Raw genomic sequence first — 238028 nt, 5'->3', positions numbered from 1 at the left:
AATTTTTCCAGTAGAGTATCTGCGCAATGTCGAACTTTTACCTGCTTTGGATTTGGTTTCTTTTCTTGCCAGTGGAAAATCAGAATATTTGCTGTGCCATTTTGCCACACGCACAGATCATGTTAGAAGGATGTATGAAGCCTGAGATAATTCATCATCTTTGCCTACTTATTGGACTCATAGTGGAAGGAAACTGTATCTACCACTTCATAATTAAGAAGCATTTAGGAGAACCACTGTCATGGAATAATCAGTATACTTGTTCCCCGCCAATGCTGGAGTTTCTCTACAATAAACCTGACCCAGTTGGCGGTAGCACCTTATTAGTGTTTTATAAAGTATGGTAGAGTGACGGTTTACAACCATTGTGAATAAAGTCACTGTTCCAGTATTGCTTTGGGGAGCTTGAAAACGAGATGAGTTTCCTCTTTCTCAGGCGCAAAGCACTTTTGTAGGTATGCATCATTTATTTAGTTATTAACGCCTGTCTCCCCCGTATTAGTTTATTATATTAACACCTGTCTCCCCCTGTAGACTATAAGGTCGTTTTGGGCAGGGAATGTGTCTACACCTCTGTTATACACGCTCAAGCGCTTAGTACAGTGCTCTGCGCATAGTAAGGACTCAGTCAATACGACTGATGGATTGATTGATGAGTTTGATACATTTCACTCTAAAGTCTGGATAAGTCATAAGAGTGAGGTCAGAATATCGAACCTATTTAAGAAGCTTAATTAATCCATCACTCAATCATATGTATTGAGCTTTTACTGTGTGCAGAGCACTGGACTCAGTGCTTTGGGGAGTGCAGTGTAACACTGGTCCTAGACTCATTCCCTGTCAACACCGAATTTGCACTCAAAAAAGAAGTCTGATTCCCAAATTACAGCCAATGGAATTCTAAGGGAATGACAGCAAGGGAAAATTCAGGGCCACTGAGAAGCGTGGATCAAGTGATAGAGCACACCACTTCCTAGGTCCCCTTGATATAAAGCTTATTAACCAGAGGAATTTATTGACTGCTTACTCTCCATCAGTCGATGGTATTTATTGAGCACCTACTATGTGCAGAGTACTGTACTAAGCGCTTGGGAGAGTAGAGTACAACAGAATTAGGAGACACGTTCCCTGCCCATAGTGACCTTACAGTCTAGATGGGGCAACGGACAGTAATATAAATAAATGAATTAAGGATATGTACATAAAGGCTGTGGGGCTGAGGGAGGGGTAAATCTTTAACACACGATTTTCTCATTTCCCTGCTTTTCCACCTGTCCTTGGAAATATTTTGCATTAGAAGGTGTTTCTCAAATATCTTGATCAATCACTGAATGGTATTTATTGAACTCTTACTGTGCACAGAGCACTGTACTGAGCACGTAGGAAAGTTCAATACAACAGAGTTGGCAGGCACGATCCCTGGCACAAGGAGGTTACAGTCTCCAGATGTCTGGGAAACCTATTGATGGAATGAGCGTTGGATTGGGGGAAATATAGTTTTGAGGCTCCGCCCAAGATGTGCACCTGTAGAGGGGTGTCCATCTCTGGGGACAGGATATCTGCTTGCCCATGAGAAGGCCTCAGAGCAAGGAAGGACCCCGGTTTGGAGCCATCTTCGTGCTCTGGTAAATGAAGCAGGTGTCTGTTCGGGAAGCATCGCCTAGCAGGACAATCTATTCGATAGTCATCATAAGGCTACCTGGACAGCAGTTGGTTAGGGGATAAAGGTTTATGTGAAGAGGTGCCTCAGAAGGTATATGGTGTGGTCTCCCTATGTAGGGGCATACATCCCAGAAAGTATCCAAAATTGGATTAGATTAAGTGAAATGAAAGGAACCATCTCCATCAGTCAGTCTATCAAGGGTGTTTTCTGAGTGCTTACGGTGTTCCGAGTACTGTGCTAAGCGCTTGGGAGAGTGCAGTACAACAGAATTGGTGGACTGGGTCCCTGCCCTCAACAGGGAGCTTCCTGTCCCAAGTTAGAGATAGACACTCAGATAAATTATGACCATGTCCATAAGTGCTGTGATGCTGAGGGTGGGGTGAATATCAAATGCTAATGGGTACAGACCCAAGTGCATAGGTGGTCCAGAAGGGAGGGGGAGAAGGGTAAATGAATGTTTAGTCGGGGAAGGCCTCTTGGAGGAGATGTGATTTGAGTAAGGCTTTGAAGGTGGGAAGAGAAAATTGGCAGCCTGCTGACTCCAGTATCAGTGAATCGATTCTGGGAAATTCTCTGTTCAATAGCCTGAACTGGATCTTGTTGTTAATTTGTACTAACGGGAAAGACACGTTTTTCTAATGCACAAGAAGAAAACTTCTTTAGATGCACACGGAAAAATATCACTTTAACACAGAAATTCTGTTCTAGAAATGTTGAAGTAGTTGGATCCGTTTTGTAGATGGATGCAATAATCCCTTTGCTTTATAAAAAGTATTTACTGTTCTGTAACTTTATTCTTAAAGCACCAATTCAGAAATTCTTCATATTTATTGGTGGATTGGATGTTTTGACTGACATTTTTACCAAGTTGGCCAGAGATTCACATCAGAACATTTCTAAAGCTAAGACTGTAGTAGAGGTGACATGTGCCATGGGTAACTGCATCACCCATAACTGTGAGTGATTCCAATACATGCATGTGTAATATTCCAATAATTTTATTTCTAGTCCCCCACTCCCGTCGCTCATAACACTAGAATCATCTTAGCTCCCTCTTTCTGGTTCTTTGCCCACATTGAAATCATCACCATGATCCACTAATTCTACCTCGGTGTCATATCACGGATCATCTCCTTCCTCTTCCATCCTCCAGTTACTGCCCCAGCCACACCGTGTTCCCGTTTTACCTTGACAACCTCCCTCTTTGTCAGTTAGTAGCATCTGTTGAATAGAGATGGTCTATCTACCATGGGAAGCAACTAGCCACAACAAAAAGGGGCAAAAATATGAGTTCACAGGTAGTTGAGAAGAGATAACGTTATGGTTGTAAATAGCAGGGATATTAAAAGATGGATAGATAAGGGTAAATTACTACTAGTCGAGAATGTGCCTAAGTACTGAGGTGAATAAGCATAAGGGCTAAATGCAGCTGTTGGATTTACACAACCGGGGAAGCTTGCTTAATCATGAAAGGCCTCGTGGAGGAGGGGGGATTTCAGGAAAGGCTTTGAAGATGGGGAGAGCTCTATTTGGGCAGGTTGGGAGGGGGAATGGGTTCAAAGCACGGGCAACGGTCTGAGCAACGGGTCATAGCCAAAAATGAGGCACAGTGGGAGAGTGAACTTGGGCGGAATGAAGAATGCAAACTGAGGTCTAGTGTGAAGGAAGAGTGGCTGAGGAAGAGGGAGGGAGCTTACGGCGTGCCTTGAAATCTCTCCCTTCCGGGGCAGGGGTCCCCAGTGGTGTCATCGAGCGTGACAGGACAGGTAGGTGGAGGAGTCCTGTGTAATAGCACTGTTGTATGCCATGTGGAAGTATCACATCATCCACAGCTCAGTAGGAATCAGTGTGTCGTAACGATGGCATGGCTAAACTGTGGGTGGGTGGAGTAGCCCCCGAGACAAGCAGTCGTGTGACAACACCCATGTGCCTAAGGAATCCGTTCCTTGCCGACGATTGCTGTCATCGAATGGTTCCAGTTTTTGAAGAGTTTAGGTGATAACATGGGGAACAGTGGTCCAAATGCTTATGGAGAGGTAGAAGAGGACCTGAAAGATCTCTATTTTGTTTTGTTTTTTGTTTGATTTTGTTTTTCACCCTGATGATTAAAAATGTTTGTTTCAATTATATTCATGTTTAAAAATAATTTCTATTATTAGCTCCTGGTAGTAGAATTCTGGCACAGTATCAGGTTGTGCCTCAACTTTTGACTTTGCTGGTTCTGGAGAGTCTAAATTCTAAGGAGAAAACTGCTCTTCTGGTTACCCTTGGGCATTGCATGCAGACATGTGGTAAGTAGGTGTATCATTTAGTGGGCTTGACGCTACAGCGAGTCAAAAACGTTTTCCACTTTTTATTTATAAACATTGTGTGTGTCTTTGTGTATGAGTGTGTATACAGACAACTCTTTCTTGCCTGAAATTGACACCTCTGCCAATGAAGTTCACCTGTGGGGAGGATGTTAATCTTGTTTCGCTAGCGTAATCACGATACAGATGTCACAATTCCTGTTGAGGAAGGAAATGGTGATACTTCCTAGGATCAGGGCCAGTGATCTTTTCACAGTGTTAAGATTTAGAACTTCCTAGAGAAATAAAGACCATAAAAATAATCCTAAATTCAATGGTCAGAAAATGTATTTCATCATTTTCAGGGGAATCTGTTGTATGATTGCTAGACCAGCTAGCCGTACATCAGTACTTGGAGGAGTTGTGGTTTCGATAAGGCTTTGAAGTGGGGAGAGAGTAGATGATGGCATATGAGGGGGAGGGGGGAGTTCCTTTTGAAGTTATGTTTACAAATGATTTGGTCAAAAGGAAACAGTCACAATATCAAGTTGTTATTTGGCAACTTCTGGAATGCCAATTGAATTTTCCTAAAGTCTTGATTAGATGCTGTATGAGTCACCGATTGCCTGTTGGTTGATAATTCTGTCATGTTGGATTTGCTGTCACACTGAACAACTCTAAAGAGTTACGTTTACTTGTAGACAAGCAGTCCAACAATCCAGAAAGATCGAGGAGGCAAGATTCTAGTAATAAAACCAGATCGACAGTATTTTTTCCTCACTTGCTAGGTGATGATAATGATGATAATAATTCAGGTGTTTATGAAGCATTTACTGTGTGCCAAGCACTGTAGTCCACAGTGGGGTAGATATAGGAGAATCGGGTCACAGTCTCTGTCCAACATCAGGCTCGCAATCTAGGTAGAGAAACAGGGTGGCTTAGTGGAAAGAGCACGGACTTGGGAGTCAGAGGTCGTGGGTTCTAATCCCACTTCACTACTTGCTAACTGTCTGACTTGCCCAAAGTCACTTAACTTTTCTGTGCCTCAGTTACCTCATCTGTAAAATGAGGGTTAAGACTGTGAGCCCAACGTTGGACAACCTGATTACCTTGTATCTACCCCAGTGCTTAGAACAGTGCTTGGCACATAGTAAGCACTTAACAAATACCGTTATTCTTCCAGACTGTGAGCCATTGCTGAATAGGGATTGTCTCTATCTGTTGCTGAATTGTACTTTCCAAGTGCTTCATACAGTGCTCTGCACACGGTAAGCGCTCAATAAATACGTGTGATTGAATAAATGAATGAAGGAGAACTGGTATCGAATCCCCCGTTTACCGGTGGGGGTTCTGAGGCCCAGAGAAGTGAAGTAACTTGCCCCAGATGCCCCAGCAGGCAAGCAGCGGAGGCGGGATTAGATCCCAGGTCCTTGAACAATCAGGCATCTGCTTTTTCCTGTAGGCCACGGGCCTTCTCTAGATCTAACTCTTTTTATCAATCAGTATGTCAATCGATAACACCATTAAAATGACCTGAGTCATTACTCTTTCCCCCATTATGCACCTGTGGAAACTGAGGGAGGCAGGTGTGTTTTGGCTTCTATAACTGAGCCCAAGGCAGGACTTTGAATGTTACTGCTCCTCAGGTTTGGGTCTGCAACAGCAGCTGGAAATATTTTTCTGCCAATGAATTCTTTTTCATCAGCAAATCATTCTACCATATGGAAACTTTTTTTCTGTATTGTCATATGCATGTTCTGCTGCCTAGATGAATACTGCATATTTGATCTAGATCATAATAATAATAATTATGGTACTTGTTAAGCGATTACTATGTGCCAATCTCTGTTTTAAGCTCTGGGGTAGATTCAAGTTAGGTTTAGTCCCTGTCCCACATAGAGCTCACACTCATAATCCCCATTTGACAGCTGAGGTAACTGAGGCCCAGAGAAGTGAAGTGACTTGCCCAAGGTCACACAGAAGACATGTGGCAGAGCCGGGATTAGAACCCATGACTCCCAGACTCCCAGAATCATTAGTGAAAGAACTTTTATACATTTTCAGTATCCAAATGAAAATCACCCTCTCTCCCTATTGAGCATAGACATTTGATGGCTATCACCTCTCTAGCATTACCAAATAGCATCCCAATCCTATCTATCGGTCAGTCACCAAGGTTTTACTGAGCACCTATTGAATGTGCAGAGTGTTGGACTAAATGCGTGGGAGAGTGCTGTAGAATAATTAGCCACAGTGCCAGCCCAGAAGGAGTTGGTAATCTAGGCAGACATTAAAATCAGTTCCAGGGAGGAGAAGCAATAGATAAAGTTACATATGCCAGTGCTGCAGAGGTGGGGGAGAGGAAGGGGCAGATCTTGGAATCGCAAGTGGAAACTGGCTGGGTCAGTCAGTAGCCTGAATACGAGAGTTGAAAGGAAGCAGAAAGTTGAGAATGCCACGGGGCTCACAGGCCCTCCATCAACTTCTCCCCCTTGTACCTTACCTTACTGATCTACTATAACCCAGCCCTCATGCTTTGCTCTTTTAACACCAACCTACTCAGTGTACCTCCATCTAGTCTCTCTCACCAACCCCTTGCCCACATTCTCCCCATGGCCTGGAACTCCCTCCCCCTTCATATATGACAGACCACAACTCTCTCCACCTTCAAAACTCTCCTAAAATCCCATCTCCTTCAAGAGATCTTCCCTGACTAAGCCCTCATTTACCCTCCTCCTCCTCCCTTCTTTGTCACCTGTGCATTTGGAACCAATTGCACCACCATCTAGTCAGCCTAAATAAACAATGGCCAATCTTAGCATCCCATATATCTAAAAATGTATCTCTAGGTATGAGCAGGACAAGATTGATACATCAGCACAGAAGGAGACATTTCTCTGGTTGTTATAGATGGGGGAGTACTAAAAACGCATCTCCAGGAGACCTTCCCTGACTGTTTTCTCATCTCTCCTGGTTCAATCCCAACCACCACCTCAGCATTTTTGCAGCAACCAGGCATTTATCTACTCACTCTCACTCACTCACTCACTCAGTGGTATTTATTGAGTGCTTACTAAGTGCAGAGCACTGTACTAAGCGCTTGGAATGGACAATTCAGCAACACACAGAGACAATCCCTGCCCCATAACGGGCTCACAGTCTAAACAGGGGAGACAGACAGCAAAGCAAAACAGAACAAAACAAAACAAGACAACCACATCAAGACTAAGCGCTAGGAGGGAATACAGAGGTGGGAATTAGACACGGTCCCTGCCTCTCATGGGGCTCACAGTCTAATATTAAGAATGGTATCTCTTAAGCACTTACTAAGTTCATTCAATAGTATTTATTGAGCACTTACTATGTGCAGAGCACTGTACTAAGCGCTTGGAATGAACAAGTCGGCAACAGATAGAGACAGTCCCTGCCATTTGACGGGCTTACAGTCTAATCGCCATGCAGTCTACAGTCTAAGTGCCATGCACTGTTTTAAGGAGTTGGGTAGGTACAGGGTAATCAGGTTGTCCCTAAGGGGGCTCGCAATATTGAGCCCCATTTTGCAGATGAGGTAACTGAGGCACAGGGAAGTTAAATGACTTGCCTAAGCAGACTCACGGCACAGCAGGGATAAGAACCCGCAACCCCTGACTCCCAGGCCCCTGCTCCTTCCACTAGACCACGATGCTTCTCCGGAAGAAAAATTCCCCGGCAGCGTGTGATTTGGACACTAAGTTCAAATCACTGGAAAATGTTGAGTGGGCGGCTGGAGGAAGTGCGGGGAAAAAGAGTTATTTCTAATGTTCAAAAATGGCCATGGAGAATTCTGCTTCTGCTGGTAAATTTAGGTGGGGCAGGGAGAGAGAAAAATTTGGATCCCACCAAATGCTAAGTGCTGGCATATAGTGAATGCTTAAGAAGTAACAACAACAACAACAAAAAAAGGCTAAACAGGTTGGACATAGTCCATGTCCCATTTAGGGCTCAGTCTTAATCCCCATTTTACGATGAAGTAATGAGGCACAGGGTCACCCAGCAGGCAAGTGGCAGAGCTGGGATTAGAACCCATGTCCTCTGATACCCAGACCCGTGCCTTATCCACTAGGCCATACTCCTCAAGTTTAAGGTTTTAAGCTTTTAATCAACTGAAGCAATAAATGACTCCTGGTGGCCAAACCCGAGGACAGATGAATGGAAGCTGAAAGCCCAACTCTTTGAACACAAAATCACCTGATGCACTATTGTTCATTCCCTCCTACTTAAGCACGTGCTCACTTGTATCTCCACTTTCCTTCTTCCTCTTGTCTTTGTTCCCCACTAGTTGGGTCTACTACCTCTATTGTATTCTCCCAAGCCCTTCCTAGTGTGCTCTGCACATGGTAGGCTCCCATTAAATGTTGCTGCGGATGATGGAAGATGCTAACATAAAGGGAAATGCACAACAAGAGATAGGAAGAGAAGCAAAATTCCCAAATTAATCACAGACAAGAAGATCAACTCGAGAAGAATCTGGAAGAATTCACTACAAATTCATTTTCAAATCAGGAAAGAAAACATTCTGATAGCTAGTAGCTGGAGTTGCAGATAATCATTTGAAAAGCCTTCGAGGCTTGGAAGGAAAGAGTTTTTCCTGAATGGAAAATGTATTTAAGCCAAGTGCTTCCATTTCCCTTCCGCCAACACCCCCTGCATCGCCCGCCCCCCCCTCCCCCAGCCCCTGCAGATCTCTCTAGCATCTCTTTCTGAATGAAATCAGTGATTAGAATTATTTTGGGAGGTTTCTCTGAAAGAGAAACAGCAAAGTGCAAAGGCTGAGGGAAAAAGCACAGGACTGGGAGTCAGGGGATTTGGGTTTTAATTCTAACTCTGCCACTTGCCTGCTGCATGATCATGGTCCCATCACTTCACCTCACTGTGACTCATTTTTCTCATCTGTAAAATGGGGATTCAGTACCAGTTCTTTTTCCCCCTTAGACTGTGAGCCCCATGTAGGGCAGGGACTCCATCGCACCTGATTATGTCACATCAATCCAAGTGCTTCATATAGCATTTGGCCCATAGTAAACGCTTAACAAATTCTATTATTATTATTATTATTATTAATAATGCTGGTATTTGTAAAGCGCTTACCATGTGCAGAGCACTGTTCTAAGCGCTGGGATAAATACAGGGTAATCAGGTTGTCCCACTTGGGGCTCACAGTCTTCATCCCCATTTTACAGATGAGGTAACTGAGGCCCAGAGAAGTTAAGTGACTTGCCTACAGTCACACAGCTGACAAGTGGCAGAGCTGGGATTCGAACTAATGACCTCTGACTCCCAAGCCCAGGCTCTTTACACTGAGCCATGCTGCTAATAATAATATTATTATTATCATAGTTATTCTTGCTATTATTATCATTGTTATCATAAATATTTTGAGCTGGATGCAGATGTCCTGCAAAGAAAAGTGTTAGCTGTTGATGGAAATAGAGAAGACTCTAATTAACACTATCATATTGTGCAGATGAAAATCTGGGACTCCTGCTCCAAAACAATGGCCTCAAACTTACAGAAGACTCCTTTTCTGAGACTCATAATGAGATTGTAAACTCCATTGTTTCTTTTGTCCAGGTCAAATGTAGGATTTGGGGTAAGTTCATTGTTATTGTTGGAAAAATGATCCCACATCATTTCAGTTTCAAAAGGCTGTGGTTCTTTTTACGTTAATGACTCTTGTGATGTGCTGTAAGCTGTGTATTCCTAAGGGGAAGCAAATATTCTCCAAAGATGGATAAGGGAAATGCCAGCTGATTCCTCTTGTAACCAGCCCTAGGTACCCTCTGGACTTGTCGACATAGAGTTAGAAGGAGTTTTCTCCCAGGGTAGCAGACAGTCGGACACTGCAGCATTTCTCAGCTCTCCAACTCTGAATTGCCAATCTCAGGCCAATGATAAACTCGTGACTCGCCTCCTTGTTCACATCCCCTCACCTCCCCTAGCTGTCTTTGGTACCCGCAGGGTCCCCCAAACCAGTTCAAGTCTCTCCTCTTCTGAGAGAAGCCTTCTTTGGGTCCCACTGCACCCTCCAGCAGTCACCCCTTCTCCCTGCTCCCACCTGCGTCCAAAGTCAGCTTGAGAGAGTACAGCAGAGCAAGCCAGACGTTCCCCATCGTCAAGGAGCTGACATTCTCTTGGGGGAGACAGACGTACAAAATATGTAGCAATAGTGGAAGCATTTGGCAGGACGAGGATCGGAGAAGGGAGTAGAGTGAAAGTCGGAATGAACAATCAGATGGATCCTCAGCAGTCCATCTCTATACATGCTAAGGATGGGTATAAACGCCTAATGTGTTTGGTGTGGCCGTTGGGTCACTGTAATGTGAAGTACAGGGAATTGATCAGGGAAGGCATGATGGAGAAGGTGGAGTTTTAAGTGGGCTTTGAAGATGGGCAGGGCCGGAGGCCGGTGGATTTGGCCGGGGAGGGAACAGGAGGTCAGGGGAAGAGCGTGAGCCAAGGGGATGGTATTGGGAGAGCCGAGGGCAAGGGACTGTAGACTTGTGGGCAGGGCAGTGGTGGAAGGAGGGGACTGATTTGTAAGATGGAGAAAGTTGGAAATGCCAAGGCACCATTGTTGGCTTGATGGGAAGGGAGGTGGTTGGCCATTGGAGGGTTTTGAGGAGTGGAGATAGGTGTGCTGAGCTATGGTTCAGGAAGATGATACAGGTAGCAGCGGGTAGAATCGACTAAAGGGGGAAGATGCCAAAGACAAGGAGACCAGAGCAGAGATGATCGGGACAGATCTTGAAGGAGAGTGGTACCTGGAGAAGAAGGAACACATCTAGGCAGTGTTTTGGAGGAAACGTAGCGGGATTTAGCCGTTTGGAGTGACTTCTGACGACTTTTGGAAAAACAAAGGTTAGTGGCCATAATGATTGGCTTATTTCAAAGAAGGGGCATTAGGCATCTAGAATTGGGACTCCCAATGAGGTCAGAAAATGAGGGAAAAAATTTTCTCATCTGTGTTCTGTTAGCATTTTCAGTTGAAGATAACATGAGAACTAAATGATTTGATACTAAATTTATGACAGATTAGTGACTTGGATCCCAAGCCTTCTTCTGCAAATGATGAAGTGACTGAGGATTACCCTTATCTTCCCTGTTTTCTTTAAGGAGATGGTGTCTTTTACACCCAACATTATTTTGAGAGGGAAACTGGGGTTCCGCAACAAGGAATATAGGGCTTAGTATGTGATGTACTGTTTTGTAAATTGAAGTTTGGTGACATTTAAGGTGGTGGGTGGTCAGGTTTTGTGAACTAGTTTTCATGACCATAGAGCATTAGCACTGAAACGTTTGTAGTAATCTCCCAACTCTTTTTTTCCCCCCAGTGTTACATAGTTGAGCAGTTACTTGCTAAAACTCATGAGTATGTTTAAAGAAAAAGAAATGAGAAAAAGCTCTTGGCCACTTGAAGAAAATCAAACCCTGACTAAGGAACAGTTGAAACGTGAAGAAGAGGAGATTTGCTTATTTCTTTCAAAGATTATAAATCCTCTTTGAAAGATTTTAGGAAAGGTCTGATAATTCTCTGTGTGTGAATCATAATTTGGACAGGGACAGAAAGCTGAACTGCCAATGCGCCAGACTTTCATTCTCTTCTCCTCATAGAGATATGAGGTGAAGGGAAACTTTCAGGGAAGGGCCAGTGGGGGGGCAGTTGCTCTATGTCCCTCCTTCCTCCTGGGAACCCCACCCCTCCTGGAGAATCGAGTTCTGGACAGCCGCTGTTGTGCGGGAGAGGCAGACGAAGTCACACACCCGAGTCCCCAGTGCCCTTTCTCTCCCCCACCGCTCCTCATGTGGGTAGCTCTTTGGGGTTCCCTGGCCGGGGAGGGTGGAACCACCTAGGGTGATGGGCCCGAGACCCATCAGAAGGGAGGGAGTGGCAGGGAGGCGCAGCAAACATGGGAGGCCATGGGCCCTGCCCCTCCTGGGGTGCCCCTGAGAGGAATGAGGGCCAAGATGGAAGAATGACACTGCTATTGATTGGCTCCTTGAGCGACCCTCTCTCACAATATCACATGCTGAAGTATAAGGCCAAATACTCCATTGTGAAGGATTTAGTCCTAGGGTGGGTGGTGATAATTAGGGCCCCTTTAACTTAATAATAATAATAATGTTGGTATTTGTTAAGCGCTTACTATGTGCCGAGCACTGTTCTAAGCGCTGGGGTAGACATAGGGGAATTAGGTTGTCCCACGTGGGGCTCACAGTCTTAATCCCCATTTTACAGATGAGGGAACTGAGGCACAGAGAAGTTAAGTGACTTGCCCACAGTCACACAGCCGACAAGTGGCAGAGCTGGGATTTGAACTCATGAGCCCTGACTCCAAAGCCCATGCTCTTTCCACTGAGCCACGCTGCTTCTCTAACTTGGAATCAGCAGTACCTGGGAGAAACATCAAGAGTGAATCTGCACCCAGTAAGCGCTCAGTAAAACCCTTGGTTGACTAACTGCTTAATTTACAGTAATAATAATGTTGGTATTTGTTAAGCGCTTACTATGTGCAGAGCACTGTTCTAAGTGCTGAGGTAGATACAGGGTAATCAGGTGGTTCCACGTGAGGCTCACAGTTAATCCTCATTTTACAGATGAGGTAACTGAGGCACAGAGAAGTGAAGTGACTTGCCCACAGTCACACAGCTGACAAGTGGTGGAGCCGGGATTTGAACCCATGACCTCTGACTCCCAAGCCCAGGCTCTTTCCACTGAGCCACGCTGCTTCTCTAGTTTGAAGGGCATCTATATAGCTGTTCTTACTGTTGGAAAATGACCCTGCCCAGGATGAGAGCCTGTCCAGGAGTTTGCAAGCATAGACTGTAAGCTCCTTGTGGGCAGGGATCGTGTCTACCGACACCCAAGTGACATCCGTGCATCTGAAGGAAGTCCTTCTCTGGGCCTCTGCCATTTGCACGGCCTGGCCCTGCTTTTGATTTGGCCTGTTACTATTGTAATCTTTCTAATAGTACTTATTGCGAGCTGCCTGGTCATTTGGTCACTTGTATTTATTGACCACTGACTGTGTGCAGAGCATTCTAGTAAGCACTTGGGAGAGAACTGTAGAATTAGCAGACCAATCCCTTTCTTTAAAACTTGTATTTCCTCTAGTTAACTACACTCATTTTCCATACTCTGTGAGGGCGATGCTGCGTGAAGCCACAGGCACACGTGTCTCTGGAATTGTTTCTGTGGTGTCTCGTATTGCAGGAACAAGGCCCTAAAACAGATGGTGCTGTTGGAGATTCTGTGCTGAAAGACAGTGACCCAGAAAAGGCCCTTCTAAAGCTATGTTCTGAGTTAGATGCTCATTTTTACCACCCACCTGCAAACAGTGAGCTCAAGAGTCAATGAGAGAGTCCAGGAGGAGATGCTACAAGTGCTCTTTACAGTGAGCATCAACCAATTGGAAGGTATACCATAACCAAGAGTAATGCAGTGGTTATGTGTGATTTGTCTCTATCGGTTGCCAAATTGTACTTTCCAAGTGCTTAGAACAGTGCTCTGCACACAGTAAGCGCTCAGTAAATAGGATTGAATGAATGAATGAAATTTGGACTAGCCATACCTTGTGAATAAGAAATCAAGATTAAATGACAATTCAGCGAGTTTTAGCAGTGTGTGATAGAGGGGATAGGGAATCTACCTGGCCCCTTCTTCCTGCCCACCAAAAACCCTACAATTCTGACATGACTGAGCTCATGAGTTGAGTCTGGTCCCTGTAGAATCACAAAAATGGAGGATGGAACCTTGAGCCATCACCTGGGCCCACTCTTTCCCCAAATCCTCCAATGGCTTCTTATGTCTCTCCTCATGAGATGAGAATTCACCGTTGGCTTCATGGCTCTACACCTTCTGGCAGGCAGCGTGTGTCTTGTTAACGTTGTTCGTTCCCGAGTGCTTAGGACAGTGCTTAGCTCAGTGAATGCCATTGATTGATTGATTGTGGTTGGTTATGACATACACCCCCTCCCCTTCACCCCCACCCGGTCTTTTTGAAATATTTTGTGCCTGGACAGGCTTTCCCCATTGGATTGCCCTTTTTCTCCTGAAGTATGGTATCTCACACCGTCCTTTCTTACTTCCATAGTCTTTTTACAGGATCATTTGTCCAGGGTCACCTGGCCTTCCAAAATGTCAGCCACCCTACTCAGTTTTGTATTTACTGTAAATCTGATGAGCATACTCACAATTTATTCATCTTGAGCATTAGTCAAGATATTAACTAGAACCATCCATTGTGTTCTTTTCACCTACTGTCCCTTTTCTTTTAGTGAACATGCGTTTGACCATCCAGCTCCAGAAGATGAAAATAGAGCACAGCAGTCATCAAAAGAAGGGTACACTAGCAAATGCATTCTCCCCTCTCTGTTAAACGTAGCTGGAAATTTGAAGGGAGAAAATGGGTCCACTCTTTACTGCCTCAAATGACCATTTGAGCTCTTATCTCCCACTGCGGGTGGTTCTGTCGCCCAGACCTTTCATCTTCTGAACTATAGCCTTTCAGCAACAGGGAAACTGGATTGGTAGTTGCGAGTTCAGAGTCAGGAACATTTTCTCAGGGTGACAAGGCTTACTACAATGGCAAGAAAGTTCTATTCATGGAACATTGATGAACTTTGAAGGGGAAATCATTTTTGTCCTGACCTGATGTCAGTATGTTCAGAGTTACTCACTCAGTCAATCAGTGGTATTTATTGAGTGCTACCATGTGCAGAGAGCACTAAAGTAAGTACTCGGAAATGTATAATGGAATTGGTAGACACCTTCACTGCCCACAAGGAGTTTACATTCTAGAGGCAGAGACAGTCTTTAAAATGAATTAGGGCTATGTACCTGAATGCTAGACTTGGCCAAAGGGATGGCATGACTCAGGGTGCTGGGATTTGAATCAGGGAAAACTTGTCGGAGGAGGAAGGATTTAAGGAGGGATTTGAAAGTCGGGAGAGCTGTGGTCTGTCTGGTGTGGGGAAGGAGAGAGTTCCAAGCCAGGGAAACGGGGTGAATGAGGGATCGGAGGTTGGAGACTCGAGCCAGGTCCAGTGAGAAGTTTGCCTTTGGGGGAATGAAGAGTGCCACTTGGGGGATAGCAGGCAGAGAGAGAAGTTAGGTCAGGTGGGTCCAGATTGGGGGGAGCCTGGAAGCCATTTGTATAGATGGTTTAATTTGATATGAAGTGACTCAGGGAGACAGTGGAGAGTTTGAAGGACAGGAGAGATGTGGACCAGTTGGAGATGCTTCAGGAAGGTGATCTGTGCAGCAGTTTGGTGGGGGTAGGGGTAGGGGGAAGAGTGGTATTTATTAAGTGCTTACCATGTTCGGAACACCAAACTAAGTGCCGGGAAGAATACACAGGTGGGAGTTAGACACAGTCCCTCACACAATTTTCTCACGCATATCGCTAAATTGTTGAAGGGAAAGGAGTGGGGGCAGCCATGCCGGTTGCCGAATTGCTGGCGGTCCCAATTTATCATCCCCTTTGGCGGATGATGCTCCCTAGTGTTGCCTGCACTGTGCTCCATGGGGAAGGCATTGTCTCTCCTTGTACTTGCTCTGCAGAGGCAAGTCTCTCAGCCCTGACCACCAGCCGGGTGAAGGGTGGAGGCAGGTGGATGGATGGATAGACAGATGGCCGAGGAGGTATTGCAAATATGCAGACTGAGAAAGCCTTCCAGTTTACATTTTTACATAATGATTACAGAACAACCCAAGGATCCCTAAAGAAGGTGCAGAAGAAAAAGTAGTCTCCATTTTGACTCCAGTAAAGAAACCAGGAAACCACTGGAATTGAACTTCATGGTCTTACCCAGGAAGGAAGACTTCAGTACATCTGGCCTATAAATACTGCAAATTAGAGAAATTAAGTGATATATAATTCCCGAAAGAGGGGTTGGGTTTTTTTTTTGTATGTGTGTGTTTGTAGAGATTTTTTAAAAAGATAACCATTCTTTGTTTTAAGTAAGTTGTGTCCTGCCAATCCCGGTTCATTTCACTGCGTGATTTTCAAATGGAGGGCAGTTATATGGTTTCCTAAAGGAGTTTGTGGTAGCATGAGTTCTGGAGACCTCTGTTTCGCTTGTTCAAGAAGCAGGCCGAAAAGGAGGAAACACACAAGTAATAATTGCTTTTAACTGTTGTTTTTAGAATTTGCCTTTTGTTTTTCCTAAGATTAAGATGGGTGGAGGTCACTAAATGCTTTAGTAGGATTTTTGATGTTTTATTTACATTTCATTGCCAAAAGATGTTCTTAGTGAATGAAATAATTTGTGGAATGTTAAAAATATACTTTTTCCTAAGTCCTAAGAGCCTAACTTAGTACCAAGGAGTGAGATATGTACTAGGGGACACCGTAGCCATGCAGAGAAGCAGCGTGGCTCAGTGGAAAGAGCACGGGCTTTGGAGTCAGAGTTCATGGGTTCGAATCCCGGCTCGGCCACTTGTCTGCTGTGTGACTTTGGGCAAGTCACTTAACTTCTCTGTGCCTCAGTTCCCTCATCTGTAAAATGGGGATTAAGACTGTGAGCCCCACGTGGGACAACCTGATTCCCCTGTGTCTACCCCAGCGCTTAGAACAGTGCTCGGCACCTAGTAAGCGCTTAACAAATACCAACATTATTATTATTATTATTATTAGATGTGTCATCTCTGGCCTGATATATGGAAAAGAATGTAAGACCCTTGATCGATAAATGAAATTTTTCAGTAACTTAAACGAGATGCCATTATTAAATAAAAAGTTGTTTTTTTATTCCTGTAAATCTGTTGGCATGAGTTGGCAAGAGCAAATCTGGTTTGCTCTTGAGTCATAGCTGACTTGCAGGAACTGTACCCGCTTGACTTGGCCCCACAACATTATACGTCACTGGTTTGCTTAAATTTTTATGCTCTCATTCCTTTTATTCTACAGCTTCCCATCCTTTCTGATGTCCTGGCTTCATCACTGAAATACATACACATGGTATTACTTCTTTTCCCTGATTTGACAAGGAAAACATTTAATACACATAGGCTCAGAATTCTCCAAGCTAGAATTGAAAGCTTTACCTGATCCAAAAATACCACGGACTCCATATATACTGTTTGACCTAAGTATGGCCCTGTCAGAATGATGGTGTGGGAAACCCAGCTTGTTCTCCAAAGAACGGCACACATACTCCTGTGTGTCACATTTCGCTCACGCTCCGCTCCTCTGCCGCCCACCTCCTCACCGTCCCTCGGTCTCGCCTATCCCGCCGTCGACCCCTGGGTCACGTCCTCCCGCCGTCCTGGAACGCCCTCCCTCCTCACCTCTGCCAAACTGATTCTCTTTCCCTCTTCAAAACCTTACTTAAAAATCACCTCCTCCAAGAGGCGTTCCCAGACTGAGCTCCTCTTCCCCCTCTACTCCCTCTGCCATCCCCCCTTTACCTCTCCGCAGCTAAAGCCTCATTTTTCCCTTTTCCCTCTGCTCCTCCACCTCTCCCTTCCCATCCCCACAGCACTGTACTCGTCCGCTCAACTGTATATATTTTCGTTACCCTATTTATTTTGTTAATGAATTGTACATCGCCTTGATTCTATTTAGTTGCCATCGGTTTTTACGAGATGTTCTTCCCCTTGACGCTGTTTAGTGCCATTGTTCTTGTCTGTCCGTCTCCCCCGATTAGACTGTAAGCCCGTCAAACGGCAGGGACTGTCTCTATCTGTTGCCGACTTGTTCATCCCAAGCGCTTAGTACAGTGCTCTGCACATAGTAAGCGCTCAATAAATACTATTGAATGAATGAATTTCGCTGAGGAACGTAAGAGGACACATCTTCAGCCCTTCAGTTACAAATGAGATTTTACCCAATTCTTAACTTCTGGCTAAAACAAGCAAAATGGCAGCCTCCACCTCCCTCTAATGGAGCATGTGTGACGCCTGAAGCCATTTCGATGAAACAAGAACTCCATAGTCAGTTGAACATCAAGCGTCTGACGGTTAGGTTCCTTAGAAAGATGGATACCATATGAGTAAGGCAGATCGTACCACGAGACAAGTTCTTTTAACTTGGGCCAGAAGTCTCCATTGTTCTGGCATTTAACAATAATAATAATAATAATAATAATAATAATGTTGGTATTAAGCACTTACTATGTGCCGAGCACTGTTCTAAGCGCTGGGGGAGATACAGGGTCATCAGGTTGTCCCACGTGAGGCTCACAGTTAATCCCCATTTTACAGATGAGGGAACTGAGGCACAGAGAAGTGAAGTGATTTGCCCACAGTCACACAGCTGACAAGTGGCAGAGCCGGGATTTGAACCCATGATCTCTGACTCCCAAGCCTGGGCTCTTTCCACTGAGCCACGCTGCTTCTCTGTATTTATTGCCCATTGCGCAGTCAGGTTCTGTAAAAAAATCAAGTTGCAGCAACACAGCACAAGAGTTTTATTGCCGTGGTAATACAGATCTGTATGAGTGAAGACAGAGCCTTTTGCTCTAAAAGTGAGCTCGACCTCACCGCCAAACAGGTAGAAAGTGCTGTCTATTATAGTTTGGAGTGAGACACTTGGTAGGAGTGACAGGAGAGCAAATCAGCGTGGCTCAGTGGAAAGAGCACGGGCTTTGGAGTCAGAGGTCATGAGTTCGAATCCCAGCTCTGCCACTTGTCAGCTGTGTGACTGTGGGCAAGTCACTTAACTTCTCTGGGCCTCAGTTACCTCATCTGTAAAATGGGGATTAAGACTGTGAGCCCCATGTGGGACAACCTGATTCCCCTATGTCTACCCCAGCGCTTAGAACAGTGCTCTGCACATAGTAAGCGCTTAACAAATACCAACATTATTAAATCAACTGCAAGTCCTCATCACTGTTGTTCTAATACTTCTGTCTCCCCGCCCCACTTCTGATAAGGACCCATGGTTGATTCTCCACTCTTGGTTTTCTGCTTCTCTAGTTGGATAATGCACGATTCTTTCTTTCCCCATTTCTCGTGGATGGGAAAGTTGGGCAAGGTGGGGGTGGGGGTGGGAGTGCCTATGCAAGGTTAAGGTTGAGTTACAGCACACCAATTGGATTCCAGAAAGCTAAAATGGAGTTGTCTGGTCTTGAGTCAGTTTCCACAGCAGGGAATAGTTATGCTATCATTTCCACTCTCTCAAGAAATATTCATTTAGAATGTTTTTGATGACAACCCAATTCCAGATCATCGGCCTTGTTTAAACACAGCTGAAGACAAATAGTATAATTATAGTAAACGGCTCCTAGGTCCTTTGAATATTCCCCAATTTAATTTTCTGTCCCTTAGAACACACTAAGCCCTCTCCTGCACTGAAGGTCAAGAGTAATTAGTAACCTACACGTTGAGCTAAGGGCACTGCAGAAGGACGGTCCCCGGGGCTCTTACCACTCGTTACATTAATTGCCATCATAGTGGTATCTGAAGCGGGGGTCAGATATGGAGGGAAGAAGCAGGTGGGACTCACTCCTCTGCCAAGTTGGCCCAGGATAGAGGTCCTCTTTATGATGGGTGAGGACTTGAACCTTTTTCCCCCCAGCTAAGGACATGAAGAGTGGGGCATTCTGTTTAGTTGTTGGTGTCGTATGTGGGGATCCCAAGTTATCTTTCCTTACTTTCCTTTTCTCACACCTACCCAAGGCTGACCTAATCAATTGGTGGTATATATTGAGCACTTACTATAAATGGAGCACTCTACTAAGCACTTGGGAGAGAACAGTATAATATTGGGGAGAAATGATCCCTGCCCTCAAGGAGCCTATGGTTCGGTTGGGGAGGCAGACATTAAAATCAATTACAGAGGGGGGAAATGGGAGTGTGTAAGGATAACTACAGACGTGCTCTGGGACTGGGAGTAGGGTGAGTATCAAATTCCTGAAGGCATACAGACCCAAGTGCCCAGGTGACACAGGTGGAAAAATAGGGTGGGGAAATGAGGAGTTAGGGAAGGCCTCTTGGAGGGGATAGGATTTTAGAAGGGCATTGGAGAAGGGGAGAGTGGTAGTCTGTTGGATGTGAAGAGGGGGTTCCAGGCCAGAGGGAAGATGTGAGCAAGTGGTAGACGGTGTGAAGGACAACAGCGTGGCACCCTAAGTCGGTTGGTTGTTAGAGGAGCAAAATGTGCAGGTTGGATTGTAGTAGGGGAGTAGTGAGGTTAGGTAGTGTGGAAGAAAACTTCAAGGACTGTGCATTGTTTTCAAAAGGTTATGGAAGAGACAAGTTGATTATGACTGGCACTTCCTATGCTAGTAGGGCGTGGTGGTTGATGGGCAGAGTTTCCTCTGCCAGTCAAGCCCAGCTCAACTTCATGAAAACTTCATGGGAAGCAACAGCCTAGTAGAGCCCGAGCCTGGAAGTCAGAAGGACCTGGGTTCTAATCCCCACTCTGTCACTTGTCTGCTTGTGTGACCATGGGCAAGTCACTTCACTTATCTCTGCCTCAATCACCTCATCTGGAAAATGAGGATTCCCCTCTCAGGGTCGCACTGGAGACTTTCCAGTCCTCTACCAGCCTCGGTCGGCTATGGGAGGGAGAGTCAAGCAGAGGCCTACCCATTCCATTCCTAGCTTGGGCAGTGGCTAGCAAGCGGAAGGCAGGTTAACTGCATGGAAGGCGGCAATGGTAAACCACTTGGGTATTTTTACCAAGAAAACTCTGTGAATATGCTATCAGAATGATTGCAGATGGAGAGTGGGGTGTTTTGGGAGAGATGTGTCCATGGTGTTGCTATGGGTTGGAAATGACTCGATGGCATAAGACAAGAAAATGAGGATTAAGACTATGAGCCCCATGTGGGACAGGGACTGGTGTTCAACCTGATTACCTCGTATCCTCTCCGGTGCTTAGAACAGTGCTTGGCACATAGTAAGCACTTAACAAATGCCATAATTATCATTATTATAATTATTATTACCCTAGCTTCACATGTGATTGGAGGGTGCAAATCATTGCATATACCTTAATACAAAGAGCAGTGAATTCTACTTGGGGTCATTATTAGGGCCTGCCTGGTCCTCTCCATTTTAAGGATCTGGTGGACAAATAGTATTGGTAAGCAGGCTAAGAATCCTGACTTGGCTTCTTTCTGTCTCAAGACCTTGACAAAGCAAATTTCCTGTTAAGCAGATAGACAGATGCTTAGACAGGATAGAACAAAGGATAGAGGAGGATACGTGATGTTCCCACTTTGAGTAAATGGAGGTTTGGCCAGGCAAAATAGAGTCCAGGCCAAAAGGCCCATCATGTTCCATCTCTTGGTATTTTACCCCTCCTAGGGACTCTAGTCCCCGGAGCTACTCTTGTTCACTTTAAACAAGATGGCTAGGAGACAATCAAAACACAGGTCTCGGAAAAAAGCAGCTCAGAAGAAATGGTTGATGCGAAGGGACTAATGGAAGACCTGTGCGCTTCCACAGTAGGAGGGGAAGAGCTCATTTGGGTACCATGTATTTTTTGGGGGGTTTTTTGTTGTTTTTTTATGGGATTTGTTAAGTGCTTACTATGTGCCAGGCACTGTACTAAGCACTGGGATAGATTCAAGATAATTGGGTTGTACTAAGACCAAGTCTCACAGAAGGCTCACGGTCTTAGTCCCTATTTTACAGAGGAGGTAACAGGCCCAGGGAAGTGAAGTGACTTACCCAAGCTCACACAGCAGACTAGTGGCAGAGTCAGAATTAGAACCCAGGTCCTCTGACTTAGAGCTAATAGTAAGAAATTTCTGTTTGATATGGAAATGGATAGGTCACCACTGGAGGTTTTTGAGAAGTGGGGAAAAATGGACAGAATGGTGGTTTTAGAAGAAGAATGATGGCAACAGTGTGAAGTATGGACGGGCAGCCAAGAGGTCAGTGAGGAGGCTGGTGCAGTAGTCGAGGCGGGATAGGCTAGGTGCTGGGACCAGTGCGATAGGTAGCAGTTTGGATGGAGAGGAAGGGATGAATTCTAGAGATATAGTGAAGGTAGGTCCAACAGGATTTGGTGACAGACCAAATGTGGGAAGAGCATCAAGGGGGCAAGATCAATCCATCAGTGGAATTCAATGGAGAGAAAACAGGGCCAGGCTCTAAGAAACATTAAGTACTTAATAGATGCCCAATGAATGCAACTGAGGAATTGGTCACAGGATGATGGGGTAAGAGTGTGGATAGTTCAGTCCAACCCTTCAATCTTGCTGGAGAAATGAGTGGGAGTCCCCGCTCCCCTACCCCTTGCGACACTTCCCTCCCTGGCCTGAACAAAATCTCCCTCCAGGAGGTGGCCCAGTAGATGGGTCACCTGGTAACTGACGTCGTACAGGCTGCCTTCCTGTGCCACCGGAGAAGCCATTTGCTCTGAGACACAAGATGAGGCTCCCACAGCCTAAGCCAACAAGGCAAATGTACTGCTTGCCGAGCATTCAACCCTTTAATGGTATTTACTGAATGCCTCCTGTGGGCAGAGCACTGTACTAAGGGCTTGGGAGAGAACATGGCAGAGAGTAGACACAATCCCTGCCCTCAAGGAGCTTACGGTCTACTGGTGGAGGCAGATAGTAATATAAATGTCACATGAGGAAGGCACTGAGTGTAAGGCCATGTGCTGTGGGGAGTAGAAGGAGCACCTAGAGCCCCTGAAATACTCCCCTTCTCCAGAGGGGACCTGGCTGCCGGGTGGTTGCCCTGGGGAATGGGGTGCCCGGCTGCCCCACGGCCCACGATGGCTATGGCTGCTCCACGATGCCCCATCAGGATCCGGGGCTGGGTGGGGTCCCCTTTGAGGCCAGGAAGTGGCAAGGATGGGCCTGGTGGTGCCGGGAAGGAGAGAAATGCCTCTCATGTCCGAGCAGGAGGAGGCCGGGATGGGGTCTGAGGCAGGAGCAGGGGACTGGAGCTCGGGGACTGGGGGACTCACAGCCACCCCCTCCTGTCTGGACCTGCCTCCCCATTCAAATCTGACAGACCCCTGCTCTCCCCATCGTCAGACCCCTAATAAAATCACCTCTCATCTCCGGGAGCCTTTCCTGACAAGTCTTTCATCTCCCCACCCTATTTCCCCATCATATACCATATCACCCGTGAACCTGAGTCCATACTCCCTAAGTATTTGGGCACTTAGGAGAAGCAGCATGGCCTAGGGGATAGACCACAGGCCTGGGAGTCAGAAGGACCTGGGTTCTAATCCCTGCTCCTCCACTTGTCTTCTGTGTGAACTTGGGCAAGTCACTTTACTTCTCTGAGCCTGAGTTACCTCATCTGGAAAATGCAGACTAGGAACGTGAGCCCCATATGGGACATGGACTGAGTTCAACCTTGTATCTACTCCAGTGCTGAGTACAGTGCCTGGCCCATAGTAAGTGCTTAACAAATACCATTACAGAAAAACAAAACAAAACTAAAAAACTGATCCCACAGTACTAGAGAAGCATGGTGTCGTGACCCAGTGGGAAGAGGCTGGGATTTGGGAGTCAGGAGAACTGGGTTCTAATCCTGACTCTGCCACCCATTGGCAACCACCCGGCAAGCTTCTTAAGGTCTCTGTACCTCAATTTCCTCTTCTTCTCTAAAATGGGGATTAAATCCCACCACTTCCCTCCCCTTCTACTGTGAGTCTCTTGTGAGAGTGGATTATCTTGTATCTACCACAGTGCTTCAATCAATTGTATTTATTGAGAGCTTATTGTATTCAGAGTTGTTCTGATGTGTCTATATCTATAATTCTACTATATATAGTACATATCATCTACATTGATGCTATTGATGCCTGTTTACTTGTTTTGATGTCTGTCTCCCTGCTTCTGGACTGTAAACCCGTTGTGGGAAGGATTTGTCTCTCTTTATTACTGAATTGTACTTTCCAAGCGCTTAGGAGAGTGCTCTGCACACAGTAAGCGCTCCATTCATTCATTCAATAGTATTTATTGAGCGCTTACTATGTGCAGAGCACTGTACTAAGTGCTTGGAATGTAAAATTCGGCAACAGATAGAGACCATCCCTGCCCAATGACGGGCTCACAGTCTAAAGGCTCACAGTCTAAAGGGGGGAGACAGACAGCAAAGTAAAACAGAAGAAAACAAAAACAAGACAACATCATCAAGATAAACTGGATCAAGGGGATGTACACCTCATTAAGAAAATAAATAGGGTAATAAATATATATAAATGAGCACAGTGCTGAGGGGAAGGGGGAAGAGCACAGGCTGGGGGGAGGGGGAGCACAGGGAAAGGGGGGGCTCAGTCTGGGAAGGCCTCATAGAGGAGTTGAACTCTCAGTAGGGCTTTGAAGAGACTGTGAGCCTCACATGGGACAACCTGATGACCCTGTATCTACCCCAGCGCTTAGAACAGTGCACATAGTGAGCGCTTAACAAATACCACCATTATGAAGAGGGGAAGAGAGTTAGTTTGGCAGACACGAGGAGGGAGGGCATTCCAGGACAGCGGTAGGATGTGGGCCAGGGGCCAACAGCGGGATAGGCGTGAACCGGGGGCGGTGAGGAGGTGAGCGGCAGAGGAGCGGAGTGTATGGGGTGGGCAGTAGAAAGAGAGAAGGGAGGTGAGGTAAAAAGCTGGTATTTGTTAAGCGCTTACTATGTGCCGAGCACTGTTCTAAGCGCTGGGGTAGACACAGGGGAATCAGGTTGTCCCACGTGGGGCTCACAGTCTTAATCCCCATTTTACAGATGAGGTAACTGAGGCACCGAGAAGTTAAGTGACTTGCCCAAAGTCACACAGCTGACAAATGGCCGAGCCAGGATTTGAACCCATGACCTCTGACTCCAAAGCCCATGCTCTTTCCACTGAGCCACGCTGCTTCTCAAGAAGGTAGGAGGGGGCAAGGTGATGGAGAGCCTTGAAGCCAAGAGTGAGGAGTTTTTGTTTCATGTGAAGGTTGATAGGCAACCACTGGAGGTTTTGGAGGAGGGGAGTGACATGCCCAGAGTGTTTCTGTAGGAAGATGATCCGGGCAGTGGAATGAAGAATAGACTGGAGTGGGGAGAGACAGGAGGAAGGGAGATCCAAAAGGAGGCTGATACAATAATCCGGTCGGGATATTATGAGAGCTTGCACCAGCACGATAGCCATTTGGATGGAGAGGAAAGGGCAGATCTTGGCGATATTGTAAAGGTGAGACCAGCAGGCATTGGTGACGAATTGGATGTGTGGGGTGAATGAGAGAGCTGAGTCAAGGATAACATCAAGGTTGCGGGCCTGTGAGACGGGAAGGATGGTCGTGCCGTCCACAGTGCCAGGGAAGTCAGGGAGAGGACAGGGTTTGGGAGAGAAGATAAGGTGCTCAGTTTTAGACATAATCAATAAATACGATTGAATGAATGAATGAACTACTAAGCGCCTGGGAGAGTACAACACAACAATATAACAGACACATTTCCTGCCCATAACAAGCACAGAACACCTATCATTATTATTATAAATGTTGTAGTCAATATTATGGCTCCTCTGCCCCCACCCTACTCCACTCGAGACAGTCAGCTTCTTGAGGTCAGGGATTGTGTTCACCAACGCCATCGCCTTCTCCCCATAGCGGGAGCAGGGGCATCCGAGGGCGCGCGCCACCGTGTGGCCGGCGGGGGAAAAGCAGGGAGCGAGCCATGGCGCCCGGCGGCCATTAAGGCAAGTTGGCGGGGGGGGGCCGGGGGGGGGCCGTCGCGCGCAGGCGCCGTCGTCGGGCGGGGCCGGGGAGAAGCCCGGGGCGCGGGAAAAGCGAGGCGACGGGCCGGCCGAGGCGGGTGTGGCCGAGGCGCCGAGGCCGAGGAGGAAGAGCCGCCTCTCTGAGGAGGAGCCGCCGGCGGGGAGGGACCCCGATGAGGACGTGAGGCCGCGGGGCCGGTGAAGGGCGAGAAGCCGGCGGTGGCGTTGGCGGCGCCCGCCAGGGTGGAGAGGAGTTGGGCGGCCCCCGCGGGGGCGTTGGGGATCGGGATCGGTGGGGTCCCGGGCCGTCCATCTTGGGCGGGAGTCCTTTGAGTGGAGTTTGCCCCGGCCACGGGGGTTGAGGGGCGCTCGGGGCAGAGTTGATCTCCTCCACGGGTATTGGGGGTTCCATGGACAGAGTTTACCACTTCCACAGGGCTCGAGGGTCGCTTTGGGCAGAGGTGACCTCCTCCCCACGGGAAGTGGGGGGGGGGGGCACTCTCCACAGAGTTGAGCCGCCATTACAGAAGCGAGGTGGGCGACCGGCTTTCCAACGGACCCTTATTCTCAGGGAGGGTTCAGTGCGATGCCCCGGGACTCATTGTACTTAGATAAATTTGCACACAGTATGCAGTCAGTAAATACAATTGAATGAATAAATTAACCAGTTATAGCAGGTGACGATTGGGGGGGGCGGGGGAGGGGGCTGATTGTCCTAAACATTTATGTAGGGTTGCCAGGGTTCGGGGATTTAAGTTTTAATCCCAACATATCTTCACAACAGCCCTATTAGATAGTTGGAAAGTTACCCGACTTCCTTTTTTCGGTGGTAGAAATTCAGGCGCGGTTTACCAGTTAACCGGGGATCGAAAGGTTGTCTAGGAAATCAGTGGCCGAGCTGTGAAAAGAAGCTAGATCTTTTGCTTTGGAAAGTATGCCCCATAAAAGAGAGTAAAAATCAAATAGCCCGATAGGGCGTATTGTCTCTGAAATTTGCCTTTTCTGTTCACTTATTTTACTGTACTGGCAATGTTATGAAATTAAGTGTTATAAATATTTTGAAAATACACTTTTCTTGTAGATAAAGCGTAAGACTACAAAAGGAACTATGGAAGATAAGAAGAGCGAGGAACTCACTTGTGGTAAAATCCCTTTGGTTATGTTTCTTGAACCAGTTTTCCTATTTCTTGTCCATGTAGTTTTTTTGTGTAGTGCCCTTAGGTCTGTCTCCCTCCAATTTCTCACCCCTACAAGTCTATGTACTAGAATAAGAATAATGATTAATGACAAAGGTGGTATTTTTTAGACCACCCAGCCATTTTCACCTCTCCCTCACCCCAGCATCCCCCTTATTCTCAGTTCCAGTCCCTCAGTGTCGCCCCTTGGCCTCCTTCTGCCCTCCACACACACCGTCATTCCCCTCACCTCTGGGTTTCACTCAAAATCTCACTCGGGAACCTCCATGCTTATGTCTGTAAATGTAAGAGAAGAGGTAAAGCCATTTGAATGAAGTAGCTCGACAGAAAATTACTGTTTTCGGTGCTTTACAGTTTAATTTGAGAACAGACTGTATCATGTCATTTCATAATACCATCTGGTTATCAGTTATTTATATAAAAGGTAGAGTCCCCTACCTAAGGAGAACTCTTATCTCAGTACTTTTTCTCAGAGATATTATTCATGAAGAAAAATAACTTCAAATGTTAAAAGTTCGTTTTCAGTGGTGAAAGCAGGCGCCGTCTTCATTCAGCCTTGTTTCTGTTTTGTTTTTTCTGAAACAGCCGAGAAGGATATAGACTTACTGCTGGAGTGCATTAAGCAGCCGCTAAACTCACTCAACACTGATGCCTTAAAGAGTGCTTTGCTCTCAGTTGTTTCAATTTGTGAAAAATACAGTAAGATTCACTGATATTTGATCTGGGGTTCTCTTTTTACACTGAGATCACATGATGAAAAAATGTATAGTTCTTTATTTTCCAAGACGATGGAGCATGTCATTTCTTGCCTCTGCAAAAAAAAAAAAGAGTGTTTTAAAATTGAATAGGTAGGAAGGAGAGGTTTGTGGGTTTTTTTCCCCTTGTGAAGCTTGGGAGAAGGTAGATTGTGAGCCCCTTGAGGGACCTGGACTGTGTCCAGTTTGATTATATACCCCAGCACTTTCAGTGTTTGGCACAAAGTAAATGCTTGATAAAGACCATTATTATTCCAAAGGAATGGAGCATCTCTTCCTCCGTTAGCTGGGGAGGGGTGACAGTAGAGGCAGTGGTCGCAGAAGAGCGAGCACCTAGTTGCATAGGGAAGTCAAAAAAGTGTTTCTGGGGTAAGCACTAGCTCACAAAGGTTTTCACCCAACCCACAAGCCTAACTGGGGTAGTAACAATCATGATAATAAGGGTATTTGTTTAGTGCTTACCATAAGAAGCAACATGGCCTAGTGGAAAGAGCCCGCCTGGGAGTCAGAAGACCTGGGTTTGAATCCCTTTTGTTTGCTGTGTGGCAGTGGCCAAGACCATTCACTTCTCACTGCCTCAGTTTCCTCATCTGTAAAATGGTGATTCACTATCTCTTCTTCCAACTTAGACTTTGAGCCCCAAGTGGGTCAGAGACTGTCTCTGACCTAGGGACCTCAGCACTTGGCACATAGTAAGTGCTTAAAAAGTACCACAGTTATCTTTTTCATTATTATTATTATAATTATTATGATCATTACTGCTAGTAATCAATAATCATAATAATATTGTTACTTACCAAACACTATTCTCAAAGTTGGGATAGATACCAGACAATCAGATCAGATCTGGTCCCTGTCCCACTCGGGGCTCTCAGTGTCAGGTGGAGGGAAACGTGGGAGACTGATGGTTGCACTGCTCCGCTCCCACCTCCCTTCCTTCTCCAGGCCTGGTGTGCAATTCCCAGTGTCCCTCCTCTGCTCAACCAGTTGCCTTGTTGCTTCTGGGTACTCCTCTGGGCTGCCGGTGAGGAGGAACTACACTTTCCCTGTGGTAGAGGGAAGGTGGGTGGCAGCCAAATAAGGTCAGAAACTTAGGTGTCACCTGTAGGGGAATGAACCAGGAGCCAGAGCGAGAGGTATGTGCTGGAAGGCACGCTGGAATTCCTGGGTTCTGCAGAGGAGGTGAAGGAGAAAACGGGAAATCGAGAAAGAATATGATTGAGAGTAACTGGGACTGGGAGTGCTAGAGAATGTGAGCGATGTGGTAGCTGGAGTAGACTGAGACTTGCCTGCATGACAGGAAGAGGGAATAATTGTGATATTTATTAAGTATTTACTGTGTCACAAGCATTGCCCTAAGCTGTGTGGGTAGGTACCTGATAAACAGGTTGGGCACATGGGGACCAGAATCTGGGCGGGAGGGAGAACAGGTACTGAATCCCCATTTCAGAAATGAAGAACTTGAGGCATCGAGAAGTTGAATGACTTTCCCAAAGTCCCACAACATGCGAGTGCAGATCCGGGAGTAGAGCCCAGGTCCTCTGACCTCCAGGCCACTGCTCTTTCCACTGGACCCTGATGCTTCCCTGTTAGGGCTGGTAGAAGAGGAGAAATGGGAGAATTCATGAGACATAAAGGAGCGAGACCGAAGATGTGGTATTTTCTAAGCTGGGAAAGTTATGCTCAGAGTGGGGCAGAGATTGGTAGGAGGCTGCTGCCGGAGGGACAGACACTTTCACTATCGGGTTTGGTCTCCCCAATCTTGTTTCCGGGTATCCTCCCCTCCCGGGTGCTACGGGGCCATCCTACCCCACTCTCAGAAGAGTGATGGAAGGATCCCGAAACCGCTGAAAGAAAGGGTTTGACTGCCTGATTCTTCAGAATAATTCAGAAACCTTGTTTGATCTTTCATTTTCTTTGCAAATCCTGTAGGCAGTGCAGGTGTTTATTTTCACCATGTCGGTGGCTTGGAGTTGGTATATAATCTTGCCAGGTCAGATGTGCCCAGCATATTAAAAGAGATCGCCTTGTATGCATTAGGAACTCTAGCCAATTCTAATGGTAAGAGAGAGAATTTTATCATGTACTGCACACTAGTTCACCTGTTGAGCCATTTTAGCCTTCTCCACATTTTTGCATCCAGATTTTACCTATGTGCTGCATTGGACCCCAAACAAATAAACGAAAGTAATTTAAACTAAAGAACCTGGCCATAGTTCTGTTAGATTTACTGGCAGTCAATGACTATGTGTTGAGAGTACAGTTTTCATATTTAATTTACTTGAACTAAAATTGAAATTTTCATTGGTCAAATCAAACTCATCATGGAGTTTCAAAGGAATTGTAGTTATTTGTCTAAATGCAAGTTCCACATAGTTCAAAATCCAGATGACTACAAATGATTTTGATTCTAAAACTGTTAGTCACGATTATATTGATCAGTAGAATGCATTGCTAACTCTTGTTACTGTCCCCCGAATGTGTAAAGATATTAAAGGAATGTGGAAAAACAGTCCCAATGTCAAAATCATCAACATCAATGCAATTTATTGAATGCTTCCAATGGGCAGAGCATTGTAGCAAGCTCTTGGGAGAGTACAGTGCAACGGCGTTGGGAGACACATTCCTTGCCCACCATGAGCTTACAGTCTAGAGGGGGGTGCAGATGTTCACATAAATAATTTATAATATCTAATTTATAGGTATGTATCTAAGTACTGTGGGGTTGAGGTCAGGGTGAATATCAAATACTCAAAGTTCACAGATCCAAATAAATAGACAACACAGAAGGGAAAGGGAGCCAGGGAAAAGAGGGTTTAATCGGGGAAGTCCTGTTGGCAGAGATGTGACCTAAATAAGGATTTGAAGGTGGGGTGAGTGATGTTGTGACATGTGGAGGGGGGGGAAGGAGTGCCAGGCAAGGGGGAAGACATGGGAAAGGGGTCAGTGACAGGATAGACAGGATCCAGTCCCAGTGACTAAGCTGATGCAAGAGGAGGGAAGCACACAGGCTGGGCTGTTGTGGAAGATCAGTGAGGTGAAATAGGAGAGGGCAAGTTGATTGAGTACTTTAAAGCTGATAGTAAGGATTTTCTGTTTGATGCAGAGACAGATGGGCAACCATTGGAGGTTCTTGAGGAGTGGGGAGACATGGACTGAACGTTTTTTGTTTTTTTAGGAAACTGATAATAACAATAATAATAATAATGATGATGTTGGTATTTGTTAAGTGCTTACTATGTGCCGAGCACTGTTCTAAGCGCTGGGGTAGATACAGGGTAATCAGGTTGTCCCACGTGAGGCTTGCAGTCGTAATCCCCATTTTACAGATGAGGTATCTGAGGCACAGAGACGTTAAGTGACTTGCCCATAGACACACAGCTAACAGGGGGCAGAGTTGGGATTCGAACCCATGACCTCTGACTCCCAAGCCCGGGCTCTTTCCACTGAGCTATGCTGCTTCTCAGATTGTATAGAGAGGAGTGAGGAGAGACAGGAGTCTGGGAAGTCAGTGAGGAGGTAGATGGAGTAGTCAGGTCATATGCCTCATTGTTTTCTAGAGTAGTGCTTGGAGTCTCAGATCTGAAAATTATTTTTTTTCCCTTTTCTCTTTTATGTGGTTTGCTTAACACAGAAAATTGTTTCAGTGCTTACCCATATGTAGAATCTTTTTTTTTTGAGGGTTCATTCAATCGTATTTAAGGTGTGTTTACTGTGTGCAAAGCACTGTATTAAGCAGTTGGTATTAAAGAGGCAATTTTCCCCAAGCAACTTCATTTTGAGGGCAGAAAGACCTCATTTTGAAGTGAGAATTATGTGCACCTGTTAGGGAAGGAAATGCCCAGTTCTTTTGAAATGGGTTGGATGTGACTCGTTTGCTCTGGATTATGGTCCCTTTGGCTTTATATATGTGCGCAGTTTGATTGGAGCCCCAGAAAATTGGCCCATTTTCTGAGGTGCAAGTTTTTTGTTAAATTGGATTTTAAAAGTATTTGTGCTTTTTGACAGCCATTCTTATGACTTGTGTTCTTGTTTCAGTCCTCTGTCAGCAAAGTCTCTGTACTCCTGAATTGTTTGATGACATAGCGACAATCATCGGTGATGAGAAGTCCAGCATGGATTTGCAAACAATCTCTGTTTCCCTTCTATTCGGTCTGATTTCAAAGAACAGTAAGTGCGGATTTTAATAATGATAACAGTTGTGGTATTTGTTAGGTGCTTACTAAGTGGTAGGCACTCTACTAAGCGCTGGGGTGGATACCAGCAAATAGAGTTGGACACAGTCCCTGTCCCACATGGGGCTCACTGTCTCAATCTTCATTTTACAGATGAGGTAATTGAGGCCCAGAGAATTGAAGTGACTTGCCTGAGGTCACTCAGCAGACAAGTGGTGGAGCTGGGATTCATTCATTCATTCATTCATTCAATAGTATTTATTGAGAGCTTACTATGTGCAGAGCACTGTACTAAGCGCTTGGAATGAACAAGTCGGCAACAGATAGAGACAGCCCCTGCCATTTGACGGGTTTACAGTCTATTCGGGGGAGACGGACAGACAAGAACAATGGCAATAAATAGAGTCAAGGGACCCATGGCTTTATGGCTCCCAGGCCTGTGCTCTCTATCCACTATGCCATGCTGCTTTTCCAATGAGAATTGTCTCCATGGAACATAAATATTTTGTTTTCTGTTTTATGTGGTCCATGTACTAGAGCAGCTCTTCTCAGCCCTTTTAATCCACTTTCCACTGAAGCCTTTGAAGGCTGTGTGTGTGCATGTCTACTTCTCCAGTTAATAAGTTCTGGATTTAGTGGGGTCGGAAAATGAAGTCCAGTTGCTTTTGGTGGTTCAATATTTTAAAGCTGGTCCATGTTGAGAAGCAGTCAAGTGCTGATCTTCCTGCCTCTAGTCTCTCCCCACTACAGGCCTTACTTCACTTGGTTGCCTTGATCAGTTTTTTTTTTAAAAAAACAAACATTCGGTCCCAGCCTCCCCACTCCTCAAAAACCTCTAATGGTTGCCCATCCCTCTCTGCATCCAACTGAAACTCCTTACCATGGGCTTTAAGCCACTCAGTCTGCTTTCACCCTCCTACCTTCGGACCTTGCTGATCTACTAAAAGCCAACCCACACACTTTGCTCCCCTATCTGTAATTTTTTAAATGTCTGACTCCCTTAGTGGATTGTAAACTCTTCGAGGAAGAGGGCATGTCCGTCTCTCGATTGTAGTCTCCCAAGCGCTTAGTACAGTGCTCTGGACACCGTAAGTCCTTAGTAAATACCACTGATAGATTGACGTCCTTTCGAGTGTAACATTCAGATTTTATATTGCCCAGGTTATTTTCTTTGACCCATGCAATTTGACAGTAACTCGAAATGCTAAGTAATGACTCAGTCAGTGGTATGTATAGAGCACTTACTATGTGCAGAACACTGTGTTAAGTGCTTGGGAGAGCTTAGTACAGCAGAATTAGTGGACACATTCCCTGACCAAGAATGAGGTTACAGTATGGAGAGGGAGACAGACATTAATATAAATAAATTTTTTATAATGTATAATGATGATATGGTCATAAGTATCATTGGGTTGGGGGCAGGATAAATATCAAAGGTCCAAAGGTCCTAAATCCAAGTGCATAGATGAAGCAGAACAGAGAGTGAGCTGGGGAAAAAGAGGACTTAATTGGGGAAGGCCTTTAGAGGAGATGTGTTCCTAACAACGCTTTGAAAATGGAGAGCATGGAGGTCTGGCGTATGTGGAGGGAGAGGGAGTTCCAGGCCAGAGGCAGAATGTGGGAAATAGGTTGGTGGCAAAACAGAAGCGATCAGGGCACAGTGAGTAAGCTGGCTCTAGAAGAGTGGAGTATGCAGGCTGGTCTGTAGTAGAAAATCGGTGAGGTAGGAAGGGGCAAGCTGAGTGAATACTTTAAGCCGATGGTAAGGAGTTTCTGTCTGATGCGCAGGTGGATGGGCGGCCTTCAAAGGTTCTTGAAGAGTGGAGAGACGTGGACTGAATGGTTTCGTTGAAAAATGATCTGTGTGGCAGAGTGAAATCTGATTTGGAGTGAGGAGAGGCAGGGAGGTCAGCGAGAAGGCAGATGCAATAGTCAAAGCAGGATAGGATAAGGGCTTGGATCAGTGTGGTAGCAGTTTGGGTGGAGAGGAAAGGGTGGATTTTAGCAATGTTGTTGAAGGTAGAACTGAAAGGATTTGGTGACATTGAATCTGTGGGCGTGGGCAGTGAGCGTGGGAGTTTCTTGTTATATTCTGCTTTCCCAAGTGCTTAATATAGTCCTCTGCACACAGTAAGCACTCAATAAATATGATTGACTGAGTGAATTAGGAAGGAGAAGTATTGTGTCGGGCAGTGGCGAGGGCCTAATTAAAGCAGATAAGAATGAATTTTAGGTGGACAAGGTCAGAGAGATGTCTGGATTTCTGCCAACAGCACTCCACAGCTCAGGCATAGGAGCAGAGGAAACATACTGGGGAGGTGATCGAGGGTTGCGGGGTTAGAGGTATGAGATTGGCGGAGGGATAGGGCAAGCGAGAGAGTTGAGTTTGGTGGAGAGGGTGGTGTTGAGTGTGTCGATTTGCGTGTCGGGAGAAGGTATTTTGGGAATGGAGACCAAATGGGGGTAGGATGGCTGTAGAATTTCAGAGGTGGTCAAAAGAATGTAGGGCTCTGTGGGGGGAAAAAGGAGAGATTTTCTGAGCTGGGGTGGAATGGTAAAGAGGAAGTTGTATGGGTTGTGTTTTTTGTGGGTGAGGAGGTTATGGTCTAATAGGGGAATTTCAGAATTGGTGAGGGGAGAGATTCTACTGTTACTAGAGATTAGAAGATCAAGTGTGGGCCCAAGTTGGAGAGTGTTTGAGGTGGGATGGAGCAAGAGGTCTTTGGAATAGAGGAGTGAGAGGAGGTGGACAGTGGAAAGCTTGTCGGGGACATGCACATGGCTATTGAAGTCCCCAAGGATCATTTAAGGATGGAGAATGAGCGAAGAAATGTGAAAAAGGGATCAGACAGATTCAGAAATTTGGAGGAAGCGACTCGGGGGAGGTAGATGACTGTGCCTGGTAGTCAGAGTGGGTGGTAGAGGTGCCCGACATATGCTTCAGTGGACGGGAAAGAGACAGTTGGGGGAGATGGGATGGTGTGAAAATGGCATTGGGGAGCGAGAAGGAAACTGGGGGGGCATGGTGACCCTTCCCCATTGTGCGTAGACCTGGAAGGGTTGCCCCACCTCAGACCTCTGGCGCCATTGCTGCTGCCTCTCGGCCCTCACAGCCCTGCTGCCATTGCCACTGCCTTGTCAGTGAAGACGTGAAAGTTAAGTAGATGAGGAGTTACAATTCATTTCCTTAAGAAAATCAGAAATTAGTTCTATTGCATCAAATCAGGTACTTTTTCAATAAAAACAGTATACACAATAAGCCTTTTTCTGTATTGAAAATATAGATCTGCTGTTGTTCTCTCAATGTTTTGTCATTCTGTGCCATATATCTCCACCCCGGTTTTTTCCGTTAAGTGCTAAGTAAACTGCACTGTATTTTATAAGATCCAACATCTTTGAAGAGTAGGTTGAATCACTGATGAATTACTTAAATTCACATGAGAAACAGCAAGGCCTAGTGGAAAGAGCACGTGTTTGGGACTCAGAGGACCTGGATTCTAATACCGGCTCTGCCACGTGGGACAAGTGATTTAACATCTCTGTGCTTCAGTTACCACAACCACAAAATGGAGATTCAGTACCTGTTTTCCTTGTACTTAAAACTATGAGTTGAGAAGCAGCGTGGCTCAGTGGAAAGAGCCTGGGCTTCGGAGTCAGAGGTCATGGGTTCGACTCCTGGCTCTGCCACTTGTCAGCTGTGTGACTGTGGGCAAGTCACTTCACTTCTCTGTGCCTCAGTCACCTCATCTGTAAAATGGGGATGAAGACTGTGAGCTCCACATGGGACAACCTGATCACCCTGTATCTACCCCAGCGCTTAGAACCGTGCTCTGCACATAGTAAGCGCTTAACAAATACCAACATTATTATTATACTTAAAGCTATGAGTTGAGAAGCAGCGTGGCTTAGTGACAAGAGCCCAAGCTTGGGAGTCAGAGGTCATGGGTCCAAATCCCAGCTCTGCCCCCTGACAGCTGTGACTTTGGGCAAGTCACTTAACTCCTGTGTGCCTCAGTTACCTCATCTGGAAAATGGGGATGAAAACTGGGAGCCCTACATGAGACAACCTGATTACCTTGTATCTACCCCAGCACTTAGAACAGTGCTTGGCACATAGTAAACACTTAACAAATACCAACATTGTTATTATAATGAGTCCCACATGGGACCCGATTTTTCTTGGATCTACCCAAGTGCTTAATACAGTGCTTGATGCATAGTAAGCGCTTAACAAAATATCATTATTATTACTGTGTGGTTTATAACCTATTTTTGGTTATTTTTAGGGGCTGGACAAACACTTCTGAGAGAAAGAGGCTGTATTCCCGTTCTGCTGAAGTTATTTAGGTAAACAAATAGGGAACTAGTCTTTGGTCAAGATCATAAGGAAGCAGCGTGGCTCAGTGGAAAGAGCCTGGGCTTCGGAGTCAGAGGTCATGAGTTCGACTCCCGGCTCGGCCACTTGTCAGCTGTGTGACTCTGGGCAAGTCCCTTAACTTCTCTGTGCCTCAGTTACCTCATCTGTAAAATGGGGATTAACTGTGAGCCTCACGTGAGACAACCTGATTACCCTGTATCTCTCCCAGCGCTTAGAACAGTGCTCTGCACATAGTAAGCACTTAACAAATACCAACGTTATTATAAGGAGCAAAGGTTTACAAATTTAAAACATTTTGAGTACTTTAACTGCTTGTTTCCTAATAGAGAAACTCTCTCAAAATCTGAAATTGATTCCTTGAATGAAAGCTTTAAGGAGAAATGTTTCCTGTGGTACGTAGTGTGCAGTACTCTGGCTGCGGCTGTCGACAATCCTAAAAATGGTAATTATAAATTTTCTACGGTATTTGTGTCCACTGAAATTAACATTACAAAAGTGAGAAAAATCTATGAATTGTTGACACCTGAGTTTTTCCAATAGGATGTCTGTGCAAAGTCAGAGTTTTACCTCATTCAATTTTGGTTTCCTTTCTTATCAGAGGAAAATCAGAAAGCTTGCTTTTCCATTTTGCCACATGTACAATCCTTGTTAGCAGCAAGTATGAAACCTGAGATAATTCGTCCTCTTTGCCTAATTATTGGACTCACAGTGGAAGGAAACTGTAAGTATCGACTATTTCATAAATGAGATGTATTTAGAAGAATCGTTGTCATGGAATAATCGATATACTTGATCCCCGCCAATGCTAGAGTTTGTCTACAATAATCCTGATCCAAATGGTGCTATCAGTTTATCAGTGCTTTACAAAGTATGGTGCAGTGATGGTTTACACCCAGTGTAAATAAAGTCACTGCCAATATTACTTGGGGAGCTTGCAGACAAGATGAGTTTCCTCTTCTTCTTACTCTCTTTCTTCTGCATAGCCCTTGAACTTGGAATTGCACCCTTTATTCCCTCCTTTCTCAGGCGCACACCACTTACGTATGTATACATCATTTGTTCCTTTATTTATTTTAATGAATGTCTATCTTCCCCTCTAGACTGTAAGGTTGTTTTGGGCAGGGAATGTGTCTACCATCTCTTTATATTGTACTCTCTGAAGTGCTTAGTACAAGTGTTCTGTGCACAATAAGCGCTCAATCAGTATTGAGCTGGATTGACGAGCTGGATGTATTTCACTGAGAAGTCTGGATAAATCAGAAAATAGAGTGCGGTGAGAGTACTGAACCTACTTCAGAGGCTTAATCAATCTGTCAGTTAATGGTATTTATTGAGCTCTTACTGTATGCAGAGCACTGAACTGACTGAGCACAGGAGAGAGTGCATTGTAATACAGGTAGTAAACATGTTCCCTGCCTACACCGAGCTTACAGTCCAAAGGGAAATCTGATGCCCAAATTGTAGTCAATGGAATTCCAAGGAAAAGACAAAGGGAAAATTCAAGCCCACCCAGAAGTATGGGTCAAGAGATAGAACACACCATTTCCAAGGTCCCCTTGATATAGGACATATCAATCAGTGGTATTTTTTGAGTGCTTACTATCTATCAATTGATGGTATTTATTGACCACTTACATTGCACAGAGCACTGTAGTAAGCGCTTGGGAGAGTACAGTACAACAGAATTAGCAGTCACGTTTCCTGCCCATAAAAACTGTACAGTCTAGATGGAGAGCAAGTAATATAAATAAACGGATTATGGATATGTACATTAGTGCTTTGGGGTGAGGGCGGAATAGATCTTGAGCATATCATTTTCTCATTTGTGTTTAAACACAACATTCCCTGCTTTTCCACCTGTTGTTAGAAATATTTTGCATTAGAAGGGGTTTCTAAAATAACCTGATCATTCACTGAATGGTATTTATTGAACTCTTAGTGTGCAAAGAGCACTGTATTAAGCACTTAGGAAAGTTCAGTACAACAAAGTTGGCAGGCGTGATCCCTACTTATAAGGAGGATACAGTCTCCAGATGTTTGGGATATCTTTTGATGGAGCTAGTTTTGGATTGAGGGAAATATAGTTTCAAGGATCTGCCCAAGATGTGAACCAGTGGAGAGGTGTCCATCTCTGGGGACAGAATATCTGCTTCTCCTGAGAAGGTGCCAGGGCAAGGAGGTGGAGGACCCCGGTTTGGAGCCATCCTCATACCCTGTGAAACAAAATAGGTGTCTTTGTCTGGGAAGCATTGTCAAGCAGCACAATCCATTTGTTAGTCATTGCAAAGCTATTTGGACAGCAAATGGTAAAGGGATAAAGGTATATGTGAGGTGATTCCTAAGATGGTATATTGTTAGGGCCCCCTATCCAGAAAGTTACCAAAGCTTGGATTAGAATAAGTGAAATGAAAGGAACCATTTCTGTCAATGTATCAAGGGTGTTTTGGGAGCACTTACTATGTTCCAAACACCATGCTAAGTGCTTGGGAGAAAGCAATACGACAGAATTGATAGACTTGTTCCCTGACCGCAGGGAGATTCCAGTTCAGCGTGGGGAGACACTCAGATAAATTACAGCTATGTCCATAAGTGCTGTGGGGCTGAGGGTGGGGTGAATATCAAATGCTTAATGGGTACAGACCCAAGTGCACAGGTGGTACAGAAGGGAAGGGAAGAAAGGGAAATGAATGCCTAGTGGGGGAAAGAAGGCCTCTTGGAGCAGATGTGATTTGAATAAACCTTTGAACATGGAAAGAGAAAATTGGCAGCCTGCTGGCTCCAATGTCAGTGAATTGATTCCGTGGGATTCTCTGTTCATTACCCTGATCTTGATCATGCCATTAATTTCTATTAAAGACACGTTTTGCTAATGCACAAGAAGAAAACTTCTTTAGGTGCACACAAAGTATCACATCAACACAGAAGTGCTATCCTAGAAATGTTGAAGTAGTTGTATCCTCTTTGTAGATGGATGCAATAATTCCTTTGCTTGATATAGTATTGACTGCTCTGTAACTTCATTCCTGAAGCACTGGTTCAGGAATTCTTCATATCTATCGATGGACTGGATGTTTTGAGTGACGTTCTTACCAAGTTGGTCGCAGATTCATGTGAGAATATTTCTAGTGCTAAGATGGCAGTAGACGTGACAACTGTCATGGGTACCTGCATTGACCATAACCGTGAGTGATTCTAATACTTGCATGTATAGTAGTCCAATGATGTCATTTTCTATAATTGTCAGTTAAGTACTTGATTTAATAGAGACCTGATTTACACACACATGCAGTGAATCGGTTTGTGATGTTTTATCATTCATACTGCTGCTGTCCCTCTGATATTTCAAACTCAATGCTCTCCACTTCCTATTGCCACACCCACTTCCACCCTAGGTTCCATTGGGGTTGCAAAATGCCCCTGGCAGACCTAGAAGCTTGTTGGGAAACAGTCAAGCCCCCTGCCCAGTCATGTCATCAACCAACGACTGAAACCGCACCGCCACCCCCACCCGGCAACACATACTCGGTCTGGTCCTGGAAGCCAGCTACCTATGAGTGGAGCAGCCGTTTTCTGGCTCCGTTTCATGTTGTTCCCTCTCCATTTGCTCAGAAGTCTTGGAAACTTTTTCCATCCAATCCCAACTCTGGGTCATGGGGACAGTTGTCCCTTTAACTGCCGTGGATTGGTGCTTCTGTGTCCTGTTCCTCTGAGTTAATCCTATTCCCTCCTTATCTCTTCCCACCTTTCCCATCCCTGTAAAGCACTAACTGTCCTTTGCTAGTCCTCTCCGCTCCGCTCCCATTGCTCATATGCTCATAACACTGGAATCATCTTAGCTCCCTCTTTCTGGGTCTTTGCCCTCATTGAAGTCATCACCATGACCTACTGATTATGTGTTGGTGTTGTATCACTGTGGTTCATTTACTTTCCTCTCAATTTCTCCAGTTACGGCTCCAACCACACTGTGTTCCTGGTTTACGGTCAATCAGTAGCATTTATTGAGTGGGGTTGGTCTATATCTTATGGAAAGCAAAGAGAAAACATTGTGGGAACTAGCCACAACAGAAAGAGGCCAAAAATGAGTTCACAAATAGTGAGAAGAGACAATACTATGGCTGTAAATTGTTGGGGTATTAAAGAATGGATAGGTAGGTGTAAATTATTACTAGTGGAGAATGTGCCTATGTACTGAGGCAAATAAGCATCAGGGCTAAGTGCAGCTTTTGGATTTACTCAACCTGGAAAGCTTGCTTAATGAGGAAAGGCCTCGTGAAGGAGGGGGCATTTCAGGAAAGGCTTTGAAGATGGGGAGAACTAGTTTGTGTTGGAAGGGGGAAGGAGTTCCAAGCAGGGGTAATGGTATGAGCAAGGGGTCGTAGCAGCAGAGCCAAAAACAAGGCAAAGTGAGAGAGTGAACTTGGAAGGAATGAATGCAAGCTGTGGAGTCTAATGTGGAAAAGAGTGGATGAGTAAGAGGGAGAGAGCTTATGGCGTGCCTTGAAAGCGCTTTCTTCTGGGACAAGGGGGTCCAGTGATATCGTAGAGCATGATAGGACAGGCAGATGGAGGAGTCCTGTGAAATAGCACCATTGTATACTGTGTGGAAGTATCTCATCATCCACAGGTTGATAGGAATCAGTGTGTTTTAGTGATGGCACGGCTAAACCCTGGGTGGGTGGAATAGCCCGTAAGTCAAGCAGTCATGCAACACTACCCGTGTGCCTAAAGAAACAATTCCTTGCCAGTGATTACTGTCATCAAATGGTTCCAGTTTTGGAAGAGCTTAGGTATTAACTCAGGGGACAGTGGTCCAAATGCTCCAGGGAAGGCAGAAGAGGACCTGAAATATCTCCATAGGGATTTTGTTTTTCCCCTTGATGATTAAAAATCTTTGTTTCAATTATACTTATGTTTAAAATCATTTTATATTTCTAGGTCCTGGTGGTAGAATTCTAGCAAAGCATCAAGTTGTGCCCAAACTTTTGACTTTGCTGTTTGTGGAGGGTCTAACTACTGAAGAGAAAACCAGTGTTTTGGTTACCCTTGGGCGTTGCATACAGACATGTGGTAAGTAGACATATGGTGTAGTGGGCTTTACTTTACAGTGAGTTGAATACAGTTTCCATGATTGATTTGTGTGTATATGTGTGTATGTGTGTGAATATATATATATAGAGAGAGAGAGACAGAGAGAGAGAGAATGTGTGTGTACATATACAACTCCTTCTTGCCTGAAGATGACACCTCTGCCAATGAAGTTCACTTGTGGGGATAATGGAAATCTTGTTTGGCTATAGTTCTCCTGATATAGATATCACAATTCCTGTTTAGGAAGGAAATGATGGTACTTCCTAGGATCAGGGCCACTGATCTTTTCATAATGTCAAGATTTAGAACTTTTGAGATAAATAAAGACCATAAAAATAATTCTAAATTAAAGGGTTAGAAAATGTATTTAATCATTTTCAGGGGAATCTGTTGTATGGTTGCTAGACCAGCTAGCCGTATGTCAGTACTTGAAGGAGATATAATTTTGGTAGGGCTTTGAAGAGGGGGAAAGAGTGGTCCATTGCATAGGAGCAGAAGGAAGTTCCTTTTGAAGTTATGTTTACAAATGATTTGACGAAATGGAGACAGTCACAATATCATGTTGTCATTTGGAAACTTCTGGAATGCCAATTGAATTTTCCAAAAGTCTTGATTAGATGCTATATGAGTCACCTTTTGCCTATTGGCTGATAACTCTGTGGTGTTTGATTTGCTGTCACACTGAAGACCATTTAAAGAGTAACATTTATTTGTAGACAAGTGGCCCGACAATTTGGAAAGATAGGAGAGGCAAGACTTTAGTAATAAAACCAGTTCAGCATTTTTCCTCACCTGCTAAATGATGATGATGATGATGATAAAAATGCCGGTGTTTATGAAGTGTATACTAAGTGTCAAGCACTGTAGTACACTGGAGTCGATATAGGAGAATCAGGTCACAGTCTCTCTCCCACATAGGGCTCGCAGTCTAGGAGGGAGAATGGGTATTGAATCCCCCTTTAACTGATGTGGGATCTGAGCCCAGAGAAGTGAAGTGACTTTTCCCCAGATGTTGGCAGGGAAGCAGCAGAGCCAGGGTTAGAATCTGGGTCCTCAAACTCTCAGGCCCCTGCTCTTTCCACTAGGTCTCATGGATTCTCTGGATCCAGCCATTGTATCAATCAGTATGTCAGTCAATAACACCATTAAAATAACCCGAGTCATTACTCCTTCCCCCAATATGCACTCATAGAAACTGAAGGGAGAAAGGTGGGTTTTGGTTTCTATAGTTGAGCATAAGGAAGGGCAATGAATGTTACTGCTTCACAGGACTGGATCTGCAACAACAGCCTGAAATATTTTTCAGACCATGAATTGTTTTTATCAGCAAATCCGTCTGCCATATACAAACCTTTTTTCTGTATTGTCACGTGTATGTTCTCCTGCCTAGAAGAATAAAGTATATTTGATCTAGATGTTAGTGAAAGGACTTTTATACATTTTCAGTTTCCATATGAAAATCACCCCTTCCCTCTACTGAGGATTGACATATGATGGCTATCATCTCTGTAGCAACTACATTTGGCACTGACCAAAGAGCATTCCAATCCTATTCAATCAATCACCAAGCACCTATTGAGTGTGCAGAGTGCTGGACTAGGTGCCTGGGAGACTGCCGTTGAATCAGTACCCTCGATCCCAACCGAAAAGGAGTTTGCAATCTGGACAAGCATTAAAATGAATTCCAGGGAGGGGAATCAATAGACTTTAAAGCTATGTATGTCAGTGCTGCAGGGTCTGGAAGACGGAGGGGCAGATCCTGGAATCTTGCAGTGGAAACTGGCAGGGTCAGTCAGCCAGAATATGAGAGATGACAGGTAGCCAAAAGTCAAGAATGCCACCGCAGTTGTAGGCTTCTGGGATGGAGAGGATGATGGTGTTGTCAATTGAGCAGGGAAAGTGAAGGGGAGGAGTGGGTTTAAAGGAAATGTTGAAGACTCCTGAGAGTTTCTGCACAGGTGCAAGGGAGGGATGGGGTTTCTAGCAGCAGGGAGGACCTGCAGCGGGAGAGGCAAGAACGAGTTGCAGGGATTTGGTTAGCTCGGGAGGAACGAAGTGCGTGAGCTGGATTGGAATGGGAGAAGAGAGCGGTTAAGTAGGGTGGAGGGAGCTGATCGAGTGCCTTTAAGGTGGTGGCAAGGAGTTTTTTTCGTAGATGAACCAATCCCATCACCACCCTGTAGTCAACATAAATAAACACTGGCCGATCTTAGCGTCCCATATATCTTAAGAGTGTATCTCTAGGTATGAACAGGGTAGGATTGATACCTCAGCCCACAAGTAGCCATTTCTCCAAGTGTTATAGATGGGGTAGTACTGAAAATGCATTGCCAGGAGACCTTCCCCGACTGATTGGTCCTCTCTTTCCATTTGAACCCAACCACCTCCTCAGCACTTATGCAGAAACCAGGCATTTATCTACTCAAAATCACCTGATGCACTTTTGTACATCCCCTCCTACTTAAGCATTCACTCACTCGCATAGCCACTTACTTTCTTCCTCCTGTTTGTTTTCCCCACTAGTTGTGTTTATCTCTATTGTAGTCTCCCAAGCAATTCCTAGAGTGTTCTTTACATGGTAAGCTCCCATTAAAAGTTGCTGCCGGTGATAATGGAAGATGCTAATGACAAGGGAAATGCACAAATAGCATAGCAAGAGACAGGACGAGATGCAGGATTCCCAAATTAGCCCCAAACAAGAAAATCAGCCCTAGAAGAATCTGGAAGAAGTCACTACAAATTCATTTTCAAATTAGCAAAGAGAACGTTCTTATAGTTAGTAGTTGGAATTGCAGATAGTCTTTTAAAAAGCCATCAAGGCTTGGGAGGAAAGAATATTTCCTGAATGGAAAGTGTATTTAAACTATTTACGTGTCTTTGTCCCTTCCCCCCGCCCTCCTGCCTCCCAACCCTGCAGATCCTTTCTAGCAGCTCTTTCTGAATGAATCAGTGATTAGAATTATTTTGGGAGGTATCTTATGAAAGAGGTACAGCAAAGACTGGTGGAAAAAGCACAGGACTGGGAGTCAGGTGACTTGATGGAAATGATGATGATGGTATATGTTAAGCTCTTACTATGTGTCGGGCACTGTACTAAGTGCTGGGGTGGAGACAAGCAAATTGGAGTTGGACGTAGTGTCTACCCCACGAGGGGGGTCACAGTCTCAATACCCATTTTACAGATGAGGAAACTGAGATTTAGAGAAGTGAAGTGACTTGTCCAAGGTCACGCAGCAGACAAGTGGTGGAGCCGGGATTAGAACCCATGCCCTTCTGATTTTCAGGCCCGTGCGCTATTCACTATGCAATGCTGCTTCTCATGGGGTTTAATGAGGACTTGGGGTTTAATCCTGGCTCTGCCTCTTGCCTGCTGTGCGATCTAGGGCCTATCACTTCACCTTGCTGTGACTCAAATTTGTCATCTGTAAAATGGGAATTCAATATCAGTTCTCCCTCTTCCTTAGACTGTGAGCCTTATGTGGCACAGGGACTCCATCTGACCTGATTATGTCCTATCCATCCAAGTGCTTCATATAGCATTTGGCCCATATTAACCACTTAACAAATACCATTATCATCATTATTATTATTATCATTGCTATTATAATTTTCATAAATCATTTGAGCTGGGTGCAGATATCCTGCAAGAAAAGTGTTAGCGGTTGATGGAAATAGAGAAGACTAATAAACTTGATCATATTCTGCAGATGAAAATCTGAGTCTCCTGTTCCAAAACAATGGCCTCAAACTTATTGAAGACTCCTTTTCTTCATCTAATGATGAAATTGTAAGCTCCATTGTTGCTTTTATCCAGTTCAAACTTATGATTTGGGGTAAGTTCATTGCTATTGTTGGAAAAATGATCCCACGTAATTTATTTCAAAAGACTGGGGTTCTTTTTATGCTAATGGCTCATGTGGTGTGCTTTAAGCTATGTATTCATGAGAGAAAGCAAATATTTTCCAAAGATGGATAAGGGTCATATCAGCTGATTCCTCTTTGTAACCAGGCCTAGGTACTCTTTGGACATCTTGATGTCGAGTCAGGAGGAGTTTTCTCCCTGGGTAGCAGACATTCGGACACTGCAGCATTTCTCAACTCTAGGCATCTAGATTTGGGACTCCCAATTAAGAGATCTGAAAACGAAGATAAAAAGTTCTCATCTGTGTTCTGCTAGCATTTTCAGTTGATGATAACACGAGACCTAAACAATTTGGTACTTAATTTCTGACAGGTTACTTAGTTGGATTCCCAAACCTTGTTCTGCAAATGATGAAGTGAATAAGGATTACCCCTGTTACCTCGCATATTTCCTTTGAGACTGCGTGTTTTACTTCCAACATTATTTCCAATGTAAAATTGGGGTTCCATGACAACGAATGTGATGTAGACTTAGTGTGTTATGTGCTGTTTTGTGTATTGAAGTTTGGTGACATTTAAAGTGGTGGGTAGTCAGGTTTTGTGAATTTGTTTTCATGAGAATTAAAACATTAGCACTGAAACATTTGTACTAATCACCCAACTCTTTTTTTCCCCCCAATGGTACATAGTTGAGAAGTTAAAAGTTAAAATTCTTGCATCTGTTTCGAAATGGATTTCTAAAACAAAAAAACGAAGAAAAGCTCCTGGCCACTTGAAGAAAACCAAAGAAACCCTGACTGAAGCATCATTTAAAGGAGAAGATGAGGTTTGCCTATTTCTTTCAAAGATTATAAATCCCCTTTTAAAGATATTAGTGGGGGTCTGATAATTCTGTGTTAGAATTATAATTTGGGCAAGGACAGAAAACTGAATTGCTAATTCTCCAGACTTTCATTCTCTTATTCTCTGCATAGAGATATGAGGTAAAAGGAGACTTTCAGGAAAGGGAGTCTTGGTCATTCATAGGGAAGGGCCAGTTGAGGCAGTTGTTCCACATCCCTCCTTCCTCCTGGGGACCCCACCCATCTTGGGGAATGGTGTTCTGGGCAGCTGCTCTTGTGCGAGAGAGGCAGGTGAAGCCATGCACCCAAATCCTTGGTGCCCCTTCTCTCCCCTACTGTTTCACACATTGGGAGCTCTCTGGGGTCCCATGTCCAGGGAGAGAGAATCCATTTAGGGTGATGGGCCCGAGACCCATCCCAGGAGGCAGAGGGTGGTGAAGCGAGAGGGGGACAGCACACGTGGGAGGCCATGGGGCTCTGCCCCTCCTGGGGTACCTCTGAGAGGAATGAAGCCTGAGATGGAAGAATGATGCTGCTATTGTATGGCTCTTTACAAGACCCTCTCCCAGGATAGCACATGCTGAAGTATAGGGCCAAATACTCCAGTGTGAAGGATACAGTCCTAGGATGGGACATAATAATTAGGGCCCCATGAACTCAGAGTCAGTGGCAACCAGGAGAAACCGTAAGCATGAATTTGCACACACTAAGCCTTCAGCAAATACCACTGATTGATTTGCAGTAGTTTGAAAGGCATCTATCCAGTCGTTCTTCATGTTGGGAAATTGACCCAACTCTGGTTGTTTTTATCCAGGTGTGTACATGTGTAGAGTGTAAGCTCCCTGTGGGCAGGGATTGCCTCTACCCAAACCCAAGTGAGGACCCCCTCAAATTCCGTGAGTCCTCCTCTGGCCCTCTGCCAATTGCACATCCTGGCCCTGCTTTTGATTTGGCCTCTTCCTCTTGTGAGCTTTCCAATAGTATTTATTTAGTATTTAGAGAAGCAGCGTGGCTCAGTGGAAGGAGCACGGGCTTGGGAGTCCCAGCTCTGCCCCTTGTCAGGTGTGTGACTTTGGGCAAGTCACTGTGCCTCAGTTACCTCATCTGTAAAATGGGGAATAAGACTGTGAGTCCCATGTGGGACAACCCGATTACCCCAGCACTTAAAACAGTACTTGGCACATAGTAAGTGCTTAACAAATGCCATTATTATTAGTAATATTTATTGCAAGCCTACCCGTCATTCGGTCAGTCATATTTATTGATCGCTGACTGTGTGCAAAGCTCCATATTAAGTGCTTGGGAGAATACCATAAAATTAGCAGACCAGATCTCTGCCTTTAAAACTTGTATTATCTCTGGTTACCTCTACTCATTTCCCATGTGTGGGAGAGCAGTGGTAAGTGGAGCCACAGTCAAACCTGCCTCTTTGGAATTGTTTCTGTGGTGTTTTGCAGGAACAAGGCCCTAAAACAGATGGTGTTGCTGGAGATTCCTTGCTGAAAGGCAATGACCAAGAAAAAGCCCTTCCAAAGCAATGTTTTGAGTTAGGTGCTCAGATTTACCACCCACCTGCAAATGATGAGTTAAAGAGTCAGTTAGAGAGTCCTGGAGGGGATCCTGCAAGTACTCGTTTCAGCGAGCGCGAACCAGTTGGAAGGTAAACAAACCATAACCAAGAGTAGCACACCAGTTTCGTTTCCTTCAGTGTAGCCATATAGTGTGATGATAAAAGCCAGATCAATTCAACTAGATTTAACATCATGTTGATAGAAGGGATAAGGAACCAACCTATCCCATTCCTCCTGCCCACCTAGAATTCTGACATGATTGAGCTCATGTAGAATCACAGAAATGGAAGAAGGAACCTTGAATGGTCACCTGGACCTGCTCTTTGCCCTACTCCCCCACCAGTTTCCTGCATCTTTCCGCATCAGACGAAAGCTCACCATTGGCTTCAAGGCTGTCCACCTTCTGGCAAGGCAGTGTGTGTCTTGCTTCTGATGTATGTTCTTGGGTGCTTAGAACAGTGTTTAGCTCAGTGAATGCCCTTGATTGGTTGATTGATTGTGGTTGGTTATGATGCCCCAAGAGTTTCTGTTGTCTTTTTATAGGCTCATTTCTTCAGTCACTTGGCCTTCCAGACTGTCAGCCACACTAGCCAGTGTTGTATTGACTCAAAATTGGATGAGCATACTCGCAATTCCTTCATCTCGCTCCTTGATCAAAATGCAAACTAGAACCATCTATGATGTTATTTTAACCTAATGTCCTTTTTCTTTTAGTGAACCTGTGTTTGAACATCCAGCTCCAGCAGTTGAAAATGGAGCACAGCAAGCCACCAAAGGAAGGTACAATAGCAAATGTTTTCTCTCCTTTTGTTGAGCTTAGCTGGGAATTTTAGGCGAGAAAATGGGTCCAGTTTTCACCATCTAAAGTGGCTGTTTCAGCTCTTACCTCCCACTGTATGTGGCTCCGTCGCCCGGAACCTTTCTACCTCTGAATTAAAGCCTTTCAGCAACAGAGTGACTGCATTAGGAGTTGCAAGTTAAAATCTAGGAGCAGTTTTTCATAGTGAAAAGTCTTACCAGAATACCAAGAAAGTTTGATTCACAAGAACCTAAGTGAATTGTGTTGGGGAAATAATTTTTGTCCCGACCCAATTAGTAAAAGTAGTAGTAGTGGGAGTGGTGGGAGCAGTTATTGAGCACCCACTTCCTTGGTGGGGTGCACTGTACTTGGTAGATGCTCTTGGGAAGTCCAGAATAACCAAATGACTTATTCTCTGGGCACAGGTTGCTCTTGCTCAAATGGGGGACATAAGGGTGTAGTCTTACTGAAGGCTGTACACCATTCAGTAAATGCTAGAGTTGGCCAAAGGGGCAGTATGACTCAAGGTGCTGGGAAAAGAATCAGGGCGAGCTAGTCGGAGGAGGTAGGATTTCAGGAGGGATTCGAATGAGGGGAGAGCTGTGTGGAGAACTGGGTGAGTGAGGGGTTAGAGGCGGGAGAGTCGAGAGCGAGGTGTAGTAAGAAGGTGAGCTGTGGGGGAAAGAGGAGAGTGACTTGGAGGATAGTGGGTAGAGAGACCAGTTAGGTCAGGTGGGGCCAGAAGGCGGAGTGCCAGGAAGCTGATTGGAGTTTTCGTTTGATTCAGAGAGACGCAGGGGGCCGGGGGAGGTTTTGGTGGGCAGGAGAGATGTGGGCTGAGCAATGATGCTTTGGAAGATGGTCTGTACAGCGGTTCATAGTAGGAAGGGTAGCATTTATGATGGGCTTCCCGTGTGCAGAACACTGTACTAAGTCCTGGGTGAGAATTAGACATGGACACTGCTGTACACTCCCTCACACAGTTCTCTCACGGGTGTTGCTAAATGTTGAAGCGAAAGGAGCAGAGGCATCCATGCTGGTTGCAGAATCGCTGGAGGTCCCTTTGGCGGATGATGGTCCCCAGTGTTGTCCAGACTGTGTTCCGTGGGGAAGGTATTGTCCCTCCTTAATCTTGCTCTGCGGGGGCAAGTCTCTCAGCCATTATGACTGTCCAGGCAAGGAGTCGGGGCAGGTGGATGGATGGTTAGACAGACAGCTCAGGAGGAATTGCAAATATGCAGACTGACAGCTTTTCATCTTACATGTGTAATGGTTACAGAACAACCCAAAAATCCCTAAAGAAGTTGCAGAAGAAAAAGTAGCTGATATTTTGACTAGAATAAAGAAAACAGGAAACCCCTGGAATTCAACTTTATGGTCTTACCTGGGAAGGAAGTGTGCAGTGGATTTGACCCTTAAATACTACAAGTTAGAGAAATTAAATGATGTAAAATTCCAAAAAGAGTTTTTGTGTAGAGATTTTAAAATAAATGTAACTACTCCTTGTTTCAAGTAAGTTCTGTCCTACTGATCCCAGTTAGTTTCACTACAGGATGTTCAACTGGGGGGCAGTGACATTGTTCCTTAAAGAGGTTGGTGGTTGCATGAGTTTTGGAGACCTCTGTTTAGCTTGTTTAGGGAGCTCGATGGAAAAAAACCACACAAGTATTTTTTCCTTTTGAATTGTTTGAGAATTTGCCTCGAGTTTTTCGCACTACAGAAAATTAAGGGCAGAGGACAGTAAAGGTTTTAATAACATTTGATTGTTAAATGTTCTTACTGGAAAAAAAGATTTGAGTGCCAAAAATACCCTTTTGCTTAAGACATTAAGAACCTAGCTTACTATCCAGAGTGAGTTATGTACTAGGAGAGAACGTAGCTCCTATGGTTCCAATGCATTTGCTTCATTTTCGACATGATGGTATATGGAAGAGAATGTAAGACAACTTTGATAAGTGAAAATTTTTAGGTAAAGTTAAATGAGATACCATGATTAAATAAAAATGATTTTTTTTCTGAAAATGTATCATTTCTTTGTTCTTGAGACATTTCTGGCTTGCAGAAACTACGTGCTCTCTATGGTCCCAGAAAATTATACGTCATTGATTATCATAAGTTTTTATGTTCTCATTTCTTTTATTTGACTGTCTCCCATCCTTTCTGGTGTCCTGGCTTAATATTTGCAATATGTACACATGACATTACTTACTTTACCTGATTTTACTTACAAAGAAGGCCTTTGAAAGACAAAGCTCTTAAAGCTAGAATTAAAACCTTCGCCCGATCCAAAAAAAAAAACACCACCAAAAAACACCTCGACTCCATATGCACAGTTGACCTAAGTAGGGCCCCATTGGAAAGATGGTGTGGGAAACCTGGTTGTTTCTCTGAAGAACAGCACATGTATTTCTATGTGTTACATTTCCCTGAGGAATGTGGCGGGAACACATATCCGGCCCTTTGGCTACCTATGAGATGTGACCCGATTCTGAGCTTCTGGCTCAAAAGAGCAAAATGGCAGCCACCACCTCCCTCTAATGGATTATGGGTGAAGTCTGAAGCCGTTGCACTGAAAGGAAAACTCCATAGTCAGTAGAACATCAAGCATCTGATGGTGAGGTTCCCTAGAAAAATGTAAATGGAGGTGAGTCAGGCAGACCGTGCTAGGAGTCAGGTTAGGTTCTCTTTTTGACTTGAGCCAGCACTTTCCACTGTCCCCATGTTTGTTTTCCATTTCCACAGACAATTGCTGTGCTATCATTCCCTCTCTCTTAAACTACAGTCATTTAGAGTGTTTGGGATGGCAACCTGATTCTAGATCATCGGCCTCATTTAGACACAGCAGAAGACAAATGGTACAATTCTATTATAAGGTCCCCAGGTCATTCGAATATTCCCCAATTTTCTTTTCTGCCCCTTAGAATGTGCTAGGCCTTCTCCTGCACTGAGTCTATATGTTGAACTAAGGGCACTGCAGAAGGACAGTCCCTGGGCTTCCTACCACTCATCACATTAATTGCCATCGTATCGGTATCTGAGGCACGCAGAAATGTAGGGAGTCAGCAGGTGAGACCCGTTCCTCTGCCGTGCTGGCCCAGGACGTGGGCCCTCTTTACAATGGGTGAGGTCCCTGAATAGTCTTTCCCCCAGCTAAGGACATGAAGAGTGGGGCATTCTGTTTCATTGTTGGTGGCATCCCAGGTTCTCTTTTGTTGTTTGTCTTTTATCCCATCATCTCCAACTGCCATTCTCCTATTGCATACCTTCTCATTCCTAATTTTTGAGCTTTCGGCGAATCAATTGTTAGTTCAGTGGTATTTACTGAGTGCTTACTATGTGCAGAGCACTGTAGTAAGTGCTTGGGAGAGTATAGTACAACAGAATTAGGAGACACATTCACTGCCCGTGACAAACTGACAGTCCCGAGTGAAAGCCTATCTGTACAGCTAATGGAAGTGCTTCAGTCAGTGACAGAGTACAGAGTGGATGTCACAGTAATCAGTTGATCAGCATACATTGAGGGCCCACTGAGGAGCATTAATTAATGGTATTTATTGAGCGTTTGCTATTTGCAGAGCACTGTTCAAAGACCTTGGGAAATGACAGCACAACAGAATAAGCCGACATGTTCCCTGTCCATAACAAGCTTTCAGTCTAGAGGGGACTCTCGCAAGGGCTTAGTACACTTGGGAAAGCAGAGTATAATAGCTGTAAGCAATGATCCCTGCCCTCAAAGAGCTTAAAATTCAGTGGGGGAAGCAGCCAATAAAATCTGTTATAGATGGGAGAAATGGGAGCCTGTAAGGATAGGTACAAGAATGCAGGGGGACGAGTACTAAACTGTTTAAGGCAGACTGTAAACTCGTGGGCAGGGAACATGTCTACCAACTCTGTTATACTGTACTCTCCCAAGTGGTTGGTACAGTGCTCTGCACACAGTGCTTAATAAATATGATTGATTGATTGGGTACAGGCCCAAATTCATAGGTGACACGGAAAGGAGGGAAAATAGGGTGGGGAAATGAAAGGTAATTCCGGAAAGGTTGCTCCTTGGAGGTAGAGAAGCAGCGTTGTTCAGTGGAAAGAGCACGGGCGTGGGAATCATAAGTCATGGGTTCGAATTCCGGCTCCGCCACTTGTCAGCTGTGTGACTGGGCAAGTCACTTAACTTCTCTGTGCCTCAGTTACCTCATCTGTAAAATGGGGATTAAGACTGTAAACCTCATGAGGGACAATATGATTACCTTGTATCTACCCCAGTGCTTAGAAATACCAACATTATTATTATTCGTATGATTTTAGTAGGCTATCAGGTACATGTCTGTAATTTACATTAATGTCTGTCTTCTCCCTGCCCGCCCCCATCCCCATCTCTAGACTGTAAATTCATTGTGGGCAGAGAATGTGTCTGTTTATAGTTGTATTGTACTGTCCCGACCACTTAGTACGTTGCTCTGCATACCTTAAGTGCTCAATAAATACGATTGAATGAATGAATGGATGGATAGAGGTGTGTTGGATGTGAAGATGGAGTTTCAAAGCCAGAAGGAAAAGGGGAGCAAGGGGTAGGCGGTGAGAAGGAAGAGGTTGAGGTACATTGAATAGGTTGATGTTAGAGGAGTGAAATGTGTGCCCTGGCTAGTAATAGGGCATTAGTGAGATTAGATAAGAGAGGAAGAGCTCATTGAGTACCTTTTTTTTAAAAAAAAAAAGTATTTGCTAAGTGCTCACTAGAGAAGCAATGTGACCTAGGGGATAAAGTACAGGCCTGGGAGTCAGAAGGATTTAGATTCTAATCCCAGGTCTGCCACTTGCCTGCTGTGTGCCCGTGGGCAAGTCCTTTCACTTCTCTGTTCCTCAGTTACCATGTCCATAATATGGGGATTGAGTCTGGGAGCCCTATGTGGGAGAGGGACTGTGTCCAACCCGATTATCTTGTATCTACACCAGCACCTAGAACAGTGACTGGCACATAGAATGTGCTCAATAAATACCACAATTATTACTATTATCATTATTATCGTCATCATCATTATTATGTTCTAGGCACTGTATTAAGAGCTGGAGTAGATACAAGCTAATCAGGTTAGAAACCATCCATGTCCAACTTGGGGCTCACAGTCTTAGTCCTCATTCTACAGATGAGATAACTGAAGCACAGAGAAGTTAAGTGGCTTGCCCAAGATCTCACTGTTAACAAGTGGTGGAACTGGGATTAGAACCCAAGTCCTCTCACTTATGTCAATGGTAAGGAATTTCTGTTTGACATGGAGATGGATAAGCTACCATTTGAGGTTTTGAGAGAAGTGGGGAAACATAGAATGGTGGTTTTAGAAGAATGATGATGACAGCAGAGTGAAGTATGGACAGGCGGCAGAGAGGTCAGCGGGGAAGCTGGTGCAGTAGTCGAGGCGGGATAGGCTAGGTGCTGGAACTAGTGTGGAAGGTAGCAGTTTGGATGGAGAAGAGATGAAGTCTAGAGATATTGCGAAGATAGGTCCGAAAGGATTTGGTGACAGACCAATGTGGAAAGAGCATCAAGGGGGCAAGATCAGTGGTATTGGATTGAGAGAAAACAGGGCCAGACTCTAACAAATGCTAAATACACAGTAAGTATTCAATGAATGCAATCGGTGATCCGGTAAGAGTGCGATTAGCTCAGTACAACCCTTCACTCCTGCTGTAGAAACAAGTGGGGCTCCCCTCCCCGCACCCCTTTCGATGCTTCCCTCCCTGGCCTGAACAAAGTCTCCCTCCAGTAGGCAGCCGAGTAGATCTTGTCACCTGGTGGCTGAGGTTGTAGGGGTGCCCCCCCCCCACACCCATCCTACTCCCACCAGTGGCCCACAGATGTCAGAACAGCCCTGTCTAGGCACATTCTGCTCACTTGGGGGGCCGGAGAGTGGGGACGGAGGACCCACAAAATGGTGCCCTGGACACTGCCCGCTCCACCTACACAGACTGGGATCGGCAGGACATCGCAACTGGTGAGCTCAACTCTTGCCTGGTGAAAATCTGTCAGCGGCCCAACATCAGGATGCTTAGTGGCTGGGAGAACGGTCATGGCCCAGAAAGAAGAACGGCACCTGTTGGCCTGGTACTGGCCAGATATGGAGTCATTGCACTGAGATGGACAGCTCACAAAATACAGATGCCAACCACCAGGTTGTTGGTGCCTTAATGATTAGTGAATAATAATAATTTTGGTACTTGTTAAGCATTTATGATGTGCCAAACACTATTTTCTAAACGCTGGAGTAGATACACATTAATCAGGTTGGACTCAGTCCCTGTCCCAAATGGAGTTTACACTCTTAATCCACATTTTACAAAGAAGGTAAATGAGGCAGAGAGAAGTGAATTGACTTGTCCAAGGTCCCACAGAAGACATGTGGTAAAGCTGGGATTAGAACTCAGGTCACTAAGCCACACTGCTTCTCACCTCACCCGCACCTGGAGGTCAAGGATTGTGTCCGCCCACTCTACTGTATCGTACTTTCCCCAGTAATGACAACAGTACTCTGCCCAGAGTAAGCACTTAAATCCTACTACTACTGCGGCAGAGATAGAGCAGGTGAGGATATTTGAGTGGAGTTCAATGAATACATTTCATTCCTTCATTCATTCCTTCATTCATTCAATCGTTATTTATAGTGTACTTACTGTGTGAAGAGCACTGTACGAAGTGCTTGAGAAAGTACAATACAATAAAGTGACAGTCCCTGCCCACAACAAGCTCACAGTCTAGAATGGGGGAGGCAGACATCAATACAAACAAAATTCCAGATAAGTACACAAGTGCTTTGGGGCTGGGAGCGGGGGAAGAGCAAAGGGAGTGAGTCAGGGCAACGTGGAAGGGAGTGGGAGATGAGGAAAAGTGGGGCTTAGTCTGGGACGGCCTCTGGGAGGAGATGTGCCTTCAATAAGGCTTTGAAGCGGGGAAGAGTGGTTATCTGTCAGATTAGAGGAAGGAGGGTGTTCCAGGCCAGAGGCAGGATGTGGGCTAGGGGTTGGTGGTGAGACAGGTGAAATGGAGGCACAGTAAGAAGGTTGACACTTGAGGAGCAAAGTGTGTGGGCTGTGTTGTAGAAGAAGAAATGTGAGGTGAGGTAGGAAGGGGCAAGGTGATGGAGTGCTTTAAAACCAATTGAGAAGTAGTTTAGTTTGATATGGAAGTGGATGGGCAACGACTGGAGTTTTTTGAGGAGTGGAGTGATGTGTTCAGGATGTTTATGTAAAAAAATGATCTGGGCAGCAGAGTTAAGTATGGACTGGAGTGGGGAGAGACAGGAGGCAGAGAGGTCAGCAAGGAGGCTGATGCAGTAATCCAGGGGGGATAGGATGAGTGACAGCAGTATGTCTGGAGAAGAAAGCATGGAATTTAGCGATGTTGTGAAGGTGGGTCCCACAGGATTTGGGGATGGTTTGAATATGTGGGTTGAATGAGAGGGAGAAGTTAAGGATGACACCAAGGTTATGGGCTTGTGAGACAGGAAGAATGGTGATGTCATCTACAGTGATGGGAGTGTCGGGGGAAGAGCAGGGTTTGGGAGGGAAGATAAGGAGTTCTGTTGTGGACATGTTGAGTTTGAGATGACAAGAGGACATACAATGGATGTATCTTGAAGGCAGGAGGAGTTGCGAGCATGGAGAGAGGGAGAGAGATCAGGGGAGGAGATGGTGATTTGGGTATCATCTGCATAGAAATGGTAGTTGAAGTCATGGGAGCGAATGAGTTCTCCAAGTGAGTGGATGTAGCCGGAGAATAGAAAGGGACCCAGAACTTAACCTCGAGGGACCCCACAGTTAGGGAGTGGGAGGCAGAGGAGGAGCCTGTGAAAGAGACTGAGAATGAACGGCCAGAGAGATCAGAGAACAAGGAGAGGATAGAGTCATTGAAGCCAAGGTTGGATAACGTTTCCAGGAGATGGGGATGGTCGACAGTGTCCAAGGTAGCTGAGAGGTCGAAGAGGATTAGGACGGAGAAGAGGCTGTTGGTTCCTCTCAGGGTTGGACCTGGAGAGTTTCCAGTACCCTACCAATCGTGACTATGGGAGGGAGAGTCAAGCAGAGGCATATCCATTCCATTCCTAGCTTGGGCAGTGGCTAGTGAGTGGAAGGCAATCGGCTATAAGTCAAAACTCACCTGTGCTGGGTAGAAGCGGCATGGGAGACAGTCAAGGATGGAGACTCAGGTTTACTGCGTGGAAGGAGGCAATGGTAAACAGCTTCCGTATTTTTACCAAGAAAACTCTATAGAGTTACCAGAACGATTGCAGATGGAGGTGCGGCATTCTGAGAGCTGTGTCCATGGCGTCACTATGGGTTGGACACGGCTTGACAGCATAAGACAACCACAAGAGGCTGTTGGATTTGGCAAGAAGGAGATCGTTGTTAACCTTTGAGAGGGTGGTTTCTGTGGAGTGAAGGGGATGGAAGCCAGATTGGAGGGAGTCCAGGAGAGAATTGGTGAAGAGGAATTTGAGATGGCGGGTGTAGACAACTCACTCAAGGAGTTTGGAGAGTAATGGTAAGAGGGAGATGAGGCAGTAACAGGAGGGAGCCGTGGGGTCAAGGGAGGTTTTTTAAAAGATAAGGGAGATATGGGCATATTTGAAAGCAGTGGGGAAGCGGCCATTGGAGAGCAAATGGTTGAAGGTGGCTGTTAGGGAGGGAAGGAGGAAGGGGGTGAGAGTTTCGATAAGGTGCAAAGGAATGGGGTCTGATGTGCATTTAGAGGGGGTGGCTTTTGAGAGGAGGCTGGAGATCTGTCAAGAAACTGCTGGAAAGGATGGGAGAGTTGAAGAGGGGCCGGACTGAGAAGGGACAGGGGCGATTTTAGGGAGCTCACACCCGATGGTGTCGATTTCTTTTAATGAAGTAGGTGGCCAGGTCATTGGGGGCAAGGGATAGGGAAGGTGGGGGGTCAGGGTACCTGAGGAGGAAGTTAAATATCTGGAACAACTAGTGAGAGCAATGGGCATTGTACGATAAGGGTAGAGAATAGTTGCTGGGCAGAGGCAAGGGCAGAGTTAAAGCATGCAAGGATAAACTTAAAGCGAACAAAGTTGGCCTGATATTTCGATTTCCACCATCTGTGCCCTGTGGCTTGAATGCAGGAGCAAAGTAGGAGGACTGTGCAGGAGATCCAGGCCTAGGTGTTAGTGGTATGAGGTCGCCAAAGAGATAGGGGAGCAAGTGAGTTGAGTTCAGTAGAGAGGGTGGTGTTGTGAACATCTATTTGGTCGTCAAGGTGGGTATTTGGGGAATGGAGGCTATGTGAGGATTGGTGCACTGAGAAAATTGGATGGGGTCCAGGGATTGGAGGTCTCTGTGGGGAAATAGTACAGATTTATGGGGAGAAGGTGCATGGGGGAGATGTCAAGCGAGGAAGGTGTGGTCAGAGGGATTTGAGAGTCGGTGGGGGAATAGATTTTGCAGAGTTTAGAGATGATGAGATTGAGTGTGTGTCCAAGTTGATGAGTGGGCGAGGTGGGGTGACCAGGTTGGATTGGTATGTAGATGGATATTAGTAATTAGTTAGATTTACAAAATTGAAAGTCACGTCTCTCTGCCTCAGTTTCTTGATCTGTAAAATGGTGATTCAGTACCCATTCTCCCTCCTGCTTAGACTTTGAGTCCCATGCATGACAGGGACCATGTCCGATGTGACTGTCTTGAGCTAGCATAGTGCTTAGTACAATGTTTGGCAGTTAGTAAGTGCTTAACAAACATCGCGGTTATCATTACTGTCATATGATGACAATGATAGTAATGATAATGGTGACGACCATCCATCAAATATGTCTTTGTACCTAACACTCTACTCAGAGCTGGGATAGATACAAGATGATCAGATCAGACCCGATCCCTGTCCCACCTGGGGCTCTCAGGGTAAGGTGGAGGGAGGCGTGGGTGACTCAGGGTTGCGCTGCCCCTCTCCGACCCCTCTTCCTTCTCTAGGCCTGGTGCGCAGTTCCCAATGTCCCTCCTCCACTCAGCCAGGTGGCTTGTTGCTTCTGGGTGCTCCTCTGGGCTGTCGGCGAGGTGGGACTGTACTTTTCCTGTGGTAGAGGGGAGCTGGGCGGTAGTCAGATAAGGTCCAGAGGTTTGGTGCCATCTGTATGGGGATGAACCAGGACCAGGACCCAGGTGAGAGGCACGCACTAGGAGGGATGCTGGAATTCCTGGGTTCTACAGACGAGGTGAGGGAGAAAACCGAGAGGAAATGGAGAAAGAGAGAATATGAATGAGAATAACCAAGTCACTAAAGAGAGCTAGGGAATGTGAGGGCTGTGGTAGCTGGAGTAGTCTGAGACTTGCCAGGATCGCAGGTGGAGGGAATAGTTGTGGTATTTCTTAAGCATTTGCTATGTCTCAAGCATTGCACTAAACTCTGAGGGTGGATACCAGGTAACAGGTGGGGGACGTGGGGACCAGAATCTAGATAGGAGGGAGAACAAGTACTAAATCCTCATTTCATAGATGAAGAACCTGAGGCACGGAGAAGTGACTTTCCCAAGGTCCCATGACATGCGAGTGCAGAGCCGGAGTAGAACCCAGTTCCTCTGACTTTCAGGCCTCTGCTCATTTCCACTGGGCCCTGCTGCTTCCCTATTAGGACTGGCAGGAGCAGGGAAAATGGGAGAATTCATGAGAGATAAAGGAGGGAGAGTGTAGATGTAGTATTTTCTAAGCTGGGAAGGTTATGCTCAGAGTGACGCAGAGATCGGTAAGGGGCTGCTGATGGAGTGACAGACTTTTTCATGATTGGCTTTGATCTCCCCAACCTTGTTTGTGGGTATCTTCAACTCCCCGGTGCTCCTGGGCCACCCTACCCCCCTTCTCAGGAGAGTGATGGAAGGATTCCGAAACTGCTGCAAGGAAGGCTTTGGTTGCCTAGTTCTTCAGAATAATTTGATCTTTCATTTTGTTTGCAAATCTTGTAGACAGTGCCAGTGTTTATTTTCACAATATTGGTGGTTTGAAGGTGGTATATGATCTCGTGAGTTTTCAGATGCGCCCAGCAAATTAAAAGACGTCGCCCTGTATACATTAGGAACTCTGGCCAATTCTAAGGGTAAGATCGATCATTTTATCTCATAGTGTACACCGATTCACCTGTCGAGCCATTTTAGTCTTCTCTATTTGCCATATTTGTGCATCCAGGTTTTACCTATGTGTTGTATTGATCCCCAAACAAATAACCAAAGTCATTCGAACTAACAAACCCGTCATAGTTCTGTGTGATTTACTGGCATTTAATGACTGTGCATTCCATTTTCCTATTCAGTTTACTTGAACTGAAATTGAAATTTGAATTGGTCAAATCGAACAGATCATTGAGCTTCAAAGGCATTGTAGTTATTCTTCTGAGTACACATTCCGAGTAGTTCAAAATCCAGATGATTATAAATGATTTTGACTCCAAAACCGTTAACATCATGGTTATGGAGATCACTAGAATTCATTGCTAATCCTTGCTACTCTCCCTTGCACGTGTAAAGTTATTGAAGGAATATAGAAAAACAGTCCCAGTGTCATAATCATTCATTCATTCATTCAATAGTATTTATTGAGCGCTTACTATGTGCAGAGCACTGTACTAAGCGCTTGGAATGAACAAGTCGGCAACAGATAGAGACAGTCCCTGCCGTTTGACGGGCTTACGGTCTAATTGGGGGAGACGGACAGACGAGAACAATGGCAATAAATAGAGTCAAGGGGAAGAACATCTCGTAAAAACAGTGGCAACTAAATAGAATCAAGGCGATGTACAATTCATTAACAAAATAAATAGGGTAATGGAAATATATACAGTTGAGCGGACGAGTACAGTGCTGTGGGGATGGGAAGGGAGAGGTGGAGGAGCAGAGGGAAAGGGGGAAAAAGAGGGTTTAGCTGCAGAGAGGTAAAGGGGGGATGGTAGAGGGAGTAGAGGGAGGAGAGGAGCTCAGTCTGGGAAGGCCTCTTGGAGGAGGTGAGTTTTAAGTAGGGTTTTGAAGAGGGGAAGAGAATCAGTTTGGCGGAGGTGAGGAGGGAGAGCATTCCAGGACCGCGGGAGGACGTGGCCCAGGGGTCGATGGCGGGATAGGCGAGACCGAGGGACGGTGAGGAGGTGGGCGGTGGAGGAGCGGAGCGTGCGGGGTGGGTGGTAGAAAGAGAGAAGGGAGGAGAGGTAGGAAGGGGCAAGGTGATGGAGAGCCTTGAAGCCTAGAGTGAGGAGATTTTGTTTGGAGCGGAGGTTGATAGGCAACCACTGGAGTTGTTTAAGAAGGGGAGTGACATGCCCAGATCGTTTCTGCAGGAAGATGAGCCTGGCAGCGGAGTGAAGAATAGACTGGAGCGGGGCGAGAGAGGAGGAAGGGAGGTCAGAGAGAAGGCTGACACAGTAGTCTAGCCGGGATATAACGAGAGCCTGTAGCAGTAAGGTAGCCGTTTGGGTGGAGAGGAAAGGGCGGATCTTGGCAATATTGTAAAGGTGAAACCGGCAGGTCTCAGTAACGGATAGGATGTGTGGGGTGAACGAGAGAGACGAGTCAAGGATGACACTGAGATTGCGGGCCTGAGAGACGGGAAGGATGGTCGTGCCATCCACGGTGATAGAGAAGTCTGGGAGAGGACCGGGTTTGGGAGGGAAGATGAGGAGCTCAGTCTCGCTCATGTTGAGTTTTAGGTGGCGGGCCGACATCCAGGTGGAGACTTCCCGGAGGCAGGAGGAGATGCGAGCCTGAAGGGAGGGGGAGAGGACAGGGGCAGAGATGTAGATCTGCGTGTCATCTGCGTAGAGATGGTAGTCAAAGCCCTGAGAGCGAATGAGTTCACCGAGGGAGTGAGTGTAAATGGAGAACAGAAGAGGGCCAAGAACTGACCCTTGAGGAACTCCAACAGTTAAAGGATGGGAGGGGGAGGAGGCTCCAGCGAAGGAGACCGAGAATGACCGGCCAGAGAAGTAAGAGGAGAACCAGGAGAGGACGGAGTCCGTGAAGCCAAGGTGAGATAAGGTATGGAGGAGGAGGGGATGGTCGACAGTGTCAAAGGCAGCAGAGAGGTCAAGGAGGATCAGAATGGAGTAGGAGCCATTGGATTTGGCAAGAAGGAGGTCATGGGTGACCTTAGAGAGAGCAGTCTCGGTAGAGTGGAGGGGACGCAAGCCAGATTGGAGGGGGTCTAGGAGAGAATGGGAGTTAAGGAATTCTAAGCATCGATTGTAGATGACTCGTTCTAGGATTTTGGAAAGGAAGGGTAGTAGGGAGATAGGGCGATAACTGGAGAGGGAAGTGGGGTCAAGAGCGGGTTTTTTTAGGATGGGGGAGACGTGGGCATGTTTGAAGGCAGCGGGGAAGGAGCCATTGGAGATTGAGTGGTTAAAAATAGAAGTTAAGGAAGGGAGGAGGGCAGGGGCGATGGTTTTAATAAGATGAGAGGGAATGGGGTCCGAGGCGCAGGTGGAGGGGGTGGCACCTGCGAGGAGGGAGGAAATCTCCTCTGAGGATACTGCAGGGAAGGAAGGGAAAGTAGGGGAGAGGGTTGGTGGGGGGGAGGGGAGAGGCAGAGGGGTGACTTTGGGGAGCTCAGACCTGATGTTGATAATCATCAACATCAATGGGACTTATCGAGTGCTCCCTTCGGACAGAGTACTGTAGTAAGCTCTTGGGAGAGTAGAGCACAACAGAGTTGATAGACACATTCCGTGCCCACCATGAGCTTACAGTCTAGAGGGTCATGCAGACATTCATGTAAATAAGTCATTTATAATATATCATTTATGGATATGTACACCGCTTAGACTGTGAGCCCGTCATTGGGCAGGGATTGTCTCTATCTGTTGCCCCATTGTACATTCCAAGTGCTGAGTACAGTGCTCTGCACATAGTAAGCGCTCAATAAATACTATTGAATGAAAGTACTGTGGGGTTGAGGGTGGGGCGGATATCAAATCCCCAAAGGTCACAGATCCAAGTACATAGACAATGCAGAAGGGAGAGGGAGCCGGGGAAAAGAGGGTTTAATCGGGGAAGTCCTGTTGGAAGAGAGGTGACCCTAATAAGGCGTTGTAAGTGGGAAGAGCAATCTTCTGGCATACATGGAATTGGAAGGAGTTTCAGGCAAGGGTTAAGACTTGGGAAGGGAAGGAGTCGGCGCCACGATAGATGAGGTCCTGTCAAAGAGAGTAAGCTGGTGTAAGGGAAGGGAAGCCTGCGGTCTGGGCAATTGTAGGAGATCAGCGAGGTGAGGTAAGAGGGGGCGAGATGCTCAGGTGTTTTAAAGCCGATGGTAAGGATTTTCTGTTTAATGTGGAGGCAGACGGGCAACCATCGGAGGTTCTTGAGGAATGGGGAGACAAGGATTGAACTTGTTTTAGAAAACTGATCGGTGCAACAGACTGGTGCATTGACAGGAGTGGGGAGAGACAGGAGGCCAGGAGGTCAGCAGGAAGGCAGATGCAATAGAGAGGTCAGATGCCCCATTGTTTTCCAGAGTACCATTTGGAGTCGTGGATCTGAAAATGATTTTTCTTTTCTCTTTTATATGGTTTGCTTAACACGGAAAACTGTTTCAGTGCTTCCCAGTATGTGGGATTTTTTTTTTTTGAGAGAGTTCATTCATTCACCCATTCAGTGATATTTAAGGAGTGCTTGCTGTGTGCAGAGTACTCTACTAAGCGCTTGGTATTAAAGAGGAAATTTTCCTCAAGTTGCTTCATTTTGAGGGCAGAAAGACCCCAGTTTGAAATGAGAATTGTGTGCACCTGATGGGGAAGGAAATGCCCAGTTCTTTTAGAATGAGTTAGATGTGACTCATTTGCTCTGGATTATGGTCACACCGGCTTCATACTGTGCACAGTTCGATTGGAGCCACAGAAAATTGGCCCAGTTTCTTCAGTGCAAGCTTTTAATTTGTTCAACTTGTTTTTAAAAGTATTTGTGCTGTGTAATAGCCATTCTTATGACTTGTGTTCTTGTTTCAGTCCTCTGTCAGCAAAGTCTCTGTACTCATGAATTTTTTGATGAAATAAAGATACTCATAGTTGACGAGAAGTTCAGCGTGGATTTGCAAACAGTCTCTGTCGCCCTTTTGGGCCTGGTTTCAAAGAGCAGTAAGTGTGGATTTTCCAAGGAGAATTATCTCCATGGAACATAAATATTTCGTTTTCTGTTTGATATGGTCCATGTACTAGAGCAGCTCTTCTCAGCCCTTTTAATCCAGGTTCCACCGAAGCCATCTGAAGGCTGTGTATGCACCTTTCCAGTTAATAAAACGGTCTGGATTTGGTGGGGTCATAAAATGATATCCAGGTGCTTTCAGGTGTTCAGTACTTGAGAGGTGTCCAAGTTGAGAAGCAGTAAAGCTCTGACCTTCCTGCCTCCAGTCTCTCCCCACTACAGGCCTTATTTTACGTGGCTTTCTGTATCTGTTTAAAGAAAAAAAACCCAATAAGAAACATTTGGCCCGAGCCTCCCCATTCCTGAAAAACCTTCAGTGGTTGCCCATCCCTCTCTGCATCCAACAGAAACTCCTTACCATGGGCTGACCTTACCACCAGGCGACTGAGTGGCGTCTTTCCCCCTCCTACCTTCTTACCTCACTGATCTCCCACTACAAGCCAGCCCACATCCTTCGCTCCCCTCTCTGTAATTTCCGTGGAGGGGGGAAATGAAGGGCGGTGGTGGAATAGGGGGACGGGGATGGGGCTGAGGAGGGGTTGGATGGGAGTGAATTGGGAGGGACCGGTGTGTGGGGAAAGTGACGAGGAGGGGTGGTAGGTGCAGGGGGCAAGGTTGGGGGGAGTCATTCATTCATTCATTTGGTTGTATTTATTGAGTGCTTACTATGTGCAGAGCACTGTACTAAGCTCTTGGGAGAGTACAATATAACAATAAACAGACACATTCCCTGCCCACAGCGAGCTTACAGTCTAGAGTGGGGGAAACACATTAATATAAATAAGAAAATTACAGACATGTACATAAGTGCTGTGGGGCTGGAAGGGGGAAGAACAAAGGGAGCAAGGCAGGGCGACACAGAAGGGAGTGGGAGAAGCAGAAAAGGGGACTTAGGGACTGGAAGCCCATTGTGGGCAGGGATTGTCTCTCTTTATTGCTGTATTGTACTTTCCAAGCGCTTAGTCCAGTGTTGCACACACAGTAAGCACTTAATCATTATGATTGAATGAATGAAGGAATGGAAGGCTACTTGGAGGAGATGTACCTTCAATAAGACTTTGAAGGGGGAGAGTAATTGTCAAATTTCAGGACAGAAGACGTTCCAGGTCAGAGGCGGGATATGGGTGAGGGGCCGGTGGCAAGATGGACGAACTGGAGGCACAGTAAGAAGGTTAGCATTAGAGGAGCATAGTGTGCGGGCTCTAGTAGGAGAGTAGCGAGGTGAGGTAGGAGGGGGCAAGGTGGTGGAGTGCTTTAAGGCCAATGGTGAGGAGTTTTTGTTTGATGCGGAGGTGGATGGGCAACCACTAGAGGTTTTTGAGGAGTGGGTGACATGTCCTCAATGTTTTTGAAGAAAAATGATCCGGGCAGCTGAGTGAAGAATGGATGGGAGTGGGGATAGGCAGGAGGCTGGTAGGTCAGCAAGGAGGCTGATGCAGTAATCCAAGCGGGATAGGATGAATGATTGTATTAACGTGGTAGCAGTTTGGATGGAGAGGAAAGGGCAGATTTTAGCAATGCCGTGAATGTGCGACCGAAAGGATTTAGTGATGGATTGGATATATGGTTTGAATGAGAGAGAGAAGTCAAGGACAACGCCAAGGCTACGGGCTTATGAGTCAGGATGGATGGTGGTGCTGTCTACAGTGATGGGAAAGTCGGGTGGGGGGCAGGGTTTGGGTGGGAAGATAAGGAGTTCTGTTTTGGATGTGTTCGGTTTGAGGTGATGGAAGGACATCCAAGTGGATGCAGTAATCCATGCGGGATAGGATGAGTGATTGTATTAACTTGGTAGTAGTTTGGATGGGGTGGAAAGGGAGGATTTTAGCGATGTTGTGAAGGTGGGACCGACAGGATTTAGTGATGGTTTGAACATGTGGGTTGAATGAGAGAGAGGAAGAGATCAGAGGGAGGGGACTGATGGCACATAGCGGGGGTTTAGGTGTAAGGGAAAGATTGTCCGGAGCTGCCGCAGTTGAGCTGTAGCCCCAGTGTCCAGTGCAGGTTCCTCTAGTGGGTGGGGACTCAGCAGGTCCCAGCCTGGGGAAATCCACAAGATCTGAGCTGTGATTAGCGAGTCATTAACTCATCATTAAAGCGGCTGCCCAGAGTGCATGGGAAAGCGCCATCAAGTCTTTGCCACGGAAAGCCACGGGAAGCAGCGTGGCTCGGTGGAAAAGAGCCTGGGCTTCGGAGTCAGAGGTTATGAGTTCGACTGCCGGCTCTGCCACTTGTCAGCTGTGTGACTGTGGGCAAGTCACTTCACTTCTCTGTACCTCAGTTCCCTCATCTGTAAAATGGGGATTAACTGTGAGCTTCACGTGGGACAATCTGATTACCCTGTATCTACCCCAGCGCTTAGAACAATGCTCGGCACATAGTAAGCGCTTAACAAATACCAACCTTAAAGTCGTGAGTTGTGGAGTGATAGTTGACACCATTGTTATCTCCTCAGTGAGTGACTATCCTGTTTCTTTGGCGGCACGTCCAGGCCTGAGGGGTCGGGGTTTCGGCGGGGATCTGGCGATTCGTTCCTCGTGCAGTCCCAAATCCCCGGTGCATGGACGAGGGTGCGCCGTCAATATGTTCTAGAACCCCTGCGAATGTGGGTGGGCACGGGGTGCAGAGGGCAGGGGTCTTTTCCCTCTGGGCAGTCCCAGGCCTCCGGTAGGGGGGGCTGGGGTACAACTATGCCTCCATCCCCCATCCCCCGTTTGCTCAGACCTTAGGCACCCACGTATACAGAGGGTGACCCTTCCCCTCGGGCGTGATCCTAGACCATCAGGGAGAGGGCAGGGGTCGGGGAGCTTGGCATCCCTTCTTTCCGATTCAGTCCCAGACCCCCCCGCAGGCAGGGAGGGTGCTCCGAGGGCGGGGGGCGGGGGGAACGTCAGCGACCTTCCCCATTGTGTGTGGATCTGGAGGGGTTGCTCCACCTCGGACCTCTGGTGCCATCGCCGCTGCCTCTCACAGCCTTCTCATGCAGCCCTGCTGCCATCTTCGCCATCTTATCGATGAAGCCTTAAGCGTTAAGTAGATGAAGAGTTAAGATTCATTTTCTTAAGAAAATCAGAAATTAGTTCCACTATTTCATCAAATTTTGTACTTTTGATAAAGTACAAAATAAGCTTTTACATGTACTGAAAAATTAGACCTGCTGTGACTCTATCAGTGTCATTCAGTGCCACATCTCTCCACCCGCATTATTTCCACAAGTGCTAAGAAAGCTGCACTATATTTTATATGATCAAACACCTGTTAAGAGTACGTTGAATCACTGAGGACTTCCAAAAATTCCCATGAGAAGCAGCTAGGCCTAGGGGGAGGAACATGGGTTTGGAAGTCAGAAGACCTGGATTCTAATCCCGGCTCTGCCACTTTGGGCAAGTGACTGAACATCTCTATGCGTCGGTTAATCACATCCACAAATTGGGGATTCCTTACCTGTTCTCCTTGTACTTAAAACTGTGAGCCCCTTATGGGACCCGAATATCTTGAATGTATCCAAGTGCTTAATATAGTGCTTGACACATAGTAAGTGCTAAACAAAATACCATCATCATTATTATTATTATTATTATTATTATTATATGATGTATAAACCCTTTTGGGTTATTTTTAGGTGCTGGACAGATGCATTTGAGAGAAACAGGCTGTATTGCCGTTCTGCAAAAGTTATTCATGTGAACAACTAGGAAACTCATCTTTGGTCAAAATAGTAAGGAACAAAGTTTTGCAAATTTAAAACCTTTTTAAACCACTTGAACTGCTTGTTTCCTAATAGGGAAACTCTCACAGATTCTGAAATTGATTTCTCGAACCAAAGCTATAAGGAGAAGTATCCCCTGTGGTATGCAGTGTGCAATACTCTGGGTGCAGCTGTCAACAAGTCTAGAAATGGTAATTATTGTCAATTTCTACGTTTTTTGTGGCCATTGAAAAGTGAGAAACTCCGTGAATTGTTCACAGCTGAGTTCTTCCAGTAGAGTGTCTGAGCAAAGTCAAACTTTCACCTGCTTTGGGTTTGGTTTCTTTTCTTGTCAGAGGAAAATCAGAAAATTTGCTGTTCCATTTGGCCCCATGAAAAGACCTTGTTAGAAGCATTTATGAAGCCTGACATAATTCGTCCTCTTTGCCTACTTATCGGACTCATAGTGAAAGGAAACCATAAGTGTAGACCATTTCATAATTGAGATGCATTTAGGAGAAGTATTGTCATGGAATGATCGTATGCTTGATCCCCAGCAATGCTGGAGTTTCTCTACGATAAACCCGACCCAGATGGCGGTAGCAGCTTATCAATGCTTTATAAAGTATACTAGAGTAACGGTTTATTCATTCGTTCAATAGTATTTATTGAGCGCTTACTATATATATATATATATATGTTGGTATTTGTTAAGCGCTTACTATGTGCCGCGCACTGTTCTAAGCGCTGGGGTAGACATAGGGGAATCAGGTTGTCCCACGTGGGGCTCACAGTCTTCATCCCCATTTTACAGATGAGGGAACTGAGGCACAGAGAAGTTAAGTGACTTGCCCACACTCACACAGCCGACAAGTGGCAGAGCTGGGATTCGAACTCATGAGCCCTGACTCCAAAGCCCATGCTCTTTCCACTGAGCCACTATGTGCAGAGCACTGTACTAAGCGCTTGGGATGAACAAGTCGGCAACAGATAGAGACAGTCCCTGCCGTTTGACGGGCTTACAGTCTAATAGGGGGAGACGGACAGATGAGAACAATGGCAATAAACAGAGTCAAGGGGAAGAACATCTCGTAAAAACAATGGCGACTAAATAGAATCGAGGCGATGTACAATTCATTAACAAAATAAATAGGGTAACGAAAATATATACAGTTGAGCGGACGAGTACAGTGCTGTGGGGATGGGAAGGGAGAGGTGGAGGAGCAGAGGGAAAAGGGGAAAATGAGGGTTTAGCTGCGGAGAGGTAAAGGGGGGATGGCAGAGGGAGTAGAGGGAGAAGAGGAGCTCAGTCTGGGAACGCCTCTTGGAGGAGGTGAGTTTTAAGTAGGGTTTTGAAGAGGGAAAGAGAATCAGTTTGGCGGAGGTGAGGAGGGAGGGCGTTCCGGGACCGCGGGAGGACGTGACCCAGGGGTCGACGGCGGGATAGGCGAGACCGAGGGACGGTGAGGAGGTGGGCGGCAGAGGAGCGGAGCGTGCGGGGTGGGCGGTAGAAAGAGAGAAGGGAGGAGAGGTAGGAAGGGGCAAGGTGATGGAGAGCCTTGAAGCCTAGAGTGAGGAGTTTTTGTTTGGAGCGGAGGTTGATAGGCAACCACTGGAGTTGTTTAAGAAGGGGAGTGACATGCCCAGATCGTTTCTGCAGGAAGATGAGCCGGGCAGCGGAGTGAAGAATAGACTGGAGCGGGGCGAGAGAGGAGGAAGGGAGGTCAGAGAGAAGGCTGACACAGTAGTCTAGCCGGGATATGACGAGAGCCCGTAACAGTAAGGTAGCCGTTTGGGTGGAGAGGAAAGGGCGAATCTTGGCGATATTGTAGAGGTGAAACTGGCAGGTCTCGGTAACGGATAGGGTGTGTGGGGTGAACGAGAGAGACGAGTCAAGGATGACACCGAGATTGCGGGCCTGAGAGACGGGAAGGATGGTCGTGCCATCAACGGTGATAGAGAAGTCTGGGAGAGGACCGGGTTTGGGAGGGAAGATGAGGAGCTCAGTCTTGCTCATGTTGAGTTTTAGGTGGCGGGCCGACATCCAGGTGGAGACGTCCCGGAGGCAGGAGGAGATGCGAGCCTGAAGGGAGGGGGAGAGGACAGGGGCGGAGATGTACATCTGCGTGTCATCTGCGTAGAGATGGTAGTCAAAGCTGTGAGAGCGAATGAGTTCACCGAGGGAGTGAGTGTAAATGGAGAACAGAAGAGGGCCAAGAACTGACCCTTGAGGAACTCCAACAATTAAAGGATGGGAGGGGGAGGAGGCTCCAGCGAAGGAAACCGAGAATGACCGGCCAGAGAGGTAAGAGGAGAAGCAGGAGAGGACAGAGTCCGTGAAGCCAAGGTGAGATAAGGTATGGAGGAGGAGGGGATGGTCGACAGTGTCAAACGCAGCAGAGAGGTCAAGGAGTGGTTTATACCCACTGTAAGTAAAGTCACTATGCCAGTATTGCCTGGGGAGCTTGAAAACGAGATGAGTTCATTCATTCATTCAGTAGTATTTATTGAGCACTTACTATGTGCAGAGCACTGTACTAAGCGCTTGGGATGTACAATTCGGCAACAGATAGAGACAGTCCCTGCCCAATAAAAAAAAAAAAATGTTGGTATTTGTTAAGCGCTTACTATGTGCCGAGCACTGTTCTAAGCGCTGGGGTAGACATAGGGGAATCAGGTTGTCCCACGTGGGGCTCACAGTCTTAATCCCCATTTTACAGATGAGGGAACTGAGGCACAGAGAGGTTAAGTGACTTGCCCACAGTCACACAGCTGACAAGTGGCAGAGCTGGGATTCGAACTCATGAGCCCTGACTCCAAAGCCCATGCTCTTTCCCCTGAGCCACGCTGCTTCTCCAATAACAGGCTCACAGTCTAAAGGGGGAGACAGCAAAGCAAACCAGAACTCTCCCACTCCCTTCGACATAGCCCTTGCCTTTGGATTTGCACCCTTGATTCATCCTTTCTCAGGTGCACAGCACTTTTGTAGGTATGCATTATTTATTTATTTATGTATGTATTTATGTATGTATTTATGTATGTGTTCATTTATTTTAATGAAATCTTTCCCCCATTAGACTGTAAGGTCGTTTTGGACGGGGAACGTGTCCACCACCTCTATTATAATGTACTCTCTCAAGTGCTTAGTACAGTGCTCTGTGCACAGTAAGGGCTCAATCAATACAATTGATGGATTGATTGACGAGTTCGATGCATTTCACTGAAAATTCTGGATAAGTCATAAAATAGGTTTGATTTTATCAGGTCAGGATATCGAACCTATTTAAGAAGCTTAATCAATCCATCACTCGGTTGTATTTATTGAGCTCTTTCTGTGTGCACTGGACTGAGTACTTGGGAGAGTACAGCGTAACACTGTTCGTTGACTCGTTCCCTGCCAACACCGAGTTTGCACTCAACAAGGAAGTCTGATTCCCGAATTGCAGCCAATGGAATTCTAAGGAAAAGACAGCAAGGGGAAATTCAGGGCCACTGAGAAGCATGGATCAAGTGATAGAACACACCATTTCCTAGGTCCCCTTGATATAAAGCATATTAATCAGTGGAGTTTATTGAGTGCTTACTGTCCATCAATTGATGGTATTTAATGAGCACTTACTATGTGCAGAGCACTGTACTAAGTGCCTGGGAGAGGACAGTACAACAGAATAAGCAGACACATTCCCTGCCCATAATGGCCTTACAGCCTAGATGGGGAGACAGACAGTAAGATAAATAAATGAATCATGGATAGGTACATGAGGGCTGTGGGGCTGAGGGAGGGGTAAATCTTGAACACACCATTTTCTCGTTTGCTTTTCACTATGACATTCCCTGCTTTTCCAACCATCCTTGGAAACATTCTGCATTAGAAGGGGTTTCTGAAATAAGCTGATCAATCGCTGAATGGTATTTATTGAATTCTTACTGTGCACTGAGCACGTAGGAAAGTTCAGTACAACAGAGTTGGCAGGTGCGATCCCTGCGCACAAGGAAGTTATAGTCTTTAGATGTCTGGGAAGCTTCTTGATGAAAAGAGTGTTGGATTGGGGGAAGTCTAGTTTCAGGGCTCTTCCCAAGATGTGAACCCATGGAGAGGTGTCCATCTCTGGGGACAGGATATCTCCTTGCCCCTGAGAAGGCCCCAGGACAAGGAGGAAGAGGACCCTGGTTTGGAGCCATCTTCATGCTCTTTTAAACGAAACAGGTGTTTTTTTCTATTTGAGAAGCATCACATAGCAGCACAGTCCATTCGTTAGTTGTCGTAAGGTTACTTGGACAGCAGTTGATAAGGGGATAAAGGTATATGTAAAGTGGTACCTTGGAAGGTATATTGTTAGGGCCCCCTACCTAGGGGCATACCTCCCAGAAAGTAACCAAAGCATGGATTAAGTGATTAAGTGAAATGAAAGCAACCGTCTCCGTCAATCAGTCTATCAAGGGTGTTTTTTGAGCACTGACCGTGTTCCCGAGCACCATGCTCGGGAACCACTTGGGAGAATGCAGTACAACAGAATTGGGGGACTGGATCCCTGCCCATGGGGAGCTTCCCGTCCTGAGGGGGAGACCAACACTCAGATAAATTATGGCCGTGTCTGTAAGTGCTGCGGGGCTGAGGGTGGGGTGAATATCAAATGCTTAACGGATACAGACCCAAGTGCATAGGTGGTGCAAAAGGGAGGGGGACAAGGGGAAATGAATGTTTAATCGGGGAAGGTCTCTTGGAGGAGATGTGATTTGAGTAAGGCTTTGAAAGTGGGAAGAGAAAATTGGCAGCCTGCTGACTCCAATATCAGTAAATCGTGCTTTCCAAGCACTCAGTACAGCGCTCTGCACAGAGTAAGCGCTCATTAAATACAATGGAATGAATGAATGAATGAATGAATGAATCGATTCCGTGGGATTCTCTGTTCAATAGCCTGAACTGGATCGTGCCATTAATTTGTCCTAACAGGAAAGACAGGTTTTTCTAACACACAAGGAGGAAAGTATCATGTTAACACAGAAATTCTGTCCTAGAAATGTTGATGTAGATGGATCCATTTTGTAGATGGATGCGATAATCCCTTTGCTTGAAAAAAAAAAATCAACTGTTCTTTAACTTTATTCTTGAAGCACTGGTTCAGAAGTTCTTCGTATCTATTGGTGGACTGGATGTTTTGACCGGCGTTTTTACCAAGTTGGTCCGAGATTCACATCAGATTATTTCTAGTGCTAAGACGGCAGTAAAAGTGACAAGTGCCATGGGTAACTGCATCTCCTGTAATTGTGAGTGATTAAAATACATGCATGTGTAATATTGCAATGATTTCATTTTGTACGATTATTCTTCATTTCAGTGCTTGATTGTATAGAGAGCTGATTTACACACAAGTGCTACGAATGACTTGACTTTATGATGTTTTATCATTCACATTGCTGCTGTCCCTCTGATATTACAGACTCAGTACTCTCCACTGCCTCCTGCCACACCCACTTCCAACATAGATTCCAGTGGGGATGCAAAATGCCGCTGGCAGACCTAGGAGCCCATTGGGAAAGGGTCAAGCCCCCTGCCCAGTCGCGTCACCGCCCGATGACCGCCCGCCCCCACACACAAACACACAGTCTGCCTATCCCTAGATGCCACCTACCTATGAGTGAAGCTGCCATCTGGTGGCTCCTTTTCCTGTCATTCTCTCTCCATTTGCTCAGAAGCCTTGGAAACTTTTCCCATCCGATCCCAACTCTGGGTCATGGGGGCAGTTGCCCCCTTCACTGCCCTAAATTGGCACCTCTGTGTCCTGTTCTGAGCTAACCCTATTCCCTCCTTAACTCCTCCCACCTTTCCCATCCCTGTCAAAAGCACTGACCTAACCCCCACCCTCGCTCATAACGCTGGAATCATCTTAGCTCCCTCTTTCCGGTTCTTTGCCCGCATTGAAATCATCACCGTGATCCACTGATTCTACCTTGGCGTTGTATCACGGATCATCTCCTTCATCTCCCTTCCTCCAGTTACTGCCCCAACTACACCGTGTTCCCGGTTTACCTTGACAACCTCCCTGTTTGTCAGTCAATAGTAGCATTTGTTGAATAGAGATGGTCTCTCTACCCCAGGAAGCAACTAGCCACAACAAAAAGGGGCAAAAATATGAGTTCACAGATAGTTGAGAAGAGACAACTTTATGGTTATAAATAGCAGGGATATTGAAGGATGTCTAGATAAAGGTAAATTACTACTAGTCGAGAATGTGCCTAAGTACTGAGGTGAATAAGCATAAGGGTTAAATGCAGCTGTTGGATTTACACAACCGGGGAAGCTTGCTTAATCAGGAAAGGCCTCGTGGAGGAGGGGGATTTCAGGAAAGGCTTTGAAGATGGGGAGAGCTCTGTTTGGGCAGGTTAGGAGGGGGAAGGAGTTCCAAACAGGGGCAACGGTCTGAGCAAGGGGTTGTAGCCAAAAACGAGGCAAAGTGGGAAAGTGAACTTGGGAGGAATGAAGAATGCAAGCTGAGGTCTAGTGTGAAGAAAGAGTGGCTGAGGAAGAGGGAGGGAGCTTACGACGTGCCTTGAAATCGCTCCCTTCTCAGGCGAGGGGGCCCGGTGGTGTCGTCAAGTGTGACAGGACAGGTAGGTGGAGGAGCCCTATATAATAGCACCATTGTATGCCATGTGGAAGTATCACATCGTCCACAGCTCCATACAAATCAGTGCGTCATAACGATGGCACGGCTAAACCGTGGGTGGGTGGGTGGAGTAGCCCCCGAGACAAGCAGTCGTGCAGCAGCACCCATGTTCCTAAGGAATCCATTCCTTGCCGACAATTGCTGTCATCGAATGGTTCCAGTTTTGGAAGAATTTAGGTGATAACATAGGGGACAGTGGCCCAAATGCTCACAGGGAGGCAGAAGAGGACCTGAAAGAGCTCTATTTTTTTTTGTTTGATTTTGTTTTTCACCCTGACGATTAAAAATGTTTGTTTCAATTATATTCACGTTTAAAAATATTTTCTATTACTAGCTCCTGGTAGTAGAATTCTGGCACAGTATCAAGTTGTGCCCCAACTTTTGACTTTGCTGGTTCTGGAGAGACTAAATTCTTTAGAGAAAACTACTCTTCTGGTTACCCTTGAGCCTTGCATACAGACATGTGATAAGTAGGTGTATCATTTAGTGGGCTTGACGCTACAGCGAGTCCAATACGTTTTCCACTTTTTATATACATTGTGTGTGTGTGTGTATGTGTGTGTGTGTGTATAGACAACTCCTTCTTGCCTGAAATTGGCACCTCTGCCAATGAAGTTCACCTGTGGGGAGGATGGTAATCTTGTTTCATTAGTGTAATCCTGATACAGATGTCACAATTCCTGTTTAATAGGAAATGATAATACTTTAATAGGAAATAATGAAGGAAATGATGCAACTGCCTAGGATGAGGGCCAGTGATCTTTTCACAAAGTCAAGATTTAGAACTTTCTAGAGAAATAAAGACCATAAAAATAATTCTAAATTCAATGGTCAGAAAATGTATTTCATCATTTTCAGGGGAATTTGTTGTATAATTGCTAGACCAGCTAGCCGTACATCAATATTTAGAGGAGATGTGATTTTGATAAGGCTTTGAAGCGGGGAGAGAGTAGTCGGTTGCATGCAAGGGAGAGGGAGTTCCTTTTGAAGTTATGTTTACAAATGATTTGGTCAAAAGGGAACAATCACAATATCAAGTTGTCATTTGGCAACTTCCTGAATGCCAATTGATTTTTCCTAAAGTCTTGATTAGATGCTGTATGAGTCATTGATAGCCTATTGGTTGAGAATTCTGAGGTGTTTGATTTGCTGTCACATTGAAGATCATTTATAGAGTAACATTTACTTGTAGACAAGCGGTCCGACAATTCGGAAAGATTCTAGTAATAAAACCAGTTGGGCAGTTTTTTTCCTCACTTGTTAGGTGATGATAATAATGATGATAATAATTCAGGTGATTATGAAGCATTTACTGTGTGCCAAGCACTGTAGAACACACTGGGGTAGATATAGGAGAATCGGGTCACAGTCTCCGTCCAAGATCGGGTTCGCAGACTAAGTAGGGGCAGCATGGCTTAGTGGAAAGAGCATGGAATTGGGAGTCAGAGATCGTGGGTTCTAATCCCGGCTCTGCTGCTTGTCAGCTTTGTGACTTTGGGCAAGTCATTTAACTTCTCTGTGCCTCAGTTACCTCATTTGTAAAATGAGGATTAAGACTGTGAGCCCCACGTTGGACAACCTAATTACCTTGTATCTACCCCAACGCTTACAACAGTGCTCGGCACATAATGAGTGCTTAACAAATACCAGTATTCTTCTAGACTGTGAGCCTGTTGTTGAGTAGGGATTGTCTCTCTTTGTTGCTGAATTATACTTTCCAAGTGCTTAGTACAGCGCTCTGCACGCATTAAGAGCTCATTAAATATGATTGAATGAATGAATGAGGGAGAACAGGTATCGAGTCCCCCGTTTACTGATGGGGGATCTGAGGCCCAGAGAAGTGAAGTGACTTGCCCCAGATGCCCCAGCAGGCAAGTGGTGGAGGCGGGATTAGAACCCAGCTCCTCGAACTCTCAGGCCTCCGCTCCTTCCGGTAGGCCACGGGCCTTCTCTAGATCCAACTCTTTTATCAATCACTCTCTCAATCGATAACACCATTAACATGACTCGAATCATTGTTCCTTCCCCCATCATGCACCCGTGGAAACTGAAAGGAGGCAGGTGGGTTTTGGCTTCTATAGTTGAGCCCAAGACAGGACTTTGAATGTCACTGCTCCTCAGGTCTGGGTCTGCAACAGCAGCTGGAAATGTTTTTTGCCAATCAATGCTTTTTTATCGCCAAATCATTCTACCATATGATTCCTGTTTTTTCCCATATTGTCATATGCATGTTCTGCTGCCTAGGTGAATACTGCATATTTGATCTAGACCACAATAATAATAATAATTATGGTACTTGTTAAGTGATCACTATGTGCCATTCTCTGTTCTAAGCTCTGGGGTAGATTCAAGTTAGTCAGGTTCAGTCCCTGTCCCACATAGAGCTCACACTTTCATTCATTCATTCAATAGTATTTATTGAGCGCTTACTATTGCAGAGCACTGTACTAAGCGCTTGGGATGAACAAGTCGGCAACAGATAGAGACAGTCCCTGCCGTTTGACGGGCTTACAGTCTAATCGGGGGAGACGGACAGACAAGAACAATGGCACTAAACAGCGTCAAGGGGAAGAACATCTCGTAAAAACAATGGCAACTAAATAGAATCGAGGCGATGTACAATTCATTAACAAAATAAATAGGGTAACGAAAATATATACAGTTGAGCAGACGAGTACAGTGCTGTGGGGATGGGAAGGGAGAGGTGGAGGAGCAGAGGGAAAAGGGGAAAATGAGGCTTTAGCTGCGGAGAGGTAAAGGGGGGATGGCAGAGGGAGTAGAGGGGGAAGAGGAGCTCAGTCTGGGAAGGCCTCTTGGAGGAGGTGATTTTTAAGTAAGGTTTTGAAGAGGGAAAGAGAATCAGATCACACTTGTAATCCCCATTTGACAGCTGAGGTAACTGAGGCCCAGAGAAACGAAGTGATTTGCCCAAGGTCACGCAGCAGACATGTGGCAGAGCCGGAATTAGAATCCATGACCTTCTGACTTCCAGACCCCTTAGTGAAAGGACTTTTATACATTTTCAGTTTCCAAATGAAAATCACCCTCTCTCCCTACTGAGCATTGACATTTGATGGCTGTTGCTTCTCTAGCATCTATATTTGGCGTTACCAGATAGCATTCCAATCCTATCGACCGGTCAATCACCAAGGTTTTATTGAGCACCTATTGAATGCGCAGAGTGCTGGACTAGGGGCGTGGGAGAGTGCCGTAGAATCATTAGCCATGATCCCATCCCAGAAGGAGTTTGTAATGTAGGCAGACATTAAAATCAATTCCAGGGAAGGGAAGCAATAGAAGATAAAGTTATGTATGTCAGTGCTTCAGGGGTGGGGGAGAGGAAGGGGCAGATCTTGGAATCGCAAGTGGAAACTGGCTGGGTCAGTCAGTAGCCTGAATGTGAGAGCTGAAAGGTAGCAGCAAGTCGAGAATGCCACGGGGCTCGCTGGCCCTCCATCAACTTCTCCCCCTCGTACCTTACCTTGCTGATCTCCTACTATAACCCAGCCCTCATGCTTTACTCTTCTAACACCAGCCTACTCAGTGTACCTCCATCTGGTCTATCGTGCCAACGCCTTGCCCACATTCTCCCCATGGTCCTGAACTTCCCCCTTCATATATGACAGACCACAACTCTCTCCACCATGTTGTCTATCTCCCCCTTTTAGACTGTGAGCCCGTTGTTGGGCAGGGATTGTCTCTATCTGTTGCTGAATTGTACATTCCAAGTGCTTAGCACAGTGCTCTGCACACAGTAGGCACTCAATAAATGCAATTGAATGAATGAATGAAAACCCTCCTACAATCCCATATCCTTCAAGAGACCTTCCCTGACTAAGCCCTCATTCCCCCTCCTCCTCCTCCCTTCTTTGTCACCTGTGCACTTGGAACGGATCCCACCACCATCTAGTCAGCCTAAATAAACACTGGCCGATCTTAGCATCCCCTACATCTAAAAATGTATCTCTAGGTATGAGCAGGACAGGATTGATAGATCAGCAGAGAAGTAGACATTTCTCCAGTTGTTATAGTTAGGGGAGTACTGAAAATGCATCTCCAGGAGGCCTTCCCTGACTGTTTTCTCATCTCTACTGGTTCGACCCCAAACACCACCTCCGCACTTCTGCAGCAACCAGGCATTTATCTACTCCAAACCACCAGATGCACTTTTGTACAACCTCTCCTACTTAAGCACTCGCTCACTCGCATGTCCACTTTCCTTCTTCCTCTTGTTTTTGTTCCCCTCTAGTTGTGTCTACTACCTCAGTTGTATTCTCCCAAGCACTTCCTAGTGTGCTCTGCACGTTAGGCTCCCATTAAATGTCGCTGCTGGTGAAGATGGAAGATGCTGGCAAAAAGGGAAATGCACAAATTGCAAAACAAGAGACAGGAAGAGAAGTAAAATTTCCCAATTAGCCACAGACAAGAAGAATCTGGAAGAATTCACTACAAATTCATTTTCAAATCAGGGAAGAGAACATTCTGATAGGTAGTAGCTGGAATTACAGATAATCATTTAAAAAGCCTTCAAGGCTTGGGAGGAAAGAATATTTCCTGAATGGAAAATGTATTTAAGCCAACTGTTTCCATTTCCCTACTGCCAACACCGCCCCTCCTACCCCTGCCCCAGCCCCTGCATCTCTCTAGCATCTCTTTCTGAATGGAATCAATGATTAGAATTATTTTGGGAGGTTTCCTTGGAAAGAGAAACAGTAAAGCCTGGTGGACAAAGCACAGGACTTGGAGTCAGGGGACTTGGGCTTTTCAATCCATCACCAATGCCTGCCGGTTTCACCTTTACAATATCACCAAGATCCGCCCTTTCCCTCTCCATCCGAATGGCTATCTTACTGGTACAAACTCTCATAATATCCCGTCTGGATTATTGTGTCAGCCTTCTCTCTGATCTCCCTTCCTCCTGTCTCTCCCCATCCGCTGCCCGGATCATCTTCCTGCAGAAACGCTCTGGGCATGTCACTCCCCTCCTTAAAATCCTCCAGTGGTTGCCTATCAACCTCCGCACAAAACAAAAACTTCTCACTCTGGGCTTCAAGGCTCTCCATCACCTTGCCCCCTCCTACCTCTCCTCCCTTCTCTCTTTCTACTGCCCACCCCGTACACTCCATTCCTCTGCCGCTAACCTCCTCACCATCCCCAGTTCACGCCTATCCCACTGTCGACCTCTGGCCCATATCCTACCGCTGTCTTGGAATGCCCTCCCTCCTTACCTCCGCCAAACTAACTCTTTTCCCCTCTTCAAAGCCCTACTAAGAGCTCATCTCCTCCAAGGGGTCTTCCCAGACTGAGCTTCCCCTTTTCCCTCTGCTCCCTCTGCTCCCTCTCTGCTCCCCCTTCACCTCCCCTTAGCTAAGCCCCCTTTCCCCCCTTTCCCTCTGCTCCTGCCCCTCTCCTTTCCCCTCCCCTCAGCACTGTGACCATTTGTATATATTTTTATTACCCTATTTATTTTGTTAATTAGGTGTACATCCCCTTGATTCTATTTATCATGATTAAATTGTCTTGTTTTTGTCCGTCTGTCTCCCCCGATTAGACTGTAAGCCCATCAATGGGCAGGGATTGTCTCTATCTGCTGCCCAATTGTACATTCCAAGCACTTAGTACAGTGCTCTGCACATAGTAAACGCTCAATAAACACTTCTGAATGAATGAATCCTGACTTTGCCACGTGCCTGCTGTGTGATCTTGGGCCCATCACTTCACTTCACTGTGACTCATTTTTTTCACCTGTAAAATGGGGATTCAGTACCAGTTCTCCTTCCCCCTTAGACTGTGAGCCCCATGTGGGGCAGGGACTCCATCTGACCTGATTATGTCATATCAATCCAAGTGCTTCATATAGCGTTTGCCCTATAGTAAGCGCTTAACAAATACTATCATTATTACTATTAAAGTTACTCTTGCTATTATTATCATTATTATCATAATTTTTTTTTTGAGCTGGATGCAGGTGTCCTGCAAAGAAAAGTGTTAGCGGTTGATGGAAATAGAGAAGCCCCTAATTAACTTCATCGTATTGTGCAGATGAAAATCTGGGACTCCTGCCCCAAAACAATGGCCTCAAACTTATAGAAGACTCCTTTTCTGCGACTCATAATGAGATTGTAAACTCCACTGTTTCTTTTGTCCAGGTCAAACGTAAGATTTGGGGTAAGTTTATTGTTGGAAAAATGATCCCACATCATTTCAGTTTCAAAAGGCTGTGGTTCTTTTTACCTTGATGACTCTTGTGTTGTGCTTTAAGCTAGCTATTCATAAGGGGAAGCAAATATTCTCCAAAGATGGATAAGGGAAATAGCAGTTGATTCCTCTTGTAACCAGCCCCAGGTACCCTCTGGACTTGTCGACATAGAGTTAGAAGGAGTTTTCTCCCAGGGTAGCAGACAGTCGGACCCTGCAGCCTTTCTCAGCTCACCAACTCTGAATCGCCACTCTCAGGCCAATGATAAACCCGTGACTCGCCTCCTCGTTCACATCCCCTCACCTCCCTTAGCTGTCCTTGGTACCCATAGGATCCCTCAAAACAGCCTGAGTCTCCCCTCTTCTGAGAGAAGCCTTCTCTGGTTCCCACTGCAGTCTCCAATGGCCACCCCATCTCCCTACTCCCCCCTGCATCTAAAGTCAGCTTGGGAGAGTACAGCAGAGCAAGCCATATGTTCCCTACCCCCAAGGAGCTGACATTCTCCTGGGGAGACAGACCTACAAAATCCGTAGTAATAGTGGAAGCAGTTGGCAGGATGAGGATCGGAGAGGGGAGTAGAGTGAAAGTTGGAATGAACAATCAGATGGATCCTTGGCAGTCCACCTCTATACACATGCTAAGGATGGGCCTAAACGCACAGCGTCTTAAGTGTGGCTGTTGGGTCGCTCTAACCTGATGTGTAGGGAATTAACCGGGGAAGGCATGATGGAGGAGGCAGAGTTTTAGGTGGGCTTTGAAGGTGGGCAGGGCCAGAGACCGGCAGATCTGGCCGAGGAGGGAACTGGACATTCAACTGGACATTCCAAGTGCTTAGCACAGTGCTCTGCACATAGTAAGCACTCAATAAATACTATTGAATGAATAAATGAATCATCTGGAGGTCGGGGGAAAGAGCATGAGCCAAGTGTGTGGTAGTGGGTGAATTGAAGGAGAGGGACAGTAGGTTTGTGGGCCAGGGCAGTGGTGGATGGAGGGGACTGATTTGTAAGATGGAGAAAGTTGGCAATGGCAAGGCGCCATTGATGGCTTAAGGGAAGGGAGGTGGATGGCCATTGGAGGGTTTTGAGGAGTGGAGATAGGTGTGCTGAGCTGTGGTTCAGGAAGTTGAAACAGGTAGCAGTGGGTAGAACAAACTGAAGGGGGAAGATGCCAAAGGCAGGGAGCCCAGGGCGGAGACGATCTGGACAGATCTTGAAGGACAGTGGTGTCTGGTTGGAAAAGAAGGAACACATCTAGGTGGTGTTTTGGAGGAAGCATGGCGGGATTTAGCCGTATGGAGTGACTTTTAGTGACTTGTGGAAAAACAAAGGTTAGTGGCCATAATGATTGACTTATTTGAAAGAAGGGGCATTAGGCATCTAGAATTGGGACTCCCAATGAGGTTAGAAAGTGAGGAAAAAATTGTTCTCATCTGTGTTCTGTTAGCATTTTCAGTTGAAGAGAACATGAGAACTAAACGATTTGATACTAAATTTCTGACAGGTTAGTGACTTGGATCCCAAGCCTTTCATTCATTCATTCATTCAGTAGTATTTATTGAACGCTTACTATGTGCAGAGCACTGTACTAAACGCTTGGAGTGTACAATTCGGGCAACAGATAGAGACAATCTCTGCCCAGTGATGCGCTTCTTCTGCAAATGATTAAGTGACTGAGGATTACCCCTGTTACCTTCCCTATTTCCTTTAAGGAGATGTGTCTTTTCCACCCAAGGTTGTTTCAGGAGGAAAACTGGGGATCCGCAAGAAGGAATATGATGTAAGGCTTAGTGCGTTATGTGCTGTTTTGTGAACTGAAGTTTGGTGACGTTAAAAGTGGTGGGTGGTCAGGTTTTGTGAACTAGTTTTCAAGACCATAAAGCATCAGCATTGAAACGTTTGTAGTAATTTCCCAACTCCTTTTTTTCCCCCAATGTTTCATAGTTAAACAGTTACTCGCTAAATTTTGCGGGTATTCTTCTAAGGAAAAAAAATGAGGGAAAGCTCCTGGCCACTTGCAGAAAACCACAAAAACCCTGATTAAGGAACATTTGGGAAGAGAAGAAGAGGAGGTTTGCCTGTTTCTTTCAAAGATTATAAATCCCCTTCCAAAAGGTTTTAAGGAAGGTCTAATAATTCTCTCTATGAGAATCATAATTTGAACAGGGACAGAAAACTGAATTGCCAACCTACCAGACTTTTCATTCTCTCATTCTCCGCATAGAGATATGAGGTGAAGGGAAACTTTCAGGGAAGGGAATCCTGCCCCTTCATAGGGAAGGGCCAGTGGGGGCAAGTGCTCTACATCCCTCCTTCCTCCTGGAGAACCCACCCCTCCTGGAGAATGGAGTTCTGGACAGCCACTGTTGTACTGGAGAGGCAGACAAAGTCACACACCCGAGTCCCCGGTGCCCTTTCTCTCCCCCACCGCTCCTCACATGGGTAGCTCTTTGGGGTCCCTTAGCCGGGGAGGGCGGGACCACCTAGGGTGAAGGGCCTGAGACCCATCAGAAAGGCTGGGGGTGAAATCCTGGGATGCTCCTGAGAGGAATGAGGGCCAAGATGGAAGAATGACGCTGCTATTGATTGGCTCCATGAGCGACCCTCTCCCACAGTGTCACATGCTGAAGAATAGGGCCAAATACTCCAGCATGAAGGATTTAGTCCTAGGATGGGGAGTGACAATTAGGGCCCCTTTAACTTGGAGTCAGCTGTAGCTGGGAGAAACTTCAAGAGTGGATGTGCACCCAGTAAGCACTCAGTATAATACCCTCTATTGATTAACTGATTGCTTGATTTACAGTAGTTTGAAGGGCATCTATGTAACTGTTCTTACTGTTAGAAAATGATCCTGCCCAGGATGCGATCCTGTCCAAGTGTGCGCAAGCGTAGATTGTAAGCTCTTTGAGGGCAGGGATCACGTCTATCGACAGCCAAGTGGTGACCGTGCATCCGAAGGAAGTCCCTCTCTCGGCCTCTGCCATCTGCACGTCCTGGCCCTGCTTTGGATTTGACCTGTTACTACTGTGATCTCTCCAGTCGTATTTACTGCGAGCCTACCGGTTCTTTGGTCGGTCGTATTTATTGAGCACCAACTGTGTGCAGAACACTGTAGTGAGCAATTGGGAGACTACCGTAGAATTAGCAGCCCGATCCCTTTCTTTAAAACTTTATTTCCTCTAGTTAAGTCCACTCATTTTCCACTTTGTGGGAGAGCGATGCTACATGGAGCCACAGGGAAACCTGCCTCTTTGGAGTTGTTTCTGTGGTGTCTTGTATTGCAGGAACAAGTCCCTAGAATAGACGGCGATGTTGGAGATTTTGTGCTGAAAGACAGCGAGCAAGAAAAAGCCCTTTCAAAGCAGTGTTCTGAGTCAGGTGCTCAGATTTACCACCCACCTGCAAGCAATGAGCTGGAGACTCAATTAGAGAGTCCTGGAGGAGATGCCCTAAGTGCTTGTTCTGGCAAGCGGGAACCAATTGGAAAGTATACCATAACGAAGGGTAACACAGAAGTTACATTTAATCCGGACTAGCCGTACCTTGGGAATATGAAATCCAGATTAAATGAAAAATCAATGAGTTTTGGCAGTGTGTGATAGAGGGATAGGGAACCTACCTGGCCCCTTCCTCCTGCCCCAAACCCCCATAGTTCTGACGTGATTGAGCTCATGCAATGAGTCTGGCCCATGAAGAATCCCAGAAATGGAGGAAGGAAACTTGAGCTGTTACCTGGGCCCGCCCTTTCCCAAAATCCCATGTCTTTCTGCGAGAGATGACAACTCACAGTCGGCTTCATGGCTCTACACCTTCTGGCAGGCATTGTGTGTCCTGCTTCCATTGTACGTTCCCTAGTGCTTAGGACAGTGCTTAGCTCAGTGAATGCCATTGATCGATGGTTTGATTGTGGTTGGTTATGACCAACCCGTCCCCCACCCTCCCGCCACCAGGTCTTTTTCAGACGTTCTGTGCCTGGACAGGCTTTCCCCATTGGATTGCCCTTTTTCTCCAGAAGTATACTAACTGACACAGTCCTTTCTGTCTTCCGTTGTCTTTTTACAGGATCATTTGTTCAGGGTAAGTTGGTCTTCCAAAATGTCAGCCACCCTACTCAGTTTTGTACTGACTGTACATTTGATGAGCATACTCACAATTTGTTCATCCTGAGCATTAATCAAGATATTCACTAGAACCATCCATTATGTTTTTTTAATCTACTGTCCCTTTGCTTTTAGCGAATGTGTGTTTGACCATGCGGCTGCAGAAGATGGAAATAGAGCACAGCAGCCACCAAAGGAAGGTACAGTAGCAAATGTTTTCTCTCCTTTGTGTTAAACTTAGCTGGCAATTTGAAGGGAGAAAACGGGTCCACTCCTCACCGCCTCCAATAGCTCTTTCAGCTCTTACCTCCCACTAAGGATGGCTCGGTCTCCTGGAACCTTTCAGTTTCTGAACTACAGCCTTTCAGCAACAGGGAGACTGGTTTGGTAGTTGTGAGTTAAAAGTTAGGAACATTGTTTTCAGGGTGAAAAGCCCTACCACCGTGGCAAGAAAGTTTTATTCATGGGAACGTTGAAAAATTTTGAAGGGAAAATCATTTTTGTCTCGATCTGATGTCATTATGGTCAGAGTTACTCAATCGATCAATCGATGGTATTTATTGAGTGCTATCCTCTGCAGAGCACTAAACTAAGCGATTGGAAATGTAAACTGTAATGGAATTGGTTGGCTCCACAAGCTCCCACAAGGTAGACCCCACAAGGAACTTGCAGTCTAGAGGCGGAGACAGTCTTTAAAATGAATTAGGGCTGTGTACCTGAATGCTAGCGTTGGCCAAAGGGATGGCACGCTTAAGGTGCTGGGAATTGAATCGGGGAGAACCGATTGGAGGAGGAAAGATTTAAGGAGGGTTTCAAAAGTGGGGAGAGCTGTGGTCTGTCTGATGTGGGGAAGGAGGGAGTTCCAAGCTGGGAAAACTGGGTGAGTGAGAGACTCGAGAGTGAGGTCCAGTGAGAAGGTTGGCTGTGGGGGAATGAAGAGCGCGACTTGGGAGATAGCGGTTAGAGAGAGCGGTTAGGTCAGGCGAGTCCAGACGGGGGAGAGCCTGGAAGCCAATTGTATGGATGGTTTTGTTCGATGTGAAGTGACTCGGGGATCCAGCGGAGGGTTTGAAGGACAGGAGAGATGTGGGTCAGGTGGTGATGCTTCGGGAAGATGATCTGTGCAGCAGTTTGTCGTGGGGGGGAGTGGTATTTACTAAGTGCTTGAGGTGTACAGAACACCAAATTAAGTGCTGGGAAGAATATACAGATGGGAATTAGAGACGGTCCCTCACAGAGTTCTCTCACGTGCATTACTAAGATGTTGAAGGGAAAGGAGCGGGGGCTGCTATGCTGGTTGAAGAATTGCTGGCGGTCCCTATCAATCATCCCCCTTGGAGGATGATGCTCCATAGCTTTGTCCACCCTGTGTGGGGAAGGTATTGCCCCTCCTCACAGTTGCTCTGCAGAGCCTAGTCTCTCAGGTACTATGACCGTCCGGTCGAGAGGTGGGGGCAGGTGGATGGACGGACGGACAGAGTGTCTGGGGAGGTACTGCAAATATGCAGACTGAGGAAACCTTTCATCTTAGATGTTTATGTAATGATTACAGAACAACCCGAGAATCCTTAAAGAAGAAGCAGAAGAAAGAGTAACCTGCATTTTGACTCCAGTAAAGAAACCGGGAAACAATTGGAATTCAAGTTCATAGTCTTACCCAGGAAAGAAGACTACAGTGCATCTGGTCTATAAATACTACAAGTTAGAGAAATTAAATGATATGTAATTCCTGAAAGAGGGTTTTTTTTTAAAAAAAATGTGTGTGTGTGTAGAGATTTTTAAACAAGATAACGATTCTTCATTTGAAGCAAGTTGTGTCCTGCCTATCCCGGTTCGTTTCACTGCGTGATATTCAAATGGGGGGGGGGGCGGGGCGGGGGCAGGAATATTGTCGTCTGAAGGAATTTGTGGTAGCGTGAGTTCTGGAGACCTTTATTTCGTTTGTTCAAGAAACAGGCCGAAAAGGAAGAAGCACACAAGAATTCACTGCTGTTAACTGGTTTGTGTTTTTAGAATTTGACTTTTGTTTTTCCTCCTGAGATAAATGATTAAGAAGGGTGGCCGTCACTAACTGCTTCAGTAGGATTTTTGATGTTTTAATTGAATTTGATTGTTAAGAAACATTCTTAGTGAGTGAAATCATTTGTGGAATGTTAAAAATATCCTTTTCTCTAAGTCAGTAAGAGCCTAACTTACTACCAAGGAGTGAGTTATGTACCGGGGAAGACATGGCCCATCGTCCTCACGCGGTCATGTCTTCTATGTCCTAATAGAAGAGAATGTAAGACACTTTTGATTGATAAGTGAAATTTTTTAGGAAAGTTAAATGAGATGCCATTATTAAATAAAAAGTTGGATTTTTTCCTGATAATCTATTGGCGTGGTCCTATTGAGTATTGCTTTGCTCTTGAGTCATTTCTGACAATCAAACACAGTCCTAGAAACAAAACAGCTCAGAGGGAATGGTTGAATGAAAAAGGACCAATGCCAGGCCTAGACCACTGCGCTTCCACAGTAGGAGAGGAAGAGCTCATTTGGGTACCCTGTTGTTGCTTTTTATGGGATTTATTAAGCGCTTAACTCTGCACCAGGCAATGTACTAAGCTTTGGGATAGATTCAAGATATTCGGGTTGGACTAAGCCCCTGTCCCACAGACGGCTCACCATCTTAGTCCTCGTTTTACAGAGGAGGGAATGGCAGAGCCAGGAATAGAACCCAGGTCCTCTGACTTAGAGCCAATGGTAAGGAATTTCTGTTTGATAGGGAGATGGACAGGCCACCACTAGAGGTTTTTGAGAAGTGGGAAAACCTGGACAGAACGTTGGTTTTAGAAGAATGATGATGGCAGCAGAGTGAAGTATGGACGTGTAGCAGAGAGATCAGCGAGGAGGCTAGTGTGGCAGTCAAGGTGGGATAGGCTAGGTGCTGGGACCAGCACAGTAGGTAGCAGTTTGGATGGAGAGGAAGAGATGAATTCTAGAGGTATTGCGAAAGTAAGTCCGACAGGATTTGGTGTCAGATCGAATGCGGAAAGAGCGACAAGGGGGCAAGGTCAATCCATCAGTGGTATTCGATTGAGAGAAAACAGGGCCAAAACACTAAATACACAGTAGGTGCTCAAGGAATGCAGTTGATGAATTGGTCACAGGGTGATGGGTAAGCATGTGGTTAGCTCAGCCCAACCCTTCACTCCCGCTGGAGAAACGAGTGGGGCTCCCCGCTGCCCCACCCCTTGCGGCGCTTCCCTCCCTGGCCTGAACAAAGTCTCCCTCCAGTAGGTGGCCCTGCAGATGGGTCACCTGGTGACTGACGTCTTACAGGCCACCTTCCTATGGCACCGGAGAAGCCATTCGCTCTGAGACACGAGACGAGGCTCTCGCAGCCCGAGTCGATGAGGCACATGTACTGCTTGGTGAGCATTCGACCCTTCAGTGGTATTTACGGAATGCCTCCTGTGGGCAGACCACTGTACTAAGGGCTTGGGAGAGCACAGTGGCAGAAAGTGACAATACCTGCCTTCAAGGAGCTTACGGTCTACTGGTGGAGGCAGACAGTAATACAAATGTCATGTAGGGGCAGGGACTCGAGTGTAAAGGTGTGTGCTGTGAACGGTAGAAGGAGCACCTAGAGTCCCTGAAATGCTCTCCTTTGAACCAGAGGGGAACCCGGCTCCCGGGTGGTCGCCCTGGGGGATTGGGTGCCCGGTTGCTGCACGATCCGGGACTGGCTTGGGGGGTGACCCCTCCGAGGCCAGGGAGTGACAAGGACGGGTCTGGCGGGGCTGGGGAGGAGAGAAATGCCTCTCATGCCTGAGCGGGAGGAGGCCGGGGTTGGGTCTGAGGCGGGAGCAGGGGACTGGAGCTTGGGGACTGGGGGACTCACAGCCACCCCCTCCTGTCTGGACCTGCTTCCCCATTCACGTCTGACAGACCTCCGCTCTCCCCACCATCAAACCCCTAATAAAATCACCTCTCATCTCCGGGAGGCCTTTCCTGACAATTCTTTCATCTCCACACCCTATTTGCTTGAAACCGCCTCACCCACAAACTTGAGTCCATATTCCCTAAGTATCTGGGCTCTTAGGAGAAGCAGCGTGGCCTAGTGGAGAGATCCCGGGCCTGGGAGTCAGAAGGACATGAGCGCTAATCCCTGTTCCACTTGTCCGCAGGGTGACCTTGGGCAAGTCAGTCCCAAAACTGAGCTCCTCATCTTCCCTCCCAAGCCCAGTCCTCTCTCAGACTTCCCTATCACCGTGGATGGTTCGACCATCCTTCCCGCCTCTCAGGCCCACAACCTCGATGTCATCTTTGACTCGGCTCTCTCGTTCACCCCACACATCCGACCCGTTACCGAGACCTGCCGGTCTCACCTTTATAACACTGCCAAGATCCGCCCTTTCCTCTCCACCCAAACGGCTACCTTACTGCTACAGGCTCTCGTAATATCCCAGCTAGACTACTGTGTCAGCCTTCTCTCTGATCTCCCTTCCTTCTCTCTCGCCCCGCTGCAGTCTATTCTTCACTCCGCTGCCCGACTCATCTTCCTGCAGAAACGCTCTGGGCATGTGACTCCCCTTCTTAAAAACTTCCAGTGGTTGCCTATCAACGTCCGCACAAAACAAAAACTTCTCACCCTAGGCTTCAAGGCTCTCCATCACCTTGCCCCTTCCTACCTCTCCTCCCTTCTCTCTTTCTACTGCCCACCCTGCACGCTCTGCTCCTTTGCCGCCCGCCTCCTCACCGTCCCTCGGTCTCGCCTATCCTGCCGTCGACCCCTGGGCCACGTCCTCCCGCGGTCCTGGAATGCCCTCCCTCCTCACCTCCGACAATCTAATTCTCTTCCCCTCTTCAAATCCCTACTTAAAGCTCACCTCCTCCAAGAGGCCTTCCCAGACTGAGCTCCCCCCTTTTTTCCCTCTGCTCCCTCCACTCCCCCCTTCACCTCTCCGCAGCTAAACCCTCTTCTCCCCCCTTTCCCTCTCCTCCTCCCCCTCTCCCATCCCAACCCCTCAGCACTGTACTCACCGCTCAACTGTATATATCTTCATCACCCTATTTATTTTGTTTAATGAGATGTACATCACCCTGATTCTATTTATTTGCCATTGTTTTTATGAGATGTTCTTCCCCTTGACTCTATTTATTGCCATTGTTCTTGTCTGCCTGTCTCCCCCGATTAGACTGTAAGCCCGCCAAAGGGCAGGGACTGTCTCTATCTGTTGCTGATTTGTACATTCCAAGCGCTTAGTACAGTGCTCTGCACATAGTAAGCGCTCAATAAATACTATTGAATGAATGCCCAGAGCGTTTCTGTAGAAAGATAATCTGGGCAGCGGAATGAAGAATAGACTGAAGCAGGGATACAGGAAGTTGGGAGATCAGAAAGGAGGCTGACGCAGTAATCCAGTAGGGATATGATGAGAGATTGTACCAACACGGTAGCGGTTTGGATGGAGAGGAAATTTATTACAGTACTCTACACACAGTAACTGTTCAATAAATAAGATCGATTTATTGAAAGAACAGGGGTGAGGAAGAGGCAGGAAGTCCAGGGTGTGAGCCAGTGATTGAAGGCAAGAGAGATGGAGGAACTAGAAGTAGGTTGGTGTCAGAGGAGTGAAATGTGCAGACTGGGTTGGAGTGGGAGAATAGTGAGGCTAGGTAGGTGAGAAGAGAGCCGATTGTGTGACAAAGTCGCTGACGAAGAGTTTCTTTTTGATGCGGGCGTGGATTGTCAACCACTTGAGGTTTAGGAGGGATGGGAGGTAAGGGCTGAACAGATTTTTAGACAAATGATTCAGACATCAGAGTAAAGTAGGGACTTAATAATTTTGGTTAAAAATAAGGTATCAGACCTTAGAACCAGTCCTCTATTTACAAAACTATTTCCATGAGAAAATTCGTTAGAGCTGAAAATGTTTCTACTTAACACGCGGTTTTCAGGAACCAACTGTGTCAGAAGTCTGAAGACTGCCTGTAGTATGAGTAGTCGTCTTTGGCTGCAGTCATCATAGTAGCAATAATAGTATTTATGGAGCACCCACTGAGTACTTGAGAAAGTACAATTAAAAAAAAAAAAATTCCCTGCCCATAAGAAGTGTGCATTGTAATGGGGTAGGCAGATGTCAAAATGCCTCTCGGTAGTAGAGGTCATGGGTTCGAATGTCGGCTCTGCCACTTGTCAGCTGTGTGACTGTGGGCAAGTCACTTCACTTCTCTGTGCCTCAGTTACCTCATCTGTCAAATGGGGATTCAGACTGTGAGCCTCGTGTGGGACAACCTGATTAACCCGTGCCTACCCCAGCGCTTAGAACAGTGCTCTGCACATAGTAAGCGCTTAACCAATACCAACATTCCGATTAGACTGTAAGCCCGTCACTTGGGCAGGCATTGTCTCTTATCTGTTGCCGAATCGTACATTCCCAGCGCTTAGTACAGTGCTCTGCACATAGTAAGCGCTCAAGTACTATTGAATGAATGTGAGATAATGTACTTTATATCCTTTAAAAGTGTGTGTGTGTGTGTGTGTGTATACACAGAAATATATATATGGATGTATATTCACACAAACATGCACAAGTCACTTAGGATCTCTGTTCATTTTTCTTCATCTGTAAAAATAGGATTAAATCAATTAATGGTGTTTACTGAGAACATACTGTGCGCAGAGCCCTGAACTAAGCACTTGGGAGAGTACATAATAGATTTGGTAAACCAGTTTCCTGCTCGCAATGGTCTTACAATCTAGTGGAGAACAGATATTTATAGAACTACATAATTGGTAGATACCAGGTTTCCGTTGCACTTGAAACGTGAATCCCATATGGGAGCGGACTGTGTCCGCTCTGATTATCTGGTGTCTACCACAGCGCTTGGCACAGAGGAAGCACAGAACTATTATTATCACTATTATTATTATTATCATTCAGTCATATTCACTGAGCACTTACTGTATGCAGAGCACTGTACTCAGCGCTTGGGAAGTACAATGAAGCAACAAATAGAGACAGTCCCTGCTCACAACAGGCTCACAGTCTGGAAAGACATAATTATTATCATCATTATTATTATTATGCCTCCCACAACCAGACTGTAAGCTTCTTGAGGGCAGGGATCAGGTCTTCTAATTCTACTGCACTCTCCCCAACACTTAGTACAGTGCTCTGCAGAGAGTAAGCGCTCAGTATGCACTGTCAGCATGATTGACTGACAGTGGAGGAGCTGGGCTGCGCGGAGCGCTGGGACCGGGCTTGCTCTGGGGAGGCGCTGCTCGGGGCGGTAGGGGGCGGTAGGGAGCGCTGGGGCTTCCGAGGGCGGCGCGCCACCGTGCGGACGAAGGGGGAAAGGCAGGGAGAGGGCCATGGCGGCCGTTAAGGTGGGGGGAGGGGAAGGAGAGGGGAGAGCGGCCGTTGGCAGTTGGTTGGGGGGCGGGGGCCGTCGCGCGCAGGCGCCGTCGTCGGGCGGGGCCGGGGAGAAGCCCGGGGCGCGGGAAAAGCGAGGCGACGGGCCGGCCGAGGCGGGTGTGGCCGAGGCGCCGAGGCCGAGGAGGAAGAGCCGCCTCTCTGAGGAGGAGCCGCCGGCGGGGAGGGACCCCGATGAGGACGTGAGGCCGCGGGGCCGGTGAAGGGCGAGAAGCCGGCGGTGGCGTTGGCGGCGCCCGCCAGGGTGGAGAGGAGTTGGGCGGCCCCCGCGGGGGCGTTGGGGATCGGGATCGGTGGGGTCCCGGGCCGTCCATCTTGGGCGGGAGTCCTTTGAGTGGAGTTTGCCCCGGCCACGGGGGTTGAGGGGCGCTCGGGGCAGAGTTGATCTCCTCCACGGGTATTGGGGGTTCCATGGACAGAGTTTACCACTTCCACAGGGCTCGAGGGTCGCTTTGGGCAGAGGTGACCTCCTCCCCACGGGAAGTGGGGGGGGGGGCACTCTCCACAGAGTTGAGCCGCCATTACAGAAGCGAGGTGGGCGACCGGCTTTCCAACGGACCCTTATTCTCAGGGAGGGTTCAGTGCGATGCCCCGGGACTCATTGTACTTAGATAAATTTGCACACAGTATGCAGTCAGTAAATACAATTGAATGAATAAATTAACCAGTTATAGCAGGTGACGATTGGGGGGGGCGGGGGAGGGGGCTGATTGTCCTAAACATTTATGTAGGGTTGCCAGGGTTCGGGGATTTAAGTTTTAATCCCAACATATCTTCACAACAGCCCTATTAGATAGTTGGAAAGTTACCCGACTTCCTTTTTTCGGTGGTAGAAATTCAGGCGCGGTTTACCAGTTAACCGGGGATCGAAAGGTTGTCTAGGAAATCAGTGGCCGAGCTGTGAAAAGAAGCTAGATCTTTTGCTTTGGAAAGTATGCCCCATAAAAGAGAGTAAAAATCAAATAGCCCGATAGGGCGTATTGTCTCTGAAATTTGCCTTTTCTGTTCACTTATTTTACTGTACTGGCAATGTTATGAAATTAAGTGTTATAAATATTTTGAAAATACACTTTTCTTGTAGATAAAGCGTAAGACTACAAAAGGAACTATGGAAGATAAGAAGAGCGAGGAACTCACTTGTGGTAAAATCCCTTTGGTTATGTTTCTTGAACCAGTTTTCCTATTTCTTGTCCATGTAGTTTTTTTGTGTAGTGCCCTTAGGTCTGTCTCCCTCCAATTTCTCACCCCTACAAGTCTATGTACTAGAATAAGAATAATGATTAATGACAAAGGTGGTATTTTTTAGACCACCCAGCCATTTTCACCTCTCCCTCACCCCAGCATCCCCCTTATTCTCAGTTCCAGTCCCTCAGTGTCGCCCCTTGGCCTCCTTCTGCCCTCCACACACACCGTCATTCCCCTCACCTCTGGGTTTCACTCAAAATCTCACTCGGGAACCTCCATGCTTATGTCTGTAAATGTAAGAGAAGAGGTAAAGCCATTTGAATGAAGTAGCTCGACAGAAAATTACTGTTTTCGGTGCTTTACAGTTTAATTTGAGAACAGACTGTATCATGTCATTTCATAATACCATCTGGTTATCAGTTATTTATATAAAAGGTAGAGTCCCCTACCTAAGGAGAACTCTTATCTCAGTACTTTTTCTCAGAGATATTATTCATGAAGAAAAATAACTTCAAATGTTAAAAGTTCGTTTTCAGTGGTGAAAGCAGGCGCCGTCTTCATTCAGCCTTGTTTCTGTTTTGTTTTTTCTGAAACAGCCGAGAAGGATATAGACTTACTGCTGGAGTGCATTAAGCAGCCGCTAAACTCACTCAACACTGATGCCTTAAAGAGTGCTTTGCTCTCAGTTGTTTCAATTTGTGAAAAATACAGTAAGATTCACTGATATTTGATCTGGGGTTCTCTTTTTACACTGAGATCACATGATGAAAAAATGTATAGTTCTTTATTTTCCAAGACGATGGAGCATGTCATTTCTTGCCTCTGCAAAAAAAAAAAAAGAGTGTTTTAAAATTGAATAGGTAGGAAGGAGAGGTTTGTGGGTTTTTTTCCCCTTGTGAAGCTTGGGAGAAGGTAGATTGTGAGCCCCTTGAGGGACCTGGACTGTGTCCAGTTTGATTATATACCCCAGCACTTTCAGTGTTTGGCACAAAGTAAATGCTTGATAAAGACCATTATTATTCCAAAGGAATGGAGCATCTCTTCCTCCGTTAGCTGGGGAGGGGTGACAGTAGAGGCAGTGGTCGCAGAAGAGCGAGCACCTAGTTGCATAGGGAAGTCAAAAAAGTGTTTCTGGGGTAAGCACTAGCTCACAAAGGTTTTCACCCAACCCACAAGCCTAACTGGGGTAGTAACAATCATGATAATAAGGGTATTTGTTTAGTGCTTACCATAAGAAGCAACATGGCCTAGTGGAAAGAGCCCGCCTGGGAGTCAGAAGACCTGGGTTTGAATCCCTTTTGTTTGCTGTGTGGCAGTGGCCAAGACCATTCACTTCTCACTGCCTCAGTTTCCTCATCTGTAAAATGGTGATTCACTATCTCTTCTTCCAACTTAGACTTTGAGCCCCAAGTGGGTCAGAGACTGTCTCTGACCTAGGGACCTCAGCACTTGGCACATAGTAAGTGCTTAAAAAGTACCACAGTTATCTTTTTCATTATTATTATTATAATTATTATGATCATTACTGCTAGTAATCAATAATCATAATAATATTGTTACTTACCAAACACTATTCTCAAAGTTGGGATAGATACCAGACAATCAGATCAGATCTGGTCCCTGTCCCACTCGGGGCTCTCAGTGTCAGGTGGAGGGAAACGTGGGAGACTGATGGTTGCACTGCTCCGCTCCCACCTCCCTTCCTTCTCCAGGCCTGGTGTGCAATTCCCAGTGTCCCTCCTCTGCTCAACCAGTTGCCTTGTTGCTTCTGGGTACTCCTCTGGGCTGCCGGTGAGGAGGAACTACACTTTCCCTGTGGTAGAGGGAAGGTGGGTGGCAGCCAAATAAGGTCAGAAACTTAGGTGTCACCTGTAGGGGAATGAACCAGGAGCCAGAGCGAGAGGTATGTGCTGGAAGGCACGCTGGAATTCCTGGGTTCTGCAGAGGAGGTGAAGGAGAAAACGGGAAATCGAGAAAGAATATGATTGAGAGTAACTGGGACTGGGAGTGCTAGAGAATGTGAGCGATGTGGTAGCTGGAGTAGACTGAGACTTGCCTGCATGACAGGAAGAGGGAATAATTGTGATATTTATTAAGTATTTACTGTGTCACAAGCATTGCCCTAAGCTGTGTGGGTAGGTACCTGATAAACAGGTTGGGCACATGGGGACCAGAATCTGGGCGGGAGGGAGAACAGGTACTGAATCCCCATTTCAGAAATGAAGAACTTGAGGCATCGAGAAGTTGAATGACTTTCCCAAAGTCCCACAACATGCGAGTGCAGATCCGGGAGTAGAGCCCAGGTCCTCTGACCTCCAGGCCACTGCTCTTTCCACTGGACCCTGATGCTTCCCTGTTAGGGCTGGTAGAAGAGGAGAAATGGGAGAATTCATGAGACATAAAGGAGCGAGACCGAAGATGTGGTATTTTCTAAGCTGGGAAAGTTATGCTCAGAGTGGGGCAGAGATTGGTAGGAGGCTGCTGCCGGAGGGACAGACACTTTCACTATCGGGTTTGGTCTCCCCAATCTTGTTTCCGGGTATCCTCCCCTCCCGGGTGCTACGGGGCCATCCTACCCCACTCTCAGAAGAGTGATGGAAGGATCCCGAAACCGCTGAAAGAAAGGGTTTGACTGCCTGATTCTTCAGAATAATTCAGAAACCTTGTTTGATCTTTCATTTTCTTTGCAAATCCTGTAGGCAGTGCAGGTGTTTATTTTCACCATGTCGGTGGCTTGGAGTTGGTATATAATCTTGCCAGGTCAGATGTGCCCAGCATATTAAAAGAGATCGCCTTGTATGCATTAGGAACTCTAGCCAATTCTAATGGTAAGAGAGAGAATTTTATCATGTACTGCACACTAGTTCACCTGTTGAGCCATTTTAGCCTTCTCCACATTTTTGCATCCAGATTTTACCTATGTGCTGCATTGGACCCCAAACAAATAAACGAAAGTAATTTAAACTAAAGAACCTGGCCATAGTTCTGTTAGATTTACTGGCAGTCAATGACTATGTGTTGAGAGTACAGTTTTCATATTTAATTTACTTGAACTAAAATTGAAATTTTCATTGGTCAAATCAAACTCATCATGGAGTTTCAAAGGAATTGTAGTTATTTGTCTAAATGCAAGTTCCACATAGTTCAAAATCCAGATGACTACAAATGATTTTGATTCTAAAACTGTTAGTCACGATTATATTGATCAGTAGAATGCATTGCTAACTCTTGTTACTGTCCCCCGAATGTGTAAAGATATTAAAGGAATGTGGAAAAACAGTCCCAATGTCAAAATCATCAACATCAATGCAATTTATTGAATGCTTCCAATGGGCAGAGCATTGTAGCAAGCTCTTGGGAGAGTACAGTGCAACGGCGTTGGGAGACACATTCCTTGCCCACCATGAGCTTACAGTCTAGAGGGGGGTGCAGATGTTCACATAAATAATTTATAATATCTAATTTATAGGTATGTATCTAAGTACTGTGGGGTTGAGGTCAGGGTGAATATCAAATACTCAAAGATCCACAGATCCAAATAAACAGACAACACAGAAGGGAAAGGGAGCCAGGGAAAAGAGGGTTTAATCGGGAAAGTCCTGTTGGCAGAGATGTGACCTAAATAAGGATTTGAAGGTGGGGTGAGTGATGTTGTGACATGTGGAGGGGGGGGAAGGAGTGCCAGGCAAGGGGGAAGACATGGGAAAGGGGTCAGTGACAGGATAGACAGGATCCAGTCCCAGTGACTAAGCTGATGCAAGAGGAGGGAAGCACACAGGCTGGGCTGTTGTGGAAGATCAGTGAGGTGAAATAGGAGAGGGCAAGTTGATTGAGTACTTTAAAGCTGATAGTAAGGATTTTCTGTTTGATGCAGAGACAGATGGGCAACCATTGGAGGTTCTTGAGGAGTGGGGAGACATGGACTGAACGTTTTTTGTTTTTTTAGGAAACTGATAATAACAATAATAATAATAATGATGATGTTGGTATTTGTTAAGTGCTTACTATGTGCCGAGCACTGTTCTAAGCGCTGGGGTAGATACAGGGTAATCAGGTTGTCCCACGTGAGGCTTGCAGTCTTAATCCCCATTTTACAGATGAGGTATCTGAGGCACAGAGACGTTAAGTGACTTGCCCATAGACACACAGCTAACAGGGGGCAGAGTTGGGATTCGAACCCATGACCTCTGACTCCCAAGCCCGGGCTCTTTCCACTGAGCTATGCTGCTTCTCAGATTGTATAGAGAGGAGTGAGGAGAGACAGGAGTCTGGGAAGTCAGTGAGGAGGCAGATGGAGTAGTCAGGTCATATGCCTCATTGTTTTCTAGAGTAGCGCTTGGAGTCTCAGATCTGAAAATTATTTTTTTTCCCTTTTCTCTTTTATGTGGTTTGCTTAACACAGAAAATTGTTTCAGTGCTTACCCATATGTAGAATCTTTTTTTTTTTGAGGGTTCATTCAATCGTATTTAAGGTGTGTTTACTGTGTGCAAAGCACTGTATTAAGCAGTTGGTATTAAAGAGGCAATTTTCCCCAAGCAACTTCATTTTGAGGGCAGAAAGACCTCATTTTGAAGTGAGAATTATGTGCACCTGTTAGGGAAGGAAATGCCCAGTTCTTTTGAAATGGGTTAGATGTGACTCGTTTGCTCTGGATTATGGTCCCTTTGGCTTTATATATGTGCGCAGTTTGATTGGAGCCCCAGAAAATTGGCCCATTTTCTGAGGTGCAAGTTTTTTGTTAAATTGGATTTTAAAAGTATTTGTGCTTTTTGACAGCCATTCTTATGACTTGTGTTCTTGTTTCAGTCCTCTGTCAGCAAAGTCTCTGTACTCCTGAATTGTTTGATGACATAGCGACAATCATCGGTGATGAGAAGTCCAGCATGGATTTGCAAACAATCTCTGTTTCCCTTCTATTCGGTCTGATTTCAAAGAACAGTAAGTGCGGATTTTAATAATGATAACAGTTGTGGTATTTGTTAGGTGCTTACTAAGTGGTAGGCACTCTACTAAGCGCTGGGGTGGATACCAGCAAATAGAGTTGGACACAGTCCCTGTCCCACATGGGGCTCACTGTCTCAATCTTCATTTTACAGATGAGGTAATTGAGGCCCAGAGAATTGAAGTGACTTGCCTGAGGTCACTCAGCAGACAAGTGGTGGAGCTGGGATTCATTCATTCATTCATTCAATAGTATTTATTGAGCGCTTACTATGTGCAGAGCACTGTACTAAGCGCTTGGAATGAACAAGTCGGCAACAGATAGAGACAGTCCCTGCCATTTGACGGGCTTACAGTCTATTCGGGGGAGACGGACAGACAAGAACAATGGCAATAAATAGAGTCAAGGGACCCATGGCTTTATGGCTCCCAGGCCTGTGCTCTCTATCCACTATGCCATGCTGCTTTTCCAATGAGAATTGTCTCCATGGAACATAAATATTTTGTTTTCTGTTTTATGTGGTCCATGTACTAGAGCAGCTCTTCTCAGCCCTTTTAATCCACTTTCCACTGAAGCCTTTGAAGGCTGTGTGTGTGCGTGTCTACTTCTCCAGTTAATAAGTTCTGGATTTAGTGGGGTCGGAAAATGAAGTCCAGTTGCTTTTGGTGGTTCAATATTTTAAAGCTGGTCCATGTTGAGAAGCAGTCAAGTGCTGATCTTCCTGCCTCTAGTCTCTCCCCACTACAGGCCTTACTTCACTTGGTTGCCTTGATCAGTTTTTTTTTTAAAAAAACAAACATTCGGTCCCAGCCTCCCCACTCCTCAAAAACCTCTAATGGTTGCCCATCCCTCTCTGCATCCAACTGAAACTCCTTACCATGGGCTTTAAGCCACTCAGTCTGCTTTCACCCTCCTACCTTCGGACCTTGCTGATCTACTAAAAGCCAACCCACACACTTTGCTCCCCTATCTGTAATTTTTTAAATGTCTGACTCCCTTAGTGGATTGTAAACTCTTCGAGGAAGAGGGCATGTCCGTCTCTCGATTGTAGTCTCCCAAGCGCTTAGTACAGTGCTCTGGACACCGTAAGTCCTTAGTAAATACCACTGATAGATTGACGTCCTTTCGAGTGTAACATTCAGATTTTATATTGCCCAGGTTATTTTCTTTGACCCATGCAATTTGACAGTAACTCGAAATGCTAAGTAATGACTCAGTCAGTGGTATGTATAGAGCACTTACTATGTGCAGAACACTGTGTTAAGTGCTTGGGAGAGCTTAGTACAGCAGAATTAGTGGACACATTCCCTGACCAAGAATGAGGTTACAGTATGGAGAGGGAGACAGACATTAATATAAATAAATTTTTTATAATGTATAATGATGATATGGTCATAAGTATCATTGGGTTGGGGGCAGGATAAATATCAAAGGTCCAAAGGTCCTAAATCCAAGTGCATAGATGAAGCAGAACAGAGAGTGAGCTGGGGAAAAAGAGGACTTAATTGGGGAAGGCCTTTAGAGGAGATGTGTTCCTAACAACGCTTTGAAAATGGAGAGCATGGAGGTCTGGCGTATGTGGAGGGAGAGGGAGTTCCAGGCCAGAGGCAGAATGTGGGAAATAGGTTGGTGGCAAAACAGAAGCGATCAGGGCACAGTGAGTAAGCTGGCTCTAGAAGAGTGGAGTATGCAGGCTGGTCTGTAGTAGAAAATCGGTGAGGTAGGAAGGGGCAAGCTGAGTGAATACTTTAAGCCGATGGTAAGGAGTTTCTGTCTGATGCGCAGGTGGATGGGCGGCCTTCAAAAGGTTCTTGAAGAGTGGAGAGACGTGGACTGAATGGTTTCGTTGAAAAATGATCTGTGTGGCAGAGTGAAATCTGATTTGGAGTGAGGAGAGGCAGGGAGGTCAGCGAGAAGGCAGATGCAATAGTCAAAGCAGGATAGGATAAGGGCTTGGATCAGTGTGGTAGCAGTTTGGGTGGAGAGGAAAGGGTGGATTTTAGCAATGTTGTTGAAGGTAGAACTGAAAGGATTTGGTGACATTGAATCTGTGGGCGTGGGCAGTGAGCGTGGGAGTTTCTTGTTATATTCTGCTTTCCCAAGTGCTTAATATAGTCCTCTGCACACAGTAAGCACTCAATAAATATGATTGACTGAGTGAATTAGGAAGGAGAAGTATTGTGTCGGGCAGTGGCGAGGGCCTAATTAAAGCAGATAAGAATGAATTTTAGGTGGACAAGGTCAGAGAGATGTCTGGATTTCTGCCAACAGCACTCCACAGCTCAGGCATAGGAGCAGAGGAAACATACTGGGGAGGTGATCGAGGGTTGCGGGGTTAGAGGTATGAGATTGGCGGAGGGATAGGGCAAGCGAGAGAGTTGAGTTTGGTGGAGAGGGTGGTGTTGAGTGTGTCGATTTGCGTGTCGGGAGAAGGTATTTTGGGAATGGAGACCAAATGGGGGTAGGATGGCTGTAGAATTTCAGAGGTGGTCAAAAGAATGTAGGGCTCTGTGGGGGAAAAAGGAGAGATTTTCTGAGCTGGGGTGGAATGGTAAAGAGGAAGTTGTATGGGTTGTGTTTTTTGTGGGTGAGGAGGTTATGGTCTAATAGGGGAATTTCAGAATTGGTGAGGGGAGAGATTCTACTGTTACTAGAGATTAGAAGATCAAGTGTGGGCCCAAGTTGGAGAGTGTTTGAGGTGGGATGGAGCAAGAGGTCTTTGGAATAGAGGAGTGAGAGGAGATGGACAGTGGAAAGCTTGTCGGGGACATGCACATGGCTATTGAAGTCCCCAAGGATCATTTAAGGATGGAGAATGAGCGAAGAAATGTGAAAAAGGGATCAGACAGATTCAGAAATTTGGAGGAAGCGACTCGGGGGAGGTAGATGACTGTGCCTGGTAGTCAGAGTGGGTGGTAGAGGTGCCCGACATATGCTTCAGTGGACGGGAAAGAGACAGTTGGGGGGAGATGGGATGGTGTGAAAATGGCATTGGGGAGCGAGAAGGAAACTGGGGGGGCATGGTGACCCTTCCCCATTGTGCGTAGACCTGGAAGGGTTGCCCCACCTCAGACCTCTGGCGCCATTGCTGCTGCCTCTCGGCCCTCACAGCCCTGCTGCCATTGCCACTGCCTTGTCAGTGAAGACGTGAAAGTTAAGTAGATGAGGAGTTACAATTCATTTCCTTAAGAAAATCAGAAATTAGTTCTATTGCATCAAATCAGGTACTTTTTCAATAAAAACAGTATACACAATAAGCCTTTTTCTGTATTGAAAATATAGATCTGCTGTTGTTCTCTCAATGTTTTGTCATTCTGTGCCATATATCTCCACCCCGGTTTTTTCCGTTAAGTGCTAAGTAAACTGCACTGTATTTTATAAGATCCAACATCTTTGAAGAGTAGGTTGAATCACTGATGAATTACGTAAATTCACATGAGAAACAGCAAGGCCTAGTAGAAAGAAAGAGCACGTGTTTGGGACTCAGAGGACCTGGATTCTAATACCGGCTCTGCCACGTGGGACAAGTGATTTAACATCTCTGTGCTTCAGTTACCACAACCACAAAATGGAGATTCAAGTACCTGTTTTCCTTGTACTTAAAACTATGAGTGAGAAGCAGCGTGGCTCAGTGGAAAGAGCCTGGGCTTTCGGAGTCAGAGGTCATGGGTTCGACTCCTGGCTCTGCCACTTGTCAGCTGGTGTGACTGTGGGCAAGTCACTTTCACTTCTCTGTGCCTCAGTCACCTCATCTGTAAAATGGGGATGAAGACTGTGAGCTCCACATGGGACAACCTGATCACCCTGTATCTACCCCAGCGCTTAGAACCGTGCTCTGCACATAGTAAGCGCTTAACAAATACCAACATTATTATTATACTTAAAGCTATGAGTTGAGAAGCAGCGTGGCTTAGTGACAAGAGCCCAAGCTTGGGAGTCAGAGGTCATGGGTCCAAATCCCAGCTCTGCCCCCTGACAGCTGTGACTTTGGGCAAGTCACTTAACTCCTGTGTGCCTCAGTTACCTCATCTGGAAAATGGGGATGAAAACTGGGAGCCCTACATGAGACAACCTGATTACCTTGTATCTACCCCAGCACTTAGAACAGTGCTTGGCACATAGTAAACGCTTAACAAATACCAACATTGTTATTATTATGAGTCCCACATGGGACCCGATTTTTCTTGGATCTACCCAAGTGCTTAATACAGTGCTTGATGCATAGTAAGCGCTTAACAAAATATCATTATTATTACTGTGTGGTTTATAACCAATTTTTGGTTATTTTTAGGGGCTGGACAAACACTTCTGAGAGAAAGAGGCTGTATTCCCGTTCTGCTGAAGTTATTCAGGTAAAAAAAATAGGAAACTAGTCTTTGGTCAAGATCATAAGGAGCAAAGGTTTACAAATTTAAAACATTTTGAGCACTTTAACTACTTGTTTCCTAATAGAGAAACTCTCTCAAAATCTGAAATTGATTCCTTGAATGAAAGCTTTAAGGAGAAATGTTTCCTGTGGTATGCAGTGTGCAGTACTCTGGCTGCGGCTGTCGACAATCCTAAAAATGGTAATTATTGTAAATTTTCTACGGTATTTGTGTCCGTTGAAATTAACAATGCAAAAGTGAGAACTCTATGAATTGTTGACACCTGAGTTTTTCCAATAGGATGTCTGTGCAAAGTCAAAGTTTTACCTGATTCAATTTTGTTTTCTTTTCTTATCAGAGGAAAATCAGAAAACTTGCTTTTCCATTTTGCCACATGGTACAATCCTTGTTAGCAGCAAGTATGAACCTGAGATAATTCGTCCTCTTTGCCTAATTATTGGACTCACAGTGGGAAGGGAAACTGTAAGTATCGACTATTTCATAAATGAGATGTATTTAGAAGAATCATTGTCATGGAATAATCAGTATACTTGATCCCCGCCAATGCTAGAGTTGTCTACGATAAACCTGATCCAAATGGTGCTATCAGCTTATCAGTGCTTTATAAAGTATGGTGCAGTGATGGTTTACACCCAGTGTAAATAAAGTCACTGCCAATATTGCTTGGGGAGCTTGCAGACAAGATGAGTTTCCTCTTCTCCTTACTCTCTTCCTTCTGCATAGCCCTTGAACTTGGAATTGCACCTTTATTCCCTCCTTTCTCAGATGCACACCACTTACGTATGTATACATCATTGCAAAGCTATTTGGACAGCAAAATGGTAAAGGGATAAAGGTATATGTGAGGTGATTCCTAAGACGGCATATTGTTAGGGCCCCCTATCCAGAAAGTAACCAAAGCGTGGATGAGAATAAGTGAAATGAAAGGAACCATTTCTGTCAATCAATGTATCAAGGGTGTTTTGGGAGCACTTACCATGTTCCATGCACCGTGCTAAGTGCTTGGGAGAAAGCAATATGACAGAATTGATAAACTTGTTCCCTCATCGCCGGGAGATTGCAGTTCAGAGTGGGGAGACAATCAGATAAATTACAGCTATGTCCATAAGTGCTGTGGGGCTGAGGGTGAGGGGAATATCAAATGCTTAATGGGTACAGACGCAAGTGTACAGGTGGTACAGAAGGGAAGGGAAGAAAGGGAAATGAATGCCTAGTGGGGGAAGGCCTCTTGGAGCAGATGTGATTTGAATAGAGCTTTGAACATGGAAAGAGAAAATTGGCAGCCTGCTGGCTCCAATGTCAGTGAATCGATTCCGTGGGATTCTCTGTTCATTAGCCTGATCTTGTTCATGCCATTAATTTGTACTAACAGGAAAGACACGTTTTGCTAATGCACAAGAAGAAAACTTCTTTAGATGCACACAAAGTATCACGTTCAACACAGAAGTGCTATCCTAGAAATGTTGATGTAGTTGTATCCGCTTTGTAGATGGATGCAATAATTCCTTTGCCATAAGTATTGACTGCTCTGTAACTTCATTCCTGAAGCACTGGTTCAGGAATTCTTCATATCTATCGAAGGACTGGATGTTTGAGTGACGTTCTTACCAAGTTGGTCGCAGATTTCACATGAGAATATTTCTAGTGCTAAAGATGGCAGTAGACGTGACAATGTCATGGTACCTGCATTGACCATAACGTGAGTGATCCAATGCTTGCATGTATAGTAGTCCAATGATGTCATTTCTATAATTGTCAGTAAGTGCTTGATTTAGTAGAGACCTGATTTACACACACATGTAATGAATCGGTTTGATGTTTTATCATTCATACTGCTGCTGTCCCTCTGATATTTCAATCTCAATGCTCTCCACTTCTTATTCCACACCCGCTTCCACCCTAGGTTCCACTGGCTTTGCAAAATGCCCCTGGCAGACCTAGAAGTTGTTGGGGAAACAGTCAAGCCCCTAGCCCAGTCGATGTCATCAACCAACGACTGAAACTGCACCGCCTACCCCCACGCGGCAACACACACTCGGTCTGGCCCTGGAAGCCAGCTACCTATGAGTGAGCAGCCATTTTCTGGCTCCGTTTCATGTTGTTCCCTCTCCATTTGCTCAGAAGTCTTGGAGAAACTTTTCCATCCAATCCCAACTCTGGGCATAGGACCAGTTGTCCCTTTAACTGCCCGTGGATTGGTGCTTCTGTGTCCTGTTCCTCTGAGTTAATCCTATTCCCTCCCTTATCTCTTCCCACCTTTCCCATCCCTGTCTAAAGCACTAACTGTCCTTTCCATTGTCTCTTCGCCCCGCTCCCAGCTGCTCATACGCTCGTAACACTGGAATCATCTTAGCTCCCTCTTTCTGGGTCTTTGCCCTCATTGAAGTCATCGCCGTGACCTACTGATTATGTGTTGGTGTTGTATCACCGTGGTTCATTTACTTTCCTCTCAGTTTCCCCAGTTACGGCTCCAACCACACTGTGTTCCTGGCTTACGGTCAATCAGTAGCATTTATTGAGTGGGGTTGGTCTATATATTATGGAAAGCAAAGAGAAAACATTGTGGGAACTAGCCACAACACAAAGAGGCAAAAATGAGTTCACAAATAGTGAGAAGAGACAATACTATGGCTGTAAATTGTTGGGGTATTAAAGAATGGATAGGTAGGTGTAAATTATTACTAGTGGAGAATGTGCCTATGTACTGAGGCAAATAAGCATCAGGGCTAAGTGCAGCTTTTGGATTTACTCAACCTGGAAAGCTTGCGTAATGAGGAAAGGCCTTGTGAAGGAGGGGGCATTTCAGGAAAGGCTTTGAAGATGGGGAGAGCTAGTTTGTGTTGGGGGAAGGAGTTCCAAGCAGGGGTAATGGTATGAGCAAGGGGTCGTAGCAGCAGAGCCAAAAACAAGGCAAAGTGAGAAAGTGAACTTGGAAGGAATGAATGCAAGCCCGTGGGGTCTAATGTGGAAAAGAGTGGATGAGCAAGAGGGAGAGAGCTTATGGCGTGCCTTGACAGCGCTTTCTTCTGGGACAAGGGGGTCCAGTGATGTCATAGAGCAAGATAGGACAAGCAGATGGAGGAGTCCTGTGAAATAGCACCATTGTATACCGTGTGGAAGTATCTCATCATCCACAGGTTGATAGGAATCAGTGTGTTTTAGTGATGGCACGGCTAACCCCTGGTGGGTGGAAAGCCCCGTAAGTCAAGCAGTCAATACACTACCCATGTACCTAAAGAATCAGTTCCTTGCAGTGATTGCTGTCATCAAATGGTTCCCAGTTTTGGAAGAGCTTAGGTATTAACTCAGGGGACAGTGGTCCAAATGCTCCAGGGGAAGGCAGAAGAGGACTGAATCATCTCCATAGGGATTTTGTTTTTCCCCTTGATGATTAAAAATCTTTGTTTCAATTATACTTATGTTTAAAATCATTTTATATTTCTAGGTTCTGGTGGTAGAATTCTAGCAAAGCATCAAGTTGTGCCCAAACTTTTGACTTTGCTGTTTGTGGAGGGTTTAACTACTCAAGAGAAAGCCAGTGTTCTGGTTACCCTTGGGTGTTGCATACAGACATGTGGTAAGTAGACATATGGTGTAGTGGGCTTTACAGTGAGTTGAATACAGTTTCCATGATTGATTTGTGTGTATATGTGTGTATTTGTGTGAATATATTTATATATATATAGAGAGAGAGTATGTGTGTGTACATATACAACTCCTTCTTGCCTGAAAATGACACCTCTGCCAATGAAGTTCACTTGTGGGGATAATGGAAATCTTGTTTGGCTATAGTTCTCCTGTTAGAGATATCACAATTCCTGTTTAGGAAGGAAATGATGGTACTTCCTAGGATCAGGGCCACTGATCTTTTCATAATGTCAAGATTTAGAACTTTTGAGATAAATAAAGACCATTAAAATAATTCTAAATTAAAGGGTCAGAAAATGTATTTAATCATTTTCAGGGGAATCTGTTGTATGGTTGCTAGACCAGCTAGCCGTATGTCAGTACTTGAAGGAGATGTAATTTTGGTAGGGCTTTGAAGAGGGGGAAAGAGTGGTCCATTGCATAGGAGCAGAAGGAAGTTCCTTTTGAAGTTATGTTTACAAATGATTTGACGAAATGGAGACAGTCACAATATCATGTTGTCATTTGGAAACTTCTGGAATGCCAATTGAATTTTCCAAAAGTCTTGATTAGATGCTATATGAGTCACCTTTTGCCTATTGGCTGATAACTCTGTGGTGTTTGACTTGCTGTCACACTGAAGACCATTTAAAGAGTAACATTTATTTATAGACAAGTGGCCCCACAATTTGGAAAGATGGGAGAGGCAAGACTTTAGTAATAAAACCAGTTCAGCATTTTTCCTCACCTGCTAGAGGATGATAATGATGATAAAAATGCCCATGTTTATGAAATGTATACTAAGTGGCAAGCACTGTAGTACACTGGAGAGGACGATGGTGTTGTCAATTGAGCAGGGAAAGTGAAGGGGAGGAGTGGGTTTAAAGGAAATGTTGAAGACTCCTGAGAGTTTCTGCAGAGGTGCAAGGGAGGGAGGGGGTTTCTAGCAGCAGGGAGGATCTGCAGCAGGAGAGGCGAGAACGAGTTGCAGGGATTTGGTTAGCTCGGGAGGAACGAAGTGCGTGAGCTGGATTGGAATGGGAGAAGAGAGTGGTTAAGTAGGGTGGAGGGAGCTGATCGAGTGCCTTCAAGGTGGTGGCAAGGAGTCTTTTTCGTAGATGAACCAATCCCATCACCACCCTGTAGTCAACATAAATAAACACTGGCCGATCTTAGCGTCCCATATATCTTAAGAGGGTATCTCTAGGTATGAACAGGGTAGGATTGATACCTCAGCCCACAAGTAGCCATTTCTCCAAGTGTTATAGATGGGGAAGTACTGAAAATTCATTGCCAGGAGACCTTCCCCGACTGATTGGTCCTCTCTTCCAATTTGATCCCAACCACCTCCTCAGCACTTATGCAGAAACCAGGCATTTATCTACTCAAAATCACCTGATGCACTTTTGTACATCCCCTCCTACTTAAGCATTCACTCACTCGCATAGCCACTTACTTTCTTCCTCCTGTTTGTTTTCCCCACTAGTTGTGTTTATCTCTATTGTAGTCTCCCAAGCAATTTCCTAGAGTGTTCTTTACATGGTAAGCTCCCATTAAAAGTTGCTGCCGGTGATAATGGAAGATGCTAATGACAAGGGAAATGCACAAATAGCATAGCAAGAGACAGGACGAGACGCAGGATTCCCAAATTAGCCCCAAACAAGAAAATCAGCCCTAGAAGAATCTGGAAGAAGTCACTACAAATTCATTTTCAAATTAGCAAAGAGAACGTTCTTTATAGTTTAGTAGGTTGGAATTTGCAGATAGTCTTTAAAAATTCCATCAAGCTTGAGAGGAAAGAATATTTCCTGAATGGAAAGTGTATTTAACTGTTTCCGTGTCGTTGTCGGCCCCTCACCCCCGCCCCCCAAACACCTTGCAGCATCCTTTCTAGCAGCCTTTTTCTTGACATGAATCAGTCGATTAGAATTTATTTTGGGAGGTATCTTATGAAAGAGGTACAGCAAAGATGGTGGAAAAGCACAGGACTGGGAGTCAGGTGACTGATGGAAATGATGATGATGGTATATGTAAGCTCTTACTATGTGTCAGGCACTGTACTAAGTGCTGGGGTGGGAGACAAGCAAATTGAGTTGGACGTAGTGTCTACCCCACGAGGGGGGTCACAGTCTCAATACCCATTTTACAGATGAGGAAACTGAGATTTAGAGAAGTGAAGTGACTTGTCCAAGGTCACGCAGCAGACAAGTGGTGGAGCCGGGATTAGAACCTATGCCCTTCTGATTTTCAGGCCCGTGCGCTATTCACTAGGCAATGCTGCTTCTCATGGGGTTTAATGAGGACTTGGGGTTTAATCCTGGCTCTGCCTCTTGCCTGCTGTGCGATCTAGGGCCTATCACTTCACCTTGCTGTGACTCATTTTTGTCATCTGCAAAATGGGGATTCAATACCAGTTCTCCGTCTTCCTTAGACTGTGAGCCTTATTGTGGCACAGGGACTCCATCTGACCTGATTATGTCATATCCATCCAAGTGCTTCATATAGCATTTGGCCCATATTAACCACTTAACAAATACCATTATCATTATTATTTATTATCATTGCTATTATAATTTTCATAAATTATTTGAGCTGGGTGCAGATATCCTGCAAGAAAAGTGTTAGCGGTTGATGGAAATAAGAGAAGACTGATAACTTGATTCATATTCTGCAGATGAAAATCTGAGTCTCCTGTTCCAAAACAATGGGCCTCAAACTTATTGGAAGACTCCTTTTCTTCATCTAATAATGAAATGTAAGCTCCATTGTTGGCTTTTTGATCCAGCTCAAACTAAGGTTTGGGGTAAGTTCATCTGCTATTTGTTGGAAGAAAATGATCCCACATAATCTCTTTCAAAAGACTGGGGTTTCTTTTATGTTAATGGCTCATGTGGTGTGCTTTAAGCTATTTATTCATGAGAGAAAGCAAATTTTTCCAAAGATGGATAAGGGGTCATATCAGCTGATTCCTCTATGTAACCAGGCCTAGGTACTCTTTTGACTCCTTATGTCGAGTCAGGAGGAGTTTTCTCCTGGCGGTAGCAGACATTCGGACACTGCAGCATTTCTCAACTCTAGGCATCTAGATTTGGGACTCCCAATTAAGAGATCTGAAAACGAAGATAAAAAGTTCTCATCTGTGTTCTGTTAGCATTTTCAGTTGAAGATAACACAAGACCTGAACAATTTGGTACTTCATTTCTGACAAGTTACTGAATTGGATCCCCAAGCTTCTTCTGCAAATGATGAAGTGAATAAGGATTATCCTTGTTACCTTCCATATTTCCTTTGAGATTGTGTGTTTTACTTCCAACGTTATTTCCAATGTAAAATTGGGGTTCCATGACAAGGAATGTGATGTAGACTTAGTGTGTTATGTGCTGTTTTGTGTATTGAAGTTTGGTGACATTTAAAGTGATGGGTAGTCAGGTTTTGTGAACTTGTTTTCATGAGAATTAAACTTTTGCACTGAAACATTTGTACTAATCACCCAACTCTTTTTTTTCCCCCAATGGTACATAGTTGAGGAGTTAAAAGTTAAAATTCTTGCATCTGTTTCGAAATGGATTTCTAAAACAAAAAAACGAAGAAAAGCTCCTGGCCACTTGAAGAAAATCAAAGAAACCCTGACTAAAGAACCATTTAAAGGAGAAGATGAGGTTTGCCTATTTCTTTCAAAGATTATAAATCCCCTTCTAAAGGTATTAGTGAGGGTCTGATAATTCTGTGTTAGAATTATAATTTGGTCAGGGACATAAAACTGAATTGCTAATTCTCCAGACTTTCATTCTCTTATTCTCTGCATAGAGATATGAGGTAAAAGGAGACTTTCAGGGAAGGGAATCCTGGTCATTCATAGGGCAGTTGAGGCAGTTGTTCCACATCCCGCCTTCCTCCTGGGGACCCCACCCATCTTGGGGAATGGTGTTCTGGGCAGCTGCTCTTGTGCGAGAGAGGCAGGTGAAGCCATGCACCCAAGACCTTGGCGCCCCTTCTCTCCCCTACTGTTCCACACACTGGGAGCTCTCTGGGGTCCCATGTCCAGGGAGGGAGAATCCATTTAAGGTGATGGGCCTGAGACCCATCCCAGGAGGCAGAGGGTGGGGAAGCGAGAGGGGGGCAGCACACGTGGGAGGCCATGGGGCTCTGCCCCTCCTGGGGTACCTCTGAGAGGAATGAAGCCTGAGATGGAACAGTGATGCTGCTATTGTATGGCTCTTTACAAGACCCTCTCCCAGGATAGCACATGTTGAAGTATAGGGCCAAATACTCCAGTGTGAAGGATACAGTCCTAGGATGGGACATAATAATTAGGGCCCCATGAACTCAGAGTCAGTGGCAACCAGGGGAAACCGTAAGCATGAATTTGCACACACTAAGCCTTCAGCAAATACCATTGATTGATTTGCAGTAGTTTGAAAGGCATCTATCCAGTCGTTCTTCATGTTGGGAAATTGACCCAACTCTGGTTGTTTTTATCCAGGTGTGTGTATGTGTAGAGTGTAAGCTCCCTGTGGGCAGGGATTGCCTCTACCCAAACCCAAGTGAGGACCCCCTCAAATTCCGTGAGTCCTCCTCTGGCCCTCTGCCAATTGCACATCCTGGCCCTGCTTTTGATTTGGCCTCTTCCTCTTGTGAGCTTTCCAATAGTATTTATTTAGTATTTAGAGAAGCAGCGTGGCTCAGTGGAAGGAGCACGGGCTTGGGAGTCAGAAGTCGTGGGTTCTAATCCCAGCTCTGCCCCTTGTCAGGTGTGTGACTTTGGGCAAGTCACTTAACTTCTCTGTGCCTCAGTTACCTCATCTGTAAAATGGGGATTAAGACTGTGAGCCCCATGTGGGACAACCTGATTACCCCAGCACTTAGAACAGTACTTGGCCTGTAGTAAGTGCTTAACAAATGCCATTATCATTATTAATATTTATTGCAAGCCTACTCGTCATTCGGTCAGTCATATTTATTGATCGCTGACTGTGTGCAAAGCTCTGTATTAAGTGCTTGGGAGAATACCGTAGAATGAGCAGACCAGATCTCTGCCTTTAAAACTTGTATTATCTCTGGTTAACTCTACTCATTTCCCATGTGTGGGAGAGCAGTGGTAAGTGGAGCCACAGTCAAACCTGCCTCTTTGGAATTGTTTCTGTGGTGTTTTGCAGGAACAAGGCCCTAAAACAGATGGTGTTGCTGGAGATTCCTTGCTGAAAGGCAATGACCAAGAAAAAGCCCTTCCAAAGCAATGTTCTGAGTTAGGTGCTCAGATTTACCACCCACCTGCAAATGATGAGTTAAAGAGTCAGTTAGAGAGTCCTGGAGGGGATCCTGCAAGTACTCTTTTCAGCGAGCGCGAACCAGTTGGAAGGTAAACAAACCATAACCAAGAGTAGCACACCAGTTTCGTTTCCTTCAGTGTAGCCGTATAGTGTGATAATAAAAGCCAGATCAATTCAACTAGATTTAACATTGTGTTGCTAGAAGGGATAAGGAACCAACTTGTCCCATTCCTCCTGCCCACCTAGAATTCTGACATGATTGAGCTCATGTAGAATCACAGAAATGGAAGAAGGAACCTTGAATGGTCACCTGGACCTGCTCTTTGCCCTACTCCCCCACCAGTTTCCTGCATCTTTCCGCATCAGACGAAAGCTCACCGTTGGCTTCAAGGCTGTCCACCTTCTGGCAAGGCAGTGTGTGTCTTGCTTCTGATGTATGTTCTTGGGTGCTTAGAACAGTGTTTAGCTCAGTGAATGCCCTTGATTGGTTGATTGATTGTGGTTGGTTATGATGCCCCAAGAGTTTCTGTTGTCTTTTTATAGGATCATTTCTTCAGTCACTTGGCCTTCCAGATTGTCAGCCACACTAGCCAGTGTTGTATTGACTCAAAATTGGATGAGCATACTCACAATTCCTTCATCTCGCTCCTTGATCAAAATGCAAACTAGAACCATCTATGATGTTATTTTAACCTACTGTCCTTTTTCTTTTAGTGAACCTGTGTTTGAACATCCAGCTCCAGCAGTTGAAAATGGGGCACAGCAAGCCACCAAAGGAAGGTACAATAGCAAATGTTTTCTCTCCTTTTGTTGAGCTTAGCTGGGAATTTTAGGCGAGAAAATGGGTCCAGTTTTCACCATCTAAAGTGGCTGTTTCAGCTCTTACCTCCCACTGTATGTGGCTCCGTCGCCCGGAACCTTTCTACATCTGAATTAAAGCCTTTCAGCAACAGAGTGACTGCATTAGGAGTTGCAAGTTAAAATCTAGGAGCAGTTTTTCATAGTGAAAAGTCTTACCAGAATACCAAGAAAGTTTGATTCACAAGAACCTAAGTGAATTGTGGTGGGGAAATAATTTTTGTCCCGACCCAATTAGTAAAAGTAGTAGTAGTGGGAGTGGTGGGAGCAGTTATTGAGCACCCACTTCCTTGGTGGGGTGCACTGTACTTGGTAGATGCTCTTGGGAAGTCCAGAATAACCAAATGACTTATTCTCTGGGCACAAGTTGCTCTTGCTCAAATAAGGGACATAAGGGTTAGAGGCTGTACACCAATCAGTAAATGCTAGAGTTGGCCAAAGGGGCAGTATGACTCATGGTGCTGGGAAAAGAATCAGGGCGAGCTAGTCAGAGGAGGTAGGATTTCAGCAGGGACTCGAATGAGGGGAGAGCTGTGTGGAGAACTGGGTGAGTGAGGGGTTAGAGGCAGGAGAGTCGAGAGCGAGGTAAGCTGTCAGGGAAAGAGGAGAGTTACTTGGAGGATAGTGGGTAGAGAGACGTGAGAAGCAGCATGGCCCATTGGAAAGGGCACAGGCTTTGGAGTCAGAGGTCATGAGTTCCAATTCCAGCTCTGCCACGTGTCAGCTGTGTGACTGTGGGCAAGTCACTTAACATCTCTGTGCCTCTTACCTCATCTGTAAAATGGGGATTAAGACTGTGAGCCCCACGTGAGACAACCTGATTCCCCTGTGTCTACCCCAGCTCTTAGAACAGTGCTCTGCACATAGTAAGCGCTTAACAAATACCAACATCATTATTATTATTGGAGACCAGTTAGGTCAGGTGGGGCCAGAAGGTGGAGTGCCAGGAAGCTGATTGGAGTTTTCGTTTGATTCAGAGAGACGCAGGGGGCCAGGGGAGGTTTTGGCGGGCAGGAGACATGTGGGCTGAGCAATGATGCTTTGGAAGATGGTCTGTACAGCAGTTCATAGTAGGAAGAGTAGCATTTATGATGGGCTTCCTGTGTGCAGAACACTGTACTAAGTCCTGGGTGAGAATTAGACGTGGACACTCCTGTACACTCCCTCACACAGTTCTCTCACGGGTGTTGCTAAATGTTGAAGTGAAAGGAGCAGAGGCATCTATGCTGGTTGCAGAATCGCTGGAGGTCCCTTTGGCGGATGATGGTCCCCAGTGTTGTCCGGACTGTGCTCCGTGGGCAAGGTATTGCCCCTCCTTAATCTTGCTCTGCGGGGGCAAGTCTCTCAGCCATTATGACTGTCCAGGCAAGGAGTCGGGGCAGGTGGATGGATGGTTAGACAGCTCAGGAGGAATTGCAAATATGCAGACTGACAGCTTTTCATCTTATATGTGTAATGGTTACAGAACAAACCCGAAAATCCTTAAAGGAAATTGCAGAAGAAAAAGTAGCTGATATTTTGACTACAATAAAGAAAACAGGAAACCCCTGGAATTCAACTTTATGGTCTTACCTGGGAAGGAAGTGTGCAGTGGGATTTGACCCTTAAATACTACAAGTTATAGAAATTAAATTATGTAAAATTCCCAAAAGAGTTTTTGTGTAGAGATTTTTCAAAAATGTAACTACTCCTTGTTCAAGTAAGTTCTGTCCTATTAATCCCAGTTAGTTTCACTACAGGATGTTCAACTGGGGGGCAGTGACATTGTTCCTTAAAGGGTTGGTGGTTGCATGAGTTTGGAGACCTCTGTTTAGTTTGTTTAGGGAAGCTCGATTGAAAAAAAACACACAAGTATTTTTTCCTTTTTAATTGTTTGAGAATTTGCCTCGAGTTTTTCGCCACTACAGGAAGTTAAGGGCAGAGGACAGTAAAAGTTTTAATAACATTTGATTGTTAAATGTTCTTACTGGAAAAAAAAGATTTGAGTGCCAAAAATACCCTTTTGCTTAAGACATTAAGAGCCTAGCTTACTATCCAGAGTGAGTTATGTACTAGGAGAGAACGTAGCTCCTATGGTTCCAATGCATTTGCTTCATTTTCGACATGATGGTATATGGAAGAGAATGTAAGACAACTTTGATAAGTGAAAATTTTTAGGTAAAGTTAAATGAGATACCATGATTAAATAAAAATGATTTTTTTTCTGAAAACGTATTGTTTCTTTGTTCTTGAGACATTTCTGGCTTGCAGAAACTACGTGCTCTCTATGGTCCCAGAAAATTATACATCATTGATTATCTTAAGTTTTTATTTTCTCGTTTCTTTTATTCGACTGTCTCCCATCCTTTCTGGTGTCCTGGCTTAGTATTTGCAATATGTACTCATGACATTACTTACTTTACCTGATTTTACAAAGAAGGCCTTTGAAAGACAAAGCTCTTAAAGCTAGAATTAAAACCTTCGCCCTATCCAAAAAAAAAAAAAAACACCAAAAAACACCTCGATTCCATGTGCACAATTGACCTAAGTAGGGCCACATTGGAAAGATGGTGTGGGAAACCTGGTTGTTTCTCTGAAGATCAGCACATGTATTTCTATGTGTTACATTTCCCTGAGAAATGTGGCAGGAGCACATATCCGGCCCTTCGGCTACCTATGAGATGTGACCCGATTCTGAGCTTCTGGCTCAAAAGAGCAAAATGGCAGCCACCACTTCCTTCTAATGGATTATGGGTGAAGTCTGAAGCCGCTGCACTGAAAGGAGAACTCCATAGTCAGTAGAACATCAAGCATCTGATGGTGAGGTTCCCTAGAAAAATGTAAATGGAGGTGAGTCAGGCAGACTGTGCTAGGAGTCAGGTTAGGTTCTCTTTTTGACTTGAGGCAGCACTTTCCACTGTCCCCACGTTTGTTGTCCATCTCCACAGACAATTGCTGTGCTATCATTCCCTCTCTCTTCAACTACAGTCATTTAGACTGTTTGGGATGGCAACCTGATTCTAGATCATCGGCCTCATTTAGACACAGCAGAAGACAAATAGTACAATTCTAGTATAAGGTCCCCAGGTCATTTGAATATTCCCCAATTTTCTTTTCTGCCCCTTAGAATGTGCTAGGCCTTCTCCTGTACTGAGTCTATATGTTGAACTAAGGGCACTGCAGAGGGACAGTCCCTGGGCTTCTTACCACTCATCACATTAATTGCCATCGTATCAGTATTTGAGGCACACAGAAATGGAGGAAGTCAGCAGGTGAGACCCATTCCTCTGCAGTGTTGGCCCAGGACGTGGGCCCTCTTTGCGATGGGTGAGGTCCCTGAATAGTCTTTCCCCCAGCTAACGACATGAAGAGTGGGGCATTCTGTTTCGTTGTTGGTGGCATCCCAGGTTCTCTTTTGTTGTTTGTCTTTTATCCCATCATCTCCAACTGCCACTCTCCTATTGCATACCTTCTCATTCCTAATTTCCGAGCTTTCAACGAATCAATTGTTATTCCAATGGTATTTACTGAGTGCTTACTATGTGCAGAGCACTGTACTAAGTGCTTGGGAGAGTATAGTACAACAATTAGGAGACATATTCACTGCCCGTGACAAACTGACAGTCCCGAGTGAAAGCCTATCTGTACAGCTAATGGAGGTGCTTCAGTCAGTGACAGAGTACAGAGTGGATGTCACAGTAATCAGTTGATCAGCATACATTGAGGGCCCACTGAGGAGCATTAATTAATGGTATTTATTGAGCATTTGCTATTTGCAGAGCACTGTTCAAAGACCTTGGGAAATGACAGCACAACAGAATAAGCCGACATGTTCCCTGTCCATAACAAGCTTTCAGTCTAGAGGGGACTCTCGCAAGCGCTTAGTACACTTGGGAAAGTAGAGTATAATAGCTGTAAGCAATGATCCCTGCCCTCAAAGAGCTTAAAATTCAGTGGGGGAAGCAACCAATAAAATCTGTTATAGATGGGAGAAATGGGAGCCTGTAAGGATAGGTACAAGAATGCAGGGGGACGAGTACAAAACTGATTAAGGCAGACTGTAAACTCGTGGGCAGGGAACATGTCTACCAACTCTGTTACACTGTACTCTCCCAAGTGGTTGGTACAGTGCTCTGCACACAGTCCTCAATAAATATGATTGATTGATTGGGTACAGGCCCAAATTCATAGATGACATGGAAAGGAGGGAAAATAGGGTGGGGAAATGAAGGGTAAGTCAGGAAAGGTTGCTCCTTGCAGGTAGAGAAGCAGCGTGGCTCAGTGGAAAGAGCACGGGCATGGGAGTCAGCGGTCATAGGTTCGAATTCTGGCTCCGCCACTGGCCAGCTGTGTGACTGGGCAAGTCACTTAACTTCCCTGTGCCTCAGTTACCTCATCTGTAAAATGGGAATTCAGACTATAAGCCTCATGAGGGACAATCTGATTACCTTGTATCTACCCCAGTGCTTAGAACAGCGCTCTGCACATAGCAAGCGCTTAACAAATACCAACATTATTAGTAGTAGTAGTAGTCTATCAGGTACACGTCTGTAATTTATATTAATGTCTGTCTTCTCCCTGCCCGCCCCCACCCCCCACCTCTAGACTGTAAATTCGTTGTGGGCAGAGAATGTGTCTGTTTATTGTTGTGTTGTACTGTCCCGACCACTTAGTATGTTGCTCTGCACACCTTAAGTGTTCAATAAATACGATTGAATGAGTGAATGGATGGATAGAGGTGTGTTGGATGTGAAGATGGAGTTTCAAAGCCAGAAGGAAAATGGGAGCAAGGGGTAGGCGGTGAGAAGGAAGAGGTTGAGGTACATTGAATAGGTTGATGTTAGAGGAGTGAAATGTGTGCCCTGGCTAGTAGTAGGGCATTAGTGAGGTTAGGTAAGAGAGGAAGAGCTCATTGAGTACCTTTTTTTTTATAAATAGTATTTGCTAAGTGCTTACTAGAGAAGCAATGTGACCTAGGGGATAAAGTACAGGCCTGGGAGTCAGAAGGATTTAGATTCTAATCCCAGGTCTGCCACTTGCCTTCTGTGTGCCCGTGGGCAAGTCCTTTCACTTTTCTGTGCCTCAGTTACCTTGTCCATAATATGGGGATTGAGACTGGGAGCCCTATGCGGGAGAGGGACTGTGTCCAACCCAATTATCTTGTATCTACTCCAGCACCTAGAACAGTGACTGGCACATAGAATGTGCTCAATAAATACCACAATTATTACTATTATCATTATTATTATCATCATTATTATGTTCTAGGCACTGTATTAAGAGCTGGAGTAGATACAAGCTAATGAGGTTAGAAACCATCCATGTCCAACTTGGGGCTCACAGTCTTAGTCCTCATTCTACAGATGAGATAACTGAAGCACAAAGAAGTTAAGTGGCTTGCCCAAGATCTCACTGTAAACAAGTGGTGGAACTGGGATTAGAACCCAAGTCCTCTCACTTATATCAAGGGTAAGGAATTTCTGTTTGACATGGAGATGGATAGGCTACCATTTGAGGTTTTGAAAGAAGTGGGGAAACATGGACAGAATGGTGGTTTTAGAAGAATGATGATGACAGCAGAGTGAAGTATGGACAGGCGGCAGAGATGTCAGCGGGGAAGCTGGTGCAATAGTCAAGGCGGGATAGGCTAGGTGCTGGAACTAGTGTGGAAGGTAGCAGTTTGGATGGAGAGGAGATGAAGTCTAAAGATATTGCGAAGATAGGTCCGAAAGGATTTGGTGACAGACCAATGTGGAAAGAGCATCAAGGGGGCAAGATCAGTGGTATTGGATTGAGAGAAAACAGGGCCAGACTCTAACAAATGCTAAATACACAATAGGTGTTCAGTGAATGCAATCGGAGATTCACTAAGAGGGCGATTAGCTCAGTACAACCCTTCACTCCTGCTGTAGAAACAAGTGGGGCTCCCCTCCCCCCACCCCTTTCGATGCTTCCCTCCCTGGCCTGAACAAAGTCTCCTCCAGTAGGCAGCCCAGTAGATCTGTCACCTGGTGGCTGAGGTTGTAGGGGTGCCCCCCCGACACCCATCCTACTCCCATTGGCGGCCCACAGATGTCTGAACAGCCCTGTCAAGGCACATTCTGCTCACTTGGGGAGCTGGAGAGTGGGGACGGAGGACCAACAAAATGGTGCCTTGAACACTGCCCGCTCCACCTACACAGACTGGGATCGGCAGGAGATTGCGACTGGTGAGCTGAACTCTTGCCTGGTGAAAATCTGTCAGCGGCCCAACATCAGGATGCTTAGTGGCTGGGAGAACGGTCATGGCCCAGAAAGAAGAACGGCATCTGTTGGCCTGGTGCTGGCCAGATATGGAGTCATTGCACTGAGATGGTCAGCTCACAAAATTCAGATGCCAACCACCAGGTTGTTGGTGCCTTAGTGATTAATGAATAATTAATTAATATTTTGGTACTTGTTAAGCACTTACAATGTGCCAAACACTATTTTCTAGACGCTGGAGTAGATACACATTAATCAGGTTGGACTCAGTCCCTGTCCCAAATGGAGTTTACACTCTTAATCCACATTTTACAGAGAAGGTAAATGAGGCAGAGAGAAGTGAATTGACTTGTCCAAGGTCCCACAGAAGACATGTGATAAAGCTGGGATTAGAACGCAGGTCACTAAGCCACACTGCTTCTCACCTTACCCGCACCTGGAGGTCAAGGATTGTGTCCGCCCGCTCTACTGTATCGTACTTTCCCCAGTAATGCGAACAGTGTTCTGCCCAGAGAAAGCACTTAAATCCTACTACAACTGCAACAGAGATAGAGCAGGTGAGGATATCTGAGGTGGAGTTTAATGAATACATTTCATTCATTCATTCAAGCGTTATTTATAGTGTACTTACTGTGTGAAGAGCACTGTACGAAGTGCTTGAGAAAGTACAATACAATAAAGTGACAGTCCCTGCCCACAACAAGCTCACAGTCTAGAGTAGGGGAGGCAGAGATCAATACAAACAAAATTTCATATAGGTACACAAGTGCTTTGGGGCTGGGAGCAGGGGAAGTGCAAAGGGAGTGGGTCAGAGCAACGTGGAAGGGAGTGGGAGATGAGGAAAAGTGGGGCTTAGTCTGGGAAGGCCTCTCGGAGGAGATGCGCCTTCAATAAGGTTTGGAAGCAGGGAAGAGCGGTTATCTGTCAGATTAGAGGAAGGAGGGTGTTCCAGGCCAGAGGCAGGATGTGGGCTAGGGGTTGGTGGTGAGACAGGTGAAATGGAGGCACAGTAAGAAGGTTGTCACTTGAGGAGCAAAGTGTGTGGGCTGAGTTGTAGAAGAAGAAATGTGAGGTGAGGTAGGAAGGGGCAAGGAGATGGAGTGCTTTAAAACCAATTGAGAAGAAGTTTAGTTTGATATGGAAGTGGATGGGCAACGATTGGAGTTTTTTGAGGAGTGGAGTGATGTGATCAGGATGTTTATGTAAAAAAATGATCTGGGCAGCAGAGTTAAGTATGGACTGGAGTGGGGAGAGACAGGAGGCAGAGAGGTCAGCAAGGAGGCTGATGCAGTAATCCAGGTGGGATAGGATGAGTGACAGCAGTATGTCTGGAGAAGAAAGCATGGAATTTAGCGATGTTGTGAAGGTGGGTCCCACAGGATTTGGAGATGGTTTGAATATGTGGGTTGAATGAGAGGGAGAAGTCAAGGATGACACCAAGGTTATGGGCTTGTGAGACAGGAAGAATGGTGATGCCATCTACAGTGATGGGAGTGTCAGGGGAAGAGCAGGGTTTGGGAGGGAAGATAAGGAGTTCTGTTGTGGACATGTTGAGTTTGAGATGACAAGAGGACATACAATGGATGTATCTTGAAGGCAGGAGGAGTTGCGAGCCTGGAGAGAGGGAGAGAGATCAGGGGAGGAGATGGAGATATGGGTATCATCTGCATAGAAATGGTAGTTGAAGTCATGGGAGCGAATGAGTTCTCCAAGTGAGTGGATGTAGCCGGAGAATAGAAAGGGACCCAGCTCTGTGGCTTGAATGCAGGAGCAAAGTAGGAGGACTGTGCAGGAGATCCAGGCCTAGGTGTTAGTGGTATGAGATCGCCAAAGAGATAGGGGAGCAAGTGAGTTGAGTTCAGTAGAGAGGGTGGTGTTGTGAACATCTATTTGGTCGTCAAGGTGGGTATTTTGGAAATGGAGGCTATGTGAGGATTGATGCATTGAGAAAATTGGATGGGGTCCAGGGATTGGAGGTCTCTGTGGGGAAATAGTACAGATTTATGGGGAGAAGGTGTTTGAGGGAGATCTCAAGTGAGGAAGGTGTGGTCAGAGGGATTTGAGAGTCGGTAAGGGAAGAGATTGTGCAGTGCTTAGAGATGATGAGATTGAGTGTGTGTCCAAGTTGATGAGTGGGTGAGGTGGGGTGACCAGCTTGGATTGGTATGTAGATGGATATTAGTAATTAGTTAGATTTACAAAATTGAAAGTCACGTCTCTCTGCCTCGGTTTCGTGATCTATAAAATGGTGATTCAGTACCCATTCTCCCTCCTGCTTAGACTTTGAGTCCCATGCGTGACAGGGACCATGTCCGATGTGACTGTCTTGAGCTAGCATAGTGCTTAGTACAATGTTTGGCAGTTAGTAAGTGCTTAACAAACATCGCGATTATCATTACGGTCATATGATGACAACGAGAGTAATGATAATGGTGACGACCATCCATCAAATATGTCTTTGTACCTAACACTCTACTCAGAGCTGGGATAGATACAAGATGATCAGATCAGACCCGATCCCTGTCCCACCTGGGGCTCTCAGGGTAAGGTGGAGGAAGGCGTGGGTGACTCAGGGTTGCGCTGCTCCGCTCCTTCCCCTCTTCCTTTTCCAGGCCTGGTGCGCAGTTCCCAATATCCCTCCTCCGCTCAGCCAGATGGCTTGTTGCTTCTGGGTGCTCCTCTGGGCTGTCGGCGAGGCAAGACTGTACTTTTCCTGTGGTAGAGGGGAGCTGGGCGGTAGTCAGATAAGGTCCAGAAGTTTGGTGCCATCTGTACGGGGATGAACCAGGACCAGGACCCAGGTGAGAGGCACGCACTGGGAGGGATGCTGGAATTCCTGGGTTCTACAGACGAGGTGAGGGAGCAAACCAAGAGGAAATGGAGAAAGAGAGAATATGAATGAGAGTAACCAAGTGACTAAAGAGAGCTAGGGAATGTGAGGGCTGTGGTAGCTGGAGTAGTCTGAGACTTGCCAGGATCGCAGGTGGAGGGAATAGTTGTGGTATTTCTTAAGCATTTGCTATGTCTCAAGCATTGCACTAAACTCTGAGGGTGGATACCAGGTAACAGGTGGGGGACGTGGGACCAGAATCTAGACAGGAGGGAGGACAAGTACTGCAACCCCATTTCACAGATGAAGAACCTGAGGCACGGAGAAGTGACTTTCCCAAGGTCCCACAACATGCGAGTGCAGAGCCGGAGTAGAACCCAGTTCTTCTGACTCCCAGGCCTCTGCTCATTTCCACTGGGCCCTGCTGCTTCCCTATTAGGACTGGCAGGAGCAGGGAAAATGGGAGAATTCATGAGAGATAAAGGAGGGAGAGTGTAGATGTAGTATTTTTTAAGCTGAGAAGGTTAGGTTCAGAGTGGGGCAGAGATCGGTAGGGGGCTGCTGATGGAGTGACAGACTATTTCATTAATGGCTTTGATCTCCCCAACCTTGTTTGTGGGTATCTTCAACTCCCCGGTGCTCCTGGGCCACCCTACCCCCCTTCTCAGGAGAGTGATGGAAGGATCCCAAAACTGTTGCAAGGAAGGCTTTGATTGCCTGGTTCTTCAGATTAATTCAGAAACCTTGTTTGATCTTTCATTTTGTTTGCAAATCTTGTAGACAGTGCCAGTGTTTATTTTCACAATATCGGTGGTTTGAAGGTGGTACATGATCTCGTGAGTTTTCAGATGCGCCTAGCAAATTAAAAAGAAGTCGCCCTATATACATTAGGAACTCTGGCCAATTCTAAGGGTAAGATCGATCGTTTTATCTCATAGTGTACACCGATTCACCTGTCGAGTCATTTTAGTCTTCTCTATTTGCCATATTTGTGCACCCAGGTTTTACCTATGTGCTTTATTGATCACCAAACAAATAACCAGAGTCATTCGAACTAACAAATCCGTCACAGTTCTGTGTGATTTACTGGCATTTAATGACTGTGCATTCCATTTTCCTATTCAATTTACTTGAAATTGAAATTTGAATTGGTCAAATCGAACAGATCATTGGGCTTCAAAGGCATTGTGTTATTCATCTGAGTACACGTTCTGAGTAGTTCAAAATCCAGATGATTATAAATGATTTTGACTTCAAAACCGTTAACGTCATGGTTACGGCTATCACTAGAATTCATTGCTAATCCTTGCTACTCTCCCCTGTACGTGTAAAGTTATTGAAGGAATATAGAAAAACAGTCCCAGTGTCATGATCATCAACATCAGTGGGACTTATCGAGTGCTCCCTTCGGACAGAGCACTGTAGTAAGCTCTTGGGAGAATAGAGCACAACAGAGTTGATAGACATATTCCCTGCCCACCATGAGCTTACAGTCTAGAGGGGCATGCAGACATTCATGTAAATAAGTCATTTATAATATATCGTTTACAGATGTGTACACCGCTTAGACTGTGAGCCCGTCCTTGGGCAGGGATTGTCTCTATCTGTTACCGAATTGCACATTCCAAGCGCTTAGTACAGTGCTCTGCACATAGTAAGCGCTCAGTAAATACTATTGAATGAAAGTACTGTGGGATTGAGGGAGGGGCGGATATCAAATCCCCAAAGGTCACAGATCCAAGTACATAGACAATGCAGAAGGGAGAGGGAGCCAGGGAAAAGAGGGTTTAATGGGGAAAATCCTGTTGGAAGTGAGGTGACCCTAATAAGGCGTTGCAAGTGGGAAGAGCTATCTTCTGGTGTACATGGAGTTGATAGGAGCTTCAGGCAAGGGGGAAGACTTGGGAAGAAAAGGAGTCGGCGCCAAGATAGACGACGTCCGGTCAAAGTGACTAAGCTGGTGCAAGGGGAGGGAAGCCCGCGGTCTGGGCAGTTATAGGAGATCAGCGAGGTGAAGTAAGAGGGGGCAAGCTGCTCGGGTGTTTTAAAGCCGATGGTAAGGATTTTCTGTTTAATGCGGAGGCAGACGGGCCTTAACCATCGGAGGTTCTTGAGGAATGGGGAGACACGGATTGAACTTGTTTTGGAAAACTGATCGGTGCAACAGACTGGTGCATTGACGGGAGTGGGGAGAGACAGGAGGCCAGGAGGTCAGCAAGAAGGTAGATGCAATAGAGAGGTCAGATGCCCCATTGTTTTCCAGAGTACCATTTGGAGTCGTGGATCTGAAAATGATTTTTCTTTTCTCTTTTATATGGTTTGCTTAACATGGAAAACTGTTTCAGTGCTTCCCAGTATGTGGGATTTTTTTTTTTTTTGAGAGAGAGAGTTCATTCATTCACCCATTCAGTGATATTTAAGGAGTTCTTACTGTGTGCAGAGTACTCTACTAAGCGCTTGGTATTAAAGAGGAAATTTTCCCCAAGTTGCTTCATTTTGAGGGCAGAAAGACCCCAGTTTGAAATGAGAATTGTGTGCACCTGATGGGGAAGGAAATGCCCAGTTCTTTTGGAATGAGTTAGATGTGACTCATTTGCTCTGGATTATGGTCACACTGGCTTTATACTGTGCACAGTTCGATTGGAGCCACAGAAAATTGGCCCAGTTTCTGCAGTGCAAGTTTTGAATTTTTTCAACTTGTTTTTAAAAGTATTTGTGCTGTGTAATAGCCATTCTTATGACTTGTGTTCTTGTTTCAGTCCTCTGTCAGCAAAGTCTCTGTATTCATGAATTTTTTGACGAAATCAAGATACTCCTAGTTGACGATAAGTCCAGCGTGGATTTGCAAACAGTCTCTGTCTCCCTTCTTTTGGGCCTGGTTTCAAAGAGCAGTAAGTGTGGATTTTCCAAGGAGAATTATCTCCATGGAACATAAATATTTGGTTTTCTGTTTGATATGGTCCATGTACTAGAGCAGCTCTTCTTAGCCCTTTTAAGCCAGGTTCCACCGAAGCCATCTGAAGACTGTGTATGCACCTTTCCAGTTAATAAAACGTTCTGGATTTGGTGGGGTCATAAAAATGATATCCAGGTGCTTTCAGGTGTTCAGTACTTGAGAGGTATCCAAGTTGAGAAGCAGTAAAGCTCTGACCTTCCTGCCTCCAGTCTCTCCCCACTACAGGCCTTACTTTACGTGGCTGTCCATATCTGTTTAAAGAAAAAAAACCCAATAAGAATCATTTGGCCCAAGCCTCCCCACTCCTGAAGAACCTTCAATGGTTGCCCGTCCCTCTCTCCATCCAGCAGAAACTCCTTACCATGGGCTGACCTTATCACCAGGTGACTGAGTGGCGTCTTTCCCCTTCCTACCTTCTTACCTCACTGATCTCCCACTAGAAGCCAGCCCACATACTTCGCTCCCCTCTCTGTAATTTCCGTGGAGGGGGGAAATGAAGGGCGGTGGTGGAATAGGGGGATGTGGATGGGGCTGAGGAGGGGTTGGATGGGAGTGAATTGAGAGGTACCGGTGTGGGGGGAACGTGACGAGGAGGGGTGGTAGGCGCAGGGGGCAAGGTTGGGGGGAGTCATTCATTCATTCATTCATTTGGTTGTATTTATTGAGTGCTTACTATGTGCAGAGCACTGTACTAAGCTCTTGGGAGAGTACCTTATAGCAATAAACAGACACATTCCCTGCCCACAGCAAGCTTAAAGTCTAGAGTGGGGGAAACACATTTAATATAAATAAGTAAATTACAGACATGTACATAAGTGCTGTGGGGCTGGAAGGGGGAAGAACAAAGGGAGCAAGGCAGGGCGACACAGAAGGGAGTGGGAGAAGAAGAAAAGGGGACTTAGGGACTGGAAGCCCATTGTGGGCAGGGATTGTCTCTCTTTATTGCTGTATTGTACTTTCCAAGCGCTTAGTCCAGTGTTGCACACACAGTAAGCGCTTAATCATTATGATTGAATGAATGAACGAATGGAAGGCTACTTGGAGGAGATGTGCCTTCAGTAAGACTTTGGAGGGGGAGCGTAATTGTCGAATTTCAGGACAGAAGACGTTCTAGGTCAGAGGCGGGATATGGGCAAGGAGCTGGTGGCGAGATGGATGAAATGGAGGCACATTGAGAAGGTTAGCATTAGAGGAGCATAGTGTGCGGGCTGTGTTGTAGTAGGAGAGTAGCGAGGTGAGGTAGGAGGGGGCAAGGTGGTGGAGTGCTTTAAAGCCAATGGTGAGGAGTTTTTGTTTGATGCGAAGGTGGATGGGCAACCACTAGAGGTTTTTGAGGAGTGGGTGACATGTCCTCAATGTTTTTGAAGAAAGATGATCCGGGCAGCTGAGGGAAGTATGGACGGGAGTGGGGAGAGGCAGGAGGCTGGTAGATCAGCAAGGAGGCTGATGCAGTAATCCAGGCGGGATAGGCTGAATGACTGTATTAACGTGGTAGCAGTTGGGATGGAGAGGAAGGGGGAGATTTACACAATGCCGTGAATGTGGGACCGACAGAATTTAGTGATGGATTGGATATGTGGTTTGAATGAGAGAGAGAAGTCAAGGACAACACCAAGGCTACGGGCTTATGAGTTAGGATGGATGGTGGTGCTGTCTACAGTGATGGGAAAGTCGGATGGGGGGCAGAGTTTGGGTGGGAAGATAAGCAGTTCTGTTTTGGACGTGTTCGGTTTGAGGTGACCAGAGGACATCCAAGTGGATGCAGTAATCCATGCGGGATAGGATGAGTGATTGTATTAACTTGGTAGTAGTTTGGATGGGGTGGAAAGGGAGGATTTTAGCGATGTTGTGAAGGTGGGACCGTTATATCCCGGCTAGACTACTGTGTCAGCCTTCTCTCTGACCTCCCTTCCTCCTCTCTCGCCCCGCTCCAGTCTATTCTTCACTCCGCTGCCCGGCTCATCTTCCTGCAGAAACGATCTGGGCATGTCACTCCCCTTCTTAAACAACTCCAGTGGTTGCCTATCGACCTCCGCTCCAAACAAAAACTCCTCACTCTAGGCTTCGAGGCTCTCCATCACCTTGCCCCTTCCTACCTCTCCTCCCTTCTCTCTTTCTACCACCCACCCCGCACGCTCCGCTCCTCCGCCGCCCACCTCCTCGCCGTCCCTCGGTCTCGCCTATCCCGCCGTCGACCCCTGGGTCACGTCCTCCCGCGGTCCCGGAACGCCCTCCCTCCTCACCTCCGCCAAACTGATTCTCTTTCCCTCTTCAAAACCCTACTTAAAACTCACCTCCTCCAAGAGGCGTTCCCAGACTGAGCTCCTCTTCTCCCTCTACTCCCTCTGCCATCCCCCCTTTACCTCTCCGCAGCTTAACCTCTTTTTCCCCTTTTCCCTCTGCTCCTCCACCTCTCCCTTCCCATCCCCACAGCACTGTACTCGTCCGCTCAACTGTATATATTTTCGTTACCCTATTTATTTTGTTAATGAATTGTACATCGCCTCGATTCTATTTAGTCGCCATCGGTTTTTATGAGATGTTCTTCCCCTTGACTCTATTTATTGCCATTGTTCTTGTCTGTCCGTCTCCCCCGATTAGACTGTAAGCCCGTCAAACGGCAGGGACCGTCTCTATCTGTTGCCGACTTGTTCATCCCAAGCGCTTAGTACAGTGCTCTGCACATAGTAAGCGCTCAATAAATACTATTGAATGAATGAATGAATGAATGACAGGATTTAGTGATGTTTTGAACATGTGGGTTGAATTGAGAGAGAGGAAGAGATCATAGGAAGGGGACTGATGGCACACGGCGGAGGTTAAGGTGTAAGGGAAAGATTGTCCGGAGCTGCAGCAGTTGAGCTGTAGCCCCAGTGTCCAGTGCAGGTTCCTCTAGTGGATGGGGACTCAGTATTCATTCAATTCATTCAATAGTATTTATTGAGCGCTTACTATGTGCAGAGCACTGTACTAAGCGCTTGGGATGAACAGGTCGGCAACAGATAGAGACAGTCCCTGCCGTTTGACGGGCTTACAGTAGATCCCAGCCTGGGGGAATCCACAAGGTCTGAGCTGTGATTAGCAAGTCATTAACTCATCATTAAAGCGGCTGCCCAGAGTGCATGAGAAAGCGCCATCAAGTCGTGAGTTGTGGAGTGATAGTTGACACCATTGTTATCCCTTCAGTGAGTGACTATCCTGTTTCTTTGGCGGTGCGTCCAGGCCTGAGGAGTCGGGGTTTTGGCGGGGATCTGGCGATTCGTTCCTCGTGCAGTCCCAAATCCCCGGTGCATGGACGAGGGTTTCCCATCAATGTGTTCTAGAACCCCTGTGAATGTGGGTGGGCACGGGGTGCAGAGGGCAGGGGGCTTTTCCCTCTGGGCAGTCCCAGGCCTCCGGTAGGTGGGGCTGGGGGGACAACTATGCCTCCATCCCCCATCCCCCGTTTGCTCAGACCTTAGGCACCCACGTATACAGAGGGCGACCCTTCCCCTCGGGCGTGATCCTAGAACGTCAGGGAGAGGGCAGGGGTCGGGGAGCTCGGCATCCCTTCTTTCCGATGCAGTCCCAGACCCCCCCGCAGGCAGGGAGGGTGCTCCGAGGGCGGCGGGGGGGGGGGGGAACGTCAGCGACCTTCCACGTTGTGTGTGGGTCTGGAGGGGTTGCCCCACCTCGGACCCCTGGTGCCATCGCCGCTGCCTCTCGCAGCCTTCTCACGCAGCCCTGCTGCCATCTTCGCCATCTTATCGATGAAGCCTTAAGTATTAAGTAGATGAAGAGTTAAGATTCATTTTCTTTAGAAAATCAGAAATTTGTTCCACTATTTCATCAAATTTTGTACTTTTGATAAAGTACAAAATAAGCTTTTTCATGTACTGAAAAATTAGACCTGCTGTGACTCTATCATTGTTTGTCATTCAGTGCCACATCTCTCCACCCTCATTATTTCCACAAGTGCTAAGGAAGCTGCACTATATTTTATATGATCAAACACCTGTTAAGAGTACGTTGAATCACTGAGGACTTCCAAAAATTCCCATGAGAAGCAGCTAGGCCTAGGGGGAGGAACATGGGTTTGGAAGTCAGAAGACCTGGATTCTAATCCCGGCTCTGCCACTTTGGGCAAGTGATTGAACATCTCTATGCTTCAGTTAATCACATCCACAAATTGGGGATTCATTACCTGTTCTCCTTGTACTTAAAACTGTGAGCCCCTTATGGGACCTGAATATCTTGTATGTACCCAAGTGCTTAATATAGTGCTTAACACATAGTAAGTGCTAAACAAAATACCATTATTATTATTATTATTACATGATGTATAAACCCTTTCGGGTTATTTTTAGGTGCTGGACAGATGCATTTGAGTGAAACAGGCTGTATTGCCATTCTGCCAAAGTTATTCATGTAAACAACTAGGAAACTCATCTTTGGTCAAAATAGTAAGGAACATAGTTTTGCAAATGTAAAACCTTTTTAACCACTTGAACGGCTTGTTTCCTAATAGGGAAGCTCTCACAAATTCTGAAATTGATTTCTTGAACGAAAGCTGTAAGGAGAAGTATCCCCTGTGGTATGCAGTGTGCAATACTCTGGGTGCAGCTGTCAACAAGCCTAGAAATGGTAATTATTCTCATTTCTACATTTTTTGTGGCCATTGAAAAGTGAGAAACTCCGTGAATTGTTGACAGCTGAGTTTTCCAGTAAAGTGCCTGAGCAAAGTCAAACTTTCACCTGCTTTGGGTTTGGTTTCTTTTCTTGTCAGAGGAAAATCAGAAAATTTGCTGTTCCATTTTGCCCCATGCACAGACCTTGTTAGGAGCATGCATGAAGCCTGACATAATTCGTCCTCTTTGCCTACTTATCGGACTCATAGTGGAAGGAAACCGTAAGTGTGGACAATTTCATAATCGAGGCGCATTTAGGAGAAACATTGTTGTGGAATGATTGTATACTTGATCCCCAGCAGTGCTGGAGTTTCTCTACGATAAACCCGACCCAGATGGCAGTAGCAGCTTATCAATGCTTTATAAAGTATGGTAGAGTAACGGTTTATACCCACTGTAAATAAAGTCACTATGCCAGTATTGCTTGGGGAGCTTGAAAACGAGATGAGTTCATTCATTCATTCAGTAGTATTTATTGAGCACTTACTATGTGCAGAGCACTGTACTAAGCGCTTGGGATGTACAATTCGGCAACAGATAGAGACAATCCCTGCCCAATAACAGGCTCACAGTCTAAAGGGGGAGACAGACAGCAAAGTAAACCAGAACTCTCCCACTCCCTTCGACATAGCTCTTGCCTTTGGATTTGCACCCTTGATTCTTCCTTTCTCAGGTGCACAACACTTTTGTAGGTATGCATTATTTATTTATTCATGTATGTATTTATGTATGTATTTATTTATTTTGATGATATTCGAATCCTGGCTCAGCCACTTGTCAGCTGTGTGACTTTGGGCAAGTCACTTAACTTCTCGGTGCCTCAGTTACCTCATCTGTAAAATGGGGATTAAGACTGTGAGCCCCACGTGGGACAACCTGATTCCCCTGTGTCTACCCCAGTGCTTAGAACAGTGCTCGGCACATAGTAAGCACTTAACAAATACCAACATTATTACGATATCTTTCCCCCATTAGACTGTAAGGTCATTTTGGACGGGGAATGTGTCCACCACCTCTATTATAATGTACTCTCTCAAGTGCTCAGTACAGTGCTCTGCACACAGTAAGGGCTCAATCAATACAATTGATAGATTGATTGACGAGTTTGATGCATTTCACTGAAAATTCTGGATAAATCATAAAATAGGTTTGATTTTATCAGGTCAGGATATCGAACCTATTTAAGAAGCTTAATCAATCCATCACTCGGTCTTATTTATTGAGCTCTTTCTGTGTGCAGAGCACTGGACTGAGTACTTGGGAGAGTACAGCGTAACACTGTTCGTTGACTTGTTCCCTGCCAACACCGAGTTTGCACTCAACAAGGAAGTCTGATTACCAAATTGCAGCCAATGGAATTCTAAAGAAAAGACAGCAAGGGGAAATTCAGGACCACTGAGAAGCATGGATCAAGTGATAGAACACACCATTTCCTAGGTCCCCTTGATATAAAGCATATTAATCAGTGGAGTTTATTGAGTGCTTACTGTCCATCAATCGATGGTATTTACTCAGCACTTACTATGTGCAGAGCACTGTACTAAGCACCTGGGAGAGGACAGTACAACGGAATAAGCAGACACATTTCCTGCCCATAATAGCCTTACAGCCTAGATGGGGAGACAGACAGTCAAATAAATAAATGAATCATGGATAGGTACATGAGGGCTGTGGGGCTGAGAGAGGGGTAAATCTTGAACACACCATTTTCTCGTTTGCTTTTCATTGCGACATTCCCTGCTTTTCCAATCATCCTTGGAAACATTCTGCATTAGAAGGGGTTTCTGAAATAAGCTGATCAATCGCTGAATGGTATTTATTGAATTCTTACTGTGCACTGAGCACGTAGGAAAGTTCAGTACAACAGAGTTGGCAGGTCCGATCCCTGTGCACAAGGAAGTTAGAGTCTCCAGATGTCTGGGAAACTTCTTGATGAAAAGAGTGTTGGATTGGGGGAAGTATAGTTTCAGGGCTCTGCCCAAGATGTGAACCCATGGAGAGGTGTCCATCTTTGGGGACAGGATATCTGCTTGCTGCTGAGAAGGCCCCAGGACAAGGAGGAAGAGGACGCCGGTTTGGAGCCATCTTCATGCTCTTTTAAACAAAATGGGTGTCTGTTTCTGTTTGGGAAGCATCACATAGCAGCACAGTCCATTCGTTAGTTGTCATAAGGTTACTTGGACAGCAGTTGATAAGGGGATAAAGGTATATGTGAAGTGGTGCCTCGGAAGGTACATTATTAGGGCCCCCTACCTAGGGGCATACATCCCAGAAAGTAACCAAAGTATGGATTAAGTGATTAAGTGAAAGGAACCGTCTCCGTCAGTCAGTCTATCAAGGGTGTTTTTTGAGCACTGACCGTGTTCCTGAGCACCGTGCCAAGCGCTTGGGAGAGTGCAGTACAACAGAATTGATGGACTGGGTCCCTGCCCATAGGGAGCTTCCCGTCCCGAGGGGGAGACAGACACTCAGATAAATTACGGCCATGTCTGTAAGTGCTGCAGGGCTGAGGGTGGGGTGAATATCAGATGCTTAACGGGTGCAGATCCAAGTGCATAGGTGGTGCAGAAGGGAGGGGGAGAAGGGGAAATGAGTGTTTAATCGGGGAAGGCCTCTTGGAGGAGATATGATTTGAGTAAGGCTTTGAAAGTGGGAAGAGAAAATTGGCAGCCTGCTGACTCCAATATCAGGGACTCGTGCTTTCCAAGCACTCAGTACAGCGCTCTGCACAGAGTAAGCGCTCATTAAATACGATGGAATGAATGAATGAATGAATGAATGAATGAATGAATGAATGAATGAATGGATTCCATGGGATTCTCTGTTCAATAGCCTGAACTGGATCATGCCATTAATTTGTCCTAACAGGAAAGACAGGTTTTTCTAACGCACAAGGAGGAAAGTATCATGTTAACACAGAAATTCTGTCCTAGCAATGTTGATGTAGATGGATCTATTTTGTAGATGGATGCGATAATCCCTTTGCTTGAAAAAAAAATCAACTGTTCTTTAACTTTATTCTTGAAGCATCGGTTCAGAGGTTCTTCATATCTATTGGAGGACTGGATGTTTTGACCGGCGTTTTTACCAAGTTGGTCCGAGATTCACATCAGATTATTTCTAGTGCTAAGACGGCAGTAAAAGTGACAAGTGCCATGGGTAACTGCATTTCCTGTAACTGTGAGTGATTAAAATACATGCATGTGTAATATTGCAATGATTTCATTTTGTACGATTATTCTTCATTTCAGTGCTTGATTGTATAGAGAGCTGATTTACGCACAAGTGCTACGAATGACTTTATGATGTTTTATCATTCACATTGCTGCTGTCCCTCTGATATTACAGACTCAGTACTCTCCACTGCCTCCTGCCACACCCACTTCCAACATAGATTCCAGTGGGGATGCAAAATGCCCCTGGCAGACCTAGGAGCACGTTGGGAAAGGGTCAAGCCCCTTGCCCTGTCGTGTCACCATTCATTCAATATTCATTCATTCAGTAGTATTTATTGAGCGCTTACTATGTGCAGAGCACTGTACTAAGCACTTGGGATGAACAAGTCGGCAACAGATAGAGACAGTCCCTGCCGTTTGACGGGCTTACAGTCTAATCGGGGGAGACAGACAGACAAGAACAATGGCAATAAATGGCAATGTCACCGCCCGATGACAGCCCACCCCCCCACCCCCCAAACACACAGTCTGCCTATCCCTAGATGCCACCTACCTATGAGTGAAACTGCCATCTGGTGGCTCCTTTTCCTGTCATTCTTTCTCCATTTGCTCAGAAGCCTTGGAAACTTTTTCCATCCGATCCCAACTCTGGGTCATGGGGGCAGTTGCCCCCTTCACTGCCCTAAATTGGCGCCTCTGTGTCCTCTTCTGAGCTAACCCTATTCCCTCATTAACTCCTCCCACCTTTCCCATCCCTGTCAAAAGCACTGACCTAACCCCCACCCTCGCTCATAACGCTGGAATCATCTTAGCTCCCTCATTCTGGTTCTTTGCCCGCACTGAAATCATCACCGTGATCCAATGATTCTACCTCGGCGTCGTATCACGGATCATCTCCTTCATCTCCCTTCCTCCATTTACTGCCCCAACTACACCGTGTTCCCGGTTTACCTTGACAACCTCCCTGTTTGTCAGTCAATAGTAGCATTTGTTGAATAGAGATGGTCTATCTACCCCAGGAAGCAACTAGCCACAACAAAAAGGGGCAAAAATATGAGTTCACAGATAGTTGAGAAGAGACAACTTTATGGTTGTAAATAGCAGGGATATCGATTAGACTGTAAGCCCGTCAAACGGCAGGGACTGTCTCTATCTGTTGCCGACTTGTTCATCCCAAGCGCTTAGTACAGTGCTCTGCACATAGTAAGCGCTCAATAAATGCTATTGAATGAATGAATGAATAAAGGTAAATTACTACTAGTCGCAAATGTGCCCAAGTACTGAGGTGAATAAGCATAAGGGCTAAATGCAGCTGTTGGATTTACACAACCGGGGAAGCTTGCTTAATCAGGAAAGGCCTCGGGGAGGAGGGGGATTTCAGGAAAGGCTTTGATGATGGGGAGAGCTCTCTTTGGGCAGGTTCCGGGGGGAAGGAGTTCCAAACAGGGGCAACGGTCTGAGCAACGGGTTGTAGCCAAAAACGAGGCACAGTGGGAAAGCGAACATGGGAGGAATGAAGAATGCAAGCTCAGGTCTAGTGTGAAGAACGAGTGGCTGAGGAAGCGGGAGGGAGCTTACGACGTGCCTTGAAATCGCTCCCTTCTCGGACAAGGGGGCCCGGTGGTGTCGTCGAGTGTGACAGGACAGGTATTTGGAGGAGCCCTATGTAATAGCACCGTTGTATGCCATGTGGAAGTATCACATCGTCCACAGCTCGATACGAATCAGTGTGTCATAACGATGGCATGGCTAAACCGTGGGTGGGTGGAGTAGCCCCCGAGACAAGCAGTCGTGCAGCAGCACCCTTGTTCCTAAGGAATCCATTCCTTGCCGACAATTGCTGTCATCGAATGGTTCCAGTTTTGCAAGAGTTTAGGTGATAACATACGGGACAGTGGCCCAAATGCTCACAGGGAGGCAGAAGAGGATCTGAAAGAGCTCTATTTTTTTTTTTGTTTTTTGTTTGATTTTGTTTTTCACCCTGACGATTAAAAATGTTTGTTTTATTATATTCACGTTTAAAAATATTTTCTATTACTAGCTCCTGGTAGTAGAATTCTGGCACAGTATCAGGTTGTGCCCCAACTTTTGACTTTGCTGGTTCTGGAGAGTCTAAATTCCTTAGAGAAAACTATTCTTCTGGTTACCCTTGGGCGTTGCATACAGACATGTGACAAGTAGGTGTATCATTTAGTGGGCTTGACGCTACAGCGAGTCCAATATGTTTTCCACTTTTTATATACATTTTGTGTGTGTGTGTGTGTGTGTATAGACAACTCCTTCTTGTCTGAAATTGACACCTCTGCCAATGAAGTTCACCTGTGGGGAGGATGGTCATCTTGTTTCATAAGTATAATCCTGATACAGATGTCACAATTCCTGTTTAATAGGAAGTGATAATACTTTAATAGGAAACAATGAAGGAAATGATGATACTGCCTAGGATGAGGGCCACTGATCTTTTCACAGTGTAAAGATTTAGAACTTTCTAGAGAAATAAAGACCATAAAAATATTTCTAAATTCAATGGTCAGAAAATGTATTTCATCATTTTCAGGGGAATCTGTTGTATAATTGCTAGACCAGCTAGCCGTACATCAATATTTAGAGGAGATGTGATTTTGATAAGGCTTTGAAGTGGGGAGAGAGTAGTCGGTTGCATACGAGGGAGAGGGAGTTCCTTTTGAAGTTATGTTTACAAATGATTTGATCAAAAGGGAACAGCCACAATATCAAGTTGTCATTTGGCAACTTCCGGAATGCCAATTGAATTTTCCTAAAGTCCTGATTAGATGCTGTATGAGTCACTGATAGCCTATTGGTTGAGAATTCTGAGGTGTTTGATTTGCTGTCACATTGAAGATCATTTATAGAGTAACATTTTCTTGTAGACAAGCGGCCCGACAATTCGGAAAGATTCTAGTAATAAAACCAGTTGGGCAGTTTTTTTCCTCACTAGTTAGGTGATGATAATAACGATGATAATAATTCAGGTGATTATGAAGCATTTACTGTGTGCCAAGCACTGTAGAACACACTGAGGTAGATATAGGAGAATCGGGTCACAGTCTCCGTCCAAGATCGGGTTCGCAGACTAAGTAGGGGCAGCATGGCTTAGTGGAAAGAGCATGGACTTGGGAGTCAGAGATGATGGGTTCTATTACCGGCTCCACTGCTTGGCAGCTTTGTGACTTTGGGCAAGTCACTTAACTTCTCTGGGACTCAGTTACCTCATTTGTAAAATGAGGATTAAGACTGTGAGCCCCACGTTGGACAACCTAATTACCTTGTATCTACCCCAACGCTTACAACAGTGCTCGGCACATAATGAGTGCTTAACAAATACCAGTATTCTTCTAGACTGTGAGCCTGTTGTTGAGTAGGGATTGTCTCTCTTTGTTGCTGAATTATACTTTCCAAGTGCTTAGTACAGCGCTCTGCACGCATTAAGAGCTCATTAAATATGATTGAATGAATGAATGAGAGAGAACCGGTATCGAGTCCCCCGTTTACTGATGGGGGATCTGAGGCCCAGAGAAGTGAAGTGACTTGCCCCACATGCCCCAGCAGGCAAGCGGTGGAGGCGGAATTAGAACCCAGCTCCTTGAACTCTCAGGCCTCCGGGCCTTCTCTAGATCCAACTCTTTTATCAATCACTCTGTTAATCAATAACACCATTAACATGACCCGAGTCATTGCTCCTTCCCCCATCATGCACCCGTGGAAACTGAAAGGAGGCAGGTGGGTTTTGGCTTCTATAGTTGAGCCCAAGACAGGACTTTGAATGTCACTGCTCCTCAGGTCTGGGTCTGCAACAGCAGCTGGAAATGTTTTTTGCCAATCAACTCTTTTTTATCACCAAATCATTCTACCATATGATTCCTGTTTTTTCCCATACTGTCATATGCATGTTCTGCTGCCTAGGTGAATACTGCATATTTGATCTAGACCATAATAATAATAATAATTATGGTACTTGTTAAGTGATCACTATGTGCCAATCTCTGTTCTAAGCTCTGGGGTAGATTCAAGTTAGTCAGGTCCAGTCCCTGTCCCTCATAGAGCTCACACTCGTAATCCCCATTTGACAGCTGAGGTAACTGAGGCCCAGAGAAGCGAAGTGATTTGCCCAAGATCACACAGCAGACATGTGGCAGAGCCGGAATTAGAACCCATGACCTTCTGACTCCCAGACCCCTTAGTGAAAGGACTTTTATACATTTTCAGTTTCCAAATGAAAATCACACTCTCTCCCTACTGAGCATTGACATTTGATGGCTATTGCTTCTCTAGTGTCTATATTTGGCATTACCAAATAGCATTCCAATCCTATCGACCGGTCAATCACCAAGGTTTTATTGAGCACCTATTGAATGCGCAGACTGCTGGACTAGGAACGTGGGAGAGTGCCGTAGAATCATTAGCCACGATCCCAGCCCAGAAGGAGTTTGTAATGTAGGCAGACATTAAAATCAATTCCAGGGAAAGGAAGCAATAGAAGATAAAGTTACATATGTCAGTGCGTCAGGGGTGGAGGAGAGGAAGGGGCAGATCTTGGAATCGCAAGTGGAAACCGGCTGGGTGAGTAGTCAGTAGCCTGAATGTGAGAGCTGAAAGGTAGCAGAAAGTCGAGAATGCCATGGGGCTCACAGCCCCTCCATCAACTTCTCCCCCTCATACCTTACCTTGCTGATCTCCTACTATAACCCAGTCCTCACGCTTTACTCTTCTAACACCAGCCTACTCAGTGTACCTCCATCTGGTCTATCACGCCAACCCCTTGCCCACATTCTCCCCATGGCCCGGAACTTCCCCCTTCATATATGACAGACCACAACTCTCTCCACCGTGTTGTCTATCTCCCCCTTTTAGACTGTGAGCCCGTTGTTGGGCAGGGATTGTCTCTATCTGTTGCCGAATTGTACATTCCAAGCACTTAGCACAGTGCTCTGCACACAGTAGGCACTCAATAAATACAATTGAATGAATGAATGAAAACCCTCCTACAATCCCATATCCTTCAAGAGACCTTCCCTGACTAAGCCCTCATTCCCCCTCCTCCTCCTCCTCCCTTCTTTGTCACCTGTGCACTTGGAACGGATCCCACCACCATCTAGTCAGCCTAAATAAACACTGGCTGATCTTAGCATCCCATATATCTAAAAATGTATCTCTAGGTATGAGCAGGACAGGATTGATACATCAGCAGAGAAGTAGACATTTCTCCAGTTGTTATAGTTAGGGGAGTACTGAAAACGCGGCTGCAGGAGGTCTTCCCTGACTGTTTTCTCGTCTCTACTGGTTTGACCCCAAACACCGCCTCCGCACTTTTGCAGCAACCCGGCATTTATCTACTCTAAACCACCAGATGCACTTCTGTACATTCCCTCCTACTTAAGCACTTGCTCACTCGCATGTCCACTTTCCTTCTTCCTCTTGTTTTTGTTCCCCTCTAGTTGTGTCTACTACCTCAATTGTATTCTCCCAAGCACTTCCTAGTGTGCTCTGCACATGTTAGGCTCCCATTAAATGTCGCTACTGGTGAAGATGGAAGATGCTAGCAAAAAGGGAAATGCACAAATTGCAAAGCAAGAGACAGGAAGAGAAATAAAATTCCAAAGTAGCCACAGACAAGAAGAATCTGGAAGAATTCACTACAAATTCATTTTCAAATCAGGAAAGAGAACATTCTGATAGGTAGTAGCTGGAATTGCAGATAATCATTTAAAAAGCCTTCAAGGCTTGGGAGGAAAGAATATTTCCTGAATGGAAAATGTATTTAAGCCAACTGTTTCCGTTTCCCTACTGCCAACCCCTGCCCCAGCCCCTGCAGATCCTCTCTAGCATCTCTTTCTGAATGGAATCAATGATTAGAATTATTTTGGGAGGTTTCCTTGGAAAGAGAAACAGTAAAGCCTGGTGGACACAGCAGAGGACTTGCAGTCAGGGGACTTGGGTTTTCCAATCCATCACCAATGCCTGCCGGTTTCACCTTTACAATATCACCAAGAGCTGCCCTTTCCTCTCCATCCGAACGGCTATCTTACTGGTACAAGCTCTCATAATATCCCTACTGGACTATAGTGTCAGCCTTCTCTCTGATCTCCCTTACTCCTGTCTCTCCCCATCCGCTGCCCGAATCATCTTCCTGCAGAAACGCTCTGGGCATGTCACTCCCCTCCTTAAAATCCTCCAGTGGTTGCCAATCAACCTCCACACAAAACAAAAACTTCTCACTCTGGGCTTCAAGGCTCTCCATCACCTTGCCCCCTCCTACCTCTCCTCCCTTCTCTCTTTCTACTGCCCACCCCATACACTCCATTCCTCTGCCGCTAACCTCCTCACTGTCCCCTGTTCATGCCTATCCCACCGTCGACCTCTGGCCCACGTCCTACCGCTGTCTTGGAATGCCCTCCCTCCTCACCTCTGCCAAACTAACTCTCTTCTCTTCAAAGTCCTACTAAGAGCTCACCTTCTCCAAGAGGCCTTCCCAGAGTGAGCTTCCCCTTTTCCCTCTGCTCCCTCTGCTCCCTCTATGCTCCCCCTTCACCTCCCCTTAGCTAAGCCCCCTTTCCCCCCTTTCCCTCTGCTCCTCCCCCTCTCCCTTCCCCTCCCCTCAGCACTGTGATCATTTGTATATATTTTTATTACCCCATTTATTTTGTTAATGAGGTGTACATCCCCTTGATTCTATTTATCATGATTAAGTTGTCTTGTTTTTGTCCGTCTGTCTCTCCCAATTAGACTGTAAGCCCATCAGTGGGCAGGGATTGTCTCTATCTGTTGCCCAATTGTACATTCCAAGCACTTAGTACAGTGCTCTGCACATAGTAAGCACTCAATAAACACTTCTGAATGAATGAATCCTGACTCTGCCACTTGCCTGCTGTGTGATCTTGGGCCCATCACTTCACTTCACTGTGACTCATTTTCTTCATCTGTAAAATTCAATAGTATTTATTGAGCGCTTACTATGTGCAGAGCACTGTACTAAGCGCTTGGGATGAACAAGTCGGCAACAGATAGAGACAGTCCCTGCCGTTTGACGGGCTTACAGTCTAATCGGGGGAGACGGACAGACAAGAACAATGGCAATAAACAGAGTCAAGGGGAAGAACATCTCGTAAAAACAATGGCAACTAAATAGAATCAAGGTGATGTACAATTCATTAACAAAATAAATAGGGTAACGAAAATATATACAGTTGAGCGGACGAGTACAGTGCTGTGGGGATGGGAAGGGAGAGGTGGAGGAGCAGAGGGAAAAGGGGAAAATGAGGGTTTAGCTGCGGAGAGGTAAAGGGGGGATGGCAGAGGGAGTAGAGGGAGAAGAGGAGCTCAGTCTGGGAACGCCTCTTGGAGGAGGTGAGTTTTAAGTAGGGTTTTGAAGAGGGAAAGAGAATCAGTTTGGCGGAGGTGAGGAGGGAGGGCGTTCCGGGACCGCGGGAGGACGTGACCCAGGGGTCGACGGCGGGATAGGCCAGACCGAGGGATGGTGAGGAGGTGGGTGGCAGAGGAGCGGAGCGTGCGGGGTGGGCGATAGAAAGAGAGAAGGGAGGAGAGGTAGGAAGGGGCAAGGTGATGGAGAGCCTTGAAGCCTAGAGTGAGGAGTTTTTGTTTGGAGCGGAGGTCGATAGGCAACCACTGGAGTTGTTTAAGAAGGGGAGTGACATGCCCAGATCGTTTCTGCAGGAAGATGAGCCGGGCAGCGGAGTGAAGAATAGACCGGAGCGGGGCGAGAGAGGAGGAAGGGAGGTCAGAGAGAAGGCTGACACAGTAGTCTAGCCGGGATATAACGAGAGCCCGTAATAGTAAGGTAGCCGTTTGGGTGGAGAGGAAAGGGCGGATCTTGGCGATATTGTAGAGGTGAAACCGGCAGGTCTTGGTAACGGATAGGATGTGTGGGGTGAACGAGAGGGATGAGTCAAGGATGACACCGAGATTGCGGGCCTGCGGGACGGGAAGGATGGTCGTGCCATCCACGGTGATGGAGAAGTCTGGGAGCGGACCGGGCTTGGGAGGGAAGATGAGGAGCTCAGTCTTGCTCATGTTGAGTTTTAGGTGGCAGGCCGACATCCAGGTGGAGACGTCCCGGAGGCAGGAGGAGATGCGAGCCTGAAGGGAGGGGGAGAGGACAGGGGCGGAGATGTAGATCTGCGTGTCATCTGCGTAGAGATGGTAGTCAAAGCCGTGAGAGCGGATGAGTTCACCGAGGGAGTGAGTGTAAATGGAGAACAGAAGAGGGCCAAGAACTGACCCTTGAGGAACTCCAACAGTTAAAGGATGGGAGGGGGAGGAGGCTCCAGCGTAGGAGACCGAGAATGATCGGCCAGAGAGGTAAGAGGAGAACCAGGAGAGGACAGAGTCCGTGAAGCCAAGGTGAGATAAGATATGGAGGAGGAGGGGATGGTCGACAGTGTCAAAGGCAGCAGAGAGGTCAAGGAGGATCAGAATGGAGTAGGAGCCATTGGATTTGGCAAGAAGGAGGTCATGGGTGACCTTAGAGAGAGCAGTCTCGGTAGAGTGGAGGGGACGGAAGCCAGATTGGAGGGGGTCTAGGAGAGAATGGGAGTTAAGGAATTCTAGGCATCGATTGTAGACGACTCGTTCTAAGATTTTGGAAAGGAAGGGTAGTAGGGAGATAGGACGATAACTGGAGGGGGAAGTGGGGTCAAGAGCGGGTTTTTTTAGGATGGGGGAGACGTGGGCGTGTTTGAAGGCAGAGGGGAAGGAGCCCTTGGAGATTGAGTGGTTAAAAATAGAAGTTAAGGAAGGGAGGAGGGCAGGGGCGATGGTTTTAAGAAGATGAGAGGGAATGGGGTCCGAGGCGCAGGTGGAGGGGGTGGCACTTGCGAGGAGGGAGGAGATCTCCTCTGAGGATACTGCAGGGAAGGATGGGAAGGTAGGGGAGGGGGTTGTTGGGGGGGAGGGGAGAGGCGGAGGGGTGACTTTGGGGAGCTCAGACCTGATCGTGTTGATTTTCGTGAGGAAATAGGTGGCCAGATCATTAGGGGTGAGAGATGGGGGAGGGGGAGGAACAGGGGGCCTAAGGAGAGAGTTAAAGGTCTGGAACAATCGGCGGGGGTGACGGGCATGGGTGTCGATGAGGGAGGAGAAGAAGCTTTGCCTGGCGGAGGAGAGGGCAGAGTTAAGGCAGGAAAGGATAAATTTGAAGTGTGTGAGGTCGGCTTGGTGCTTGGACTTTCGCCAGCAGCGCTCAGCAGCTCGAGCATAGGAGCGTAGGAGGCGGACGGAGGAGGTGATCCAGGGCTGTGGGTTAGTGGCGCGAGAGCGGCGGAGGGAAAGGGGGGCGAGAGAGTCGAGATGAGTAGAGAGGGTGGAGTTGAGAGCGGAGACCTGATCGTCGAGAGTGGGAAGAGAGGACAGGGCGGCAAGGTGAGGCGAGATGCTATTGGAAAGACGGATGGGATCGAGAGAGCGGAGGTCTCTGTGGGGCAGTAGCGAAGATTTGCAGGGGGAGGGAGTGTGAGAGATGAGGCAGGTGAGAAGGTTATGGTCCGAGAGAGGGATTTCAGAGTTGGTGAGTGAGGAGATAGTGCAGCGGTAGGAGATGACAAGATCGAGGGTGTGACCGAGTCGGTGAGTGGGCGCGGTATGGTGGAGGAGGAGGTCGGCAGAGTCGAGGAGGGATAGCAGGCGGGCGGCAGAGGAGTCGTCGGGTACATCCGTATGGATGTTGAAGTCTCCAAGGATCAGAGTGGGCAGAGAGAAGGAGAGAAGGAAGGTGAGAAAGGGGTCAAGGTGGTTGAAGAAGTCGGAGGTGGGACCGGGAGGGCGGTAGATGACGGCGACAAGTAACTGGAGTGGGTGGTAGAGGCGAATGATATGGGCTTCGAAGGAGGGGAAGGAGAGGGAGGGGGGAGGAGGGATAGTGCGGAAGCGGCATCGGGGCGAGAGGAGGAAGCCGACGCCTCCTCCCTTACCGGTGAGTCTGGGGGAGTGGGAGAAGGAGAGGCCTCCGCTGGAGAGAGCGGCGGCGGAGACCGTGTCTTCGGGAGAGAGCCACGTTTCCGAAAGGGCGAGGAGGAGGAGAGAGCGGGAGAGGAAAAGGTCATGGATGAAAGGTAGCTTGCCTGTAACAGAGCGGGGGTTCCAGAGGCCACACTTGAAAGTAGCTGTGGGTGCAAGGGGAGGAGGGGGGGAAGGGCGGGGGGGAGGGGAGGGTTTGGATGGGAAGGAGGTGGCGGGGCCCTGGACGAGGAGAGGGGGATGAGGGGTGGCGGTGGGACAAGAGGACTGGGATGGGGCAAGGGTGGGGAAGAGAGAAGGGGGGAGGGGGTGAAGAGGGGGTTTGGTGGGGGGAAGAGTAGGGGGAGGGGGAAGAGGGGTAGCGCTGGTAAAGTGGGGTTCTAGGGCGGGAGAGAGGAGGGGGGGAGGAGACAGAGGAGAGAGCGGGAAAGAGCTGAGCGAGAGAGGGGAAGGGGAAGGGGAAGGGGAGGATAGGAAGGGGCGGGAGGGGGGGGAGGGGGGGATGAGGGACATGGCGAGGCCAGAGAGGTGGGTGGCAGCACTGACAACAATAAACAGTAATAAACAAAATCGGTAATATAGCAACATGATACAATATGATACAATACAGTGGTGCTAATATAGCAACATGATACAGTATGATACAATATAGTCGTGTTAATAAAAGGGGTGATGACCAGGGTCGGGGGTAGACTCGATTAAGGGGCGACCTGATCAAATTCAAAATCTGACGACGATAAACAATAAAAAGCGAGATCGCAAATATAGCAACATGCTACAGTAAGGCACACTACAATAGTGTTAATAAGCAGGCGATGACCAGGGTCGGGGGACGAGCCGACCCTACCCGATCAGACTCAAAGTCAAGTGGCCAGCGGCCGAGAGAGTCCCAGAGCTCATGACCAAATAACCCTGTGGCGGCGGGGGGGGCCCTGAGGTTGTCCGGGGTGGGTGGCGGCCGTAGGCGGCGGCTAAGGTAAGGTAACATGGTGAGAACAAGGACGTCGTCGCCCGGGGCGGGGGCGGGAGGGATGAATCACCTCAAGAGGGAAGGGGGAGTGAGGCCTTCCCAAAATGGCCGCCTCAGGCAGAGTGGGGGCTTCCTAAAATGGCCGCCTCGGGCGGAGTGGGGGAGCGGTTGGGGAGCACAATGTCCCCGGGCCCGAGCAGGGGGACACAATGTCCCCCGAGGACACAATGTCCTTGGGGCCGAGAAGGGGAGCACAATGTCCCCAGGATCGAGAAGGGGAGCGCAATGTCCCCGGGCCCGAGCGCGGGGGGGGGGGGGGGGGGGGGGTGGACTGGAAGCTGGTGGCTGGGGGTCTGTGGGGGCGAAGATCCGTAGTGTCGGAGTTCCCGAGCGGGGGTGCGGAGATCCAGGTTGTGAAAGGCTGAGATAGAGGGATAGGGAACCTACCTGGCCCCTTCCTCCTGCCCCAAACCCCCATAGCTCTGACGTGATTGAGCTCATGCAATGAGTCTGGCCCATGAAGAATCCCAGAAATGGAGGAAGGAAACTTGAGCTGTTACCTGGGCCCGCCCTTTCCCAAAATCCCATGTCTTTCTGCGAGAGATGACAACTCACAGTCGGCTTCATGGCTCTACACCTTCTGGCAGGCATTGTGTGTCCTGCTTCCATTGTACGTTCCCTAGTGCTTAGGACAGTGCTTAGCTCAGTGAATGCCATTGATCGATTGTTTGATTGTGGTTGGTTATGACCAACCCGTCCCCCACCCTCCCGCCACCAGGTCTTTTTCAGACGTTCTGTGCCTGGACAGGCTTTCCCCATTGGATTGCCCTTTTTCTCCTGAAGTATACTAACTGACACAGTCCTTTCTGTCTTCCGTTGTCTTTTTACAGGATCATTTGTTCAGTGTCACTTGGTCTTCCAAAATGTCAGCCACCCTACTCAGTTTTGTACTGACTGTAAATTTGATGAGCATACTCACAATTTGTTCATCCTGAGCATTAATCAAGATATTCACTAGAACCATCCATTATGTTCTTTTAATCTACTGTCCCTTTGCTTTTAGCGAATGTGTGTTTGACCATGTGGCTGCAGAAGATGGAAATAGAGCACAGCAGCCACCAAAGGAAGGTACAGTAGCAAATGTTTTCTCTCCTCTGTGTTAAACTTAGCTGGCAATTTGAAGGGAGAAAACGGGTCCACTCCTCACCACCTCCAATGGCTGTTTCAGCTGTTACCTCCCACTGTGGATGGCTCGGTCTCCCGGAACCTTTCATTTTCTGAACTATAGCCTTTCAGCAACAGGGAGACTGGTTTGGTAGTTGTGAGTTCAGAGTTAGGAACATTGTTTTCAGGGTGAAAAGCCCTACCACCATGGCAAGAAAGTTTTATTCATGGGAACGTTGAAGAATTTTGAAGGAAAAATCATTTTTGTCTCGATCTGATGTCATTATGTTCAGAGTTACTCGATTGATCAATCGATGGTATTTATTGAGTGCTATCCTCTGCAGAGCACTAAACTAAGCGATTGGAAATGTAAACTGTAAGGGAATTGGTTGGCCCCACAAGCTCCCACAAGGTAGACCCCACAAGGGGCTTGCAGTCTAGTGGTGAAGACAGTCTTTAAAATGAATTAGGGCTGTGTACCTGAATGCTAGCGTTGGCCAAAGGGGTGGCACGCTCAAGGTGCTAGGAATTGAATCGGGGAGAACCGATTGGAGGAGGAAGGATTTAAGGAGGGTTTCAAAAGTGGGGAGAGCTGTGGTCTGTCTGATATGAGGAAGGAGGGAGTCCCAAGCTGGGAAAACTGGGTGAGTGAGAAACTCGAGAGTGAGGTCCAGTGAGAAGGTTGGCTGTGGGGGAATGAAGAGCGCGACTTGGGAGATAGCGGTTAGAGAGAGCGGTTAGGTCAGGCGAGTCCAGACGGGGAAGAACCTGGAAGCCAATTGTATGGATGGTTTTGTTCGATGTGAAGTGACTCGGGGATCCAGTGGAGGGTTTGAAGGACAGGAGAGATGTGGGTCAGGTGGTGATGCTTCGGGAAGATGATCTGTGCAGCAGTTTGTCGTGGGGGGAGTGGTATTTATTAAGTGCTTGAGGTGTACAGAACACCAAATTAAGTGCTGGGAAGAATATACAGGTGGGAATTAGAGACGGTCCCTCACAGAGTTCTCTCACGCGTGTCACTAAGCCGTTGAAGGGAAAGGAGCGGGGACAGCTGTGCTGGTTGCAGAATTGCTGGCGGACCTTATTCATCACCCCCCTTGGAAGATGATGCTCCCTAGCTTTGTCCACACTGTGTGGGGAAGGTATTGCCCCTCCTCGCAGTTGCTCTGCGGAGCCTAGTCTCTCAGCCACTACGGCCATCCGGTCGAGAGGTTGGGGCAGGTGGATGGACGGATGGACAGAGGGTCTGGGGAGGTACTACAAATATGCAGACTGAGGAAGTCTTTCATCTTAGATGTTTATGTAATGATTACAGAACAACCCGAGAATCCCTAAAGAAGAAGCAGAAGAAAGAGTAGCCTGCATTTTGACTCCAGTAAAGAAACTGGGAAACAATTGGAATTGAAGTTCATGGTCTTACCCAGGAAGGAAGACTACAGTGCATCTGGTCTATAAATACTACAAGTTAGAGAAATTAAATGATATGTAATTCCCGAAAGAGGTTTTTGTTAAAAAAAAAATATTTGTGTGTGTGTGTGTAGAGATTTTTAAAAAAGATAATGATTCTTCATTTGAAGCAAGTTGTGTCCTGCCTATCCTGGTTCGTTTCACTGTGTGATATTCAAATGTGGCGGGGGGGTGGGGGCGGCAGCAATATTGTCTTCTGAAGGAATTCATTCATTCATTCATTCAATAGTATTTATTGAGCGCTTACTATGTGCAGAGCACTGTACTAAGCGCTTGGGATGAACAAGTCGGCAACAGATAGAGACAGTCCCTGCCGTTTGACGGGCTTACAGTCTAATCGGGGGAGACGGACAGACAAGAACAATGGCAATAAATAGAGTCAAGGGGAAGAACATCTCGTAAAAACAGTGGCAACTAAATAGAATCAAGGCGATGTACAATTCATTAACAAAGGAATGTGTGGTAGTGTGAGTTCGGGAGAACTTTATTGCGATTGTTCAAGAAGCAGGCTGAAAAGGAAGAAGCACACAAGAATTCACTGCTGTTAACTGGTTTGTGCTTTTAGAATTTGACTTTTGTTTTTCCTGAGATAAATGATTAAGAAGGGTGGCTGTCACTAACTGCTTCAGTAGGATTTTTGATGTTTTAATTGAATTTGATTGTTAAGAAACATTCTTAGTGAATGAAATCATTTGTGGAATGTTAAAAATATCCTTGTGTCTAAGTCAGTAAGAGCCTAACTTACTACCAAGGAGTGAGTTATGTACCAGGGGAACACATGGCCCATCGTCCTCACGCAGTCATGTCTTCTATGTCCTAATAGAAGAGAATGTAAATCACTTTTGATTGATAAGAGAAATTTTTTAGAAAAGTTAAACGAGATGCCATTATTAAATAAAAAGTTGGATTTTTTCCTGAAAATCTATTGGTGCGGTCCTATTGAGTATTTCTTTGCTCTTGAGTCATTTCTGACAATCAAACACAGTCCTAGTAACAAAACAGCTCAGAGGGAATGGTTGAATGAAAAAGGACCAATGCCAGGCCTAGACCACTGCGCTTCCACAGTAGGAGAGGAAGAGCTCATTTGGGGACCCTGTTGTTGTTTTTTATGGGATTTATTAAGCGCTTAACTCTGCACCAGGCAATGTACTAAGCTTTGGGATAGATTCAAGATAATCGAGTTGGATTAAGCCCCTGTCCCACAGACGGCTCACCATCTTAGTCCTCGTTTTACAGAGGAGGGAATGGCAGAGCCAGGAATAGAACCCAGGTCCTCTGACTTAGAGCCAATGGTAAGGAATTTCTGTTTGATAGGGAGATGGACAGGCCACCACTAGAGGTTTTTGAGAAGTGGGAAAACCTGGACAGAACGTCGGTTTTAGAAGAATGATGATGGCAGCAGAGTGAAGTATGGACGGGTAGCAGAGAGATCAGCGAGGAGGCTAGTGCGGCAGTCGAGGTGGGATAGGCCAGGTGCTGGGACCAGCGCAGTAGGTAGCAGTTTGGATGGAGAGGAAGGGATGAATTCTAGAGGTATTGCGAAAGTAAGTCCGACAGGATTTGGTGTCAGATCGAATGCGGAAAGAGCGCAAGGGGGCAAGATCAATCCATCAGTGGTATTCGATTGAGAGAAAACAGGGCCAAAACACTAAATACGCAGTAGGTGCTCAGTGAATCCAGTTGATGAATTGGTCACAGGGTGATGGGGTAAGCGTGTGGTTAGCTCAGCCCAACCCTTCACTCCCGCTGGAGAAACGAGTGGGACTCCCCGCTCCCCCACCCCTTGCAGCGCTTCCCTCCCTGGCCTGAACAAAGTCTCCCTCCAGTAGGCGGCCCAGCAGATGGGTCACTTGGTGACTGACGTCTTACAGGCCGCCTTCCTATGGCACTGGAGAAGCCATTCGCTCAGAGACACGAGACGAGGCTCTCGCAGCCCAAGGCGACGAGGCAAATGTACTGCTCGGTGAGCATTCGACCCTTCAGTGGTATTTACGGAATGCCTCCTGTGGGCAGACCACTGTACTAAGGGCTTGGGAGAGCACAGTGGCAGAAAGTGACAATACCTGCCTTGAAGGAGCTTACGGTCTACTGGTGGAGGCAGACAGTAATACAAATGTCATGTAGGGGCAGGGACTCAAGTGTATAGGCGTGTGCTGTGAACGGTAGAAGGAGCACCTAGAGTCCCTGAAATGCTCCCCTTTGAACCAGAGGGGAACCCGGCTCCCGGGTGGTCGCCCTGGGGGATTGGGTGCCCGGCTGCTGCACGATCCGGGACTGGCTTGGGGGGTGACCGCTCCGAGGCCAGGGAGTGACAAGGATGGGTCTGGCAGGGCTGGGGAGGAGAGAAATGCCTCTCATGCCTGAGCGGGAGGAGGCCGGGGTTGGGTCTGAGGCGGGAGCAGGGGACTGGAGCTTGGGGACTGGGGGACTCACAGCCACCCCCTCCTGTCTGGACCTGCTTCCCCATTCACGTCTGACAGACCTCCGCTCTCCCCACCATCAAACCCCTAATAAAATCACCTCTCATCTCCGGGAGGCCTTTCCTGACAATTCTTTCATCTCCACACCCTATTTGCTTGAAACCTCCTCACCCACAAACTTGAGTCCATATTCCCTAAGTATCTGGGCTCTTAGGAGAAGCAGCGTGGCCAAGTGGAGAGATCCCGGGCCCGGGAGTCAGAAGGACGTGAGCGCTAATCCCTGTTCCACTTGTCCGCAGGGTGACCTTGGGTAAGTCACTTCACTTCTCTGTGCCTCAGGTACCTCATCTGGAAAATGCAGATTAAGAACATGAGCCCTGTAGGGGACATGGACTATGTCCAATCTCATATCTACCCCAGCGCTAAGTACAGTGCCTGGCCCACTGTGCTAACCCACTGTAACTGGCCCATTGGCCCACTGGCACTTAACAAATACCATTACAAAAAAAAAAAACAAAAAGGCGGAGCCCATTCACTAACTACCCTCACAGCACTTGCGTCTGTATCCTTACACTTGGCTGCTGCCCGTCACTGTAGTGTACTGGAGAAGCACTCTATTTTGGCCCAGTGAGAAGAGCCCGGGATCCAGGAGTCAAGAGAACTGGGTTCTAATCCTGCCTCTGCCGCTTGCCGGCTGGGGGACCTATGGCAAGTTCCTTAAACTCTCCGTTCCTCAATTTCACCCTCTTCTCTAAAATGGGGATTCGATTCCACTTGTCCCCACCCCTTCGACTGTGAGTCCCGTGTGGGAGCAGACTGTGTCCTCTCTGATTACCTCCCATCATATTTATTGAGTGCTTGCTATACGCAGGGCACCATACTAAGCACCTGGGAGAGTAAAACAGAACAATATAACAGACACGTTACCTGCCCGCCAGGGGCACAGAACACCTATCATTATTCACTCACTCACTCACTCACTCACTCACTCACTCACTCACTCACCCTTCATTCATTCATTCATTCATTCATTCATTCATTCATTCATTCATTCAATCATATTTATGGAGCACTTATTGTGTGCAGAGCACTTTACCAGGCGCTTGGAAAGTACAATTCAGCAGCAACTAGAGACAATCCCTGCCCACAACGGGCTCACGGTATAGAAGGTGGGGAGGGGAGACAGACATCAAGACAAGTAAACAGGCATCAACAGCATCAATAAAAATGAATAGAATTATAGATATATCCATATCATTAATAAAATGAATAGAATTCTAAATACGTACATATATGCACACAAGTGCCGTGGAGTGGGAAGGGGGTAGAGCAGAGGAAGCGAGTGGGGCTGCGAGGAGGGGAGGGGAGCAGAGGAGAAGGGGGGCTTAGTCCAGGGAGGCCTCCTGGAGGAGGTGAGCTGTCATTCATCCAATTGTATTTCTTGAGGACTTACTGTGTGCAGAGCACTGTACCAAGCGTTTGGAAAGTACAATTCGGCAATAAATTGAGACCAATCCTTACACAACAACGGGCTCACAGTCTAGAAGGGGGAGACGGACAACAAAGCAAAAAAGCAAGTAGACAGGCATCAATAGCGTCAATATAAATAGATAGAATTATAGCTATGTACACATCATTAATAAAATAAATAGAATATGCACATATATGCACAAGTGCTGTGGGGTGGGGAGGGGAGTAGAACAGAGGGATTAATAACATTAATTAACCAGTTGATTAATAATAAGTAATAAATAAATGATCGATTAATAACATTATCATTAATGTTGTAATGTTGTAGTCAATAGTATGCCTCCTCCGCCCCCGTCCTCCTCCACCCGACACAGTCAGCGTCCGGAGGATAGGCATCGGGTTCACCAACGCCATCGCCTTCTCCCCATAGCGGGAGCGGGGGCCTCCGAGGGCGGCGCGCCACCGCGCGGCCGGCGGGGGAAAGGCAGGGCGAGGGCCCGGGCACCCGGCGGCCATTAAGGCAAGTTGGGGGAGAAGGGGTGGGCGGGGGTCGTCGCGCGTAGGCGCCGTCGTCAGGCGGGGCCGGGGAGAAGCCCGGGGCGTGCGAAAAGCGAGGTGACGGGCCGGCCGAGGCGGGTGTGGCCGAGGCGTCGAGGCCGAGGAGGAAGAGCCGCCTCTCTGAGGAGGAGCCGCCGGCGGGGAGGGACACCGATGAGGACGTGAGGCCGCCGGACCGGGGAAGGGCGAGGAGCCGGCGGTGGGGTGTGTCCCGGGCCGTCCATGGGAGTGGGAGGGGAGTTTGCCCCCGCCACGGGGATTGAGGGGCGCTTGGGGCAGAGTAGTTCTCCTCCACAGAAACTGAGGGGCACTCTGGGCAGGGTTCACCTCTTCCACAGGAACTGTGGTGGGTTTGGGGCTGAATTTACCTCAACGTGGTTTGGAGGGCGCTCGGGGTAGAGTTGATCTCCTCCACAGGAGAAGGCAGGCGGGGGTGGGGGACGGACACTGTCGTCGGAGTTGGGGGGCCATTAGAGGCAGGCGGGCGGAGGGAGGCGGGGCGGCCAAGGCCTCGGTGGGAAGGCCGGGCCCGACCGATCTCAGGGCGGGGCGGGGAGAGGCCCCGGGACTCGGGGCGCTGAGTTAAATGCAACCGGTCTAGCGGGTGACACACTGAACCCACTGCGGCCACCAACGCGGAAGAAGAATCCAGGACGGTGGAAGTGGAAAGAACGCTTGGAAGGAGAGTGTGGTAAGTAGTAGGAGTAGTCGTTGTAATGGTATTTATTAGGTACTCACTCTGTGCAGGGCACTCTACTAAACACACAGGTGAGAATTAGACCCAAGCCCTGACCCCCAAGGGGCTTAAATCTATTAAAAAGTGGAGGAGAGATGATAGGCACAAAGGAGAAGGTGGAACAGTCTTGGAGGAGATGTGCCTTCAATAAGGCTTTGAAGCGGGGGAGTGTCGTTATCTGTCAGATTTGAGGAGGGAGGGCGTGCAGACCAGAGGTAGGATGTGGACCAGGGGTCGGCGGCGAGACAGGCGAGGTCGAGGCCCAGTGAGAAAGTTAGCACTAGAGGAGTAGAGTGTGCGGGCTGGGATGGAGGAGGAGGGAAGGGAGGTGACTTAGAAGGGGACAAGTTGATGGAGAGCGTTGAAGCCAGGAGTGGAGAGTTTTTGTTTGATACAGTTTGATATAGGCAACCACTGGAAATATTTGAAGTGGGGGGGGTGACATATCCTGAACGTTTCTGTAGAAAGATGATCCGGGCAGCAGAGTCAAGTATGGACTGGAGTGTGAGAAGACAGGGGGCTGGGAGGTCAGCAAGGAGGCTGATGCAGTAATCTATTTGGGATAGGATGAGTGATTGTATTAACGTGGTAGCAGTATGGATGGAGAGGGAAGGGTGGATTTTAGCGATGTTGTGAAGGTGGGACCGCCAGGATTTGGTGGCAGATTGAATATGTGGATTAGGTGAGAGAGCGGAGTCAAGGATAACCAGAAAAGACAAGCACAGGGTTGTACAAAACAGGAGATATAAGGCATAGACATTGAAATAAACTAAAGGTAGGGGAGGCAACTGATTGTCAGGAGATGTCCATAAGAGCTGTCTGTTGAGCGGGTGAGGTCTGAAAAGCCTAGGCGACACAGAAAAAGGGAAAATGAGATGGGGAGATGAGAGAATAGTGAGGGAACAGTTCCCAGAGGAGATGGGATTTTAGCACAACTCTGAAGATGGGTCTCGGGATGCTCTGCCAGATTTGTGGGTAGGAAATGGGTCTACCAGCATTGTTATACTGCACTCTCCCAAATGCTAGTACGGTGCTCTGCCTGCAGCAAGTGCTCAGTAAGACTGATTGATTGAAAGAATGGGGGCAGGGAGGAGGTGGGAAGAGATGGAGGCCCAAGGAATCGGTGGATGTTGGAGGAGTGAAGTGCGCCGGCTGGCTTGGAGGGGGACAGGAGTGAGGCTAGATCTGGGGGAAGAGAGCTGATGGAGTGCCTTCGAATCGATGGTGAAGAGTTCCTTCTGCTTGATGTAGATGTGGTTGGGCAACCATTGGAGGTTTTGAGGAACTATCGAGGAGCAGCATGGCGTAGTTGAGTAGAGCAAGGGCCTGGAAGTTAGAAGGTCATGGGTTCTAATCCTGGATTCACCCCTTTTGTGCTTTGTGGTCTTGGGCAATCCACTTCTCTTCTTTGTGCCTCAGTTACCTCCTCTGTAAAATGGGAGTGAAGACTGCGAGCCCTGTGTGGGACAGGGACTGTGTCCAACCTAATTTACTTGTATCTACCCCAGGACTTAGTACAGTGTCTGGTACACAGTAAATGCTTAACAAATACCACTATTGTTATTATTATTATTACTATCATTATTATTTTGGAGCAGTGGGGAGATATGGACTGATCAAATTTTTAGAAAAATGATCCAGGCAGCAGAGTGAAGTTGGGCCTTCTTAGTAACTTTGGTTAAAAATAAGGTATCAGACCTTAGAATCAATCCTCTGTTTACAAAACTATTTCCATAAGAAAAGTTATTATAGCTTAAAATGTTTCTTCTTCATAGGTGATTTTCAGGGACCAATTGTGCCATTTTTCTGAAGACTGCCTGTAGTGAGATTAGTTGTCGTCGTAGAAATAGCAGTAATAACAATATTTATTGAACACCCATTAAGTAATTAAGCAAGTACAGCAGAAAAACAAAATATGTTCCCTGCCAACAAGGAGCCTGCTTTGTAATGGGGTAGGCAGATGTCAGAATGTCTATTAATAGTGGATCAGGGACAACCTGATTACCCTGTATCTACCCCAGCGCTTAGAACAGTGCTCTGCCACATAGTAAGCACTTAACAAATACCAACATCATTATTATTATTATCATTGAAAGGACATTCATACATGGCGCTCACAGTCTTAAGTGGGAGGGAGAACTCGTATTTGATTTGCATTTTATCTACTAGGAAACGTAGGAAAACTAGGAGGCCCAGAGAAGTGAAGTGACTCGCCCCAGGGCCACACTGCAGGCAAGAGGCGGAGCTAGGATTGGAACCCAGGTCTCCTGACTCTCAGGCCTGTGCACTTCTCACTAGGCCATGCAGCTTCCGCCCAGTGGAGCTGATGAAGCCACAGGACTCTGTCCTCTCCTGGTTCTCCTCATCTCTCTGGCCGGTCATTCTCGGTCTCCTTCGCAGTCTCCTCCTCCCCCTCCCATCCTCTGTTGGAGTTCCTCAAGGGTCAGTCCTTGGCCCTCTTCTGTTCTCCATCTACACTCACTCCCTCGGTGAACTCATCCGCTCTCACGGCTTCAACTATCATCTCTATGCAGATGACACACAGATCTACATCTCTGCCCCTGTCCTCTCCCCCTCCCTTCAGGCTCATATCTCCTCCTGCCTCCAAGACGTTTCTACCTGGATGTCTGCCTGCCACCTAAAACTCAACATGACCAAAACTGAGCTCCTCATCTTCCCTCCCAAGCCCAGTCCTCTCCCTGACTTCCCTATCACCGTGGATGGTACGACCATCCTTCCTGTCTCTTGGGCCCGCAACCTCGGTGTCATTTTTGACTCGGCTCTCTCGTTCACCCCACACATCCAATCCATCACCAAAACCTGCCAGTCTCACCTTTATAATATTGCCAAGATCTGCCCTTTCCTCTCCACCCAAATGGCTATCTTACTGCTACGGGCTCTCGTAATATCCCGGCTAGATTACTGTGTCAGCCTGCTCTCTGATCTCCCTTCCTCCTCTCTCTCCCCGCTCCAGTCTATTCTTCACTCTGCTGCTCGGCTCATCTTCCTGCAGAAATGCTCTGGGCATGTCACTCCCCTTCTTAAAAACCTCCAGTGGTTGCCTATCGACCTCCGCAAAAAACAAAAACTTCTCACTCTAGGCTTCAAGGCTCTCCATCACCTTGCCCCTTCCTACCTCTCCTCCCTTCTCTCTTTCTATTGCCCACCCCGCAAGCTCCGCTCCTCTGCCGCCCACCTCCTCGCCATCCCCCGTTCTCGCCTACCCCGCTGTCGACCCCTGGGCCACATCCTCCTGCAGTCCTGGAATGCCCTCCCTCTTTCACCCCTGCCAAACTAATTCTCTTCCCCTCTTCAAAACCCTACTTAAAGCTCACCTCCTCCAAGAGGCCTTCCCAGACTGAGCTCCCCTTTTCCCTCTGCTCCCTCTGCTCCCCCTCTATCCCCCCTTCACCTCTCCTCTGCTAAGCCCTCTCTTCCCCCCTTTCCCTCTGCTCCTCCCCCCTCCCTTCCCATCCCCTCAACACTATACTCGTCCGCTCAACTGTATATATCTTCATTATCCTATTTTGTTAATGAGATGTACATCACCTTGATTCTATTTATTTGCTATTGTTTTAATGAGATGTTCTTCCCCTCGATTCTATTTATTGCCATTGTTCTTGTCTGTCTGTCTCCCCCAATTAGACTGTATGCCCATCAAAGGGCAGGGACTGTCTCTGTTACCGATTTGTACATTCCAAGCGCTTAGTACAGTGCTCTGCACATAGTAAGTGCTCAATAAATACTATTGAATGAATGAATGACCTGAGGCTGGGCCTCTTGTGGCAGGGGCCAGAAAACGAAGCCACACCAATGGGCAACCTCCAATGCTGCTCGATGTGTCTGGCAGAAGACTACCTGTGCGTCATAAGCAGCGTGGCTCTGTGGAAAGAGCACGGGCTTGGGAGTCAGAGGTCATGGGTTCGAATCCCGGATCCACCACTTGTCAACTGTGTAACTGTGGGCAAGTCACTTAAATTCTCTGGACCTCAGTTACCTCATCTGTAAAATGGGGATTAAGACTGTGAGCTTCACGAGGGACAACCTGATTACCTTGTATCTACCCCAGCGCTTAGAACAGTGCTCTGCACATAGTAAGTGCTTAACAAATACCAACATTATTATTATTATTATGGTGGATGGCACTGGCAGGGATACCCAAAGTCCGCTGTGCCTAGATGTGACGAGGGGGGTGGGGGAGGATTCTCTGGGTCCCCTCCTTCATTAGGGGTTGGGAGGGTTCTAAGATGCTTTATCATCCCTCTGCCAGGGCCCAGGAGATTCGAGGCAGATCTTCTAAACTGTGAGCTCATTGTGGGCACGGAATGTGTCTGCCAACTCTGCTATATTGGGCTCTCCCAAGTGCTTAGTACAGTGTTCTGCCCTAAAGAAACACTCAATAAATATGATTGATTGATTGCAGCTGCTCCTTCCAGCTCCCATTTGAGAAAACACAACACACAAGCCAGGAGGAGCCAGTCACTGTTCCAGGGGTGGGGACTGCCAGGCAAGTGAGAGCTCAAGGACATTTAATCGCACATCCTCTTCCTTGTTGTCCTCACCCTATCCCTGGAAGGGAGGAAGAGAGTGGGGAAACTAGGTGAGGGAGAGAGTGGAGAAACTAGGGCCCAGAGAGTTTAAGGGACTTGTCTGAGGTCACCCAGCCAGTCTGGGCATCTGGACAGCACCTCAGATCGCCCGACTTGCTGCTCAGGGCTCTGGTGACCTTGGCCTCTGCCAGTTGTCCAGATGGAGGCTGAGGGGGGGCACGAGAATGAGTTTCCCGGGAGATTTTTTGAAATAACCACATTAGCTGTTTTGGTGGTCCTGGGACAAGGCCCCCTGGCTTAACAGAGCAGATCAGATGGGTAGGGGTGGAGTGGGCTGGGGTAAGGCCCTGGGCCGGCAGGCTGGAAGGTGGACCCGCCGCCACGTAGCTGGGAAGGGGAAAGTGGAATGTGAGCAATCTGCCTTCTTATCGGAGCTCTCACAGGCTTGTCAACAAGGACCAGCCCAGGGCCCCTTCTCCTCCAGGAAGATGTCATTCGTGAAAGACTCTGGAATGCAGCCAGGTCCTCTGGAACCCTGCAGTGCAGTAGGAGGGAGAATGAGAGAAGGGGCTGCCCACCTCCCTCTGCTAGAACATCAAAGGCTGGGAGATCCCAGAAGGGAGAAGCCCTGGTGGGCCTGATAGAGGACCTGGGTTCTAATCCCGGCTCTGCCACTTGTCTGCTATGTGACCTTGGGCAGGTCACTTCAGTGTGCCTCAGTTTCCTCAGCTGTAAAATGGGGATTAAGACTATGAGCCCTATATGGGACAGGGACTGTGTCCAACTCAACTCAAGTCAACTCAAGAGAAGCAGCGTAGCTCAGTGGAAAGACCACGGGCTTTGGAGTCAGAGGTCATGAGTTCGAATCCCCGCTCTGCCACTTGTCAGCTGTGTGACTGTGGGCAAGTCACTTAACTTCTCTGTGCCTCAGTTACCTCATCTGTAAAATGGGGATTAAGACTGTGAGCCCCACGTGGGACATCCTGATTCCCCTGTGTCTACCCCACCGCTTAGAACAGTGCTCGGCACATAGTAAGCGCTTAACAAATTCCAACATTATTAATTATCTTGCATCTACCCCAGCACTTAGATCAGTGGCTGGCACAAAGTAAGTGCTTAACAAATACTATTATTATTAGTAGCACTATATAATTATGGTATTTGTTAAGCACTTACTACATGTCAAGTACTGTTCTAAGTGCTGAATATGCATATATATATATTAGGATCTCTCAACATTTTTTTCATCTGTAAAACGGGGATTAAATCAATCAGTGGTGTTTATTGAGTGCATACTGTGTATAGAGCCCTGAACTAAGCACTTGGGAGAGTACAATACAACAGAGTTGGTAAACCAGTCCCCTGCCCACAATGTGTTCCTGGCCTAGTGGGGGACACAGACATTTTTATAAATAAATGATTTATATTCACCAGGTTTCCTTTAATTCATTCAATAGTATTTATTGAGTGCTTACTATGCGCAGAGCACTGTACTAAATGCTTGGAATGTACAATTGGGCAACAGATAGCGACAATCCCTGCCCAATAACGGGCTCACAGTCTAAACAGTCTTTCCTTTCCACTTAGAACGTGAATCCCATGTGGGAGCGGACTGTGTCCACTCTGATGACCTAGCATCTGCCCAAGTGCTTGGCACAGAGGAAGCACAGAACAACTAATGACAATCAGTTATCATTATTTTTATTTATTATCATTATCATTACTATTGCAACTTCCCTAACGAGACTGTAAGCTCCCTGAGGACAGGGATTGGATCTGCTAACTCTGTTGCACTCTCCGAAGGGCTTAGTACAGTACTCCATAGAGAGTAAGCACTCAATATGCACCATTGATTGACTGAGCGATTGACAGTGTGGGATCTGGGCTGCGCGGAGCGCTGGGGCTGGGCTTGCTCTCCGGGAGGGGTAGGGGGCGGTAGGGAGGCTGGGGCTTCCGAGGGCGGCGCGCCACCGTGCGGACGAAGGGGGAAAGGCAGGGAGAGGGCCATGGCGGCCGTTAAGGTGGGGGGAGGGGAAGGAGAGGGGAGAGCGGCCGTTGGCAGTTGGTTGGGGGGCGGGGGCCGTCGCGCGCAGGCGCCGTCGTCGGGCGGGGCCGGGGAGAAGCCCGGGGCGCGGGAAAAGCGAGGCGACGGGCCGGCCGAGGCGGGTGTGGCCGAGGCGCCGAGGCCGAGGAGGAAGAGCCGCCTCGCTGAGGAGGAGCCGCCGGCGGGGAGGGACACCGATGAGGACGTGAGGCCGCGGGGCCGGGGAAGGGCGAGAAGCCGGCCATCTTGGGTGGGAGTGGAGTTTGCCCCCGCCACAGGGGTCGAGGGGCGCGATGGGCGGAGTTATTCTCCTCCACAGAAATTGAGGGGCACTTTGGGCAGAATTTACCTCTTCCACAGGAATTGTGGTGGGTTTGGGGCTCAATTCACCTCAACATGGTTTGGAGGGCGCTCGGGGTGGAGTTTCTCCTCCACAGTAGAAGGGGGGTGGGGGGACGGTGGACGGACACTGTCGTCGGAGTTGGGCGGCCATTAGAGTTGGGCGGGCGGTGGTCGAGGGGCGGGCGGAGGGAGGCGGGGCGGCCGAGGCCTCGGTGGGAAGGCCGGGCCCGACCGATCTCGGGGCGGGGGCGGGGCGAGGCCCCGGGACTCGGGGCGCTGAAGTAAATGCACCCGGTCTAGCGGGTGATACACCGAGCCCACTGCGGCCGCCCACGCGGAAGGAGAATCCAGGACGGTGAAAGTGGAAAGAACGCTTGGAAGGAGAGTGTGGTAAGGAGAATGATACAAAATGATCGTGGTCTAGTGGAAAGAGCCCGGGCCTGGGAGTTGGACCACTTGGGTTCTAATCCCCACTCCACCGCTTGTCTATGTGTGGCTTTGGACAACTCACCTAACTTCTCTATGCCTGCGTTACCTCATCTGCAAAATGGGGATTAAGACGGTGAGCCCCATTTGGGACACGGATTGGGTCCAGCCCAGTTGTCTTGTATTTACCCCAGCATGTAGTACAGTCCGTGGCATATCATAAGCCCTTAAATACAATTAAAACAATTAATAATAGTTGGATAGTAGCCATAGTGGTGTTTTTCAAGTGCTTACTCAAGTGTAGGGCCGTGAAATAAATGCACAGGTGAAAATGAGACCTAGGCCCTGGCCCATAAGGGGCTCCCCTCCAGGAACAAGTGGGGAGGGGGGAGACAAGTCCAAAGGAGATGAGGAAATAATACAAAAACAACAGAAAAGACAAGGACAGCGATATACGCAAAAAGAGCTGTGGTGAGGTAGACATGAAAATGCATTACAAGTAGGGGAGGCAATCCCCTGTACTTAATTGCTTCGTGTGGGGGTGGTAAGTGCTTTTAGTGCTTGAGGGGGTGAGTTCTCAAGAGCCTAGGTGACAAGAGGGAAAATGGAATGGGGAGATGAGAGATTTCGGGAGGAAAGAAGTCCTGGAGGAGATAGGATTTTAGCAGGACTTTGAAGATGGGGGGAGGAGGGGATGATCTGTAAAATAAGGCCCGGGGGTGGGGGAGGAGAGAGGGTTTGAGCCAGTGATTGAAAGCTAGAGAGAGGAGTAGGTTGGGGTTAGGGGAGTGAAGTGTGCCGGCCGGAGAGGAGTGAGGCTAAGTGGGGGGAAGAGAGCTGATTGAGTGCCTTAAAGCCGATGATGAAGAGTTTCTGCTTGATGAGGAGGTTTTTGAGGAATGGGGGAAATAGGGATTTATAGAAAAATGATTCAAGCAGCAAAGCAAAGTATTGCATATTATAAATCGTTTATTCACATTAATGTTGGTCTCCCCCTCTAGACTAAGATATCCTGAGGGCAGGAAACATGTCTACCAACTTTGTTGTATTTTTATCTGTAATTTAGAACCAGCCCACTATTTACCAGTTTATTCCCATGAGAAAATTTGTTCTATCTGAAGTCGTTTGTGCTTGACTCGCCACTTTCAGGAATCAATTGTGTCATTCATCTGAGGACTCCCTGTAGGAGCAGTATTAGTGACAGTATTTGTTAAGCACCCACTGGAGGTCCCTGTGGATAGGGGAAGCATCTGCCAAATCTGTCGTGTTGTTCCCTCTTGAGTGCTAAGTACTGTGCTCTGCATGCAGTTAAGCACTCAATAAATGCCGTTGATGATGATGAGCGAAGTATGAACTGGAGAGAGGGAAAGCTGGAGATAGGGAGGTCAATGAAGAGGGTGATACAGTAGTTGAGATGGGACATAAGTGGTTGGATCAGCCTGGTGGTTTTCAATATAAATTCATGAATGTAGCTCTATTACTCATCTGTAAAGAAGTAAAAAAAATTCTTACTAGTTTTGGTTAAAAACATAGAATCTGATCTTGGAAGCAACCCTCTATTTATAGGTTTATTCCTGTGAGAAAATTGGTTTTGTTAAAAAGCGTTTCTATTTAACACGTGAGTTTTCAGGAACCAATTGTGTCACTAGTCTGAGTAGTAACAGTAATAACTATTTGTTAAGCACCACTGGAGGTCCTTATGGGCAGGTGAAGTATTTACCAACTCTGTGGTGGTGTCTTCTCCAAAGTGCAGAGTGCAGTGCTGTGCATATAGTAAACACTCAATAAATACCTTCCACTGATTTAGGACAGTAATAATAATAATGTTGGTATTTGTTAAGTGCTTACTATGTGCAGAGCACTGTTCTACATGCTGGGGTAGATACAAGGTCATCCGGTTGTCCCAGGTGAGGCTCACAGTCTTAATCCCCATTTTACAGATGAGGTAACTGAGGCACAGAGAAGTGAAGTGACTTGCCCAAAGTCAAACAGCTGGCAAGCGGCAGAGCCGGGATTAGAACCCATGACCTCTGACTCCCAACCCCAGGTTCTTTCCACTGAGCCACGCTGCTTCAAACAAAACACAGCCTGGCCTGGTGGAAAGAGCATAGGCCTGGAAATCAGAGGATCTGGGTTCTAATCCTGACTCCACCACTAGTTTGCTCTGTGACCATGGACAAGTCACTTAACTTCTCTGCCTCAGTTACCTCATCTGTAAAATGGTTACTAAATCTATGGTGTTTGTTGAGAGCTTACTGTGTGCAGAGCACTATACTAAGCGCTTGGCCGAGTTGAAGATGAGAGAGATGGTAGACATGTTCCCTGCCCATAACGAATTTACAATCCAGAGGGGGAGACAAACATTAATAGGAATAAATAAATAATTTCTATCAATAATAATAATGGCATTTGTTAAGGGCTTACTACGTATGAAGCACTGTTCTATGCGCTGGGAGGGATACAAGGTGATCAGGTTGTTCATTCATTCATTCAACAGTATTTATTGAGCGCTTACTATGTGCAGAGCACTGTACTAAGCGCTTGGAATGTACAAATCGGCAACAGAGACAGTCCCTGCCCATTGACGGGCTTACAGTCTAATCGGGAGAGACAGACAGGCAAAAACAATAGCAATAAATAGAATCAAGGTGATGTACATCTCATTAACAAAATAAATAGAGTAATGAAAATATACACAATTGAGCGGACAAGCACAGTGCTGAGGGGAGGGGAAGGGAGAGGGGGAGGAGCAGAGGGAAAGGTTGTCCCAGGTGGGGCTCACAGTCTTAATCCCCATTTTACAGATGAGGTAACTGAGGCTCAGAGAAGTTAAGTTACTTGCCCAGAGTCACACAGCAGACAAGTGGCTGAGCTGGGATTAGACTCATGAACTCTGACTCACAAGCACGTACTCTTTCCAGTGAGTCATGCTGCTTCTCTGTTGTATCAACCCCTAGTTATACAATGAGGGGTACTGGGAGTTAATTAGCGAAGCCTTGTTGTGGGAGCTGGGATTTTAGGAGAGCTCTGAAGGTGAAAAGGGCTGAGGTCTTGTAGATTTGGTCGAATGCTTTTTTATCCTTGCATAAATTGAGCGATAAGAAGAGGTGCCCATGGGTAAGAAGGGGAAAGGTTATCCCCTTTCTAGCCCTGTAGCACTTATGTCCATGGCCTGTTATGCTCCCATTTTTCCCATCTGTAGTTTATTTTACTGACTGACTCCCGCTCTGGACTGAAAGCTTGTGGGGAGGGACACATGTCTTCCAACTACTGTTCTGTATTTTGCCAAGTGCCTAGTACAGTGCTTTGTACACAGCTAGCCCTCGATGAATAACACTGACAGAATGAATCCCAGGAATTTTGGGGGTAGAGGGAATATTTGTAATATCATGAAAAGGGAGGGTCTAAAGGTTTGGGTTATTTTGCAACTGTCAGGCTGTGGGTTGTTTCTCTATTTTTATGTTTATCATGAGAAACACATTGTGTTTTCCTGTCCCTCCATGAGTTAGGAAGCTACGTGAAGACTGGGATCATGTCATGTATGTCCTTTGTAACTTCCATAGGACTTATTACCAGGATTCACAAAGAGTGAATGATTGGGGGTGGGGGAGGGGGGGACTGATTGTCCTAAACATTCATATAGGACCTAGAGTTTGGGGATTTAAATTTTAATTCCAACATATCTTCACAACAGCTCTATTTGTTGGAAAATTACCAGACTTCCTTTTATTCCTTGGGGAAAATTTGGATGCAGAGAAGATTTCCGATTAACTGGAGATCAAAGACTTGTCCAGGAAATGAATGGCAGAACTGTGGAAAGAAGCTAGGTCTTTTTTTTTCTGGTAAAATATGCCCCATAGAAGATACTGAAAAATCAAAAAGCCCAATAAGGAGTGTTGTCTATGAAATTCGCTTGCACCTTTCACTTATTTTAAAGTACTGGCAATGTTCTGAAATTAACTGATGTAAATACTTTGAAAATACACTTTTCTTGTAGGTAGAGAATAGGACTACAAAAGCAAATATGGAAGAAGAGAAGAGCAAGGAACTCACTTGTGGTAAAATCCCTTCGGTTATGTTCCTTAAACCAGTTTTCCTCTTTCTTGTCAATGTACTGGCTTTTTTTTTTTTTAGTCCCCTTAGGTAAGTCTCCCTCCCTCCAACTTCTCACCTCTGCAGTCTACGTACTAGAATAAGAGTGATGATTAATGACAAAGGTGGCATTTTTTAGACCACGTGGCCATGCTCGCCTCATCCTCACCCCAGCATTACCCCCCAGTCTCAGTTCCATTCCCTCACTGCCCCCTCCCCTCCACCCCCAACTCCTTGGTCTCCTCCTCCTGACCACTCACGCACACAGCAATTCCCCGCATCCCTGGGCGTCACTCCAAATCTCACTCAAAAGCCTCCATGCTTATGTACATAAATAGAAGAGAACAGTTAAAGCCATTTGAATGAAGAAGCTCGACAGAAAATGACTTTCTATGCTTTTCAGTTTAATTTGAGAACAGAATGTATCACATAATTTCATAATACCATTTGTGTGACAGTTATTTACCTAAAAGATAGAGTCTCCTGCTTTAGGGGGACTCTTATCTGAGTATTTCCTGTTTCTCTCAGAGGTATTATGCATTAGGAAAAATAACTCCAAATGTTAAAAGGTTCATTTTCAATGGAGAAAGCAGGTACAATCTTCATTAAATGTTGTTTTTATTTGTTTCTTTTCTGAAACAGTGGAGAAGGATATGGACTTACTGCTGGAGTGCATTAAGCAGGAACTAAACTCATACAACGCTCCTGCTATAAAGACTGCTTTGTTCTCAGTTGTTTCAATTTGTCAAGAAAACAGTAAGATGATTCTCTGAAATTTGATCTAGAGTTCTCTTTTTACATTGTGAGATCACATGATGCAAAAATGTATGTCTTTATTTTTAAAAAACTGCTAAAAAGAGTTTTCTAAAGTTATGAATAGGTAGGAAGGAGAGGGCTTTTTTTTTTTTTGAACTTGGGATAAGGTAGAGTGTGAGGTCCATGAAGGACTGGGACTGAGTCCAGTCGTGACTCAGTGGAAAGAGCACGGGCTTGAGAGTCAGAGGTCATGGGTTTGAATTCCGGCTCTGCCACTTGTCAGCTGTGTGACTGTGATGCACTTCTCTGTGCCTCAGTTACCTCATCTGTAAAACAGGGATTAACTGTGAGCCTCATGTGGGACAACCTGATTACCCTGTATCTACCTCAGCACTTAGAACAGTGCTCTGCACATAGTAAGCTCTTAACAAATACCAACATTATTATTATTATTATCTACCCCAGCACTTCCACAGTGTTTGGCACAGAGTAAATCCTTAATGATAAATGCTAAGGTTTTCACATGACCCATGGGCCTAATTGTGATAGTAACAATCATGATAATTGGGGTATTTGTTAAGTGCTTACCCTAAGAAGCAGCATGGCCTAGTAGAAAAAGCATGGGCCTGAGAATCAGAAAAACTGGGTTTTAATCCCGTTTGTTTGCTGTGACAATGGACAAGACCATTCCCTTCTCGGTGCTTCAGTTTCCTCATCTGTAAAATGTTGATTTAGTATCCGTTCTGCCTCCTACTTAGACTTGGAGCCCCAGGTTGGTCAGGGTCGATCTCTGACCTGGTTATCTTCTGTCTACCCCAGCACTTGGCACATTCTAAGTGCTTAACAAATACCAAAATTATTACTATTTTTTTAAATCATCATTATTGCTAATTATGAGAATTATAATAATATTATTATGGACCAAACATTGTTCTCAAAGCTGGGATGGAAGATGATCAGATCTGACTGATCCCTGTCTCACCTGGGGCTCTCAGGGTAAGGTGGAGGGAGACGTGGGTGACTCAGGATTGCGCTGCCCCTCTCCAACTCCTCTTCCTTCTCCAGGCCTGGTGTGCAGTTCCCAATGCCCCTCCTCCGCTCAGCCAGATGCCTTGTTGCTTCTGGGTACTCTGCTGGGCTGCCGGCGAGGATGAATTTTACTTCCCCTGTGGTAGAGGGGAGCTGGCTGGTAGTCAGATAGAGTCAAACTCTCCGGTGTCCCCTGAAGCAGGAGGAACCGGGAGGCAGGGTGAGAGGCATGCAGTGGCAGAGAGGCTGGAATTCCTCAGTTCTACAGAAGAGGTGAGGGGAAAAAGAAAGAGGAAAGAGAGGGAGAAAGTCTATGAATGAGAGTGAGTGACTAGGAGAGCAAGAGACTGAGGTATGTGGTAGATGGAATAGACAGACTGGGCTGGCTCTGGTCACAGGAACCAACATGACTAAGAAACCTTACTCCCCACTCTTACCTTCTTCCCTTCTCCCAGTTCCGCAGTCAGGCTCCAATGTGGCAATCGATGGTTCCAGGATTGTTTCTTATAGAAAACTGCTTTGCACTGAAAAGGAAAAAACCCAAGGAATTGGATATACGGTAGCCTTAATTTGAGCCCAGCTCCCAGCACGTAGTAGGCACTCAATGAATGCAAACAACTTATTGACTCCTCGTTTCTTCAGAATAATTCTGCAATCTTGTTTGATCTTTCATTTTGTTTGCAAATCCTGCAGGCCGTGCAAGTGTCTACTTTCAAGATATTGGTGGTTTGAAGTTGGTACGTGATCTTGCAATGTCAGATGCACCCAGCTCATTAAAAGAAGTTGCTCTGTATACTGTAGGATCTCTAGCCAAATTTAATGGTAAGAGATCATTTGATCACTTTTTGCACCCTGTTGCACCCCTTGAACCATTTTAGGCTTATTTTCTCTCCTTTCCCCATTATTGCATCTACGTTTTATCCAGGTGCTGAATTAATCCCAAAACAAATAAAACCATGTCAGTTATACTCAAGTGCCCATTATAGTACTGTGTGATTTATCGGCAGTCAGTACTCAGTAACAGCACAGTTTTCATGTGTAATTCACTTGAGCTGAAGCTGAAAATCTAATTTGTCAAAATGAACTGATCATTAAGCTTCTAAAGCAATCTAGTTGCTTGTCTGAATACTGTTGCGCGTAGCTCAAAATCCCTATTATTAGAAATGATTTTCTCTGTAGAACTGTTAACCTCATTATTATGGTGATAACTAGAATTATTTGCTAATACTACTATAATCCTGTAAGTGTAGTGTTATTGAAGGAATGTAGAAAAACAGTACCCATGTCATTTGCCCCATTTTTGATGGTATTTCTTAAGAGCTTACTGTGTGTCAGGCATTCTACTAAGCATGGCCTCATGGATTGAGCATGGGCCTGGAAGTCAGAAGGACCTGGCTTCTAATCACAGCTCCTCACTTATCTGCTGTATGCCCTTGGACAAGTCACTTCACTTCTCTGGGCCTCAGTGACCTCATCTCTAACATGGGGGTTAAGACTGTGAGCCCCATGTGGGACAGGGACTGTGTCCAACCCAATTAACTCTTATCTACCCCAGCACTTAGTACAGTGCCTAGCACATAGTAAGTGCTTAACAAAGTACATTTTAAAAAAAGAACAAAAAACGAGTTGATAGAAGGTAATCAGGTTAGACATAGTCCCTGTCTCAGATGGGACTCACAGTCTTAATCCCCATGTTACAAATGAGGTAACAGGCACAGAGAAGTTGTGACCTGCCAAAGGTCACACAGTAAACAAGCCGCAGAACTGGGATTAGAGTCTAGGTCCTATGACTACCTGGCCCGTGCCCTTTCCACTAGGCCACACTGCTTCTCGTTGTTCTCCAGAATAATGTTGGGTGTCTCAGTTCTGAAAATGAATTTTTTTCTCTTTGTATAGTTTGCTTACCACAGAAAACTGTTTCAGTGTTTACCACTCTGTAGGAATTTGTTTTTTTGAGGTTGGGCATGGGGAGCAATTTTCTTCAGGCAACTTCCTTTGTGAGGGCAGAAGGACCCATTTTTGAGCAAGATTTACGTATACCTGATGTGAAGGAATCACCCAGTTTAATAATGGAATGTGTTAGACATGACGCATTTTTTCTGCATTATGGTAGTATTGGCTTTATACTCTGTACAGTTCAACTGGATCCCCACAAAAGGAGTTTAGGCCAGTTTTCTGAGATGCAAGTTTTTAGTAGGTAGAATTCATTTTGAAAAGTATTTGTGCTTCCTAATTACTATTCTTATGGCTTTTATTCCTCTTTAAGTCCTCTGTCAGCAAAGTCTCTGTACTCCTGAATTGTTTGACGAAATGATGACGTTCATAGTTGATGAAAAGTCCAGCGTGAATTTACAAACAGTGTCTGTCTCCGTTCTATTGGCTGTGGTTTCAAAGAACAGTAAGTTTGAATTTTCCTTTTAGAATTATCCCCCTGGAACCTGAATACTTTTTCTGTTCTTTTTGGTCCATGTACTAGGACAGCTCTTCTCAGCCCCTTTAATCCAACTGGTACTTCAGTCATCTGAAGGCTGTGTGTAGATATCTCCCATTAATATAATATTTTGGAGTTAGTGGGGGAAAAGAATTCAACCCGGGTGTGTTTTGTTGCTCAGTATTTTAGAGCTCTCCATGTTGAGCAGCAGTAAGGTGCTGACCTTCCTGCCTCCAGTCTCCCCCGACTGCAGACCCTAGCTCACTCGGCTGCCCGGCACATTTTTCCTCAAAAATCTCCAATGGTCGCTCTTCCCTCTCTGCATCAAACAGAAACTCCTTACCACTGGCTTTTAGGCATTCAGTTAGCTTTCCCCCTCCTACTTGAGTACCATGCTGATTCATTCATTCATTTGTTCATTCATTCATTTAGTCATTTTTACTGAATACTTACTGTTTACAGAGCGGTGTACTGAGCACTTGGGAGAGTGCAGTACAACAGTCAACAGACATTTCCCCTGCCTACAGCGAGTTTACAGGCTATGCAGCCTGCATGCTTTGCTCCCTTATCTGTAATTTTTTAAATGTCTGTCTCCCCCAGTGGACTGTAAACTCCTTAAGGGCAGGGATCCTGTCTGCCAACTCTGTTGTACTCTCCCAAGCACTTAGTACAGTTCACCGATCATATAAGAGCACAATAAATACAACTCATTGATTCATTGAAGTGCTTTGGAGTGTAAGGTTCAGGTGGCGTATTGTCTCGGTTATTTTCTTTGCCTCAGACAATTTGAAAGTAAATCAAAATTCCAAGTAGATGAAGAGCCAAGGGTCATTTCCTTAAAACGATCAGATATCAGTTTCGCTCTTTCATCAACATATGTACCTTTTGAATATGAACAGTATGCAAAATGAGCTTTTTTGTGTATTGAAAAATGAGATCCGCTACTGCCCTGTCAGTATTTGTCATTCGGGGCCATATTTCTCCATCCTTTTTCCATAAGCTCAAGCAGTTGTTAAGAATATGTAGAGTCACTGAGGGCTTAATTAAATTCATATGGTGACATTTAACCGATTTTTGTTTTTTAGGGGCTGGACAAATGCTTCTGAGAGAAATGGGCTGTATTCCTGTTCTGAAAAAGTTATTCAGGTAAACAGATAGGAAACTAGTCTCTGGTCAAGGTAATGAGTAACAAACACCTGCAAATTTAAAGCATTTTGACCATCTTAATTGCTTGTTTCCTAATAGAGAAACTCTCACAGAATCTGAAATTGACTCCTCGATCCAAAGCTGTCAGGAGAAATATTCCCTGTGGTATGCAGTGTGCAATGCTCTGACTGCAGCTGTCAATAATCCTCCAAATGGTAATTATCTTGAATTTTTTATGGAATTGGTGGCTACTGAAATGAACGTGGCAAAATTATTGACGGCTGCATTTTTCCAGTAGTGTACCTGTGCCAACTTCAACTTTGACCTGATTCAGTTTGGGTTTCTTTTCTTGTCAGAGGAAAATCAGAAGATTTGCAGTTCCATTTTGCTGTGTGCACAGACCTTGTTAGAAGCACAAATCAAGCCTGACGTAGTTCATCCCCTTAGCTTATTTATTGGCCTCGTAATGGCAGGGAACCGTAAGTGTCAACTATTTCTTAATCTAGATGCATTAAGGAGAACCATTCTCGGAATAATAAGTGTACGTGATTCAGTCCGATGCTTGAGTTTGTTTGGGGTAAACTAAACCCAGATGGTGGTACCGGCTTATAAGCACTTTATAAAGAATAGTGCAGTGACACTTTTCAAGGAATGTGAAGTCCTAGATCTCTTCCCATCCGGTTTCCGTCCCCTTCACTCCACAGAAACAGCCCTCTCTAAGGTAACCAATGACCCTCTTCTTGCCAAATCTAATGGCCTCTATTCCATCCTGGTCCTCCTAGACCTCTCGGTTGCCTCTAACACTCTCAACCACTTGCTTCTCCTTGAAACTTTATCCAATCTTGGCTTCACTGAGGCTGTCCTCTCTTGGTTTTCCTCCTCTCTCTCTGACCACTCCTTTTCAGTCTCTTTTTCTGTCCCCTCCTCTGCCTCCCACCTTCTGACAGTAGGGATCCCTCAAGGCTCAGTTCTAGGCCCCCATCTGTTTTTCCTCTACACCCAAATAATAATGAAAATACTAATAATGGTACTTGTTAAGTGCTTACTGTGTGCCAAGCACTGTTCTGAGTGCTGGGGTAGATCCAAGGTAGGCACTTGGAACACAGTCCCTGTCCCTACTAAAATACAGAGAAGCAGCGTGGCTCTGTGGAAAGAGCATGGGCTATGGAGTCAGAGGTCATGAGTTTGAATCCCAGGTCTGCCACTTAGCTGTGTGACTGTGGGGAAGTCACTTAACTTCTCTGTGCCTCAGTTACCTCATCTGGAAAATGGGGATGAAGACTGTAAGCCCCACGTGGGACGACCTAATTCCCCTGTGTCTACCCCAGCGCTTAGAACAGTGCTCGGCACATAGTAAGCGCTTAACAAATACCAACATTATTATTATTATTACTTCTTTATATGCACATGGAAAAGTATCCTTTTAATACACAAATTATGCCTTAGAAATGTCGATGTAGTTGTATTCATTGGGTACACGGTCATGAGTGTTACGTAAAATTAGCTTAGTGAAATGAATGCTTCAGAACAGCAATGATCCCTTTGCTTGATAAAAGTGCTGACTGTTTTATAACTTTATTCCTGAAGCACCAGTTCAGGAATTCTTCATATCTATTGGTGGATTGGATGGTTTGGCTGACATTTTTACCAAGCTGGTCAGCAATTCAAGAGAGAGTATTCCTAGTGCTAAGATGGCAGTAGCGGTGACAAATACCCTGGGTGTCTGCATTGCCCATAACCGTGAGTGATTCAAACATTTGCATGTTTGTCTCGTATTCCAGTAATTCCATTTTGTATGATTGTTCCACAATTCGGTGTTTGGTTTTATAGAGACTTGATTTACACACAAATGCTGTGAAGGGCTTATGGTTTTTTATCATTCATACTGCTGCTCTCCCTCTGGGATCCCAAACTCAGTACCCTCCACTTCCTGTCGCCACAACCACCGCTACCCTAGGTTCTGGTGGGGATGCAAAATAGCCCTGGAAGACCTAGGAGCCTGTTGGGAAAGAGTCAAGCCCCCTGCCCAGTCTCCTCATCAAGGCCCCCCCGCCCCGCCCCCAAATCTTGCCCTGGAAGGCAGCCACCAACGAGTGGAGTTGCCAACTGGTGGCTCCATTTCCTGTTGGTGCCTCCCCGTCCGTTCAGAAGCCTTGGGAACTTTTAGCCTACAATCCCAACTTCGGGGCAGGGAGCGGTCACCCCCTTAACTGCACTGTGTTGGTGCGTCTGTGTCCTGTTCCACCAAGCTAATCCTATTCCCTACTTAACTCCTCCCACCTTTCCCATCACTATCTAAGGCATTAACTGTCCTTTCTGTCCCTCCCTTGCTCGTAACATTGGAATCATATTAGATGCCTCTTTTTCATTCTTTGCCCAAATGGAAATCATCACCAGGATCCACCCGCTGATTCTATCTCAGTGTCGTATCACAGACCGTCTCCTTCCTCTCTGTTCCTCCTGTCACCGCTCCAACTGCACGGTGTCCCTGTTTTCATTCAATCATTCAGTTGTATTTATTGAGCGCTTACTATGTGCAGAGCACTGTACTGAGCACTTGGGAAAGTACACTACAACAATGAACAGACACATTACCTGCCCACGATGAGCCCTTGACAACCTTCTTTTTGATCAGTCAGTGGCGTTTGAGTGGGGATGGTCTGTCAACGGAAAAGCATTGTGACAACTAGCCACAACTAAAAGGGGCAAAGAATAAATTCACAGTTGAGAAGAAAGAAGGGCAGGGAATGTGTTATATTGTTATATTGTACTCTCCTAAGTGCTTAGTACAGTGCTCTGCAAACAGTAAGTGCTCAATAAATTTGATTGACTAAGGCTGTTGGTAGCAGGAGGATGGAAGGATGAATAGATAAGGGTAAATTACTACAAGTTGAGAATGTGTCTATGTACTGAGGCAAATAAACAGAAGGGCTAAGGGTAACTGTTGGATGGACACAACCTGGGAAGCTTGCTTAATCAGGATAGGTAGGAAAGGCCTCCTGAAGAAGGGGATTTTTAGGAAAAACTTTGAAGATGAGGAGAGCTGCAGATTGGAAGGGGCAAGGAGTTCTAGGCAGGCGAGACAATAAGAGCAAGGGGTCGGGGGCAGGAGAGCTGAAAATGAGGCACAGCGAAAAAGTCAGTTTGGAAGGAATGAAAAGTGCAAGCTGGGGTCTGGTGCAACAAGAGAACGGATGAATGAGAGAGTGCATATAATGTGCCTTGAAATCACTCTCTTTTGGGACGGGGGGCCCGGTGGTGTCGTTGAGCATGATAGGACAGATAGGTGGAAGAGCCCCGTGTAATAGCGCTGTTTTATGCCAGGTGGAAGTATCTCATCGTCCACAGCTCGATAGGAATCAGCATGTCATAGAGACAGCACGGCTAAACCCTGGGTGGGCAGAATAACCCCTGAGACAGGCAGCCGTGCGGCAGCACCTATATGCCTGATAGGAATCAATTCCTTGCCGAAGATCGCTGTCATCGAATGGTTCCGGATTTGCAGGAGTTTGAGGATTAAGCAGGAGACAGTGGTCCAAATGCTCGAGGAGAGGCAGAGGAGGACCTGAAGAATGTCTATTTGGATTTTGTGTTTCACCCTGATGGTTAAAAATGTTTGTGTCAATTATACTTATGTTGAAAAATATTTTATACTGCTAGCTCCTGGTAGTAGAATTCTAGCGAAGCATGACGTTGTGCCCAAACTTTTGACTTTGCTGTTCCTGGAGAGTCTGGATTCTGGAGAGAAAACAAATGTTCTGGTTACTCTTGGGCATTGCATCGAGTCGTGTGGTAAGCATGTGTATTATTGAGTGGGCTTGTACAACCCGTTTCCATTTTTTATTTTTACTTAGTGTATGGGTGCATGTGTTTGTATACACCTCCTTCATGACTGAAAATGACAGCACTGCCAATGAAGTTCACCTGTGGTGGTGATGGAAATCGTGTTAACTAGTATTATCTTCATACAGATGTCACAGTTCCTGTTCAGGAAGGAAATTATGAATGATTCTTATGATTAGGGCTGTGTTCTTTTCACAACATCAAGATTTAGAACTTTCTAGAAAAATGAAGAACATAAAAATTGTTCTAAATTAAACAGTCTAAAATCTCATATCAAACCGAGTGCTCTGTACAGTCTTGGTACATAGTAAGTGCTCATCACATACCACTACTAATATTACCATCATTATTGATAATACTATATTCATCAGTTGTTTGAACTGGGTGGAGACGTCCTTGAAGTAAAGTGTTAGCAGTGGTGGACTTAGAGGAGATTTTAACCGTATCTTCATTTTGTCCTGCAGAGCAAAATCTGAATCGCCTTCTCCAGAGCAATGGCCTGAAATTTATCATCGAATCCTTAGCTGAGTCTCATTACGAGATTTTAAGCAACATCGTTTTTATTGTGCTGCACAACTGTAAAGTTTTGGGTAAGTTCATCATTACTGTTGGAAAAGTGATCCTGCCTAATCTGTTTCAAAATGTTGTGCTTCTTTGTACATTGACGACTAAGAATTGTGGTGCGCTTCAAGGCTGTATATTCATGGTAGAAAGCAAATCTGTTCCAAAGGCGGATAAGGGAAACACCAGCCGATTGCTCATGTAACCAGGCCCAGATAGCCTCTGGTCCTGTCCTCGTAGTGTCAGAAGGAGTTTTCTCCCTGGGTAGCAGACAGTTGGACACTGCAGCATTTTTTCCTCTCTGACTCTGATTTCCACTTCCTGGTCTGAATTGTCACTCAGACCATTGATTAACCTCACGATTTGCCTCCTCGTTCACATTCCCCAGCTGTCCTTGGTACCCACAAGGGTCCCCAACCAGCTCACATCTCCCCTCTTCTGAGAGAAGCCTTCTCTGGGTCCCACTGCACCCTCCAGCAGTCACCCCTTCTCCCTGCTCCCACCTGCATCCAAAGTCAGCTTGGGAGAGTATAGCAGAGCAAGCCAGACGTTCCCTACCCTAAAGGAGCTGACATTCTCTTGGGGGAGGCAGACCTACAAAATCTGTACCAGTAGTGGGAGGAGTTGGAAGGATGAGGATCACAGAGGGGAGCAGAGTCAAAGTCGGGGCAAGCCAGACGTTCCCTACCCTAAAGGAGCTGACATTCTCTTGGGGGAGGCAGACCTACAAAATCTGTACCAGTAGTGGGAGGAGTTGGAAGGATGAGGATCACAGAGGGGAGCAGAGTCAAAGTCGGAATGAACAATTGGATGGATCATCGGCCGTACGTCTTTATTCACACACCAAGGATGGGTGTGGAAACCTAAGGACTTAAGCATGGCAGTTGGGTTGCTCTAACTTGAAGTGTTGGGAGTTAATCAGGGAGGGCAAGGTGGAGGAGGCAGAATTTTAGATGGGCTTTGAAGATCGGCAGAGTTGAAGCCTGGTGGATTTGGCCAGGGAGGGAGTTGAAGGGTGGGGACGAGTGTGAGCCGAGGGGATGGTAGTGGGCGAGCCGAGGAGAAGGGACAGTTAATTTGTGGGCAGGGCAATGGAAGATGAAGGGGACTAATCTAAAGATGGAGAAAGCAGACAAAGGAAAGGAGTTCCGGCTTCATGAGAAGGGAGATGGGCAGCCATTGGAAGGTTTTGAGGAGTGGAGATAGGTGTGCTGAGACGTGTTATATTGTCCTCTCCCAAGCACTTAGTACAGTGCTCCACACACAGTAAGCACTCAGTAAATACGATTGACTGGCTGACTGACTGGTAGCAGTGTGTCGAGTCAATTGAAGGAGGACGATGCTGAAGACAGGGAAACCAAGGAGGAGATGAGATGAAGAGAACTTGAACCGGTGTGGTGACTGACTGAGGAGGAAGGGGCACACCCGGGCAGCGTTTTGGAGGAAGAGTAGCGAATTTAGCAGCGTGAAGGGTCTCTTATCCACGTTGGGGAAAACACGGGTTCGTTCCCATAATCACTGGTTTATTTCAAAGACCAGGCATTAGGCATCTGGAGATGGAGTTCCAGCTAGGTTAATAAATGAGAAGAAAACGTTCTCATCTGTGTCGCATTGGGATTTTCAGTTGAAGATAACATGAGGGCTAAACGATTTGATACCAAATTACTGACAGGTTAGTGACTTGCATCCCAAACCTTATTCTGAAAATAATGTACTGAATAAGGATCACACTCCAATCACTCGTACTTATGGAGCACTTAATGTGTGCAGAGCACTGTACTAAGTGCTTCCTTGTTACTTTCCCTGTTCCCTGTAAGGAGACTGTGACTTTTACTCCCATTGTTATTTCCAAAAGAAAATTGAGGTTCCGGGACAAAGAATAAGATATAGGCTTAGTGTGTTATGTGATGTCTTGTGAATTGAAGTTAGGTGACATCAGAGAGGTGGGTGGGCAAATTTTGTGAAATTTATTTCAAGACAATAAAGCATTCCCATTAAAGCATTTATAATAATGTCCAATTCTTTTTTACCCCTTTTACACAGCTGAGAATTTACTCGATAAGCTTCTGGCATTCATTCCGCAAGACGCTCCTGAAAAAGAACAACAAAGAAAAGCTCTTGGCTGCTTGAAGAAAACAGAAAACACCCTGCTTAAGGAACAATTTAAAAGAGAAGAAGATGAGGTTTGCTTGTTCCTTTCAAAGATTATAAATCTCCTTCCAAAGATTTTAGAGAAGGCCTGAGAGTTTCATTGTGGGCAGGGATCGTGTCTGCCAACTCTGTTATATTGTACTTTCCGAAGTGTTTAGCACAGTGCTCTGCATACAGTAAGCACTCAGTCAGTAATGGACTGATTGATAGTTCTTCACATGTGAGTCATAGTTTTGGGAAGGAAGGAAAACTGAATTGCCATTTCTCCAGGCATTTCCATTTCTGTTATTTTCTGCATGAGTTGAAGGGAGACTTTCAGGGAAGGAAATCGGGGCCATTTGTGGGGAGGGGCCAGTTGGGCGAATGGCTCCAAGTCCCTCCTTTCTCCTCGGGACCCCTCCTGGGGAATGGAGTTCTGGACAGCTGCTGTTGTGCCTGAGAGGGGGACGAAGAACGAAGCCATGCACCTGATGCCCCGGTGCCCCTTCTCTCCCCCACCACTTCTCATGCGGGTAGCTCTCTGGGGTCCCCTGGATGGGGAGAGTGGAACCCCCTAAGGTGATGCGGCCGAGACCCATCCAAAGAGGCAGGGGGAAACGGGGAAGGGGAACAGCACACGTGGGAGGCCATGGGCCCTGCCTTTCCTGGGGTGCCCCTGAGAGGAATGAGGGTCAAGGTGGAACAGAGATACTGACATTGGTTGGTTCTTTAAGAGACCCTCTGCCACGATGGCACAAGCTGAAGTGTAGTGCAAAAATACTCCAGTGCTAAGGATTTAGTCCTAGGATGGAGCGTATTGATTAAGGCCCCATGAACCTGGAGTCAACGGCTACTAGGAGAAACTTCAAGCATGAATTTGCACCCTATAAGCACTCATTAAATACACTTGATTGATTGATTGATTGATTGATTGATTTGCTTGTAGTTCGAAGGACATCTATCTAGTCATTCTTCATGTTGGGAAATGACCCTGCCCGGGATGAGATTTTGTCCAGGAGTGTGCAAGTCTAGAGTGTAAGCTCTCTGTCGGCAAGGATCGTGTCTACTGACACTCAAGTGATGTCCCCTCCCAAACTCCGTGCATCTGAAGGACATCCTTCTTTGGGCCTTGGCCACTGGCACCTCCTGGCCCTGCATTTGATTTGGCCTCTTATTATTGTGAGCTTTTCGATAGTATTTGTTGTGAGCCTACAGGTCGATCAGTCAGTTGTATTTATTGCGTGCCGAATGGGTGCAGAGTAGCATGCTAAGAGCTCGTGGGAGTACCGTAGAATTAGCAGACCCGAATCCTGCCTTTAAAATTTGCATTTCCTCTAGTTAACGCCACTCATTTTCCACATTGTGTGAGGGTGATGCTACGTGGAGCCACAGGCACACCTGCCTCTTTTGGAATTATTTCTGTGGTATCTTGTATTGCAGGAACAAGGCCCTAAAACAGGAGTTGTTGGAGATTCCTTGCTGGAAGGCAGTGACCAAGAAAAGGACCTTCCAAAGCAGCATCCTGAGTTAGGTGCTCAGATTTACCACCCACCTGCAGACGACGAGGTCAAGAGTCAGTCAGAGAGGCCTGAAGGGGATCCCGCAAGTACTCTTACTAGCGAGCGGGAACCAGTTGGAAGGTAAACTGAAACCAAGGGCAGCGTAACCGTTTCATTTACTTCAGCAGTATCTTGCTGTGTGAAGATAAAAGAACAATTCAGTGAGTTTTAGCATTGTGAAGCAGCGTGGCTCAGTGGAAAGAGCCCGGGCTTGGGAGTCAGAGGTCATGGGTTCGAATCCCAGCTCTGCCACTTGTCAGCTGTGTGACTTTGGGCAAGTCACTTAACTTCTCTGTGCCTCAGTTCCCTCATCTGTAAAATGGGGATTAAAACTGTGAGCCCCACGTGGGACAACCTGATCACCCTATATCTACCCCAGTGCTTAGAACAGTGCTCTGCACATAGTAAGCACTTAACAAATGCCAACATTATTACTGTTATTATTATTATTATTAGAGGGGTTAGGGAACCTAGGGACTGGTTCCCTAACTGCCCCTTTCCCCCTCAGTCTGACCTGATGGAGCTTGTGAGATGAATCTGGCCTATGTAGCATCACAGAAATGGAGGAAGAAACCTTGAGTGGTTCCCGCCTGGGCCTGCCCTTTGCCCTAACCCCCCACAGGCTTCCCGTGTCCCTCCACATCAGACAGAAACTCACCATTGGTTTCAAGGCTGTTCACCTTCTGGGAAGGCAGTGTGTGTCCTGCTTCCGTTGTACGTTCCCAGGCGCTTAGAACAGTCATTTGCTCAGCGAAGACTACTGATTGATGGATCGTTTGATTGGGGTGGATGATGACCCTTCCTCCCCTCCCCAAGCCAGGTCTTTTTCAGTTGTTTTGTATCTGGCCAGGCTTTCCCCTTTTGATTGCTTTTTTTTCCCCTCAAGTGTACTGTCTCACACTGTCAATCAGTCGCATTTATTTACTACAGAGCACTGGACTAATAGCTTGGAAGAGTACAATACCACTGAGTTGGTCTTTTTGACTTTTATTTTCTTTCAGAATCATTTGTCCAGGGTCATTTGGCCTTCCAAAATGTTAGCCACCCTACCCAGTGATATACTGACTGTACATCTGATGAGCATACTTTGAGTTCCTTCATCCAGATCATTAATCAAGATACTGACCAAAACCAGTATTAAGTTATTACGATCTATTATCCCCTTTCTTTTAGCGAACCTGTGGAGCATCCTGCTCCCGCAGTTGAAAAGTCGAGCGCAGCAGCCACCAAAACAAGGTACAATAGCAAATATTTTCTCTCCTATTTGTTGAGCTTAGCTGGAAATTTTAGGGCAGAAAATGGGTCCACTCTTCACCATCTCAAGTGGCTGTCTCAGCTCTTACCTACCACTACGTGTGGCTCCATCTCCTGGAATCTTTGCACTTCTGAACTAAAACCTTTCAGCAATGGAGCGACTGGATGGGTAGTTGGGAGTGAATAATTAGGAACAGTTTTTCACGGTGAAAAGTCTGACCACAGTGCCAAGAAAATTCTGTTCATGAAAACCTGGATGAATTGTGGCAGGGAAGTTGTTTTTGTCCTGATCCAAGTTCATTCAATAGTATTTATTGAGCGCTTACTATATGCAGAGCACTGTACTAAGTGATTGGAATGTGCAGTTCAGCAACAGATAGAGGCAATCCCTGCCCAATGATGGGCTTACAGTCTAAGCAGTGTGGCTCAGTGGAAAGAGCACGGGCTTTGGAGTCAGGGCTCATGAGTTCGAATCCCAGCTCTGCCACTTGTCGGCTGTGTGACTGTGGGCAAGTCACTTAACTTCTCTGTGCCTCAGTTCCCTCATCTGTAAAATGGGGATTAAGACTGTGAGCCCCACATGGGACAACCTGATTCCCCTATGTCTACCCCAGCGCTTAGAACAGTGCTCGGCACATAGTAAGCGCTTAACAAATACCAACATTATTATTATTATTATTAATTGGGGGAGACGGATGGATAAAAACAAGACAACATAATCACGATAAATAGAATCAAGGGGATGTATGCCTCATTAACAAAATAAATACGGTAATAAAAATATATACAAATGAGCACAGTGCTGAGGGAAGTAATAATAGTGGGAGTGGTGCCAGCAGTTGTGAGCGCCCACTTGGGGGGTCCGCACTGGACCTGGTGGGTGCCCTTGGGAAGTTCAGAATAACCAAGTGGCACATTCTTTGGGCACAAGGAACTAACACTGAAATGGGGATCAAGACTGCTAGACTGAAAACTCCTTGTGGGCAGGGAATGAGTCTGCCAATTCTGTTGTTTTGTATTCTCTCAAGCCCCTAGTACAGTGCTCTGCCACAGTAAGTGATTGCTAGAGGCTGTACATAAATTCATAGCTGCTAGAGTTGGCCAAAGGGATGGTATGACTCAAGCTGCTGGGAAATGAATCGGGAAAAGCTGGCCTGAGGAGGTAAGATTTCAGGAGGGATTTGAATGTGGGGAGAGCTGTGGTCTGTCTGATGTGGGGAAGGAGGGAGTCCCAAGCTGGGGGAACGGGGTGAGAGGGGTTGGAGGAGGGAGAGTCGAGAACACGATGCAGTCAGTTGTCTTTGGGGAAAGGAGGAGAGCGACTGGGGGATAGCCAGTAGAGAGAGTAGTTAGGTCAGGCGGGGCCAGATGGTGGAGCACCTGGAAGCTTACTTTGTGCAGAACAGCATACTATGTCCTGGGAAGAATACACAGGTGCGAATTAGACACCATCCCTGCTCTACGCTCCCTCACACAGCTCTCTCAAGTGTGTCACTAAGCTGTTGAAAGGAAAGGCGTGGGGGCAGCCATGCTGTTTGCAGAATTGCTGGCAGTCCCTTGTCGGTTGATGCTCCCTAGCGTTGACTGCCCTGTGCTCCATGGGGAAGGTATTGTCCTTCCTCGCACTTGATCTGCAGAGGAAAGTCTCTCAGCCATTACGGCCATCCGGGCAAAAGGTGGAGGCAGGTGGTTGGACGGACCGACAGACGGCTCCGGGAGGTACTGCAGATATGTAGACTTAGATAGCCTTTCATATTATGTGTTTTCGTAATGATTACAGAGCAACCCGAAAATCCCTAAAGAAGGTGCAGAAGAAAAAGTAGCCACCATCTTGACCACAGTAAAGAAACCGGGAAACCACTGGAATTCAACTTCATGGTTTTACCCAGGAAGAAAGACTGCAGTGGCTCTGGATCATAAACACTACGCATTAGAGAAATTGAGTGATATGTAATTCCTGAAACCGTTTTTATGTAGAGATTTTTTAAAAGTATAACTCTTATCCATTTTAGGCAGTTCTCTTTTAAGCAAGTTTTGCCTTGCCGATCCAGGGTGGTTTCACTGCATAATATTCAAATTGGGGATGGTGATATTGTTTCTGAAAAAGTCTTGTAGTTGCAGGAGTTCTGGAGACCATTGTTTAGCTTGCTCAAGAAACATGCCGAAAAGGAAGAAACAGGAGTACTTACTGCTTTTATCTGTTTTCAAATATGCCCTTTGTTTTTCCCAAGACAAATGATTAACAGGGGCATAGGTCACTAAATGTTTAAATAGGATTTTTGATGTTTTCATTGAATTTGATTATTAAAAAGTGTTCTTAGTGAATCACATAATTTGTGGGATGTTAAGATGTCATTCTGCCTAAGTCTTTGAGAACCAAACTTACCACTGAGGAAGAAGTTATGGAGCCCATTGTTCAAACGCATTTGCATCACTTCTGGCCTGATGGGCAGAAGAGAATGTAAGGCACTTTTGATCAATGTGTACTTTAAGTAAGTTAGATGAGATGTCATTAATAAATTAAAAGGTTTTTTTCCTCCAGAAAATGGTATTTGAGTAGTCCTTTTGAGTATTTTTTTTTGTTCTAGAGATATCTCTGGGTTGCAGAAATTGTTTGTGTCCCCCTTCGCCCCACACAATTATACATCACTGGTTCTCTTACATTTTTAAGTTCTTAATTCTTTTATTCTACTGTCTACCTTGCATTCCAGTGTCCTAACTTGATCCCTGAACTAAGTATACATGGCCTAGCTTCTTTTACATGACTTGACAAAGAAAGCTTTTAATACACAAAGGCTCAGGGCTCTTACAGCTAGAATTGAAAGCTTCACCTGATCCAAAAATACCACCAACTCCATATACATGATTCATTTAAGTATGGCCCTTTCGGAAAGATGGTGTGGGAAAGCCAGTTGTTTCCCTGAAGAACTTGTTCAGGCATTCCCGTGTGTTATACATCCCTGAGGAATGTAAGGGGGCACATCTTTGGCCCTTGGGTTGGTTACAAATGAGATGTAACCTGATGGTGAGCTTCTGGCTAAAAAGAGCAAAATGGAAGCCAACATCTCCCTCTAATGGAACATGTGTTAAATCTGAAACTGTTGCAGTGAAATGAGAACTCCATAGCCAGTTGAACATCACACATCTAATGATGAGGTTCCTTAGAAAAATGGATATAAGGTGAGTCAGGCAGACTGCACCTCGAGACAAGTTCACCTGTAAACTTGAGCCAGCACTCGCCATTGTCCCCACATTTGTTGTCCACCTGCACAGGCAATAGCCTTGCTATCATTCCCTCTCTCTTAAGCCATGTTCATTTTGATTGTTTTTGATGACAACCCGATTTTAGATCATTGACCTCATTTAGACATAGCCGAAGACAAATATTACAATTCTAGTAAAAGCCCCCTCAGTCACTTGAACATTTCCCAATTTCATTTTCTGCCCCTTAGAAGATGCAGGGCCCTCTACCTGCACGGGGGCCAAGAGTAATCACTAATAATAATAATATTTGTTAGGTGCTTACTTTGTGCCAGGCACTATACTAAGTGCCGCGGTAGATTCAAGCAAATAGGTTTGTTCACAGTCCCAATCCCCATATTACAGATGAGGTCCCTGAGGCCCAGAGAAATGAAGCGACTTGCCCAAGGTCACACAGCAGAAAAGTGGCAGAGCTAGGATTAGAACCCATGACCTGACTCCCAAGCCTGTGCTCTATCCATTATGCAATGCTGCTTTCTCTTTTTTTGCTGGCCTTTTCACACACCGTCCCCAACGTCCATTCTCCTATTGCACACCACATCCGATTCCCAATTTCGGAGTTTTCAGCGAAGGCCTATTTGTATATCTAATGTGAACACTTCAGTCAGTGAGAGTGGATATCACAGCAACCAGTCAATCAGTGGTATAGATTGTGTTCCTGCTCTATGAAGAGCATTATACTAACCATCTGGGGGGAGCACAGTAGAACAGTGGTGAAAAATGAACCCCTGCCCTCAAGGAGCTTACAATTCAGTGGGAGAGGCAGACATTGAAATATGTTTCAGACGGAAATGGGAACTTATAGGTGTGTTATAGGAACTTATAGGAACTTATAGGGAACCATAAGTGCTGTGGGGCTGGAGGTGGGGTAAGTGTTAAAGTGCCTAAGGGGTGCAGGCCCAAGTGCATAGGTAGCACGGAATAGGGCAGGGAAATGAGGGGTTAGTCAGGGGAGGCCTCTTGGAGGTGATAAGATTTTAGTAGGGTATTGGAGATGGGGAGAGTGGAGGTCTGTTGAAGGTGAAAAGGGAGTTCCAGGCCAGAGGGAAGATGTGAGCCAGGGGCAGAGAGTGAGAAGGATGAGATCGAGGCATATCGAGTAGGTCAGTCCCTCCTCATATAAGACAGGTAATTGCTCTCCCCTACTTCAAAGCCTTAATGAAAGCACATCTCCTCCAAGAAGCCTTCCCTCACTAAGGCCTCCTCTGCACTTCTTCCACTCCCTTCTGCACAGCTCTTATTTTCTCCTTCATTCATCCTCCCTCCCATCCCCACAGCATATATGTATCTATTTGTATATATCTATTATTTTATTTATATTAATGTCTGTCTCCCCCACTAGACCATGAGCTCGTTGTGGGCAGGAATGTGTCTGTTTGTTGTTATATTGTACTCTCCCAAGCACTTAGTACAAGGTTTTGCCCACAGTAAGCACTCAATAAATACGATTGAATGAATGAATTGAATGAGAGGAGTGAAATGTGTAGACTGGCTTGTAGTGGGGGACTAGTGGGGATAGGTAGAAGGGGAGGAGCTGATTTGAGAACCTTAAAACCGATGGTAAGGAGGTTTGTGAGAAGTGGGGAGATGTGGGACAGAATGGTGCTTTTAGAAAAATCATGACGGCCTCAGAGCAAAGTTTGGATGGGATGGCAGTGAGTCAGAAAGGAGGCTAGTGCAGTAGTTGAAGCGGGATATGTTAGATGCTTGGACCAGCTTGTTAGCAATTAGGATGGAAGAAAGGGATGGGACAAATTCTAGAAATGTTGTGAAGAAACAGCCGACAGGATTTTGTGACAGACTGAATGTTAGGAAGAGAGACAAGGGGCAAGATCAATCCATCGGTGGAATTTATTAATAATAATAATAATGTAATTTGTTAAGTGCTTACTATTTGCCAAGCAGTGTTCTAAGTGCTGGGGTAGAGGACCTCCTTCAAGAGGCCTTCCCAGACTGAGCCCCCACTTTCCCTCTGCTCCCCCACCACCCTCTGCTCCTCCCCCTTCCCCTCCCCTCAGCTGAGCCCCCTTTCCCTTTGCTCCCCCTCCCTTCCCCCCCCACCTTCTACGGCTCCCCCTTCCCCGTTCCCCTCCCCTCAGGACTGTGCTCATTTGTACATATTATTTATTACCTTATTTATTTTGTTAATGAGGTGTACATCCCCTTGATTCTATTTATCTTGATAATATTGCCTTGTTTTTGTTTTGTTCTGCTTTGCTCTGCTGTCTGTCTCCCCCGATTAGACTGTGAGCCCATCACTGGGCAGGGATTGTTTCTATCTGTTACCGAATTGTACATTCCAAGTGCTTAGTACAGTGCTCTGCACATATTCATTCATTCATTCAATAGTATTTATTGAGCGCTTACTATGTGCAGAGCACTGTACTAAGCGCTTGGGATGAACAAGTCGGCAACAGATAGAGACAGTCCCTGCCGTTTGACGGGCTTACGGTCTAATCGGGGGAGATGGACAGACAAGAACAATGGCAATAAATAGAGTCGAGGGGAAGAACATCTCGTAAAAACAATGGCAACTAAATAGAATCAAGGCGATGTACAATTCATTAACAAAATAAATAGGGTAATGAAAATATATACAGTTGAGCGGACGAGTACAGTGCTGTGGGGATGGGAAGGGAGAGGTGGAGGAGTAGAGGGAAAATGGGAAAAAGGGGGTTTAGCTGCGGAGAGGTAAAGGGGGGGTGGCAGAGGGAGTAGAGGGAGAAGAGGAGCTCAGTCTGGGAAGGCCTCTTGGAGGAGGTGAGTTTTAAGTAGGGTTTTGAAGAGGGGAAGAGAATCAGTTTGGCGGAGGTGAGGAGGGAGGGCATTCCAGGACCGCAGGAGGACGTGACCCAGGGGTCGACGGCAGGATAGGCGAGACCGAGGGACGGTGAGGAGGTGGGCGGCAGAGGAGCGGAGCGTGCGGGGTGGGTGGTAGAAAGAGAGAAGGGAGGAGAGGTAGGAAGGGGCAAGGTGATGGAGAGCCTTGAAGCCTAGAGTGAGGAGTTTTTGTTTGGAGCAGAGGTTGATAGGCAACCACTGGAGTTGTTTAAGAAGGGGAGTGACATGCCCAGATCGTTTCTGCAGGAAGATGAGCCGGGCAGCGGAGTGAAGAATAGACCGGAGCGGGGCGAGAGAGGAGGAAGGGAGGTCAGAGAGAAGGCTGACACAGTAGTCTAGCCGGGATATAACGAGAGCGTGTAGCAGTAAGGTAGCCGTTTGGGTGGAGAGGAAAGGGCGGATCTTGGCGATACTGTAAAGGTGAAACCGGCAGGTCTTGGTAACAGATAGGATGTGTGGGGTGAACGAGAGAGACGAGTCAAGGATGACACCGAGATTGCGGGCCCGAGAGACGGGAAGGATGGTCGTGCCATCCACGGTGATAGAGAAGTCTGGGAGAGGACCGGGTTTGGGAGGGAAGATGAGGAGCTCAGTCTCGCTCATGTTGAGTTTTAGGTGGCGGGCCGACATCCAGGTGGAGACGTCCCGGAGGCAGGAGGAGATGCGAGCCTGAAGGGAGGGGGAGAGGACAGGGGCGGAGATGTAGATCTGCGTGTCATCTGCGTAGAGATGGTAGTCAAAGCCGTGAGAGCGAATGAGTTCACCGAGGGAGTGAGTGTAAATGGAGAACAGAAGAGGGCCAAGAACTGACCCTTGAGGAACTCCAACAATTAAAGGATGGGAGGGGGAGTAGGCTTCAGCGAGCACATTGAGCACATAGTAAGTGCTCAATAAATACTATTGAATGAATGAATGAATAGAAGGTGGGGCTCACAGTCTTAATCCCCATTTTACAGATGAGGTAACTGAGGCACAGAGAAGTTAAGTGATTTGCCCAGTCACACAGCTGACTAGCGGTGGAGGTGGGATTAGAACCCATGACCTCTGACTCCTAAGCCCGTGCTCTTTCCACTAAGCTATGCTGGAATTTGATTGAGAGAAAACAGGGCCAAGCTCTACAAATGTTGAACAGGGTTGAGCTCTACAAACATTAAATACACAGTAGATGCTCAATAAATACAACTGATGAATTGGTCATAGGTTGATCAGGTAAGAGTGGGATGCTCGATTCAACACTTCACTATCAATCAGTCAATCGTATTTATTGAGCACTTACTATCTTCAGAACACTGTAGTAAGTGTTGGGAGAGTACACTATAACAGAGTTGGTAAACAACTTCCCTGCCCACATCGAGCGTACAATCTAGAGGGGCATATACTCTGCACTTGGATTTACACCCTTTATAATTATGTTGGTGTTTGTTAAGTGCTTACTATGTGCCGAGCACTGTTCTAAGAGCTGGGGTAGATACAGGGTCATCAGGCTGTCCCATGTGGGGCTCACAGTCTTAATCCCCATTTTACAGATGAGGGAACTGAGGCACCGAGAAGTGAAGTGACTTCACCCCTCCCTCAACCTCACAGCACTTAGCTACATATCCATAATTTATTCATTTACATTAATGTCCGTCTCCCCCTCTAGACCACAAGCTCGTTGTGGGCAGGAAATGTGTTCATAGTAATAATAATAATTGTGGCATTTGTTAAGCATTTCCTGTGTGCCAGGCACTGTATTAAGCACCGGGGGGGGGGGGGGGAGGGATTGGATTGGGCAAATTGGGTTGGACAAAGTCCCTGTCCCACATTGGGCTCACAGTCTCAATCCTCATCTTACAGATGAGGTAACTGAGACCCAGAGAAGGAATCGACTTGCCCAAAGTCACACGGCAGACAAGTGGCAGAGCTGGGATTAGAACCCATGACTTTCTGACTCCCAGGCCTGGGCTCTAGTCACTGTGCCATGCTTCTTCTCATTGTCCACCACCTCTTGTTATATTGTACTGTCCCAGTTCTTAGTACAGTGCTCTGCACACATTAAGTGCTCAATAAATATGATTGATTGATCGATTACAGACTAACATAAAGAAAGAAATTACAGATACATACATAAGTGCTTACTGAAGGCACAGCTCCTCCAAGAGGCCTTCCCTGGCTAAGCCCTACTTTTCTCCCACTCCCTTCTGCGTTGTCTTGACTTGCTCCCTTTATTCATCCCCCCTCCTAGCCCCACAGCACTTATTTACATATCTGTAATTTGATTTATTTCTTTATATTGCTGTCTGTCTCCCCCTCCAGACTCTAAACTCGTGGGCAGGGAATGTGTCTGTTATTGTTGTATTGTACTCTCCTAAGCACTTAGCACAGTGCTCTGCATACAGTAAGTTCTCAGTAAATACGATTGACTGCTGTGGGGATGAGGGAGGAGTGAATAAAGGGAGCAAAACCAAGTGGTAGGGTGATGCAGAAGAAAGTGGGAGAAGAAATGAGGGCTTCAGCAAGGAAGGCCTTTTGGGGGAGATGTGCCTTCAATGAGGCTTTGAAGGTGGAAAGAGTAATTGTCAGATTTGAGGATGGAGGGTGTCCCAGGCTGGGGTCAGGATGTGGGTAATAAGCTATGTGATAGATGAGACCGAGGTACAGTGAGTAGATTGGCATTAGAGGAGTGACGTGTGCAGGCTGGGTTATTGTAGTAGAGGAGCGAGGTGAGGTAGGGAGCACGGTGATTGAGTGCTTTACAAGCCGATTGTGAGGAGTTTCTGTTTGATGCAGAAGTGGGTGGGCACTGACTGGAGATTCTTGAGGAGTGGGGAAACATGGACTGAATGTTCTAATGATCCAGGTGGCAGAGTGATATATGGTTTGGAGTGGGGAGAGACAGGAGGCAGGGAGGTCAACGAGGAGGCTGATGCAGTAGTCAAGGCGGGATAAGGGCTTGGATTAATGTGGCAGCAGTTTGGATGGAGAGGAAGGGGTGGATTGTAGCAATGTTGTGAAGGTTGAACTGACAGTATCCTTGAGGAGTCAAGGATAACAATAAAAATAATAATGCCAAAGTTACGAGCTTGTGCAACAGGGAAAGATGGTGGTGCTGCTTGCAGTGATGGTGAAGTTATGGGGACGACAGGACTTGGGTGGAAATAATAATAATAATAATGATTGCAATTGTTAAGTGCTTACTATGTGCCAAGCACTACTCTAAACGCTGGGATAGATACAAGGTGATGAGGTTGTCCCACGTGGGGCTCTCAGTCTTAATCCCCCTTTCACAGGTGAGGTAAGTGAGGCAGAGAGAAGTGAAGTGACTTGCCCAAAGTCACACAGCTGACAAGTGGCAGAGTCGGGATTAGAACCCACGTCCTCTGACTCCCAAGCCCGGGCTCTTTCCACTAAGCCGCACTGCTTCTCTTAGGAGTTCCGTCTTGGACGTGTAAAGTTTGAAGTGTTGGTGGGACATCCAAGTAGAGATGAGGGGAATGGCTGTTTGTGTGTGTGGAGGGGAGAATGAGGCCAAGAGAGCAGGTAGGGGGGCATAGAAGGAATGGAACTGAAAATAGGGGTAAAGCAGGGCTGAGGGTGGGGACAGCTTGGTGTGGACTAAAAAATGTGGCAATTATCCATCAATCAATCAATCATTCGTAATCATTCGTATTTTTGGAGCACTTACCACCTACAGAGCACTGTACTAAGTGCTTGGGAGAGTAGACAAAGAGTTGGTAGACACGTTCCCTGCCCACAGTGAGTTTACAGTCATGATTATTATTCTTATTCTAGGATACAGACTGAAGGGTGAGAGGTTGGAGGGAGAAAGACCTAACCTAGTGGCAAGAGCACAGGCTTGGAAGTCAGAGGTCATGGGTTCTAATTCTGGCTCCGCTCTGCTGTGGAACCTTGGGCAAGTCATTTAACTTCTCTGTGCCTTAGTTTCCTCATCTGTAAAATGGGGATTAAGACTGTGAGCCCCACGTGGGACAACCTGATTACTTTGTATCTACCCCAGTACTTAGTATAGTGCTTGGCGCATAGTAAGCACTTAACAAATACCATGATTATTATTATTATAATTATCTAAGGGTACTAAATAAAAGTACATGGACAAGAAATAGGAAAATCGGTTCAAGGAGTATAATCAAAGAGATTTTACCATAAATGAATCCCCTGCTTTATAATCTTCTACATTTCCTCATGTGTTATTATTAATTATCTACAAGAAAAGTGTATTTTCAAATTATTTAGATTGGCTAGTTTCAGAACATTGTCAATACAGTAAAATGCATTAAGGGTGCAAGAACATTTCATCAACAATACTCCTAATAGAGTTGGAAGACACATTCCCTGTCCACAAGGAGATTTCAGTCAAGAGGGAAAGTTCATAATAATAATAATGGTATTTGTTACGCGCTTACTATGTGCCAAGCACTGTTATAAGCACTCGCTCTCTCATTCACCCCACACATCCAATCTGTCACCAATGCCTGCTGGTCTCACCTTTACAATATCGCCAAGATCCGCCCTTTCCTCTCCATCCAAATGGCTATCGTACCAGTACAAGCTTTCATAATATCCCGGCTGGATTATTGTGTCAGCCTTCTCTCTGACCTCCCTTCCTCCTGTCTCTCCCCACTCCAGTCTATTCTTCATTCTGCTGCTCAGAATATCTTCCTGCAGAAACGGTCTGTGCAAGTCACTCCCCTCCTTAAAAACCTCCAGTGGGTGCCCATCAATCTCTGCACGAAACAAAAACGTCTCACTCTGGGCTTCGAGGCTCTCCATCACCTTGCCCCCTCCTACCTCACCTCCCTTCTCTCTTTCTGCTGCCCACCCCTCATGCTCCACTCCTCTGCCGCTCACCTCCTCACCATCCCCCGTTCATGCCTATCCCGCCGTCGACCTCTGGCCCACATCCTCCCGCTGTCCTGGAATGCCCTCCCTCCTCACCTCCGCCAAACTAACTCTCTTTCTCACTTCAAAGCCCTATTGAGAGCTCACCTCCTCCAAGAGGCTTTCCCAGACTGAGATTCCCCTTTTCCCTCTGCTCCCTCTGCTCCCTCTGCTCCCTCTCTGCTCCCCCTCCGCCCTCTGCTGCCTCCCCCTTCCCCCTTCACCTACCCTCAGCTAACCCCACTTTCCCTCTGCTCCTCCCCCCCTTCCCCTCCCCTCAGCACTGTGCTCATTTGTATATATTTTTATTACCCTATTTATTTTGTTAATGAGGTGTACATCCCCTTGATTCTATTGTGTTTATGTTGTTTTGTTTTTGTCCATCTCCCCCGATTAGACTGTAAGCCCGTCATTGGGCAGGGATTGTCTCTATCTGTTGCCAAATTGTATATTCCAAGCGGTTAATATAGTGCTCTGCACATAGTAAGCGCTCAATAAATACTATTGAATCAATGAATGAATTAAAGGTTGTCCCACGTGGGGCTCACAGACTTAATCCCCATTTTACAGATGAGGGAACTGAGGCATAAAGAAGTGAAATTAGTGTACACTGCAAAGTGGAGGTGGGGAAAATGGGAGATTCCCCTCCTCCTGCCCATTCTTCAACTCTCCCACCTTCCCAGCAGAATCTCAAGAGGAGCTCTCCTGACTTTTCTCAAAATCCATCAACTCTGCCTGTGCATCCGACCCCATTCCTTCACACCTTATCAAAGCATTTGCCCCCTCCCTTCTTTCCTCCCTGCCCGCCATCTTCAACTGTTTGCTCTCCAATGACTTTCTCCCCACTTTACAACATGCTCATGTCTCCTCTACCCTAAAAAAGCTCTCCCTGACCCCACAGCTCCCTCCACTTATCGCCCCATCTCCCTCTTACCATTCCTCTCCAAACTCCTTGAGCGAGTTGTCTACACCCACTGTCTCTAATTCCTCTCCTTCAATTCTATCCTTGACTCGCTTCACTCTGGCTTCCTTCCCCTTCGCTCCACAGAAATGTCCCTCTCAAAGATCACAGATGATCTGCTTCTTGCCAAATCCAAAGGCCTCTACTCCATCCTAATCCTCCTCGACCTCGGAGCTGCGTTTGATACTGTGGACCACCCCCTTCTCCTGGAAACATTACCCAACCCCGGCTTCACGGATAGTATCCTCTCCTGGTTCTCCTTCAATCTCTCTGGCCACTCATTCTCAGTCTCTTTCACAGGCTCCTCTTCTGCCACCCACCCCCTTACTGTGGGGGTCCCTCAAAGTTCAGTTCTGGACTCTCTTCTGTTCTCCATCTTCACATGCTCCCTTGGAGAACTCAGTCACTCCCATGGCTTCAACTCCCACCTCTATACAGAGATTCCCAAATCTACATCTCCAGCTCTGATCTCTCTCCCTTTCTGCAGTCTCACATTTCCTCCTGCCTTCAAGACATCTCTACTCAGCTGTCCTGTCGTCACCTCAAACTTGACGCCCAAAATAAGACTCCTTCTTTTCCCATCCAAACATTGTCCTCCCCCTGACTTTCCCATCACTGTCAACACCACCATCCTTCCTGCCTCACAAGCCCATATCCTTGGCATTATCCTTGATTCCTCTCTCCCATTCAATCCACATAGGAATGAATTCATTCAATCATTTATTGAGCGCTTATTGTGTGCAAAGCACTGTACTAAGCACTTGGGAGAGTATATTATAACAACAGACACATTCCTGCCCTCAATGAGCTCACAATCCAGAGGAGACAGACATTAATATAAATAAATGAACAGATTAAATGAATAAATTACAGATATAAACATATATGCTGTGGGGATGGGAGGGAGGATGAATGAAGGAGCAAGTAAGAGCGGTGCAGAAGGGAGTGGGAGAAGAGGAGAGGAGGGCTTAGTCAGGGAAGGCTTCTTGGAGGAAATGTGCCATCAATAAGGTTTTGAAGTGAGAGAGAGCAATTAACTCTCTGATATGAGGAGGGAGGGTGTTCCAGGCCAGAGGTAGGATGTGGGCAAGAGGTCGGTGGTGAGATAGGCGAAATCGAGATGCAGTGAGTAGGTTGGCATTGGAGGAACAAAGTGTGCGGGCTGGGTTGTAGTAGGAGAGTAGTGAGGTGAGGTAAGAGGGGGCAAGGTGATTAGAGAAGCAGCTTGGGTCAGTGGAAGGAGCCCAGGCTTGGGAGTCAGAGGTTGTGGGTTCTAATCCCGGCTCCGCCGCTTGCCAGCTGAGTGACTTCAGGCAAGTCACTTAACTTCTCTGTGCCTCAGTTGCCTCATCTGTAAAATGGGGATTAAAACTCTGAGCCCCACGTGGGACAACTTGATCACCTTGTATCCCCCAGCGCTTACAACAGTGCTTTGCACATAGTAAGCATTTAACAAATACCATCATTTATTTATTTATTTATTTTTAGAGAAGCAGTGTGGCTTAGTGGAAAGGGCACGGGATTGTGAATCGGAGGATGTGGGTTCTAATCCCTGCTCTGTCACTTGTTTGCTGTGTGACCTTGGGCAAGCCACTTCACTTCTCTGTGCCTCATCTGTAAAGTGGGGATTAAGACTGTGAGCCCCATGTAGGATTTATTTATATATATTAATGTCTATCTCCCCCTCTAGGCTGTAAACTTGCTGTGGGCAGGGAACATGTTGGTTTTATTGTTTTATTGTACTCTCCCAAGCGCTTAGTACAGTGCGCTGTACATAGTAAGCACTCAATGCAAACAATTGATTGGTCACAGAGATTAAAAATACAGAACTGGGACCCTAGGCATCCCCTATTTTCCCACTAGTTGTATGAACCAGGACAAAAAAACAGAAGTCCAACTTGACAGAGAGAGACTGTAAAGAGAGTAAACAGACAATAAAACCCCACCCCGACCTTCATCTTTCAGTAGTTTAAAAGCCAGCTACAGTCCATTCTTCCTATCCACATTCCTGGAAAGTTGAAGGGGTATAGATAAAATAATCCAACGTGGGAAAAAGCAGCTCAGGTTCCTGTCTGGAGAAAAACTGTGTGGTCTGGGCAAGTTGGGGGAACTCGCGTATAAAGGCTGAGTTTGAATCTATGTGAGGCCTGAGATAGCAGCTCTGAAACAATTGTATTTATTGAGCACTGACTGTGAAGAACACTGGACTAGACACTTGGGAGAATACAATGTAACAGAGTTGGTAGACATGATCCCTGCCCTCAAGGAACTTACAGTCTGATTGGGGAGACAGGCATTAAAGTAAATTACAGAGTATAAGGGTATGTACAAAAGTGCTGAGGGAGTGAGGGTGGTATGAGTATCCAAGTGCTTAAGGGTTACGCACCCATGTATGTACACAGAAGAGGTGGGGGGTATAGGGAGTGGAAATGAGAGGTTAGTCAGGGAAGGGTTCATGGGGGGGGTATGGTTTTAGCAGGGCTTAGAAAATGGAGAGAGCAGTGGTCTGATGGATACAAAGGGGCAGGGAGTTCCAAGCAGGAGGGAAAGTGTGAGCAAGGGGCCGATGGAGAGAGAGATGAGATTGAGTTGTAGTAAGTAGGTTGGTGGTAGAGGAGCAAAGTGTGCAGGTTTGGTTGTAGTGGGAGAGGAGCGAGAATAGGTAGGAGGGAGAGAGCTCATTGAGTGCCTTAAATCCAATGTTCAGGAGTTTCTGTTTGATGAGGAGATGGATGGGCAACCATTGGAGGTTTCTGAGGAGTGGGGAGACTTGAAATGAGGTTTTTTTAGAAGATGATCCAGGCGGCAGAGTGAAGTATAGACTAGAAAGGGAAGAGGCTGGAGGCAGGGAGGCCAGCAAGGAGGCTGGCGCAGCAGTCAAGGAGGGATATGACAAGTGCTTGGGCCGGCATGGTAGCAGTTTGGATGGAGAGGAAGGGGCAGATTCTAGATAGTGCGAAGGTAGAACCGACAGGCTTTGTGACAGACCAAATACGTGGGTTGAATGAGAGAATTCAGTTGAGGATAATGCTGAGGTCACCGGCTTCGGAGGCAGGGAGGACGGCGGTACTGTCTATGGTGATGGGCAAGTCTAAGAGAGGACAGGGTTTAGGTGGGAAGATGAGAAGCTCGGTTTGGGACATGTTAAGCCTAAGGTTTCAGTGGGGCATCCAAGTAGAGATGCCACGAAGGCATAAGGAAATACGAGTCTGCAGAGGAGGAGAGAGGTCAGGGTTGGAGAGGTAAATTTTGGGAATCATCCACATAGTTGAAGTCATGGAAGTGACTGTGTTCTCCAAGGAAGTGGGTGTGGGTAGTGATTAGAAGGGGACCCAGAACTGAGCCCTGGAGGGTCCTGGAGAAGCATTTCCTCTCACATAGAGTGACCTAGTTCCTGGCCTAGAGAGCCACTGTCTCTTCCAGAGAATAGGCCATGGTGAAACCTAGGGGAGCATTTCTTCTCCCAGAGAGTGGCCAAGCTTTTCCCACAGAAGCATTTCCTCTCCCAGAGAATGGCACCGTGGATATCCTAGAGAAGCATTTAATTTGATAAAATTGAAGCCCTCAGGCGTGAACTCCCTAAAATCCCCCCTGCTCCTCTCCAGTCCCTCCCTCCTCCTGCCCCTTGTTCGACTTTCCCATCTTTCCAAAATCCTAGAACGAGTCGTCTACAATCGATGCTTAGAATTCCTTAACTCCCATTCTCTCCTAGACCCCCTCCAATCTGGCTTCCGTCCCCTCCACTCTACCGAGACTGCTCTCTCCAAGGTCACCCATGACCTCCTTCTTGCCAAATCCAATGGCGCCTACTCCATTCTAATCCTCCTTGACCTCTCTGCTGCCTTTGACACTGTCGACCATCCCCTCCTCCTCCATACCTTATCTCACCTTGGCTTCACGGACTCCGTCCTCTCCTGGTTCTCCTCTTACCTCTCTGGCCGGTCATTCTCGGTCTCCTTCGCTGGCGCCTCCTCCCCCTCCCATCCTTTAACTGTTGGAGTTCCTCAAGGGTCAGTTCTTGGCCCTCTTCTGTTCTCCATTTACACTCACTCCCTCGGTGAACTCATTCGCTCTCACAGCTTTGACTACCATCTCTACGCAGATGACACGCAGATCTACATCTCCGCCCCTGTCCTCTCCCCCTCCCTTCAGGCTCGCATCTCCTCCTGCCTCCGGGACGTCTCCACCTGGATGTCGGCCCGCCACCTAAAACTCAACATGAGCGAGACTGAGCTCCTCATCTTCCCTCCCAAACCCGGTCCTCTCCCAGACTTCTCTATCACCGTGGATGGCACGACCATCCTTCCCGTCTCTCGGGCCCGCAATCTCGGTGTCATCCTTGACTCGTCTCTCTCGTTCACCCCACACATCCTATCTGTTACCAAGACCTGCCGGTTTCACCTTTACAGTATCGCCAAGATCCGCCCTTTCCTCTCCACCCAAACGGCTACCTTACTGCTACACGCTCTCGTTATATCCCGGCTAGACTTTAGAGAAGCAGCGTGGCTCAGTGGAAAGAGCACGGGCTTGGGAGTCAGAGGTCATGAGTTTGAATCCCGGATCTGCCACTTGTCAGCTGTGTGACTGTGGGCAAGTCACTTAACTTCTCTGTGCCTCAGTTACCTCATCTGTAAAATGGGGATTAACTGTGAGCCTCACGTGGGACAACCTGATTACCCTGTATCTACCCCAGCGCTTAGAACAGTGCTCGGCACCTAGTAAGCGCTTAACAAATACCAACATTATTATTATTATTATTACTGTGTCAGCCTTCTCTCTGACCTCCCTTCCTCCTCTCTCGCCCCGCTCCAGTCTATTCTTCACTCCGCTGCCCGGCTCATCTTCCTGCAGAAATGATCTGGGCATGTCACTCCCCTTCTTAAACAACTCCAGTGGTTGCCTATCAACCTCCGCTCCAAACAAAAACTCCTCACTCTAGGCTTCAAGGCTCTCCATCACCTTGCCCCTTCCTACCTCTCCTCCCTTCTCTCTTTCTACCACCCACCCCGCACGCTCCGCTCCTCTGCCGCCCACCTCCTCACCGTCCCTCGGTCTCGCCTATCCCGCCGTCGACCCCTGGGCCACGTCCTCCTGCGGTCCCGGAACGCCCTCCCTCCTCACCTCCGCCAAACTGATTCTCTTCCCCTCTTCAAAACCCTACTTAAAACTCACCTCCTCCAAGAGGCCTTCCCAGACTGAGCTCCTCTTCTCCCTCTACTCCCTCTGCCACCCCCCCTTTACCTCTCCGCAGCTAAACCCCCTTTTTCCCCTTTTCCCTCTGCTCCTCCCCCTCTCCCTTCCCATCCCCACAGCACTGTACTCGTCCGCTCAACTGTATATATTTCCATTACCCTATTTATTTTGTTAATGAATTGTACATCGCCTTGATTCTATTTAGTTGCCATTGTTTTTACGAGATGTTCTTCCCCTTGACTCTATTTATTGCCATTGTTCTTGTCTGTCCGTCTCCCCCGATTAGACTGTAAGCCCGTCAAATGGCAGGGACTGTCTCTATCTGTTGCCGACTTGTTCATCCCAAGCGCTTAGTACAGTGCTCTGCACATAGTAAGCGCTCAATAAATACTATTGAATGAATCTTTCCCAGCAATATCTCAAGAGGAGTGCTCCCCCTTTAGACTGAAAGCTCACTGTGGTATTGAATCCTCATTTTACAGACATGTTAATTGAGGTACAGAGAAGTTAAGTGGCTTGTCCAAGGTCACATAGCATACACATGGCAGAGCTGGGATTAGAACCCAGGCCTCCTAACTCCCAGTGCCATGCCCTTTCAACTAGGTACCCCTGTCTTTGCTTCCAGAGAGTAGCCCAGGGTGGGTCCTAGGGAGACATTTACTTTTTCAGAGAGTGACCAAGTGGGTGTCCTAGAGAGTAATTGTCTTTCTCAGAGAGTGGACCAGTTGTGTCCTAAAGAGGCTTTTTCCCTCTTAGAGGAGGCCAGGAGGCATCCTAGGGAAGCATTTCCTCTCAAAGAGAGGAGGGCTGCATTTTTCCTGGACAGGCAATGTCACCATCAAACAATAAATCAATCATATTTAATTGAGCACTTACTGTGTGCACAGCACAGTACTAAGCACTTTGGAGAGTACAATCTAAAGGAGTTGGTAGACATATTCTCTTCCCATGATGAGCTTACAGTCTAGAAGAGGGGGACAGATATTAATATAAATAAATTACAGATATGTACATGAGTGCTCTGGAGCTGAGAGTAGGGTGAATAAAGAATGAAAATCCAAGCTCAAGGGCAACCCAGAAGGTAGTGGGATAAGAGGACATTAGGATTCAATCAGGGAAGGCTTCTTGGAGGACATATGTTTTTAATAAAGCTTTGAAGGTGGGGGGTGTGTTCTTCTGTCAGATATGAAGTGGGAAGATGTTCCAGGACACCGGCTGGACATTGGCCAGGAGTCAGCGGCGAGATCAGTGAGATAGAGGTAGTGAGTAGGTTAACATTAGAGGAGTGAAGGGTGCGGGCTGGATTGTAGTAGGAGAATGGTGAGGTGAGGTAGGAGGGGGCAAGGTGATTGACTGCTTTCTCTCTGATCCTAATCTCTCTCCCTCCCTGCAGTCTCTCATTTGCTCCTGCCTTCAAGATATCTCTACTTGGATGTCCTCCCCTCACCCCAAAACAGAATTCCTCATCTTCCCATCCAAACCCTGTCCCCCCCCCCCCCCCCCGACGTTCCCATCACTATATACAGCACCACCATCCTGTCTCACTAGCCCATAACCTTGGAGTTGGCCTTGACTCCTCTCTCTCATTCAACCCACATATTCAATCCATCTCTAAAACCTGTGAGTTCCAATTTCACAACACTAAAATCCATCCTTCCTCTCCTCCAGACGGCTACCACGTTACTCCAATCCCTTATCCTAGCCCATCTTGTTAACTGTATCAGTCTCTGTCCCCTCCTGTCCATACTCCACTCTGCCAGCCAGATCATTTTCCTAGAAAAACATTCAGGCCATGTTTCCTCACTTCTCAAGAACCTCCAGTGGTTGCCCATCCACCTCCACATCAAACAGAACTCCTCACCACTGGCTTTAAAGCACTCAATCACCTTGCCCCCTCCTACCTCACCTGGCTACTCTCCTATTCCAATCCAGCCCACACACTTTGCTCCCTTAATGACAACCTACTCACTGTACCTCGATCCCATCTATCTCACCACTGACCTCTCACCCACTTCCTGCCTCTGTCCTGGAATGCCCTTCCTCCTCATATCTGACAGACATTTACTCTCCCCTACTTCAAAGCCTTATCGAGGCCACATCTCCTCCAAGAGGCCTTCCCTGACTAAGCCCTCCTTTTCTCTTCTCCCACTCCCTTATGCTTCACCCTGACTTGCTCCCTTTATTCATCCCCCTCTCAGGCCCACAAGCACTTATGTCCATATTTGTAACCTACTCATTTATATTAATATCTATCTCCCCCTCTAGACTGTAAGTTCACTGTGGGCAGGCAACATGTCTGTTTAATGTTACAGTATACTCTCCCAAGTGCTTATTACAGTGCTCTGCACACAGCACTCAGTAAATGTGTTTCACTGACTGACTGCTGTAAATCCAATGGTGAGGAGCTTCTCTTTGATGCAGAGGTCAGTGAGCAACCACTGGAGATTCTTGAGGAGTCGGGAAACATAGACTGAACTGTTTTGTAGAAAAATGATCCAGACAGCAGAGTGAAGTATGGACTGAAGTGGGGACAGGAAGCCATTTCCTCTCCCAGAGAGAGGCCCTATGGGTGTCCTAGAGAGGAATTTCCTCTCCCTGAACCCAGGATATATCTAGAGAAGCATTGCCTTTCCTAGAAAGGGACCCAAATGATGTTCTAGAGAGGCATTTACTTTTCCAGAGAGTGACCTATAGTTGTCCTAGAAAGGCACTCTTGATTTTAATCAATCATATTTATTAAATTCTTACTTTGGGCAGAGCATGGCATTAAGCACTTGGGAAAGAGCAAATATAATAGAGTTGGTAGACACATTCCCTGCCCACAACTGGCAGGGCATTCCCTGGGCCACTTTCTGTGAAATGCCTTCCAAGGATTCCTTCTGGCCCACTCTCTAAAGTGGAAAATTGACTTTCTAGAGCACTAACTTGGCTCTAGAACTCTCTGGGAGAGGAAGTGCCTTTCTAGGACACTTGCTGATCCACTCTCTGAAAAAAGAAGGGCCTTTCTAGGACAATTCCTATGCCATTCTCCAAAAAAAGAAATGCCTCTTTAGGTCACCTTTTGGCCCACTCTCTGGGAGAGGAGATTACTCTCAAGGACACCTAGTGGTTACCCTCTGGTAAAGGAAATGCCTTTCTAGATATATCCTGGCCTCTGGGATGGGAAATATCTCTCTGAACACCCACTGTGCTACTCTCTGGAAGAGGCATTGCTTCTCTAGGACATTCATTGTGCAACTCTCTGGGAGAATAAATATCTCTAGGACACCAACTGGGCCACTGTTTGGGAGAGAAAATTCCTCTCTAGGACACCTGCTGGTCCACTCTCTGGGGGAGGAAATGCCTCTCTAGGACACTTAATAATGCCTCTCTAGGACACCCACTGGGCCACTCACTGGAAAAGGAAATGCTTCTCTAAACACCCACTGGTCACTCTCTGGTAAAGGGAAATGGCTTTCTAGATGTATCCTGGCCCCGGTGATGGGAACCGTCACTCTTGGAAACCTCCTGCACCACTCTCTGGGAGAGAAAATGTCTCTGTAGGACAGTGGTTGGCCTATTCTCTGGAAGTGAAAATGTCTCTCTCGGACAGCAGCTAGGGCAAGTCTCTGGGAGAGGAAATGTTTCCCTCTGAGTCCTTCTGGCCCACTCTAAAAGGGCAACTGCCTCTCTGAGATATTCACTAGGACACCATCTGGGAGACAAAACACCTCTCACTCACTAGCTTGGTCACCCTCTGGGAGATGAAATATCTCTCCAGGACACCTCCTGGGCCTGTTCCTCTTTGTTGACGCTGCACTTGGCTGTGAACCCCTTTAAGCACTTTGATAGTCACCCTAGCACCACAGCACTTAGTTACATATCCTTTCATTCTACTATTTCTCTATCAGTCATTCATTTTATTTCTGTCTTCCCTTGTACTCTGTAAATTTCCTGTGGGTGGGGTTTATACTGTATTGTCCCTAATTGCCTAGTACAGTGCTCTGCCCACAGTAAGTTCTCAATTAAAGACCATCGATTGATTGATTGATAGGAAATGCCTTTTTCAGTCACCTGTTGGATCATTCTCTGTTAGTGGAAATGCCTTTCTAGCATTTCTTCTCCCAGCCTCTCCCTGCCCTGCATCTGCTCCACCAAGTAACCATCCACAGGCCTGGAGACTGCCCTATCTATCTAGATACATTGGAAACAGCATGGCCTAGGGGGAAAAGCAAAGGTCTGGGAGTCAGGGTACCTGGGTTCCAATGCCAGCTTCAACACTTGCCTGTTGGGTGGCCTTGAGCAAGTAACATAATTTCATGGTGTAGCGGATAGAGCACGGGCCTGGGAGTCAGAAGTTTATGGGTTCTAATCCCAGCTCTGCCACTTCTCTGCTGTGTGACCTTGGGCAAAGTCACTTGACTTCTCTGTGCCTCAGTTACCTCATCTGCCAAATGAGGATTGAGACTGTGAGCCCCGCGTGGTACAGGGACTGTGTCCAACTTGATTTGCTTCTATCCACCCCAGCCCTTAGAACAGTGTCCGTCCCACAGTAAGCCCCTTATTGCTATTATTATTTCTGTGCCTCAGTTTTCTCACTTGAAAAATAGGGATTCAGTACCTGCTTTCCCTTCCACTTAGGTTGTGAGCCCCATGTGGGACAAGGACTATGACCAGACTGAGTCCCGCCTTTTCCTCAGCTCCCCTCCATTCTGTGTCACCTTGACTCACTCCCTTTTGCTCCATTTGAAGATTGTTACTCTACTGCCGCCCCTCATCTGAGCACTCAATACATCCTGGATCCAAGCCCTTGAGATCACACCCGCTATTGTGCCCACTCCATCCTATATGATATACAGCCCTGCTGCCGCCATCTTGGGCGGGCCCCAAAGAAGAGCCATGGAGCCCTAGCTGCCGCCATCTTTGGGAGAGGCAGCACTGCCATGCCCCTCTACCCGGAGGTGTTTTTTGCCATAATGACTGACTCTCTGGCAACCCTGCTCCTCCCTCCACTCCAAATGAGAAGTGCTCCCTTCTCCTGTGGGGACAAGGAGAAAGTGCAGACAGGTTTCTGAGTCCCAGTCTAGGGAAAGCTCCCTGTTGTCTGACTCTCTCTCTCCTCCCCCGGTCCCCTCATCTGGTTCTTTGATTCCAGCTATGGTGTGCTGACCTGCTGCTTTCCTCCTTCCCATTCTGGACAGGCTACTTTCCAGGTGACAGTCTGCACCAAGCACCAGCTTGCCTCTCCGCCCACTTCTAGGAGAACAGCTACCAGCCTCCCCAGTTCTTCAGACTCTGGGCCCTGCCTCTGCTGGCAGGTTCTGTGGTAGTACAGAAGGTACTAGGATGGACTTCACTTTCCCACCAGCCACCGCCCAACCTTTCCAGCCCTTTGGTTCACCTTCTCAGGGCTGGGCCCTGTGTCCCCGCCAGATTGTGGGGGGACTCTAGAGCCTGCTCTTTCAGTGTTCCCTCATCTAGTCTGTCTCTGCCTACTCTTCTCTGAGAGAAAATGCCTCTTTAGGATACCTCTCTAATAAAACCATCCAATCCTTAAGCACTTAATACAGTTCTCTGCTCACAGTAAGGGCTCAATAAATACCATCAATTGATGACTAATCCTGTAAAATGGGGATTCAATCCCTGGTCTCCCTCCCCCTTAGACTGTGAACCCCATGTGGGTCAGCGACTGTGTCTGACAAGATGATCTTGAATCTCCCCATGTGTCTAGAGAGAGAGAGAGATGTTTGTATTTGTTAAGCACTTAATATGTGCAAAGCACTGTTCTAAACGCTGGGGGGATACAAGGTGATCAGGTTGTCCCTCGTGGGGCTCACAGTTTTAATCCCCATTTTACAGATGAAGTAACCGAGGCACAGAGAAGTTAAGTGACTTACCTAAAGTCACACAGCTGGCAAGCGGCGGAGCCGGGATTAGAACCCATGACCTCTGACTCCAAAGCCCAGGCTTTTTCCAGTGAGCCAGGCTGCTTCTTAGTCTAGTACCCTGCTTAACACAAAGTAAGTGCTTCACAAATATTATTATTACTCAATCAATCAATCATACTTATTGAGCACTTACTGTGTGCAGAGCACTGTACTAAGGGCTTGGGAGAGTACAATGCAACAGAGGTGGTAGACACACCATTCCCTGCTCACAAAGAGCTCACAGTCTAGAGGGAGAACATTGCTTGATATGTAGTAAGCGCTTAACCAATACCATCATTATTATTATTACTTCTCTGTACCTCAGTTACCTCATTTGTAAAATGGGGATTGCTTGTGAGCCCCATGTGGAACATGGACTGTGTGCAACCTAAGTAGCTTGTATCTACCTCAGTGCTTAGTACAGCATCTGATGATGATGATGATGATATTGGTATTTGTTAAGTGCTTACTATGTGCCAAGCACTGTTCTACGAACTGGGATAGATACAGGGTTATCAGGTTGTCCCACTTGGGGCTCACAGTCTTGATCCCTATTTTACAGATGTGGTAACTGAGGCACAGAAAAGTTAAGTGACTTGCCCAAAGTCACACAGCTGACAGGTGGTGGACCGGGATTAGAACCCACAACCTCTGACTCCCAAGCCCGTACTCTTTCCACTAAGCTATGCTGCTTCTCTAACAGAGTAAGTGCTTAACAGATACCATTTTTTAAAAAAGGAGGGCTTTGAAGGTGGGGAGAGTGGTGGACTCAGATATAAAGGGGGAGGGAGTTTTAGGCTCAAGGGAGGATGTGGGCAAGGTGTCAGTGGTGAGAAAGATGAGATCAAGAGCAAGTAGGTTGGCATTAGAGGAGCGAAGTGTGCAGGCTGGGCTGTAGTAGGAAATCACCTAGGAAAGGAAGGAATGAGCAAGCTGACAGTGCTTTAGAGATGATGGGAAGTAATAATAATAATAATAATGGTATTTGTCAAGTGCTTACTATCTGCCAAGCACTGTTCTATGTGCTGGGGTAGATGCGAGGTAATCAGGTTGTCTCTCGTGGGGCTCCCAGTCTTAATCCCCATTTTACAGATGAGGGAACTGAGGCACCGAGAAGTGTGACCTTGGGCGAGCTGCTTCACAGCAGACGAGTCGAATCCGGGATTAGAACCCATGTTCTCTGACTCCCCAGCCCGTGCTCTTTCCACTAAGCCACACTGTTTCTCTAAGTAGTTTCTGTTTGATGCTGAGATGGATGGGCAACTGCTGGAGGTTTTTGAGGTTATTATTTTTTTCCTGGGCCACCTTGTAGGCTGTCCTGATGGAGGATGGGTGTCTAAGTGGCTGTACAAATGTCTGAAATACCCTTAGTAACAGAAGAAGAAGAGGAGAAGGTGGACTGTTGATAAACCAGGGAAGCGCTCAGAGACCCAGCCTTAGCTCCTAGGAGGCACCCACAAGAAATGTGTGTCATCAGGGAACTGGTGCCTCAGTCATCTCTTAAAGACCCCCATGCAGGGCATAGATCCCCATCCCCTTAAGACCCTGGGCTGAGAGAAGGCTCAGAGTGTGGAAGACTGATATTGAGCAGCAAGGGACTCATCATGAGCCAGCTCCCAGGAGAAAAGGAGAAAGGCGTGAGACCCAAGGGAACAAGATACAAAGTGGGAATGCTGAGTGTCTGTGTGAGAGAGAGAGGGAGAGAAACAAAGGGAGAAATGTATAAAAGGTGAGGGGCTGAAGGGCCATGTCCCTTCTTTTGGCTGCTTGCACTAATGTATGCTGGCTTTGGCTTCGAAGTTCAGGAAAAAAAAACAAACATTGACACCAAGGTTCCCTCCAGTTATTACCTCATTTCCCTCCTTCCATTCCTCTCCAGACTTCTTAAGTTGTCTACACCTGCTGCCTCCTCTTCCTCTCCTCCAATTCTCTTCTTGATGCCTTCCAATCTGGCTTCCACCCCCTTCACTCCACCAAAACTGCCTTCTTAAAGGTCATCATTGATCTCTGTCTTGCCAAATCCAGAGGCCTCTACTCCGTCCTAATCCTCCTTGACTCCTCAGCTGCCTTTGACACTGTCAACCACCCTCTTCTCCTGGAAACAGCTAACCTTGGCTTCATTGACACTGTCCTCTCCTGATTCTCTTCCTAGCTATCTGGCTCTCCTCCTATCTCTCATTATCAATCTCTTTTTCTGGCTCCTCCTCTGCCTCCCACTCCCTCTCTGTCCGAGTCCCCCAAGGATCAGTTCTCGGGTTCCCATCTCTTCTCCATCTACACCCACTTCTTTGGAGAACTCATTCACTGCCATGACTTCAACTACCATCCCTATGCTGATGAGTCCCAAATCTACATGCCCAGTTCTGATTTCTCCTTCTCTGCAGTCTTGTATTTCCTACCTGGACATCTCTAACTGGATGTCCCGCCATCATCTCAAACTTAATATGTCCAAAACAAACCTAGTCCTCTTCCCACCCAAACCCTGTCTTCCCCCAGTCTTTCCCAACTGTAGACAGTACCACCATCCTCCCTATTTCACAAGCCCAAAACGTTGGCATTGTACTCGACTCATCTCTCTCATTCAACCCACATATTCAATCTATCACCAAGTCCTGTTGTTTCTTCCTCCACAACATTGTTAGACTCTGTCCTTTTTTCCTCATCCAAGCTGCTGCTAAGCTGATCATTTATTTATTTATGTTATCTGTTAAATCCTTACTATGTGCCTAACACTGTTCTAAACGCTGGGGTAGGTATAAGTTAATTAGGTCAGATACTGCAAGAGGCTCACAGTTCAAGTAGGAGGAACAGATATTTAATCCCCATTTTACAATTGAGGAAACTGAGGCATAGAGAAGTTAAGTGACTTGCTCAAGGTCACACAGCAAGCAATTGGCAGAGCTGGGATTAGAATTTAGGTCTTCTGACTGCCAGGTCCACGCTCTTTCCACTATGCCCACTGCTTCTCCAGATACTAATCTTATCCTGCCTTAATTAATAATAATGTTGGTATTTGTTAAGCGCTTACTACGTGCAGAACACTGTTCTAAGCGCTGGGGTAGATACAGGGGAATGAGGCTCACAGTCTTCATCCCCATTTTACAGATGAGGGAACTGAGGCCCAGAGAAGTGAAGTGACTTGCTCACAGTCACACAGCTGACAAGGGGCAGAGTCGGGATTCGAACCCATGACCTCTGACTCCCAAGCCCGGGCTCTTTCCACTGAGCCACGCTGCTTCTCTAATTACTGCTTCTCTTAAGTACTGTATCAGCCTCCTTGCTGACCTCCCTGCCTCCTGTCTCTCCCCTCTCCAGTCCATACTTCACTCTGCTGCCTGGATCATTTTTCTAAATGAGCACACTTCGTTCCTCTAATGCCAACCTACTTGCTCTTGATCTCGTCTTTCTCACCACTGACACCTTGCCCACATCCTCCCTTGAGCCTAGAACTCCTTCCCCCTTTATATCTGAGAGTCCACCACTCTCCCCACCTTGTTTTCCCACTCAAGAACCTCCAGTGGTTGCCCATCCACGGCTCTGCACCAAACAGAAGCTCTTTATCATTGGATTTAAGCACTTAATCACCTTGGCCCTTCCCATCTTGCCTCACTCACAGCATGACTTAGTGGCAAGAGCATGGGCTTGGGAGTCAGTGGAAGTGAATTCTAATAATAATAATAATGATGGCATTTGTTAAGCGCTTACTATGTGCAAAGCACTATTCTAAGCGCTGTGGGGGTAAAAGGTGATTAGGTTGTCCCACAAGGGGCTCACAGTATATTTACAGATGAGGTAACAGAGGCACAGAGAAGTTAAGTGACTTGCCCAAAGTCACATAGCTGACAAGCAGCAGAGCTGGGATTAGGACCCATGACCTCTGACTCCCAGAGCTGGGATTAGAAGCAGCGCGGCTCAATGGAAAGAGCACGGGCTTGGGAGTCAGAGGTCATGGGTCCTAATCCCAGCTCCACCACTCATCTGCTGTGTGGACTTGGGCAAGCCACTTAACTTCTCTGTGCCTCAGTTTCCTCATCTGTAAAATGGGGATTAAGACTGTGAGCACCACGTGGGACAACCTGATAACCTGATAACCTTGTCTTTACCCGGGCACTTAGAACAGTGCTTAACACACAGTGCTTAAGCACAGAGTAAGTGCTTAACAAATACCATCATTATTATTATTATTCTCTAATGCCAACCTACTCACTGTACCTTCATCTTGTCTATCTCACCTCTGACCCTTCACCTATATCCTCCCTCTGGCCTGTAACTCCCTCCCTCTTCATGTCTGATAGACCACCACTCTCCCCACCTTCAAGGTCATCCAAAAGTCCCATCTCCTCCAAGAGGCTTTCTCTGACTAAGCCCTCGATTTCCCCTAACTACTCTCTCGGGGAGATGAACAGATGGTGTTGTGGCCTAGCCCAACTCTGGTTTGAGACCAGATGGTTGTGCCATCCTCCTCCATGGCTTCTCTGCCTCCAGTCGATCCCCTCTCCTGCTCAAACTTAATTCTGCTGCCTGGATGATTTTTCTAATACATCACTCTACAAAGGCCTTCCCCACTCCTCCCAAATTTCCAGTGATTATCCGTCTATCTCCACATTCATTCATTCAATCGTATTTATTGAGCACTTACTATGCGCAGGGTACTGTACTAAGTGCTTGGGAGAGTACAATACAACAATAAACAATCACATTCCCTGGCCACAATGAGCTTACAGTCTAGAGTGGGGGACCAATACAAATAAATAAAATTACTGATATGTACATAAGTGCTGTGAGGCTGAGGGGGGGAAGAGCAAAGGGAGCAAGTCAGGGTGGCATAGAAGGGAGTGGGAGATGAGGAAAAATGGGGCTTAGTCTGGGAAGGCCTCTTGGAGGAGGTGTGCCTTCAATAAGGCTTAGGAGGAGAGTAATTGTTATCGAGTAGAGACTCTTGACCATCAACTTGAGGGTTCCCCATTATAACTGTGGTATTTATTAAGCACTTACTATGTGCCAGGCAATGTTCAAGTGCGGTGTTATTATAATTATCAAATACCCTCGAGTCATTTCCTATTCATAGCGGCTCTATGGATATATTTTCTCCAGAATAGCCTGTCTCCTGCCGTAATCTGTAACCTTTCTAACAGTTCTTCTATCATTGTTATTATGGTCTCTATCCATCTAGCTGCTGGTCTGCCTCTTCCATGTTTTCCTGGACTTCTCCTGGCATTAGTGTCTTCTCCAGAGAATTAGTCCTCCTGATGATGTGTCCAAAATATGCTAATCTAAGTCTAGTCATTTGGCCTTCCAAAGACCACTTTGGTTTCATTTGCTCCAGAATCCATTTGTTTGTTTTTCAGGCAGTCCATGGTATTCACAAAAGCCTTCTCCAACACCACATTTCAAAAGAATCGATGCTCTTTCAATCCCGTTTTTTCACCGTCCAGCTTTCGGATCCATACACTGTCACTGGAAACACCATAGAGTTGACTATTTGTATTTTTGTGGCAATTGTTACATCAGCACATTTCATGACTTTTTGGGGGCTCTTCAGAGCAAGTCTTCCTAACACTAATCTTTGGCGTATTGCTTGAGTACTAGTTCCTTCATTATTTATTATCGATCTCAGGAGAGAAAAATTGTCAACTCTTTCTATCTTCTCTCCATCCACTACAAATGTGTTAAAACTTTCAGTTGTCCTGACCTTTATTTTCATTCATTCATTCATTCATTCATTCATTCATTCAATCGTATTTAATAATAATAACAATGTTGGTATTTTTAAAGCGCTTACTATGTGCAGAGCATTGTTCTAAGCGCTGGGGTAGATACAGGGTAATTAGGTTGTCCCACGTGAGGCTCACAGTCTTCATCCCCATTTTACAGATGAGGGAACTGAGGCACAAAGAAGTGAAGTGATTTGCCACAGTCACACAGCTGACAACTGGCGGAGCTGGGATTCAAACCCATGACCTCTCACTCTCAAGCCCGTGCTCTTTCCACTGAGCCATGCTGCTGAGCGCTTACTGTGTGCAGAGCACTGTACTAGGTGCTTGGAAAGTACAATTCGGCAACAAACAGAGACAATCCCTACCCAACAATGGGTGACATTCAAATGTAGGCCCATCTTTTTGCTCTGTTCCTTAACTTTTAATAATAAGCCCTTCAAATCTTTTTCACTTTCTGCTAGTAGGGTAGTATCATCAGCATAATGAAGTACTGGGGTAGATACAAGCAAATCAGGTTGGGCACAGTCCCCGTCCCACATGGGGCTCACAATCTTTATCCCCCTTTTACTGAAAAGCGAAGTGACTAGCCCAAAGTCACAAGCAGACAAGTATTCATTCATTCATTCAATAGTATTTATTGAGAGCTTACTATGTGCAGAGCACTGTACTAAGCGCTTGGAATGAACAAGTCGGCAACAGATAGTAGTAGTACAACAAGTAGTAGTGCTGGGATTCATTCATTCATTCAGTTGTATTTATTGAGAGCTTACTGTGTGCAAAGCACTGTACTAAGCGCTTGGGAGAGTACCTAAGAACCCAGGTCTTTCTGACCCACAGGGTTGTGCTCTATCCACTAGGCCATGCTGCATTAGCAATCTCCCTCCTGTATATCCACTCTCTTCTCCCTCTGGAACACAGCTCCCACTCTTTGTTCCTCTTGAGATAACCTACTCACTGCTTCATTCCCTCCTTAGAGTGACCCCTTTTTCACACACTCTATCCAGCCTGGAACCCCCCCCCACACTTCACAGCCAACAGATTCTAGACCGAGCCCCATGTAGGACAGGGATTGTGTCCGACCTGATAATCTTGCATCTACCCCAGCGCTTAGTACAGTGCTTGGCATATAGTAAGCACTTAACAAATACCACAATTATTATTACCGTTATGATCCGACGGGCCACTGCTCTTCCCAACCTCCCACCTTCTGCCATCACACCTCCTCCAGGAGGCCTTCCCTTATTGATTTTGAGTCTCCCCACTTTATATCACCAACTGCCACTTCTACACTTCCTGTCATCTAAGCACTTAAGTATTCAACCCCTTCCTACCCCTCCCAAGACTAGGTGTGTATCTTTATACTTTCTTACTTCCTCCTAGCTGTAATTTGCTCTAGACTCTGATTCCCTGCCTACCTTGAGATCAGAGATCATGTCTAGTAATGATAATAATAATTGTAGTATTTGTTAAGTACTTACTATGTGCCAGGTGCTGTACTAAGCACTGGGGTGGATACAGCGTGGCTCACTGGAAAGAGCCTGGGCTTGGAAGTCAGAGGTTGTGGGTTCTAATCCCGGCTCCACCACATTCATTCAATAGTATTTATTGAACACTTACTATGTGAAGAGCACTGTACTAGGTGCTTGGAATGTACAATTCGGCAACAGAGACAATACCTGCCCAATGATGGGCTCACAGTCTAAACATGTCAGCTGTGTGACTTTGGGCAAGTCACTTCACTTCTCTGTGCCTCAATTCCCTCATCTGTAAAATGGGGATGAAGACTGTGAGCCCCACGTAGGACAACCTGATTACCTTGTATCTACCCCAGCACTTAGAACAGTGCTAGGCACGTAGTAAGTGCTTAACAAATGCCACCATAATTATTATTATTAATATACAAGCAGATCGGGTTGGACACAGTCCTTGTCCCAGGTGGGCCTCACCATCTACTCACTCTACTGTCCTCTCTCAAATCTGCAGTGGAGAGCTCTGTTCACAGTAGGGGCTGGATAAATTCAATTAATTCACACAGGAAGCATTTAATAATGTTGGTATTTGTTAAGCGCTTACTATGTGCAGAGCACTGTTCTAAGCGCTGGGGTAGACACAGGGGAATCAGGTTGTCCCACGTGGGGCTCACAGTCTTAATTCCCATTTTACAGATGAGGGAACTGAGGCACAGAGAAGTTAAGTGACTTGCCCACAGTCACACAGCTGACAAGTGGCAGAGCTGGGATTCGAACTCATGACCCCTGACTCCAAAGCCCGTGCTCTTTCCACTGAACCACGCTGCTTCTCTAGTATTAATAAACACCACTGATTGATCTTGGTGATTGATCACTGATTGATCACTGATTGATCACTGTTTGATTGACTTCAGCATCGTAGAGAATTATCTGAAGTCATTCAGCTCTTTGATTACTGCCCCTGACCAGGAATCCCAGCCTGCTCCTAAGAGGAATTTCCTGCCCAGGCAGCCAGGCAACCCCTCCTCTCCCCGTGAAGTAACTGGTTTATTCTCTGCTTGACCCTCGTGGGCAGTTATTTGGATTCAGGTGGGGACAGCCCTGGACTATCTCCCCCCGCCTCACCTACCCCAGCCGCTCAGCTCGTCCTAAGGAATGTTCAATGCCTGACCCTTCTCTACTGGTCTCGCCCCTGTTCCTGCCCCTGCCCTGGCTACCCCCTTCCCCACCCCGGTCCTGTCCTAGTCCGGATCCTGCACCCTGCTCCCCTTGATGGGCTTTGGTAGGTTCTCATTCATTCAGTAGTACTCACTGTGTGCAGAGCACTGTACTAAGAGCTTGGGAGAATACACTACAGCAACAGGGACATTCCCTTCATAAGCCACAATGAGCTTACATTCTAGAGTGAGGGAAGGTTCTCCATCGGGGGTCCCCAGCTCCAGAACCCCAGTTCTTACCCAGGCCAGCTCTGAGCTGGAGACTGAAGGTTGGGGCGAAGGGAGAAGCAGCGTGGCTCAGGGGAAAGAGCATGGGCTTTGGAGTCAGGGCTCATGAGTTCGAATCCCAGCTCTGCCACTTGTCGGCTGTGTGACTGTGGGCAAGTCACTTAACCTCTCTGTGCCTCAGTTCCCTCATCTGTAAAATGGGGATTAAGACTGTGAGCCCCACGTGGGACAACCTGATTCCCCTATGTCTACCCCAGCGCTTAGAACAGTGCTCGGCACATAGTAAGCGCTTAACGAATACCAACATTATTATTATTATTACCTGTTGCTGGAAGTGTAGAGGGCAGGGAGAGTGAGCCTCCGGGGAGAGGTGGGGCAAGTCTCCGGGGAAGGGGAGCGGTCGCTGGAGGATGGGTGGGACGAGGAAATGAGATGAGGAGGGGAGAGACCCTGGAGACAGGAGACGGGAGCTCCTAGGGGGCGGAGTCTCCAGGGGTGGGGAGAGCCCGGAGGAAGGGTCTCTGGAGGGGCGAGGGGGAGGGGTCTCCGGGGACAGCCTCTGCAGGCGACGACTTTAAGAGTCGGCTTTGCAGCGCCGAGCTGTAGAAGAGTCAGAGCCGGAGTCGGAGTCGCAGCAGGTGCACGGGGCGGCGGCATGACCGGTCATCACGCCTGGGGCTACGGCCAGCAGGACGGTAGGCAGGACGCCCCCAGTCAGCGCCACTTCGGTACCCTGCCTCCTGCCGCCCTCGGGGACCCTCGGCGGAGAGGGAAGCGGGGAGGGTCCCAGCCGACCGAGGGAATTGGGGAAATGGGAAAAGTGTCCGGGGTCGGCGAGCACAGAGGTGCGGGGGAGGGGAGCTGGGGTGGCGTGCGAGAGCCGGACTCAGCGAGAGACAGAGACACCTCAGGCAGAGACACCTCAGAGATAGAGACAACCCCCTTCCCCCACCACACACACACACACACAGAGATCTGCTCATTCTCCTCTGTGGGGCTCCGGCAGGTATGGGATTGTTTTACCCCTTTTCCAGCGGGGGCGGGGGCGGGGGGATACTGAGGCAGAGAGGGGCTCTGGAGGAAGAGAGCTAAGGAAATGTGCAGGCTGCAAAGGCGCAGGTGGTGGAGGAGGAGGAAGTCTGCAGGTGAGTGGTCTGCAGCGGAGAGGTGGAGGGGGAAAGACAGCGTCAGTGGGAGACGAAAGCCCACCGTCCTGGCTTTCACACTTCGCTCCGCTGATGTTCCAGACGCCCCTCCCTTCGGCCCAAGGAGAGGGAGGCATGTCTTAGCCTCGCTTCCTCTTTACCTTCTTTACAATACTTGGCCCGTCTGGGAAAGAGGTCGGAGGGGACGGTAGGTGAGGTGGGGAGGGGGGGGAGAGAAAGAGAGGGACCAAGGGACCAACTCCGAGATGTTCTACCCTGTCAACAGAGATGACTGAACCGAGCCTTACACAATGCGTGAACACTTACATCATTTAGATTTTGCCCTGAGCTCCATCCTCCCCCTCCCCAGCTACGGGCAGCGCGGCGGGGGGTTCATGGCCCAGGACTCTTTCTGGAACTCACTAACGAGGAGGCTCTCCTCCCATTCTTCTGGGTCGATTGCAGGGGACCTTAGTGACCGACAGCTCGCCGTGATCAAATCTATTCACCTGCGGTGTGGGCAGCCCCTCTGGGGAGAATGGCTGCTTACCGACAGAGGATTTACTGCAGACATGAAGGGTTTTAAAAATAAACAAAGTCAGGAGCTGTGAGAATCTGAGTCATATGCATCTGATTGGAACCGCGGCACTGTTCTACCCGAGAAGACTTGCGTTCACACACCAGCAGAGTGAAGTCTACAAAAAAAACTCTTGATAAAATTAGTCACCTAGGGACCTCCCGACCCTGTCCCACTGCCCCTGCCCAGTCCTTCTGTCCCCGTCCCGTTCCCCGCCCCACCCCCGCTCCCCTCAATCCCCAGGACCCAGGGAGACTGGCTCCTCTCCAGTGTGTGTGTGCGCTCGCAAGCATGCGTGCACTGATTGCCCTGCCATATCTCCTTTGGGCTGTGCATTCAAGAAAACTGCTCAGGAGAAAAAAGCACTCGTTGGAAGCCCCAGGATGGATGGGGGCTCTCATCCATCTGATTATCCTGTAATTACCCCAGCACTGAGGACAGTATTTGGCCTGGAGATAGTGCTGAAGCAGTTGTGTACCTGGGGGGGACCCAGGGGGCACTTCTCACCTTTTCCTTCTGCCCTGACTAAAAGATGGATGGGGATTCCAACTGGTGCCCAAGAGCCCAAGAAAACAACCTCCTCTGATTTGGGGCCCTGGGGAATGAGTGAGCCTCCTAAACTCATCCCACTCTGCCGCCAGGGAGGGAAAGAGAGGCCAATAAGCAGCACTGCCATGGCTGTATCCCTGAGAGATACAGGATACGGGATACAGAGAGAAGGAATGGCAGGGATGCTTGGTAGCTCCCCCATCCCCCCATCTCTCTCTCTCTCTCTCTCTCTCTCTCTCACACACACACACACACACTCACACAGAGGCACCGAGGACACCCATGTACATTAGGGAGAGACTTGGACCCAACCTCCTTCTTTCCAGGACCCAACTGATAGTAGGAGCAGTAGCAATAACCGTATTTACTGAGCACCCAGTGGTGCAAGGTATTGTATTAAGTACTTGGGAAGGTCAGTGGGAGCAAGCCTACCAGTGTACAGTAATGGTGCTCTCTTTCCTTCTCCACAGGCCCTTCAGAGTGGTACAAGTCCTACCCCATTGCCAAGGGAAATCGCCAATCCCCCATTAACATCGTGTCCAGCCAAGCGGTGTACAACTCAAGCCTCAAGCCCCTCCTCATCTCCTACGAGTCCTGCACGTCCCTGAGCATCGTCAACAATGGCCACTCCGTCATGGTGGAGTTCGATGATGGGGACGGCAGGACAGGTGAGCACTCCAGACTGGGTCGGGGTTGAGGAACTGGGTTCCAGTCCTGGCTCGGATCCTGGCTTACAGGCTGATCTGGGGAACCCCTTACCTCTTGGACCTTCTGCGTCCTGCCTTGAAGATGAGAATTTAAGGGGGATGGAGCTCTGGCCTCAGCAGGAAGCCTGTACCTACTGGCTTTAGCTCCTGTGGCTCAACTTCCTCCTCTCCCCAAAACCACTTTTCCTGGCTGCCAGGGCCCTTCGGGGAAGAGATGGTGATAACTGAGGGAGGAGAGGGCAGAGAGACAGAACTGAGAAATGCCCCCTCCAGAGGCTGACATTGTCAGCAGGCCCTAAGATGTCCTTGGTCAGATCACTTGCCTCTGCTAATATCTGGGCACTCAGAACCCAGGCCACACACACGGGTGGATGAGTCATTTTGGCAACTGCTAGATTCCTGATGGTGGCCATGCTTTCTCCTGCCCCAACTGCACAATTGCAGCCTGGTCAGCTTCTCCACCATCTGTACACCCAGACACCCACCTATTCCCCATTACCCCCACCTTCCAGACTTGGAACTAGGCTGGCCAACTGTTCACTTTTAGACCAGACAATCTGTTTCTGACCTGGTCGGTCCCGTCTCGTTTGGCGCTTCGCTCCCAGATGGCATAGAGGTGTGATGGATGGGGGTTATCCAGTGATAGGAAGATCGGGGGAATGCCGAGTCAACAGTGTCAGGCCACTCCTGATGTCCTGTGGCCATGGAGGGTGAGCTCTCCTGAGGGTGGTACTGGGGGTGGCAGGAGGAGCCCAAAGGAGAGCTGGGAAGATTTAGATCAGCTGAGCAGGAAGAAGAGGGCACAGTCCCCGGTTTGGGCCCCAAGGAGACCCAGAAAACCCTGTTCTGGGTCCTTGTGAGAGGTATTTGGAAGGTTTTTCAGGAGAGGAGAACTTTACCCTGTGAGTCAGGGCTAGAGTTAGCGATAAACCCACAAAGAAAATGATGGCCCCATTGATGGCCCCATTTCATTTGCTTCCAGTTTCCACCAGCCACAGATCAGCCCTTGCGCCCTTGGTACCGTCTTTGACTCTGACCCTGACACTGACACTGACTTTCTTGGGTGCCAGGCGGTGTGACTTTCCCTCCTAGCTGCCCAGCAGTGTGCTTTGCAGGGGTGGAGAAGTAACCCAATCATGTTGTCAGAGCTCCGGCTCAGAGAGTCTTGAATTTCTCATTCAGCCGTGGGCCTGAAAACTGCAAAAAGGAGAGCGAGCAGCCCACCCCTGAAGCCCTGCTTGCTGGGCTGGGCTGTGAAAACAGAATACGGTCACCCTTACACTTGCTGTCTGGTTCAGGCAGGCTGTTTCAAACTCCGCACACACGTCACCTGATTGCAGCGAGAAGTAGCGCTGGGCCTTCAGTGATGGCTGGATCTTCTAGGGTCCAAGACCGATCTGCACTCTTGCTTATTAGAGCCAGTACTTGAGGGTCCCGTGGACTTCTGAGAGGAAGAGAAATGCAGTCTTTCTTAAACCTCTTTTGAAGCCCCAAGACACTATCTCCTTGTATAAAAGGGTATTATTTAGCATTTTTTATGTACAAACACCTTGCTCAAAGCTGGGGTGGATAGAAAATTATCAGATTGGACCCAGTTTTTAATGGGATCAACCTTCAGCTTCTCTTCTCAGGAAAAGGGTTGAGGTGAAGAGATGGAGGAAAGGAGAGATGGGATGGATGAGAGATGGAGGGGAGGAGTGATGAGGGGCAACATGCAGTGAGCACGTGAGGCTGACTGGATCTGGTAGGAAGCGTTTGCTGACCATGTCCATAACCTAAGTGACCTTCAAGCAGATAGAAGCTGCATAGCCTAGTGGATAGAGCATGGGCCTGGTTATTAGAAGGTCATGGGTTCTAATCCCTGCTCTGCCACTTGTCTGCTGTGTGACCTTGGGCAAGTTACTTCACTTCTCTGGACCTCAGTTACCTCATCTAGAAAGTGAGGATTGAGACTGTGAGCCCTACGTGGGACAGGGACTGTGCCCAACCCGATTTGCTTGTATTCACCTCAGTACTTAGTACAGTACCTGGCACAGAGTAAGTGCTTAACAAATACCATCCCTATAAAATATTATTTCTGGACAGTTGTATGGTTGGCAGAGAGAGGGGCCAAGGGCCACCCTTTTATCCCCTCAGCTGAAATAAAACTCCTTTTCCCACAGAGCGTCAAAATGGCAAAGCAGAACAGGCCTCTCTGCTTCGATTTGGAGAGCACCTGAGGACTCTGTGCTGGGCCGTTAACTGGCTGGAGTCAGAAGCTTGGGGAATGGGAAGCTCTTTTGTCTGGAAAACCATTCAGTCCATATCTCCCCACTCCTCCAGTACCTCCAGTGGCTGCCCATCCACCTCCACATCCCAAAGAAACTCCTGACCATCGGCTTTAAAGCACTCAATCAACTAGCTCCCTCCTACCTTACCTCCCTGATCTCCTACTACAACCCACTCTGCACACTCAGCTCCTCCAACATACAAAACCTGGTCCAAATCCAGGAGCTGGCCTTCACCCTCCCATTGGATGAACTCCTTCACTGCGAGTCAGTCACCTTCAGGAGGCTCCCCAACCCTTGCTTTGCTAGAAGCAGGCAGCCCCCGTGCTTCCCGGTGCCACCCTGGCAAGGCCATGACTCCAGTGGGCAGTCGGCCAAGAGCCCATTTGTTCTCAGCCAATATAGGCAGGGCAGCTGCCTGAGACCCAGCCATTGCCATCACCACTGCCTGGCCAGTGGGGTTGGCAGCTGGGCCAAGGTGATGACCGTGTCCTTGGCAGCCCTCAGGGGAAGCATGGTGCGATCACCTGCCCAATGTGGTATGTCCAGTCACCTTGGGCTCACGGGCTATTCCAGTCCTGCCTGCCCCAGACTGACAGGTGGGGGATTAGCCAGAAGAAAGCCGACATCTTGAAGGTTTCAACTTCTGGTCCACCCCCATCTGACCCCAAGGGGTGGGCCTGTCTCTTCGCCACTGCCTGCCTTCTCCAGAAGCTTGGCGGGAAAGCCAATTGCTTAGGTCCCCACAGTCCCAAATCCAGGTGGGTGAGCCTCCCCATTGCTCCCCCACAGTTGGCCCCAACAGCTGCTGCAGTGGTACAGTGGCGACAGGCCTCATCTTATCCCCGGCGGGCAGGTGGAATAGCAGGGTCTTAGACTCCACTGAGGCTGGTTCCTCAGGAGATGGAAATTGGGGCCACCTTGGCTGGAAAATCAATCCATCAATCAATCAGTTGAATTTGAGTGCTTACTGTGGGCAGAGCACTGTACTAAGCGTTTGGAAGAGTACAATACAGTAGAGTTGGTAGACATGATCCATACTGTAAAGGAGGAGCAAATTCAAAGTCGGACGTATTAAGGACTAGAAACTCTACTGGAGATCCAGTTGAGAATTCTGTATAGGCCCCAGTGGCCAAGGGTAAATCAGATTCCCAAACTAGACAAGATCAAAGTTGGGAGTTAATTAGTAACATAGATTGGAAAGACTGCAAACAGGGAATGATAAAGTCAAGGTTTGCCATGTGATATTTACAACCATTGAGGATTAAGACTGTTAGGGCCAATCTGAGGATTTGATTGGCAAAAGTCAAACACTTGGAGGAGCAGCAAAGCCTAGTGGATAGAGCCCAGGCCTGGGAGTCTGAAGGACCTGGGTTCTAGTCCCAGCTCTGCCACGTGTCTGCTGTGTGACCCTGGGCAAGTCACTTTGCTTCTCTGGAACTCAGTTACCTCATCTGTAAAATGGGGATTTCGACTGTGATCCCCATGTGGAACATGGACTGTGTCCAACCTGATTACCTTGTATCTACCCTAGCACTTGGAACAGTGCTTGGAACATAGTAAGCGCTTTACAAGTACCATAATTATTATTATGATTATGATTATGATTATGACTGGAGGAGCAGGATTTCAGGCTTCTCATGGCTTAGTCCAGCAGTCCCAAGACCCACAACCTTGGCTACAACAGTGACCTTCTCAGTAGTTTAAAGGTCTGGTATAAGGGGAAGGTGGCAGACTCATGCTGTTGCAGCTCTTTGACTCCTACCTGGGCTAAAGAGGAGGAGCTGATTCTCCCCAGCAGCTAGCATAATGCTCTGCACACAGCAGGTGCCCAATAAAGTGCTCTGCACACAGCTGGTGCCCAGTACAGTGCTTTGCACCCAGTAGCAGCCCAGGACAGTACTCTGTACACAGTAGAGACCCAATACAGTGCTCTGCACACAGTAGATGCCCAATACAGGGCTCTCCACAGGTGGGCACCCAGCTCAGTTCTCTGAATCAATCAATCAATCAGTCAATCAGTGGTATTTATTGAGCACTTACTGTGTGCCAAACTCAGTACTAAGTGCTTATGAGAGTACAATACAACAGATCTGGTAGACCCATTCCCTGCCCACAACAAGCTTACAGACTAGAGTGGGAGTCAGACATTAAAATAAATTACAAAACACAGTAACTGCTGGCAATGGAGATACCAATCCCTGCTCCTCCCCCACCTCAGAGAGTTTGAGTGCAAATACAATGACCAGCACAGAGTTTTGGAAGGAAGTTGTAATTCTAGAATCTAAGCCTGGACGACTGTGCCTCACCTGGGCCATTTACCCTTCAATGGGCCATTGGACTGTCCCCATGTGCCATTGGCTTTTTCCTTGTTTTTCAGTGTTGGTTGGGTTTGAGTGTTACCCAAGGAGCAAAATTTGGTTCTGGAGCAGCTTGGAGGATTTTTTTCACCTATCCCTATCCCTAGCCCACCTATCCACTGTCTCTCACTCTCACCTATCTTGTCTTCGATCTCTTGCTCACACTCTTCCTCCTGCCTGGAACACCCTTCCCCTTCTCCTCCGGCACTTCTGAGATCACCTCTCCTCCGGGAGGCCTTCCCCAGCTGATCAATCTCCCATTCCCCCACCTCGTGTCACCCAACAGCCACTTTGACCCTTCAGCACCATCTAAGCACTTCCTTTACCTCAGCCTCCATTTCACTTATGTCCATATCTTTATACTCTTTATTACTCCCCCTAGCTGAAATAATTTTTAGTGTCTGTCTTCCCTGTTAGATTGTAAGGTCCTTGAGGGCAAGGGCCACACCTTCTATCTCTCTTGTAATCTCCCAAGCTCCGAGATCAGTGCTCAGGCAATGCTATTGATGACAATTATGGTGATGATGATGATGACTTTAGCAGTGACTCTCCGGGACGCTGCCCCCATCCCCTGCTCCTGGGCTGGGCAATCCATCCAGGTGTTAGAAGGGCCAGGGTGCTGGGAAGTCTCAGAGCCTCTGAGTGGCCCAGGGGAAACCCACTGACACCCACCTCTGAATTGTCCTCTGAGACCCAGGGCAGTCAGCTTCCCCTGGGCCTCGGTCAGACACACTCCACCAATGGCCGCAGAGCCTCCTGGGCAGGAGACCCCAGGACACCGGGGCGTCACACCCTTGGTGGGCTGAAAGGGTCAATTCCCTCTCCAACTGCCCACTTAAGCACAGAGAGGCACTTGCCCAAAATACACAGCAGCAACAGTCATCGAGCGGTTCCTGGAGGACGAGCACTGCACCTGATGCTTGGCAGCATACGCTAGACGTAAAAGGCACAGCCCTGCCTTAGGGGAGCTTACAGTCTAACGGATAATTATTATCCAGTGTCGTTGAGTCGTTTCCAATTCATATTGACTCTATAGATGTATTTTCTCCAGAACGATCTGTCATCTACCGTAACCTTTCTATCGGTTCTTCTGTTATCGTTGTTCTGGTCTCTATCCATCTATCTGCTGGTCTGCCTCTTCCATGTTTTCCCTGGACTGTTCCTAGCATTAGTGTCTTCTCCAGAGAATTAGTCTTCCTGAGGGGATAATAGTCCATTGCATTTGTATGGTACTTTTTGCTTTTTGACCCAAAGCACTTTCACATAAGTCAACTCATTTTATCCTCGCGACTTTCCTGTGAGTCAGGGAGAGCAGGGATCTCACCCCCATTTTGCAGATGAGGAAAGCGAGACCTGCCTGAGGTCACACAGTCAACTGCGCAGGTGCCTCTGGACCAAGCCAGAAATAGGTGGCCATCCCCTTCCAAGGGGAACCAACACCACCCTGCTAGGCCTGGGCATGGACGTGGATCTGCCGACCACCTCCCCCAACTTTCCCGCTGCCCACCCTCAGGGGCCGCCTCTCCACGAATCATGAGAAGAATCAGGTTTCTCCTGGGGTTTGGCCACCTTTTTTTGGCTCTCTGGATCTGGATGTGAAACTGGAGCCAAAATTCACCTTTCCTTTTGTGTGTCTCTTGACAGTGGTAAATGGGGGACCCCTGGATGGGCCCTATAGACTGAAGCAGTTTCATTTCCACTGGGGAGAGAAGCCCGGTCAGGGCTCGGAGCACACGGTGGATGGTCATTCTTTCCCTAGTGAGGTAAGACCTTCCTAACCTGAGCCTGACCTGAGCTTGAAGTGGGAGGGGGCCATTGGGAGGCCTGGTCCCAGGGGCTAGGCAGCTCTCAAGCCCCACAGCTCCGTTCGGGGGCAGGAGAGGGCTGGGGGAGAGCTGGCCCCAAGGAGGCACGGGGATCGGGAGAGATGCAACAGCCGCTTCTCCCCTGCCAGCTCAGCAGGGGAGTTAGGAAGGGGTCAGCAGGACCTGATCACTCTGCAGGCCCTCCTGCCTCTCCTCTTAAGTGGCCCTGGGCTGGCTCTCTCCAGCCTCCTCCGCCACTTCCCTCTGCACCACTCAGCCCCACAGCTGCCTCCCGCCAGCACTGGCGGCGGGGTGGCTGAGCCTTTGGGCCTCGGCTCAGACAAGTGGGTTTGCTCCTCTTGGCTTTGCCCCTGGCTTGGCTCTGCCCCAGGCTCTGCCCTGGCTCCCTGCATTCCATGCCAGGGCCCCGGTTTCACTGCTGTCACATTACCTATTTGGGCCCTGTCACCCTGCTCATTTAACACTCTGGCCCTGAGCGGTCAGCAGGGCCAGCAGTGACTTGGGCCAAATCTGGGCTGGTGTTTCTGCCACCTCAGGATCCGGTAGGTAGTGGCAGGAACAAGACCCAACAGAGGGTGGCTCATTATGTGTCCTCTTGGTCTCAGGGGCAGCATGGTTGGCGGTGCTGAGGCCAGACCACTCCAGGTGCCATCTTAGCATGGCAGGGAGGGAAGTGAGTCACTGGTCAAGTGTAGAAGGGCAGAGATCAGGACACCGAGGCCCTCCCCGCTGTCAAGGCCTCCCCAGCTGCTAACTTGGTCTTGTGCGACTCTTTCCCCATCTTAGTCACGTGGTTGCCAGCTCCTTGCTGAGGTCCTGGAGCAAACTCATGGAGAGCATAGGAACTGCATGGGGGTTCTGCTCCCCCACCCCTTAGGACAGCCAGCTCTGGGCATCGAGAGCTACCAGGCTAAGGAAAGGTTCTCGGCCCAATTGAGCTTCAGGGCCCTCTTGGGAGTGGGGAAGGGGCTGATGGGGGGCAATGGTCTCCCAGTGGGCAATGCGGGAGTGTGTGTGTGTGCATGGGAGGTGGGTGAAACTGACCAAGTGAGCAATTAAGAGACCATCGCTGAACTGTACTCCCCCAGCCCAGTGACTGATCTGTTAGCTTATTGAGGTGTGTCCTCTCCTCATTCATTCACTCATTCATTCAATCGTATTTATTGAGAACTTACTGTGTGCAGAGCACTGTAAGCGTTTGGGAGAGTACAAAATTACAATAAACAGACACATTTCCACCCCCACAACGAGCTTACAGTCTAGAGGGGGAAACAGACATTAATATAAATAAATAAATGACAGATATGTACATAAGTGCTGTAGGGCTGGGAGAGGGGATGAATAAAGGGAGTAAATCAAGGTGATGCAGAAGGGAGTGGGAGAAGAGGAAATGAGAACTTTCCTCCTCCACCCAAATCTTGATCGCCTGCAGGAAACACCAGGGAGCAGGGAGATGGGCACAGGTGAGCAGTGGAAGGAAAGATGAGGAGGAAGAAAAACAGGAGTAGGAGCAAGAGCACTGGATGATGAGCCCCTGGATCATGGGGAATTGACCAAATTTGGGGTTTCATTTGTCATTCTCATCTGCAGCTCCACTTAGTCCACTGGAACGCGAAAAAATATCACACCTTTGGAGAAGCAGCAGCAGCCCCAGATGGCTTGGCAGTCATCGGTATTTTCCTGGAGGTGAGCTGGCAGGAAAAGGAAGGGCCACACAGCCCTCTTACTGGCATTGGAATTCATGAGAGGTGCCATCCAGCTGCCCTACACCACTCCATGCCCACCTCTGGAGGCCTCATTTAAAGAGACCTGCCTCCTCCTCCTCCCGCTTCTTCCTCCTCCTCCTCCCACCTCCTCCTGCTGCCTCCTCATTCTTCCCCCGGACTCCCTCTTCCTCCTCTTCCTTCTCCCCCTCCTCTCACTGCCTCCCAAGCACTGGGCAGAGGGAGGCCCTTTGGGAAACTGCTGAAGTCTGACTCCCCCAACCCAAAAGACACCCAAGACCCAGGTTTCAGGGAGCTGCAAGATTCCCAGGCTGTGAATCCCCAAAAGATAACAGACCTTCTCAATGAACCTAGCTCTCAACTCTCCCGTCTCTGACTCCCAGTTCACATCCTTCCTCTGACTCAGAACTTCCTACTCATGCAAACCCACTAGACCCCAGCTCTCCTCCATCTTCAAGGCCCTCCTGAAATCAAATTTCCCCCAGGAGGCCTTCCCAGACAAATTCCCCACACCCTAGTTGGTGCTCACCCAAAGCCAACCACCCTCAGCACTTATGTGTTGATCCACCTACTTGACTTATCCAACTAGTTAGTCAGTCATCCATTACCTCTTTCCACATATTCTTGCTATTAGCAGATCTATCTTGGTTCCTCATCCCCACTTCCCTCCCATTATTTCTAAATAATTTATGACTGCTTGTTTCCACTACTAGATTGTAATCTTGAGAACAGGGGTTGTGTCTTTTACTTCAATTGTACTCTCTCAAAGGCTAAGTACAGTGTTCTGTGCACAGTAGGCCCTGAATTGACCCCAACCCCTGCCCCTCCTGGCTCCGGACCCCCGGCCTTTGTCCCCAGTCCCTGGGCTGGGCAGCCAATCCAGATGTTAGCAGGGTCTGGGCCAGTCTGGGCTAGGGTGCCGGGTGGGTTCAGGGCCTCCGAGTGGCCATGGGGAAACCCGTTGATGCCCACCTCTGCATTGGATGGTCAGCTTCTCCCAGCTCCTAGTCAGTTTGAGCAGCCCATTCCTCTGCCCACTGCAGCAGGCTTCTAGGAGGCCAGGTGGGATACAGTGGCCTCAGAGCCCTTGACGGCTAAAGCTTGTTTTTGACTTTTGCACTTGGTATCCCGGTCTTGACCTTTTAAGTGACCAGTTCTATGAGATGGAGCATATTCCAAATTGAATTAAGTGTTCGTGCCCCCAAATTCTTCTTCATCATCAAATTTGATCTGAGCCACCATGGGCCACCTCTGCATCGTCACTTTTACTATCATCATCATCACCATCATCAACAACAATCCATCAATCAATCGTATTGATTGAGCGCTTACTGTGTGCAGAGCACTGTACTAAACGAACAACACTAATTTTTTTTGAATGCCTCCTGCTGTACAGAACACTCACACACATACACACACATCCTTGGGAGAACATCATTCAGTGGCATTTTTTGAGCACTTACTGTGTGCAGAGCACTGGACTAAGCACTTGGGAGAGGACAGTACATCAGAGTTGGTAGACACGTTCCCTGCCTACAAGCTTAATTTCACCATCAGTGTCATCTTTGAGTACAAAGGTCAGCTTTTCATACTGGGTGCAGAGTACTGTACTCAGAAAGTAGAAGACACATTACCTACCCTCAAGGAACTTACAGTCTATTGGTCTGGCCCAGCATGGTGACTCTCCCCAAAAGAGCCAGGCAAAATCACCAACTTTCCATTCTGAGCACAGTACCATGTCCCTGCGGGCAAGGCCAGTGCCAATGGGCTGGGAGATAGCGTTGGGAGAGGAGGCCCAGCTAGCTTCTCGCCAGGTCTGGAGGAAGCATCTGAGCCCCACGCATCCAGGCAGGGGGTGGGACTGTTACTTTCTCACGCCTCTCATTATCGCTTTTCAATTCTAGACTGGAGGTGAGCGGGCCAGTATGAACAGGTTGACTGATGTGTTGTACATGGTCAAGTTCAAAGTGAGTGCTTTATTGACTTCGGTTTGTACTTCCTGACTCTTTCGACTTTCACTTCCCCCAGCACAGCAACCACCAGAGACAGTGTGTTGTTCTCATGACGTTTTTAGGAATAACCATCGCTGATCAGATGGGAAAGGAAGGTCTAGCTTATTGAGAATAATAATGACGCTATTATTATTATTATAATGACGCTATTATTATTAAGCACTGCCCCATTCTCCATCCCGGCCCTGAAGGATTCAAATGCCTGGAAGGCCTGGCCATGACTGTGGCTATGCCCGAAACTTTTGGTGACAGTTGGACTGATCAGTGATGATCCTACTGCTCCTGGCGTTCTCGTCTCTCCAATTTTTGTTTGTATCTTTCCTTATGTCACTGTTGCCAACCCCCTCTCCCCCTTATTCTTAGAGTGGGAGCTCCTTTGGAGAGTCAAGGACCATGTCTATAGCTCATCCTTGGTCCAGTGCTTTGAACACAAGAGTTGCTTAAAATATATACTATTACTCCTTCTATTCACTTGGGCACCAACTGCTGGAGTAGGTAGGAGAAAATCAGATTGGACTCTGACCCTGTCCCACATGAGGCTCACGATCTAAGAGGGAATAAGAGCAGGAAGAGCAGGGATCCTACCCCCATTTTATAGAGGAAGAAACTGAGGCCCACCCCAATCCTTCAGTCAATCACTGGGATTGATTGAATGCTTACTGTGTGCACAGCACTGTACTAAACTCTTCGGAGTGGACAATTCCATAGAGTCGTGAGATACATCCCTGCCAGAGAAGTTCAAGTTACTTGCCCTGGACTATACAGCAGGTCGGTGGCAGAGCGGGGCCTAGAAGCTGGGTCTCCTGACTTCTAGTCCCATGCTCTTTCCCCCAGGTCACACAGCCTCTAGGGCCAGAGTGCCAGAAGCTGGAGGGAGGGCTTGAGGCATGAAGGGTCATTAGCCTCTCTGCAAACAGGGGATCCCTAGTACTGTTCCCCTTTGGCTCCCTGCTTTCCCTGCCAATTCCTGAGGGGCTCCAGTGAGAGTGGAAATGGCATTTGGCCTCTTGAAAGCCCAGCAGTTTGCCTCTTTGCCCGACCTCTCTCAACACTGGTAGCGGAGAAACTGAAACCCCAGCAGCCCCAGCCAGTGGGAAAAAGGGCTCATCTCCACTGAAAGCGTGAGTGGCATTTTTCTTCATGCTGGGGTGGGCTGGGGGTGTTGGGGAACAGCTGGGAACAGAAGCTCCGGATTTCAAGACAACGGTCCTACACTGGACTCTGACACCTCTAAGCCTCATGGGTACTTGGGGGCCCTCACTTCTTCCCAGAGTGCAGTCAGGGTCTGACCTATCTCTGTTGGGTTTTGCCTCCCTGAAGCCGGCTAGGTGGATGTCTGAGTGGCTCTGTCTCCCCTTCTTCCTCCCTAGGGGTCCAAAGCTCAGTTTTCCGACTTCAGTCCCCAGTGCCTCCTGCCTTTGGGCCTTCATTACTGGACCTACCCCGGCTCTCTGACCACCCCGCCCCTCAACGAGAGTGTCACTTGGATTGTGTTGAAGGAGCCGATCAAGGTCTCAGAGAAACAGGTAAGAAGGCACTTTGGGCCCAACCATTGTCAAGGGGAGAGGCGCAGACAGGAGTCAGCCACAAGGAGGGGAAGGCACAAATGGTGCCATTCTGTGGGGACCAGCCCCAAGGCACTGCCAGCGCTACTTGGCAGGGGAGCTTCCAAGCCAATCTGGTGGGTGTCACTGTGCCCATGGAAACTGGGCTGAAGAGGAACCTCGAAATCAGGATTTGAATTCTCCAGGGTCTCAGTGAGTTGGCTCAGATACTAGATACCACAGGGGAGACATTCCTTATGGAAAAATGCACGACTGGAGGCCCAGGGAGGAGCTACCTGGCCCACATCTACAAGAGGGAAAAAAGTTAACACTGGCAGAAAAATGATCCAGGGATCATAGTGGGCCCCAAAGTTGCCAGAAGGCTGACAAAGGCAGCAGGAGAGTGCAAGCCAATAGGAACAAACCACACACACACACATAGAGTCCTGTGCTCGAGTCTGTGTCCACTCTGGGTGTCCCCACTGAAGAAAGAGAGAGAGATATAGAGACAGAGAGGCAGAGACAGAAAGGGCCAGCTTGAACCACCAAGATGACTGGAAATGGGAGTCATTCAGCCTGGAAAAGAAAGTGAAGGAAGGTCAATGAAGGAAGCAGCACAGACTAATAATATTGCGGTTTGCTCAGTGTTTGTTAAGTGTTTGTTAAGCGCTTACTATGTGCCAAGCACTGTTCTCAGCGCTGGGGTGGATACAAGGTAATCAGATTGTCCCACGTGGGGCTCACAGTCTTAATCCCCATTTTACAGATGAGGTAACTGAGGCACAGAGAAGTTAAGCAATTTACCCAAAGTCACACATCTTATAAGTGGAGGGGCCGGAATTAGAACCCACAGCCTCTGACTCCCAAGCCGGTGCTCTTGCCACTAAGCCACAAAGTGGGTTAGACACAGTTCCTGACCCAGTAGTGGACTAGCAGAAAGAGCCCAGGCTTGGGAGTCAGAGGACCTGTGTTCTAATCTCACATCGGCCACTTGCCTTTCTGTGTGACCTTGGGCAAGTCACTTCCCTTCTCTGGGCCTCAGTTCCTTCCTCTGCAAAATGGAGAGTCAATACCTGTCCTTCCTCCTACTTAGAGTGTGAGCCTCATGTGGAACCTGATTATCTTGTATCTACCCCAGTGTTTGGTACAGTGCTTGGCAAGTGCTTAACAAATACCACAATTATTATTATTAGTGACTGTCTTAAAATACTTGAAAGATTAGTCTCCCGAAGGCCTGAACCTCTCTGTCTCAGCTGAGGATTGACCAAGGGGAAACAAACTTGGTCAATCCTCAGCTGAGACAGAGAGGTTCAGGCCCTCGAGACACTAATCTTTCAAGTATTTTAAGGAGGAATTGATGTAAAGAAAAATATCTTGCTAAATTAGGGAGGAAGAGGATGTTGCAAGCCATCAATCCCTGTGGGGAGGGGGGAGTCCGCAAACACGGGCAAGGCTCTGCCTGCTGGTCTGTCTGTCTGTCTGTCTGCTTGTCTGGAATGGCTTCAGTGGGACCTGGCCCCAAAGAAGGGGATGAACAGCCTCTTCCAGCCTGGGATTCCTGACTTTGCTGTCATATCTTCCGAGTTCAGGAAAATATTTGCTCTTCAACTGGAGCAAATTAGCACTGGAATGGCTCCTCCTCTCTCCCTGGGGTCTCTGGATGGAGTCGGAGGTACTGTTGGCTGAAAGAGGGAGCAGCAGGAGTGTGAGCTGGTTTCTCCCCCCACCCAACCACCCCCATCCCATCCTCCTTACCGGAGCCACCCCCCACACCCTCCACACCCCTCCATGTCCCATCCAGAGCCGACTGCCCTGTAGAGGACTGAAATCTAGTAGGGATCAAGTCCCTCTCTTGCTTTTGCCCAACCACACAGCCATGGTATTACCAGTCCAGGTGGTGCAGCAACACCAAATCCCAAGAAAGCATCCACTTGGGATAATGCCAACCAGAACGGGTGATTGGCACTTACGGTTTTGCCAGTACCCCACTCCAGACATTTCTGGACCATTCCAGAATGCCCCACCTTCCTTTCACCCGAGCCCACTACTGGGGTGCTACAGCACTACTCTGGGCACCTACTGGGCGCAGAGCCCTCGACTAGTTACTTGGGACCTTGCAACTGAAATGAAAGACAGCCCCAGCACTCAAAGAATGGGGGAGGTGAAGGGACACAGGTTGAGAACATATTCTAGGTTTTTAAAAAAAAGAGTGGAGAGAAAAATGATAAAAACCAATGTTTTTCCTCCCCTTTTCCTCGCTCCCTCCTTCCCTCCCTCCCTTTCTTTGTCCCTTAATTTTTCCTGCCCAAGAAGCCATGATGCAGGAATAGCAATAATGGTGTTTTCTGAGCTCCCACTGGATGCAAAATGCCTACCTCTTTCGGGAGATGAGAGGGCCCTTGCCCAGAGGACTTCCCTGTAGGCCAAAATAGCCACTCTCTCCAAAGTAGCTTGGCCCAGGAGGCAGATTCTCCATGGCTGAGGCTCTCCTTTGAGTAATACGGATGGGTGACATTTTGGCTACATTCCCTGGATGACTGCCTCAATTCCCCGCTCGTCCTGGATTATGGAAACCAAACCAATAGATAGTAGCAATGGTAATGGTATGTATTCAGCGCCTGAGTGCAGTGCACTCACTGTATTAGACGCTTGGGAGAGTTTAACATACAGAAGGGACACGGTCCCTATCCACAAGGAGTTCCCACTCTAACAAAGGAGACAAGACGAGACACACAAGTATTTACCAATGGAGCAGTCAGGGTTGTCCGTGGTAAATGCCCACAAAATCCTGGGTTGCGGCCCTCATGGCCCGCATGGACCTCCCCAGTCCTCCCTCCCTCTCTCTGTCCCTCCCCCTGCCCAGAGCCCACGTCTCGTTTCAGTTGGAGAAATTCCGGACCCTCCTCTTCACCGCCGAGGAAGATGAGAGGATCCACATGGTGAACAACTTTCGTCCCCCGCAGCCCCTGAAGGGACGAGTCGTCCAAGCATCTTTCCGCACCTGAAGGAGCCGGACAACTGCCACTGGCAACACCCAGAATCCTAAGTGCTTCCAATCAGCAAAGACCAAACCCAGGGGCAGCCCACTGAAGCCCCAGGAACTGCTTTGGGGCTCGGTGCTCACTTCCAGCACTTCCCACCCAGGTTTCTTAGTCTTTCCAAAAAGTCCACCCCCACCCCCACCCCCATCACCCTCCAATTCCTCCTGACGCCTTTGTCATTCCCGTCTCTGGCAACAGGGAAAATGAGCCTCTTGGAGGACAGCCTGAGGGTGGGTGGGTGCCAGGCATGCAGGCACGTGACTCTGCTCATTTCAGCACCACCCGCCCCCAGCAGGAGACCACAGCTGCCCCCCGACACATTCTTGTTATTCAAATTGAATAGAGATTTTTTTATCAGAGTCACATTGGAGGGGTGAGTGTCAGAACAGAACCGCTCGGTTGTAGCCCCGACCATGGGTCCTGGGGTCTCCAGTCGGGGGAGGGTGTGGAGGGGTGGGGCGTTTGAGCGGTGGCATGGACCTATCTTCCCCAGGGCTTTCTTGGCACTTGGCCAGCTGGCCGGCAGCCCCTAGAAATGTTTCGTGCCCCCAGAGCTTACTTCACCCTCTAGCCATTCAAACCCTGGAAACCCTTCACCGAAGGGGAGGTTCCCATATCCCCCAGGCTGTGAGTGCGCCACAGGGTCGAAATTGATGCTGCCCCCCTGCCCTGCTGCCCTGCTTGCCAATCAGTTGGCTGCTGAAAAGACTGAAAAGCAATAGAACCTAAGAAAGGAGAGACTGTCTGTAAATGGACTCTCTTGAGCATCTTAGAACGATGGCTTCCTCTCACCCTTAAATCTCAAAGATTTTTAACCATTTCACTGACAACCATTAAACCTAGAGCAGACGCGTCTATTGCGTTTGTGGTCCCTGCCTCGTGTTACCTGTGGCCGGAGAGGACTAGAAGGGCAGGAAAGGCGGGGAAGTCCACTGCCAATCAACCATCACCACCACTGCTGACTAAATAGAATCAGGAGAAGGCAAAGACTGCTGACCCCGGAGACTACCCTGGGGTCAGTGATGAAAGAGAAAGCAGCCAGCTCAATTCCCTGGCTAGTTTATACTATGGAGGGAGAGAGGGAGGAATGGAGGGAGAGGCAGTGGGACAGGAACAGCATGGCCTAGTGGACTGAGCAGGGACCAGAGCAGGAGACCTGAGTTCTAATCCCATTTCTACCACTTGCCAGCTATATGACAGACTAGTCTCTTAACTTCTCTGAGTCTCAGTTCCTTTGTCTGTAAAATGGGGGATAATTACCTGTTTTCCCTCCCCCATAGACTGGAGCCCCAGGGAAGACAGAGACTGGAACTGATCTGATTTCACTGTATCTGCCCCAAGGCTTAATCTAGTGGTTGGCACACAGTCTGCTGAAGCAGCGTGGCCTAGTGGCTAGAGCACGGGCCTGGGAATCAGAAGGACCTGGGTTCTAATCCCAGCTCTACCACTTGTCTGCTGTGTGATCTTGGGCAAGTCACTTAAATTCTCTGTGCTTCAGTTCCCTCATCTGTAAAATGGGGATTAATAATAATAATGGCAATGGTATTTGTTAAATGTTTACTATGTGCCAAACACTGTTCTAAGTGCTGGGGTAGATACAAGGTAATCAGGCTGTCCCACTTGGGGCTCACAGTCTTAATCCCCATTTTACAGATGAGGGAACTGAGGCACAGAACAGTTAAGTGGCTTACCCAAGATCACACAGCAGACAAGCGGCAGAGCCGGTATTAGAACCCATATCCTCTGAACCCCAAGCCCGTGCTCTTTCCACTAAACCATGCTGCTTCTCCAGATTAAGACTGTGAACCCTATGTGGGCCAGGGACTGTGTCCAACCTGATTATCCTGTATCTACCCCAGGGCTTAGAACAGTGCCTGGTACACAGTAAGCACTTAACAAATACCATTATTATTAGTTGTAGTAGTAAACACTTAACGGTTGCCCCAATTAATTAGAGGGAAGGAGTGAGGAGCAAAGGGAGTAAGGGAAGGAAGGAGACTTCTCTCTTTCCGGTTCCTCTCCCTAAGGCCTATTGTGCATCAGGTCTCCCTTCATCTCAGGGGCTACACTTCCAGAGTCCCCAGTTGGGGGCAGCTAACTGTGGCCCCTGGGATTGAGAGTGAAGGTCCCATTAACATCCACCAGGGCCCAACAGGGCCTCAGTTTTGGAGGTGTCATTGGGAGATCAATCAATAATATGTACTGAATGCCAACTGTGTACTGAGCACTGTACTAGGCGCTTGGGAGAGGACAGACCCCACCTCTCAGTAAGGATCTGTTCCCACTCCCCGCGATCTTGTCTCACTGTTCGCAGGCAGGCCCTGGTGGGGTTGTAAAGGGTTACCAGGCTCTCTGCCCAAAGAGATATCAGATAACACTTGCCCATGGATTGTCTGGAATCTGAGCCTTTTTAGGGTTCTGGGGGGGAGCTGGAGGTGGAGTCTGTCCAAGCTCAAAAGGAACCATCTCTCTGACAGTGGTTAGGGCCTTCATGGTGCCATATTGGCTCAGAGGTATGGAACGAGCACCTCCGGCCACGTCGCTCATGCTACCCCTCCCCGGAGAGGTGGAGCATAGAAAACACGTCAACAGAAGCTCACTCCAGTTCTAACGCTTTCATTCCCCCTCCCTCCCAGGAGGTCCCAATGCTGAATGCGTGATGTCTGCAGATTTGGTCTTCAATTGCTCTGCCCACTTGCTTATTCCCTCCCCTGGCCGACACAGTCGTCACCCTCCCTCCCCTCCCCCAGATAGTCCCACCAGTGTGAGTTCTCTGTGGCCTGTCACCGATCACTGGCCCAGCAATCTGTTCCTGAAGCCAGTCAGTTATCACCACTATCAGAATCCGCCCCTCATGGGACACATCGGGACCTGTCATCCTGGGTTCGCTGTCACCCAGCGACAGTGATGGGCTGAGGTGAAGCTCTGAGGTCGGACCCCCTGTGGACTCCAGAGCACGGGGGGTCAGAGCCCGGGTTCCCCCACTGCAGGGCTGAGTGCTGGGGAGTGGGAGGGGAAGGAGGTACCGAGGCGGGTCGGGCCAAGCCCTGCCTACTGCTCGACTCCAGAACTCAAAGGGTTGGGGAGGAGGGGGAAAAGGGGGGCTGTAACCAGGGGTCTGATCACCGAGGAGCAGAGCCAGGGGATGTCAGCCCTGCAGCAGCAGCAGCAGCCCGAGCTCTCCAGGTGGTGAGCGCGTCCTTCTCTCGCCCTACCCTCGTTCCAGAACCTGGAGGAGCTGCAGTGTTCCCACTCCCCCTGACCACTGCAGAAGCCACCTGCCCAGATCTTGGGGGAGCTGGAGCCCCCAGGAACTCCCCCACACTGAGCACTTCTGGCTGGGATCCTGAGTTCTGTCGGGCAGTGCGGCCAGCACAGTTTAGGTGCTTGGTCATCGTTGAGCAGGGAGTCACCCAGGCGTAACATCCGCCCACCTGATATTCTGACACACTGTTGGTCTTGTTTTCTGGAAGTGCTTAACAAATCCCCAGGCCCGAGGGCCCCATTTGGATGGCCTCCTCAAACTCCCCTCCATAGATACACAAGTTCACACCCTCCACTCCGTCCTCTCCACTGAACTCAACTCCCCTAGATTGTAAACTCCTTTTGGGCAGGGAACTTGTCTACCAACCCTGCTATACTGTGTTCTACTAAGTGCTCGGTACACTGCTGTGCAAGTGGTAAGTGTTCAAAAAATGCCACTGATTGATTGATAAGTGCTGTGCAGCTAAGAGTGAGGCAAATATCAAGTGCTAAAAGGAAACAGATCCAAATGTATAGGTGATGGACAAGGGAGAGGGAGCAGGGGAAATGAGGCCTGCAACCTCAGTGTCATCTTTGACTCGGCTCTCTCGTTCACCCCACACATCTAATCTGTCACCAAAACCTGCCGGTCTCACGTTTATAATATTGCCAAGATCCTCCCTTTCCTCTCCACCCAAGCGGCTATCTTACTGTTACAGGCTCTCATAATATCCCGGCTGGATTATTGTGTCAGCCTTCTCTCTGATCTCCCTTCCTCCTCTTTCTCCCCGCTCCAGTCTATTCTTCACTCCGCTGCCCGGCTCATCTTCCTGCAGAAACACTCTGGGCATATCACTCCCTTTCTTAAAAACCTCCAGTGGCTGCCTATCGACCTCCGCACAAAGCAAAAACTTCTCACTCTAGGCTTCAAGGCTCTCCATCACCTTGCCCCCTCCTACCTCTCCTCCCTTCTCTCTTTCTACTGTCCACCCCGGATGCTCTGCTCCTCTGCCGCCCACCTCCTCACCATCCCCCGTTCTCACCTATCCCGCCGTCAACCCCTGGGCCACGTCCTCCCGCAGTCCTGGAATGCCCTCCCTCCTCACCTCTGCCAAACTAATTCTCTTCCCCTCTTCAAAACCCTACTTAAAGCTCACCTCCTCCAAGAAGTCTTCCCAGACTGAGCTCCCCTTTTCCCTCTGCTCCCTCTGCTCCCCATCTATCCCCCCTTCACCTCTCCTCTGCTAAGCCCTCTCTTCCCCCCTTTCCCTCTGCTCCTCCCCCCTCCCTTCCCCTCCCCTCAGCACTGTACTCATCCGCTCAACTGTATATATTTTCATTACCCTATTTATTTCGCTAATGAGATGTACATCACCTTGATTCTATTTATTTGCTGTTGTTTTAATGAGATGTTCATCCCCTTGATTCTATTTATTGCTATTGTTTTTGTCTGTCCGTCTCCCCTGATTAGACTGTAAGCCCATCAAAGGGCAGGGACTGTCTCTATCTGTGACCGATTTGTACATTCCAAGCGATTAGTACAGTGCTCTGCACATAGTAAATGCTCAATAAATTCTATTGAATGAATGAATGAATGAATGAATGAATGAATGAAATGAGGGCTAAGTCAGGCAAGACCTCCTTGAGGAGATATGCTTCTAATAAGGCAGTGAAAGTGGGGAGAGTGGTGGTCTGTTGTATATGGAGAGGAAGGGAGTTCCAGACCAGAGTGACGATGTGAGCAAGGGGTCGGCGTTGAGTCTCTAGACTGGAAGCTCTCTGTGGGCAGGGAACATTCCTACCAACTCTATTATACTGTATTCTCCCAAGCACATAGTGCCGTGCTCTGCACATGGTAAACGCTCAGTAAGTACAACTGATTGGTTAATTGATAGATGAGATTAAAGTACAGTGAGTAAATTGGAGATGGGAGGAGAACCAGGAGAGAGAGGACAGTGTCAGTGAAACCAAGGTTGGATAATGTTTCGAGGAGAAGAGGGAGGTCCACAGTGTTGAAGATCACTGAGGGGTCGAGGAGGATTAGGATGGAGTAGAGGTGTTGCAAGTTGGCAAGAGGTAGGTCATTGGTGACTTTAGAGAGGGAGGTTTCTGTGGAGTGAAGGGGGCAGAAACCAGATTGGAGGGGGTCAAGGAGAGAATTGGAGGAGAGGAAGTGGAGCCAGTGGATGTAGAAAACTCACTCAAGGAGTTGGGTGAGGAATGGTAAAAAGGAGATGGGGTAATAAGTGACAGGAGCTGTGGGGTCAAGGGAGGGGTTTTCCACTGAGCAGCATGGCTTAGTGGAAAGAGCATGGGCTTGCAAGAGAGAGGTCATGGGTTCTAATTCCGCCTCCTCCACTTATCAGCTGTGTGACTTTGGGCAAGTCACTTAACTTCTCTGTGCCTCAGTTCCCTCATCTGTAAAATAGGGGTTAAAACTGTGAGCCCCACTTGGGACAACCTGATTACCTCGTATCTCCCCTAGTGCTTAGAACAGTGCTTGGCACATAGTAAACGCTTAACAAATATCATCCTTACATCATTATTATTATTATGAGCATGTGTTTGAAAGCAATGGAGAAGAAGCCGTTGGAAAGTGAAGGTTGAAGATGGCGTTCAAGGAGGGAAGAATGGAAGGGGCAAGTGTTAGGGTCAGGGTCAGATAAGGTGCAAAGCGTTGGGGTCAGAGGCCCAGGGGGAGGGGGTCGATTTTGAGAGACGGCAAGAGAGCTCCTCTTGAGGTACTGCTGGGGAAAATGGGAGAGCCGAAGATGGGGCAGGAGTAGGGAGGGACTGGAGAAGAGCAGGAGAGATTTTAGGGAGATCACACCCAATGGGTTCACCAACCCGTTGCTCACATCCTCCCCTGGGCCTGGAACTCCTTCCCCCTTCATATATGGCAGTCCACCACTCTCTCCACCTTCAAAACCCTCATAAAATCACATCTCCTCAAAGCGGGCTTTCCTGATTAGGCCCTCATTTCCTCAACCCACCCTCCCCCCTGCATCGACTATGCAGTCAGTGAGCCCCTTAAGCACTCTATATTCACCACCGTCCCACAGCACTTAGGCAAATATCCATATACTCTACCATTTCCCTTATCTGTAATTTATTTTAATACCTGTTTCTCCCTGTAGATTGAAGCTCCTTGTGAGCAGGGAACCTGCCTACCAACTCTAGTACAGTGTACTTTCACAAGAGCTTGGCATAGTGGCTAGAGCACGGGCCTGGAAAGCAGAAGATCACAGGTTCTAATCCTGGCTCTGGCACTTGTCTGCTGTGTGACTTTGGGCAAGTCACATCTCTTCTCTGGTCCTCAGTTACCTCATCTGGAAAATGGGGATTAAGACTGTGAGCCCCACGTGGGACAACCTAATAACTTTGTATCTATCCCAGCACTTAGAACAGTGCTTGGCACATAGTAAGAGCCTAACAAATACCAACATTATTATTATTATTGTTATTGTTCTCTGGGCCTCAGTTACCTCATCTGGAAAATGGGGATTGAGACTCTGAGCCCCACTTGGGACAGGGACTGTATCCAACACGATTTGCTCGTATCCACCCCAGCGCTTAGTACAGTGCCTGGCTCATAGTAAGTGCTTAACAAATACCATAATTATTATTATTATTAGTCCAGTGCTCTGTGCGCAGTAAGCGATCAATAGCCACCACTGATTGATGGGGGGCAAAGGCCCATTCCTGAGAAAGACCTTTGTGGCACAGAGAATGTTTCTGCTCTAAGGGTCTTGGATCTATACCAGCAATTAGTATAGTACCTGCTCGTAGTAAGCGCTTAACAAGTACCACTGTCATTATGGTGATCGATAGGGCAAGGCTGGATAGGGCAAGCAGGGAGATGAAGGTGTCAAACAGGTGAGCACCACTAGGCCCTTTCAGGGGAGAGTCTCTTGCTTTCCAGGAAACATTTTAACCCCGACGATCAATCAGTCAGTGATATATATTGAGCATGTACTGTGTGCAGAGAGCTGTATTAGCATTTAGGAGATACATTTCTACTACTCTTCCCTGTAATATCCTTGTTCTTCCTCCAATTCCCCCTGTGAGTGAATAATTTTTGTCTGCCTCCCCGCTTAGACTCTAAGCTTCTTGTGGACAGCTTCTTGTTACTCTCTCCTAAGTGCTTAGTACTGTACTTCACACTCAGTGGAGGCTCAATTAAAACCACCAATTGATTGATTGATTGATTATGTCATCAACCAGTTACTCATCTATGAATCAATGATTCATCAATCATATTTATGGAGTGCTTACTGTGTGCAGAGCACTGTACTAAGCACTTAGCACTGTACGACCAATTACTTCATAGACTGTAGATGCTCTAGACTCTAAGCTCCTTGTGGGCATGGAACATGTCTACCAACTCTGTTGTTCCAGACTCTCCTAATTGCTTAGTATGGTGTTCCACACAAAGGAAGCATTCAATAAATACCATTGATTGATTGATTGATTAATTGATGAAATAAATGGAACAGTCACATTCTCCTATTCAGTCCTTCCAGTTGGGCCCACAATGGGTCAGGGAATGTTAAGGGGCAGGAGAAAGTAGGGGAGTCAGAGGTGAGAGCCCATGCAGGTAGCCTTTACCAGGTCCCAAATACAAAATCAGGCCCTGCTCTGAACAGAGCAGAGTAGTATTTTTATATTTATCTACGTAGTCAATTATATGTACAGCCATTTTGTCCTGCCTTGCTCCGTTTCCTGCTTCAGGCTTGTTCTTCTTCTGGCTTTTGTTCTCTGTAAATATTTTTTTTCTGACTCCCTGCCTTAAATTGAAAGATCCTTGAGGGAAAGGAACGTGTATCTTGTTCCTGATGCCTTTTCCCAAGTGCTAGTTCCATTCATTCATTCAATCAATCGTATTTATTGAGCACTTACTGTGTGCAGAGCACTGTACTAAGTACTTGGAAAGTACAGTTCGGCAACAAATACAGACAATACCTACCCAACAGGCTCACAGTATAGAAGGGGGGAGATGTGTGGAGAGCACTGTACTAAGCATTTGGAAGAGTATAACAATAAACAGACACATTCCCTGCCCACAATGAGCTTACAGTCTAGAGGGAGAGACAGACATTAATACAGATAAACAAATGACAGATATGTACCTAAGTGCCATGTGACTGGGAGGGGGGATGAATAAAGGGAGCAAGTCAGGGTGACGCAGAAGGGAGTGGGAGAAGAGGAAAGGAGGGCTTAGTCAGGGAAGGCCTCTTGGAGGAGGTGTGACTTCAATAAGGCTTTGGAGCGGGAAAGAGTAATTGTCTGTTAAATATGAGGAGGGAGGGTGCTCCAATAGGTTTAGGAGTTTAGGGTGGGGAAATGGGATGGGAAAAGAAAGAAATTTTTTGCAGGATTTAATTGTAGAACTGGAAGGAAACTCTCTAGGCCTGGGAGAGATCACGCAGATAAATATTTCATTCTTAATTTCTAGCCTTCCTTCCTTGACAGGTAGAGGGAGCCCGGGCCTCATACAAACCCTGCTCCTCAGAGCGGGGCACGTAGGACGAGGCTTAAGTACAATGTGTGAATTTTGCTCCCCAAACTTTGACCCACCCACATGCCTCAGGGAGTCAATCTCTCCCTGTGGGAGCAGTGGACATTCATACACACGCGCACACACACACACACACACACACACACACACACACAAAACCAAACAAACAGAAAAAAGAGGTTAGATTTAGGACTTTTAGAGTTTAGAGTTTAGGGCGGGAAATGGGATGGGAAATGAAGGAAATTGATTACAGGTTTGGACTGTGAAACTGCTGAGTGACCTTGGAGAAGTCACTTTGCTTTTCAGTGCCTTGGTTGCCTCATCACTTGTAAAATGGGGAATTAACCTGCTGTGTGGGATGGGAACTAGATCTGACCTGATTATCTTCTATCCACTCCAGTGCTTCATCCAGTGCTTGGCACGTAGTAAGCACTTTAGAAATAGCATTATTATTATTATTATGTTATCATATTAGCTAACAGGTGAGGAAGATGGGGAGTCTCCTGCCAGTAGTGATGAATGGGTGCATTGCCATTCATGCTCTCTCACGCCTGCCAGTCATGTTTTTTCTCTATCTGTTGCTGAATTGTACATTCCAAGCGCTTAGTACAGTGCTCTGCACGTAGTAAGGACTCAATAAATACTATTGAATGAATGAATGTTACTGTTGGGGCATAGAAGGTATGAACAAGTAGGCGGGGGGTACTTTACATGGTGATGGGCATGTGCCTTCTTCACCCACAACTGTCAGTCAATCTCATTTACTGAGCACTTACTGTGTGCAGGGCACTCTACTAAGCACTTGGGAGAGTAATGTTGGTATTTGTTAAGCGCTTACTATGTGCCGAGCACTGTTCTAAGCGCTGGGGTAGACATAGGGGAATCAGGTTGTCCCACGTGGGGCTCACAGTCTTAATCCCCATTTTACAGATGAGGGAACTGAGGCACAGAGAAGTTAAGTGACTTGCCCACAGTCACACAGCCGACAAGTGGCAGAGCTGGGATTCGAACTCATGAGCCCTGACTCCAAAGCCCATGGTCTTTCCACTGAGCCACGCTGAGAGTACACTATAGTGAGATAATAATAATGATGGCACTTGTTAAGCGCTTTCTATGTGCCAAGCACTGTTCTGAGCCCTGGGATAGATACAAGTTAATAAGGTTGGATGCAGTTCCTGACCCACCTGGGGCTCACAGCCTTAATCCCCATTTTACAAATGAGGGAACTGAGGCCCAGAGAAGTGAAATGACTTGCCCAAGGTCAGACAACAGACACGTGGCAGATCTGGGATTAGAACCCATGTCCTTCTGACTCCCAGGCCCATGCTGCATCCACCAAGCCACGATGCTTATAACAGAAACATTCCCTGCCCACAACGAGCATACAGTCTAGAGTGGGGGGAGGGGGAGACAGAGACATTAATATAAATAAATTACAGATATGTAGATAAGTGCTATGGGGTGGCTCTTAGCAGAACCAGGATTTGACACTCCGTCTCCTGATAATGCACTTCTTTACTTCCTAAAGGATTTAGTAGGGAACATGATCGCTAAGGAAATCAAAGGTATCTTGAGGTTGCCCAGAGAGTAATATATCTCATCATCTCGAACCAATGATACAGAAGGAAAGTTTACTTATTAACAAAGCCACAATTTATGTCCCATTCTCTCTGGAGCTCTGCAAACCTTGCCAAGCATATTCTGCTGACATTTCCTTCTTCAGCTTTCCAGCCTGTGTCTTGTGCCTTCCATTTGCTCCTTGGGGCTGGCCAGTTGCTGGAGTAAATTCACCTGGGTTTTCTGGCATGGATCAGCTTTTATGGCAGCTGTGTTGCCTTGGGCCCAGTTCATTTACCTCCTGGGGCAGTGGGGAAATGTCCTTATTGATTAGCCTTTCCTCCTGCCCCTCCTGCTCCCCAACTGCCCTCTCCCCTAACCAGCAGCATGGCTTAGTGGATAGAGCCTGGGCCTGGGAGTCAGAAGGACCTGGGTTCTAATGCGGACTCTGCCACTTGTTTGCTGTGTGATCTTGGGCAAATCATTTAACTTCTCTGGGCCTTAGTAACCTCATCTGTAAAAATGGGGATTAAGGCTGTGAGCCCTGTGGGGGACAGGGACTGTGTCCAACCCAATTACCTTTTATCTAGTTCAGTGATTAGTACAGTGCCTGGCACAGTAAGTGCTTAAGAAATTCCACAGTTATTATTAATTATTAACCCCCGTCTTCACCCATCATATTCATGACACTCCAGCCTCGGGGTGTTACCTGGCTGGGGTGGGGAAGGGTTCTGCAGCCTATTTAGCGAAGCAGTGTGGCTCAATGGAAAGAGCCCAGGCTTGGGAGTCAGAGGTCATGGGTTCTAATCCCGGCTCTGCCACTTGTCAGCTGTGTGACTTTGGGCAAGTCACTTAACTTCTCCGTGCCTCAGTTACCTCATCTGTAAAATGGGGATTAAGACTGTGAGCCCCATGTGGGACAACGTGATTACCTTGTATCCCCCCCACCCACAGTGCTTAGAACAGTGCTTGGCACATAGTAAGTGCTTCACAAATATGATCATCATTATTATTATTACTCTGGGACATTTTCCTGCTGCTCTTTATACCTTCAACCGGAGGAAAGCCGAGGAAGGGAGTGAGAGAGAGAGGCCTCAGTTCCCTCATTTGTAAAATGGGGATTAAGTCTGTGAACCCCCAGTGGGTTACTGTAAGGCTGTGAGCCATATCAGTTGGGCTACTTGCTAGCAGTCCTAGAAAGACATGTTGTGGGAGGTAATAATAATAATAATGTTGGTATTTGTTAAGTGCTTACTATGTGCAGAGCACCATTCTAAGTGCTGGGGTAGATACAGGGTAATCAGGTTGCCCCATGTGAGGCTCACAGTTAATCCCCATTTTCCAGATGAGATAAGTGAGGCACAGAGAAGTTAAGTGATTGCCCATAGTCACACAGCTGACAAGTGGCAGAGCCGGGATTCGAACCCATGACCTCTCACTCCCAAACCCGGCCTCTTTCCACTGAGCCACACTGCTTCACACTGTGAGCCCCAGGTGGTATAGGGACTGTGTCCAAACCGATTTGCTTGCATCCACCCAGTGCTTAGAATAGTGCCTGGCACAAAGTAAGCACATACCAAATACCACAATCATTATTATTATTATTACCGGAAAGGGCATGGACCTGGAAGTCAGAGGACCTGGGCCCACCCTGTGGGGAGATCCACCCCTCATCAATCCCCCCCAGAGTGTCCCCATATCCATGTGTCCCTCAGGGTA

General features: G+C 47.1%; 3 protein-coding genes across 3 annotated transcripts; all 3 read left to right on the top strand.

The window, feature by feature from the left end:
• The first annotated feature begins 25652 nt into the window (after nucleotides 1-25652).
• Nucleotides 25653-85886, top strand: LOC103170271 (telomere repeats-binding bouquet formation protein 1-like). Its single transcript, XM_029057320.2, has 16 exons — nucleotides 25653-25782; nucleotides 26683-26743; nucleotides 27383-27496; nucleotides 29485-29613; nucleotides 31591-31722; nucleotides 36014-36074; nucleotides 36432-36547; nucleotides 36704-36826; nucleotides 39135-39287; nucleotides 41041-41172; nucleotides 44901-45026; nucleotides 45744-45880; nucleotides 47354-47556; nucleotides 48182-48247; nucleotides 84223-84287; nucleotides 85640-85886. Exons 2-16 carry the CDS (start codon nucleotides 26710-26712, stop codon nucleotides 85657-85659), a joined length of 1611 nt encoding a protein of 536 aa, XP_028913153.2. The 5' UTR covers nucleotides 25653-25782; nucleotides 26683-26709; the 3' UTR covers nucleotides 85660-85886.
• A 5674-nt stretch (nucleotides 85887-91560) lies between these two features.
• On the top strand, nucleotides 91561-179114 carry LOC100682168 (telomere repeats-binding bouquet formation protein 1-like). The gene is made up of 16 exons (XM_029057365.2): nucleotides 91561-91690; nucleotides 157642-157731; nucleotides 161765-161825; nucleotides 162502-162615; nucleotides 164338-164466; nucleotides 165911-166042; nucleotides 167161-167221; nucleotides 167321-167436; nucleotides 167578-167700; nucleotides 168809-168961; nucleotides 170882-171013; nucleotides 171529-171654; nucleotides 173669-173808; nucleotides 175196-175395; nucleotides 176488-176550; nucleotides 178349-179114. The coding sequence occupies exons 3-16, from the start codon at nucleotides 161792-161794 to the stop codon at nucleotides 178389-178391; spliced, it is 1566 nt and encodes a 521-aa protein (XP_028913198.1). The 5' UTR covers nucleotides 91561-91690; nucleotides 157642-157731; nucleotides 161765-161791; the 3' UTR covers nucleotides 178392-179114.
• A 29107-nt stretch (nucleotides 179115-208221) lies between these two features.
• Nucleotides 208222-226474, top strand: CA7 (carbonic anhydrase 7). Its single transcript, XM_029057389.2, has 8 exons — nucleotides 208222-208280; nucleotides 208833-208934; nucleotides 210981-211178; nucleotides 217489-217607; nucleotides 219261-219356; nucleotides 221299-221361; nucleotides 222777-222932; nucleotides 225833-226474. Exons 2-8 carry the CDS (start codon nucleotides 208895-208897, stop codon nucleotides 225953-225955), a joined length of 795 nt encoding a protein of 264 aa, XP_028913222.1. The 5' UTR covers nucleotides 208222-208280; nucleotides 208833-208894; the 3' UTR covers nucleotides 225956-226474.
• The last annotated feature ends 11554 nt before the right edge of the window (nucleotides 226475-238028 follow it).

Source organism: Ornithorhynchus anatinus, unplaced genomic scaffold (assembly GCF_004115215.2).
Source record: "Ornithorhynchus anatinus isolate Pmale09 unplaced genomic scaffold, mOrnAna1.pri.v4 scaffold_93_arrow_ctg1, whole genome shotgun sequence".
Taxonomy (NCBI): Eukaryota; Metazoa; Chordata; class Mammalia; order Monotremata; family Ornithorhynchidae; genus Ornithorhynchus; species Ornithorhynchus anatinus.
This window is presented reverse-complemented; position numbering and strand designations above follow the sequence as displayed.

What these genes read in the sequence shown, in the direction of transcription:
- LOC103170271 (XM_029057320.2), top strand. Translation starts at nt 26,710, where the DNA reads ATGGAAGATAAGAAGAGCGAGGAACTCACTTGTG. An exon ending in GAGCGAGGAACTCACTTGTG is followed by an intron (nt 26,744 to 27,382) that starts GTAAAATCCCTT and finishes TTTCTGAAACAG; the next exon opens with CCGAGAAGGATATAGACTTA. An exon ending in CAGCAAGCCACCAAAGGAAG is followed by an intron (nt 48,248 to 84,222) that starts GTACAATAGCAA and finishes CTTTGCTTTTAG; the next exon opens with CGAATGTGTGTTTGACCATG.
- LOC100682168 (XM_029057365.2), top strand. Translation starts at nt 161,792, where the DNA reads ATGGAAGAAGAGAAGAGCAAGGAACTCACTTGTG. An exon ending in TGTCAATAATCCTCCAAATG is followed by an intron (nt 167,437 to 167,577) that starts GTAATTATCTTG and finishes TTTTCTTGTCAG; the next exon opens with AGGAAAATCAGAAGATTTGC. An exon ending in GCACAACTGTAAAGTTTTGG is followed by an intron (nt 171,655 to 173,668) that starts GTAAGTTCATCA and finishes CCTTTTACACAG; the next exon opens with CTGAGAATTTACTCGATAAG.
- CA7 (XM_029057389.2), top strand. Translation starts at nt 208,895, where the DNA reads ATGACCGGTCATCACGCCTGGGGCTACGGCCAGCAGGACG. An exon ending in TCATCGGTATTTTCCTGGAG is followed by an intron (nt 219,357 to 221,298) that starts GTGAGCTGGCAG and finishes TTTCAATTCTAG; the next exon opens with ACTGGAGGTGAGCGGGCCAG. An exon ending in TCAAGGTCTCAGAGAAACAG is followed by an intron (nt 222,933 to 225,832) that starts GTAAGAAGGCAC and finishes GTCTCGTTTCAG; the next exon opens with TTGGAGAAATTCCGGACCCT.